The sequence below is a fragment of the Tauraco erythrolophus genome, chromosome 1 (assembly GCF_009769465.1).
Source record: "Tauraco erythrolophus isolate bTauEry1 chromosome 1, bTauEry1.pri, whole genome shotgun sequence".
NCBI lineage: Eukaryota > Metazoa > Chordata > Aves > Musophagiformes > Musophagidae > Tauraco > Tauraco erythrolophus.
The window spans coordinates 5,656,452-5,892,849 of record NC_141465.1 but is presented as its reverse complement, the minus strand read 5'-3'; the positions used below and the strand labels follow the sequence as shown (position 1 = coordinate 5,892,849).

General features: G+C 40.4%; 1 protein-coding gene across 5 annotated transcripts; it reads right to left on the bottom strand.

The window, feature by feature from the left end:
* Positions 1–7,695: 7,695 nt before the first annotated feature.
* On the bottom strand, positions 7,696–219,685 carry STXBP5L (syntaxin binding protein 5L). 5 transcript variants are annotated; one of them, XM_086619299.1, is made up of 28 exons: positions 219,500–219,685; positions 199,755–199,852; positions 137,385–137,466; positions 135,319–135,419; positions 116,377–116,511; positions 106,774–106,837; positions 99,759–99,842; positions 94,295–94,418; positions 92,883–92,961; positions 92,576–92,730; positions 90,900–90,972; positions 89,410–89,557; positions 85,280–85,347; positions 84,034–84,074; positions 79,609–79,826; positions 75,575–75,747; positions 67,909–68,034; positions 63,701–63,852; positions 61,979–62,050; positions 55,141–55,206; positions 46,764–46,814; positions 33,183–33,353; positions 14,494–14,733; positions 13,182–13,542; positions 12,083–12,248; positions 9,370–9,481; positions 8,770–8,990; positions 7,696–7,737 (listed from the first exon to the last, which is right to left on the bottom strand). In XM_086619299.1, the coding sequence occupies exons 1-28, from the start codon at positions 219,683–219,685 to the stop codon at positions 7,696–7,698; spliced, it is 3,609 nt and encodes a 1,202-aa protein (XP_086475425.1). The 5 variants fall into 5 exon arrangements, with proteins under 5 accessions (XP_086475425.1, XP_086475352.1, XP_086475502.1 ...); XM_086619226.1 differs by lacking the exon at positions 46,764–46,814 and adding an exon at positions 18,467–18,565; XM_086619376.1 differs by lacking the exon at positions 55,141–55,206 and adding an exon at positions 44,638–44,685.
* Between the last annotated feature and the right edge of the window lie 16,713 nt (positions 219,686–236,398).

Here is a 236,398-nt window from a genome sequence, read left to right as displayed (position 1 = left end):
CAGCTGTTTTTGTTAACTTCATACAATGCCTGACCTTGAATTCTGTTACTGGCACCATGTAGCCCTTGTATGTTATGAGAAAGGGAGGACAGGTGCCTCCTGCCGTCATCTTTATGCCTCTTTTATCATGTCTTTCTTCTGCAGTTCCTCCCTAATGTAAGCAATCTCCATCTTTCCATTCTTGCCTCCTGTGAGAAATTTTCAAGCCCTAATTATTCTTTCATTTCTGAACTTCTGCCAGATGCTTTTTAAGAAGCGTACTTTTGTAGTTGCCTTTAGAGCTGGATCTGAGAGGATGCAGACTTGGCTTTTGGCAGCCCAGTAGCGTGCTTGGCCTTGTTAACTCCAAACGTGGTGCTTTTGCCGTGTCCGTTATCCTGACATCAGAAGTACCTGGCGCTGAGGTTTCAAGAACATGGTGAGTTTTAAACTATGTCAATAGGGCCTGTGTACAAAAGGCCGCATCCTGGATTCCAATCCACCACCTGCCTGTTGTGCAGCAAAACAGACACGTGGTATCGAGTCAAAGCCCCAGGCGAGGATGCCTTGACTGCCCTTCTCAGCACTGACTTGGCCTCCATTCCTGTTTTGTAGTTCACTTTACATTGAGATTTTTTGTTTCCTTCCTGCCTGCTGTGTGCTGTGGTTTTCTACCACCTCTGTCACCTGATGGCTGAGCTCTTTATCCACAGCATTCGCTTGATACACAGTTATTTCTTTTCTAAGCTTATTAAAGCCTTTGTTATTAACAGATCTGAGCCTTGGCACCCCGATGTCTGACCATTTGTGTGCTCTGCCTGTGCACAGAAGATGCTGGGTTGGACTAATTATCAGTTCACACTGCCTAATGATTTCCTGTCCCTAGGTGTCATGTGGTGACACACCTGTGCTGTATTTCAGGCCTCACCAGAGCTGCTGTAATTCGAGTTGCTTGTTCTTTGGCACAATACAATATTTTCCTCCCATGTACCATCTTTAGAATGTCAGAAGGATGGATCTCATGTATTTCCCAGCAAGCTCTCTAGACAGTGGTGATGCTAATCAATAAGGGGATTGACACACAACTTAACTTCTTTTGCTAAACATACTCACGGAGTTCATTTTAATTAAGCAGTAATTTGGAGCAAATGAGAAGATAAAAGGTGGCCACTGCTCTGTGAGTGAGGTGGCTGCGGTATTTGAGTCACGGTATTAGAGCTGGCTCTGAGCTGTTGCCTGATTGCTGCTGTTTACCTTCCTTAATTCTGATTAGATTCTTAACTATAGTGAGATGAAGCAGGGGATGCAGAAGAGGGTGTAGGTCAGGTACGCAGAGGCACTGCTCAGAACCATGCAGAAGAGGATACCTGTTATTTTCTGCAGTTGGTAGAAGGAAGTTGGCTGCTCACATTACTTACTTATTTTTGCCTGTGCGCGCCTCTCCCTCCACCTCTGATGTGCTGAGGCCTGTGTTTAGTTAGAAACTGGGCTTTTTACTAGTTCAAGACCTGATAACCAGAGTGGAGGTTACTCTGTATTCTTGTAGACAGGATGGGATGCATGTGATTGTGTTCACTCTCTGTTCCTCAGCTGGTTTGTCTCTCTTTCTCTTTGCAGCCCGCTCCTGCCTCCTGTTAGTTGGTGCTGCGCAGCACGTACTGGTGCTGCAGTAACACGCATGGTCCAGCAGCCCGAGAAGATGGATGCACGCTGCGGAAGGGGTAGGAGTTATGTTTGTTATGGCAGCCTTGCCCCTTGATGTGCACAGAATTGCTACTTCTGCCTTGTGCCCTGCACTGCCCTTGCCTGGCTGCTGCACCAGCAGGCTGTTGTCTGTGGGCCAAAAGAAATTGGATTGGGATCCAGTCCTGACAAATAGCTGTGGTCACCAGGAACTTCATGCCACGTGAACCTGTGTGACCCAGCTCCTCGCAGGGAGAGCCCGTCCCCTTTGGCTGCTGAGCAGCCTCGTTTCGTTCAGTTCTTACCTGCTTTCTTGTCAAAACAACTCAAATTTCGACTCAGCCTACTCCTGGCACTGGGCAGAACTTCCCCAGACTTGGTAGCAAAAACTCCTGCCATTGATGTTTGATACAGCTACTTGGTCCATTTCCTCACACGCAGACCAAAGCTTGTTTTGCCTTCGTCTGTCTGCTGCAACTTCCCTTCTGCCCTGCCTGCTGAAGGTGCTCTGTGCGCTTTCTGGTAGCTGAGCAGTGGTGGAGGAGAGGCAGGTGAAAATGACACACACGTACTCTGAGCTGCCTTAGTCCTTTTGCCTTTTTCCTGTGCTGTTTACATTTCATCAAGAAGAGAGTTGTAGAGTTCTTCCTGCTATTTTTGCCTATAAATCCGTAGCTGAAAAGAGGGAGCTGGAGCTCAGGAGCTTTGGCTGACTCTTTTGAGCCTCTCCTGGCAGAGCAACTCAATCGAGTTGTTGGTAAGCACCCTTAAACGAGCTCACTTCTGCCCTTCTGAGATTCCAGCTTTTAACCTGAAGTGACATGAAGGGTGTGCTCAGTCAGCTGAGAAGCCCAGGTACCAGGGCTAACATTCCTGGGTACTGGTATTGTGATTATGAACACCATGTGAGCTCCCTGCAGTAAAGCCCAGGAATAATAGCTGGGGTCCAGGTTGTGGCCCTGCGTGAGGTGCTGGAGGAAGGGAGGTGCCATCCCCACCCCAGCAACAACCATGGCTGCATTCTCTGTATTCCTGAGTGAGTGAGTAGTGTAAACTCCATCCAAAGGCCTTACGTAAACCACGGACCTTTGAAATATTATAAAGAATCTAGGAGTAGAGGTTGGGAAAAAAAGAGAGCTCTACACCAATTAATATCAATTCTTTCCTTTATTTTCTCCCCCCCCCCCCCTTTTTTTTTTTTTTGGTTGTTACTGGGGACTCAAAACAGCCTCAGTTAAAGATGCCTTAGTTTTCCTTTTGTGCCGCTGATTTAGGATACCTGTGGAAACAGGACACGGTTAGTGCAGGAGTGTGTCATTCACCCCAGATTAGCCTTCGTTCTGCTATATAGCTAATGACTCATTAACAAACATATTCCGTCCACGTTTCCTTGACATTGAATCTGAATATTGGTTGCTATTTAAAAAAGTACAATGTTTGAGTTGTTGGTTTAATCACAAAACAAAACACATGAATGGAAACACTCATTTACGTGACTATTGCTTATACACCTAAGATGAGGAGTTGACTACAAATGGCCACCTGGAGTTCCTGAATGAGAGAGAGTGTGTTCTTACTGAGACCATGCTGAGGCCAAAAGCAGTCAAGACTGAAATATACTGTGCTTGAATTCACCTTTACATTATGGAAAAAGATGTAGGTTGGGCACAGGGTATTTAAGGAGCGTAATTAACTGAAATCTGGCTTTTTGCCTGAGTTACAATACACACAGTTTATAAATAGAGGAGTCTGGAGGTTGGACACTGCTTACTGAAGTGTTTTCTTCACTTCTCAAATTGTATACTGAAAAAAAGTTTTGTATGCATATCTGCATATGTTGTGATGTGAAAGGGCTTCTGTAAAACGAATGTGTAAACTGTTCCAGAGAATTTCCATGTGATAATTTTTATACACTGTGTGTAATAAATAGGGCATTTCTGTTAAATATTTGTGTAAGAAGCTATATTCTGGTCATATAGGGCATGTCTAATTGATGTACATAGTTGAACTGTAGAATTGTAAAAAATAGTTTAGAAAACAGGTCATTATACAAAACAAAACCTGATTCTCAAATTTTCCTTTATTTTGTCTTTTAATTCAAGATTTGAAGCTTGAGTTAAAAATCTAGGAATGGACTTATTTTTTAAATAAAATATCTTGTACTTCATTGAAGACTTGCCAACTCTGAAAACATATAAATAATCTAATTTAATGTATTTTTCTCTGCATACTCTGTCTACAGCTCTCGGCATAAGATTAAACACATCTGGTCAAACCCAGAGGGGTGCGTGTGCTGTTGGAAGTTCTGTGTGTCTGGTTTGGGATGTGGATTTATGAGAGCGAGCTCCTGTAAAGAAGAATGTGAGGCAACAGGGTATCCAAATGAACAAAAAGCATTTTAAATGGAACAAATTATTTCCAGTCAATCTGGTCTATTGTAACTCAGGATTGCGGTGCTGAAGATACCTCTGAGTTTAGGATTTTGCTTGAGGTAGTGCTGCCCGAAGTGGGAAAGGTGAAAGCACATGATTTCAACATCCAGCGACAGCTAAGTGTCCTCAATTTTCTTAGTCAGGTCAGACACTGTGCTTGCTGCTCTGGATGCTGGATCTTTATCCCTTTCACTAACAGCCTTTAGTAGCGTCCAGGTCAGGCCTTTCAAAAATCCCACACTCCCCCTCATTTTACAATAAATCAACCAGGTGTGAGTTCTTCCTCCCTCACTGAAGTTTTTAAGTGAAGTTGTTTTTTTTTTTCCACAGACATGGTAAATCTTGATAGAAAGCATTTAACAGTGTGCACTAACAAACTTATACAACATATACATTACATATATATATTTTTATATATAGAATGTTCTATATACAAACATATACAACTTTTTAGATCTCTACAGACTACAATAAAATTGATAATTATAGCCACAAGTGGTGAACTTAACAGAAAGAGTAGTTTGTAACTGTCTGGAAATATGTAAAATATCTAAGAGTGGAAAGCAAGATACAGCTGTGACCTGCTGGGGAGCACGAGAGAAAACCTGTATTAAAAATTGCAAGTTTGAGGGGTGTTAGATTCTCATTTCTCTGTTGCATAAAAATGCAAGTGTAAATCTAGTGGCAAGTTTTTTTTCCCCTGGTGTTAAGCGAGAGACTGTTGGCAGCCAAAGGTGGTCAGGCATTGTGTAAATGACTTGTTGAAGACGCTTTTCTCTCTGGGTGTGCTGTAGTGATTAGCAATTAAAAGTTGCTCCTAAATTTTTACAGGCTTTAGCTTCAGCCTGAAGACATGGCCACTGAAACCAAAGGAACTGGGATTCGTGCAGGATTAGCCACCCATGTGAGGTACAGCCAAAAACTTGCGCAGAATGCGGAGCTCCCTGTTGTCGCAGTGAGCCAGCGGAGCGCCAAGCGGCACAGCTCACCCGGGCTGTGTTCCCAAAGGCTGACGACCGCATTACACCAGTTCCCAGTAGTGGAAACTGGGCCCGTAGCCTGCGGGGGTACCAGTGCCACACTGGAACTTGTACCAGCCCCTCCACCTGCACTGGCTCCGTGCGGACACGCACACGTAGAGCTGGGTACAGAACAAACGGTGGGGCGGCCTTGCCTTGGTGTTTGTGAAGACTGCTTCGCTTCTCCGTAAAAGCAGAGAAGGTGGGAAGAGTGAGGGCTAGAAAGGTGGCTGGAGGGCTTGAATGATCTGCTGCCCCAAATGATGCTGTTGCCCAGAGACTAGTGGTTTTGGAAGCACAGGCCAGAGCACAGGCAGAGTGAATACACGTTTAACCAGAAGCTAGAATGTTGTTCTCTTCTATTTCTCGTTCTGGGTGCCTGGTTACAGTGGTGCTTCCTTAGACACACAAGTGGCCAGTTCTGTCACCTGGCCACTGGATGGAGTTCCTCAACCCAGTTCCTGTTGGCATGGAGTGGTGAATTTGCTGTTTAACACACAGGCAGAGACATTCTCTCAGCTCATGGACAGCTCCAATTCCTTAACTCTCAGCAGAAACCTAGGCACTGCCTGGGCTTTGACCTTTTTTCCCAACAAGTTTCCACCATTCTCACAATTATAGTGCAATTTAGTCTGTGACAAATTTTGTGTCTCATTCCCAGTTGAGCTAGACCTGTCAGGGTGTCACTTTGATTTTGCCCACAGAGAAATGTAAAAATCCTGTAAAGCACAAAATTCACGTTGTGCTACAATGTGAATTTAAAACTTAATACCTCAAATCTGTTCCAGCCCTTTAAGTTGTGTGGCTGGGCTGATGTGCAGCCAGGCTTCTGGACTGTACAATTTCCTGGGCTCTATTTTATTGTAAGAAAAGGAAGGATATGGGAAAGGCATCTTTTACCATCTGAACACTGGGATGGTACAAACACCAGCGAAGTTAAGATCTAGTGAGGAGAGGGATGCTGCCTGTCTGCAGCAGTGTCCGCCAGGACTCCTTGAAGGGACAGAGGATGTCACTCTTCTTGTATAGAAAATTTTTAAATGCTGCATTTCCACCTTTTCCTCACTTTTCCTTTTCTAATTTGAAACTATGTCCAGACACATGAAAACCAGCCTTCAGTGTCCTGTTTCCAAGCCAATCTTGGAAAACTTTCTAACCTAACAGTTGCCCTGTGTGGCAGAGAGGCTCTTGCAGGCTTCCGTGTCTGCAGCACACTCAGGGGCTAGGAGTCTATTCACATAGACAGGTGATAGGTTCTACTTACTGTTGTCTTCTGCAGCTGCAGGTTGGAGAGTCTTCTGCAGAGTTCACTGTAGAAACCAAACAAGCCACTCTGAAGCAGAAGCAAATTACTTTTAGCAGCATGAGCAGAAAATCAATTGCCACTCGCCCATTTTATTTACATGCCAATTCAGCACTATATGTTCACAATTGTTTTTCGTGCTCCTCCCCTGGCCCATCGTTTAGTCTTGTGGCTGTGATCTCTCTCTCCCCCCAGCTTTAGCGGGGTTACTGGACAGTTTCCTTAGCAGAATTTCAACTGCCTACTTAAGAAAAATCACTGCTCTGCAAGCTGCTAAGCAGCTTCTGTGAGCAGAACTTGACAGGACTCTCCAACTTGCAGCCCTGTGGTTTCCCATCTTGCCTTTCCTAAATTGAAGAAGTGATTTCCTAAGCTGGTTTTCTATTCCTGCTACTGAGAAATAAGGCAACCAAGTGATACAAATGCCATGGGGATGAAAAATGCCACAGCCCCCTTCAAGGACAACTGAGATGAGTGTAGAGCACATTTTAAGCGGTACAGATAAGGATGACATGTCGTGTGCTCTGAATTGCAAATAAACCATCTATGTTCATGTTGTAATGACATTTCAGATAGTGCCTGTCTGTCTGTTGAAAAATCTGTAACTTTAGGGCACAGAATTTTGAATTTATTGATTCTTCTGGTAGGAGTTAAAGAGCACTGATTTCAAGCAAGGTTTTTCAAGGGAAGTAAATAGCAGATAAGAAAATGCAGCTCTGCTCATTTTTATGTTGAGCACAGTAGCAAACATGCTTGAAATGTACTGGTTTTTTGAAATGTCACTTTTAAAAAATAAAGATTTTTGCCATTTAAGGTGGGGTTTTTTTGCTCAGAATAGAAATAAATCCCATTTTTCTTCGGTCACAACATGCTTTCTTTTTCTTTTTTTTTTTCTTTTAAGATGTCAATTAGTCATGCAAAGTTTTATAAGTGCATTAACATTCGAGTTTGTACAGAATATTTTTAACCAGACGCACTCCCCACCGTTCATACCTACAGCTTTGAAAAACTACATGCCACAGTGATGGTTGAGTTCCTTTTGGAAAAAATTAGGCTACCACATGAGCCAGCTGTTGGAGTAAGACCCACGTGACTCTAGCTTCCGTCTCACAGTCTGTAAAATTTCTCCTTGACTCCCACTGCGATGAATCCGATAATAGTAACAGGAAAACATCTAGGAGAAAAAACTGTCTCTGGCCAGTGACTAGTAGATTTGGGAATGAATGTTGCTTCCCTCAACAGTGTTCTTAATAAAGCCACAAGCAGCTTCTTTGAAAGTCTAAAACTGGTACCACTTTTTGTCCTTGTATTTCAGCATCACCTACAGAAATGGGAAACAAACAAACAGGTGTGAACTACTGCTCTGCATGTGAGGTATCACACATGACCTGGGCCCATTAACTGTCACATTTTCTAAGCAGAAAAGGAAGAGCAATGCACTAATCTACTAACAGTGTCATCAGGTCTCAACTCCACTGAGATCTTGTATTTAATCTCATAATTGCTGCAATTAAAAAAAAGAAAAGTTATCTCCTATTGCTGTTCATTACAAGAATTTTTTCCTGAGGAGTTTTAACTACTTTTCTTCTGCAAAAAGTACAGAGATATGGGAATAACCAGAAACTTGCTTTTTACTCCAATAGAAAGAAGCTCATCTATGGAGCATAGCAGATATATACTGAATATATAAACTTTCTGCATTTCAGGGCACGTTCTTTCTGCATATTTTTGCCTCACACTTAGAAAAGCCAATAAAAAGGTAAAGATCTTGTCCAGAGATATGATGCATTTTAAAAGATAAACATGCATTTTGGGAAGTATTCTTTAATGTTTTATCTTGGAAGAAAATCACTTGAGTTGATTCCCAGCCTGAACAGCATGGGATGGAAGAGCTTTCCAGCACAGAAGCTGTCTATTCCAGGTTATATTCTATATAACTGTACCAGTGTTGTACTAGAAACGTTCTCCTCTGCTGCCCAGTAAGATCTGTAAAGGTTCCTATATACACACACACCTACCTGTTTTCTGCCCTACTGCACAGATGTGCTGCACTAAGGGGCTTTAAAAAAAATAATCATAGTGAATTAGTGAAAAAGTGCCATGTTCTGACTTCAGAGGCTAACAATGAATGCTCACTTATGAAAACATGAAAGGAAGGGGCGTGCAATGGAAGTTTATTTTTGGCATTCTTGTTGTTTGGGAACAGGAAAAGGGGCATTTCAGTTAACACGTACACCTACAACAACACGACTGGGTGAACAGGGAGAACTGTCCTTGACTTTCCCAAAGGGAAGCAAAGGCTCAGTTGTAGGGTTGGTTCCTAGTTCTGGGTGTGTGGCACCAGGGGCCCTACCTCGTGGGCATGTTTGGAAAACGCCTCTGCGCTGGCCATCATGCTCGCAGTCCTTTCATCCAGCTCCCCCAGTTTCTGTCCTCTCTCATCAAGGGCAATACGCGCGCGAGTCAAGTCCCCGATGACTCCTCCTGCTGCTCCTCTCACGCCTTCAATTCCACCTGATCCAGGGATGTGCTGGGCAAGACTGCGAGAGGCTTTTCCTGCTGTGGCCTCGCCAACTGCAAAGGAGAAATGGACAAACAGGAATGAGCTCCTGGCTGTGGTTCTGTCAGTGCTTCTCATCCTTGAGCTGCAGCCTTGCAGCAGTGAGGCCATTTGATGCCACATATGGAGGACTTTACTCTGTCCACTGTCACATCTACAGTGCAGTCATGGCCCCCCGCTCCCCAAACTCAATTGTTCAAAAGAAGCTGCCAAGGTGAAGGAATCATGGGAAAGCAACTGAGGACCCTGCCCTCTTTATTGCCATCTTTATTTTTTTCAGCAATGATCTAAATCTAAATTTTGCGTACCACTCCATTCCTAGATGACAAGGGGCAATGAGATGCCATGAACTGATTTCCACAAAAAAAAAAAATCCCCCAGTAAATTACTTACAAAGCTCCTCTCTGTCAAAAGCTTGTCCGCTTCCTCCAAAAAGTCCTTTGAGAAAGCCTCTGTTTTGGGCTTCTGGTGTTTCCACAGGAGTAAACAAATCCCCAAGCATGTCCTAGCAAAGTCGGACAAAAGCCGATGTGAAAAATTATTGCAGTGAAAGCAGTTCTAGGTGTTTTCTTTAGTTGCATTAATGAGCCACATGCATTGCCTCTAATCAACCACTTTAAAAGAGTCTCTTGAGTCCCTAACATTTGTGTTTCATGACAGGCAAATACTTGGGCTAACTACATTTTCTCCTGCTTTCAAAGGGACTCAGTTTGTCACTGCCCAGTCTCATGTTCATTACCACAGAGAAAAAAAATTTAGAAGCCAAACAAAGTGAAAACACCGGCGATCACATTTTGCTTAGAAACAGCAGAGGTGACACTGTAATTGAGCAAACAATTTGTTGTGAATTATGTGTTTTGCTTTAGTGATGTTCCAGGCAGGCAGGGCTGCTGCACGCTGTTTTCTCTTTACAGCGTGCCTGAGTTCAGCGCTTGCTAGCAGTTCAGAGTTTGGTGGTTTGGCTGGTTGGTTTTTGTGATGGTGTTTTTTTAAACCAAAACCCTCTCACCTTCCATATAACCTCCCCCACCCCCAGCACTGTTACTGTGCATTTTGGCAGTGCTAAATAAGCATGTCTGAAGGTGGTGCCAGATCCTGGGGCAGCCAACCCAAACAAATCTCAGGCTCAGCTTTATTTGCAGCAGTACTAGGAAAAGTGGGCTCTCAGAATAAAACTGATAAAGCAAGTGTGCAGTCCCATCAGTGCCTGGAAGCAGTGAGGCTATGCAATGAGAACAGTTGCTGCCCTGTTTCTCAGCTCTGTGTTTGCTCATCCAAGTCTCAGCAGGCAGCTCCGGCTGTTGTGCTGCACAAAGCACTCGGCTCCTGGGAGGCTGAGTGCTAGGACAGGGCTGTGACTCACATGTACTGCTCCTCTGCACAGTCACCTGCTCTGGGGAGAGAAATTACTGCAGCCCTTAGAGCCTCAGTGGAGGCTCTCCTGCAGCCTGGCTTTGTTTTCCTAGGCAGCAGGTGATCTGGGTCCTGTGCTTTTTGTACACGTACAGTGACTGTGCAAGCCTTTTACTGTCTTCTGTGCATAAAAGTCAAGATATAAGCAGCCACAGTCTGGCAGTACAGAGGAGCAGGGGTTGTGTCTCCTTTTGATTGTTCGTCATATGATGCTATTAAAGTTAAGAAAAATTAAAAAAAATGCAGCTTGTAACAGCCTCTCACTATAGGTCCATATTCTATTCCTGGAAGTGTTCAAGGCCAGGCTGGATGAGTCTTTGAGAAACCTGCTGTAGCGGAGGGTGTCCCTGCCCATGGCAGGGGGGGTTGGAACTGGATGATCTTTAAGGTCCCTTCCAACCCAAACCGTTCTCTGATTCTATATATCGATCAAACCTTTTGATCCTTTAAGAACTGGTTCCCTGCAAAACAATCTCTTTCCTGGTGCGCGACAGCCTGTGTGCAATGCTCACTGCTTACAGCGCTTCTGTAGACTTGGGACAGAGTGCTGTGATGTGAGCTGAGCAGCTCGGCACAGGTCATTCCCTAAGGCACAGTAAGTGCTGGCAGGACCGTTTCTTTTATATTTCTATCCTAGTTCGCTGCTAATTATATAACCTAGAACTTATTTCCCCCTCTTTTTTCCCTTTTATTACTCATGTTTTTCCCTGTAACCTCTCACAATTCCTTCTCTTCAGTAAACGATATTTTAATTTGCATTTTCATTGTAAAAAAAAAAAAAACCCAGCCCAAATCTAACATTGTAAAGCCCTTTTGCTCAAAATAAATTATTAGACCATTTCTATAGCTACTGTATTTTAAGGTACAACGGGAGATGCTTTCCTCATGTAGGAGAAGGGGAGTACCAGTTAGTGGAGTAAAAACAACGGTAAATAAATAAAAAATGCATCAGAGCATATTTTTTCATATTAACCACACTGGTTTGTCTCATGCTCCCACCTACCTACTGAAAGCTGCAGGTATTAAGATATTTTTAGAGTTAAAATAAAAAATTATTAAAACATGGGAAGGAATTCATCTTTTCACTGAGGTAGTTGCTGTGTAGTTGGACACATGCTGGTACCAACTGCTGTAGCTGCTATCCATTTGTAGCTTTCCCTGCTTTCCCTTCAGTCATTTCTAACAGTTGGTCTTTCGTACGGTAGGACTTTGAGAGAAGCAGGCTGTGAAGAGTCCCGTTTGGGCACAAATCTGCTTCTGCAGAGCCAGCAGGGACTGCAGTTACATGTGGGCAGACAGCAGGCTCAGGGCACAGGAGCAAGGTGCCAGTGTCATCAAAAAGTCCAAACAGCGACAGAGTTGCTGACCTCTCTGCTGCTGTGGCATCATTCATCCAGGGCAGGTGAGAGGAACATGTCTGTCCTGCTCTTCACTTCAAATACTAAATTCACTAAATACTAAAATACTCTTTTTTTCCCCCCACCTCATGCTTGCTATTTGGCAACAACTTACCATTTCTGGTAAGGCCAGTATGACTTATTTAACCATTTAAAACCTCATCTTTTTAATAGAAACCATAGACTGGTACAACATGTTCTTTCGAGCAAACTAGCAGTAAACACGTGGCAATTTACACCTGACGAGTCAGGCCACTGGCCTTCCCAAGGTACCAAAGTGAGGGTCTGAGCCCTACCTGCAGGTTGTCACACATCTCCTGGCTGTATGTCAGGCGCTGGATCTCTGTGGGAGAGCTGAGATACAAAGCTTGCCCTTCGTTAGTGAAACAAAAGGTCCGCGCTATCCTCATGTCTGTCACGGGCAAATAGTTGATGTCCAGCAGTGGGCGAAGGCTGGGCAAGCTGAAGAGAAGCAGATGGCTCGGTTAGTTGCCACACATGGGACACCTGCTCTGTGGCAGCATTTTAAAAACTAACATGTAAGTTCATGCTTTTCATAACTGAAATAGTCTAAGCGCAGCTCTAAGCTGAAAAATTTGGCCATAGACATGCTGCCTTCCCATCGTACTTGGTTTATTTCCCTGCATGGAGAAGTTCCAGCTGCCTTGCCTCCACAGCCCTTAGGCTTCTGCTACTGTGTTTAGGATGTGCATGTGACAGCTTGTGCCACGTGGCTGGGCAGTTTGCAGGGTAAGGACCCAGGTACCCTGTGGGAGCTGTGGCAAACAGCATGGCAGGGCCCTGCTTGCATGCTGCGGATGAAGGCTCCAGCATCGCCTTTGCTGTCCTCTGGCTTCTCCTGGTTCAATGTTTCAGATGGCACTTTCCAAAATTTCAATGGCCTGGCTGGGGAAAGGGGATGTGGCAGGGCACAACTGCAGGGCCACTGCACAGCCAGCTCAGTGGCGGAGATGACAAGGAAGGGAAACCAGGTGCTCGGAGCAGAAAATCTTCCGAAATTACAAAAGTGGAACTTACTACTCCACACTGGATAAACAGTGCCCTTTCCGTGCCTGAGATCTCTACCTGACCCACCATAACTGAGCAAAATGATCAGGGTTTTCTTTCAAGACAGTTAAAAATCATCAGCCATCCAATGTCCTGGGTGGGGATTACAATAAATAAAGGAGTTTGTTCTGCTCTGCAGCTGCCTTAACTCCCCATGTGCAGACAAGGCAAAGGGACAGGTATGGCAGCAGGCAAGGCAGGGCATTAAACGCACCCACCAGGGAGTTAACGCGGAGCATCGGATGCTCTGGAGCAAACGCAAGTGGAACAGGAGAGCACTGTGCCACCTCTTTGCTTAGTTTTGCCCAAGATGAGTTAGATAAGTACCTCAGTGTCATGATGTGCCCATTGGCACAAAAGCACGCCAGACAGACGCTGTTACAGAGGGTGACCACATCTGCTCGCAATAAAAAAGACGTTTCGGTGATGTTGTGGACATAAAGACATGTTTGGGAAGGCAATGAGAAGACTTTGGCTTGTTTTTCTGAACAAATGACTGCAAATTGATGATCACCCATATCCTGGGAGGAGGAAGGGGAATGCATGACAAGTTTCCTTTTTCTTGTTTTTTCACCGTCATCAGCACTGTGTGGGTCCCTCCATACTTCATACGGTGGATGTGTCAACGTCCCCATGCAGTCCAAGCACGCAAAGGTCAGCACGGCTCCTTTCAGTGTCAGAACTGTGCCTGCAAAATATAGTTTCCTCTCACCGGCACTGGCACTGCAGTTAAACTGGTTGTCAGTTCCGTGAACGCGTGCAGCACAGCTGACCTTGGGCTTTTGTGAACTAAGCAAACCCATTAATCTAGCTAAGGGGACAAGTCTTCCTTGCTCAGTTCTTCCTGACCACACAAGACGGTGAACAAACAGGCTGCTGCTCCTGAAAAGGTCTCAGGCAGCTGACCTCAAACACTCTGTGTAATACATGCTATTGAATGTCATCGAGGTCGACTGTGTTTATCTCTGCATCATACTGGTAGGATGTTCATTCCTCAGCAATAAAATTGCTCTCCTTAGCCTGGTGACCTTCCAGGATGGTTTTTCTAAACAAACTGGGGGTAGGAAACCTCTGTTCCTGTGCATGCTCTGATTTTTGTCACTGTTTTACTTTCTAAGCGCTCACTGCCTCTCCTCAGACCTGACCTCTCTCAGCTCTCTGTTCTCTCTGCTACACCATCTGTCACTCGCTCAGCCAAGGATCTCTCCTGGTACATCAACGTGCCAATGTTTTTGTTTCCTTTCCTGAACACCCTTCTGCTTCTCTGCAGCTTTCTGATAGTAAGACAGCCAGACTGCTCACAGCATCCCAGCTAGGATTGCATCAGAGCTGTAGGCAGGACTCTGATTTCATGACATGAAGAAACTCTGCTAATTTCCCTGTCCTTGCAGGACACACGTAACTTTGCCCATGACACAAAGTACTCTTCGGATCTAACACAACCAAAGTGACTCAGTTTTGAAGTCTGAAGGGTCTCTCACGGGCACCTTATTTACCTGTGTACCCTCTCTGTACTGAGTGACTGTTGCTTGATACATGTATTGAGAAGTTTCTGCCCCAAAGGTCATACAAAGCCAGGCAGTTATTCCCCCTGTTGTACTGCGACGGGTAATGAGCAGGAAAAGAGCTGCACCCTTACCACTTGGTGACACCATGACGGGTTCTGACTGCCGTAAGTCATCGCTAGCAGGCAGATTAAGGGAGAGGATTAAGACCATACCAAGGCCCGTTCCAACCCAGAGACAGGGAGAGACAGTGGAGTCATTCTTTCGGGCAAAGGACTCCATGAAGCACAGAGCAGTAATTGCCTCCTTTGAGTCTCGGTCGATACTGGACACGCTGGAACTTCGGGAACGGCTGAAGGAGTTTTCCCTATTTTCTGCATAAACAAATACAAAACAGGCACCAGTTGGCAATCTTAGAACAGGCACAAGCCTGCAGCAAATACAAACTCCCTGCAGAGTACAGAAAATACAGAGTTTTTGTAACCTGAGCAAACATTTTGATACTAGCACGGTACCAGCCTGCTGCCAGTGTATAAATAAGCGCGGAAAATGCTGTCAGACCTCATAAGTTAGGTCTGCATTAGAAATAGCTGCTTATTATGGAGATTAGCATAGACTAATTAGAATTTACAACAGCCTTAGCTCAAAGGACTTGTTCTAAATAGCGTGAAATAATTTTAGACCCATATGTACCAATGCTTTTAAAATTAATCCATGTATCTCATGCTGCAGGACATGAAGGGAGATGCCATTACCAACTCCAGAACATGCGTCCTTTGCTCTGCTCCTGTTTCCATCACTGGGATGTTCCAGCACTGCATTCACAGTCATCGTTTATTGTCAAGCTATTAATAACTGCTCTCTGGGGAAAAGGCACCCGTTACTAGACTGATCTCAGTCTGTCTCAGGGTACACATCAATTCTGGCTTCCCAGGGAGTGAAGTGAGAAACTGTTCTGCAACCTTGGCAACAACTGCACAGTGAGCCAGCACTGGCTGCTTCATCTTTCTACCTAAGCTTTAGCAGGCAACAAGGAGAGCCAGCTGGAGACAGAGCCATACTGTCCTCACTGCAAACATATAGGTACCAAGACACCTTCTGAGCTCTTCAGAGAGAAAGAACAATGAACGGGGTCCAACTGCTGTAGGGCCAAGGACCTCCACTGTGCTTTGGCTAGTGCCAGGCAGGAAGCTGTGCAAGGGTGCTCCTGGCAACAGCAGGGACTGTCGGTGGTAACACATGGGAAGCTATAAAGCACATTGAGGCTAAAAAGCTACTGAGGAGTAAAGAAGACAGAGGAAAGAAGAGAGCAGGGCTGGCTGTTAGCACAGTCTTTGCAAAACAGTTTGTGCCAGTGCTGCTGTCTACCAAGCTGTAGTCAAAAATAGGGCTAGATCATTGGAAACCTCACATGCTTTTCTGCAATAACAACTAGAGGACCAGAAGGTTCTGGAGATGGAGAAATAATTGAAGCTATTGGATAAAAGGCTCACTTCTGAACCTATCATGACGAAGTAGATCTGTGTCTGGTATGAAATTATCCTTCTTACGGCTCAGAGAAGAGTGCTGTCTTTTCAGAGCCAGTAGAAATGTCTAAAAAGAGGAATACTTTCTGCTACAGTTGAAGAATAAAATTAGAAAAGGACTTTCTCACATACTCCAACTTCCATACTCCATTTCCCCACACACTCCAATGTGGGCTAAGCCTCACACTGTATATATGGTTCCTGCTCTGCACCAGAAGCAGCAGTTTAGTTGGTGAATCTCTTGCTGGGACAACGTATTGCAGCATTGTATTCCTTTACCCAGATGTCTCAGTGCAAACTGCTGAAAATTATCCTCTTCACAGCAACTACCTGGGAATGACCGGAAAGAACCACGGCGAAGCACTAGTGGAACCACAGGAAGCGTCACCACGTATGCTACCTTACAAGGTGGCACACAGGGATGGGGGCAGGTTCTCATGCTGCTCTTTCACACTTGACCCCAGCTTCTGTACTTGGAGGGCATCCGAAGCTGGTCAAATAGGAGCTAACAGAATAGTCATCCCTGGCATTTCGATCCCACCCTCACGGAAGAGGAACATACATCTGCTTGAACTTCCAAGCACTGCACTCACCCCATTTCACCTTCTTCATGTAGGCACTGTTGTAGCTCTCTAGTTCTGGCTCAGTACCACTAAACAGACCTGCACAAAACTGAGATTGTTTATTCATGTGCAAACACAGCTTCTAATACCTTGAGAATAAGTGTCTCCCATAACCCCACGCACTTTGTACTTCTCCTGCAGTGGACTGGTTGTCCCAGCTCCTTCCTAAGCACAGTGACAGCTGCCAGGTAAAGAAGGGGAAGACAGCAGTTTCAAGGCAGAGATCATCAGGGCTCCACACATACATATATATTTTTTTTTTTCCCCAAAGGGTACCTAATTTTTAAAATATCTTAGTATGTAATTCATTTTCTCTTTAACAGGTGTATTAATATCACAGTCACATAAAATTCAAATATGGTGGTGCTCATACTGAGAAAGATGTGGAAAGGACAAATGCAGTTGGTGTGGGCGACATACACGGAACTTAAAATACATGCTGTGCCATTTGCATGTGTCATCAAGATTTCTCCCTCTCTAAATGAACAAGAAACATTCCTCGCTCCTGTGCAGTACAGTTAACTAATTAATACATCTTTGCAGAACTGACACTAACAGATAAAATCTTTGGGACACTTTTGGGTACGTACTGTGCCATTTCCTATTAAATACACCACGCAAACCAGAACTCTAAAAACGAGCACAACACATGTCAAAATTTGATGTCATTTAACATATCTGAACAGCAAATCAAAACATATGAAAGACTGCAGTCACTAAGGGACTTTATTGGCTACCTCTAAAGCAAGATAGAAATCTCTCCTCTTCCTAGATTTCAGGATAAAATTTAACTTAGGCCTGTTCCCTGGGACTCCTTTCTCAAAGAGATTATACCCCAAATTATGTATTTACAAACTACTTCATTGTATCCTGGGAATTTTTAAAAACTTGCCATAGCCTTTCCTAGCATCATTGCTGTGTTTTAAAATGATGTCCCGCCTTCTAGAAGTTGTCCTGTATGCACACTGCCAATCTGTAGTTATCCTTAACCCAACCACCATATTCTGGGTTTTCTCTTCTGTTTTCCTTTTCTCACACTGCATGATGGGTGTAGCACGAATGCCAATGACAACATCTTCCTGCATGACTCTGAACCAGAACCACTCCAGGTACTCCCTGCAACTGTGGTCAAGCAAAGTTTATTTGAACTCCCTGCTTCGGCAAGGGGATAGGACGTTCACATGTGAAAGGCATGTACCTTTCTGCTCCTCAGTCCTCCTTCCCTCTTTTCCTCCTCTGCAGAACATCCTGCTACATTGCACTTTCTCATAAATGTGCTCCTGCCTCTAAATCGCCTCCTGCTTTGAGGGAGTCCAGTATTCCCTTTTCTATGGGAGGCACATACCCAGCTCCTGCAATCCCTCTGCTCCGACCCAGCTGTCTCTCTCAAGTGACCTTGTCCTTTTTCCTCTTCCCCTTGAAGATCTGGAGTTCTCAGCTCTTCTTTTTTCCAAATAGGCCTCCAGGCTGTTCCTGCAGCTAGCAGCAGAGGGGCTGAGAGCACCATCAGAGGGGTCCAGTGTCCCCTGCGAGCTACCAAGTGACTATCATTTGGGAGATGCTGCTAATCAGGTTGTTAGACTATGAGAAGCTCTGAGCAAAAGTGTTATTATCTGCAGCCAGTGCGTTTCCAAAAGCTGCATTCCATAGGTTAAGACCACACAATATAAATGCCACTACTTTTCTAGCAGTAGTCCTGCCTTCTTCAAAAACATTTTCATTCAGCCCTCTGTCCTATGGATGGTTTGGGTTAGTGGGATGCAGATGGAAACTTGGGAACTGACTTCCTTCATAACACTTGAATTCCAGCTCTAAGTAGCAGCATACAAATAGAAGGCTTTTGATTTAAAAGCAACTGCGAAACGTCTAACTTGCGACCCACCTCAGTGACAGAAACATACAGGACACTTCAACTCACATGCTAGGATAAAAAGGAAGCCAGTGTTTTTGAGTCTTACCTTTGTTCATCCGTGTGTGAGCAGTACAGTGACGCTCGTCGTGTGAGAATGTACTGATTCCGTATAACTGCTGAAGCATTGCCCTTCTGGAAATGTAACCTACTGCCACAAAGTCGCGTGCGTTGCAAAAGGACAAGAACAATTGAGCCAACCATCACCGTGACATTCATATGAAAGCAGCCCTGAGCAGTTACTGCCTCTCTTCTTGCACGACAGGCTGTCCCGCTGCAGTGCACTGGTGTCCAGGAGAGGATGTCATTTAGGGTTTGGGGGTTTTCAGAGAATTTAAAAGATTGTTCGAGTAAATGATTCCATGTATTTCAGCTGTCACCTTTACAGAGCGCTTGCCAAGAATTTTGTAACTTCCATTTGTTCAATGGAAATAAAACTGGACTTTCCTTACTTTCCCATGGAATTAAAAAAAAAAAAGAGGGAGGATACTAATGAAAATATCCATGCTGCTGACTTGGGCATCTTCAGAGGAATGTTCTGACTTCCCTATTCTCAGCTGCAGCAAAAGCTTTGTAAGGGGAACACATTCTCACATTGCTTCCAAGAAATTGTCATTGTGAACATTTTACAATAATGGATTTAGCACTAAGACAGAAGCTTAAAGTAATTTTCTTCTTGAAGTTAGGAATCATTAAAGTATCACTTGTTAGGAGGAATGAAAGAAAATTACCAGTGACGAAGATCACCAGTTTCACTGCATTCATTCATTACGTGTTTACATTGATTTCTGGAGAGTTTTGCAATTGACTGCCAGTGTCCTGGATACTATTTATAGGCCCTCTCCTAGTTTTAACACAGTGAGTAATTGATCTGCTTACAAAACTTATACAAAACTTGATTTTTTTTGATATGGAAATTGCTATATTCTGGAAACAATGTTAAATGATTTATATTCTCCTCACTTGGAGATTTCTAAAAGTTTTAATCCCAAATATCACCCCTAACAGAAGCTAATGAAACTATTAAAACATCTGCCAGTTTAAGGATCATCATCTTAAAATTTTAAGAGAAATCTGCCAATTTTAAAATTATATAGTCAAGAAAGCATGAAAGCTTTCAAGAAAGTTCTGAATGCCAGTGTAAACATACAGTAAAGGAATTACATTTGCATGATTTTGCACACAGTAATGTCATAGACACAGAGACCGAACCATACTGCTGATGGCAGAGCTTCAGCAACACTGAGGAGAAAGGGACAGGAAGAACACTGCAGGCTTTTCACACATTTAAGGACACTGCACGTTTACTCGGCTAAAAACATCTCCAAATACATCTTAATAGCACCACTCAGAAGCTGCATTCCACATAAAGCAATGCACTAGAAAGCAGCAGAAGTTCTCTTAAGCACAAACAATGCATTCCTAATCTGGAGTTTTACTGTGAATGATTTCCTAATGGATCAACTCAAAGAAGTTTCCCTAAAGCTATGTTGAAAAGCCTGTGAGGACACGGCTTGTGAAGCAGTCAAACCAGGGTGGCTACCTCTGTGCTTGCACGGAGCTCACACCTGTGGGATGCTTGACCCTCCCTGGAAAAAGTTCTGAAATGTATCATCCTGAAGTTGCCACAGTTACAGCCGTGCAACTTGGATGGCTGCACAGAATTATACAAGACTGATGTAAAGGCCTGAAAGAGAAAATAGATTCAAGTCACCAGACTTGTTTTTTTTTTTTGATATTTCCAGAGTATGGAAAAGTTCAGACTTAGGTTTTAGTTCAGCATGTTTTAAAAAAAAGGGAACTGTTAGGCCAGAACTATTCTTCATATTGAAAATGAAGTAGAAATAAGCATTTTTATAGAAAGATAAACGTGAGATATCTTTACAGTAAATAATCTATCAAACTTTCATATTCAATTCATAGAATCACTTCCCTTTACTCACACAGGCAAACGGTCTTCACATTCAGATCACTAAGAGCTCAATTTGGATATAGGTTGCAAGTTTGGACACATGTTTTTTAATCAAAGACACCACAATTTCCTAGAACTTAAATCCCAACCTAAAACATCCATTCTGCTGAAGCATCTTTTTTAACATTGATGGTCTGGAAAAGAATGGTATGTTGTATAACTTTCATAGGTGGAAGCACCCAAGAATAAGGAGGAGACAAAAGGCATTACAGAAGAAAAATTTTGGGTTCATTCAATAACAAAGTCATAGATTTCATAGATTTCTAGGTTGGAAAAGACCTTAGAGATCATCCAGTCCAACCGTCCCTAATCTCCCATTAAACCATATCCTTAAGTAGTTCATCCACCCTTTTCTTAAACACATCCAGGGATGGGGACTCAAGCACCTCCCTGGGCAGCCTATTCCAGTGGCTGACAACCCTTTCAGAGAAGAAATACTTTCTAACATTCAACCTGAATCTGCCCTGACTAAGCTTATACCCATTTCCTCTTGTCTTATCACCTATCACTAATGTAAAGAGCCCTTCCCCCACCTCCCCACCATCCCTTCTCAAGTATTTGTAGGCTGTGATCAGGTCTCCCCTGATGAGCTCCCAAAGCTCATGCCATTGGCCTCAGCCCAACGATCCAGTCTGTTCAAATCCCTCTGAAGGGCCTCCCTACCCTCGAGCAGATCGACACAGCTTCCCGGCTTGGTGTCGTCCGCAAATTTACTGAGGGTACATTCAATCCCCTCATCCAGGTCATTGATAAAGATGTTAAACTGGACCCAGCACTGAGCCCTGGGGAACCCCACTGGTGACCGGCCTCCAGCCGGATTTAGCCCCATTTACCACCACTCTTTGGGCCCGGCCATCCAGCCAGTTTTTAACCCAAAGGAGGGTGTGCCTATCCAGGCCAGCAGTTACCAGTTTCTCAACCAGAACACTATGAGAAACTGTATCAAAGGCTTTACTGAGGTTAAGGAAAACTACATCCACAGCCCCTCCCTTGTCAACCAGGTGGGTCACCCCATCATAGAAGGTGATCAGGTTTGATTGGCAAGACCTGCCTTTCATAAACCCATGTTGACCGGGCCTGATCACCCGGTTAACCTGTATGTGCTCATTAATAGCACTCAAGATAACCTGTTCCATGACTTTGCCCGTCACCGAGGTCAGACTGACAGGCCTGTAGTTCCCCGGATCCTCCTTCCGCCCTTTTTTGTAAATGGGGGTAACGTCCGCCAGCCTCCAGTCCAGCGGAACTTCCCCAGTGAGCCAAAACTTCCCAAAGATAATGGACAGGGGTTTGGCAATGACATCCGCCAGCTCTCTCAGGACCCTCGGGTGGATACCATCAGGCCCCATAGACTTGTGGGCATCCAGCTGGTGAAGCAGATCCTTGACCTGTTCCTCTTGGATCACAGGAGCTTCGATTTGCTCTCCCTCCCTGCTCTCAGACACCACAGGCCAGCTCACCTGGGAACTACTAACCTTATTATTAAAGACTGAGGCAAAGAAGGCATTAAGGACCCCAGCCTTGTCCTCATCACTAGTGACTAATGTACCCCCTGTGTCCAGTAGGGGCTGGAGTTGATCTTTAGCCCTCCTTTTGTTGTTATTGTATTTATAGAAGAACTTTTTGTTGTCCTTTATGGAGCAGGCTAGTCTAAGTTCCAGTTGGGCTTTTGTCCCCCTGATTATCTCCCTACATGCCCTAACTTCCTCCCTGTATTCCTCCCTGGATGCCTGCCCATTCTTCCAAGACTTATAGACTACCCTTTTTCTTTTGAGGTGTTCCCAAATCTCCTTGGTCATCCAAGCCGGTTTTCTACCCCGGCGACTCGATTTCCGGCACACAGGGACAGCTTGCTCCTGTGCCTCCTGATAATAGTTCATCAGCCTCACCGTCCTGATAGGGTGGCCTGTAGCAAAATAGTTAGTGTTGTAACAAAGCAAGTGAAAGCATTTTAAAGGACTCCCCTCTGATAGATCCTCTGTTTGTGTAACTGAAGTGTAATTAGAAAAACTTTGCGTTAAAGAAATCCTCTGGAACAGCTATTATCACATAAGTTGAACAGTCTCAGAATATTCCCATACTCTTCCCTAGCTTTCTGTACACAACAGCCCGCCTATTCCACTGTGCCACAAAAGTACCAGGAACCATCAATGGTGTGTTCCACTTCCAAAAACATTTCAGAAACTATTTTGGATGTAGAAAGACAGTCTATGTTGATCTGAAGCAATTGCTATCAAGCAGAAAAATGCAGAACACCCTCCAAATTCAACATGCCTAGAGTATGGTGTGAAATTAGCTTAATTTGGAATCAAGTCTTATTTAAATTAAAACTGACTAGACATGCAGTGATTGTAAGAAGAACAAAATTTTCATTTAGTTGGTTGTTTTAAAAACAAGGAAAATTTCCAGATTCCTATAAGAAAACAAGTGGATTCTAGCATCCTACTAGAACCTGACAGAATATGTATTACAGGAAAAACCAAACATGAACTCTATGTAGCCCAACAGAGTTGGAATTCAGTCATCAGCAGCTCACATGTATCCATGCAAGACTCTTCTCCATTTCTTCTCAGGCCATTAGACATGCTCCTTCACAAGGCACCTCAGTCTGTAGACAACCTCTGCCACTAGTTCTTCCAGGGACACAGGGCAGTACAAGCTCTGTTGTGACCAGACTTAGGCAGACACACACTTAAACTCCACTTAAACCTCTGAGGGAAACCAGTGGATAGATCCAATAAAGACTACGATTCAATCTAAATGACGACAGCTCCGCTGGCTTTTTGCAGTATAGTGATTGTAGCACTCAGCAGAAGGCTGGAGGCCAGAAGCTGTAGGCACAAATGAATCTAAGAAGACTGACACCATCCATCCACACCTTCTGCATCTGTCGCCATAAGGTATAATGAGGAAGAGCATTCTTCATGTCTCCCCTGGAAGCTGAGTCCCTGATGGCTATGATGCTTAACTGAGAGGCTGAGCCTAAGGTTAATGGCCCTTCTGGTCCTATTTTTAATTCACTGTGAACCTAATAAAACATATGACCGTGTTCTGGGGAACTTGAACACCATTGCTAGGGTCTAGAAACTGGGCTCCCTCTTGCCATAACAAAAGTATTTCATGCATGCCTCTACTAGACTTCCTGGGCAAGTGGCACAGCCCAGTTGGTTGGTTAGGACATCCACTCTCAGAAGCACTCTCTCTCAGGCTGCATCCTAAAGGGATGGATTGAAGTAGGTGGGCTGAATTGTCTCCTTACTCCCAGAACCAGGTGCCATTATTTTTGATGTGTCTGTATCACAGGCAGACTGGGATTTGCCTATTTCTCACCTTTAAAATCTCCCTACACATCCTTTCTATGAGGAAGCAGGAAAAGAGAAGTTTCTTATTATCTTTTATTTACAGTAGAAAACAAACGCACACACTCTCATCTCCGCTGTAACTCAAAAAGAATCTAACACTATGGACAACAATTTTATTCCCTCAAGAATAATCTATGGATCTCATAGTTCAGTGTTCAAACTGAATACTTAGATACGAAAACTTTACAGAAGATACTGGCATATCCTTCCTTGGAACACTTGATTTTATGGTGCCAAGTGTTTTATTACAGCCATACAGAATTTGCTGTTCAGAAATCTTTGAGTTCGCAATGCCCATTAGACCAGAAGTGCTGTGGTTTTTCTAAATACAGGAAAAAATAATTTTGACTTCCTGATAACTTCCTTTTTTATTTGAATAAAGCTTTCTGCAGTAAGAAACAGGCTTTCTAGATATAGAACAGGTCTTCAGTGCAAAATTTTATTTGCTTCTCTGCACAGACAAGAAACGTGGTGACAAACTGAGCAGTTAGTGGAGACTGTGGCTTATCGTAGTGTCTCCAAGTTATTTCCTATTACACTGTTCTTACTGTTACTAGTTACAACGATGTAAAGTAACTTCAAATACTAACAAAACTGAAAGGATTTACAAGCAGAACCAACACCATAATCTCCTCACTGAGAAATACATCAAAAAAATTTAATGCCAAGAGCTTTTCCATCTGCTATGAAAGTTTAGCTGTGAAAAGCCACGGCACTTAGCAACATCGTGAAGTGTGGTCCCATGACTGCTGTAGCATGCCCAGTGGATGCAGTGTCAGTTTGGCTGGCTGCTTGGGCAAGGAAGTTCACCAGAAACCATCCGCTCTGCAATATGGAGAGGTATGGCACAGGGAATGCGGTGGAGAGTACGAGCTGTTCTGAAAACCTGCCAGAGATGCAATAATCTCCCTCAGAGAGTCCATATCTGCGGTTAACTACCCTTGTGATCAGAATGAATCCCCTACTGTCTCCCTGAAGCCGTGCCTCTGCCATAGCAATTTATGTCCATTATATCCTGTCCTTTTCTCAGCAGACATGGACAGCAGATTATTCCTTTCCTCTCTGAAGTACCCCACCATGCATTTGAATCATCTTGTGCTTTTTCTTCAGTATTTTTCTAGATCAAGCAACCAGATTGCTTCTCCTTCCTTGCAGGCCTAGGAACCACTACCTCTGAAAACTTTGAAAACTGCAGTGATTGTCTTCTAGGCCATCATCACTTAGTCCACATCCACATGAGGGCTTCAGACCCAATAGACCCATGAAAAAAGGAACCAATGATAAAAACAGAAATCTCTCCTCTTTTTCCCCTGCAATCTCACCACGTAGGAAGGAAACTTAATGGTCACATTCACTCATTCAGCCCCCAAAAAAATCCAATGTGCTATGCGTACAGCACTGGAGCAGATAGCGTAACAGTACAGCCATAACTGACAAGAGAAAAAGTGATAGAAATTGTATAGAAATTATGTAGGAAATACTGCAGTACACAGCATGACAACAGTTAAGCCTGGTTGCTCAGGCTGCAGACTTTCCATAAGATGACCACTCCATATTGTATTTCCAAGACCCTGAGTCTGGCACACTGGGCTTACGGAACATCAGCCGTTCGCTAGGGCTTCACGCACATATTTACAGGCTGATTAAGGTGCAGATCGATCCTAAAACTTTGGAAACCTTGTTATAGAAACAATAGACCAAAGTAACAGGCTGACATACATACACGTAAAATTTGCTGAATCGAAACACCGAATCAAAAGCTTCAAAACACTCAGCACCCCAAAACCTAAACCAGAATCCAGCAGGAAAAAAATCCAGAAGGCTCTGCCAGGCTGTCTAAAAAGATTCTTACGATGATCCTCACAAATACTTTTGAATAATAAAAGAAGTTTAAATTATATAGTATATACCAAATACTGCTCATTTCCAAAACAAATTGGACAAAATCACACAGAAGACAAAACAACTTAGCCCACAAACAATTTTAGTCATTCTACATGCAGATGCCCAAGAAAACCTTCAAGTATAAAAGTATACTGTGTCCATTAAAATGGAAATTGTATTGTACTTGCCATAGAATTTTTGATAAGGTTATTAAAGATAATGACTAAATATTCTTGAGTAGTTTGTTTTGCCAGCTTACAGTGACATTTCAATTCAAGCGCTCTATATCAAATTTTAACTACTCAAAAAAGATAATCTGGAAGCTGAGGTAAATGCTGAAACCGAATTATTTTAAATAAAATCTAAAGCAAATGCAAAGACTCTGCTCTTACCATTCCTAGAAAATTACAAGGCACAGCAAATCCTTGTTCAGAGGCAGGTTTGTAGCACTGAGATCTAAATGGCCTTCCAAGTCAAGGGTGATTAAGCTGGACTAGTTTAAAACTACACAATGGGAAATAAAAAACATAAAAAAAGGCAGTTTCTGCTGGTGGGAGAAAACAGATCTCCAAACAGAACATTTCAAAAGGAAAAACTCTGCTCTGCCTTTACTTTCTTCCTAAGACGTATGGACATACATATACAGAATGCTCCAATTTCTGCGTGAACGCAGGCAAGGAGGAAAAACTGGCAGAGTTTGCCAGCACATGCTCTTGATGGCAACTAGCAAGTTGACAAGAGAGAACCTTCTGGAGAATTCAAAATGCCTTAAAAAAGCGGAATGCTTGAAAAAAGCAAGAACCAAGAAGTATCAAATCTGAAAGATTTCTGAGAGGTAGTTATAAAAGCAGAGAGGACTGTGTGCCAGCATACGTATCTGTGCACACATCCAGATATCCACCAGCTATACAAGTATAAGCACACTGAATTCCCTCCCACAGCAATTTTATTTTTATACTTTAGCGTCACTGTTTTCATTAATTCAGTGCTTTCTTTAATCTAAAATTACAATTAAAAATGGGATTGAAATACAGATTTTGTTTTCCTACACAGGCAGGTGTTTTGGGCCTATTCATCTACACTGAAATTCTTGATAAGGCTGGGATATCTGCTGTTCTAGGTGGAAAGGGGCTTTAATAGGTTTAAAAACTATGTGGTATTAGCTCTTAGACTGAGATGGACTGTTTTGGATCTGTGCGACGAGCAGAAGGCAAGCCAGGTGGGTCTACACATTTTCACTAAAGAAGCTCAACAAAATAATAATATAATCCTTATTTCAATGTTTCAGTGAGGACACTTGCAGATGGAATAGGGTGCTGGTCGGAGCCCAGAGCTGGAACAGACCCGAGACATCATCAGTGCAAGTGGCTGGAGACTGCACGAAAATCCTCTAAGCTTGGAGACAAAACACTTTCCCTTTCTACAGGATGTTATAATGGGACAGAATCTCTGTAAGGATTTTCTTGAGTAATAATAATTTGCATTCGTGTGTATTTTTTTATTGCTGTTGATATTTAAAAGCACAATGTTAACTTGATAATAAAAAAGTGTAGTTAATATCCTGTGCAAGAAAGCCTTATCAAAGAAATGTAATCAGTAACTCCTAAAATCTCAAAAAGTTCTGGAAGAAGTTTTGAATTCAAAAGTTCAACAATGTATTTGTGGTTTTGTGTACAATGCAAATAAATTCTTCTTATTATTTGGCTTCACCAAAGGCAGATCGTGCCTGACCAACTTGGTGGCCTTTTATGATGGGGTGACAACATCGGTGGACAAGGGTCGACCAACGGATGTCATCTACCTGGACTTGTGCAAAGCTTTTGACACTGTCCCGCACGACATTCTTCTCTCTAAACTAGAGAGGCATGGGTTTGATGGATGGACCACTCGGTGGATAAGGAATTGGCTCAATGGCCGCACTCAGAGAGTAATGGTCAACGGCTCGATGTCCATGTGGAGACCGGTCACGAGTGGCGCCCCTCAGGAGTCCGTGTTGGGCCCGGCCCTCTTCAACATCTTTGTCGGTGACGTGGACAGTGGCATGGAGTGCACCCTCAGCAAGTTCGCCAATGACACCAAGCTGTGTGGTGCCGTCGACACGCTGGAAGGGAGGGATGCCATCCAGAGGGACCTTGACAGGCTGGAGAGGTGGGCCCGTACCAACCTCATGAAGTTCAACCAGGCCAAGTGCAAGGTCCTACATCTGGGTCGTGGCAATCCCAGGCACAAATACAGACTGGGCGGAGAATGGATCGTGAGCAGCCCTGAGGAGAAGGACTTGGGAGTACTGGTGGACGAGAAGCTCAATATGAGCCGGCAATGTGCTCTTGCGGCCCAGAAGGCCAACCGCGTCCTGGGCTGCATCAAGAGGAGCGTGGCCAGCAGGTCGAGGGAGGTGATTCTCCCCCTCTACTCTGCCCTCGTGAGACCTCACTTGGAGTATTGCGTCCAGTTCTGGAGTCCCCAACATAAGAAGGACATGGACCAGTTGGAGAGGGTCCAGAGGAGGGCCACGAAGATGATAAGAGGGCTGGAGCACCTTTCCTATGAGGACAGGCTGAAAGAGTTGGGGCTGTTCAGCCTGGAGAAGAGGAGGCTCCGGGGTGACCTTATAGCGGTCTTCCAGTACCTCAAGGGGGCCTACAAGAAAGATGGGGAGAGGCTGTTCAGGAGGGCCAGTTGTGATAGGACAAGGGGTAATGGTTTTAAAATAGAGGGAGGTAGATTCAGGTTGGATATTAGGAAAAAATTTTTTACCATGAGAGTTGTAGAACACTGAAACAGGTTGCCCAGAGAGGTGGTGGATGCTCCATCCCTGGAGACGTTCAAGGCCCGGTTGGATGAGGCCCTGAGCAACCTGATGTAGTTGGAGATATCCCTGTTTGTTGCAGGGGGGTTGGACTAGATGACCTTTGAAGGTCCCTTCCAGCCCTAACGATTCTATGATTCTATGATTCTATGATTATTGCAAGGAAGAAACAGTTTACTTAAAAGTACGTGAAAACAAGATTGTTTAGAATCAATAATGTACTATTAAGAACTTGTAAAATTCAAATTTCTTGCTAAAATTAGATATAGAATATTGAGCAACTACAGAATTTATTAGCATAGCTGTGAAAATACCACATTTATGAAGTCGGAAGATACTACAGGACAATATATAACATTTTAAATAGCACAAATAGTATTTGAGAAGTGCTGTACTAAATGTCTGGCTAATTATGGACAAAAATACCATAACAAGCTATTTGGTCTAGATACTAGTGGTTTTTTTTTGAAAAACAAACAAACAACCCCAACCCCAGACACCACCAGGCGCTGAAACTGAAATAGCAGTAATCTGTGGCTTGGGAAAAAAATCTACTTGAGTTTAAAAAGCTTTAGAGCTTTTCAAGTTTTTCCATGTTAGATAAGAATTCTGGGAAAGACAGGTTTAAGCAGGAAGAGTAACCATGCAAGAACAGCCACCACTCCTCTGCCAATTTTGAATTATTCCTCTATAAGTGTGGAAGAAATATCAACACTTTATGAAACCGAAGAGTTTGCAATATTTTGACCAGCAGAAAACAAGACACACCTCCCCCCCTCCACCACCGTTTTCTTCCTATGATTCATCTTTCCAAAGGTGTTCTTCAAAAATGCTTTTCTATATCAGGAATCCTTCTGTACATATAAAGAGGTAAGAGTCAGCAAAATCTTGATAATCAGCTAACAGGAATGAAGTCAGAAGAGTTTATTGTTTGAAAGACTCTTGAAAATATACTTGATGAAAATCCTGGAAATACAGTTCCTATTGTACCAAAGGATCAGATTTAAATAAGCAGATTTTGAAACTCAATGTGAGAGGAGAAGACTGATTTATTATTCTAACACATATCTTATGATTAGTCACCAAAAATGTATAATCTTTTCAATCCAATCAATTAGAAGGGGTTATAAAGAGCAGGAACTGGAAGCATTATTAAAAAAAATCTCAAAAATGTTATTAGTGCCTCAAAGACAGGCTTAAGAAAATGTAAGAACCATCTACCCACACAAAAATGCTTATTTTCTTATGTAAAGAAAGTGCTTAACACTACTGAGATACCAATTTCTAATCAAAATTCTACTCAGGTAGAATAATAAAAACCTACCAAATCCTAACCTGAAATACTACCTCTCTAGTGAGGACAAAAACATGAGAATATTTTTAAATATTTTTATTTTCACCACATGAGAATATTTTTAAAAAATAATCATTTCTTGTGAATACAGATATTGTTTATTACAGCATATTCTCCTAAGTAGCCAATAAATTCTTAGCACAGAAAGTATTTTTTCATTTTATTTGAACAGCCCAACCAGAAGTTTTCCATCAAAGCCAATTCCACATTTTGGAGAGAATGCTTATTCTCAGTGTATTTTTTCTCAAACCTTTTAACTTCACATCTTCCTTCTCCCTCACCCTCCTCTTTGTCCCCAGTCTAAGAATCTTTCAAGGATCATACCACCTTCCACTACATTATTTAGTATAAAAACCTTCAGTAATAAATCAAACCACTTGACAAAACTGTACACCTAGAAATTCAAGATGCATGAATGGCAGAATGACATTCCAGACAGATCAGTTAGCAGAGCTGGAAGTCAAAAGACTAATACCATGGGCATCTAAAAAAAAGTTTAGACAAGTTGGACAGATGGCTTTTCTTTAATAACAGAATATAAATAATCAGAAAATTATTTTGGTCTATAGACCTGCTAAAAGGTGACTTGTACACAAACCTACACACTCAAGGACAAACCCAAACATGCTCCATCATATTACATGTTCATATAAATTACTCTAAAGTAAGTCTGCCTGGCTCTTTCTTGCAGTAGTCATTTCACTGGCCTTACCAAGAGTTGTATCACCAATTCAGTGACATCATTGTTACTTTTAAATAAATTTAAATTTAATTTTTAATTTAAAAAAAATTAATTTATTTTTATTTTTTTTATATTAAAAAACCAGAAAGAAAACAAAGAAACAGCATAAAAGAATCAGATAGTAGGCTGGTTAGGTACGAGTAGTGTTGATATTGCAGCAGTATCTGCATACAAGAATTCCAGAAGAGTGTGGTATTACACAGGATGAAGAAAAACACATAGCAACAGAAACTACTGTGTCAGTGCTGTATTTTCCACTGTGAGCTAGCATATGACAATGGTACTTATCATATTGTGTGGCACAGAAAGGGAGGCAGATGAAAAGATTGTGTTATGATCAGAGCCAATAACTAATCATTACGCAGATGAAAATTGCCCGTATGCACAGGAAGTTATAAACACAGAGCTCTGTCGATCTGCTTTAGTACCATGTTCACACAGGAGTCATTAATTAATCCAAGTCAAAACTGAAATTTATAGTAGGTTTAGTATTTAAACAGGATTACTTCTTATAACTGACTGCTGAGGATTACACTTTGTCGTATGTTACACGAAGCCCACAATGCGATTTTTGCTCTTCACCCTGTGACTTAATCTTTGAAGAGTCTATGCTACCATAACATTCTCCTAAAGGAAGAAGGTTGGACAGTCACTGAAGAAATAACAGTTTCTGTTGAAATGTCATAACTCCCAAGTATTTGACCCTGTTCCTCTGCAGAAGGTTAATACTTGTCTAGTAAAGTCAGGAAAATAGATCATGTGAGCACTTCTCATTTGCTTTAGTGCAAAGGAAGCTGGATAATGTAACCCAACAACAATTCTGTTTAAACTAAATGTTTCTGTACTTAAGCAGAAAGGGACAACTCAAAGTATCCCTCTTCCACCAGTCTCTGTTCTGATGTGATACCCTCTGGTGATGGGAGGTGACTTCCACCAGAGATCTAATGACATAGATGGAAGATGGTAACACCTTCAGTAAGTGCAGCCACTTTGTGGAGAGCCTCTGACCATGCTTTGCTCTGTCCCCCTCCAGGGATGAACGCAGGTAAATGCTGTTCTTAAATCAAATGGAAGGAGCTGCTAGAGGATGCTGCAACACACTTCAGGATATCAGCTCCATTCCAGTCAAGAACACAATCTTGGAACCTTCTGTGCCAAATTAGGATGTTTTCTTACAGGGCCTCACACACATAGATACTATTTTTCTGTGATCCGCACAGTAGTCAGAAGAAAGGACAAAAACAAATTTGCTATTTTATGTTACCATAAAGAAAAAAATAAATCAAAGATTCTAGCAATTTGCCACTAGTAACAAAGGTATTTGCATTATTTGCTTTTAAAAATACAAAATTAGACACTCTGAGTGATATAATTCCCCTTGCTCTGTCTCCACTAATGATAAGCAAAATTAGGGAGTACTGGTTCCAGCTGTAAAGAACTTCTGTGGTGCAGACACCTCTGCAGGTGGGCAGGTTAGGACACAAATGCTCCTTGCAAGACAGAGAGCTACAGTCATGGTGTTGTCCATCGCCTATCACTTCTAGCATCACGGAGGTTCAGGCCATGCTACACCCCAGACAACAGCCACAGGAGACCTCTTAAGGCACTTAGGAAATAATTCTGCAACTTGATTAAAATGAAAACCTGGATTTTTAAAAGAGTTAATTTTTCAAATTAATTATGCTATTATTAAATTGTTAAACCCTATAATTTCTTTTGTTTAAATACTTACATTTTTACCTATTACTAAAATTGAATATAGCCAACACTACTGTCCTACATTTTTTTTTGATGCTATGTTTTTTCAGTTTTTGATAGACTGAAGCTTTTCTGCACAGACAACGCGTTGTCCTATTGCAGGAATGTGAGGGAGCTGGACGCCTTGGAGACAAGGGTCAAGGACACCAACAGGAGCGTAGAAACACTACCAAGACTGAAGAAAAACACATTAGCTGAATTCCTCTGGTTAAATGATCTGCAGTGAAACAGCTGGCACTGTTTAAAATGGGCTCATTCTAAGTTTTAAGCACAACGCATTGCCATGATCAGTCCACTTTGTATCTCCGTTTCATCGAAGTCCTGCACTCAGATAGATCAAGATTTGAAGACTTGAATCAAGTGTTAAGGCAAGAAACTTAACTATAAATAGAAAAAAATTGATTATATTACAGGCTATAAATTTACTGTAAATGGTGGCCAGGGATCGTGGACTTTTATAAAGTCTTCAGTAACAATAAATAAATAAAAAAGTATGTGCAAAGCCTGAACTCACATTCTAAAAATATCTTACTCATTTTCAGACTTGGTAAGTACAGACAACAGTTTAAAATGTTAGTACTGCTAGCTGTCACAGTAACTGCACACGAGCTGCTATCAACAATCGCTTTTCTGGAACAAAGCTCCACACAGACAAGGGGATGGCTGTAAGAGTTGGGTGAGGTTCCGCATCCCTAGGCAGCACGGAGCTCAGGAGCAGGCTTGTTAGTAACAACACTAACACACAGGGCTTCTTCTAATTCTAAACAGTCAGATTAAGACAGCAGTTCAGGGCAATGACCAGGACAAGGATCATGCTAAACTTGTGTGCTTTCACACCCAGGAGAAATTCATGAATACCTAGCAAAAAATTCATTGCCACCCACCTTCTGTGGTGACCGGGAGAGATATCTCCATGCAGGCTGCAGACTGTGCTTTTCTGAAGGGGGGCCTCCCGGGCCCTCGGCGGTTTGCTTTTGAGACGTCTGCACTGGAAAGTCGTTTTCCTGAACTGCAGCTCTGGGATGTTGGACTTGTACAGTGACCATTCACATGATCTGGAAAGCAAATGCAAAAAGTGCTAGGTAAAGTGCCAGCTCCTGAAATTCAGAACGGAGGAGAGATGTATGTTCTGATATTTAAGAATGGGTTAAATCAAATCTTCTGAGAATGACTCGTCAGGTTGGACAGGGCTCTGAGCAACCTGATCTAGTTGAAGATGTCCCTACTTACTGCAGGAGGTTGGATTAGATGACCTTTAAAGGTCCCTTTCAACCCAAACTATTCTACGATTCTGTAACTTCTTACTTGTTTTATCAAACCAGCATGTATACATAAGAATAACTCACAATATCTTTCAGGTATACTTTGAAAAAAACAAGGGACATAGAACTGGTACATGTTCTTACAGCTGCAGATCCCACAGCATTTTGTTGAGCTATGTGAACAGGCGATTTATCAAGATACTGCTGATAACACTGTCATCCCGGATGTTGTGTCTCCTAACAGAGATAAAATAAATTTGAAAACTATCTTTCCTTTTGCTCTCATAAAGAACTGCAAGTGTAATTTACTACAGGATGTAATTTAGACCTTCCCTATCTGACTTGAAGCTGCATAAAGCAGGCATCTAACTGCCACTATTTGAGATAATTATAAAACTAGCCATAACATTGCTAAGCATTCTATTCTTTATATGCCACATAGATTTATTTTACCGCTAAGGCAACTGACTGCTGAACAATTTATTTGTCTGCCACAGTTCTGAAGATACCAGGCTGAGTCCTTGGACCCCTGCTAGAGGCCAGAGTCGGTCAGCACAGCATATGCTGCTGTCTGATGGGGTGAGAAACAAAACATGCCTGCTTTAAACTCTGCCTACGTTTGTCTGTTCTTCGTTCCTGCCAACAGGGTTTTAAACCACAGCGACCCACTGATCAAGGCTTAGATCAGACTTCAGAGCAGGCCGGACTGGACTATAAAACATTCATGCAATGTTTTTCTTTCCCTCATGTTAAGCAAGGCAACATGAGAAGAATTACGGAACACAATTTTCCCCTCAATATATGGAAGCATACACACTCAGGTATAACTGAATTATTTTTGATGCACAGGTAATTAATACTAATTAAGTAAACAGCATGTAATAAGCATAACAAAAAGTAAGGCTTATGTAAGCACACCGAATATTTCTATTCAAAACTACGGAAGCTCAATACTTCAGTAAGGACAAGCTTGGAGTTTCTGCCTTCATTTTGACTGTCGGGTTATTCATATCTGAGAATTAGATTAGTCTTTAAGATTCTGTATGTAAGAATCATATTTGGTTAACTCTCTTTGATTTGTATTATATCCAAGGAAAAGATTAATGTTAATACACCAAGAAAAATTTATTTCCTGGTTACTATGTCAAGATAGCTCCACTGTACATGATGAAAAACTATTTCTCTATTCAGATGATAAAACATTCTATACTGAATACAGCATAGAGTGTGCTATTATATGTAGTCTTCCAATGTGTAAGTCATCTCCTTTCCATGTGAAAGCAGTTCAGTCTTAATGAACAAAATCAGAAAGAATTGTTCAGAATTATGTTTAGAAAGCAATTTAGTATCTGTACCACATAATGAGATGGCTCTGTAGGAGACACAACATTCACGATTCTTATCATGTTTCTTAATACATGGCTATTAACTGAGCTAACAGCAGATATAAAAATAATGTGGATGATTCATTCAGCTTAGGGAATTTTCCAAAATATGCTGGAACTATTCATATATTGCAGTAGAAAGTCCTTTGAGACTGGGGGCTTTGTTCAAGGGAACAAGGTGACTTTTCAACCTCAGCAACAGACACATCCTCATCCAGCTGCTTCCTTTCTTCAAAATTCAGTTTGTGTGAAGGAGTTTCAGCATGATATCTAATTATCTCCAGAGGGATCCTAGGAAGTGGTGAGGAACACAATAGAGTGAAAAAAAAATCATATTCTATAGAAACATCAACCACATTTGTGAGTCCCTTTCCCTGAACAATGTACAGAGTGGGCACAAGTCATCTAAACCCCTACTCACCAGGCCAAATTTTAAGGCAAATGCTGCTATGTTTCTTACCATGCTTGCTTGTCTCAGCTACCTCCAAAGGCCCAGATTACACAAAAACAATCAGGAGGATCTGGGCACCTAAGTCCCTTTCATTGCTTTGATAATGCCTTTCCCAATAAGTAAAGCATGTTCCTGTGTAGAAAAACAAAACAAAAAAAAAGAGGCCTCATCCTGAAGCTGCAGGGATATCCCTTCGAGGACTGAAGTCGGTGAAACGAGTGAGTGCTACAGCAACAATGGGAAAACGGATTTTAGTGATCTGCCACTCGCTTTTCTGTATTTTAACACTGTTCTGTTCTTCTGATTAGATATTTTTTAAAGACATTGTACAAAAAGTAACATAACTATGGGAAGTATGACTGGAACATTTTTGCTGAGAAGCTGGTAAGAATCTAGGAAAGACCACCCAAATCTATGAGAAAATCCTATATATGCATTTAAAATTTAATTTCTCACTTTTTTTATGGTATAAACTTAGTGACAAGAAATGTTTCTTAAGAAAGGTTATATACTATTTAAGAAATGGTTCCTTACCACATGGTCTGAAAAAAAAATGAAGGGTTCAAGAAAACTAGTAAGAAAAAAGCAATGCTGGTTTTCTACAGCGTACTTTCTAAGAGAGACTGTGAGAATGCTCAAGCTATCACCTTTTGCCAAAATGACTGCAAGGGTTTACTAGCTCCCTGAGACCTGCGGCACCTGATCCTCCCCTTTGCCATGACAGATGTTTGCCAACAGATAGAGGAAGATTGTGAAAAAAACTGGCTTTTTCCAGCTTTATTCAATTTGTAAGAAAGAATATTTTAACCTTTTTTTTCTTGCTGACTTACTGCTTTTGTCATGCAGTCACTGGGGCTTTTCTCATATCAGAAACATTAGTTGACGCTGAGCACCAGTTAGCATCGGAGACATTACCATCAGTACTTAAGAAGCCATCCATGGATTGCTCCGTGCTGTTGATGCAGGAGTGCAACAGCTCCTAAATCTCTCTTCTTCTGGGGAGAAAGCACGGTGCAAAAAGCTCCCTGCTTTTTCCTACCCTTTTCCACCACTGCATTCGCCATCGCCTCCTATCCCTTCCCATGGGTGCTGCTGCCCATGAGGTCAAGGGAATTTGCATTATACTCTCCAGTGTTCCTAGATTCTCCAGGCTGTGTAACAGCCATCCCACTCTGCCAGGGCAGCAGCCTTTTCCCCTGTTTGTGGATAGTGAACTAAATAGCCAGGGCTCAGTTTGTCACCATTCTGTTCATTAATTTAAAAATGTAAGGCTAATGCAAGGTATCAGAAGTAATCATGCTACAACACATTAGTCCGTTTTATACTGACTTATCTCCACTGATGTAATCAAGCAGACAATAACGAATTGTATCTAAGATGTATCAAAATATATAAAAGAGAAGTTCATGACATAAAATTCTCCAATGTTCTTCACATGCAGGTCCTGGCTGTTTGCCTTCGTCTGGACTCATGGTATTACCCATATAAATTAAAAATGCTTTAGCTATCCCTATTACCAAACAGTAGCACCATTCAGTGCAGTGTGCACCCCAAAAACTGCTTAAAAAAAAGAAACAGCACTGTACTGGATGGAAGGCCAGTGTGTCACAAAAAAATACCAGAAAGATGATGAGATTATGAAGAACTGAAGAAGTAACATTAGTTACTGTGAACTTGACGAAACTACTGAGTGATGCTTTCTGAGAGATGCACGCAATGTGCCACGTGACAGCAGGAAGCCTGCTGGAAAGCCTCAAATTTAATCTAATTTTTTCGAGTATTACACAGACAGGAAGAGAATTATATATAAACATGCTGATTTTAGCTGACACATAGTGACATGTATGTGTTACATAACCTGCCTTGTCATACAACTGTTTTAAACTACTTGGTGGCCTCTGCAAAAAGCCAAAGGAACCAACAATTTATCACTGAAAAGCTGAACCCTTGCTAAAATCATACCTATTAAAAATGTCAGTAAGAAAGGAGAAACATGCATTTGCACTTGGTGCCCAGGCAGCTGTGTTACACAAGACACAACAAATCAAAAAAAGACTAAGCATTTTTTTCAGTTCTGACAAAGGGATAAATTCACACAGAAGAACTTGCTGAAAACCAGTTATTGTTAATGATCTTAGAGAGGTTGAGAACAAAGGAATTTAAATACAACTAAGTAGAATCATTATAATATCACCCTAAGTTGTAAGGAAGTAATCAATAAAAGAGCAGGCAAGAGGACCAGAGAGAGATGCTTTAATATAGAGAAGAAAGAACCTGAAAAATGAGTCCCAGAGAATCTCCTCAATAAATGTTAAGAAACACAGTCTCTGCTGTTAAAGGGAAAAAAGTCTATCTCCTTCTATTGAGGTATTTTTGTATAGCATCAATAAATTAGATTTTGGGAAATAGAATCATAGAATCATAGAATGGTGAGGGTTGGAAGGGACCTCAAAGATCATCTACTTCCAACCCCCCTGCCATGGGCAGGGACACCCTCCACTACACCAGATTGCCCAAAGCCTCATCCAGCCTGGCCTTGAACACTTCCAGGGATGGGGCATCCACAACTTCTCTGGGCAACCTGTTGCAGTGCCTCACCACCCTCAGAGTGAAAAATTTCTTCCTTAGATCTAATCAAAATCTCCCCTCTTTCAGTTAAAGCCCCTTGTCTTATCACCACATGCCTTTGTAAAAAGTCCCTCTCCAGCTTTCCTGTAGGCCCCCTTTAGGTACTGGAAAGCAGCTATAAGCAACCCGGAGCCTTCTCTTCTCCAGGCTGAACAGCCCCAACTCTCTCAGCCTGTCTTCATAGCAGAGGTGTTCCAGCCCTCGGATCATCTTCGTGGCCTCCTCTGGACCCGCTCCAGCAGCTCCATGTCCTTCTTGTGTTGGGGACTCCAGAACTGAATGCAGTACTGCAGAGGGGTCTCATAAGAGCAGAGTAGAGGGGCAGAATCCCCTCCCTCGACCTGCTAGCTATGCTGCTTTGGATGCAGCCCAGGACACAGTCGGCTTTCTGGGCTGCCAGTGCACATTGCCGGCTCATGTTGAGCTTCTCATCAACCAGCACTCCCAAGTCCTTCTCCTCAGGGCTGCTCTCAATCCATTCTCTGCCCAGCCTGTACTTGTGCTTGGGATTGCCCGACTCACGTGCAGGACCTTGCACTTGGCCACAAATAATTGTGGGTGTGACTAACCTTTTTTCTTTACACAGCAAAGAGATGACATTTAAATCAAGAAAAAAGAGATCTCATAACTGTACAAATGGCCCCAAGCTTGCATATAAAATAAGAAAAAATGGTGTAAAAAATAGTCTGACCATTCATTAGTGAGAATACAGACTGAAGCCTTAAACTTTTAACAATTTATTCTTAAAAGAAATTCCCTTACAAAGCCAGGATCACAATTTTCTCTTGGTGCAGTTCTGCCAACCAGACAGGAGTGCAAGGTGTGAGCCCTAGCAGAAGAGGTTAGTAGAGATGTACTGCCAGCAAAATTGTGCATTTACCAGCATTTCTTCATCAGTTTGAAGAGGAAGGATGAGTTGCCCTATTGACTTACTGCTAGTATGTTCAGGTCCACGTGCTCTCATTGTAATATACTGCCTGTGTAACATGATTGTATTCTCATTATGGTAACGATCTCCCATTATGTGCTTGATCCTCGATATCATCATTTTTTTGAAAGCAAGGTGAATAGATTTATTTTTCAGAGAAATAAAATATTGTGAAGTGGTTGAAAACATTAAGCATATTGTCACTGACAGAGACCCCTTTAAAAGTAGTATTTTTGCCTGCAATTACAAACAATGAAACCAAGATACAAAATCAACTCTATCCAAATGAGGAACACTAAGAATATATTACTGTATGTCATAACATCACCTCTACATTATCGTATCTGAAAAACCAAACGTGGCAGTGCAAATCTAAAAATATATCCAGATTTGTTCCCTGAGAACAGTGGGAAAATTTTTGACTACTCGGATCCAACTCTGCTCCTTAGATTCCTCTGCTGAATTTCTAGTGATCATATAACACACAGTACTGGACTGACTGTCTCAAAAAGTACACAGCACCCAGCGTGCCTCAACAGAATAACATAACATGAATTGTTGCTATGCTTTGAGCAATAAACAGGGAAACACAACAGGAAACTTGATTTAATTCTGAAACATAAGCATGAAACTGTACTGAGCTGCACAGAGGACAACACGGAGACATGCAAGTACAGTGGATGAACCACAAGACCACATAGGATATCAACAACTAGTCCTGAGCACCCCTTATTAGTACCATTGCACCTACATTTTTCCAGATGGAAAAATCTGGGTTTACTTCTCTGTTTATGAAAATGAAAAATTCTTCGAAAAGGTTGGACTGGAAACATTTTTTCAACTTGAACAAGATAAAAATAAAGTATGACACGTATGAGCTGCAGGCTTTCTAAGCCAAATGCCACCTTTCCCTCTGAAATGAATGAACAAAACGTAAGATAATTACAACAAAAGTGGTTTTAGTCTATTCTAACTAGATTCTTCCAGAGATTCTTGCCCTGATTTTTCAAAAAATCTTGATTTTTAACTAGAGGTAGGAATGTCTGAAATAATTGAGTTAGCACCACTCCATAGATGATAACACATAAATAAATTTGCTGGCAAATGCTCAACAGAAAAAGGCACAGACATGGTCAAACAAGGCATTCCAAACATAATTAAGTTTACACCTAATTTTTATGCAGCAATCAAACAATTCTAAAAAAATGCAAGTTTTTCCAAACTTGTTAACATTACGCATTGCAGATTTTTGACAGATTTCACACCAGGTTATTGTGATAAATAAACTAGCAATAATTGTTCATTCTTATTTTAATGTTGCAAACCCAGATTTTATAGTTGGTAACTTCTGATTTAGAGTTCTTATTCATCCTTCTCATGTTATCGCTTTGTTGCCAAAATAATTATACATGGAAAACTACTACTTTCTAAATATTCTTCTGCTCATACACACAGGTCAGTTACTAAGACTTTGAATGTTGCTTCAAGTCCCAAAAGGCGATGGGACTATCTGTCTCACACCTGAATCTCTGCCTACAGATGACAGTCTGTGTGGGAGCTCAATCCCAACCCAAGTTCCTTACAATAGAGGACCTGTGGGTCCAGGCAAGTCTGGTAAGTCTATGTGTAGACACATTTTGACTGCTGGAGAGTTATTACAACCTGAGAAGTGTGCAGAGACCACAGAAGAGAAGAATACTACATATGCTTTTGCATTGCTTGAAAGGAGTGGAAAATGACTTACCTTTGAGAGTGCTCAGTAAGGAACTCTTCTTTAAGTAAAAACAGAAAACTTAGGAACAGTGAATATCTGTCACATTGTGAGCCTAACAGTTGTGTATCATTTTGTTATTATCAACTCTTAAATGTATGATGTTTACTGCTTGTTTTGTTGTTTCAGTTAACAAATTTTACTGCCTTTCCTTTGTGACTACATTTAACTGTATCAGTTACAAATGTTTTAGTTACGGTATCTTTTTGATAATTTTAAGCCCTTACCTTTCTTTAAACTACTTGCTTGTGAAATGTCCCACACAGACCATGTTTTTAAATCTGGAAGTATCAGAAGTCAGAACACAGCCTCTTTTGAAATACAGCCACACAGCACACGCCTATTCTGCTGTAATAGTTGACAGAGTTAACTTGCTGATAAGCTCTTGTTGCCTTTTTTTATTTCAGTTATTTGGACTGGCAGACTGCTAATATATCCATTAATATAGGTTCTTTTAAAAATTTTTGACCGTAAACCTTCTCTTATTTAATTAAGGAAGAAACTGGTGCTGTCATACACCTGACCTTCAGCAGATGAAAGAGACTTTTGTCGAGTAGGGTCCTAGCTACAGAATATCAAAATCCAAATCTAAAAATGTGAAACTGCAGAGAGGTCAAACTTTTAAAATAAATTCTGTAAAACCAAAAGCCTTTAGTTCAACCCGCAATGTCTTTCATCTCAATAGTGATCAAACTTGCAGCAAAAAAGGCGAACTGCATCCTCCACTGAGTCAGTGAAAGCATAGCCAGCAGCCTGATTGATGTAATCCTTCCCCTCTATTTGGCACCTGTCGGGCTGCATCTCAAGTCCTGTGCTCAGTTTTGGGCTCCTCATTACAAGTAAGGCATTGGCACACAGGCATGAGTTCAGCAGGGGTCCACCAAGCTGGAAAGGGAATTGGCACACATGATGTAAGGAGGAGAGGATGAAAACTGTTTTTTTTTTCAGCCTTAAGAAGATAAGACTGAGGGGAGACTTTATTGCTGTCTACAACTACCTGATCCGAGTATATGGAGAAGATAAAGCCAGACACTTCTCAGTGGTCCACAGTGGTCGGATGAGAGGCAAAGGACACAACTTGGAACATGGGAAATTCTGGTTAAACGTTAGGAAAAGCTTTTTTCCTGTGTGGATGGTCAAATACTGGAAGAGGTTGCCCAAAGAGGTTGTGGATCTCCAGTCCTTGGAGGCATTCAAGACTCAACTGGACACTGCCCTAACGAGGTCTAACTGGACCTGGTTTGAGCAGAGTGATGGCCTGGACAACCTCTAGAGGTCCCTTCCAACCTTAATTATGCTATAGTTCTAACTACAAGCAGAGTTCAGACAATTCCTCAATTCGGTTGGTATTTTCAGACTGAAAAGTGGACGGAAATTACTCTACCCTTCTGGAAGGAGACTTACACTGGACAGTCCATAAAATAATTTGCAGGTAAATATACATATACTTTTCAATGTATATTGCCAAGTAATTCAAGAAAAACATTGTTACAGCTGGGTGCCTGAATTGCCTTTTCTAAAAATGTCAGACCAAAGAGGAAAGCAACTTATATAATTTCAAAATTTCTGAAACCTTTTTTGGCATTGTAAACCTTTTTTGGCATCTGTATATATCCAGAGCCAGAAAAACTAGTGCAGAATGTTCCACTTAAAATCGACCAGTTTGTTCAATGCAGCAGTAAGCAAAACTTCAAAATTTTGCCAGTGCCTAATGTCTGCTGTAAAATACTTTGAAAGGATAAAGCAAGAATTGCTGTAACTCCAGGGCTCATCCTTAAAATAAAAAAGAGGTTGTCTTCGTGATATCTGGGTACCGTTTCATAGGCTTGGGAACATCTAGGAAGTGACACTTCCCTTGAGATGAAATAAAAAGGCATTGAATGGTGGATGTTTTCAAATTGCAATTCTATTATGATATGCATAAATCTTTAAGGAAGGAAAAGTCAAACAGATTTCACAAACCTCATACAAAATGGACAAAAATACAGAGTCATAGCCAAAGCTCCTTTGTCCAATCCCTACAGTTGTGTTTTATGAAGCCAACTTTCAGAATTCAGTTTTTGTGCCTCTGCATCAGAAGACATTTCTCAAATCCTTCAAAAAACTGAGCGTATTTGGTACTTTGTCTAGTTTTTCACTGCTGTATAAAATGGGAGACATTATCTCTGACCTAGTAAAGAATTAATTCACTGCTTATAGATATCTGCAGAAAGCATAATAAATTATATTGATCTTTTGAAGGTCACAGCTTAGCAAGAGGAAACAAAGGATACCTGTCTCTATTTGCATTTTCTTTTGTTTTTTGGCTAATAAAGTCTAGGTGATGGCATAAATTCTTACAGTGACACCGTGTGTAGGAATTAAATAAAAATGAGCAGTTACTGAGCACCTCCATCTTTAGTTAGGACTTCTGTCTAGCTGCCTGTGATCACCTGGAAACTTTGAAAGCTTTCAATGAAACGAGCAGAAATACTTCCTAAAAGAAAAATAAAAGCTGATGCTTAAAGTGGCTGGTGAAGCAAGTTTAGAAAACTCATATAAAAGCAGTTGTATATGTCTGGATGTATCCCAGATTCTCCACTTGATTAAATTAGATTTAATTCATTTCACTGCAACAGTGCATGGAAATGTAGATGATCTTTTCAGGAAACTGTGGGAAGCAGTATTAGGTTCAAAAATAGAGATACTATCATTCAGAGCTGCCTCTGAAGGATAATAGGGAAACTGTACAGGATATGCAACAGCAATATCACATCTTCCTTCTGGCCAACTCACATAAACGCCTTACTATGATCTGCAGTACCCAAAACTATCAAGAACTCTCAATGTGTCCCCACATAAGGCATGTTCTTATATTTCTGTACAGAGATAAGGCATTCACAGGTGACAAGCTCTTCAGCAAGGACAGATAATAATCACTACATCAAAATAAAAAGATGCTGAGGCCAACTTTATCGGTCACACAAGGGTCAAAGTGGAGTCCCAAAGTACCTTTAAGTCACGAAAAGCCTAACAAGGTTTAACCAGAACACCCTCAGTCATCAGATCACACGTTATTCCCTTGAACGCTAACAAACTACTCCCCAAGCAATTCGCAGTACTGACAGCACCTCCACCTGAAGCAGATTTAACTTCTACTTAACCTCTACTATTACAATTCAAAGCAAAGTGAAAGCAAGGACGTTACATGAGCCAGATCCTAGGAAGGGAGCAGAACTGTAAGCTGCCAAATGCTAATGGATTTCCCAATTAGCTGCAGTCAGTGCTGAGAGTAGGCGATGTATTGGCTCTCTGTAAAAAGCTATGAGCCAGAGCCACTGGGATGGATGTACAGTACCTTATAATTTGAAAGCAGTGACCTGAATATTTAAAAGAAGCGTGGGCCAGAGCGTATTGTCACCCCCTGAATATTCAGACTATGGGTGCAGTCTCAGGCAACAGTCAAACAGTGGATAAATAATCTCTAAGAGCTCTGCCGGTGTAGCCAGGACATTTTGGAGCAGAAGTAAATAGAATGCAGACATTATTCATCACCTTTTCCAGGAACTCTCATTTAAATTGAGCTCTATGTGTTGAGAAAAAGAGGCTTTTTCCAGCCTATTGTAAACTAAGCTGTCTATAATTGAGCACAGTTTTAATGGCTAGAATAATTAACAGGAATCTTCTGTCTTTCTAAGACAGTCATGAAGGAGAACTGAAACAAGTTTTTTTGTTGTTTCAGGTTTGTTTTTTATAAAAAAATCTTCCTCTGCAGTTGATTAGCCATGAGTAACTGCCATCTTACACATTGAACGCTGCTTCCACATGCTTTATCCTTAGCAATCCACCAGGCTTCTTGGTAATACGAGTACAGAGTACTCAATAGCTGGGGCAGTAACAACAAACGGAACACTTAAGTGACAATTTGATAATACCTTTTAGTCTGTATGAAGCGTTTGGAATTAATGGAATTTCATCAGTTTCTGCAGGCTGTTGAAACAGACCTTCTTAGACTTAGTTTTAGTTTATACTTAACTTGTTCTACACTATTAAAAATAATCAGTACAGGTAAACAGAGGAATGGTAGAAACATGATTGTTTTGAAATCAAAATCACAGACAGGATTATGCATTCCATTAATCTTCACACTTCCCTACATGTCATGTATTTAAGAGGGATCATTGTGCCTCCTATGCTCTTAGGTTGAATTTGTTTAACTTCTATAGCTTTCCTTTTATACAGAACTGTCCTGTTTCCCAGTCCTTGGGGTTTGGTTGTTTTTTTATTTGTTGTTTTTTTTTGTTGTTGTTTTAAACATAAATCTGCCTTCGATTTGTCAATATGTTCTAGGCAATGCTTACAACATTGTCCTGCTCCCAGCATGATTACAGGAATGCTGACAGTAAGGCAGTTGCTTTTCTCTGATATGCAACTTTAAAAATTGTCTATCTCAAGATGCTGAATAGAAACAAATCTTAAAATTGAGTCCTGTATTAGACAGTAAAGCCCTCACCACTCCTAGTTACATTTGTTTCTTGCTTTTCTAAAAACCTATAAATCCAGCCTTTTGCACATCTAATGTATCTTTTTCTTGTGTTATGATTCAGGATCTAAATCTATTTCATTCTACGTGTCCTTCAAGATTAAATATTTTTATAATACTAACAAAAAGAAGTCTGATCTGTTGAATATGATTTATCCTTAGATTGTACCCTATGGCTATTTTGATACTCCATGTATTCACCTTCCCTCTTATTAGCTGTCCATTTATTTAGTGATAAATATTAATTTTACAGGTCTATAGCTGCCTACATCACTTCTTTTGCCTTTTAGGAGTATTATCAGTATTACAATTTTCCACTCCAAATTTTTTGGGGATGTATTCCTCCACTCGTAGTTTCTTAAACATCACTGTTAATGAAAGAGAAAGTTATTCAACTAAATCACTGAAATCTGCACAATATGGATTGAATTTCCCAATGATTTTTTCAGTGTTTATTTACTTAATCTTTATCAGGAGCTATTAGCACTTTTCTAAGTTCCTCAGTCATTTAGAACGTGGAAGACATTTTTATTCCTCTGACTTTTGCCTTGGGGAACAGTGCTACATTGGTTAATACATGCACACGATTCCCAGTGACAGAAATTAAGTTCAGCTGCATTATGCAAGGATATGATCCAACTTTAATTTCTACCTCTAAAAAGACACTCAAGTAATGAGGCATGGCTACACAGCTTGTTCAGTTGTCTTACATGAGAAACTTCCCCTGAGAGCAAAACTAGAAAGGATTCCTTGAGACTGAGAATATTTAAAGAAAACTACAAAAATCTTTGTGTGAACCACACATTCCAACCCAAATATCAGATGCAATCCCCTTTCTGTGGATATTTAAGAGGCATGATCTGCCCCAATCATTTTTAGGTTACACAAGATGTTGAATTTTCATTTCAGGTTTTTTGAGGTGAAATTTCTGCTCTCACTTACTATGCATTTCCACTGAAATATTAAAGAAGAATTGAGAAAAAGGTTAGAGCAAACTGTGCACTTAACAGTTGGCTGAGGTAAATCTCAAGGAGATTTGAAGACTGAGACAAAAATGACAGACTTCTGATCTGACTTCTCAGAAGTTCAAAGACACCATAAAATATACATGTTCAACTGTCTTATCACTGTTGTGGCACAGAATCTGTACATCAAATAAAGAAAATAGACTATTGCATGCATTGGGTGTTATAGGCAGGTATAGGCAGGTATAAACATCACTGACAACCAGTTACAATGGCTCAAAGTGTGTCAAAAGTTCTGGAGCCTTTTCATAATAAAATATTACACACACAGTGTGTAATGACTGGCAAAATGTGTCTACATGAAATAAATGAATATTAAACAAGCAAAATGCTGAGAGCTGCCAACAGAACTGTATGGGTTAATAGGTGGTTTTTAGAAAGCCTTTTCAGACAAAGCCTCCAAGGTTATTGTGTTATCTCATGAATCAGTTGGTAAAATGTTTTGCCAATGAATGTAAGGAAGCTTAAAGCTGTTGGCTTTCGCCTACCGTACCAAGATCAGTCTTAAGATCTGTTGGCAGACTTAACTTTCTTGATCCTTTAACTGAAACAACAGAAAAAGGAGAAAGGCAGTTGTTAATAAATAAGAAAGAAAAAGGAGCGAGGGAAAACAACATGCCACCTTCTGGTTAATATCATGTTGCAAATTTGTAGCACTATTTTTAAATCAGCATATAAGGGAGGAATTATGGTTTAAATATTTTCAGGTACACCATTCAGCAAAGTAAATATAACTGAACAAAGAAGCACTGGAAAAAACTTTACTCCAGCTCTCAAGGAGTCAATGGTGCTTTACAAAGTTTGGCTGTATGCTGCAATAGCTTACCTTGTGATGACAGGAATGATAAAAAAAACCCACACAAATGAGATTAAGGCAAATATTGCAAATGCTTGTTATGCAGCATACCACAAATATTTAAACACAAATATTTAAAGCAATTTAATAAGAGGGTGTAATGAAATTATGAGTTCTGATGACATCATAGCTCAAGATACCATTTGAAAAAGAGAGGGCATATTGCACAGGTAATGGAGACAAAACACACTCGTAATATTATGGAAAGGAAGACAAATTGCACAGAAACGAAATACAGCAGCTTCAGGATATAATGTGGTGTTATGTAGACATTATTGCACTCAGTTTACTGAAGATTTAATTATCTGTTGCGTTCCAATTATGCAACAAAACCATGATTTTGCTTCTGTTCAAAAATGTTTTCATTTCCTTACACACAAGCAGGTTTTTAAAGAACGAACACCAGAGATCTGAAATGAAGCATGTCTTGTAGCAGTCAAACAGTGTTAAATTTGTTAAAAGATTGCTTTAAGAAATCTTTTATTAATTATTCAGAAGACTTAATTTCCAATTGGTTCATTCATTTTGCATTCATTCAGTACTTTTTCCCATTATTTTTTGGCTTTTACCCCTTACCTATACTGTCTGTTACTAGAAATGAACAACAAAGTATTTGTCAGCTAACTATTATACTTCTAAAGGAAGTCCCACATGGTTAAGTATCACAGTGACAGGAATGCTCGGACAGATGAATATAAGGAACAAGTCTTTTTTAATTCCAATTTAATAAGCTTCTAGGTCAGAAGGATGCCCCAAACAACCACTTACCATTGTCAAGGAGCTCAAGTCACAGAGCTCCTAAAAAGAAATTCTGATGTGTTCTTTTGCAAAGTATAATAAACTACAAAGCCTACAACATGGCAGAAGAAAACACCAGACGGCACCTATGCTAGATATTTTACTTACTTTCTTCAGGGAAGAGTAGGGGAGCCTTTCAGGTTCTAAGCAACATTCTGGTACCAGTAGAACCAGCATAGCCCTCCCAGTAATCCATTTCTAGCTGTCACTTTAACTGAATGTTTTGGGACAAAGCAGAGAGATCTCTTCAGATCAACTCAACATCAAAATATGCATCACTAACACTACTACATGAAAATTCTCTAATTTGGATACCAAGTGTTAGACTCCTACATCCATTTTAGGCACTCACACAAAGGGCAGCTTGATTTTCAGAATAGCCTTTTAAAAACATTCCATTTATCTGAGCAGCTGTCATACACTCAGACTATGAATGGAGGATACTGCTCCAGAAAATCAGTGCTTTGCTATAGAGGAAAAGAAAGCAGCATCGCTTCTGTTATAATCTCCTTTAAAGCAAATAACAACATCTGGCCCAACCAGCCCTCTGAAAAAATGATCACCAGCTCCTAAGGAAGACTGTGGGACACTTTACTAACAAACTAGAATCTAGATAAGGATATTTCAGAGCTATAAAACCTATCTGCATTTAAAACTAAGGAGCTTCAGTAGTGCGGTCATCATGGATGCTTTGAGCTTTGCAAAGCAGTGGTTTAAACTTTTCTATTTCTATGTTACAGGTGCTTCTGTATAATGGGAATTACATGTCTTGTGTTATACGCCACAGCTGTTCCCAAATTGTGGTATATCTGTCTGAACTGCAAGACTGCAGAAATAGCTCCCAACTATGTGTACAGGCTCATACAACATGTGCAGAGTAGGCACTTTCTGATGCCTCTGAAGGACTCTAAACAGCCTTGATTTGGGAGCTGCCACAGCTGCTCAGAGGCAAAACAGGCACACCGTATGGAAGGCTGCTGTCTAACGCACTCTCCGGATGCTAAAGGGACTGAGGATCGGAAAGAAGAGTATATAGCTGATGAGTTGGTTTATGGGTGCAGGGACAGAGTAGGGGACATGGTGAGTAGGGGGCTAAAGGACAAGTAGACACACAGCATGAGGAAACCAAGGAAGTGTAGTTGAGGAAGCCAGGAGTTACTACTGCCACCATCTCCATCACCAAATTTGGAAATTTTTGGTGTAGGACATGATAGTGCGAGGACACGGCTTTGGACCACTGTCAATAGGCCACATCTCTGAGGGTAAAAACAAAAGGAGGAGCTAGTTGCTTTCATGCTTTACTGCGACTAAAGCTGTGCATATTACTGTTTCGGGGGTTAAAACTAACATTTTACTATTAAACTGATCAGGATGTGGATATTACTCTGTAACCTATTTTTAGTACCTACATCATGTATATTTTACTATCTCTACATTTATTATAAAAGAGGATCATGCATGTGAACCCATCTTGCTGAGAAAGAGCTTTTGAAAACCAGTTTAAGGATGAAGTAGAGTACAAAGATTCAAGAGACTAGTGGCGTTGTTTGTTGCCATCATTTGTTTGCATTCATGCTGGAGACAGCCAGCAGAAACTGTGATGCCACAGCGCAAGGCAAGACAGCTCCTGCCCAAAAGAGCTTAATGTGTGAACAGTCAAGCTGTCCAACAGTGGGATGAGAAAGAGGCACAGAGAGAGTTAATAGGAATGGTCTGACAGCTAGCTAAGTTGAGCACCCAGGTCTCCTGACCAGACAACGTCCTATCTTGTAGTCACATGGTTCCTACCAGCCTTTCAATGAAAACACCAAGACACAACCAAGAAATAAAAGTGCGCTTGCAGCTATGACATTTGGTGATGTGCTTCCCTCAGCTGCTACAGCAGAACTGCAGTCAGAGAATTTAATACTACTCAAAATGAAGGTGACCTCAAACAGCTCTTTTCCTATTAGGCAGCTTCCAAAGTGTAATACTTTGGAGTATCAGTCCCAATATCCTTCTGCTAAAACATGGATTTAAGAGCCCAATATTTAGATACCCACTTGGACAAAGTACACAGTAAGGTGCTGGAGGTTTGGCTGCTCAGAGTCAATGTCAAGAGCACTCTTTCTTTGGTGGCCTCAGGCAGAGCATCCCAGGAATCGTTTTCCTGTTCGAGCTGCTTTCAAGCTGAACCGAACTCTTATCCCTGCCCTAAGCTATGGCTCCTGCTGCATTGATGCCACTCCTGTGCCTGGCCACAGCCCTGATAATCCAGACCTGGACTCAACAGACCGACATACTCCCCTGTCCTTGGACATGCCTGGTGATCACCATGGCCCTGGTCACCCTTCCCAGAGCTGCCCTGCTCCCTTCCTTACCTTTGTCTTCCCAGTACACAGGAGCTGCTGGCTCCTGTTGGTGAGCTCAGGCCCACTTGAACCCTGAGCCAGGCACCATGGACTGCATGGGGGCTACCCCTGCACCAAACACCATGGCCCAAACCCGGGTCCCCGTTTCCTCCCCTTGGCCAGCTCATCCTGCTCTCTGTTCCTTGCTAATCCCTACGTACACATCCCTTCTCAAGATCTTAAGCAAGCACGAATTCGCCTGATCAGAAACCCCCTCACATACTGGACAAAGTGATAAAATGCACCTTGTAGTCACAGCACAGCAGATAACCTCTCCTTAATGATTAATTTGCCTTGTGACTAGTAAACATGCTTTTCAATTTAATATAAATAAGTAGAAATGGTTATGCTGACAGTTTTATCAATAATCAAGTTTCAAAAAAAACTACATTCTATGTTTTCTACACACACAAAATATTTTGAAACTTCCGCTTTCTTGCTTGTTTTCCATGAAAATATAATTTTCAAACTGAGTCAAATCTCTTCAGCTACTTTGCAGTTACCTGAGAGTTGAAAAAGAGCAACTGTTAGAAACTTAATAATATTCTTCTTGAAACAAAGCTATTTAAAAACATTTCATGCAGGAAAGTGGGAGCTTAGCATGGCATGGGCCTAATCCCAGTGGATTTCACCAGTGGAACAAATCAGGATAGCAGCACTTGGAAATCACAGCATGCTTAAAAACTTGTAATCTTGCTATTAGGTACTTGTTCCAAAACTCATGGGAATCAATTGTGGAAATCTTTTATATAGCCTTCTCTAAGCTCTACAGTCTTAAAAGCATTTTGGATGCCAATCCCTCCCCAATATGAAGGTGATTTCTTAAGAAAAAAACACAAATGCAATTTCATTTTAGAACACAAATTTGAGAAGTTACTCTGCCATACACGGACTGATGAAATTCTTTCCTCCTGGTCTTTGAAAGAAGTCTGAACTGTTCATGGCATCTTACACAGAGAAGTTGAATGACCTCTCAAAGATACATTTTCTTGTGCTCACAGTATATTCTCAAGCACATGCTTCAATATGAAGTTGCATTTAAATGGCTAAAGCAGCAAGGGACAAATATACAATTGTCTATTATAAACATATTCCTAAGAGCCCCTGAATAAATTTTTTACCCTGAGGTAAACTTTACTGGAATGGGTACTGTTCTGTAATATATTATATAGTAATTAACTCTAGCATTGGATAAAACACGATTTACATTATGAATGCTTACAAGGCCTCAGAGTTTTTTGTTTGGTTTCAAAGCTTCTGAGCTTTCACATTTATGCTATTGCAGAGTGAACATAGTACAAAGCCCTAACTTTTGACCTCCAAATCACAAATAACAATCAAAATGCAGTTTGACATTCTCCATTGAAACAACATGGCATGCATGAGTAAGAACAAGATATTCTGATGGTATCAAAAAATCTTGATCTCCACTGTTCTTTACACGATCTGAGAGTTTTTTAAAGTTAGCAAAGTATCATTACATGGCATGCCATGCTGCATCACTGTTCTCATGAAACATGCTGTATATAGATAAGCGTTTTGTTTTTTTAAAGTTTTTTTTTCCACAATTTTTACCAATGTTATTCCATATATATTGCTATATCTGAAATAGATTTTATTTACAGTAGAAATTGCCACCACTCAGATATTGAAAAATAAGCAAATATTTCAAACGGCTTTATTAACTTTTTGTCTTCCTGTACAGCATTGGAAATGCATCACTATAGTATTTAAATACTAATTCAAGTGGTTCAGAAAGATTATTCCTCTCCTCTGCCTACCATTCTTAAAATACAAGGTTGGTATTTCTTCACTTGCCGCTAGCCCCTGGCTGGTACTGTGGATTTCAGAGAAATTTTCATCAAATGGTTGAATTTCATGTTCTAGTCTGAAAGGTGTTCAGAATCACACTGCCTGCAAAGCCATGCTTTAGCAAACAGTACAGGAGGAGCACCTGAAAAGAGTCTTGTGAAACAAGTTTAAAGTGTTGCTTAATGGAAGAAGTCGGATTTGTACTGAATTAGAAACCAGCCCTGCAGGTAAATAAGGAGTGTTCTTCAGCATCGAGTCTCCTGCTCAGTGCTCCAACGCTCGTATCAGTGACAGAACACAAATGTCTAATTTTGATTCGAGGCAGGGGAGAAGTGGAACACCAAAGCTGAATTTCTGAGTTGACCTAGGGTAGCTCTGCAGGAGCTTAGTCAGAGGTTAAAACATTGACAAGCACTAAGATGTTACAGGCAAAATACATTTTCAGGGAAACTGAGATGGCTCAGGCAGGCTAAGCAATGTTCAAGATCAGACCTGATCAGGATCAGACCAAGAGATGAGGAGGCAGGAGATTTTCCAAGTTTTCCAAGAAGCCTTTATCAACACTGTTCTTATGGGCCTGGTTGGAACTGAAAATCTGATTTAGTTACTAACGGCTCTCTTAGACGTAAAGCTGTTTGCATCTACACTGGCAATGTGTGCTGGAGGGATTCTTCCTAGGCATTGTTTTGGAGCCTCAAAGTATGTACGTGAGCACATCAATGTTGTTCCTCAAATCATTCCCTTTCTGATGGAACCGAGGATGAAGTTGCTCACCAGCACACCATCACGTGTGTAGCGTTTGTCAGGAAGACTAGTGTCCTCCAGCAGTTTGGACTTTGTGCATGCATTGTGAATACTCAGGGCCAGTAATTGGCATGAACTTCACTGTCAGGTGAACTGGTGTTGATGTGGTCTTGCAACCGTAACGAACTGCAACGAATCAAACTCTGTTCCTTCCATCTTTGCAACTTCATCAGCTGGTGATGGCGTCGTAACCAGTAGGACCTTCGCTGGGCAGCAACTTGAATCACTTGACTCAGCAGTCAAGTGTTCTTTCTGTTTCTGCTAAACTTTTGAAGGATGAAGTCTTGGCCTATCTTCAGTAGAGGTATGTGGGCACTGGTTTTACAAAGATATGGGACTCTACAAGAGTACAGCACGCTTCGATTATCGAGCTTGTGTGCCATGAACTTTAAATAGACCAAAGGCGAGACTGGAAGTAGAAGAATCCTGCCTGATGAATCCATAACTATGCAGATCAATCAGTTGTGTTCTATTAGAAAGAAATGTTAGCCAGTGCAAGGGCTGATGTAGCTGGGAGGCCATGATGATAAGCACAAGGTAATTCTGCTCCCAAGTTCTTGGAGGTCACAATTTTGAGGTCTGTTACTCCAGATGATTAGACTGGATTTTGACCCATTTTAGAGCAGATATGCCAAAGCAAAATTATTTTAATTTTGCATGATTTAAAAAAAAAAATCTATCAGTCACAGTTAATGTAACTTCTATTTTAAACAGCAGTTAATTCTAATAATAGTTACTGCCTACAAAACTGCACCTGATTTCACATTTTAAAGATTCAAACACAGCTTGGAAAAAGCATGGAAGGGCTAAAATAGGAAACATTAATAAATATGCCATGTTTTCCCTGCTGAATGATCTCCAAAACAGAAAAGCAGAATAAAATTTGGAGCAAATTATCCTAAATTTATCTAAAGTAGATATTTTTGATCAATAGCAGAATGAAAATTTGAAGTTAACTGCAGAAAAAGTAAGGTGCTATAGGAGTCACTCATCATTATAGAACTAAGCATATACACATATTTTTACCAAGTTATCTCTTAGTTTTCAGTAAAAAGAAAGAGTTTGTAGCTTGTTTCTAGAGAGAAAATTGAAAAGATGAACCCCAGTGAGCCATACAATAAATAAATTATACTGAGACATCAAATGTTTATTTTAAAGCTCATATCACGCATTTCTGAGGCCCAGCTCAAGAATTTCAGTTGCAAACAGTACAAGGAAATACATATTTCAAAACAGCTATTTTGGTTTAGTTCTTGATGTGTCAGGGAAACATTTTATTAGTTTCGGCTTTTTGTAAATCACTAATTAGTGGCCTCCATTCAAGATCAATGTGTCCTAATAAGGTAAAATATGTGAAATAAGAACAGAGGATTTGAATAGCATATTTCTAAGAATTTGTTACCATAACTAATGAAAAAAAAAAAGGAAAAAGTACCTATCAATACTTACCAAACTACAAGGAAAAGAAGTGTGATATGCATACCATAAGCAAAATGAATGTATCACAGATACTTCTGCTTATTTTCCATCACATTTTAAACTCAGCTACCAGAAAACAGCTCTAAGCAACAATCTTTAAGACAGTGAACTCACATTAAAGAGATCAATGCAGACTAGGCACTTGCAGAAAAAGTCTCTAGGAATGAGATGAACTCCACCTTCTGAAGGACTATGGGTAAAATGGGAAACCTTTATAAATTTTTAAATGGCCAAGATTTCACCGCTGGGTCAAAGTGGTTGATAAGCAAGTATTTTTATTTGAGGTTATGCTTCCATTATGTAACTTAGGCAGTGGTTGGTTCTAATGGTTAAAATTTACCATCTCCATATTGTTGTTTTTCAAATAATTTCTCTACATGCACATATGCACATGCATAAGACATATATAAGATTGTAAGGAGTCCCTACTGAAAAAAGTCAGAAAGCCTTTTAAGAAAACAGAGAAACAAGCCTCCAACAGGAGGATATAGGAATATACCTGCACGACATTGTCAATTTAAATGTTTTCATATCCTTCACTTCTAGATGCACCACACACATTTGATTTTCCTTTAAGTAAACAGACTTAGGATTTTATTGTGCTATGTAGTAAGCACTTCTCCAGTAATTTCTTCTCTTTGGAGCTGTAACTACGCACTTCATTTTTTAGGGATTAATGAAACACAGTGATGCATGACATGACTGCAGGAAGAGAAGCCAATCACCTTTACCTGAAGTGGGAGACTTGCAACGCTCCAGCTCCAGGGAAACTGGACTGTCACTGAGTTCAGTCAGGCCTGAAAAAATGGAGTTAAAAAGTTAAGTTACAACCTAACAGGGCATGCTTCAACTTTCTTGGTTGATGATATTCTGCACTTCAAAGTAAATTTGGAGAAAGGAATGGTGTGAAATGCGAGGGAAATATCTATTTCAGATAACTGCAGTTATCAGGCTGTCACTGCAGAAATTTAGCTTTGGTTTAAAAATCACACCTCTTATTCACTCAGATTTGTTTTCTGAGTGCCTCAGGGTAGACAAAGAGTGACTGTACCTAACGAGAGAAAGCAAGTAAATATAGTTTGAAATTTAAATCTGAGATATGAATCAACCTCATTCATCCCTGTCAAACTGATGTGAAAACAACTCTATGCTTTCAACTGCTGCAGAACACAGAGAGGAAACCTTAGAACATGGGAGAAGAGGGGAAAAAAAATGGGAAAAAAAGGACAGTTCGGGTGAAGGAAGAAAGTGAATACAAAAATATCCCCACTACTGTGCAATATTAGGAACTTTTATATGAATTCACACAAGAGAGCTCAATTTTGAAGGACACAGAGGGAATGATAATGCTGTCTGAATATAATACAGAATTTTTGAACACGATAATTTATGGATATTTTATAAATATTTATGAGGAACTCAGTTGCAGCACTCTATTATGGAAGACCACAACCAGTACAGTAATCTTAGTCTATACTACTTAAGCTTGGGCTTGTTTCTGTGATGAAACTAAGATCCTTCTTTGGCACAGGCTGCACGTACAAGTTTAAACGTGTCTTTTGGCATGCTGGGGAGATAATGTCTGAGCTCGTGCCATCCTTTGCTATGGGCTAACTGTTGAGGGGGTGAACTGAGCATGGCCATACCTATATAAATGCACCCTTCGTATATATGCCATGATGCCCTATGGCTCAGCGGTTCACACTTGTTACAAAGAGCTCTGGCACTTCATGCCGTAGGCTACTTGGGACTGGCAGAGAGCCCAGCACCAGACACCCATCTGTAGCGCTCGGATCACAGAGCCTAGCGAACATTAGCCCATATTCAGACACGCATTGCTGTCATACCGATACAACATATGCAGAGTGTGTGTAAACGCAGCATCCTGGAAGTCAAACATCCTATCACGACCTTTCAATATGCTTTCATCTGGCACCATGCCTCCTGCAACATGACATGTTTTAATTTTTAAGCCTTCTGGACCCTCAGGCTCAGAGATCCTCATCTCCAAAATTCTAATAGACTCTTATCAAAAAATTCTCCTACCACTTGGTCACCAGTGCTGTTCCCTTTGTACTAAAAACAGTGGGATCTTAACATAGGTACTGATATTTTTATTACAACATAGTTTTGAACTGCTCTGAGGAAAATCCAGAGCCCCAACAAGCAGAATAAAAAGCTCCTACCACTAACAAAGCTACATGAGTGCTAGGACAACTTTGAGTGTGCTTTGGAAAAGCAGCAGTATTGATTTGGCCTGTTAAGTCCAAATGACATATTTGCTCTGCCTTTTAAACAGCAAAAGCTCACAATCCACATATTAATGTTAAAAACTAAAGATTTATTTTGAGAAACATACTTGAATCTTTCTTTGATTCAACTCAGAATCTGTGAGAGAATTTTACATTCCAATCAATTGTAAGTCCAGTCACTTCAGAAGTTTAGATAGAATTCATGAACTGCAACCACTTAGGGACTCTCTTTATGTAAAGTTTTCTTACAGCAAATTTTACTCCTCCCTGACTCTGAGGTTTCAGTATGTACCTACGGATTTGGGACATAACTGATTTTTGCTGCAGAACTGTCTGCAAGGTGCAGTGCAAGTGAGTTTGACACATTCATATAGTATCAGAAGGCTTGAATAAACAAAATGAAGTATTAAACTGCTTCTTTTGCAAATGCAGTATTGGAGACACTGTGATTATGATGTTGTGATTAATGAAATTCTTCTAAACCTTGTATAGTTATTATTGGTGATAGTTACAATGTCAGATGCCAGGATGCCAGGTCAGATTTTGCTTCTAAATAGGTTTTTGGTTTGTTTTTTTTTAGTTGGTTGGGTTGGGTTTTTTGATGAGTTCACAAAAACAATATTACAGCTCAACATAAATTATGGTGCCACTGACTTACGAGTAGGAAATGCACCAAATCGCACTGCTGTTCTGAAAACCCAGGAGCAACCACCATGAGAATACCACAATTTATGTTTGGCAACAGTTTTACAACTTACAACAGTGAAGATATATTTCATGTTATGGTATCTAAAAACGGTGAACATGTGAACTTCTCTACTAATCCAGACTTGTTGTCAAGCCACTATCACCTCTAACAATGACCACCAATGTGCCCTGCATTGTCTTAGTCTCACACACTTAGATTTGCTTAACCATTGCCACTTGCAGATTTTCTTCTGCTGTAAATTTTTCTTGCTTAGAAATATTACGAGTTCTCCTCATTATCCATCCATGTATCCATAGTATCTTTTAATCTTACTAAATTCTAAATCCCAAAGATGTCATATGGCAATGAATTGCACAATTATCATTCACTGAAAGGAAAAACATACACTCACCAATTTTTATGTGTTACCTTCAATTCCATTAAAAGTTGTCTTTCATTTCCCCTTGAGATGAGAAAGGGAGCTCTCAAGCTTTTCCTTGTATTACTGCTTATTTTCTACCCTCATTTTCTTTTTAAGGAAGCCAAGCTAAATCTTTTCAATAATTTATCTTGTAGAAGTATTTTCATGCAACTCAGCTTCCCTTGAATGTTTGAGAGACTACAACAGCTACTGAAGTTAGATTTTAAAAATATTTTCATTTTTTATTTTTAAGTTCTGTAGGCCAAATCTCTGTCCCGAGATATTTTAGCTCATTTTGGTAAAAAAAAAAACCTTATGACAGCAAATTTTGAGTCCAGGTAGAGCAATAAGAACATGGCAGCAAAACTAAAGGCAAATAACTGAGACTGGCAACGTAAACAACCACCTGTGAAAAGATGTAGCCATTGACATAAATAAATTTGCTTTGATTTGAATTATAAACATGTAAAAATAGTGCAAGGTGTAAATATATCACAGAAGGCATTAAAGCACTTTTAAAGACATGTCCCATGGATACTTTTCAAAGTTTACTGTGAATCCCATTTTCTTTTTATTAAGGATCAAAAAATGTACTGTCTAGTATGGATTAACAACTTCTATGAACTCATAATTTAATTTAAAGTTATTTTGAAATTTTAAATTTCTATCTCTATGATTAAAAGATTCAGACTGATCATTTACTTATAAGCACCCAAAGCCATAACACTTTTGCTTATAAATAAACAAATTATAAATAATTTATCATAAATATTCAAAAGCCAATATGCAAGCCCAGTGTTATCTTAATCCATCATCTTCACACTGAATTACCATACCATGTTTTCTTTAAGTTTAAATATGATGCATTCTTTGGAAATGACAGTTAGTTCAGAATATAGCTGTTGACTTAAACCTCAAACTATATTAGCTTCTACTGTGTTGTCAGGTGTGATTTAAAGTGTCAATTACTGATGTGTAACGACTCATAACACACAGTTTTCTGTGTCCCAATGTCTGACCAAGGTTACTTTTGCTCATATCCTCTCAGGGGACTGGCCTGAAGGAGGAATAAGGTGTTCTCACTGAAAAGTCTTCATTCTGAAAATTATTTTCCAATGGATCAAATCCTTTGAACTTGCCGACTTTTTGGATGCTTCATAAAGATTATTTATTTTTTTTTGTTTTATGAACAGATGGCATGAATTTCTAGTAGGAGATGTAAATTGCTTTTGCAAGTTGGTATTTTTATATTGTGCTGCAAACACTCTCTCTCTAGATGCAGTAAATGTACTTGGTTTAATATTTGAATATGTTATCTGCCACTAGGTAATTACATGTAGAACTTTACTTCAACTGAATTTAAAAAAAAAAAAAGAAAACTGAACAAACAACACCACAGTTCTGCACTACTTCAAAGAGAGTTTATTTTATTTGGCTTGGCACATATTCTTGCTATAAAGGAAAGTGGCTGCAAGCAGATGTTATAGCAAATGGAACAGGTCACCGACACAAGAAAGCTACCTCCAGCTCTGCACTTACCCTCATCTTAGCCTCTTATTTTCCTCAAATTACTTCTGCATATAGGACAATTATGTTTCAGTCTCTCCCACTGTGTATGCCTAGCAGTGATTACATTTGTCCTAATTTCTTCCCTTCTTGCTTTTCCCTTCTCACTTTCACCTCCCAAACCAGAAAGCGTGCTGTCCAACTCCACTCTAGACACTTTTGAGTCTGGCTTACGATTCAAAACAATTATTCCACCACAGTGCTTTGCATATTGGATGCCCTTGACATTGTTGATTATGTCTTTCCTTTGGAAAACCTCTCGTCTCCAACATATTGCTTCTTTTCCCTATTGGATTTTTTTTTTCTCCTTTCCCTCTTCAGTTGCAAGGCGCCCCAGACTGAATCATCAACACTTCCTTTATCTCTGTCCCAGTATTTGAGGAGATTCTCTTCTATAAACAGGGCAATAAACAGCTTTTTTTACCCTAATGATTCATAAATATACATCTCTAACTTAGATTCCTTCCATCCAAGTTAGAGTAGTAATCCTGCCTTTCTAAAATTGACCCACAAGTGTCCAGACATGAACTTAATTTAACATTGTCAAGATGAACTCTGTTTATTGTGCTGAAGTCTTCTTTTCACTGCTTCAACACAGCTAACAGCACCACTGTCTTCCCTGATACTCTCATCACTAATATTAGTTTAATCCTCAGAACATCCCACTTTAGCATCCAGCCTGAATCTGAGAGTTAAACTAGGCTGTTTCTTCCTGCAAATCACCTCCAAAATGACCAACAAAAATCTTAAATATCTTGCTTATTGATAATCTCTCCATTGGCCTCAATGCCTGTAAGTCTTATTCTCTCAAATTGATCCTCATGAAATTATCTTCCTGGTTCATTACTTAATTGAATGAAGTCCTGATATGTCTTCCCATTAACTTCCATTTTCATTTATATAACCCTCAAAACTTTAGACCTAATGGTTATGTTATCACATGACTGCTCCTGCTTTTGCCCTAATAATATCAGCTTCAACTGCACAATTTCCAAAAATAATTTATTTTTCTTTTCCCATCATCATCTCTTACGAGAAGAGACAAACTTGCAAGTAAAATCCTAAATCCATTCTCAATACCCCACTTAAAACTTGTACCTCAGATAAGACATACAACAAAGTATAACTTGAGCATGACTTAGCAAGATATTTTACAGTCCCTGTTCTTTATCTTATTGCCTGGTGCATCTTTCAGATCATACAGTGCACACTCCTCTGGAAGTATCAAATGGCAAAACCAATAACCAAGTAAATTTTAGGGAAAGAAATGAAGGTGTTAATAATCTTGCACAAGAGTCAGACTCATACTCTTCAGTTATGATGTATATATGTATATATGATTTTGCAGACTCTTCTGATTTTGGGGTTGAAGACGGAAACAAGATAATACATTTTCAGCTATGGAGAACTCTATGGTCTGTGTTTGCCATTTTGAATGAAAATGTTGGTCATTTTTGGTCTTAGAATTTATTAATTTGTTAGTGGGGGAAAGCCTCCAAACCTTTGACTGCAATCTGGGTTCTGTATTACACACTTGAAATTAGCAAGACCAGACTAATAAACTTTAAGCCATTATACACCAAACCTTTTTATGGACTGCTGGATTTGTAACTTGACTAGTCTTTTAACTAAACAGGCCACCTTTTATGAAGCACCATGAAATCAAATCATAGAAATCAGTTGTTGAGTTATCAGTCTAGAGAACAGAATTTCTTGTGTGAGCGTACAAACATATTTCAGTAGCTACTCAACTCTGTATTTATGTGAGATGATAAAACAACTGTCACCCCTTTATCTGGCCTATACTGAGTATTTAACATAAAATTGCCTATCCAGTTGTTCTGTGAAAACTGCTTTAAAAAGATGAGTAAGAGGCATCCTGGAGACCTAATTACAAATAAGCACTGCAGTTAATTAAGATACATATAGCTCATCTGTTGAACAGCCATTTTTGCAAAATTAATTATAGCTTTGTTAATTGCATTCTGCAGTGATGAATACTAATATTTAAATTGCATATTGCTATAATTCAAAATTTAAAGATATTAAAAACATTAATTTTCATAGCTTTCTTTGATGTATGTATTTTTATACCCGCTTTACATTCGCCATTAAAGATCAGAGGCATGGGATGGTTCCCCAAAGCCAAATATTCAAGCACCAAACCAAGATTAAAATTTAAAATTTCACAGCACCCAATCCAATTGGTATTTTTTCAAGCCATATTGCTCTTCTGAAAATAGAGAAGAATTAATTAATAACTACAACCAGGCAGTGCCATTGCAAAACAAGAAATGCTTCATATAAATAGATGTATACGAAATGAATATAAAACCAAAGAAATATACTGTCACCAAGAATGTAACATTGTTGAAAAATCATTTCTAAGGCCCAATGTGCCCCACATAAGTCACTGAGGTTCTCCTCATTGACTCTTTCAGAAGACAAAAACAGTTTTGAAATATCTGTGTAATAAAGATAATTGTCAAAATTAAGCATGGTTGACATCATAAAATGTAGTAAGTTTGCATGCATGCTGAATGTGTTTAAAAAAAACACATTACAAAGCACAAACACATGGGTTTAAGTCAGGCATAGTCCAATCATGATAAAGCTATTTGCCTAACCTTTATAGAACTTACTCTGATAGGAAGTACGGATCCGTTTCGTTAAATCTGGATAAAAGTTAGACAGGCCACGCATGCAAAAGTTGTCTTTGGAACATGCCAGTACACCAGCATCAGCAGCAGGCAGAGGAAAGAGAGAAAAAACAGTCTAAAGTGAAAGGAAGTGATATCATAACCAGCATCTAGAACAGCCAAGGTGAAGAAATTTCAGCAGATGCTTACCTTCCAATTGGGAGATATAATACGAAAAATAATCAAAAAAGTAAAGTATGTGGGATGGACGGTGAGAAAGCAGCTGAGGCTTTTTTTTAGATGTATAGTTTCTATGAGCCATCTAGAAGTGTGTATTCCTTCTTATTGGTCACTTTTCCCCAGCGGGCTCCATTCTGGAAGCACTGCATAGCTGGAACGTTGCCTTAAAGGCTTGGTCAAGACTATCACCGACAGAGAAATCTTACGTGGCACAGTGCTGATAACAGCTATTTCTACATCAGCTACCCTTCACATTTTGTAGGACACTCTGCAGCATGTTGCTTGTGGCTAGCTGCTAAAATTACTTGGGGAGCTACTGTGAGGCTGGCTGAACCAGACTGAGAAGCTGCTTGTCTTCTCTCTCCTCATCTGTGCCAAATTTACATCTTTAACACTTGGCACAGATGAGAACTAAGCTTGCCATGATTAAATGCCTAGAAAGTGAGATAAACGGTCTTTCAGGAACGGAAGTAGGCCTGAAGACTTACATTTTATGCTCTAAATTTTACTTTCTGTTTGGAGTACAAACATATTCCCAATTGAAACGTTTACATTGACTCTACGGAGAAACAAGATTTGATGGTTTAGTGTAGGGCCTCTGATGAAAATGCTGATGCCATAAACACACTGTAATCTACTGCTTTTATAATTTTATGGTTAGATTTCAAACTCAACATTTTCAAACATTTTTTTAAATTGAGTTCTAAAACTTCACAACTATGGAGAACACGTTTCATAACTGTGTCTGACGCTAGCACGTTACTATGGAATATGTAGAGTAAAAAAGACTTGAAACAGAAGATCTTCTGACTTTTTTCTCATACCAGTAAATTTTTTTACATAACCAAAAATGTAAAATAAAAATTAGCTGCATTGATGGACTAATATTTATAACACACAATGCATAATAATAGCTATGACTTACAAATGTGATCTTCTCAGCATCAAATTTTCAAACGGAGTACAACTGAATGTAGTAAGTTTGCATCAAGAGCTTCCATTCATTAACAAAGCGGCTAATTTGAGCTACTTGTGCTACCTACATAACATCTCTCAGGTGTTACGCTTCTTCAGACACAACTGCCTATTCAAATACCAATAAATAGCACTTGGCAGAAGATACAATTAAGTTTAAACTGAAGTCTTACCTATTGGTATGATCTTATTGAAATCAGAAAGAAAATAGCATACAGACTACACTTCAAGTGATGTGTAGAGAAACCATTTACTGCTCTGCTCATTATCATTTTTTACAGACTCAGCTAAGAGAATTACTTGCTGACCTCCATCCCAAAAGAATAAACTTCATAAAACATTGTGTTTCTGAAAGTGTCAGTACCTAAAGCATGTCAGGTTTCTTTTGTCAAGTTATAGAAACTCCACTGGCTAGCAAATAGTCATGCATTTCAAAAGCACCATAAAAAGCCACAAGCAAAAAAACCAAAGAACGTATCAGGCTCATAACCACAATAATTTATTTCCTACCTGCAGCAAACTGCTTGCTTTTACGAGGTGAACGGGGTTGACGCTGGTATGGATCACTTGATCCATATAGGTCAAGGGTTCCCATGCTCAGCAGTACTGTCTTCTGCATAAAGTCCACAACAGCCAAACCATTGCAGTTTCCAAATGCCACTCTGAGAAAAGAAACGTTCCTCAAAGGTGTTAGTAATACGAAATTAAGTGGTGCAAACAATAATTATTATTTATTATTATGAATTCTGGATAAACGCTTTCTTCAGAAGCTACTCAAAGCTTACATTTTAGAGTTCTTACAGATTTGTAATTCTGAATATATAAAATTGTATCCTGAAACATAGCAATTAACTTTCCAGAAAGCAGACTTCCTGCTTTAACTAACTTTCTGTGTCAAATGCATTGCAATAATGTCTAAGTGTGGCCTTACTGAACAATATAATTCTAGTAATAATTATGTAAATTAAGCCTACAAATCTGGACATAGATCTGAAAAAGTGGTTATACATATATAAAAAATACGAATATAAATTAAAATGAAAACACAAATACATGTATAAATAATTATTTTAATCTAAATATAAATGATAAATGAAATGTATCAAGCTGTACTGTGGAGATACCCAAAGCTGAAAGGTATTTATAAAGTTTCCTTCCAACTCTATCAGCTTGGTTACAGTATAGATTCCTGCTAAGACAGTCTCTACCTCTCCGAAATGCTGCTACAAATGGCATTTTGATGGTGGCTTGACACATGGCCAAGATCTCTCAACTGGCGTGAGACTGCCTAACATCTGGATTGCAGTCTTGTTATAAGGAAAAAGAGATGGAACAATTTATTTCTTTTGCTGCCTAAAAAGTCCCTTTCAAAGCATTCTGCCCTGATTCTTCTCTATTGCTTCTACTGATTTCCTTCTGACATCAGTTTCAGAAAGAGGGAAGAAGTTGTATTGGACGAGTAGTACTTTCTCCTCCTCACCCATACAAATGTCTTCTGGTCTTGCTTTTTCCCCAGCTTGGAAGGGGTGGAGGTTGAGGGGGGAAGAAAGAAGACAATGCATCTATCTAAGGAACAGGAAGAAAAAAGGGAAAAGGAAGAAAACAGAAAGATGCTAAAAATGTCTGTATGTAAGACCTGGGAGAAAGTCTGAAGTTAACCACAGCATATGGAAACCCCTATATCTCAGCAGATAATATCTTTGCTTCATATTGTCACTAAAGCATTAAACCTGTTTAAGATTTAATATTAAAATAGAGAAGCAAAATCGAATAATTCTGATTTAAATAATGGCAAGTAAATTCACAGAGCATATGACTACTAAAAGGATCTATAGCCAAACTCTTGACACCGCATTGTGGGAGACTCGCTTTAAGCAGCAATATCAGAAGATAGAAGGGATTGCAGGTACAATCACAAGGAAACTCAAAATCCCAAACCATGCTCAATCAGATTAGGAATCATTTGTAATCAAGTTCCATCTTTTATCTAAAAAGTGATTAAAGTGGTCAGTTCTAAGCCCTGCAAAATATTTAAGCACTCAGTTCACACTAAAAGTGAGCTGTGCATTCACCTCCACCTGATTCTTTGTAACGCAGCTCCAAAATATCGTAAAGGAGATATATGAGTTTGTGTGTGGAAAAACAATAAGGAAAGAGAGAAGTAATGAGATAGAGGAAGGAGAAGCAGAGTAGATAGAACATTTTCCTCTGTTGTACCTTTTCTTCCTCTGCTTCTGTTACAAAAAAGAGGGTTCCATATAGCAAACAGAAAAGGTGAAGGGTGAAAATGAGGTGAATTTTTCTTATTTGTCAAAATGGCAAATTAAGGCACCCTCTACAACAGTGGCTCAAATTCCTCTGGTTGTTACTATACCATGTTTTCTACCCTCGACACATCTATGGAAATACTATGAATGTACTCTTTTTCTCCCCATCGGCTCTTCACTGATCTGTAGCGTAAGCAGCTACTAATACACTCCAGTTTAAAGTGTGTACAAATACATTTTTATTTGGCAATATTTTGTGCTTATCTGGAAAGATCACAGGGTGCACTGAGGAATAAACTCCATGTCCAGAAATTATTAAAGCCTGTTTTGCTACATAGAAGAACAAAATCATTTTTACAGTTTCCCTGGGACAAAAAAAGAATCCTATCTGTCACATTTGCCTGAAGACCATTCTGTGCAAAGTTTTATATGTCTTCATGATTTTTGGCACAAATTGACTCATAAAGAATAGCAAAAAATTATTTTGCTACTTGTTTTTCACATTCTTGTATTTTGCTTTAAAGCATATGTTAATAGGCATTGTCAAAGAAAGGATACTGAAGTAAAAAAGATCACTAGTGTAAAGTGTGACAGCAATTCCTATGTTCATAAGTCCCTGTGTTCTAGGTGGAGAAGAAAAATAAAGAAATAAAAATGTGTCAGTCTAATCTGTTAATACTTGAGGGTATAAAAATTATAGTCATGTGCATTTTGAAAATTATTAACGTGAGATTTAGTAATTTTGGAAAACATGAGTCAAGAGAAGAGCTAGTGATCATTCACTCTGTGGTCAGCAAATTAACAAAATGGATCATCACTTCCTGGTCTGCAATTTTCTGAAGTTCTCAAAGTTCACGCACAAGCATGGATATAATATTTCTTATAGCTAAAAAAACTACCAAAACAATCAGAAATTGCTCATCAATATTAAAACACTTCTGAGGAATGATACGAAAATCTACACAAACATTACTGTTAACAAGGTTTAAGATAAATTGCTAACATCCAAGTCTTTATGAAATCAAAGACAAAATAAGTATGATGAATTTCTCAGTTTTGAGTGATGAATAGTATTAGTTGCTAGAAGATGTTCTATTCCATGGGTATCTTTCACAGAAATGTCATAAAATCCTTATCAGACATTCCGACAATTAATATGCAGATGGACTGAAAATTTTTATCACATGAGCTGGTCACAAATTTTCAGAGACTGCTTTCAGTTCAACAGAACATACTTTAAAACAAATTTATTACTTGTGTTTAACCTTGTAGATCTTCAGTTGTAATTTCGTAAATTTTTCTTTTCTACTTTCATAACATACAGAGGTTTTTTGATGATTCATTTCAACAGAAATAAAACAGGTGTTACTTCTACTTTGTAGCTTGGTACTGTTAAAAGTAAACAAAACACATTAAATAAAATTTCACAATGTCTGAATTCTTTTATCTTTGCTGGGGTAAAGTTAATTTCTCACTTTAGTCCTCTTTCATGGCTGCAGTAACATCAGCAACACTAAGTTCCTATTATTTGTAATATACAGTTACAGAAATCAAAGTACTTAAAAGAACACTGGAAGTAGACACTCTATCAGACAATCTAACACACTATCCTATGCCTTCCTCCTAGTTAAATTGATTATTATAGGAAAAAATTTAGGCACAAGATGACCCAAAGAACTCTAAAACTAGCATGCTAAAAATGACATATTCTCAAGCTTCATGCTGAAGTGGTACAGTTTTTCCACATTCTGAGGTGAGATAACAGGAGAAAACTATTGAACAAAAATTCTGATGTAAGATAGGACTGTGCCTTGTATTAGGCCCAAGGAAAATGTTGGGAGAGACAAGAGAGGGACAGAGAAGAGACTCTGCAGAAGAAATTTAAAGAAATAGGCCCTTCTTGGGTAGCTTTTGTAGGAAAGTGGAATTTAGATTATTCGGCTGTTTTATTGATACACGCATTTATTTTTTTTTCATGCCTGTGCTTATCTCTTTCAAACAGAGATAAGCACAGGCATAAAAGTGGTGCCCTCGGAAGACAATTTCCAACTAAGATAGGAGTTCAAGACAGATTACATTTAACACTTAATCACATCATCATTTTCTATGAAATGCATTTCACCTTGGTATCCTTTCAAAATAACTTTAAAAATTACAGATTTGAAAGGTAATTAGATTTTATTTGAAAGGATGGACAGAATAAGGTGAAAAGATTCGGTCTTTTAAATAGGAATAGTAAAAATATTGGCAAGAATGGCAGTTTAACATCTCATATTACAATCTTTATGTGAGTTCAAATAATTTTGCTCCAAGAATCTGCGTCATAGCACCTTTTGATTATTTTTACTCTTACTTCAATTGTCTGCAGAAAACTTCAAAGTATAATTGGATAATACATGATTAAGTGCAATAAACAATAAATCAACACAACCTTAATTTTGAGTTACTTACAGTCCATAAGCAGAGTTTACGGCAAGACTGGTAATCTGTTGTGGAGGCTCACCATCCACCCACACCAGCTGAATAACAAGATCTGCATGGTATCCAGGAGGCATTCGCACAGGTCGAGTCTTAATGCTAAGAAGAAAAGGTACAAAACAAGAACAAAACAAACAGACTGAGTCAAGAGGATATTGCCACCCAGGACATGGAGAAGGCTGAGGTTCTCAATGACTTCTTTGCCTCAGTCTTCACTGGCAAGAGCTCTAGCGGCATGGCCCAAGTCACAGAAGGCAAAGGCAGGGACTGGGAGAATGAAGAACTGCCCACTGTAGGAGAAGACCAGGTTCGAGACCATCTAAAGAACCTGAAGGTGGACATGTCCATGGGACCTGATGAGGTGCATCCACGGGTCCTGAGGGAACTGGCAGATGAAGTTGCTAAGCCACTATCCATCATATTTCAGAAGTCGTGGCAATCTGGTGAAGTTCCCAGTGACTGGAAAAAGGGAAACATGACCCCCATCTTTAAAAAGGGGAAAAAAGAAGACCCAGGGAACTACAGGCCAGTCAGTCTCACCTCTGTGCCCGGCAAGATCATGGAGCAGATCCTCCTGGTGACTATGCTAAGGCACATAGAAAATAAGGAGGTGATTGGTGACAACCAACATGGCTTCACTAAGGGCAAATCCTGCCTGACTAATTTGGTGGCCTTCTATGATGAGGTTACGGCATTGATGGATAGGGGAAGAGCAACTGACATTGTCTACCTGGACTTATCCAAAGCATTTGATACTGTCCCACACCACATCCTTATCTCTAAACTGGAAAGACGTGGTTTTGATGGATGGACCACTCAGTGGATAAGCAATTGGCTGGATGGTCACACTCAAAGAGTTGTGGTCAATGGTTCAATGTCCACGTGGAAGCCAGTGACGAGTGGTGTTCCTCAGGGGCCGGTACTGGGACCAGTGCTATGTAACATCTTTGTCAGCGACATGGACAGTGGGATCGAGTGCACCCTCAGCAAGTTTGCAGATGACACCAAGCTGTGTGGTGTTGTGGACACGCTGGAGGGAAGGGATGCCATCCAGAGGGACCTTGACAGGCTGGAGAGGTGGACCTGTGAGAACCTCATGAAGTTCAACAAGGCCAAGTGCAAGGTCCTGCACGTGGGTCGGGGTAATCCCAAACACAAGTACAGGCTGGGCAGAGAATGGATCGAGAGCAGCCCTGAGGAAAAGGACTTGGGAGTGCTGGTGGATGAGAAGCTCAACACGAGCCGGCAATGTGTGCTGGCAGCCCAGAAAGCCAACTGTATCCTGGGCTGTATCAAAAGGAGCGTGGGCAGCAGGTCGAGGGAAGTGGTTCTGCCCCTCTACTCTGGAATATTGTATTCAGCTCTGGAGTCCCCAACACAAGAAGGACATAGAGCTACTAGAACAAGTCCAGAGGAGGGCCACGAAGATGATCAGAGGGCTGGAACACCTCTGCTATGAAGACAGGCTGAGAGAGTTGGGGCTGTTCAGCCTGGAGAAGAGAAGGCTCCGGGGTGATCTTATAGCAGCCTTCCAGTACTTAAAGGGGGCCTACAGGAAAGCTTGAGAGGGACTTTTTACAAGGGCATGTAGTGATAGGACAAGGGGCAATGGATTTAAACTGAAAGAGGGCAGATTTAGGTTAGATATAAGAAAGAAATTTTTCACTCTGAGAGTGGTGAGGCACTGGAACAGGTTGCCCAGAGAAGTTGTGGATGCCCCATCCCTGGCAGTGTTCAAGACCAGGTTGGATGAGGCTTTGGGCAACCTGGTGTAGTGGAGGGTTTCCCTGCCCATGGCCGGGGGGTTGGAACTAGATGATCTTTAAGGTCCCTTCCAACCCTAACCATTCTATGATTCTATGATTCTATGATTCTAAGAGTAACAACTGCTTCTCTTGAGAAAATACTAGTGAAGCACAATTCCTTAATACGTCTAGAGCAGTACCAGCACTTTCAGCATACTCTGTATATATATATATATATGTACATTGAGACAAGGCGTTCCAATCGGAACAGGGATATTTTGGAGGAATTCCAGGTTTTGACTTTCATTTCTGTTGTAGAAACAAGTCTGAAAGCTTCAACATTCCCTGTAAGAGCAACTCTGGAGAAGACATAAGTAAGGGTCAACAAAAATTTGCTAAATCATTTTGTTTTGACTTCTTTTTTTCAGAATATTTTCTTATGCTATATTGATACAGGGATAGGTATAGGAGTAGGCTTAAGACTACATAAGACTATACTAGCTATTATTTCTGTGGATAGGTATAAGAATAGGCATAAGACTGCATGAGACTCTGGGAAATACATAGCTTTGGGAAATACACAGCTCTGTGAAATAGCTCTTTGAATTGTTAGAAGTTATCAAATACTAATCCTTGCTTTGAAACACTAACTACCTGAAAAGAAGGCCTGTAAGAGAAACAAAATAAATGATGGCAAGGTTGTAACTCATGAGCCATAGGGAGAAAAACAGATGAAGAGGAGAGATAAGGACTAACAAGAACTAACATTTGTCTTCAAACAAGAACAAGTAGGAGACAACCAGGTGTCCACTCAAGGCCAGGCCAGGCTGGGAAACGGTTTGGCTCTGCAAGCCCAGCCAAAACAGGAATTTTAGGGAAGAAGTAAAAACACACTTGAAGAAGTGAAAACACATATTCTCTCTTGAACGAAGTGCTTACTTTATTGCTTCTGAACATAAATTAGTTGTTTGGGTTTTTTTTTTTCCAATTTGATTCATCATCTTTTCAGGTGTATGAGCCAGGGCTGCTTGGAAGGCTTGCTGAATCACATCATATTCACGTTCAGGAGATAGTCTGCATCATCAGAGTCATCAAAGATCTCTTTTCTAAGATCCAGTACATCAGATAATACTGCTGAAGTTATTTATGGTAGAGATATATGTAGAGAGAAATACTTACAGGAGAAAGAAATACCATGTGCCAAAAATTGCAGTTCTTCAGAATGTGTTGTCCATCTCTATATTGACTAGCTACTCTCCTTACTCTCCTGATTCTTAGTCTTTCTTTGAGTACTGTTTTTCACAAGGATAGAGGATTATATGTGACAAACTGCCCTATTATGACTGTTTGCAGAGGCATGCAATATAAGCCATCTCACCATTTACAGCTACAATAAAAATGCACTGGCTAGTAGGCTTTATGTATAAATTACTACCTACAGAGTGAGTTTACAGATGAGTAACATGAATACCTCAAAGTGTTGCTGTTATTGCATAATAGCTTCTTTCAGTGTATCATCATGCTAAGCTCTACCAGTCAAGAACACACATACAGCAGTCATACGGAAGTGTTCAGTTCTTACGCTCCTCCTTGGTATGTCCACCTACACTACCTCCTCTGCAAGTCACGGAACTTGCCATAATTGAATGTGAAGAGGTGTTAATAATTACATCAGATTTTATCTAGGAAGCATTCATTCATTAAGACCAGCTCACATATTAGGTAATTATACTCCTAGGAAGAACACGGGACTTGTTTGCACTAGATGGATAAATAGAATTGTCAAGAATGTAAGTTTTGAATGTGCAGTGGTGAGGAATCATAGAATGGCATAGGCTAGAAGGGACCTTAGAGATCATCTAATCCAACCTCCCTGTCATGGGCAGGGATGCCTCTCAACTAGATCAGGCTACTCAAGGCTCCATCCAACCTGGCCTTGAATACCTCCAGAGAGGGGGCATCCACAACTTCTCTGGGCAATTTATTCCAAAGTCTCACCACCCTCGTACTGAAGAATTTCTTCCTAAGATCTAATCTAAATCTGTTCTCCTTCAACTTAAACCCATTTCCCCTTGTCCTATCAGTGGACACTCTTGTAAAAAGTCCCTCCCCAGCCTTCCTGTAGGTTCCCTTCAGGTATTGGAAGGCAGCTATTAGGTCCCCCCAAAGTCTTCTCTTTTCAAGGCTGAACAATCCCAGCTCCCGCAACCTGTCCTCGTAGCAGAGGTGCTCCAGCCCCTGGATCATCTTTGTGGCCCTCCTCTGAACATGCTCCAACAAATCTATGTCTCTCTTATGGTGGGGACACCAGAACTGGACGCAGTATTCGAGGTGGGGTCTCACAAGAGCGGAGTAGAGGGGGAGAATCACCTCTCTTGACCTGCTGACCACGCTTCTCTTGATACATCCCAGGATGCGGTTGGCCTTCTGGGCCGCATGAGCGCACTGCCGGCTCATGTTGAGCTTCTCATCTATAAACACCCTCAAATCCTCCTCTTCAGGGCGACTCTTAACCCACTCTGTGCCCAGTTTGTATTTGTGCCTCGGATTGGCCCGACCCAGGTGAAGGACCTTGCATTTTGACTTGTTGAAGCTCATGCAGTTTGCACTGGCCCATTTCTCAAGCTTATCAAGTCCCTCTGGATGGCATCTTTTCCCTCAAGTGAGTCCACGGCACCACTCAACTTGGTGTCGTCGGCAAACTTACTGAGGGTGCACTCAATGCCTAAACAGACTGCAGGACTATGTGCAGAAGGAGTTTAGATAATTCAGTGGTTTCCTTGACATGTTCGTGTTATGCTACACTGAATTTGGTTGTGGCAAACTGTTGGGTTTTATTTTTTTAATGAGATAATCACAGTTCTTCACCATTTTGGAACTACTTGGGGTTACTGTCAAAACCCTTGATTGACTCAATTTTGGGATGATACCAAAAGTTTGGGAACAAAGACTTACATTCTGGGTACAGCTTTTTGATGGCAGTATTTACATCAAAGGTATTTATCTGCATAATCACAAATACATCAGTTTCTTATGTTATTACGGCTGCATATTTCATTATGAAATCTTCTAAAATAAGAAAGAACAGTATTTATTCCACACTGCTGCTTGCCTCTCTTGGTAACATTTATTTCTGAATTCAGAAAAATGCCGAGTTTTCACTACTTCAGCCTCTGTAATCACTTTCTTTCTAGTACCTATTTGCTGACACAAAAACATTCAATCTGATTTCTGACTAGGAAAAATCATGTAGTGTGGAGTGCGACCCATTTGCTGTAACAAGGCTGAAAAGCAGATATGAAAATCAACACAACAAAGCCAAGACTAAAAGCTATTCTGTATATAAAATTTTATGGGATGCCATCCAGAGAGGCCCTGGCAGACTTGAGAGGTGGGCCAGTGTGAGCATCATGAAGTTCAAGAACGCCAAGTGCAAGGTCCTGCACGTGGGTCGGGGCAATCCCAAGTACAAGTACAGGCTGGGCGGAGAATGGGTTGAGAACAGCCCTCAGGAGAAGGACTTGGGGGTGTTGGTTGGTGAGAAGCTCAACATGAGCCGGCAATGTGCGCTGGCAGCCCAGAAAGCCAACTGTGTCCTGGGCTGCATCCAAAGAAGTGTGGGCAGCAGGTTGAGGGAGGGGATTCTCCCCTCTACTCTACTCTCGTGACACTCTACCTGGAGTACTGTATTCAGCTCTGGGATCCTCAACAGAAAAAGGACATGGAGTTGTCAGAATGGGTCCCGAGGAGGGCCACGAAGATGATCTGAGGGCTGGAGCACCTCTCCTCTGAAGACAGGCTGAGAGAATTGGGGTTGTTCAGCCTGGAGAAGAGAAGGCTCTGGGGAGACCTTCTAGCAGCCTTCCAGTACCTAAAGGGGCCTACAAGAAAGCTGGAGAGGGACTTTTTACAAGGGCATGTAGTGATAGGATGGTAATAGCTTTAAACTGAAAGACTGGAGATTTAGATTAGACTTAAGGAAGAAATTCTTCACTCTGAGGGTGGTGAGGCACTGGAACAGGTTGCCCAGAGAAGTTGTGGATGCCCCATCCCTGGAAGTGTTCAAGGCCAGGCTGGATGAGGCTTTGAGCAACCTGGTGTAGTGAAGGGTGTCCCTGCCCATGGCAGGGGGGTTGGAACTAGATGATCTTTGAGGTCCCTTCCAATCCAAACCATTCCATGATTCTATGATTCTATGTGAATTATCAATACAGTTCAAGTTGTGCACTCATCCTCCATGTGTAGGTGGCTGCAGCTTTACGTTAGTATCACGGTATCTTAGATTCTGTATTGCTGTCCACCCGAATGACTTGCATATACAGTCAACAGCATTGTCCAGGTCTCTACTGCGTTTTTTGTGTTTCCAGCACTACTTTCATTTTATCATCATAATGTTGCTTAGAACAGAAGGTTTTTGACAGACAAGGAATGTGGACCTGGTTAGGGTTGGTGGATAAGTGCAGATATTTATATGCCTTTCTCTATTGAAAAGGTTGAGAGTGTACACAATATACTTTTATATAAATGTAAGAGGGAGTATGCCAGCAGTTCTAGTGGTATAATTACTTAGACTTTGAAAAATCACCTCTCTGTCAAACAAGGTTACATTTACTTCGTGTAAAATGAGACAAAAATCAGTCAGTCAGCTTAGTGTGAAATTATATGGAGTTAAAGAAACTTCTAAAAACTAACCAGCAGAATCTCTACTGGTTCATTACATCTTTTCTGCTTCCAAGATCAACAATTTCTCTTCTTCCAAAACCAAATCAAATAAGAACCCTTGAGGGAAAATCTTAGCCACTGAAATAATCAATTGCATTATTGCTGATTTCAATGTCATAAATAGATTTCACATTGGGATTTGTTTTAATAACTTCTTTCTACCTCTTCTATTGATTTTCACAATTTACATTAACGATTAAACTAAGGTCTGAGATTTAACTGCCTGAACAAGGTGGACAAATGAACAGGATGCCAAAAAATACTGCTAATTTTACAAGAACAATGTCATGATATTGCTTTTAAATGCCAACGTTTTCTTTAGGAGCTCAACAGCCCAAAGTAGCTGCAGTCAGGCAATGTTCATTTAAACTGCTTTTGAAATAATTGAGGCATTTAAAATGTTTAATAATAATTAGACTGAAATAATAATGAATGCACTAAAATAAGAGCAATTGTTATCAGTAGTGCACTATAAGTGCTGCAAAATTACAGTTTGTAGTTTTGTACAGAATTCTGTTTTGAAACTACTCAAACCTATAATTTATCTGCCTTATTAGTAAGAACATATTAATCTACTCCAAATAGTGGCAATGTGTACTCTAGCAGACAACAATTTGCTTCTTTCTAAAGATTAAACATACATACACTTCTACACAGTGCAACTGTTTTGTAATTGTATATTTTACAGATTGTTTCATGAGTACGAATACAGTTTCCATCCCTTACACACCATAAAATGCACATACTTTTTTCACAAAGGAAGATTTTAGTGTTATACTAACCAATCAAGGAGGGAAAGCTTTGCACATGTCTGCTTTATGGAATTCTCTTTGTGATGTCAAAAAAAAAGTTCCTCAGGAATTCCTTGATTTATTCTGCAGCACTTGTATTCCACTCAAAAGTGTGGGTATGAGATGAAGATTTACTCCTAGATCATGCTGGAAAGTTACAGTCAAACCTTTACTGTAATAGTTTGTTTTTGCCATAATTACTTCCAGGCTTTTAAAATCCCTTGTTAATTGCTTTGCCTTAATTCTTTTGTTTGTTCCACATTCTGGTTTCTTCTCATACATATGATTAACCTCTTCGTCTTAGCAGCTGACCGATAGTTAATACAACAGATAGGAATGCTTTTTAGAAAGATACATCTGTGAACAATGCTATAGACTTACCTAAGACATGGGATACTATCCTTCATCGTTCCTTCACATGCTACAGTGTTGGTACTGCCTGAAAGGCTCTTTAAAGAAGGAAGCTGGGAGGAGGCATCTGGAAATGGAGGAATTATTTCCGGTTCAGGCGTAATGATATCTTCTACTTCATATTGAAGTCGAACCTCTAATGACTTAAATAAATAGAAAGCTAAGTTATAACTTAATAAAGCTGCTGAAAGTCCACTTACTTTCAAGTAAGTATCACTAAGCCTTTTTTTAAAAATAACCCCCCATGTTTATCATTATCATTTGCAAGCAAAGAATACTGTCATTTGTTATTGATACAGCCTAAGAGCAATATCAGATAGGAACTAGTCATCTACTCTAAGCTGATGGACAAGTACATAGGTCTATTCTTCCACTGCTAACTTTGATTCAAGACATTTATTGTAAGCGAAAGGCAAGAATACAACTTTCCAGAATTTATTATGAAAACGGAATTTAACCACTCATCCCCAAATAAATAAAATTTCAGCATAAGAAGGCATCAGTCAGGATAAATATCATGAAAAATTTCAGCCTATTGTCTATTACCTTTTTCCTAAGCAAATTCATTAAAAGAATGATATCAGCTCTGCCTCCTTATTGCTTGTACAACAGAGTCTCTACAAAACAGGTTTTAGCCAGGATGCAGAAGCCTGACAGTGTAGGTAGCACTGATGAATGAACTTCATTTGTCCATTTTTGTCAGGAAATCAAGGATAACAGCACAGAGTTCTGTATTCGTTAGACTGAACATGAGTTTGCTGGACTCTAGAAAGCAAAGTTCAGACCAGTTACCTTTTGCTCTCCTTCTGGGCTCTCTAGATAGGGGAAAGGACACCAACCAGACTCAATCACCTTTCAATTCTTTCCACTAATTCAGGATATCTAAACTGAAGGATTCCAAAACACAGGGGAAACTCGACAGGGAGCTCAAATCTATGTAAGTAATCTTCTCAAAGAATCACAGTAAACACTGGGCAATTCTGTGTACCTCACAAATAGACCAAGGAGATCCCCATTTTGAAAAGAACGAAAACCAAGGTACAGCCCTCGAAGAGATAAGGTCTTGGGATTACTAGCTGAATAGTAATGTCAGTGCTGGCATCTTGAAGTGATCAGAAGCAATTGCACATGTAGACACTGCAAACTCCATCTTAGTGATCTCCACTGAGACATCATCTGTACCAGAATGGAGACTAAGAAAATATCTAAGTTTTATGAGAATTGGGAGGTAAAGATCAGCCCTGAAGGCTCTACTATTTCTTGACTGTTGTGTTAAAACACGTAAGATTTCAGAAAGAAGTGATTCTGCTCAAGCAGAAGAGAAAGAGTAGGTTCTCAAAATTTCACTTTTCTTTTCTCCTTCCAAAATCCATGGATATTTTTTGCCTGAATTAACTAAAGAAACCTATGGACAACATTTGCCTTCAAAGACGAAGGAGTGAAATACTGAGTACAGGACAATCTAATCTCCTGGACGTAATTGCTGCTGACCAAAACGATTTATAATGCTGTTTAATGTTCATGCAGGATTGGAGTAACTGTTGAAGAGTATGTTCTTCTGCTTGCTGTGATAGAAGTGCATCATTCTTCTTCAGACGTTTTTCTTTGTGTCTTCCTTTTTCTACTAAAATTTATTTTGTTAAATTCTAGATATCATCTATGTATAGAGAAGGAAAAATGTAGGCTAATAACATGACTGTCTATTTTTTGTACATTTTGGTCTCTGCTTTCACTGGATCTTGGAAGGGGTACAATCCCATTGCTAGGCTCATTGATTCTCCTTTCTACACTCAAACTAGCGTAAATTTTTTTCCTATGGTTCTTCTTTCCATGGAAAGATTGATCACTGAGAAAGTGATCATGATTACTAGATACTTAGATGTCCTTTTTGAGACAGGAGTAGATTCAGAGGAGAAAACAACTGCAAATGCTTTCTACATAACTGCACTGCAACAACTCCAAGGTTGGATACGAAGCAGAATTTGTCTCATGCATACTACTTGTCTCCAGAATCTCATATGGAATGATGCAAATAACACTTCTGTTGAGGAATCTCTAAGGCATATTCAGCAGCAAGCTTCCCTGCTACATGGAGAAACCTTTAAGCAGCTTCCATGCTTCCCTCAGCAATAAGATCAGAAGACTGACATCAGGCAGTCATAACAACATGGGGTCCTTAAAATGCTGGGATTTGTAGATTGAACTCAAAGTGAGTTCAGGCTGGCTGCTAGACAAAGGAGGACACGAAGTGCTAGAACTTGGGCTCACCTCAGGCAGCAAAGAAATCCTGAGACTGACCAGCTCAATCTCAGTATAGACAAAGCCAGACAGCCTAAAGTCAGGTACATATTCCAACAAAGACTCTCATACTTTTTATTAACATCCCGACCCCCGCGCCATTTAAGAGTGAAGACTTGAATGCCTGCAGCAAAAATGCAGAAAGCAAGAGATGAGGCCCATGCCAGGGATACACAAAACCCAGGGGAACTCAGTGGCTAAGCCACCAAGATTAGGTAATATTAAGGCAACTCTTCAGGGAACAATTCCTCATATAAATGCTTCTCAATTATAGATGAAATCTGAGAAACTGTTAAATTGCACAAATTATAACACTTTAGAAAATACTAGCTCTGATACAATTCAGCCACAAGAGTAAAAGACAGGAAAATAAAGAAATTAAACGATAGGTAATAAAAGATAAGGTGCATTTGCTATGGAACAATGTAAGAATACTGAAATGTAGCACTTCTAGCAGCATTATCCATGAGCTGGTCAGTAATGTGAAATTACTGTTCATCAGTTTTAAGACTTTCCTGAAGGGATACATTCAGCTAGCTTAATAATTGCATCGGGGCAGGGGAAAAATGAGAGGAAAACAAAAGAACAGTATAGCTAATGAATTTCCTTACCAGATGGCACATGGCTACAGGCCAAAAACAAAACATGTTTTTTCCAGGCTAGAACTATAGACTTTCTGAAGTCTTTCTTAAAATAGTGTGAAAAGGAAAAGAACTGTCATTGGGGAAGGTAGAAAACGAAAGGGAAATTTTGGGTCAGCCCCTGGGGTTTGTTGAGAGCTGGCAGACGCGAAGAAATACTTTCCGGCAAGAGCGCGTCTGGGGTTGCAAACTGTTCACCACCACAAGGTGAGGAGAAAGACTGCAAGCCTGAAGGAGAGGCAGTCATGTTTAGTTTGGCTTTGCCTAAAGGGTAGTCTCCTGTTAAACTTCTTAGAAAGAATGTTGTACAGTGGTTGTGGAAAAACGCAAGGTTTAAACCGAAGTCAGACTTGCTGCACAGCAATGTTAAGTACAAGGTGACTGCAGAGCAGTTAAAAGAACAGGAACTGTATGATCCTGCCTAAAATAAGGTGGCTGCTTAAGACATGAAGACAGAAAAAGAACTATTTGAACAGCAAAAATAGCAACAGAAAGCTTAGGAAAATATCAAGTGTTTAGCCATAAATAATCTGACTTTTCATATAGTGTCCATTTTTGGGAGAAAAAAGTCAGCATAAGCCAGAAAAAACATCAACTCTTTATATTTTGTTAAGGCCAGTGACAACTTTCAGTCCCCTTGTGGAACAAACACTATGAACATAAATTAAAGAGACTAAATACTTGAGTTAAAAGAGCATTATTATGTATGTATGCAATGTATATTATCTGACAAAAACATACAGCAGCCAGTATTTTTAGAGTAGGTAAGTACAACAGAGATTTACTGTATCACAGAGTCTTAAAAGCAAACTATGTTTGAAATCTGCATGGTATGTTACTATTAAAGCAAAAAAGTGGAGAGTTGGCTCCCAAAACCTCAGATTTTTGTCACTAACTCAAGTAGGATCAAGGCTTCACTCAAAAAGTTCAAAATGGAATGTCTCTAAACCTATATTTACACAGCTCGATATTAATTTTATTCAAGTATATGAGCACAGACACAGGATACAATTTGATTTGGAAATTATGTTCTTTTAAAAGAGAGGAAAAGTCTGAAGGACTTACTGCAATTTCAGTATTTACTTCATGTTTGCTGAACCTGTAAACAATCACATACGCAGAAACTCCTGCCACACAGAAAATTCGGCTTTCAGGACACCAGTACATCATCTGAACAGCAAAAGGATCTTCTTCCACAATTTCAGCTGTTGCTTTTCCTTCTCCCAGTTTCTGTTTTTCAAAGACCTTTGATGTTTTTAACTTGTACAGCATCTGTAGAGTAACTGGAATATATTAAAACATATTAAAAATACTGACTAACATAAAGCAAATCAGTTATAAAATTCCTGGGTTCCCATTTTCTTTTCAGTTGTGACATAACAAAGAATCTCATGAAGGCCTAAGAGGAGAAGCAGCTGGGTATGATACAATACGGATATTATTCCGGTACACAGAACTGGTAGGATATAGAATCATAGAATCATGGAATGGTTAGCGTTGGAAGGGACCTCAAAGATCATCTAGTTCCAATCCCCTTGCCATGGGCAGGGACACCCTCCACTACACCAGGTTGCCCAAAGCCTCATCCAACCTGGCCTTGAACACTTCCAGGGATGGGGCATCCACAACTTCTCTGGGCAACCTGTTCCACTGCCTCACCACTCTCAGAGTGAAAAATTTCTTCCTTATATCCAATCTAAATGTCCCCTCTTTCAATTTCAAACCATTGCCCCTTGTCCTATCACTACAGGCCCTTGTAAAAAGTCCCTCTCCAGCTTTCCTGTAGGCCCCCTTTAAGTACTGGAAGGCTGCAATAAGATCACTCCGGAGCCTTCTCTTCTCCAGGCTGAACAGCCCCAACTCTCTCAGCCTGTCTTCATAGCAGAGGTGCTCCAGCCCTTGGATCGTCTTCGTGGCCTCCTCTGGACCTGCTCCAGCAACTCCATGTCCTTCTTATGCTTCCAACCCTAACCATTCTATGATTCTATGATTCTATGACTCCAGAGTTGAAAACAGTATTCCAGGTGGAGTCTCACAAGAGCAGAGTAGAGGGCCAGAATCCCCTCCCTCGACCTGCTGCCCACGCTGCTTTGGATGCAGCCCAGGATATGGTTGGCTTTCTGGACTGCCAGCGCACATTGTCGGCTCATGTTGAGCTTCTCATCCACCAGCACTCCCAAGTTCTTCTCCTGAGGGCTGCTCTCGATCCATTCTCCGCCCAGCCTGTACTTGTGCTTGGGATTACCCCGACCCACGTGCAGGACCTTGCACTTGGCCTTGTTGAACTTCATGAGGTTCTCACAGGTCCACCTCTCCAGCCTGTCAAGGTCCCTCTGGATGGCATCCCTTCCCTCCAGCGTGTCCACAACACCACGCAACTTGGTGTCATCTGCAAACTTGCTGAGGGTGCACTCGATCTCACTGTCCATGTCGCTGACAAAGATGTTACATAGCACTGGTCCCAGTACCGACCCTTGAGGACACCATTCATCACTGGCCTCCACGTGGACATTGAACCATTGACCACAACTCTTTGAGTGCGACCATCCAGCCAATTCCTTATCCACCAAGTGGTCCATCCGTCAAAACCATGTCTTTCCAGTTTAGAGACAAGGATGTGGTGTGGGACAGTATCAAATGCTTTGGATAAATCCAGGTAGACAATGTCAGTTGCTCTTCCCCTCTCCATCAATGCTGTAACCTCATCATAGAAGGCCACCAAATTAGTCAGGCAGGATTTGCCCTTAGTGAAGCCATGTTGGTTGTCACCAATCACCTCCTTACTTTTTATGTGCCTTAGCATAGTTGCCAGGAGGATCTGCTCCATGATCTTGCCGGGCACAGAGGTGAGACTGACTGGCCTGTAGTTCCCTGGGTCTTCTTTTTTTCCATTTTTAAAAATGGGGGCTATGTTTCCCCTTTTCCAATCAGTGGGAACTTCACCAGATTGCCACAACTTCTGAAATATGATGGATAGTGGCTTAGCAACTTCATCTACCAGCTCCCTCAGGACCCGTGGATGCACCTCGTCTGGTCCCATGGACTTGTCCACCTTCAGGTTCTTAAGATGGTCTCGAACCTGATCTTCTCCTACAGTGGGCGGTTCTTCATTCTCCTAGTCCCTGCCTTTGCCTTCTGTGACTTGGGCTGTGCCGCTGGAGCTCTTGCCAGTGAAGACTGAGGCAAAGAAGTCATTGAGAACCTCAGCCTTCTCCATATCCCACGTAGCCAGGTCTCCCGCTTCCTTCCAGAGAGGGCCTACATTTTCCCTAGGTTTCTTTTTATCACTGACATATCTATAGAAGTTTTTCTTGTTACCCTTGATGTCCCTGGCCAGATTTAACTCTATCAGGGCTTTAGCTTTCCTAATCTGATCTCTGGTTGATCAGACAATCGCTCTGTATTCTTCCCAGGCTACATGTCCTTGCTTCCACCCCCTATAGGCCTTCTTTTTGTGTCCAAGTTGGTCCAGGAGCTCCTTGTTCATCCATGCAGGCCTCCTGGTGTTCCTACCTGACTTTCTCTTTGTAGGGATGCACCGCTCCTGAGCTTGGAGGAGGTGATCCTTGAATATTAACCAGCTTTCTTGGGCCCCTCTTCCCTCCAGGGCCTCGTCCCATTGTACTCTAGCAAGGAGATCCCTGAAGAGGACAAAGTCTGCTCTCCTGAAATCCAGGGTAGTGAGCCTGCTGTGCACCCTCCTTGCTTCTCTAAGTATCTTGAATTCTACCGTTTCATGATCGCTGCAGCCAAGGCTCTCCCTGAGTGTCACATTCCCCACCAGCCCTTCATTGTTGGTGAGAACAAGGTCCAGCAAAGCACCTCTCCTCGTTGGCTCTTCTACCACTTGGAGAAGGAAGTTATCCATGCGTTCCAGGAACCTCCTGGATTGCCTATGCCCTGCTGTGTTGTCCTTCCAATAGATATCAGGGTGGTAGAAGTACCCATGAGGACCAGGGCTCGTGAACGTGAGGCAGCTTCTATCTGTCTGTAGAGGGCCTCATCCACCCAGTCCTCCTGGTCAGGTGGTCTGTAGCAGACCCCTACTACTATGTCCCCTGTCCCTGCTCTCCCTTTAATCCTAACCCATAAGCTCTCAGTTGGGACCTCATCCATCCTCAGGTGCAGCTCCATGCACTCCAACTGGTCTTTGACATAGAGGGCAACTCCTCCTCCTCTTCTCCCCTGCCTATCCTTCCTAAAGAGCCTATACCCTTCTCTTCTGACACTCCAGTCATAGGATTCATCCCACCACGTCTCCGTGATGCCAATAAGATCATATCCCACAGGCGTGCACACACTTCTAACTCCTCATGTACTTTATGCTTCCAAAAGGGATATTTGTCTTTGAAATACTTCTTACTATTTTCTGGAACAGGATGTCAAAGTTTTATGTTAACCATTATGTCCATAATTAGGCTTATTCTTAATGTTATAGAGAGGCTCTGATAACGCTGCTATTTTCTTTATGAGATGTGGAACTCAGATTTCGTTTGTCTGAGGTTACTGTCTTGCTAAAACGTAAAGACTGTATGGCACTTCAGGAAAAAACTTCAGGAATATTCTGGTGCCTCGGGACCTCTGAATGAACAGGAGTTCTAGAATGTTTTGAATTTCTTGACAGATGGGTTATCAGGGTCCAATTAAATCTCCCCATTCCTTTTATACAGAATTTTCTTCCACACTCTCTTTAAGAGACTGATACCTCATAAAAGAGATATTTTATCCAGACATCCCGGTACCAGAGAAGAGACAGAATAGAAGGCAACTCTGCTGCAACTTTTGTGAAGCACAGTCGCGTTATTTGAACGAGAGTATTTTAGCTTTCAACCATAATGTTCGTAATTTTTAACAAATATCTTTTACTAATAAGTACCGTATGTCTTTTCTGTAAGGGAAAATGCTCATTTTTGATACGTTCTAGCTAGAATGTATGGAACAAGTATTTTCTGAAGCTTTTTCCTGCTAGGATGAATGGAAATGCTTCCCAATTATTTCCTGGAACTTGAGACTGGACAAGAAAAGATTCAGGTCATCTCCATCCTTGCCAGATGAGACATCTATTGAGATATATTATTGTATTTTAATATTTTATTTTTAGTTAGCCGTAAAAAAGACTTTATTGTACTCAGAGTAGAAGAGTTATGACAACTGGAGCTGAATATTAGATCTAATTAAGGCCACTCTTTTATACACACAAGAAGATTATTCCCTAGGGATTTTTTACCAACACTTTACCCTTCATAGGTTTTGGTACGTTGGATCTGGAGTTTTTATTCCTTTTAAAGACTTTCACTCTTTTCTGCCTAATATATCTCATTACCAGTAGTTTTCTACCTAATTTAATAAAAATTTGCTTAATTTCACCTGATTATTCATAATTATATCATCCTAGATATTACTACTTACACTGTTAAATATCATGCTACAAATATATATATATGTGTGTGATTTGTCAGCATTATATAAAAGTGAACTTTAGAAACTTACTGGCAGAAGCATCCCAGAACTTTACTGATCCATCTGCATGGCTTAAAAAAATATAAAAATTAAATGTGTTAAAACAGGATGCAATTCTAAAACATCTTCTACTTTCAGTGAGTGATAAATATAAGCAGAAAACCTGTATTTTGCTCATGTGGGAACTCTCCACACCTTATTGACAATATATAATGATATATATACTGACTAAAGTATGTATTTTGTTATTAGTTTGATTATTAAAACACTTTGCCACGCATTTCCTACAGAGAACTAAGACCCCAATGAATTTTAAGATCATAACAGCAAGAAATTAACTCCCATACTAGTGACAAGTTTAAGTTACAGAACTTTGGCTTTGTAGTGGGACAGTATCAAGCCATCACTCTAAAAATACCATGTATAACAAACTTTGAAAGGACAGAGGGTAACTTCATTTTGCTTAATACTTCACAGCTACATTCTTTTTATTAACATAAATCATCTCCAAAATAAAGCTGGAGAAAGGAGACATTTCTGTTTAAAATGAGAATAATCCCTCCATCACCTTACTGGTACTATTGCACACATCATATCTTATTTTTAAAAACAGGTGTTAAGTATTATTGATAATAAAAATTTATCAAATATGTTGCCATCATCAGCAACATGGCTAAGATCAGAGAGAATCACAGAGTGCATCATAGCTGAGTAGCTTCTGGTTTACAGGGTGGCCCCTTAAAAATCCATCAGGCATTGCTCACGGAGCTTCTACAGCAATCTGAGCCTTTCTATGCTTTTTTGCTATGGGGCTGTCTCTCCACTCAAGATGAAATTCATCCCAGTGCACAACATCCTCACTGATCCAGGGGTATTAAAAGGAATTCCCAAACTGTCCCCAGAAGGCCAAAGGACAACAGCTACAGAAGAACATCTGCTCCCCTTTTCAAAGCTGCTCTCTGTTCTTCAAGGCCAAGTCATTCTCTTGCAATGGATTCTGCTTTCCAAAGGCCCCACCTTCACAAGTACATAAACTGGGCCTCAAATGGTAGGTAATTCTTGATTGTAGTTCATCCCCCAGTACAAAGCTCTATTTATTACAGCAAATAGGAATTTCCATGGTGACTCTGCACAAGGGAAAAACCTACGTACCTCACATGAAGAGGCCAGGATATACATGCTCTGTGAAGGGTCAACTCTTATCTATAGCTAATCCACAACAAAAAGCTGTAGACACTAACATTTCAAAAGTACCAATCTTCAGTTTCATTCTCACCCTGTAATAATGATTTCGGGATATGTCTGAGCTCCAAGGTTCCATGCTCCACCACTGACCGGCCACTCCTAAACAAACAACAAGAGTACGGAGATCACAACTAATTCTGATGAATCTTGCTTGGTTAATTTTCAAACTCAAGAGTAGACAACACCATCTTCCAAAAAGCAATACAACTCATAAAAGGAAAAAAAACATGTAACATTCGAGGCTTATAAAGCTTATTAACATTTTTATATTATCAATTAAGGCTTTTAAAATTTAATAACATTTTTATTTTATCAATTTTTATTGATAAAATAAAAATATTCAGTTTTATGTTTTAAAAATATTTCTGCATACCTAATACTCAACTATCCAAAACAGGAACTAGAGGAAGGAGTAACAAACAATTTTGCTACTCTTTTCAGATTACTTGACTCTTGGCATTTCTAGAGGACGCTGAATAGAATGAGAATCATTTTGAGGATGAAGACTATTGAAGAAGCTGGACCAGAAAAAAATATCTTGTATCAGAGCCTTGGGATGCCTGGTCAAAGGATCAGGAGTACAGGTTGTGTTCTCCTCTATCCCTCCAGCTGTGGGCAAAGATGAGGGATTAGGCAGGAAGTGCCGGCAGATTAATACCTGACTCCGAGACTGGTGTGTCCAGCAGGGGTTTGGGTTTTTTGACAGCAGCTGGATCTGCAAGAGGCCATGTCTGTTAGAAAGGCATGGTAATAGCCTGTTCCATAGAGGGAGAAGAGTTTGGGGAAGGGAGTTGGCAGGGTTCATAGACAGAGCTTTAAACTAGGTATGAAAGGCGGTGGGGGTGAAATCAGGATCACTGGAAGGGAGCCGGAATGCAGTATGCCAGTGCTTGTGGGGGAGGAATGCACTAGCAAGATTGTGGAGTCTTGTGAATTAGCAAGGGATCAAGGTGTCATGCCAGGTTGCAGACAGAGCACAGGGGTCGTTGAGGGGTTGGTTACTGTGGAAACATTGAGCATCATCAGGAGGCTCCAGGCACCTCATGAGGGACCCAACTCAAATGCCTCTATATGAATGCCTGCAGCTTGGGCAATAAACAAGAGGAGCTGGAGATGCTTGTGAGCCTGCAGCGCTGTGACCTGATCGGCATCACAGAGACATGGTGGAATGACTCCTGCAATTGGTGTGTTGGACTAGAGGGATATAAACTGTTCAGGAAGGACAGGCAGGGGAGACAAGGAGGGAGTGTTGCCCTCTATGTCAATGAACAGCTAGAATGCATGGAGCTCCACCTGGCAAGTGATGACGAAAGAACCGAGTGCCTGTGGGCCAGGGTGAAAGGAAGGGAAGGAGACTTTACAGTGGGAGTGTGCTACAGACCACCCAATCAGGAGGACCAAGTGGATGAGGTCCTACATAGACAGCTAGGAGTTGCTGCTCGTTCACAAGCCCTGGTCCTCATGGGGGATTATAACCACCCTGATATCAGTTGGAAAAGCAACACGGCGGGGAACAAGCAATCCAGGGGATTCCAGGAATGCATTAATGATAACTTCCTTATCCAAGTGATAGAGGAATCAACGAGGAGGGGTGCCATGTTAGACCTCGTTCTAACGAGTGGGTTAAGAGTAGCCCTGAAGAGAAGGATTTGGGGGTGTTTATAGATGAGAAGCTCAACATGAGCCGGCAGTGCGCTCATGCGGCCCAGAAGGCCAACCACATCCTGGGATGTATCAAGAGATGCGTGGTCAGCAGGTCAAGAGAGGTGATTCTCCCCCTCTACTCCGCTCTTGTGAGACCCCACCTCAAATACTGCGTCCAGTTCTGGTGTCCCCACCATAAGAGAGACATAGATTTGTTGGAGCGTGTTCAGAGGAGGGCCACAAAGATGATCCAGGGGCTGGAGCACCTCTGCTACGAGGACAGGTTGCGGGAGCTGGGATTGTTCAGCCTTGAAAAGAGAAGACTTTGGGGGGACCTAATAGCTGCCTTCCAATACCTGAAGGGAACCTACAGGAAGGCTGGGGAGGGACTTTTTACAAGAGTGTCCACTGATAGGACAAGGGGAAATGGGTTTAAGTTGAAGGAGAACAGATTTAGATTAGATCTTAGGAAGAAATTCTTCAGTATGAGGGTGGTGAGACTTTGGAATAAATTGCCCAGAGAAGTTGTGGATGCCCCCTCCCTGGAGGTGTTCAAGGCCAGGTTGGACGGAGCCTTGAGTAGCCTGATCTAGTTGAGAGGCGTCCCTGCCCATGACAGGGAGGTTGGATTTGATGATCTCTAAGGTCCCTTCTAGCCTATGCCATTCTATGATTCTATGATCTGAGCATGATGCCACATGATATGAGATAAGGGAAGGCAACTTTTACAGAACATATGAAATCATCATCTCTTCTCTGCCTTTTGTTTACTAGTGGCAAGAGTCCCATTTTCTTCCTTGGTCTAGGCTGCTAGAGCGAAATGCTGGTATGTGCCTAAAGGTTGACACGTGTGGATACAGGATGTGGAGGATGACATATGTGCAGAGTGGGTGAGGATGTGTGCGGAGTATGAGGGGGTGGAAAAAAAACTGGAAGCACAAACTGGTTATGGGGATACACGGAGTGGTTGCTTGGAGGTGCAGAAATGGGTGAGTGGCAAACGAATGACTACCTACCTTCAGAGTGTATATTTGTACATACACAAATAAAGCAAGGGGACAAGAGAGTGTGCAATAAGTACAAGCGGGTGGTGAAAAGTTTGGGAAATCATGTATATGAGGTAAGGATGGATAAGCAGACAAATTCAAATAAGAGAAAAAAATATATTTTCTGAAGTACTTTGCCGAATCAAGATCCAAAAGAAATTGATAGGGCCCAGTTTCTCAGTTCATGGAAAACAAGACAGCTCCAAGGAGATTACTTCTGTTAATATGAATAGAAAAATGATGATATCTGATTTTTTTACCCAGTATTTTTTCTAATTTATTTATTATGATGGATTAGTTCTAGTCAGAACACAAACCAGATTAATGCTTGAAATCTTTAAAATCATTGCATTTCCTCTTTTTCTTTCTGCAGATTGTCCTATTTTGAAAAGCATTACTGTCCCAGTTTTAGCTGGGACAGAGTTGTTTTTTTTTAACAGCTAGAAGAGCTCCGTGTTTTGGTTTTACTCAGAGGCTCGCTCTGAGAAGAACACTGATAACAAGCTGCCAAGGACTTTTCAGTGTGCCGGAGTGCAGAAGCACGGCGGGATAAGGGGGGAGCATAGTTGGGACAAGGGGGACACGATTCCCCTTGTGATTCGTGTGGAACTTAAGATTGAGGGCCAAACTGGCCAATTAGTATTCCATATCATGCAGCGTCATGCCCAGTATAAAAGCGAGGGTCAGCTGGGAAGAAGGGCTTTTGCGCTTTTGCTCTTTTGCTCTTTTGCGCTTGCTGCGCTGTTGCTCTGCTGTTTCTCTCTCTCTCTCTCTCTCTCTCTGCCCCTCTCTATTTCGGGGCCTCGCGTTCGTCCGGGATTTGCAGTTTTTGGGACGAGACGGGCTTTGCATACGAGGGGGTGGTGAGCACCTATCTTGTGTATTAAATCATCTGTATTAAAATCATTCTTATCTCAACCCACGGGTTTTCCATTTATCCTTTAATTCTCTCCCTCATTCCTGGGGGTGGGGGAGGGGGAGTGACCGGCTGTGTGGGGGAGGAAGTTTTCAACTTAACCCACGACAATTACATTAAGACTTCCGCAGCTCAGTAAAATAATACCCCTACTTAATAAAAATCCCACACATATCTGTCAGCCCTCAACTTTCACTGAAGCTCTTCTGCTAACTTCTTTCAGTTATAACGTTTTCACTTTTTTCTTTGATAAAGACAATTTACCCATACAAATTTGAAGTGTACACCGATGGCTTTCCTTTAACTTAGTTGATATGGCATAACTCCAGCAGCCTAATGATTAAATCCTACATAATGGTCATTAACAGTTGTGCTTAAATGATGGTGTTTCTAAGGGACAAATAACAGGCTGTAAACATGTTGCTAAGGTGATGACTGGACCAACTTGAAAGTGATCATTAAAGGAGCAAAATGAAAATAATTTGCAAAGATGTTACAAAAACATAGGTTGCATATCTTCTTTCTTTGTTTAAAAAAATTATTGGTTTTGTTTACCTTATTGCTGTATCCTTGCTTTTTATGTTTTGCTCCTACAGAATAGAGTACAGGAATCAAATCTGGAGGACAGTCCGCAAAATATTCTGTGCAGGTAACAGGTGACTCATGAATGTCAATAGGATATGGATTTTCAAAGATTGGAAAACTAGTTAGGGAAGACAATTTATTAGAATCACTGTGACACACTAAGCCATAGAAGAAAATACAATCTTATATTAAAGCATATAACAGAATCTAAGTAAAATCACTACTAATAAAATACATTTACCCTTATTTATTCAAACATATGTATTGGTTTTAATGTCAACAGTAATGTGTCGTTACTCAAATAAAGATACAGAATTTCCTGTGCTGTGACAAGAATCCTCTTGTAACATAAACACCCATTCATGTGCATAGTTCCTAAGGTTAACAGGACTACTTGTGTGAATGAGGATTAGGAACTAATATTTCCCAACATCTCAAAATCTTATTTATACTGAAGTGACATTTTCTAGATGCTTCAGGTTCATGGACATGATACATACTATGAGCTAAGAACTACTTACACAACTGTGGATTTTATATTGAGCAGCTTGGTTTACTGGGTTGGTAGACTACTGATTCTACAATCAATAATTGCAATAACAGATGAAGTAGATCTCAGTTTATTTCTCACTTCTATCAGTTTGGACAGTCTGATAAGAAGGAAGGCCTCACTTCTGGCATATTACACAATGCTATTCATAATTCAAAACCATAGGAAATTTGTTTCTGATTTCAGCTACATCCATTTTATAGTGCTGATTATTTGAATTATTCTTGAAAGTAAGTGAGATCGGAATATGATTCACTTAAAATGTTTCAAGACATTAAGGGCAAAATCTGTTCCTAGTTATACCAGTCTGAATGCGGATGTACATTACTGGTAGTGTTGGAGGCAGAACAAAATAAATAAGAATTGGATTCTGCATTACATGATATATAGCTCCTCTTTGATATGAACATTGATTCTGATGTGAAAGAATTACCTGTCATTTAAACCAGCAACTGGATCATGAAATAATCCCACAGATCCACTCTAAATCAATGCCATTATTTATTAAGATACTTCAGTAAATACTTAAGTGGTAGCCCCTGTGGAGTCTAGTGAAGCTGGGCATGCACACAAGTAGTTGAATCTGGTTTCCAAAACACATATTCAGGTCATAATTCAGCATATGACCAAGTATTACTTAACTTTGATGTTGAGTGAATGTTTGAGGGCTATGCTGAAGGGACTGCAGATTCAGATTTATTCCCAAATTTAAGAGCAATTATTGTCCTAAGTTCCTGTTGATTAGCTGATCTTAGTCATAAGGTGGAGGTAAACATACTGAGTGAATTACTACCAAGAGTGAATGATGTTGGAGAGTAAAATGACATTGCATGATAACATTTGGATTTTTATCATCATTTCCTGGACAGTTAAGATATAAAAATAACTTCATATAAGACTTCATACTTACTTGCTTTGTGTCAGGTCAACAACAATGAGATCTTTTTCCAAAAGCACAACTACAGCATAGGGTTCTTGAAATTCTGTAAGTAAGGAATTAGATATAAAAGACATGGAGTTCCCTCACTAGTCATTCTAAACAAGCAAGCCATATTTATGTTCTCTAAACATCCACAGTATATTAAACAAATGTTGCGAGGTACAAATCCTAGATACATCCCCAAATTAGACATACCTGCAAACTAGGGCCAGACAGGAACTGCGAAATTACTTTTGGGCAATATTGCCAATCAACATACACAGCAGGAATACAATTGGCATACTGCAGCATGCCAGCATGATGGTATATTGAAAGCAAAGAAATAGAACATGAATAAGTCGTGTGTGTCACTGCATTGCTGAATTCAATTACTATACAGAAAATGTATTTTTGCTGTCCAGTAGCAATTCTTCTGCTGTGTACAACTGTTCTTCAAAACCAGATTGTGAACAGCTGGTCCAGTCCGCTTCATGATACACAATGTTCTCATTTCCAAAATGATTCCAAAGGAATATTCCAAAGGAATTCTGTAAGTCTTCTGTGTTCAATTCAGATACTGACACGTTCCTTCCTTCCATACACTCTTTAGGACATTATATAGTTTGGGTTTTTATTTAATGCTTTTTTTGTTTATCAGAAATAAACAAAGTGACAAAAAAATGCCTCCCTTGATGCACAGGGTGTATTAGTTTACATAAGAGAAAAGTTACTTTAAAAAATATAAATGCAAAATTACGCCTCCCTCTTCAACAGCAGCAAACCATTCCAGCATGTGCAAGCTTAGAATACACTCTTCAGGTGGCTGATGCCAAAAGGCTAAGTAAACTGACAGCAACTGATTTACCTTCCTTGCAGGCCAGCTATTAATGCATATTATTTGTGGTCTGTGTTTATGCAAGGCTATGAATAACACAGGTTAACCCAAAATTTTTAAATATTAGTGTGCAAGCAGGGAAGGAGCTACAAAATCTTAGTACTGGGAGGTGTCACTGTATTTGACACAGTTAAATGAAGGCCCAAACTAATGTTGATTACCGAAAACTAAATTTTTGCATGACAGTGAAACAAATATACACTTTACTAAGTGTTTTTAATATGTATTTGATTTAGCTACACATATAAGATTTATTTTAGTTTTCTGCTTGAGGACTTAAAATGCTAAACTTAGTTTCTTTTTGACTTACAGCTTTTCTTAATTTACTTTCTGGAGTTTTCTGTGAATATACTTCAGGATACGGCAGCCCCACAATATGCAGTAAAACACTTTTAGCAGTTCAATTCAGGCCGAAGTGTAAGAACTTTTTCACAGATAAGTGACAGTTTAACGTTTAATAATTTAGCAATCTGTCGGTTTTCAGCCTCATCAAAAATGTCAGAAATATAAGCAAATATGTTTGATTAATAGCAGTATTTCCTCACACTAGCTCATGTGTTTCAGGCTTATATCTGCAGATCTATGCATGCCTTATTGTCCACTCATGACTTGCTTCATATATTGAGAATACAAACAAGTTCCCATTACTTTCAGTGACGTAGTTTTCTTGAGATGGAGACAATTGTGAGAATGGAAGTCCCTGGAATGGAATTATGAGAGAAGGTCACTTCATTTATATTTTCTGTAACTGTCTCTCGCTTAATAAACTCACCATTTGGATATGGGGTTTCACAAAGAGTTAAAAAATCAACTATAGGGTGATCCATTTCAAGAACTGTAATTGCCTTTCCATGCATGATAGTTAAACTTGGTCTTCGGCAAGCCTTGTCATATGACAATCCACCAGAAAATACCACAAATGGTTCACTGCATTAAAAAAAACAACACAGTATCCATAAGTTTACACAGTAACTTTAGTAATAAATAGCTTTGGGAAAGAAAGAGGGAAAGATTCTAAAAGGAATTTAACTGAGGAGTGTAACATGGACTTAATTACATACCTAGAATTAAACACATACCTGTTTTTACAGGTCTTGTATTCTACTTTAAGAATTGGTTTACAAGATTCAGGTTTTTTTCCATCTCTTTGAATTTTTCCTAAGGAAAGAAAGAAGATGAAAACTATTAAAACATAATGACAATAGAAATATCAAACTAAAACATATTGAAGCAACTGCATAAGCAGTGAGAGATGGAACTTTAAAGTTGCAGATGATGATATTAGCTCCTATTTCTGTAAAACGTGCATTTGTCTGAATTAATTACATTTATTATGGTTTTATGTTTTTACTGTCACATGCATCTTAAAGACAATACATCACATTTCAAAGACATCTAAAAACCATGCAGATTACTAAGAAGGATGACACTTCAGTAATAATTAATGAATTTGACCAAACGTGTACCTTTTTTCTGAACACATTATGACCATAAACAGCTTAATTTTTTCCTAAGTAATTCTTAGATTGACTCAATTCCTTTTGTGGACCAAATGTTACATGATCTGGATCATAACTAGTTGAGTGATAAATTTAAATGAAGCATACAACTGGAATTCATGGGTTCTTGGTTAAGTGGATGCTCCATCCCTGGAGACGTTCAAGGCCAGGTTGGACGAGGCCCTGAGCAACCTGATCTAGTTGGAGATATCCCTGTTCCTTGCAGGGGGGTTGGACTAGATGACCTTTGAAGGTCCCTTCCAGCCCTAACCATTCTATGATTCTATGATTGTTATATATTCGCAGAGGAGCTGATGGCTCGGCCCAGACCTGAGGGGATAGGAGATCCAACCTGGCCAGAGACTAGTCCGAGCAGTTTTGGAGGCCGGGAAGGGACAGAGGGTGAAGCCCCTCTCCTGCTACCAGAACCCCTTCACACAAACCCAGCACAAGAGTTAATACCTTTTAACTTCATTTATAGGAAGCAATGGCATATAAAGTCCCAGACATAAAAGCTACAGCCATTTCTGAATATGGCTCCTTTAAATTCCTCATTGGAGTGACTTGGGAAGTCTTGTACCCTCTCTGTCACAAGCAACACAGTGCCTTGTACAAAATGTGTTACTTCTTGCGAAAATTGCACACACAAGCACATAAGTACAAAATACAACAAAAAAAGAAATGTGAAAATCCCATAGCCTGAGGGTGTCAAAGACTAGCAGTAGACTATTCAGATGAATTAGATAAAAGATGACATTAGAGCATTACTACACAGTAAGACGTATTTATGCCACCAATTAAAAAAAGTTTGATCAAAATGGCTCTCTGATTTTTATAATAATTTCCAGCTACTTTGCAGATTAAAATATTTATGCAAGAAGCAACTGTAGATCTGAGCTACAATTAAAAAATGAAATCAATATAGACACTAGCAAACAGCATGGAGAATATTGTATTGCTTCTTAGTTACACATTTTAATCATCAAAATTACCATGTGGAATTGTGGTCTGGAATGGTCTGTTAGGATTTTTCAGATTCCATAGGGTCAAGCTGCCATCAGAGTGACTGCACATGAACTGTTTCCCTTCATGATGCCAAGCAACAGAATGAATAGCCTACAGAAATGAAAGAAGAACTTGAGACTGAAATGGAATATAGTGTTTACACTAATGATATTTTAATGTATGAATTTAGATTGTGAAAAGTTTTACAGGTAACAAACAACACGTGCAGTCTTTCCCAGAGGACTATTTCGGCAAGTAGAAATAATACTCTGTTCTTGAATGATTCTGTCCCCCCTGCATACCTAAGTTTCAGAGCAAGAACACAGAAATCTGGGATGCTCAATATAAAAACAAAACCACTAAAGAGATCAGAGTTGTTTCACTGATATAGGAAATCAACAAAAAAAATGATGTAAGATACTTTTGGAACAGATAATGCTTCAGCGAAGAGGAATATCGCATTCCTATGTACACAATGCAAGTACCACATGATGAATATTATGTATGTCAAAAAGCAACACTTCAAAAAATAATAGACCATTCTTAGTATTTCATGCATGATTAGTGGAACTGACTGAAAATATCCATAATTACATCAAACTAGCTGAAAGGTTAATAGCGTAAGTCCTTAATTTTCACTGGTATGTGCTGGAAACTAGCAAAAGCCATTTTCTGGAAAAACAAAGTATTTCTTTACTGTATACTGCAGTTTCTCACATCCTTCAGAAGCACAAACTCACAGAATTTTCCCTTGAATCCATTTCCCTTCCAGAAATATTAGCTGCCAAATAGCAAAAAACACACTATGTTTTTATGTAAATGTAAATGAGAGAGACTCATTTTTGAATGCAGCTTAATAAATTCCCATTTTTTGCCACCCAGGAAATGCTAAGGCCTTCCATGCACTTAGAATTGCCATTTACCTGATTTATTCAAATCACTGTAAAATCACGCCTGGGTATTCCTAAGTCAGCACTGGAGCTGTTCATATCAATTTTGCTTAAGCTGACAAGAAATAAACCTAAGTGCTACTGGTCACTATTCAAAACTCCCTTCTGGTCTTGCTCTTTTAATAATTGTATTGATCGTTATGTTTGCTAATGGCTCATGGTCAGGAGGGAATATCAGAAGAAACCAATGAAAAGGCTGTGATCTGTTCCCAAAACCTTACTCAGCTCCTGAGGATGGACAGCATAACCACAAAGGAGCCTTTGCATTAAGATGACCCAGGGGTTTTAACAGGAATCTGACATGCCGTGTGTATGAACGCTTGGCTAACACTCTAGTAAGCTAGTCATGCCAATAAAGACTCAACAAATTGAGCTGAACAAAGTGAACTCTAGATATTTATCTTTGAGTGACATAACGGGTGTCACTCAAACTTCTACCTACCATAGGGGGCTGGCACACAATTCCTCTTAAAGACCCAGAAGACTCGAAACTATAACTGAAGCAACCAAAGAGAATACAGAAAGATGGTTCATCGAGTCCAATAAATACCATTGCCCTCAGGTAGTAGGAACCTTAGATCTGTGGGGAGTGCTGCTTCACGGCATGTTTATCTTTGTGCAAATTAATTCTGACATGAGCTCACTCATGCTTGCTACCATGCCAGATTTGAACCTGCTTTTGATGTGTTATCACATATAGAAACATTTCACATGGTTACAGTTGCTGACTGTCTGAGCAGGAGCTAGTAACCAGCAGCTGAAAATCGTATCAAGCTGCTTGTTAAACTGCCTCTCAGCTGCTAGGTGCCACCTGCCAGCATAAACCTCCTGCTGAGTGGAGCTGAGGAGGAACACTCCTGGCACAGACAGTTGGTGTTGCAGCAATTCAAACTCACCTGTTAGACTTTGCCCCAAAACAGGCAAGAAATACTTAAAATTGCTTTTGGCGATCTCAGCTGGGAGTCATGACCAATACTGAATGACGGTACTGAATAAGTCCCTAATTTTCTCTCTTTTAGAATATGTCTAGCATTTTGAACTGTTTTGCTAGCATCCACACAAAAAAGGAGCAGTTATTTCTGTAGAACAGGAGTTCATCACGGTGGGTGACTCATGCGAATGTTCACGCAGTGTATGAACATAAAGCATATCACTCCAGATTGGGTATGTTTCTCCTTCTGCAATACCCACAGTGGTTGCACACATATTCCATCTTCTCTCATACTCAGCATGTACTAAAATTAATCATGCCCAACACCTTTTCAGTGCCTTCCCAGCCACAAACCTCCCCCACTGAGAACTCCTCATGGGGACTCTAGGACCACTTTTAACTGTATTTTTCACAAGCACCATATTCTTCTCATCCTATTGCTTGAATCTCAAGAATCCTTTGTGCTAGTAGTACTGCAGGACCATTACAACTATGGCCACATCCAATCTGACACTTTCATAATGGCATAGCGCTTGATAAAGGTAGGGAGATGTCATTTGGCAAATGTCTCTGTGAACTCTGCGGTTTCATTTTGGACATGTGTTCCAATGAAAGATGATGACTATGCTTCAAGAAGCACTGAATGTGCATTGACACAACCTGTCAAACTTTTAAACAGTCTACCGAGAAAGACGGCTGGCTTTTTGGGTCTGTCAAGTATCAATAATAACTTGAAAATCCTTTGAAGGATCTTTCTTGTCTATGTGCTCTCTTTTTATACCAATTGATTGAAATGAACTTTTGAAAGAATTTACAAAAGGGTTTGCAAAGAAAGCCTTTTATAGAGGGTATTATATAGCAGCATTGATTGAAAGGGCCTGAATATCTCATAGATATCACCACTGAGAAGATGACAATCATCATCATACAAAGAAACAGATTTGCAGCTGACATCTTGAAGAGTAGACATGAGATTCTTTAGCAGCAGGTTCAAGTTCCACTCTGGGACCAGGGGTTTCACAAGAGAGAACGTTTTAGTCTTTTGAGAATTTTTGACACAGTAGAGAAGAAAACACAGAAACTCCTTGTATCAGGAGTTGAAGAACTGAGGCAGCCTCTAACTGGACAGCAGCAGCGCTAGAAGAGACACAGGACTAGTTTTAGCTCCAGTGAGTAAACCGTAAGTATCAGGGAGAAGCTTTAAAGGGAAGACGCAGGCTTACAAGAACACCAAGCAAAGACATTCCAGATAATGCAACTTGTACAGCCTTTGAGGCTTGATCCTGTGAAAGGATGAGTATTCCAATGGAGTCTTGGAGGTGCTAACATTTATTTTGAGTGACATTACCAAGCTGGACAGCTATCTGAAGAAGATTACAGAGAAGAAAGAAGTTGCCTTAGTGATGAACGCTCGCAGTCCATCAAAGACAAAAAAATAAGCTGTTTCTCACAGTACACACCAAGTGCTAATGGAGAAGCTGGGTGCCAGGGGAATTTCTGATACTGAACAGAAGTATCTGCTCCACTGATAAGCCAGAAGAGATTGTGCCATCCAATGATCCTTAAAGATGCCAGAAGAGGAAGTGGTAAATTAGAGGAGATTTCCAGCTCTTTCACTGTCAAATAGGGTGACTACATTAGTTTCAAAACTGGTGCTAAAGAAAGCATAATAATAGCAAGAAAACCAGGGATTAATCTCATTCAGACCTCATTCAAAGAGGCACTCAGTGAAGATACAGAACATTTACAGTAATTTATCAGAGACCTCACAGACACCCTGCAACTGCAACTCGTTGGCTCAGCACCAGAATGATACCAAAAGATGGGTCAGATGTCATGAGACACAGAGACCTTGCATCAGTCCAGATACAACGTTGAATGGGAGCACGAACAACGTTTTCTGGACTGTGATCTTAGGTGACCAATCTGTAAGAAGAGGCTTAGGTTTGAAAACTTGGGTTGGTGCCAAATACCAAGTGGCACATGCCAAACTAATAATAATTTCTGACTCACAAAAGCTATATAAACCAGGATTTAAAAAGCAACTTTTTAGAGGCTCTCGAGGGAAATTCTAGCAGATCTGGGATATTATCAATCTGGAGCCTGAAAGTCTGGAATAAAGTACAATGGCTAGTCACACAACCCTTTTAAAGACAAAAGAAGAATCTTGCTACTATTTTAGTAGATGATAGCAAGCCATCACAAGTTGCACAAAGTGGAGTAATGACGCAGCCAAGTAACCACTGAAGAGAAAAGCACATGGCTGATAAAAAGGCCAAAAACTATTTGTAGGGCTATTAGTATAACCTAGTACTCGAGATCTGATTAAAAGGTTCCTGCCCTTCTGAGGACAGTACTGAAAGACGTGGAACAACTAAATTGTATGAGAAATTTTCAACACCCAACCACTCTTTCTCAACAAGCAAAAAAATTAAAAAAAAAAAAAAAAGGAAACAGCATTATGAAGATCTTGTTTTATGTAGTCTCACAAGAGAGAACAGTGAGTGAACAGATCCCACCCCCAGGAGACCTGTAAAAGAAAAAAGTTGTCCAGCTTTAAGCAATAGAACTGGTGCAATTTCACAAGTGTACGCACAGCCAGACCATCACCTAGAGACAATGTAGTGGGCATATCTTGAGGCTTAAGTGCTGGGCTGTTTAAACTCCAAACTACACCAGCTCTTTAGAACATTTCTGATGTGGATGCTCAGAATCTTAACCCTGAAGCTCAGTGTAGTGTTAATGTGTCTGTGAAAACAGGCCTGAAGGAGTGCAGGATTCAGATACATTTAGATCACTTTTTAGAGTGAAAATAAATGTGCATGCTCCTTACATGTAATAAGGTGGCAAGACAAAAGAAGAAAGAGAACTACAGGAAATCAATTAGTGCCTGGATCACTTTGAAGAAAAAGTCCTTTTCTACCTTCAGTTGTAGTTGCATTCACATTCATGCATGCTGAACTTTACAGAAGGGCTGGCAGAACAAAGCATGTTTTTCCCTAGGGCTAGTGCTAAAATCATAATAACTGGGAATATATCTATTTTTAAAACAACCTGTTTATTGATACAGGAACTGTCTGTGCTGCTTGCAAATGGCAAGAGATCACTGTCTGATAAAACTATGAGAATACAATTTTGAAAACCTTTTAATCAGATCTCGAGTACTAGGTTATACTAATAGCCCTACAAAATAATTTGTCTTTCATTCTAATTAATGATCTAGTAATCATTCTAACTAATGTTCTAGTAAAGATAATAATTGCTAAAGTAGCTATTTCTCAGGTCAGCTCATCACTACACTCTGTACAAGTGAGGATGTCCATGCAGAAGCTGATAAACTTGTCAGAATCAAGGGGAAGAGGCTCCGTGTCGTGGTACACTCAAAGAGCCCAATGCATCAGAACTACAGATTTCAGGTTTTGACTTTTGTTGTCAATAACTTGTTCAAAAGCATAGGACAAACAGTATTTCCAGAACAAGCAATGCCTTCAGATAAATATTCATCTGCTTGATAAGACATATGACAAACTGCTGAATAATAGTTTTTCTGAATTAATGGAAACTGCTCACCTCATCATAATAAGCTCGCAGATCAGCTCTTTTAGATCGTAAGTCCCAGAGTACTACGGTTCCATTTTCATAGCCTATCAACAGCTGGAGGAGAGAAACAAACACAATTATACTTTCAGATTCAAAAGGTATGTAGAAATATTGAAGAACCTGACAGTTTTAAGAGATTTTATAAAAACAAACAGGTACTATAAAAAGAAACATGTAAGACTAGTTTGCACTACACATAATACCCAGCTTTCAAATTATTTTCAGTATAAATTACTACTCATTACTGATAACTGAAGTTCTGATATAGAAGAAAAAATATGTTTTATACTCCTTTTTCTTTTCTTTTCTTTTCTTTTTTTCAAGAAAAAGAAAGGTTATATGTCTGGAGAGTCTTCACAATTGTGTATATGCTGAGAAAATAAGACTGTAGCAGTTGCTCTCAGCTCTTCCCCTCCTTGTCCCTGGTTGGAGGGAAAACTGTTCGACACCTCAGAGATCACTTAAATAATTTCAAAGAGTCATCAGATTAAACTCTCATTCAGCTCCATATCTTAATTTAATTTCTGCTTTCTAATGCTTTAAAATATTTTGAAGAATTCTCCTTGCAAAGAATAAATTTTTTGCTTTCCTAGAAATTGTAAATAAATTAACTGGTATGCCAATTTTTATTTCTTCTAGAACTAGTATGTCATATCATCATGCACACCTGAGAAATATCAGCAAAGAAGATTTGTCAGAAGATGAAAGAGAAGAAAAATGATGTTCAGGAGAGAACTAAGAATGAACACAATCCTTTCTCCTTGACTCTACTGAAAATAATTGAATTATTGATCTGGCACTGTATTGAGTACTCTTCATTTGAACACAAATAATTTCAAATCTTATGGAAGATGGGACGCTTGTCCCACTTAAGTGTCCTGGAAATTGCTTCCCATAGAGCTCATCTTCCTAAGAATCTGGCCTGGACATGAAGAATGGGAATGACCAAACTGGCAAACTCGCATATTTTTGCTGTGGAATATTTTATACAACCAGCAGTGATAATTGAATTTGCTCTTTGTCCATAAACACACGGATCACAGAACACAGGCAAAAATTTACAGTTTCTGTGTCAAGAATTTGAGCAGAAGAATAACAAGACTATCTCTTGGACTATGAAACCTTACCAGCATCTTTGCTATCACTCGCTTTAGATTGCATAAGTCATAAAAATGAAGCTTGGCTGGACTGCTAAACAAAAGGTCACTTCGTTTCCAAGTTAAATATAATTGATACATCAATACTGCTATAAAAGACTCTGGGAATACTCTCAGTCTTACTAGATACAATTCTTTATATTGCCAGGAGAATATTCATTATGTGGAGATGTATCACCTGATCTTGGAATGATTTATAGTTAATATATTTAATATCTGGATATGAACAATACCTGATTACCTAAGAATTCCGCTCCTGAAAAAAACTCAAACTGTCCTGGAGAAATTCCAGAACACTTATCATTTTCGCTCTGGACAAGTCCATATGGGCTTCTGTGGCAGAGTAAATGTGAAAAGATATCCAGATCAGAAAGCACGCGGCTAACTGGATAGCACTCGTGTCAGGATGCCATATGGTTTTCTGGGATAACAGACTGCCACTGAGAGAGTGAACAAAGAAGTGTCTTACTACAAATGCTTTCGCTCTTACTGTAGTGATCCTAAATGGAAAACAATGGTACATCCAGGAGTTAGTGATGCACATAGCAGTTAGGTGCATATTCCTTGGCTGCAAGATAAACTCAGCTGGCTAATTGTAAAGAAGCCAGCTCTCACTTGGTGAGGGCAATTACAGCACCTTTGTGTCTTTGTCTTTGTGGTACATCTCATGTGAACATCCTTTTGCTTGACAGTAGAAATGGATAGGTTGTTGTTGTTTTGTTTTGTTTTTTAAATAATCTTTTGAGATCTCTAAAGACCAAAATGCTGGTAAACCTCTTCAGAGGGGGAACCAGCACAGCCCACTGTGTCCTTATTTGGAGGTCCATCCAATGCTACAAAACTTGTGGTTCTCACCATTTCTTTCATATTAACTCAAATAAATGGCATTTTAATCAATATGTTACGGAGTCTGAGTGCCTGCCTTACCGTCATCGTAACAAGCCCTTGCACCAGTGCATTACAGCTGGGTACCAAACCAGTTGAGTTCAGTTCGTATCTACTAGTATTCTTTTCACGTCAGCTTTTGTGCAAATACATTCAGGAAACTGAAGGAACAGAAAAGCATTTAGTATGTGACGTTGTTTCTTAATAAGCCTTTCTTCCTGGTGAAGCAGGTTGGTCTTTGGATTTTTATCACTCTCTTTTGCAAAGTTATCACGCTCCAGGTAATTACTAAAAGGTTAAACACCTCCCATCAGAGACAGCATTTCACCTGATCTATTGCTGAAATGCTTGATGCACAACAGCAGTCCAAGATAGAACTTCCAATTTCAAGATAGGAAGTGGTGTGATTTCAGGGAAGAAGCTGAAAAACAAACAGATTTGCTGCATAGCCAGGAATAAAACTCTCTTTGCTCAGATGGTAGCCATGCTGCTTAACTGCTAGGGCTGTGGTATGACACTACAGTCAGAATTCCAACCGGATGAACGTGATTAGTCTCGTTGCCAGTATATTTATGGTACTCTGAACCACAAGAAACTCAAACATTTGTACTCCTCTTGGCCATGGTGAGCACTTGAGGGATCTATAAGACAAGCTCTATGTCTGTAATAGAGGTAAAAAATAAAACATCCATAAATGCAGTTGGAGGAAAACACTGACAGAGAAGAAAAATATGTGTAAATATGTGTAAAAAGAGTCCAGGAAAGAAAAAACCCAAAGATTTCTCTTGGGCTTGTTTTTTTCTGGCACCTTGTTTAATTACTCATGCTTAATTAGGTTAAGAAACATGCAGAAGGCTGGACCGAATCTGAAGGAGGGAGGAGTCCTGGCAAGATCTTCCTTGTCTAGTGGAGTTGCTCCACATTTTGACTTAAATCTTTCTTCATGAAATGCTTTTGATGATGGTGCTTTAGGGAGGTTTCTCCTTTACAATCAACTAATTGCACCCTGGTACGTGCCAGCCAGGCCTTTCCTTGTCCTGGGAGCACAAAACAGCTGGGACAAAAAAAACCAAGCCTGACAAATGCACACTGTATTTAGGTGTTATTAGGTCTCAGAACACAGACTCAGAGATAGGAAGTTTAGCCCACCAGCTAATAGTTAACAACATTAAACCTTTTCCTATTAAGCTTTCTGCAGTTGCTGGGAAACTGCAGATCATTGCAGTTAATGTCTTCTCCTGTGTCAGCAAGAAAAATCATGTTTGCTACAGATCTGCCACTTACAAATGTCTGTGCACTTCAGTCTGTTCCTGATAGACACTTCTGTATTGACTTGGCAGACACAGTTATATTTCATGAACTTAAATCACTATGTCCGCAAATTGCTCTTAAGCAACACATTAAATGCCCAAATTCTCTTTGTCGTCTGTCTTCCAGCCACAGCTTGCTGGATTCATAAAAGAGACTGTCTCCAAAGTCTGCCTTGATAGTTTGCCTGGAGGGAACTCTGGAAAAATTTTGAATGGCAGAACTCTCCTGGAATTACATTTACTCTTTTGGTATAGAAAAACTGGTCATCAGTCACTGATATAAACTGGAACTTTTATGAATTTAAAGAATTTTTAAAAAATGAATATACAGTCAGCACAAAAAATTATCTGGCTTTCAAGAAGAGATCTTATGATTGTCCTAGATTTGGAGAGGTTTGTCTGTGTTTTAGGACTCTCAACTGCTCAATGCCCATAGCAGAATGCTACTTACTTACTTCAGTGAAACATGATCAGTAAACAACTTTGTGATACCCCAGAGAAGGATATACCACCAGACCCTTGCAGAGTACAATACCCTTGTACTTGCAGAGTACAAGAATATCTGTATTTTGAGCAATGATTATGACTGATTTGTACCCACTATTTAATGCCTGAAGCATATGTAAAGAACGCTTTTATCTGTTGCCCCCCATGTCAGGAGTCTGACTTCTCCCACCAAAACCTCTTGGTGGTCTTTGGTTAACTTGAAGCTGAGGAGCTAAGCAGAGTATGCAGAACTATCTTGAAACAGCTCTACTACCTAAGAAGAGGTCTACTAAATTAAACAAAAAGTCTACCTATCACAGTATCTTGTACTTAAAAGACCAAGAGTAAATACCAAAGAACAGTATGTGAGGAGGGCAAGTAGTTATCATACTCCACATATTCTCTCAGCCTAAATAATTTGCTCATTCAAAGATAACAAACTTCTCAATTAGACATGACTCCATTTAACCTCATCTTTAATAATCTTTTAGGAAAATTCAGCAAATCTCTTCAGTAACCCTCAAACTGATTTACCTTGTGTTAACTCTTCTAGTCTCCCTTGTGACCAATATACATTTTCAGCACCCACAGCACAATTTTGAAAAAATTTATAGCTTCTATCCATTGCACATTTGAAGAAATACTTAATTGGCTTGTTTGGAATCTGACTTTTGTCGTCTTCATTTGATATCCTTTCAGTTTCTGTATTGAAAGAGACTCTGAACTGTTTCTACTCGCTTCATAATAATTGTGATTTCAAACTTGGAATCACAATCAGTTCTTTTCCACAATGAATTCTCTTGCCTGACTTAGCTGTGTCTCATACAGAAAACCTTGCCCCTTTGTCTGAATTTCCTTTAGCACAACTATGTTCTATTTTTGATAGATGGACAAAAATGATACGCAGTATTCAGCAGGCATGTCAACCATGCATCTATGCAATAGCTCCGTTTTGTCCTCTATTCTTCTCCAGATAATGCCTAATTTTGATTTTCTTTTACTGGTCACTACTGAGCATTGAGCTGACATCTTCATTGAACTATCAATCATTGCTTGAAGCTCTTGATAGCAAACACTAATGATCAGCTCAGACCCATTGTTTTATATGTAAAGTCAGAAATATTTTCCCCCACACTCATCACTTCCCATCATTTACACTGAATACTTACAGAGGACTGTATTTAACCTGCCATTTTACTGCTGAGTTTCCAAGCCTCCCAAAGTCCAGCAAATCTGATCGCATCACTGCTTACTCTCTTTTCTAGGTTGTCTATGACTATGTTTAACAGCAAAAGTCCCAGAAGTCTTTTTTTTCCATATTCCATACCCTTCATTCTGAAGAAAGAGTGTTTTATCCTTCATTCTTTCAACCAAAGTTTAATGAGATTTAGTTGAAAAATTTAGTTTAATATTTTTCTCTACTCTTGGATTTTTTTTTTATCTGGAGCTATGTCTTTTGATTTAGTGCTTGGATCTTCTCTTACATCTGTGTGTACCTTTCACTGATATCTTCCTGTAAACATCAACATCAAAGATTCTGCAAATCTGCAAGTGTTTTGTTAGCACCAATTTGGTCTTTACACCACTCACAATCTGTCAATGATATAAACAGCTGCACTGGCGTGGTTTCAGTACAGCTTACGGTTTTTTTACTCTTTCTCCCACAAATTTCCAATGTTTGTTTTTCATAGGGATCCATTTGATTTTGCTGTTGCTGTTAGTGTGTTAATACTTCATCAGTGTCCAGATGTCTCCAATATGCCCTCTGAGCAACAAGCAATTGTATTTCCAAGAAAATTCTCCTCTAACTCCCTTTCCTGAGACCTTTTCATCTTTTCTCCTTCTGCCAAAGTAAAAATATTTTAGGTTTCTCTTTGGATACGGTCCATGACATTCTTGTAAGAGATGTTCACTCACAAGACCATTTTTTCTTTCAGTATCATATCCTTTTTCCCTGCACAGTGTGTTTTAGGTAGGTCATCACCAGCTTCTGTTGTGTTCAATGAGCAAGAGCTATGCCTTATCAATAAACTTTGATTTTTATCAGGTATTTTGCCATAGATAGTCAAATAGCATTTCTTGATGGCTTCTGGTTTGAGGCTAAAACACTACACTTCACAGCATTTAGTTAATTTATTAGCTGTATCCTAAATTCCTTGATTTATTGTGATTCTTCCAAAAAGGCAAGTTAGATCCAATCTAACTTGTTGGAGGGTGAGCTGAAAAGTGCATCATTTGCACATAGCTCACCTTGTGATACGGATAAGTCCAAAGAGAGATAATGCAGATTAAATTCAGATGCAGTCATCAGTGTTTTTCTAGGCACCCATATTAATTTCAGCATAATGCCCCCCCTAGCAATATCAGAAATTCAAACTGCTGCTAGTTTCCAATAACCATCAGCTGTTCCATGAGGCACAGTGTCCAATAGATACACCATTTGTAAGATGCAGTCCTTCATAAATACACACTGAAATGCAATTGGCAAAAGTGATCAAAAATTATGAGACCGTTAAATCCCTCTTCCACACAGGCAAAATGTTCAAAAATTCATTAGCAACACATAAATAAAAAAGCTCCAAGAAAACTGGTATTCTGGCAACCAAAGTTCATTTTGGAAAAGCTACCATATAAATACAGCCAACTCGGGTTTTGCCTCCTGGTGGTATCAGTCACTACCATAATGCTCTGACTATATGTTTTACTTCCACTTGTTGACAGCTCTCTGCTATTCTCAACTCTGTTCACAAACAGCAGCAAGTCCCAAACATGGGTTACTATCATTACTATTCTTGTATAAGAAAAGACTTATCTTACAAAAACTTACCATATTTACCCAAGTAGTGAAGTTATGACACAGTTTTTAGTCAATTCTTACTTAAGCAAAACTCACATTTATTTAATCCAGAACAATTTTGATTTGCTGTAGGTTTCAAAGTACAGTGTGTTCTCCGTATCATAGATATTTACTCATTAAAATTGTACAAAGACTTTTTTTTCTTAAAAACTGTAAAATAGTAAAAGTGACCTTGCAAATATATAAAGAAAGCAGATGATAAAATTAGTGAGTAAGCAAAAAGAAAGAGCTATCAAGACAAATAAAGGCTATGAAATGTTGCAATGTTTTATACCATTAGTTTTACTCACTTTTCCCTCATCTCTTGGGCTGTCACTTAAATGTACAACTGGCCCAGGGTGAGTCTTTGTGGATCTGCAAGACAAAAAGAAATTCAAATCCGTGAATGTTTTTTATATGAAGAGTCAGATGCTTACCTTAATTTCTAGGTGTGTTAACGTGTACCTCCAATGGTTTAAAAGTCATGCTATAAAGTCCAACACAGGAAGACAACTGTCTAAAAGTTATCCATATCTTTTCACATTCCCCTCTACTTCCTTTTTGCTGTTATAGGCAAAGATTCTCCTTTGTTGATGAATCCTTTGTTCTATTTTTTAAAACCTCACTATTCATCCTATTACAGCAATTTTTTTCCTCTCATTTCTAAGGCTTTTTTGCCATTTCTGTTGTCGACTCTCTTTCTGCCCCTCCTTCTCACTTGCTTGATTTCAAGGCTACTCTTTCAAGAATTTGCAGTCTTCACTATATTCATTTCAATTACTGATAACAAGCCTTGCCAAGTTCCAATCTCATTAATGACAGGGCTTCAGAAATCTCATCTACATTGCTCTGTCAGGTTAGCAGACATTGCATTGTTCTTAGCATTACTGCATGTTCCAACACTCTTGAAAGCATGCACACTTTCCTCTGGCCTCTATTTTTTGCCTGTAGAATGTTTTAAATTTCAGCTATTTGGTCATGCACCAAAGCTGGGTCAAAGCAGGGTGGCAAAGACCTTGTCTGATATCTACCTCTGAGCTAAAGATAAGGAAAAATTACTCCAGACTCCAGCATGTTACTTTTCTACATGACATCTCGGCGAGCAAGGCTTCTGCAAGAGTATTTCGCAACATATCCCATCTCAGAAGTGAGACCAGCAGGAAAGCAGTGAACAGCCAGTTTATACAGCAATATTTTATACAGACCGTCTTTAATGGTGCCAGAAGCAAGTACCCATTTGGCCTGAGACATGGCACAAAACAATCTTTGCAGAGATGCAGTGAGCGGGAGATCTGCCTGTCATTCCTACACAAGCCAACTCCTCAGGGGGGAACCCTCTGGCTGCGCTTCCATTTCTGAGCAACCTGTACTCAAATAAAAAAATCATTTCCACAACACCAGACCTTGGAGCAGGCAGGGTAGGACAGCAGTGATGGGGAAATGAAGGGTGAAATGAGGATATTTGCATCCAGTGCTTAGATTCACGTGTCTTGTACACCTGTCCTCAGAGAGTGAATATGGCATCTTTGGACATTCTAGGCTGCTTTGAACTTTGCTCCTGACATAGGTTGACCTACTTGAACTGGTCAGAGTATGCTGATGGAAAGAACTAGGTCTGTTTGGGGTACATGCTGCCTATGCCATGAAGAGCAAAGGAGGAAAGACAAGAACAAGACAAAAAGATATGAAGAGAAGAGGCAGCATAAGACATTTGATTTTTTAGCCAGATAAGAACCACTGACAGATGACTGAAGAGGGAGAAGAGCCAAGCAAACATCAGGTATGACGAAGCTGGCAACAGACAAAATGGTGAAAGGAGCACACACAGGCTGACAAGGCATACCGGATTTGGCAGTTATCCCAGTCCACAGGCTGGGTTTCTTGGCCATACCGGTATCGGTACTTGACCAGGAATATTAGAAAAATCAGGGCAAACGGAGGGAGAAAAGGAAAGAGCATACTGTCTAAGATGAAGGTTGATCCCACCTAGGCTGCTCTTTGCACCTACCAATTTCAAAAGTCAAGAACAATTTAGATAAATCTGTGCAACCACTGTTTACTTTCTAAGATACACATACCATCGTTCACCAGAGAATGTATCCATTGGTCTTTGGGTAGAAGCAAACACTTGAATGAGCTGTAGTCACTCTACATTACATCTAACTTCATGCTAACTAGATTTTCACTGTAACACAAATCAGTTGTCCCTCTGTAAATGATATAAAACTGACTTTTACTACCAATCTTAATTTTATCTTATATTCTTGCAGGAGTGTAGCCTCAGATTCCATGCTAAGACCTCAACTAAAAGGCGTAACCTTCACTAATGCAATACATTTTCCTACCTCTTCCATTTCTCTCTTGAATCTATTGTAAACAATAGTTGGAGAATAGTAGGACTTATTACACTGTAATAAAATTCACTTTTGCTTTTCAGGATATTAGGCTTTTTTTTTTTTTTTTTTAGGAGTGTTATCTTTTTATCATTAAGTTCCTAGCTATTTCTTTAGTTTTTGTTCAGTAAGAGCTTCCTATACCTTATGTCCAGTGAATTTCCCATTGACTGGAAAAGGGGAAACATTGCCTCTATGAAAGAGAGAAAAAGAGAAAAAAGGAAGACCCAGTGAACTACAGGCCAGTCAGTCTCACCTCTGTGCCTGGCAAGATCAAGGAGCAGATCCTCCTGGCAACTATGTTAAGGCACTTGGAAAGAAAGGAGATGATTTGTGACAGCCAGCATGACTTCACTAAGGGCGAATGGTGCCTGACTAATTTGGCGGCCTTCTACGACAGGGTTATAGTGTTGGTGGATAAGGGAAGAGCAACCAACATCGTCTACATAGACTTGTGCAAAGCATTTGGCGCTGTCCCACACAACATCCTTGTTTCTAAATTGGTGAGACACAGATTTGACAGATGGCCCACTCAGTGGATAAGGAATTAGCTGGATGGTCGCATTCTAAGAGTTGCGGTCAATGGCTCGATGTTCAAGTGGAGACCAGTGACGAATGGTGTTCCTCAGGGGTCAGTACTGGGTCCAGTGCTGTTTAACATCTTTGTTGGAGACATGGAGAGTGGGATCAAATGCAACCTCAGCAAGTTTGCAGATGACACCAAACTGCGTGGCACGGTCAACACACTAGAGGGAAGGGATGGCATCCAGAGGGACGTTGATAAGCTGGAGAGATGGGCCTGTGAGAACCTCATGAAGTTCGACAAGGCCAAGTGCAAGGTCCTGGACATGGGTCAGGGCAATCCCAAGCATAAGTACAGGCTGGGCGGAGAATGGATTGAGAGCAGCCCTGAGGAAAAGGACTTGGGAGTGCTGGCGGATGAGAAGCTCAACATGAGCCGGCAATGTGCACTGGCAGCCCAGAAAGCCAACCGTGTCCTGGGCTGTATCAAAAGAAGTGTGGCCAGCAGGTCGAAGGAAGTGATTCTGCCCCTCTACTCTGCTCTCGTGAGACCCCACCTGGAATACTGTGTTCAGCTCTGGAGTCCCCAGCATAAGAAGGACATGGAGCTACTGGAATGAGTCCAGAGGAGGGCCACGAAGATGATCAGAGGGCTGGAGCACCTCTGCTATGAAGACAGGCTGAGAGAGTTGGGGCTGTTGAGCCTGGAGAAGAGAAGGCTCCGGGGTGATCTTACAGCAGCTTTCCAGTACCTAAAGGGGGCCTACAGGAAAGCTGGAGAGGGAGTTTTTACAAGGACGTGTAGTGATAGGACAAGGGGCAATGGATTTAAACTGAAAGAGGGCAGATTTAGGTTAGATATAAGAAAGAAATTTTTCGCTCTGAGAGTGGTGAGGCAGTGCAACAGGTTGCCCAGAGAAGTTGTGGATGCCCCATCCCTGGCAGTGTTCAAGGCCAGGTTGGATGAGGTTTTGGGCAATCTGGTGTAGTGGAGGGTTTCCCTGCCCATGGCAGGGGGGTTGGAACTAGATGATCTTTAAGGTCCCTTCCAACCCAAACCATTCTATGATTCTATGATTCAAAAAGAAGTCTTCAGCAATGTTATAATTTGGGCCCAGGAAAATGTGGAAAATGTGTAGATGATGTATTCCTCCATCATTCTGGGAAGTTTTATGCACTCTAAGAAATACTGTTGTAAGAATTTCAAATACCAAGAAAATCTTTAAAGCAGTGAAAGTAATGTATGACAAAATAGAATCGAATCATCAGAAAACAAATTTCCTTTTGAAAAAATTAATCTGCACAATTACAGAAGCACTGTAATGACTTCTGAGAAGAATGAAAATCTAGTGGTGGAAAGTGGTAGGAGGAAGGAAAAGTAAAAAGGAAAACATCTATATTAGTCATTGTTACAGAGTTGGAGATGACTGAATGTGACAGTCCTGAGAAAAGCATGTGCATAAGCAGATACTTCTGTAGTGCCAGTAGTCAGACATCTTCTGCAGTCCTGCTTTCCACAAAAATGCAGTGCACCAGAGATCGTAAGACTTTTTTCATTGGTAGAGTCACAGGGAAATTAAAAAGAATGAGTAAGTTAGATACGCCATCCACATACTGTGGATCAAAGCTGGGAATTGGAGTAAGTGAGAATCAGTTCAACCTCAAGATGCAACTCGGAGCCTTAGACACAATTTCTAAAATGTCTAGAAGAAGGATGCCTTGCGACTTTCACTTTCTTTATACTAGGAACTACTTCTATTTGGGTTCAAGCACAGAGGGGGTAGGAGTGGCTCCTAGGCTGCTACTTCTCCTCCTGCGTGCTGCTGTCCTTCACTGCTGTGGAACTGCTGGCTCTGAGACACATCTCGGAAATGAGGCTGGCCAAGGAAATGGCTAAAAAGTAAAGACTATGTTATGGCTCTGTCATAACTGATTTCAAATTTGCTCAATTCTTTGATACTCTATATCCCATAAATTTTGTGGGGTGTTCAAACAGTGGAATCTGCATGCTTGGCAAGGGAGCTTACAATGCAGATTTCTCACTTTTGGAGCTCAGTGGACTCGTATCAAGATCTTTCTTCCCTTCCCAACACCAGATGACCTTGCAAAATGTATGATCCTGCAGGCTGAGAAAATTAATCTCACTGTAGTTGGAGTACGTGGAGACATGCTGGGCTCCTTGACTATTTTTCTCTTCCAGACCTGTTTCCAGACACTTTGAAGGAAAGGAGAGAAACTGCTTATTTGAGAGCAGAAAACCAAACAGTGTTATGAGGCCCAAACATCACTGGCAAGGGACTAGTTCTGCTACATGACAGAGAAATCACAAGTGGAAAAGTTTTGAGTTATTCTTCCTTCTTAGCTGAAACGATGCTCCAGTGTGGTCTGAGGTAGTGGCAATGCATGAGATGATAGGAATGGCTGAGACAAGAATTACTAGAGAAAATGTTTCTAAAATTCCGCATATTCTAGTGTTCTTTCTCAGCTCTGGACAAGGCCAGGTACACTGAAATGTAGACAGTACACATGGTTGTCCAGAGAGGTTGTGGATGCCCCATCCCTGGAGATGTTCAAGGCCAGGTTGGATGAGGCTTTGAGCAACCTGGTGTAGTGGAAGGTGTCCCTGCCCATCGCAGAGGAGTTGGAACTAGATGATTTTTAAGGTCCCTTCCAACCCAAACCATTCTATAATTCTATGACTTAAAAAGCATTTTTCCCTGTAACTTCTAGAATCAGTTATGCCTCAGTACTGAAAATCTTCTCAAACAAAAATTTCATGTTTCCTTTGCATTATTAGTCTATTGAGGCCTTAATTTCTCACTAATGTTAGATACTGTTTGAGCAACCTGGATGAACTCTCCTGTATGAGAAGGCAATAGTCTCTAAATAGGTATTGCAACCATCTTTCTGACATCTCTACTACTATGTATCTCTACTAGATGACTCTCAACAGATCATAGTGAGAAAACCACTATCGCTCCAAAATATAGTGCTCTACAGATCTTTCAGTATATTTGACACAAAAGTAGGCAAAAAAATGACAAATGGTAACACGCTTTCAAGAAAAAAAACACTACACCAAAAAACAAACCAAAAGCCAACTTCATAAGTCAAAGTAGCCATGCAGGACAAGGTGATAGGATTTATTGCACCATGTGCGAAGCCTGAAAATGTTACATCCAAACCTATTTCTCCTTCAATTCTTTAAACTACTAAGCCTCTCCACCTCTGTCTTTCTCTGCAACAGAATCACTGTTCAAAAAAAAAATTCTTGCAGTCGTTTGATGGGCCTCACTGACTGACAGTGGTTTTCTTTCTGAAGGATGAGAGTTATGTTCTCTGGAGTGAATTGATCTCAGGAAGTGTGACAAAACTCTTTGTGGGGTTGAAACCTTGGTAAGTCCATGAGCAGACTAAAATGAATTGTTGGAATATGTTTTCTGTGCTCTGTATTTTTTTCACCTATGCATTACCATTTGTTAGAATGTTTACTGAGCCATGTCATCATGACCTTAGAATGACAAACTCAGTCCATTATGAAAGTCTACATTGAAAAGTTGAAAGCATACAACTTTTAGGTGTTTTCAAATGGGAGAAATGACAACACAGGTATTCTGACCTCTTCAGGTTACCTTGGCCATAGTGTTAGCAATGTATATGGAGGCTTTCTTCAACCATGTTCTGAAAAACTAAGAACTGGAATTTCAACTGGGTTTTTTTGTACTCTCACAAAATGAGCTGTAATCCGGCTTTACAGTGACTTAGGTATGGCAATATATAGTTTAACATTTCAAAGTCAAAGCATTTCAGGTTTTTAAAAAATTAACCAGTTCAATCTCCTACTTGTTTTCACTGTGAAGCCTTGAAATTTTAATGACAACTGAGTTAAATCCATATTATGAAAATTCATGGAGTTTTCATTAGCAGCAGGTACAAGTCATTGAAAAAAGTGAGGTGATATTTTGGAAGAAAGTCAAGTTATCTTGGTAGACTTAGCCTGCAATTTTAGAAACTGGATGAGAGTTGCACGATGAGGGAAGAACTCTCCTTCAGTCTTGTTTGTACAGATGACACACAAATCTAACATACTCAAAATTCCATTTATAAACCCTCCATCTAAACTGAGGTCTTGAATATAGCAGCAGAGCAATCACTTTTACTGAGCTTTCCTTGCCAGTGAGTTTGACACAAACATGCTTGCACAGAAGGTAAACCTTCTCCTTCCAAGCTTTACAGAGAATAGTAACATCTTCAAACAGATCCAAATCTATCTCAGAATGAAAAACAATGTTATGAGCACAATTACCTCTTACGTCATTCATGGTAAGGCTGAAGCTGTTCCTAAAGTTTTGCATACATATGTTTTCCTGTTTTCTTTCATCTTTGAAAGTAGGTGATGTCAACAGGCCCTATGAATCTATAAAGCCCTGAACAATCTGGTCTCATAGCTGATCTTACTGTGAGCAGGAGGATGGTCTAGAAAATTCCAGATGGACCTTTCAACATTAATTATCATATGATTCTATAATACTAAAATGAGAAAATTATGTGAAGATCATGTGAAAATAATGTGAAGATTAAAAAATATAATAAAAGAAGAGCATATCCATGGCCCCAAATAAAGTTGTTCTCTCAGTACAATTCCAAAGGAAAGTCTACTGCTATAAGTCTGTCCTCATGAAGTACACTTAGACTTAATAACACTCCCTTTAAAAGCTAATTCAAATTGCATTTTTCCTGCAAGAAAGCAATAGTACTGGAAGAGGCATCATAGTTTGCTATGATCTTATGTCATATCCCAGAGAGAGTTTGAATTACTTTACTGAGAAAAGTCACCTAGTTTCAACGTTGGCAGTGCTATATAGTATCTGTTAAAGGTGGCTGCTGTGGCAAACATCACCATTATCCCCACCAGCCTCTTACTCTAAAACAGAGAAATTAATTTGGAGACACACAGGATCCCCTGTCTACCTGTGTAGTCAAAGGCAAGGGCAACCTCCTCCTTTTCATATCCAGAAGTACATGATGAGATTGAATGGTGAGGATACAGCCTGTTCAGACTAGCATACTGCTTACAGGGATCATGTTATACTTTTAAGACAGAAACTAGCTTTTTCAAAGAAGAAACTATTATGGTAACCACGCAGCATCTCCAAATACTTGAGGTGACAAGGCCTATCTGTACTACATTGTCATTACCTGTCACAACTTATGGAAGAAAAATTTTAGAAAACCTAGGTATACTCCACTCCTGCATAGGCAATAGAAAGAAGGTAGGAGAGGCTGCTTGTTTGCTAGAGAGGTAGCTTCTTGCACAGCATCCAGCCTATCTCAACAACTCAATACTGAAGCTTCTTAGTGAGCAGCCCTTATTTCCCACGTACTTTCATTGAAGAGAGGTATCATTCTAATCTGTTCTCATAAAAAACGTCTGTTGTGGCCATTAAAAAAAAAAAAAAGATTTATCTAAAAATATTTTGAAAGAATTAGGAAATGAAACTTGATAGAAGGCTTCCATTTCTTAAAACTTTCAGACTTATTTCCATACAGAAGAGAAACATCATAATGTCTAGAGGAAAGAAAATTCAAAATGTACATAAATTGAAAATGTGTTCTCAAAAACTCAAAGGTGTTATATACTCAGTATAATACATATACACTTTAAAATACAGGAATCAAAAAAACCTCTAATATGTCAACATCACTAAAATAAAGTGCAAAAGAGAAAATAATTAAGATACTTCTCACCTGAAGAACTCATCAGAATTAATATATTAATTCTGGTTTTGATTAAACCACATGTTCAGCAGTAATTTCTCAGCCAGAACTATTGAGCGAAGTCTTAAAAAGGCAGAGCAAGCAAACATTCTGAAACAGAACTGGACCAAAGATTTACCAGCATACTCTGAATCCTGATTACCATCTGAATCCTTGTTTTTATCTCCTCTGAAGCTGAAATTAGATTTTTATCATTGTGCCTATGAAGTTTGTTGCGGGCAGAGAAGAGGAAAGAAGATGAGGCATCAGTTTCGTCCACCTGGGGGACAGAGTGATTAGTGAAATTCAGCATAATAGTGGAGTTAAAAAAGGGAACGTGGAGAATTTTGAAGAAAAGTAGTTGCTATCAATGCGATCTCTGCTTGGGACAGAGAATTAGATCCACCACTGTAGGCCTGTAGCCCTATTCTTAGGCACTGTCCTCTTGGTTCACTGAGCTTGGTGAATTTCAGTTTACTGCCAGAGGTTACAGGTTCTTCAGAACATGAAACAGTTTCTCAGAAACTGCATGAAATACTGTGAGTTTGCCCACAGCAGTTCATCTTGCTGGAGCTTCACAGAGGAAACAGCAGAGAAATAATCTTTCATTTCTGTTGAGGCTTTCACTTGCAGGAAGCCTGGATTTATCCGTCAGATTTTTATATGTCTCCCTCCATTTCATACCCACAACACAGGCACCTGTGTTAGCCTATCGGAGAGCTGTCATTTAACAGACACTCATTACCTTTCCTATCACTTCATTAGGCTTTGATGAGCCTGATTTAACTTGGAAATTAGCCCTATATAGAGCAGGAGGCTTGGTCTAGAGACTTCCAGTCCCTTCTCATCTAAATGATTCTACAGTTCAATGAAGAAAAGTTCTCCATGGAGTCTTACGGCCAATATACTCCATTATTCTCTTCGCAGGATGTCTGGGGGAGATGGTGATCAAGCTGCACTCATAAAAATAGCAAAATCTGAATTAGTGAGATTAATGATGACCTGTATTTCATGGAACTTAACAGTTAAACAGATTGCCAAATAACTTTTTCTTTTCTATAAAATATAACTGCATGGTCTCTATCATAAATCCGAATTCCTAATGTCCGGTAACAAAACATTTAATACTGCACCTGCGTTCATTAGCATAAAAGGTTTTCAAAAGATTTGTTAATATTTGTAAAACCAAATTATTCTTAAAAATGAATCTTAAGACAGCTATGAAAAAAAGTCTGCACTTACAGTTCTATTGCCTTGTTCCACATGATAACGTATCCAGAAAGAATGAAAGACTCGATATTTACAATGTGTGTATTTCCCCTCTCTGTTCCAACATAAAGCCATTTACTCTGGAAAGGCAGATGGCAATAAGTAATCCTGGAAAGGAAAAGAAAAAAAAAATGACTGAATACAGTATCAAAGATATTTTTTAACACTTTTACAGATGAAATAACAGTTCTTTCTATTTTATAACTTGAGAAATGCCTGCCCAGCAGGCACAGCATTTTGAAGAACGTGCAGATTTTGGAGGTCATCTCCAGAAAAATCATAAAAGAGAACATGAAACAAGACAGAGCCAACCTGCCTGCCTATATTAAGGGCAGGAAAAAAGAGCCGTATCACTTGAACAATGAACTAAATCATGTTATCTCCATGAGCATGAAAATTGCACTATGATAGTATCCAAGAGTCTCAAGTTAAGCTTTTCTTATTTTCTTTCTTAGAATAAGCAATTTTTCCAGTTCACCAAACAGAAGTTAATGGACATCAGCAGGATTAACGTTTTGTACATCAGAAGTGTAACACCATCATTCACACAAGAAAATATTCACTTTATTGGCTACCTGGGAGAGGGGCACTAGATAAGAGCATTAAGTGCAGTTCAGTGCTACATCCTAGACACGTTGAATCCTACACTCATATCTTTCTTACAGGGTGATGAACCAATGCTGTATTAGCTTGGAAAGATGTCAAGATATCTTTCTTACCATAATATATAAAAGTTTTCACAGATGATGAATGAGTAGATTCAAGTTTCTTTGTTGTTAATAATTATTATATAAATATTACAAACATTCAAGCAAAGATAAAAAGATAAAAAAAATATTTGCTGCTAAAATACAATTGAATGCATGCTACCTACAGAGACTGACACTTAATCTGATCTTACGGTACAGACTCATGAATTTTGACAACAAGCAGGTGTTTTGCTTGGTATGCCATACGTTATTATATTTGTCATTCAGTTCCACAAGCAGGGTATTTCTAGTTTTTATGTACAATCTTTATTTAACAGCTATGCAGTAATTTTTATCCTTAAAACCCTCCTCCTCCCCAAATGTTTAAACAGTTTTTAAGAACATACATAGTTCAATTTTTTATTCTTATGGTACAGTGATGTTTCTGCATTAATTACAAAGGAGTGAGGGAGGTGCTAGCTATCTTCCAGTAGTATGGCCCTCTCAGTCATGTAAAGTCCTCTGAGCAGAACATTTGCCAGCCTCTGAATTAAAGGAATTGTTCAGTATTTATACAAATCTCACACGATTTCTGCAATTGTTCCTTGTAAGGTCCTCTTAACAAACAGAAAGATTCCAAACAGATTCTACACAGTATTTGGATAGTTCTACAGTTTTCCAGGTATCTAATCACGTGTCAGAACATTTAATGTTGAATTCATTCAAGTGAGCAAATTTTTTTTTTGGCCTTATGTATCACACTGGATTGAACACAGTTGAAATATGCAGTCTTCACATCCTAACTTATGAGGAAAATTATTACTGAATCATGAATCCAGAACAAAGCTTACCCTTCACAGAAATGTTTTGTTGACTCAAGTGAGACTGAAGTGTGATACAGGCTTTGTTTCATTCACCTGTACAGGGCTAATCCTACCTCAGTTGTCTAATTTTGGCAATAACTCCAGTGCCTTTAGTGGAAAGGGAACCAAGTTTTTCAAGAGAATTGCTTTGAGAATGGGAATTACAGTTTTGCCTGCATAAATGAAAATGCCTTCAAGCAGCAACTTAGTACTTACATTGCGGGTGCAGTCAGATCAACAAATATCTGACAGGAAAAAATTGCAGAAGGTGTATGCCACCTACATATTCCTTGCTGGAGTTAAAGGTGTTAGTTTTATTGTTCTTTTCTTAACAGTTACAGAGAATAATTTGCCCTTTTCACTTTGTAGTTTTACAAAAGTGAAGCTGATTTTCACATCTTTCCTGATAGAACTCCTTAAACTAAACAACTTCCATTTCTTCTGCTTTCTCTTCAGATGCATCATTTGCTACACTCCTGGTTAGATCCATATTTAGTCCAATTTTTGTTATTTATTTCTTACATTTCTGTACTAGCTCTACTTTTCTTTCTTGCACTGAAAAGCATGTGTGTGTTCTGTTAGGTCCCAGCCCATGCAAAAACCTCCATGGTTGATAAAATCTCTTAATCACCTCACACTGGCGTTCATTCAGCACTTTGTAGTAAACTGTTAAATTACAGGAAGGGAAAATATTTGTGACTTTGAAAGTGTTAAAAATGTACCTGTCTAGTGAGTGACAAACAACTCATGAGTTACAAAGTGAACCCTAGTTGACTTGAATGCTGCTACTCCAAATTCTTGCAGTTGCGACATCAGACTAAGACGGTTCGAGTCCACCCAGGACCGTATTAATTTTCAGTATTCTGATATATCCATCCACAAGCCAGTACAGTGCACTGCGGAAAACTTGGTCTCCAAAGCACAAGACTGAATCCAACATCCTGATTACGAATAAAGTCTCAAAATCACCTCAGACACAATATGAGGCTGCTTTGGGCTGTTGTTTCTCTTTTGAAATTTGCTTCTAGGTTATGATCTCTAGCACGTGCTGCCACAACAACCATCAGACTAAATGAGTATCTAATTTCCCAGCTACCCCATGCTCTCCATTGGCCCACCTTGGTTTTAAAATTTCAAGAACATCATGTTTCAAGAGCAAGGCCCTACAGCAAGAGAAAAATCAGACTAAAGTAATAACCACTTGCCGTCAGTTACTACACTTATTTTCCTGCTGGCCCATCTGAAATGCCAGACACCAGTAGCTACTAAGTCTGGATATATAGCATGAAGGATCAGAAGAGAATTAGGTGTAGCTAGAACAAAGAAAATGACCACAATTTTTACTGTTTTCTTACGATCAGCTATTTCCTCTTAAATAATTTCATTTTGTTTTTAAATTCCAATTTGTTTCAATTTCACATTGATAGATACGTGGGACAGCCAGATAAGAAAGTATTTTGCACATTCTTTCTTCCAGTGAAAAATACCTTGAGTCTTCATCATTTACCCAAACTGTTATTGCACATTATTAAATACCACCTTTTACGATATGTCAGCTTATAAGAAAACGCTATTCCCTTAAACACAATCTAGGTACGTAACAAACCTATTAGAGCACAGGGACTACCAGGCATTTTAATATGATACATTGTTAGGCTTCATCAAACAAAGCCATATGATTTTCATATTCTCAGAAAAGTATGCACTGCTCTGAGGTAGTTTTCTTTCACATTATGTAAATTAAATGCAAACTGCTTTACGTATTATTGACTTTTCACTTTGACAGAAAATATTAACTTGACTTTGAGGCTTGAAAGCTTTGAAGCAAGACTTAGATTTTTAATGAACATCTTCCATTTCAGTAAGTACTGAGATTATTATATAATGATTTCTTCGAGAGAAAACAATGAATATAAGAGAGATAATGGAATAACTTAGACAGGCATTGTCAAAAAATTGAACCTCATTTTAGAAAGGAATATATTCTGACTAGCAAATCTTGAAAAGGTATATTTTTCAGAAAATCACAGTCCTTTACAGTCTAAGAACTCTGACCAAAAAACCTCATTGCATATTAGTAGAATATTACAATGTTATAATAATTTGGACTGCCATGTTCTCTGAAATATTAGTAAAATCTCTCAGATGGCTTAAAATCATCTTACTACACTAATCATATTGCTCTAAGAAAAATAAAAGATAATTTTGAGAACACTTCCTTCTGCATCTGCTTTGTCATTTTTGTTTTTCTATTTTTAGTATGAGAAATTTTCCTGAGGAGGGCTGTGGAAGGGTGAAGAATAAATTTCATTTTTGTCAAAATGATGAACAGCTTTTCCAATTTAATTCTTTAATTGTTCATTCCTTGACATCAAAACTGCAACTAAATTTATACTATGCCTTTTCCCCTTATACAGATAATCTTAAATATGGACAAGCATACAACATGTATAGACAGCCCTTATGCCCAGCACTGACTGGCAGAAGGGTTCAGTTTCTGTAAGTTCCTACAAAAAACAAACATCAGCTTGAACTCCCTCTCAGAATACTACCAAAATGAATGACACTGTCCAGGCTCTTATGAAAGATGGAAATCTCATAAGCTTACAGGAGAAGAGGAAGACAAAACATGAAGGAGCATTATCCTGGGAACCCGAGTAACTGGCAGGAAGCAAGCCCCGCAGCCGCAAGGCACACCAGCCTGTCCCAGCCTCCCGCTCTCAGTGACTACTAAGTTACAGACACTGTCTTACATCCAACTTACAGTGTGTTGTCCCAGCATGGATGAGTTTAGCTGCTGAGAAAGTTGATCACCTTCTCTAAGAAAGTTATGCATATCAGAAATCTGCCTTTTCACTAGAGTGATTACAGCTTCCCTTCCAACTCCACAAATCTTCTCCAGCATCCTCGGGTGCTTTCAGTGCTCTCCACTAATTTATGTTACCTGCCTCAGCTGGTTATCACCACAAGCTGTTCTCTTGGCACTGCCACCTGATAGACTGGCCATCCACCCTGGTACTACCCAATAACTGGCTGATGTTCTGTCAGGTCCTCTTTCAAAGCAGCTCTTTTTAGAGAGGAATCTGTGGCCTGTGTAGCCCTCTCAATATTCACAACAGGAAAATAAGATAAGCCCTTCCCTTCCTTCTTGCACCATAACTTCCTATAATACACGATACGTGCATTTAAACTCACACCCTCCGTGACTCAATGGCTATCTGCCTTAGCAGCTGCACTGCGTCGTCTTAACTGGCATTCCTGGAGCTCCAGAACAACTTAAAAATCAATCTTGAAACCCCAGTGTAAAGGGGATGACAACTCTTGTAGCCTGTGCTACTAATAGTTTGTTTAATCTTCAGGATGATAGAAAATTACTTTTCTTCCTCTTGGACAAATGCACAGCAGAGACACCCTCTTTTGTCAATGCCCGTTTACGGGTTCGACTGTAAATTCATTGGGATGTTTCACATGTGGGAACAGGTTCACTGCCGATGAAAGTGGTATACTCTCCCCGGCTAGATTATTAGTATTACACAAGAGTAATGCAGTAGATTGAACAGGTGTAATGTTCAGACTTGGATCTAAGAAAAAGAGACAAGGAAATTACATGGAAAATTGCTTCCTCTAAGTAGAAAAAGATGTTGGAAGAAACTAGCATACTTTTCACTGACTTCCAATTTGTTTCTGACTCCAAATCAAGGTCATTAGACAACAAAAATGATAATAAAAGTTCCACAAAATCAGTGAAAAAGAGAATCATAGAATGGTTTGGGTTGGAAGGGGCCTCAAAGATGATCTAGTTCCAAACCCCTGCCATGGGCAGGGACACCCTCCACTACACCAGGTTGCCCAAAACTTCATCCAACCTGGCCTTGAACACTTACAGGGATGGGGCAGCCACAACCTCTCTGGGCAACCTGTTCCAGTGCCTCACCACCCTCAATGTAAAAAATTTCTTCCTTATATCTAATCTAAATCTCCCCTCTTTCAGCTTAAAACCATTGCCCCTTGTCCTATCACTACACACCCTTGTAAAAAGTCCCTCTCCAGTTTTCCTGTAGGCCCCCTTTGAGTACTGGAAGGCTGCAATAGGATCACCTCGGAGCCTTCTCTTCTCCAGGCTCAACAGCCCCAACTCTCTCAGCCTGTCTCCATAGCAGAGGTGCTCCAGCCCTTGGATCGTCTTCGTGGCCTCCTCTGGACCCGCTCCAACAGCTCCATGTCCTTCTTGTGTTGGGGACTCCAGAGCTGAACGCAGTACTGCAGGTGAGGTCTCAGAAGAACATACGAGGTCTCGGAAGTGAACAAATCAATGAAAGAGGGCTGGCAAAAAGACTCTGCTTTCATCTTTAAGGGGAAAAACAATGTACATGATTTTTCTCGTCCACTGGCTTGTGAAATCACTATTTCTTATTTGTAGTACTTCACTTGTGTCTATTAGTTTCTTTGAAGGTTAAGTAAAAATGGAGTTGTAGTACCAAGCACAGTGACAGGCAACGTAGACCACAATAATAGCCACTGAGTTTCTTAGCAATAAAAGAAAGCCAAAAAACAAAGGATGGAAAATGGAGATGATGTTCTCAAAAGACAAATTTTTGATTTCTTTCAGTGATTTTGTAGCAGTTGCATTAGAAAAAAACACACCTAAGGGTAGAGTTTCTCTCATCCTTTCACCCAACACTGAAGCTATACATAAAAAATGCAGTTGTTTGCTTCCTAATTTCATACTCTCCAAAAAGTAAATTGGGACTTAGCTGAAAAACGGAAGGTTGAGACTTGTCTTTTGCTAAACAGCTTAGCTTTGCATAGCTGTTAGAAAAGTAAACTAAAGATAAACTAGTATTTCACCCCGTTTGCTGCAACATACACAAATCTGTGTTTATATCCTACGTTCTTACTTTAAGGAGTTTTAAACCTATTTTATATCAATAATGATCAAGCTATTTTGAATGACTCTCTACTACCAAGATAACACTGAAATATTGAAACTGACTTTGAAGTAAAAATAAATTGCATTTTTCTATGTGTATGCTTCTTCTATGTATACGCACTTTTTTTCTTAATAACTTCCATCAGTTAAAATCATGTAGACTTACTGGAGACCAGCTGTTCTCATTTGTTACGCTTCAGTAGACAGGGACTCTGTGATTAAGAGTCCTTGTTTTTCTGCAGTCCGTAGTGTCTCTTCTCTTCCTGTTCATGTACTGTTTAATGAGATAATCTCAACACTGACATTACTAGCTCTATTTCTGACTTACTGGAATAACGCCCAGAGTTTATTGTGACAGAAGGAAAAGTATCCTGCATCATTAGATTGGATTCTGCTTGAAGCTGCCATGTGCCTGGGCAGGAAAGGGGTGGGGTGGTTTCCAAGAACCAAATTATTTACGGCAACAGAACGGGTGCATATTCTTCACTGCTCTAATATCTGACTGCAAACCTAGTGTAACGAAGGTCAAAGGATGGATTTGAACAGGACTACGCAAGATGTCTCAAAACTCAAATTTGAAACCTTCAAAAAATAAGCCCACAGAATTCCTGTAACTATACTTTAACTGCGGCAAGCTGAAAATTGCCACTGTTAATGTAGGCTGTTTATGCTGTCTGAACTTGTTTAAATTTTAAGAGACATCTCTCCTAGCTCTTGTCTAATATGAGTATGGCATCTTTGTATTACAGTATTGGACTTCTCGTTTGTTATGACCAAGGCCGCGAAGCACGGCTGTTCAATCTATGGTTGTGCGTAAATATTTCAAATCTTGTTATCCGAACCCGGCCCTAGAGCAATTTGGCAACACAGCTGCTATATGAAAACAACGTCACATGTTACCCTGTGTGTTCTCAAAAAACCCCACAGAACTACTGACAAACATGCTTTACTTTCTACAAAGCATTAGAAACAAAAAGCACACTGCTTAGGGTATGATCTGAAGTTTTCCAGCATATAGCAACATTATGTCTACTGCTAAGAGTTGAATGATTTTTTTCTGAGAAAAGAAAGCAACGCACAAGTTCCTTAGGCAGACATTCCATCTGCACTGACCTGGTGTCAGTGTGGCCGTTTCTCTCAGATCTCAGTCCTCTCTGGGTGAACTTGGCCCAACGGGCACCCTGGGAGCGGGGTGCTCCCTGAGCTCCCCAAGCGGCTCCACCACAGCCATCCCATCCTCAGCAGGTGGCACCGGCCTGGCGCAGGCAGCCCCCAGCCAGGAGCCAGGGAGCGGGGCAGTGCCCTCCTCCCTTCCAACTCACTCCCGGGCAAAGCACCTCTTCCGGTTCATTTGTCCCAATTTAAATAGGGCAATTCACAGAGGCGTGGATTGGCTCAACCCTGAGGGGGATGGGAGCCCGATCTGGTGGCCAGAACCAGGTCACACATTCACATGCACACAAATACACATCGCAAACTTACAAAGTTAATGAAATAACTGTTACAAGTAAATTTCACTTTTCAAACATTATAACTGCTGTATTTATGGCCACGGCATTTGGCCTACTGTCAGCTAGAAACAGTGACTTTGGTGTTTCAATTGAGAAAATTCTTTAGAAACCTTTACTTGATATGCTCTCCACGGTTTCAGATCAAGTCCCAAGACTCTTTTATACAAAATATTTTATGTCAAAAGCTTTAAACCAAGTAATAAGTAAACTGAACAGCTCAGGGGTGGATTGGGGAAGTAGAGGCTATCTGGTACGGTTTTAGCAATAGGGGGAAAGTAGAAGTGATGAGTTGTAAACCATCTTTCAGAACTCATATGTACAGGCTGGGCGGAGAATGGATTGAGAGCAGCCCTGAGGAAAAGGACTTGGGAGTGCTGGTGGATGAGAAGCTCAACATGAGCCGGCAATGTGCACTGGCAGCCCAGAAAGCCAACCGTGTCCTGGGCTGCATCCAAAGCAGCGTGGCCAGCAGGTCGAGGGAGAGAATTCTGCCCCTCTACTTTGCTCTCGTGAGACCCCACCTTCAGTGCTGCATTCAGCTCTGGAGTCCCCAACACAAGAAGGACATGGAGCTGTTGGAGCAGGTCCAGAGGAGGCCACGGAGAGGCCACAGAGGGCTGGAACACCTCTGCTACGAAGACAGGCTGAGAGAGTTGGGGCTGTTAATCCTGAAGAAGAGAAGGCTCCAGGGTGATCTTATAGCAGCTTCCACTTATAAGTGCTGCTTATAAGCAGCACTTAAAGGGGGCCTACAGGAAAGCTGGAGAGGGACTTTTTACAAGGGTGTGTAGTGATAGAACAAGGGGCAATGGATTCAAACTGAAAGAGGGCAGATTTATATTGGATATAAGGAAGACATTTTTCACTCTGAGGGTGGTGAGGCACTGGAACAGGTTGCCCAGAGAAGTTGTGGCTGCCCCATCCCTGGAAGTGTTCAAGGCCAGGTTGGATGAGGCTTTGAGCAACCTGGTGTAGTGAAGGGTGTCCCTGCCCATGGCAGGGGGGTTGGAACTAGATGATCGTTGAGGTCCCTTCCAACCCAAACCATTCCATGATTCTATATCAGCCATTTCCTGTTAACCTGCTTGTAATGCAACAATGCAGAGGAAATAGAAAAACATTTGCCAAATTATTCATCATACTTTGTCATGTGTTTTCTTAAGTCCTGGATACATGCTCTTAAAAGGAAGAGATATGTGTAACCAATGTAACAGGGTAACGGTATTTGCCATTTAGAGACTTTTCTGAAGTTATCGAAATCAAATTACTATATAATGCACTGATGTTATTATTGCTTATTTAAAAGTTTCATTATGGAAATAGAACCTTTATGTACAGAGCTGTGTAAAAATCAATCTCAAATATCTTAAAGTTTTAATTGCCTCCAGAGAAGTTGTTTAGCAAATAGGTATAAAGCCAGATAACTGTGCCATAATGCACTTACGAACATTTTTAATGAAAATGGAACTGAAAATAATAATCTTTGCAGAATTCTGGTGAACAAAAATTACTTTGGGGAAAAATCATGAAAGTCACCATTAAAAAAAAAAGAACAGAGATTCTTAAATGCAAAGTTGGATCTAGATATAAACAGAGATCTTTTTAATATTCTAAAATGAAAAAAATATGACCAGGACTTCTCTAATTATGAGAGAGTATATTGCATCATGTACAGATGAGAAAACAAGTATTGCTAACAACTGTAGGGTCTAGATATTCCTGGAAATGGCAACCAACAGATTTCTCTAGTCAATGAATCAAGAAAAGGTGATGTTATTTTAGAGTAACATCAATCCTGGTGTAATTTTAAGACAGAGAAACCAAACTAGTTTTAAACTAGCCAGCCTAAGTTCTTGCAGCACTTTCTCTGCAGCGGTGCCAACTCAGATTGCATTACAAATCCCATCCAAGAAGGAACACATAAAAAAATTAAACCTGATAGAAATAAAGTTAAGCCATGTTGTTCTCTATGCTGTTGTGCCTGTAATGTTATTACTACTTACTTAATTATACTTAAAAATACACACTAGCTAAGGTTTTGAGGTTCAACAGGACAAATTTTGAAAAGGTATAGTAAAATAGGGAAGGTAAGCTATTCCAGAATATTCCAATTGTAGAAAATCTAGCATATGTCAAAATTAAATACAGCATTTATAAAAATCGTCACTATAAAATTCTGTTTGAAATGTCTATTTTCCACTTGATTTTACCAAAAAGGAAGTATTACACTGGGTATTTTGGAGATTCTCAAGTATTAGTTTTACAGCTGATCTTGTAATTTCTAAGTGATCTTGGTACTAATAAAACCTCTTAGAGACACAATATTACAGAGGAAGGAAAACCTGCACAAGCAGAGTATGAGAAATGGAATGAAATTTAAAATGCAAAAGGCAAGGCCTCAAGCTTCGAAGAATAAGAACTTCCACTTTAGGGCTGGAACTCATGACATAGAAGTGATGGAAAAAGATAATGTCAATTTTGCTTGTCTCGCTTTGCTTCCACTCTTAAAGGCTTGCACTGAAAACCCACGCATTCCCTGCCAGCTAGATATACCTCAGTGAAGAAGTGCAATGGGTGTGTTAGCCAGTCAGAGCAAGACCACAAGCACAGATAAGATGAAGCCACGTAAAAAGAAGATGTTATTATGGCATGCATCAGTAAGCACATTCCTGCAGAGATTAAAAAAGAAAATGGCAATGTCAATGCCCACAGCACAGATGGGACCCTATCTAGAATATGTTTCCTTGTCTAATCATCACTTCAGAGAGAACAGATATGAGAAGAAAGGCCAAAGAAAAGCAAAGGGAATGAAGACACAAATTTATAAAGGAAAACACAGAATCTTGATTTTTGTAGTTGGGGGAAAAAAAAAAACAACAGAAAAAAAGCAAGTTATGAATGGATATGAATGGACTGTTTAACCACAGAGGAGAGACAAAGCATTTTAAACGCATGACAGTGTGGATACCAGAATATCATAATAAAGGGGACTAAAAGGGTCATAAAAATAAATCTAGTCTTGAAGATGGAAGGTTTCTTGCCGTCAGGAGGATGCATTAGCATGGAACAATTTTTCCTAATAGGAGGAGCAGTGGACTTAAGCTCCAATAGCAGCACAACAGCATCATGATCCTGACTGGCAGCCTGTTGCACGTGGAGAAATCACTGACCCACAGAGCAGTTCGCCTGCTGTGCTGGGCTGCATGCAGAGTGTGGTCCTCAGTCTGCGTGGTGCTGCAGGTGCCCTTGGCCACAGGACAAACACACCAGCTCCCCATAACTAAGGAGCCTGCAGGCAGCTCTCATTCGGTGAGCCCACCACCCGTGTGGCCTTGCACTCTGTTCCAGTGCGAACGTCCTTTCTGTTTGACAGCGGAAATGACAAGGACAGTTGTTTTCCTATAAGAAAATCCTACAGGATAACCCTGTCTACAGATGGGGTCTGCACAGCTGGCTCATTGGAGGCCTGTTTGATGATGCACAACTCGGGACTCCCAGCAACAACAGGGATGTAAGATGATCTGTGCTATTCTCTCATTCTTCCCAGTGCTAGCTCTAACAAACAGCATTTTGAATGACAGCTTACAGAGGCTGTCATTTCTTACTGGGATCACAAGGGACCAGCATCTCTTGATGCAAAACATAGTCAGCTTGTAGGTTCTATATAACGAGGTATATGAGCTGTCTGGTCTGCAGCTGCAGGGAACTAGACTGAGGAGGTCCCTTCAGCTCTTATCCGTGAGAAGGCCTACGTATTTAAGATGTATTAAAAACAAAATCTTAGGGATCATGTGAATTTGCATTTTATTTTAGTGGAACTGCATAATCTCATAAATCTATCAAATCAAAACTGCTGATTCTTGGTATAAATAGGCTAATCTATTTTCCGTAGTTTTGTTCTTTGTTGATTGTTTAGCTAATGCATGTTGAAGATAAAAACCAAAATGCTCGTGCTAGACTTCTTTTTATGATCAAGACATTCATCATTTCAACTAGGTTGCATACCACCTTTCCAGGACAAGCTCATGGCTCTCATTGATCCTACAGGTCAAGTCTACAAAATTTTCCATAACATGATGTAAGACCTGAAAAAAGAATGTAATGTTGTGATTTTTTTTTTTTTTTTGACAGAGAAGGCAGAGGTGTGTGGTAACTACATGAACATAATTTGGGTCAGTCTCCTTGGAGAAAGTTTGTATCCAATCTTTTCTCTTTCCGAAGTGACATTTGACAGAGTTCACTTTCTTGCCCTGTAGTACTGAGGCTCAGCCCTATAGATCAGAGGTGTTCTTTATAAGCTTCAGGAATCTTTCCAAGCTCAATAACTGCATGCAAACAACATTAATTGGCTACTGAAATCCCTGAGCATCATTCTTTCAAAAGTGACAAATGCTGATGCAAGACTACATCACAGACATTATTATTTATCTTACGTGTGTGACGTGCTGTCTTCACACTTGGCAATACACGTTTCATAAGACAAAAAAAAAATAATCTGCACAAGGGAGTTTTGTAAAAATTTCTCCAAGATGTGGAAGCCAATGCAAATCAACAGCATGGCTTCTTTCACTTTCCTCAGCTTTTTTAATCATCAACCTGAGAAAGTTTAAATCCTTTCCACAAATTGTCTCTCATTGTAAAAGGCAGACAGGATTGTATGGCGAAATATTGCTTTGTATTTGAATTCTGTGGCTCTTTTGAACAGCTAAATGCTGTACCATGCCATGTAATCAGAACCTTTTTTGTTGTCTAGCGCGGCTGTGCAACTGCACTGAGCCTATTAACTACTTCCATGCTTGATGATAGACCTCTGAGTAATTTGAACGTACCTAAACAATACAGAGGTTGCAGTTACACAGTATTAACAAGGAGGCTCGTTTGTGAGCAGGCAAGCTATCACAGGAATTCAGGTACTCGAACAACCAACAAGACAGTTCTGGTTCAGAAACTCCCAAGTCCCTAACACACAAGTAAACGGATACCAGTACCGCTGAGACTGCACAGCCAGGCACCAGTGTTCATTCAAAAGCCTCTTGCTGTCATTTTGATGAGGTAAACTCTTAACAACACAGGAGGCAAAATCCTGCAAAGATACAGCAAGACAAAGACACAGATGCTCTCAGGAAAGAATATAGACCAACACACAAAAGAAAAGTCACCAGATCCAAAAATACCTGATTTTTCTCTTTGTTTCCAAGCACTGCAGTAACACTCTCAATCACCTTGTTCACATACTGTAAAATCTCAGATGTAAGAGTCAAGATTCTAATTAACGGTAAGTTAATAACTGATAACCAAGATCATTGCTGTAAAGGTCACCCACTTAGAAGGCTTCTCTTCCTCTGTGCCAGCATACCCTTAACATGGGCAGATGAGAGCCTTGAGGCCAGTGATACAGATTTTAGCACATGGAGATTCACTGGCGGAAGGGCACTTATGGTGCTGCTATGGCATCGATGTAGAGAGCAAGGAGATGGATTTAAAGACCCAAGAGAACTTGTACACTGTGTTCATGTATGCCAAGTATAAGTCAGTGGATAAACTGTCGTAGTGCTGTCAGCTCACTTGTAACATGCAGTCAGCGCTGGCTTATCCCCATGTCAGTTAACACAACTGAACTGGGTTATCCCCATGCCAGTCAACACAACTGAACTAGCTCAGCTTCAGAATAATGAGAAATGAACCACGCTTGTACAAGAAACTAATGCACACAGGCCTAAAGGACCTGGAATTCACACTGTTTTTTCCAATCCCAGTTGCACCAATATTAAATGGGAAAACTATGTAAACTGTTGCATATTTAAAGCTGTATTTGTTCAAGTCTGCTCTGACTACATTTTTTTAAAAAAAAAAAAAGACCTAAAATAGTTCTCAGTGGTTTAGCTTAATCCTAATGATCTTTGCTACAGATAGAGACAGTACCTAGTTCCAGTACCTAAGCTATTTATTCTGCCTAAAATGTCTACTTAAGATGAATCTGGCATCTCCTATGATGTCAAAGAAGGAAACAGGACTAACATGAAGAACATCACCATAATGTTATCCTTCAAAAGTATTGAAGAGACTCTTATGCAGTGTTTCCAGAAGTTAAAAAGTCTTACTTGTGCTTCCTGTTTGTAATTGGAACAGAAAATCACATATTATCAACCATATGCTACTGTCAAGCATGTCTTTGAGTAACCGTGTTATCATTAGAGCTCTCGGTACGGGGCCGAGCACCGAAACACATGGTTTGCATTTATGTTTTCTTGAAGGTGCTTAATGCATTGTATTACATTCCAATTAGGAAAATAGGAATTTAAGATGATAAAGTTATATTTTGATACAAGGCAAAAACATGTAATTGCTAAAAAGTCCTGGCCACTACACTGTAGAACAGAAATATGTTTGCCATTACGTCTCATTCCTCAGTGTTCCTTCTACACTTGCTCCAAAGAGACGCTTGGTAAAGGAGCAGTGAATTATCAGAGACAAGTTAATATCGTTAATGTTGCATCAGCATATCCCAGAATTATTTAAGCAGTGCTGCAATGCTCTAGGATATAGCTTGTGACCAAAACCATAACATATAAAATCCCTCATAAATGGCAAATTAGTTTAACAATAGGTCAGAAGAAGAAAAAATAAATCTGGAGAGGTTGCAAACTATGACTTACAACAGTGCATTTTGTTAGTGAAGTATTACTCATAAACCATTCAGTGTCTCAATACTGAACGGTACATGATAAGTGAGAAATAACCAGTGTGCTGCTGCAAATCTATTTACAAACAAGATTGGTGTTTGTATTTAAGAGCTCTTTGCTTTTTACATCTATGTTGATGCCAGCATCTGAAGAAAAGAACAAACATGTTTTTTGACTTTTGTAGGAGGGAAGATACGTATATGCTTGGGGAAATTTGACTGAAAGTAGTAGCATAAACAGATATATAAACACTGCTAAGAGCAAATTTTAGTCCATTATCCTGCAATCTTAAATGTCAAGAAACAGAAGCAAATTGCAAATTAAACAGTTCAACAATATGAAGACTGGTGCACTGAGTAAGTAGCATCTAACAAGATCTAACAGCGCTATGGTTCGTGCATTAAATATTTTAAAAACTCAGAACAAACTGATTCTACATGAAAATGAATTAACTGAAGTCAAATTAATCAAGAATCTGCACTAATACAATGATCTTCCTCATCACAGGCATCTAAAATATTAGAATTTTAAGTAAAAGTGCATTGTATTGCATCACTTAATGAAGTAAATCTGTCGATTGTTCAGGAAAAAAAAAAATCTAAACCAAACAGCATATCAAGGACACAAATACAGCGTATGAATAAAATTACAATTTTTATAAATCCTCAAGAGAGACACGCAAATAGGAAAGTTTAAAGCAGCCACATGCTCCATTTCCATAGGCAAACTGCATCTGCATAATTATCTATTTGGTCTGTAAAAGCTGTCTAAATATAAAATGAAATTAAATTACAAACAGTGTTGTTGTAAGAATGAGCCTTTGGCTGTCTAAACTCTTCCCTGTGCAGCCTATTTCAATACCTTACTGTTTTCTGACAACATTAGTATTTTAAAACCTGTTCTCTATCAACCAGCATTTCTCCCCATTTAAGAACCACCAAAACAAGCTCAATCATCAGTCACAAACTTAAAACAAGGCAAAAGAAATAATCTTTCTCTCTTCAGCATGAATGTTGCCTACTCTTAACCCTCCCCTGCCAGAGGAGAGGATGAAAATAATTTTTTTTCAACATTTCCAACAGTGAAGAGACATTAATTTTTGGCAGACAGACATTTGAATTTCTTGAGGAAAATAGATTTTCATTTTATTGATTTATCTGCCTCCTAAATTCCCCTTACATCCATTTTGCCATAAATTTCTTACAGTTAAAGCAGCCATTATTTGCTGTTTCTCTGAGCACCACATGACTCACAACTTCTGTGCTTTAACACAAAAAATATATTCAGAAAAAAAATGGAAGTTCTCTTTTAGGCTTAACCCTGTTAGGAATATACACAAAAAAAATGTTCCGAATTAATGAGAGAGTTAATTAGGGTTTTAGCCTTTATTTTTTTGCTACGTGCCCAGATGCTGATGTTGAATTTGACATACTAAATGTGTAATCAAGATTAGAAAATGAAAAGTTAGATGATTTGAAATTTATTGACATGTATCTTAAAACAAAATATAATAAAAATGAAAACATTTAATTCTGGAGCCAAGTGCTTGAATACAAAAAAACAAAACTTAGGGCAGCGTTCCTGAGAAGGAAAGAACTGCCTACCGAGTTATTTCTTCATATTTACTGGAAACTCTTTTTAAATTTAAAACTGGATTTACTTCTTTGACAATATTAGCATTGCAACAGGATATTTGCCTCATAGCCTTTGATGTACTAAAAAAAATTATTTAAATGGTAGTGATTGTACCAGTTATTGATAATATGCATAAAATAACTACTAGTTGTTTTTTTACTATCAATTTACTAGACTTTGATAAAAGGCAGTATAGCTTACTATGCATTTGTTACAAATAACGACATTGTCAGATCCTTTTTAAACCTCAGTTCAAAACTGTCATTACACAAATTTGGTTTTATGCAAAGGTTTCCAGCATTCCAAATAACTTGCTTCCAAATATTTTCCCAATGTTTTAGGCTGTCGGAAGCAAAAGAAAATTTAGGTAAATGTGATAACAAATGCTTTGTTCTCAGCAAAGCCCAAATGTGCGTATCAAGAAATTCTGATAAAATCTCAAACAAGATACCACACTAGTCTCTCTGAAGAGAAATGACGGGCAGACAGGTGAACAGTCACTGCATTCTTCTAAGTATTGATTCCTTAGGTGGTATTGAAGGTTGCTGGCTGGAAGAACTAAACCAAGATGTACTGGAATAACTTCTACAATAAGCAGCCCTCAGGAGACAGACTTGGGAGTGCTGGTGGATGAGAAGCTCAACATGAGCCGGCAACGTGCGCTGGCAGCGCAGAAAGCCAACTGTATCCTGGGCTGCATCCAAAACAGCGTGGGCAGCAGGTCAAGGGAGGTGACTCTGCCCTTCTACTCTGCTCTCGTGGGACCCCACCTGCAATACTGTGTTCAGCTCTGGAGTCCCCAGCACAAAAAGGACATGGAGCTGCTGGAGCAGGTCCAGAGGAGGCCACGAAGATGATTCAAGGGCTGGAGCACCACTGCTATGAAGACAGGCTGAGAGAGTTGGGGCTGTTCAGCCTGGAGAAGAGAAGGCTCTGGGGTGATGTTATTGCAGCCTTCCAGTACTTAAAGGGGGCCTACAGGAAAGCTGGAGAAGGACTTTTTACAAGGGCATGTAGCGACAGGACAAGGGGTAATGGATTTAAACTGAAAGAGGGGAGATTCAGATTAGATATAAGGAAGAAATTTTTTACATTGAGGGTGGTGAGGCACTGGAACAGGTTGCCCAGAGAAGTTGTGGCTGCCCCATCCCTGGAAGTGTTCAAGGCCAGGTTGGATGGGGCTTTGGGCAGCCTGGTGTAGTGGAGGATTTCCCTGCCCATGGCAGGGGTTTGGAACTAGATGACCTTTGGGGTCCCTTCCAACCCAAACCATTCCATGATTCTACAGTCACTGGCAAATTGTGGCTAATGTACCCACCTGATGAGAATATCAAGATTCAAATATTTCAACACATGTAAAATGATGACGTACTGTCCAGAAGCAGCTAGTAAATATACATATAATTTTTCTTTTTTCATCTTCTCTCATGCAGTCCCAGAACACTTGATATACTTTTGCTATAGGTTATAACTCTTTGGAATTAGGATGTATATCTAAATTATTAAGTTGTACTTCTCACAACAAAACTTGCAACATAGTATTTATTTGAATAATAAACAACAAAGAAAAAGTCTATTTCCATAATAATTTTCAGATTTGTTGGAGCTAAAGCTTTGATGATCCTGTTTACTTCATAGCTCTGGCAAAGTAATTTTCACTGCATAAGCAAACACATAAATATCTAAAAGAAGTTGCTGCACCTCAAGAAACAGTTAATGTATATACTAAGAGAATTACAATATCACTGAAACTTCCAGTAAAAAACATACTATGTATTATACTTCTTTTCAAATTTCAAAACAATCCACCCCAAAGATGAAGTACAGAATAACTGTATTGCTCAAGGGCTCACAAAAAAACAACTGCCGCGTTTATGTGCTGAAGCTTGTTCTGTTGACTACTGACCTAATTCTTTAATAGAAACACGAAAATTTTTCTTAATATTAATAAAAGAGTAGCATTCAAGCACCATAATGTTGTAGCAGGATTTACTTGGGTGACTAAATACAGATTCAAGTGCTCAGCTTCTGTTTGAGTTTGAAAAACACAACCACTCATTTAATCTATTTTCAGTAGAGATTTCTACAATTTGGTACTGATCAAGTAAAATTCAGCAAAACAGTGTCTGATTCATTTGACATTTACCATAGTTTCCCAATTTCACAATTTCTTTCTGCTAAACTTCCAGGATTTTACAAAAAAACAAAATTCTTTCAAGGTAGAGAAAAGGATTATTTCCTTGATACTAGCCAGCTGGCTAGTACTGAACAACAGATCAGCCTAATGGATCACAGTGCTTGTATTTGGTATTAAGAAAAACATACACACTACTGTTCACACCAGTTCATGCAAATAGAAGGTAAAATGAAAAACATTTTGACAAAAAGCAGACAAAATTTTTTCTACTTCTGAGAAGGCAACAGTAAGAGAAAGTAATGTTTTTATTCTAGGAAAACAAGACTCAAACAACGGAAGAAAAAATTTCAAGGCAAAACTATATCCTCCTTTAGAAAAATCAAACTAATAAGCATGTATTATTAACAATTCAGAAAGTAAGTTTGGGGTTCTTTTTAAATGAGATTTTTTGTGTCATATAGTCTTACCTTTCTCTGTTAAATTTCAGAGAATGTAGGATAGCTGGTCGTTTCTGTCGGAGATTCCACAAATGAAGTGCATCATCTGCACTTGCACTGACCAAAGCACCCTAGAACAGACAAAATACAGCACAAAATATTGCTTTCCTGCAGATTCGTAGTCTTAAGCGATCCTCACTGTTTATGATCTATCAGTAGAAAATGATACAGCTCATGAAAAACACTTGCCTTCTAGAAAAAGTATATTCTACAATAAATAATAGTCAATTTGAATTGATCTGGTAAAAGAAAATATTTTAAATTAGTACAAGATCAGCCAAGGATAAATTAAAACTCCATCAATTTAAACTTTATACCAGTGTTATACATGTGAACTCTCACGTATTTCCACACAAGCGTAGAGATTAACAAAAAGGAAGACAGACAACACTTAGAAAGGTGAGCGTGAAGGATAATAACTAAACGAAAAAGGGATTAGTGCACACAACACACATGCACACAAGTGACAATGCTAAGCACAGTTTAGTAGTCACATCAACAAGATGGAATTCAAAACTGGAACTGTGAAAAGGAGATGCAGATAAGAAAGTAGGGACAGGTAGCAGGGGGAAAGGACCTAGGAAGAACTAAGAGATGTAGACAAAAAGACAGAGTCTTTATCACACATCAGAAATACTCTGAAGGCTGGTTCTGCTTCTGGTGCCCCAAAAATGGACATCTTCCAAGGTCCAGACCTCTATCTGCCTGGACAACTTGAAGTGAACTTCTACCTCGTCCCTACTATCTTTCTCCTTACCATGGAACAGTGATGCCATGAGAATATGGACGCAGAGGAAGCTCTCTACTGCTGCTGCAGTGGTTTACAGAAGGCAATGCTTTATTTCGAGCAAGGGCAAGGATGTAACTGAAAGATCAGTTCACACCAACTATGACTGGCTGATAAACTTCTCTTTTTGCATCTTGGATTTTCTTCCTAATCCTAGCAACTTTTCTTTTCAATGTTGACATATGCACAACAAATTTATGAAGGTGAGACTTCCCTAATACAGTATAATACATGCTTTAATTCTCATCTCCCAAAGGGTTTGGACCTATGTCAGAGAGAATCTCCACTACAGAAATCAAATTAATCCTATGCACTAGGAGTTCTGCTGGTCATCTAATGAAAAGAAAGAATACTGATTCAAACCTTGTTCTCCCTGTTTTCATCCCTGCCTTCCTCCAGAGAATTCCACTGGATTGATTGTTTCTAAAGTTTCATTTCTCCCTCCTCAGTTTCTGTGGGTCAGGTACTTTCTTCAAACAGGTTTTTTTCTCAGGTTTAAAAACCCACAAAACTAAAACTCTTTCCTTGAGAAGCTCTAAGATCTTCATGCTTGGAAAGAGAACTTAAAACTGTCAAACATGTTTCCTTATATCATGGGAGAAAATTAAAACTGAACTACGACTAGCTTATAATTTGGTCAAGTTATGAGGTTCCAGAAAAAAAAAAACCTCACAGATTTACATGCTCCAGAAAGTCTCGCCTATTACCATCTCCAGAGATCTTCTGCACAGAGCGAGCCATAATCTGTCACTGTTTCTCCATGTTGTCTAAACTTGATTCCGACAAACTATTTACAAAGACTAAGCATGCTGGTTTGATTGATGACCCCTGGAATGGCTTTTCCTTGCTTCAAGTAGCAGCATAGCCCCAACTATTGAGTTTTCAGGCAATAACCATCAATTCCTTTCCACAGAAAGATGTAGCTCATTTATTAATTTCTATTTGAAACAGGACTGTGCAGTGTATTTGGTAATTTAAAGGATTTTTACATCTACCTGTGCACATTCGCGTGTTGACTGCCTTTTGTTCAGTACTTTATACTGATGTGCATGAAGGTAATAATTTTTCCTGCATGCAGTCCCATAAATAGTCTTATAAAAGGCTGTATGTTGAATGTCCTCTGGATGTACGCCACTTACTTTTTGGCACAATTTGTCAATGTGAAAAGTTGTATCACTCAATTAAAATACACGAATTGACTTATCCAACTAAATTTATACAGAAGAATCTGAGTAAATTATGTCCTTACCTCATTGATTAAGAACTGGAGCTGCAGGACTGCAGCACCACTTTCATGTTGGCAGTAGCAATCAACACCAGGCCTGCCCAATCTGTTGCCATCAAAGTCAAGGATTCTAACATTCCTGTTATCACCACAAGTAAAGAAGAAAAAAAAAAACTATCAATTAAACTGCAATTAACCTTTAAGTAACCTCAATTCTTCTTGCTTTCTGTAAAACAAAAGAATTCATGCTGACTTTCCACTGTTCTAATTAAAGTACCAACACCATCAGGTGGAAACACATGCAATTGTGAGTGATCTGTTCTTGTCTATTTTTTTGCCTGTGAAATAAAGTATATGAATTAACATAAAAAATCAGCAGGATGCATCTTAAATTTCTTTTTATACATTATTGGTTCACATAGCACATGAATGTATCAGATTTTTGTACTTATGAAGACATTATAAAATTAATAGTTTAAGACTAAGGTCAATAACACAGTTCTGCAGCAGGCTTTCATTTTTAAATCTGAGAAAAAGCTTTTTGGAGTGAGTCATTTCACATTACATAAAAGCTCACATGTAACTATTGCCCTCTGTCTCATCAACACAAGTACAACGCAGTGCCACGCAGAGCTGCCCGTCTCGCTGTGTACTACGTGCCCCAGTCCAATCCCCAGTCTGAGTGAAACCACAGTTCCACTGCTTCTGGCAACTCAGCTAGTTCACTTGGAATGAACGTCACCATATATCATAACTGTAGCTTTCTGTCTGTTCTCTTTGGGTCGTCTTCTCTACGTGCTGAATTGTCATCTCCCTGACTTAGATGATGGCCTTTCCCATCTGAGTCAGAAACTTTAACAAGAAATTGCTATTCCAGAAAATTATGGAAGATAAAAGTAAAACAGAAGAGAGGAATACAAAATATGTTATTAACAACTATGTTGCATGAAACAGGTGAAACACTTCTATATGTATTCCAAACATCAAGATTATGATCAGAAACAAGATTTTACAACATAAAGCCCTAGCTACTTGTTACCTAGGATAATATTAGCATATTGTAAAATCCTGAACAAAAATGCCAACTGTCCATCCATACTGCAGGCAACTGTCAGAATCTTCACTTCCCCTTCCACAGGTAAAGAGACTTGGATTAAACTATTCTAAAATTGGCCTCAGGGAAGTAAAGTCAATAGATTAGCAAATTTGAGGGTTAAAACTTCAAAGTATTAAGTAATTACTCTTCCAGTTGTTACACAAGCAGTTCAATGGAGACCACTGACCTTTAGAGACCTGAGCTCTGCTCCTGACTATGCCAACTGGTCTACTGGGTAACGTTAGGCCAAAAAAAAAAAAGTACCTTTTCTTCCCTGTACCTTCATTTCCCTATTTGTAAGCTGGAGATAGGGTTTTACAAAAGAATACAATATCTCCTTTGACAGTGATCTCAATGTACTGATATCTACAGATGAAAAGCTGTGTATAAAACATCGTAACTACATTATAGGACGGCAAGGTCGAGAAAAAAACTTAAGTACCTCTGTTTGCCACTTGTTTCCAAACTGTAGTCCTGAATACAATCCTAACATAAAATAATAAAAAACTGTGCATCATTTAAACGATCATTTAAAATGGATAATAGAGATACATGGTTATCTAGGACACAGTTTAAAGGTTGATGGCAATCCCTTTATCCATTTTGAATGACTGCTCTGTGGCACTCTTTTTCTAGATTGATCCCTACTACTTGTAAGGTGAGAAGAAGCAAGACTACCCACAAAACCACCCACCCACCGGGGATTTCAAACTGAGTGGAAGTTTTAACATGTTTTTCCTTTAACTTGAGCTTTATATTCAGTATAAACACATGGCACTAGCTAACGTTTGTCCCTAATGAAAATTACACCAGTATTGCCCTGATTAAGCATCTGTCACCCTTCAGCATCAGTATCATGCTTAGTCAGTTTTCTAGGAAACATCCTAACAAAGTAGATGATTTCATTCGGCATATCCCAAACAAACAAAGCCCTCTCCAATAATTCACATTAATTTGAATAAGTGGTCACCCTGAAATACTCCACAAATCACTAAGAGAGAAATTGTGCCGTCTGCTGCAGCCTGGCCAACTGCCCTGAAGTAAGGACTGGTGCTTAAATAGCAGCATTATTACTTACTGATGCTGGTTTTCAAACGTTTTGGGAGCTGCAGTGAGGTCTTTCCTCACTGAAGAGATATGATGACTTGGCGCATGTTCTTGGCACTTTAGCCCATCTTCTGCAAATTCTGTGCTTCGCTGCCAAGCATGGAGGAGTACAAACTCATCAAATCTTTTCATACCAGTGTATTGTACCAGGACATACAGCAGAAGTAGCTATAGTACAGGCTTTGGACTCAATTTATGCTTTCACTTTTGTTTTTTCATTAAATAACGACTCTGCTATCAGGGAAAGTGGAATATCTCTGAAGATCCTAAATGGAGGACTAACACTGATACATCTGAACACCTCAAAGTATACATCATGGGTTTCAAGGATAAAAGCCTGTCACCATCTTCTCTCTTATCAGAATGTTGGATCTCCCAGGGGCCTTCACAGACATGCCAGATTATCCTAATTTATACATAAAAAGGAAAAAGATGAAAACCAAGTCTGGATGTCTGTTGGGATCCAGAGCGAAGCAAGAATCAGAATTATGTGCATCAAGCAGCAAAAGTGTGACTTATAACACTGTAACTGAGAAATATCCTTTCTGAAAACAACATTTAATCCCAGTTTTAAGATCTGTAAGTGTGAAATAGGATATTTTGCTCTGTATGCACTTGTATACAGAAGTTTTGCATAGAGTATTTCAATATCCTGTTATTCCAAAGCTTACCATTATTTTGGAAGAAAAATAATACAATCATTTGTTAGGATGCCTAATTTTAAGTACTCGAATTCAACTTCCAAGATGCAGTCTTCCATGACATTCATTACTAACAAAGAATTTACACTCTCATGTCTCGGGCCATTCCATCACAAGTTGAAGAAAATTTCCATTTCCCAAAAACACAACCTGATTCCAAATGCTTTTGGTCACTTGTATAAAGATCAGCTAGTATTTATGTGATATTCTCACATCATATCCATACTCACTGTAACTTGAATGCCTGATGTCAGAGCACACGCATTTGTGGATATGTTTTACTGGAAAGCAAAGTTGCCAGTGAATAATTATATACACAGGAGAGGTATCAATGGGCAAAGCTTCTCATAAACATGATCTATGACTGAAGTTTCCACAGCATCCCACAACTTTCTTATTTTCTGACTCTCATACATCTGATGTCTCATCTCTTCTCAGACGTTAGTACTAATGGAATCCAAAGACTTGAAAGTCCTGTGAGTTCACTGAGAATCAAGAGTCCAGACTTTAAAAGTGACTCCTTCAGCAGGTTTTTAACTTCTTAGGACCAGAATGTCCAGAGATAAGACATTTTTTTCTTCATTAAGATGAGTGAGTCTTTAGTAATGTCAGGCCCAAGTGCTTTCAGATTAAATCTTTTTGCAGTAACAAGGACTGCAGCCTGACTCATTCCTCCTTGCAAAGCAGAGGAACTGAAGACACGGTATCATGAAAGACCTCCTGCCAAGGCATGCCAAACAGCTAACAAATATCCCCTGTCAAGGGAAAACTGTTAAATTACATATGGCACCTTTTTCAAAACCAAAAATCTTTTGTAGAAGAAAATGACACCCAGCTATGTAAATAAGCAACTCTATTTTTTTTTCAACTACTTCACTAACTTCTTCCAGGACTGAAAACAATCTATGCACAGAAATGAACACTCTAGTATAGGGTTATAATTATTAAGCAGAAACCATGGTCTCACATCTACTGTTTTATTAAAAGACACACATAGAAATGGGTAACCCCCATTTATAGCCTCTCCTTTAAAACATTTGGGAATTGCGGGGAACTGCAGAAGTAGCACTGCTGCTTGAAGGAGTCCTATCATCTGATCTACACTGACTGGTACATGTTCAAGTAGTAACTCGATTTCTGAATTATGATTTCTGAAGTATATTGTTGCAATGTTTAGTTATCCTTACTATTAAGAATGTCATGCTATATGTAGAATCAATACATTAAGCTTCAGTCTCAAGCCTTTGGATCTCATTATGCCTTTCCGCGCTAAATTAAATAACTTTCTATTAGTAGAAATTTCCTGCTTTGAAACTGTGATCAAGCTGTATCTTACCCATCTTCTGCATATATAAAACCAAAAACCCTGAGCTCCTTTATTCTCATGTCACACAGCAGTTTTTTTGGCTCTTGAATAGCTCTTAGGTTTTTTCTAAATGTTTTAGAATTTGTTTTCAACTTCTTTCAAGTATCAAAAAGAGGCACACCATCTTGGTAATAGTTTCTTTAATACACTGTAAAAATGTATACGGTGCGTTATGATTCCTTAAATTCAATCTAGTTTTTTTAATACGTGTGTGTGACACCTCTTAATTACCTTAGCAAATCAAGAAATCGTGTTTATGGTTTTTGAGACCTCTGCATTACTTGGCAAAAAATAAGTGCCCCCTAGCAAGTTTCATTCTGTTAACTACATGTAATCGAGCCCACCAAATTCCTTAAAAAGGACACACAAGATAATCCTAGATTTATGGTCTTTCATTTGCTGCAGATTCACTGGACATTGCTTCACTAAACAGTAACTCTTAGTGTTTTTTGTTTTAAACATAGAAGGATTCAGTTTTACAATGAGTTGCATTATGTCTTGAGTTCACTCAGCTGCTAAATAAAGAGCTTTTCTACTTTCCCCTCCACTATAAAAAGGTGAAATACTGCTGCTGCACTTGGCTGCTCTCTTAGGATGCTGACTGTGATGTGTTTTATAAATACAGACAAACTTTTTTGGCACCAATAAGCACGAGATTTTGGTCTACAATGACCTTTGTTTATTTTTCTTAGCATAGATTTCTCTGTTCATGCATGCAAATTACATAAAAGTAAATTTAGGAACAATTAAATATCCATTATGATACATACAGGCTGAAAAATTTGCTTTCAGCAACTTTGATTTTAGGTTAGATATAAGAAGGAAATTCTTTACATTGAGGGTGGTGAGGTACTGGAACAGATTGCCCAGAGAAGTTGTGGATGCCCCATCCCTGGAGGTATTCAAGGCCAGGTTGGATGAGGCTTTGGGCAACCTGGTGTAGTGGAGGATTTCCCTGTCCATGACAGGGGGGCTGGAACTAGATGATCTTTGAGGTCCCTTCCAACCCTAACCATTCTATGATTCTATGATTTCTTCCAGATTAAAGCACTTCCAGAGAGTTTGTATTTAATGGCAAGTCTCTATATATAGACTACAGTTGGATAGCTGAACAAATGCTGTCAAAAATATGACCGTTTAGTCAAGTAAAATGCAAACTCACATCAACACTATTCACAATTCTTCCATTCCTATGAATTTAGAAGCTATTTTATTTCCCAAAATACCTACAGACACCACAAGCATTACCAACACTCATAGGGCTATATATTTTCATCTCTTTGTGAGACTGCTTTCCTAGGTCTTTGTCATTTTGGGAATCATCTGTTCCAGAAACAGAATATAAATACAATCACTGTGTGACTGAACTCAATCAACCCTAAACCTGAAATAGCAAATTGTGAAAAGCAGATACTTAGAGGTAATGACTCTAGCAATGTTTCACAAATAACATATAGGTGACTAATTTCATATTCCATTTGTGGAATATCAATAATTTTCAATTTCCTTTTGTGTATGCAAATATACACACACACATATAATAATTAACAGAAATCACTTAGCTCTAAATTCACCTCCAACCATTAGTTAGTAGTCTCCAAAAGCTCTGCATTGCCAGGCAGCCACCCTGAAAGCTCTATATTTTGAGGTTGTACTTCTCACAGTAGTAACAGTCAACATTAAGAGGTTACATGCACCGTGAGCTTCCTCTTTTTTTTTCAGGTAGTCATAAACCTCAGCAAGCTCAACTGATACATACAGATAAAAACAAGAAAGGCAACCATGAGTAAAAACTGAAACCTGTAGAAGGGAGTGAAGACTGTATTGATTATATATATCCCCAACACAAGAAGGACATGGAGCTGCTGTAGCGAGTCCAGAGGAGGCCACGAAGCTGATCCAAGGGCTGGAGCACCTCTGCTATGAAGACAGGCTGAGAGAGTTGGGGCTGTTCAGCCTGGAGAAGAGAAGGCTCCGGGGTGATCTGATTGCAGCCTTCCAGTACTTAAAGGGGGCCTACAGGAAAGCTGGAGAGGGGCTTCTTACAAGGGCATGTAGTGACAGGACAAGGGGTAATGGCTTTAAGCTGAAAGAGGGGAGATTTAGATTGGATATAAGGAAGAAATTTTTCACTTAGTGAAAAGTGGTGAGGCACTGGAACAGGTTGCCCAGAGGAGTTGTGGCTGCCCCATCCCTGGAAGTGTTCAAGGCCAGGATGGATGAGGCTTTGGGGAACCCAGTGTAGTGGAAGGTATCCCTGCCATGGCAGGGGGATTGGAAATGGATGATCTTTAAGGTTCCTTCCAACCTTAACCATTCTACGATTCTATGATTCTATATTCGCAGGAACTGCTGATCCAGAGAAATTTAAATGCAGACACAAGTTTAGTCAAAGGTATGACAAACAGAAGAAACAGAAGGAGAAGCATATTTGTAAAGCTCGTGTACAAACACATCTGGTAAAAGCTACAGAGAGAATAAGCTGGGAGAGAGCAATACTCTTGTCCTAAAGAATACTGTAGGTTGTTGAAAACTAAACTGAGCCATGAAAGAGAGGGCTGTTTTGGAATGTCCGAAAGCCAGAAAGTCACTTTAACATAACCAAGAGCCTGCGTGACAACATACAGAGATATAGATCAGAAAATTGATAACACAACTGCATTTTATTCCATTTACTGCCTTTTAGATGGACTATGCAAATTATACCATTTGCCAGCCATCTGTATGCACTGGGCACAGATGGTGGCGTAACAGACTCTCTCTTACAAAAGAAATCATACAGGTAGCTTTAACTCAGCCATTTTTAACCTCTTTTTTCTCAGCCTTCAGATATTAATATTTAAGCCAGTATTTGTTCCACGTGTATCTGTACACCTAGAACACACCTAACACATGCAGGTTACCACATGTGCAGTTTCTGGTAACAAATGCAACTGTCTACAATGATTTTATACTAAAACCCACTGCATTCAAAGCTTAAGCATGAATGTTGTGTTAGTATTTGTGTTCTCCCTGCTTGTACGCTCTACTAGCAGATTTCTTGATAACAGGTTTAGAGAAAGTTTTAGGAAGTTTCGTTTGTGCTCTTCAAGCAAAAAATGGAAGACTATCTATATAAACTCTACATAAGATCAAAACTTAAGACTTCTCATATTTTTCTACAGCACTGATTTCTTTAAGCGGTCATTAAATTTTTAGCAATTTGTAACAGTGATCAAAAGGCACAGATTTTCTTCATAGCTGCCAGTTATGAAGAACAACTGGTGACAACAGAAGATAGAACAAAAAATGATCATAAAATAAGTCTTTTTAAAAAACGTCAAAAGACCTGTCAAACTAAATGTATCTAAAAATAAAAAGACATTTTCCCAAATAGTAATTTCTCCTGTAGTTGCTATGGAAAAGTTATATAACTAAAATAATATATTAATCCTTCATCCATGTCATGACAGAGCTTGAGAATACACGCTGCACCTTCTCTTTTAAACAGAGACGGCAATTAGCCATTACTGGAAATCTTTAAAACAAGACCGTATGTTTTCCCAAATACCCAACCACTGGACTAGCAGTAAGCCGATTAAAGTCCTATGGTCAATTCCGTAGGAATATCTGAAAGTGTTTCACTATCTATCTTGGCTAATACAGATAGTGCGAGGAAAAACTTCTTTGTTCAGTGGTGTTAGAACAATTAACATTTGCCCTGATTAATTCTGGCTAATTCTTCATGCCACGTGTTTCACAGCAATGAGTCCCACACAACTACAGTTCTGTGTTTCATGAGCAATTATGGAGTAGATGAGCTCTGCTGTGCATACTGTTGTCTTACTCTCAATCCGGTCAAAGCAGAAGCAATTAGGAGCACATATATGACTACTTAACATGGGCCATTTTGTGCTCAGCCCTGCAGCAACAATGTCCTGGATTTTACTCTCATCAGGTGCTAAGATCCCCCAAAACCTATTTTGCTTAGGCTCATCAACAAATCAACACAGAAACAAAACAAAGAATGAAAAATTTCTACTGAAACAATAATAATAATTCCATTAGGAGCATCTGAACAACAGACATTCAAAAGGAACTCCTTTAAGCAAAAAATAAATGTTTTCTATAATCAACCTGTTTTAATCCCCACGCTGATTTTCAGAAGCTGGAGATATTACTCACACAGTCATACTGAAGTTTCAATATATAAACTGTAGGTAGGACGAGGAAGGGTGACTACCAACTAGTTAAAGCCTTTGACTCTCACTAATGTGGAAGACAAACCAGAAATCTTCTTTGGGAGGTTAAACATGGAAATGTACTGTTATCTTTCATTTTGTTAAACCCTAACAAACACACCTAAACATTCAGTAACATAAAAGCTGGACCTATTCTATGCTATCCCACAAACAACAATCACAAAAAGCACATTTCTTTAATCCTGTATTGCCTGCATGACTTGACAAGCAGATTAAAATATCAAGAGCATCTTCACATAGACACTGTTTCTGCAACTCTACATTCCTGATTTGCTTTTTTACTAAAGCAAATTTACTAATCTAAAGGGGAAAAAAAAAGTTTTATTTTTCCTAGCACTGTTGTTTCAAACTTAGCATAAAAACTAGCATCTAGATTAATTTTAAGGCAGATAAAAGAATATAAATACAAAAGGTTGATATGGAGCAAAGTCTAGGGGAAGAGAGACATTTATCTCCATTTCACTTCAGTGCAGATAATCATCACATTGCTTAGGATGTCTGTCTAGGAAAACATTGGGGTGATTCTGAATTTTGAAATTGGACTGCCCATTTTCACTTGTCATCATTCGCCCTGTGGCTTAACCTACCGAAACGAGCACATTTCCAATACTTGAAGCTCTGGAGTCTATCAACTTTCCAAAGGAACATATATTTATTAGAGAAGGCTTTATGGGACAGGAACACAACATATTTGCTAAATCAGCTCAAAAAACATAATCAGACTGGAAAAGACAAGTGCACACACACAAACACACTAGGATACAGAGAAATGTTTAAAAGAGGCGAGGGGAAATACGAAGATCGCAAGGAAAGAAGGATTCAGCTGATCAGTGCTTGTAAGAGGCAGAAAAATGAGATCATTCTTACCAGAAAGTCACAGACTCAGCACAGGACTACCAAAACTTTGTAATGCAAAAAGTATCTAAAAATTAAGGAACGGCAGTGGAACAAAAAGTTTACTTTCTGACACATTCCAGACAAAAAAAAACCCAACACTGAACAAAAATAAAACCCCCAGTTCACTTCAACATGGACTGTTCATTTTCATAGAATTATAGAATCATAGAATCGTCTGGTTGGAAGAGACCTTCAAGATCATCAAGTCCAGCCATTCACCCTGCACTGTCAGGGTCCCTAAACCATGTTGCTCAACACCAAATCTACATGTTTTTTAAACACCTCCAGGGATGGGGACTCCACCACTTCCCTGGGCAGCCTGTTCCAACACTTCACAACCCTCTCTGTAAAGAAACTCTTCCTGATATCTAACCTAAATTTTCCCTGGCGCAACTTGAGGCCATTCCCTCTCGTCCTGTCATTCATAACGTGGGAGAAGAGACCGACCCCCATCTCCCTACAACTTCCTTTCAGGTAATTGTAGAGAGCAATAAGGTCCCCCCTGAGCCTCCTCTTCTCCAGACTGAACAGTCCCAGCTCCCACAGCCACTCATCATAGGACAAGTTCTCTAAACCCTTCACTAGTTTTGTAGCCCTCCTCTGAACCCGCTCCAGCACCTCAACCTCCTTCTTGAAATGAGGGGCCCAAAACTGGACACAGGACTCCAGGTGTGGCCTCACCAGTGCTGAGTATAGGGGGGACAATCACTTCCTTGCTCCTGCTGGCCACACTGTTTCTGATACATGCCAGGATTCCCTTGGCTTTCTTGGCTGCTTGGGCACACTGCTGGCTCATGTTCAATTGGCTGTCGACCAGCACCCCCAGGTCCTTCTTTGCTGTGCAGCTTTCCAGCCACACTTCCCCAAGCCTGTAACGCTGCAGGGGGTTGTTGTGGCCCAAGTGCAGGACCCGGCACTTGGTCTTGTTGAATTTCATACAGTTGGCCTCGGTCCATCAATCCAGTCTGTCCAGGTCCCTCTGTAGAGCCTCCCGACCCTCAAGCAGATCAACACTACCTCCCAATTTAGTGTCATCTGCAAACTTGCTGAGGGTGCACTCGATCCCTTCATCCAGATCATTGATAAAGATGTTAAAGAGAACAGGCCCCAACACTGAGCCCTGCAGAGCACCACTGGTGACTGGCCGCCAGCTAGATTTAACTCCATTCACCACCACTCTCTTTTTTTCCATACTCTGGAAGGACTCGGAATCTTCAAAGAATAGGTACCAAGATTCAGAGTTTAGGTTTGCACAAGGAAATGCCAATATCTGTACAGACAAAGCAGGAGCTGTACAAGGAGGTCTACTGAGAGTACTGGTGTATTAGAACAAGCATTTCCAAGATGTACTCACAAACACTGACAATCCTTGGAAGCTTTCCTGTCTAAATTTGCTGACGGATCTCTCTTAAAGAGGATATATACTCACATCTTAATACGTAAAAAAAAGAAAGGCCATTTAAAACAACCAACTGCTGAGAAGGAGCCCCAGCTTTAGCCTATAAACAAACATTTCCCATGCCGATCCTGTCAAGAGAACCGTAAATTCACCACACCAAAGCTTTTCTTGGGACTAAGATCTGCATTTCCCTGACTACAAACAGTTACACAGCATTGGTTGCTCAACAGGATTTCTATGACTCTATAGCAAAATTTTGATTTTTTTTTTTTTTAAGGCATGCACACCAAAGCAGATTTTAAATCCAATTCACAAAGACATTTATATTTCCCGCAGCCTATTCTAATCTTCAGCATTCACAGTCATTGCACACTAATTACCTGATGGACTTATTAATAATAATGTAAAGTGACAGCGATAGTCTCTACTTTGATAGATAGAGCATTGGTCAATAAGGGAAGAGCAACTGACATCGTCTACCTGGACTTGCCCAAAGCATTTAATACTGACCCACAGGACATCCTTGTCTCTAAATTGGAGAGACATGGATTTGACGGATGGACCACTCAGTGGATAAACAATTGGTTGGATGGTCACACTCAGAGAGTTGCAGTCAATGGCCAGTACTGCATTCAGCTCTGGAGTCCCCAGCACAAGAAGGACATGGAGCTGTTGGAGTGAGTCCAGAGGAGGGCCACGAAGATGATCTGAGGGCTGGAACACCTCTCCTATGAAGACAGGCTGAGAGAGTTGGGACTGTTCAGCCTGGAGAAGGCTCCGGGGTGATCTGATTGCAGCTTTCCAGTACTTAAAGGGGCTACAGGAAAGCTGGAGAGGGACTTTTTACAAGGGTGTGTAGTGACAGGACAAAGGGCAATGGCTTTAAACTGAAAGAAGTTGCTCAATGCCTCATCCAACCTGGCCTTGAACACTTCCAGGGATGGGGCTTCTACAACTTCTCTGGGCAACCTGTTCCAGTGCCTCACCACCCTCAATGAAAAAAATTTCTTCCTTAGGTCTAATCTAAATCTCCCCTCTTTCAGTTTAAAGCCATTGCCCCTTGTCCTGTCACTACATACCCTTGTAAAAAGTCCCTCTCCAGCTTTCCTCTAGGACCCCTTTAAGTACTTTAAGCACCCTCCTTGCCTCCTTAATAATCTTGAACGCAACCATTTCATGGCCACTGCAGCCAAGGCTGTCCTTGAGCGTCACGTTCCCCACCAGCCCCTCTTTGTTGGTGAGAACAAGGTCCAGCAAAGCACCTCTCCTTGTTGGTTCCTCTACCACTTGGAGAAGGAAGTTATCATCAATGCATTCCAGGAACCTCCTGGATTGCCTATGCCCTGCTGTGTTGTCCCTCCAACAGATATTGGGGTGGTTAAAGTCCCCCATGAGGTCAAAGGCTTGCGAACGTGAGGCAGCTCCTATACGTCTGTAGAGGGCCTCATCCACTTGGTATTCCTAGTCAGGTGGCCTGTAGCAGACCCCCACTACTATGTCCCCTATCCCTGCCTTCCCTTTAATCCTGACCCATAAGCTCTCAGTTGGCTCTTCTTCTGTCCCCAGGTGCAGCTCCATGCATTCCAGCTTGTCTTTGACATAGAGGGCAACACCTCCTCCTCTTCTCCCCTGCCTGTCCTTCCTAAAGATCTTGTATCCTTCCATTCTGACACTCCAGTCAAAGGATTTATCCCACCATGTCTTCATGATGTCAATAAGATCATATTCCTGCAGGCGCGCACACACTTCTAACTCCTCTTGCTTGTTCCCCATGCTGCGTGCATTAGTGTAGAGGCATTTAAGTTGGACCCCAGACTTCCTGGCTGGAATTCCTTTCTGCTGCTCTTCAGGTGCTTTCAGCATATCTTGATCAAGCTTGATATTACCCCCCTCCCCTTTGAATCTAGTTTAAAGCCCTGTCAATGAGCCCTGTTAGCTGTTGTGCTAATAACACCCTTGTTCGCCTCTGAGAAAGACAAGTCCCATCCGGTATCAGCAAGCCTGGTGCCGTGTGGCCCATCCCATTATCGAAAAAGCCAAAATTGTGGCGATGACACCAGCCACGGAGCCACATATTAATCGAATGGATGCATTTGCTTCTTCCAGTGTCACTGCTCGCAACTGGAAGGGTAGAAGATTACCTGTGCCCCAGATCCTCTTACCAGCTGTCCCAGGGTCCTCAAGTCTCTCTTGATCAACCATGGACTCCATGTTTCAGTTTCATCACCCCCCACATGGAAGAGCAATAATGGGTAGTAGTCCATGGTCTGTACCAGGCTAGGAAGTTTCCTAGCGACATCTTTAACCCGGGCTCCAGGGAGGCAGCAGACTTCCCTCAGAGCAGGGTCAGCCCAGCATATTGGACCTTCTGTCCCCCTCAGATGGGAGTCGCCTATAACTATTACCCTTCTTTTCCTCCCTGTGGAAGTGGTCTTGACACAGGGGGTAGTCCTCTCTGACCCTGGTGACACCTCCAGTGCAGATGGACCCTCAGCCGCATCATCCGTTGATGGGCCTTCCACCTCCAGAGCCTTATCCCTGTTGTGCAGGGGCACCTGGGGAGCTGAGGTGGGCAAGGAGGGGGTTTGCCTGTTACCCCGAGCACAGGCTTGTTTCCATTCGTGGCTTACCTTTGAGTTACTGTCTTCCGCCATGTGGGGCGAGGAACCAGAATCCCCTTTTTCTTGAGGTTCTTTTTGTGGCTCTTCCTGGTTTTGCTTCAGGTCGGGCAGAGCCTGACACCACCAATCTCTCTCTTTCTCAGACTCCCTGATGCTCCTCAACCTTTCTACTTCCTCTTGCGCTCCCAGAGCTGGTCTTTTATAGGGATGGGAGGGACCCCCATTGCTCTGGCAATGCCCAGGCCACGTCCTCGTCTCCCGCAAGAGATGCTGGCTCCTGGGAGGGTCTCTTTGCTCCCGTGGCGCTTCCTGACTTCTTCTGGAAAAGCCCCTGTGCGCCGAGATCTGCCGCTCCGCAGCGTGTCGGTCAGGCTCTGGCACAGCTCCCTTTGGTAACTGACTCTCCTCCATTCTGGCTATTCTGCCGCATTACTACTACAGTCTATGGTGGCTGAACGAGGAAAATAGCTTTTGACCCTTACAAATTCATGGAGAAAGGTTTTTTGTTGTTGTTCCTTGTGGTTTTGGGAAGGGATTGTTTTTAAGCGATACAGGTAATACCCTAAATTTCTGTCAACTTCAAGATATTCATGCTTGTGGATGACCGATGCATTATGCCTGCTGCTTTACTTAACAAAATCCAGCTTTAATGCACTCTAATGTTTTTATAATCCTGTTTCCCATAATGGACATTATCTTTGGATACAAAATACTCAGATGCTGGCCATGCTTGTCCCACGATTATATCATCAGCAATCCTGTTCCTCCAGTGCAATGCAAGTGCCATAGTTGGACCCTGGTTTCACAGGAAATGAAGGAAATGGTGAAGAGCAAAGCTACAGTAATTGTTTACTATCAAAGGCCTGGCAGAAATACAGGTGGCAAAGCATAAATCAGGGCAGCTCCTCCTTTGTTTTAAGCCTCATTTGAAGCAAATACCACAAATTCCAAGCTCTGAATGAAGGTGCTTTGCACGTCAAAGTGTCCTTCATTAAGATCTATTTGCAAAATAGATTATGAAAGTTGAACCAGATTCATGCTTAATTTGTCAAGATTCTCTTACTTTTTATAGCACTGAATTTATTTCAGATCACTGTCCAATATTCATGTTATTATAAAAGGTACAAGTAAGTAGTCAATTATTGATTGTCTAACTAAAATTCTTACTGTAACATCCTTTCATCATTAGCTCTCTTCTGTTTCCAGTTCCAAATTTACAAACCATGCTAGAATTGCTAGATCAGCATTAAAACAAATTGTAAGAAGGAAAAAAAAACACCACCAAAATACTAAAAAAAAAAAAGATTACTCTGCCTGCTATTAAATTTTTAGGACTAATATTCTCTGATAGTTAATGGAGAAAAAGCAAATTTTCTTGGTTGTTGAAGCATGAAAACATCTAGTCTGACTCCTTGTATTACCTCAATGAATGCAATACTGTTTAACAGAAGCCTGTCTTATAGAAAGGCAATAAAGTTTAAGATTTCATAGAATAAAGAACCTATGACTATCCTTGGTAATTCATTTCAAAGACTAACTACATACATTGCTAAAAATATTAAGGCAATTTGTCAGATTTTAATTTCAAGTCACTAATACATTTCTCTGTTATCTTAGAAAACCTTTTAAGTAGCCATTTCATTCCTGTGAAAGGACATGTACAAAGCAGTAAACCCATCACGCAGTTTTCTTTTTAGTAAACTAAATCAGACTGAGATCCTCAAGTCTCTTGTTATAACACACTTCTTCCAGCCAAATCATTTTTGTATCTCTTCTATAAATCTATCAAGATTTCTACAGTTGTCTTTCACACTGACAAAACCAAAAAGACAAGGCAAGAGGAAAAAAAAAGACAAAAGCAAGAGAAAAGAGTGAAAGCTTCCCTAATAAGCACTGCCTCCTGGTTACATAGTCCGTATCTAGTTTTCACAGACTTGTAATTCTCCACTACAAGAAATACCTCAACCACCAGTGCATAATTAAACCAGTAATGTAGCAGTCAACTTCACTACCACTAACACCCACTCCTGTTGGTAAGGCAATTAACCACTTCCCTAAATAACCCTTACATTAAGGTACAGAATGATAAACAGAGAGCTATCTCATGGATTCACTTCTCAGGAAAATGAGGCATGCATTCCACCTCTTCATAGGAAATAAAGTTATCCATTTTATCTTTACCTAAATTACAAACTGCTTCATGAGAAGACAACCTTGTCTCTGACGATGAAGTAATCTACTGGCCTTTTCCTGCAGTCACTTAAGAGAGATCTCCCAATACTGTCATCATCAAGTCCAGCGGCAGTGAGTATGCCTCCAATCAGAAAAAGTAAACACAAACTCTTTCTCTTTGTACCTTCTTTTCAGGTACAGATTAGACATGGTAAGGCAGGTGTGAAGTCCTCAGTACACAAACCACAGATGCCACTACTCACGAGAGTACTGGAGCTTCTGGGGTGGTTTGGGCTGCCACCTATAACCAGACTCGTGTGCTTTCTGACCAGGAAGGCTGCCAGAAAAGTAGTGGTCTGCATCTAGTTGGTATAATCAAAGTCTCTGCTATTGTGCAGCAGAGAAACTGCCAGATAAATTTTTAGGATACTTTGAGAACATTTCTGTCCAAGTGACAGATTTCTCAGTGTTAATTACTGTGCTGTCTCTTCCTCCCCTCCCCCGCTCTGGCTTCTAAAACATGCGATTTAAAAGATAGGTAGAACGTTCTAAATTATAGACTGCTCTTGTGTGTTCTGTGGCTCAAAACAGCAGTTATGTCGGCTGTCGGACTTGTATCATACTCAAAACTGGACTTCTAACCAGAGAAGAAATCCAGTATCATCTCCAGACTGAAGGTAATGAAAAACACATACACAGTGCTAAAGCAGGTTCCCAGAGTATGTTCATTAACTATAGAATTACTCTATTAGCCACAGAACAATTTGTACAAAATTGTTGATGGCTGCATTCAAGGTATTGTATTCAACCAATAAAGCTTGGCTAATCTGAAAACTCATTAATGAAAATACTTTCAGCCTTACAGGGTAGTCAAGCACCAAGAAATTGAGGAATGTTTTCCTCAACTCTAATAGCACCTCTCATTTTGAGGGTTCTTTCTGTAGTTCATGAATGTGATTGTGGTTTAGAAGTTCTCATTTTTCCCTTAATACTGAGAAAGAAACAGACAAAACTCACAGTTATTATTGTATCATTAGAGAACTACATAAAATTACTTTCGTTTCAAAGAAAGCACCTAAACCTTTAAAAATAAACATTTTGTTGGACACTAAAAAATAAAAATCTCCCAAGCACAACACCGATTTTTCAAGACAACGGACATTAGTAACCATTAACAACTCTGACTGATTTTTCATTAGACACAGAGTTCTCACCTGATGCCCTGATGCTGCTAATTCCCTGGCTTTCGCTAACAAATTAAGATAACAAAAAATAACACAGAAATAATTTCTTGGACTTCAGACAAAATGCTTTTGATTCTCTAATGATATAGGCTGCATTATTAAAAAAAAAATGAGTAAAATTTCAGGTGGACAAAAAAATAACACAGATTACGTCAGGTAAGCAACACCATACAAGATCTGCCTGATATTTTGAAATTAGAGTATTTTCTACGGTCCTTCTAAATATCATCACCCCTCATATAGTGTGAAAGCATGTATATATTCTGCAAGTTAATGTCTTTTGATTGTTCCCCAGCACAAACGCAGCATTCAGCAGAGACTGAAAAACATTCTTCAGAGTATACATTTCAATTGGCTGCTTTTTTTCCAAAAAAAAAAGGAGCGTGGTGATCAAGAAAGATCACTTTTTCAGAGTAAAACACTCTTAACCAATAGCTAGTCCTTGTAATAACTTAGGAAAAGGCACATTTGAAGTGACAGCGATAGGAAAACTTGTCACCTCACACTTAAGTTAGTTCTCTAAGCTCTGATGGCCGATCATAGAATCATAGAATGGTTTGGGTTGGAAGGGACCTTAAAGATCATCTAGTTCCAACCCCCCTGCCATGGGCAGGGAAACCCTCCACTACACCAGGCTGCCCAAAGCCTCATCCAACCCGGCCTTGAACACTTCCAGGGATGGGGCATCCACAACTTCTCTGAGCAACCTGTTCCACAGCCTCACTACCCTCAATGAAAAAAATTTCTTCCTTATATCTAATCTAAATCTGCCCTCTTTCAGTTTAAATCCATTGCCCCTTGTCCTATCACTACATGCCCTTGTAAAAAGTCCCTCTCCAGCTTTCCTGTAGGCCCCCTTTAGGTACTGGAAAGCTGCTATAAGATCACCCCGGAGCCTTCTCTTCTCCAGGCTCAACAGCCCCAACTCTCTCAGCCTTTCTTCATAGCAGAGGTGCTCCAGCCCTCGAATCATCTTCGTGGCCTCCTCTGGACTCGTTCCAGTAGCTCCATGTCCTTCTTATGTTGGGGACTCCAGAGCTGAACACAGTATTCCAGGTGGGGTCTCACGAGAGCTGAGTAGAGGGGCAGAATTCTCTCCCTCGACCTGCTGGCCACACTTCTTTTGATAGAGCCCAGGATACGATTTGCTTTCTGGGCTGCCAGTGCACATTGCCGGCTCATGTTGAGCTTCTCATCCACCAGCACTCCCAAGTCTTTTTCCTCAGGGCTGCTCTCGATCCATTCTCTGCCCAGCCTGTACTTGTGTTTGGGATTACCCCGACCCACGTGCAGGACCTTGCACTTGGCCTTGTTGAACTTCATGAGGTTCACACAGGCCCACCTCTCCAGCCTGTCAAGGTCCCTCTGGATGGCATCCCTTCCCTCCAGCATGTCCACAACACCACACAACTTGGTGTCATCTGCAAACTTGCTGAGGGTGCACTCCTTCAGCCTAGCCTCCCTGAAGACATTAGCCCGGCTAACTATGGATTAGTCAATCTGTAGTATCTTTCCACAGCTGTAAGCTAAAGTCTGAGACAATTTGGCTAAGCATGATCCTACCTCAACCCAGCTCCAAAAATCATGTACTAACGTGTATAACGATGTTATTTTTTCAGAAGAGTTAAAATAGTGTTATATAGAACATAAACTGGTATTTTAAATCCATGAACTAGACAGATATCTTTGAGTTGTTAATGAAAAAGATCTTTCACTTCACTAGAATGATGGAACTAGATGATCTTTGAGGTCCCTTCCAACCCAAACCATTCTATGATTCTGTGATTCATTCTACGATTCTGTGATTCATTCTACTTAAGGACATTAGTGTCCGGTCTGCACATCAGTCTCCAATGTGAAGAACGCAGCACTGACAAAATAAATGTACAATACTTCCTTTCTTTATGAGGCACATATCAAAAATCTCTACAGGCCTGTGGAAGGTACCACACCCAGACCACCCTATATTTCTCCTAGCAGTTGGTTATTCCACAGCATGCTCCGTTCGTTGTTGCTCACCAGCCTGGGCTGCGGCACCAGGGATGCTGTTGCATCCTCCCCAGCCAGGAGGAAATGGCCTGCCTCTTGTGGGCAGGATAGGTACCTTGAGTTGAGTAGTTAATTAGTAGTTCATTAGCTCAACTCAGTCCAGCTGGATAAGAATGATTGGTGCCATAATTCCCCCTTTTTGTTTTAGTATTTTTTTGTTTTCACAAAGGCTTTATGGGTGAGCAGAGACCCGGCCCATTCATTCAACTCCAGCACGCTTCCCTTCCGCGAATACCACGTCGGGGCTTGCGGCTTTACCTTCTTCTCCGAAGGACTCTCACTCGAGCTCCCGGCTCCGGCGCTGGCTCTGGCTCTTTTGGCTCAGGCTCCTTAGGCTCGGGCTCTCGGCTCGGCAAGGGAGTCGGGGCTTCCCAGGGCTTTCCAGGGTCTCATCAATGTATCACGTCGGGGTCACGAGTTGTTGCTCACCAGCCTGGGCTGCGGCACCAGGGACGCTGTTGCATCCTCCCCAGCCAGGAGGAAATGGCCTGCCTCTTGTGGGCAGGATAGGTACCTTGAGTTGAGTAGTTAATTAGTAGTTCATTAGCTCAACTCAGTCCAGCTGGATAAGAATGATTGGTGCCATAGTTCGTCACCCATAAGCCCATACACTTCTGCCAAAATTGAAGCCCTCACTGCACACTCCCCATTTTCTGGTCCTGTCCTGCCTATGTAATACATCCATCCTGTTTTGCTAGACATGCCGTCATGCGCTGTGATTCCCTATATAAGTCACATGTAAACAGAACTGACAAGCTGAGACCTCATCTGCTGACTTGCCCCTCCAAAACAGGTAGTGAACCCCAGACGCCACGTCTCCCCATTTCATTTTCTCGTGGATTTTTGTTCAGGAGACGTTTCTTCTACAGTTCTAGAAAACAAAACTAAAAGTCATCCAGCCTGGAAAAAAATCCCCAGGTAAGCAAACCAAACTCAACTTGTTCACTGCTGCACTTGGCACGTAGTCAATGTCTGCTCAACAAGTAAAGACACTGCCTCAGTCACGGTGAAATTTATTCTTTTGTAGGGGACAAATGAAGACCACGGAACATTTAAAGCCTTCAAAGAGCTTAAGCGAGGCTGCATGATGCATAATGCTTGTATAAGCAATCTCCAGAGACACAAAGTTTACCTTGAAAAATGTCAATGTCACTCCCAATGGTTGCAGAAACTGTAGAAATCCCTAAAATATTCTTTCATTGTGTTTCATCTGACTCACTCTGCAGTAAGTTTTCAGTGCTGATTCTCCACCCCTCAGATGCAGTAGTCACTGGATTTTTTCAGAGACCACTTTCAATGCTCCGGAGACACAGTATTTAACTAGCAGAATCCATATTGTGAAACTGACTCTACAATGCTGATATGGTCACCTCCCACTATAAACTACAACTCAGTAATGGGTGGGGAAACCAATAACGTAACTCCTGGAAACAGTTGGACTGCACGAAATACTAAGAAAATGAAAAAAACTTCCTTTAAAAAGCTAGCCAAAAATTACAAGGATCAGGGATAACATGAAAGTGGACTGCAGCACCCTGTGTAGTCAGGGTGCATTTGCCTGAACCAGTTAAAACACAGCGACCAGAACAGTGACCAAAGAACCTAGAAAGGAAGAAAAAGAAAGGAAGCTACTTCAACCTGGAGAACAGTCAGGAACAAACAATACCCAGCTTATGAAATTCTATTTCTGAACTACTGAACCTCCACATCAGACTGACATGTACATGGATGCTGCGAGCATACAGAAGAATTTTTCAGTGAAAATCCTTCTGTTTACCTCCTGGAGACCTTGGAAACAAGATGGAAGTACAAAGAGAAGACACTAGAAAATCCTAAAGGAGGACAAAGGACATCAAAGACTTCTAAGGAAACCATGGATGCATAACAGTTCATTATCAGAATCTAGCATTGCCTATTCATCCTTTTTTTTTCCTCTTGCAACATGTGGACAAAGCAACTAACCTGAGGCAACAACCAGGAAAATCTATGCTGTGCAGATGAACCGGAGAATACAGCCAAATAAATATTGCTCTGGTTCTTGTTTTGAGATCCTTCACCACAAACACAAGCTTTGAAGGAAGGCGATCACACTTTGTATCTCCTTAATCCCTTTTCAATTGCTGCCAAATCTGTTCAATAAAACAAAACCTTGGGAATTACATACCTATACCTACACAAATATACATACACAGACATATCTATATAAAAACATATATATTTTTTTTAAGTCAACTGACAGAATATGAGTGCTATACTGGAAATCTGTACTTTTCCTAAACCTTACATTATTCCTATTATTCAGTTCCGCACTCAGAATTGGCTTCTTGAACTCAGTGAAATAAAACAGAAGCGACAATTTCTGCAGAAATCCCAGCTCAGCTTACACCTGAAAGGACAATATTTACTGAGCCACCTCTAATAACAACTGCGCTCAAAGCCGGTGGCCTTTTGCTCAACCACTTTCTCTTTTTAGCAGTCAGCATGACCTTTGGTCACAAGAGGAACCAGATCAATAGTGGCAACACCAACTAATCCTTGCTGAAGCACTTATTTCTTTTCTGTCCTTTGCTAAGCCAAGAAGGCAAGAATCGCCCCAACTTTCAAATTATGAGCCTAAGTTGATACCCTTGAAGTTATGCGTCTAGACAATGTAAAAAGCAATCTGATTTTTTAGAGCTAAACAAGCTCAGTTTCATCTACTGATCTAAGAATTTCTGTAGTCAGAAGCTGTCTGTACTCAGTTTTTGCAACAATAATCATTTCTAGACCAAATCATCTCTAAATGACATACTGTTATAACGTCCACAGTTTGTAAAACTAAAGAACTGAGTGTATGGATGGTAACAGGAATCCAATTTCCCTGAATTTAATCCTAATCCACATCTATCATTTGGTCATCCTCTTGATGCACACAGAAAAAATGTGTCAAATTCTTATTCAAGTAAAATGTCCAAAAGCTAGCAAAACAGAATGATTTTTTTTCTTTTTTAACTTGGAAAGCAAAGATCTTTTGAATGATGCTGACTATACTGATGCTAGACCTAAGTTTCTAATGTCTAATTGCATATAGGAAAGAAAAATGTATTAAATTATGTAGCAATTAATTAATGTATTAACATAGTAAAACCACACACATAGATAAAGTAAGATTTTAATTACAAATGGCTACATAGAATAGAAAAGTAGTCCATGTTTACATGCGAGGTTGTAGAAGAATATATTTTATGTAATTTTTCAAATTGTATGCAGCCAAGATATTCTTCTTAACATTAAAAAAAAAGGTAGAACTCAGAGAAAACAGATCAAAAGACTTTACAAAGTGGTCTACTCCATTCTCTTACCTTGCGCTGCTCTAACTGATGTCCAAAAATAATTAATTGGAATTCTTTGACTTCCTTACAGTACCTAGTTAGAAAATCTTTAAGTGATAAAAAAGTAAGTTCCTGCCACTTATTTTCTTTGGAGATCTATCCATTTTCCCTTTTTTCTCCATTTGAAGCATTAAAGAAATACAGAAACTATTTAAAAGTGGCAGCTTAATCTTCTAGATTTTCAAAGTTCTGGAAACTTACAATGAATCTTCCTTTTCCATGTTCCCATGTCTTTTTCTCCAACAGTAAGTTACTTGTTTTGTCCTGCTAATACTGCAGTATCCCACTTGCCTGGTGTACAATGGTAGCACTGGTGAGAGCAGCTGCTGTGTACTCACAGCGGTGATGGGAACACCTGAGTGCAAGAAATACTGCTCACAGACCCATTTCCCTTCATAGAATCATAGAATCATAGAATGGTTAGGGCTGGAAGGGACCTTCAAAGGTCATCTAGTCCAACACCCCTGCAAGGAACAGGGATATCTCCAACTAGATCAGGTTGCTTAGGGCCTCGTCCAACCTGGCCTTGAATGTCTCCAGGGATGGAGCATCCACCACTTCTCTGGGCAACCTGTTCCAGTGTTCTACAACTCTCACAGTAAAAAATTTTTTCCTAATATCCAACCTGAATCTACCTCCCTCTATTTTAAAACCATTACCCCTTGTCCTATCACAACTGGCCCTCCTGAACAGCCTCTCCCCATCTTTCTTGTAGGCCCCCTTGAGGTACTGGAAGACCGCTATAAGGTCACCCTGGAGCCTCCTCTTCTCCAGGCTGAACAGCCCCAACTCTTTCAGCCTGTCCTCATAGGAAAGGTGCTCCAGCCCTCTTATCATCTTCGTGGCCCTCCTCTGGACCCTCTCCAACTGGTCCATGTCCTTTTTATGTTGGGGGCTCCAGAACTGGATGCAGTACTCCAGGTGAGGTCTCACGAGGGCATTCCTGGTGTGCAGAATGATTCAAAATCACATCACTATTGTAGGCAGATATTTTAAGTCCCAACAAGCCTACCTTCAAGACAGGGTAATTAAGTTTGGCCAACAAAGACAAGGACCATGAAATAATAGAATTTTCAGTCACAGAAGCAGTAGGGAGAGGGGTCAGCAGAACTGCTGCCTTGGACTTCCAGAGGGCAGACTTCAACCTTCTTAGGAGACTGGTTGGAAGGGTCCTTTGGGAGTTGGTCCTGAAAGGCAAAGGGGTCCAGGAAGCCTGGACAATTCTCAAGAGGGAAATCTTCAGAGCCCAGGAGCAGGCTGTCCCAGTGAACTGCAAGACAAGCCGGAAGGGCAGAAGACCAGCCTGGCTGAACAGAGAGCTCTGGCTAGAGCTCAAGAAGAAAAAGAAAGACTATGACCTATGGAAGAAGGGGCTAATCACTCACGAAAACTACCAGGATTCTGTGAGACGATGCAGGGAGAAAATTAGAAAGGCAAAAGCCCAGCTGGAGCTTAATCTGGCAGCTAACATAAAAGACAATAAGAAAGGTTTCTACAAATACCTGAACAGTAAAAGGAGGGTTAGGGAGAATCTCCCCCTCTTGCTAAATGCAATGGGAGAAATAGTGACTGGGGATGAAGAAAAGGCTGAGGTACTCAATGCCTTCTTTGCTTCAGTCTTTAATGGTCAGACCAACTCACTGGGTGATATGCCTCTAGAACCAAACGGTGCAGATGGAGAGCTTTATCAAGGTTTCTTTCAAGAGGAAACGGTAAGTGAACTGCTGCACAGCTTAAATGTGCAGAAGTCTATGGGGCCGGATGAGATCCACCCAAGAGTTCTGAGGGAGCTGGCGGAAGTGCTCACCAAGCCACTTTCCATCATCTACCAACAATCCTGGCTAACAGGGGAGGTACCAGCTGACTGGAGGTTGGCAAACGTGACGCCGATCTACAAGAAAGGTAAGAGGGAAGACCCAGGGAACTACAGGCCTGTCAGTCTGACCTCAGTACCAGGTAAACTCATGGAGCAGATCATCCTTAGTGTAATCATGCGTCATGTACAAGACAGTCAGATGACAAGGCCCAGTCAACATGGATTTATGAAGGGCAGGTCTTGTTTGACCAACCTGATCTCCTATGATAAAATGACCCATTTAGTGGATGAGGGAAGAACTGTGGATGTTGTTTACCTCGATTTTAGCAAAGCCTTTGACACTGTTTCCCATAACATTCTTCTGCAGAAGCTGGCTGCCTATGGCTTGAAAGGGTGTATGCTTCGCTGGATCAAAAACTGGCTGGACGGCCGGGCCCAGAGTGTGGTGGTGAATGGAGTTAAATCTAGCTGGCGGCCGGTCACCAGTGGTGCTCTGCAGGGCTCAGTGTTGGGGCCTGTTCTCTTTAACATCTTTATCAATGATCTGGATGAAGGGATCGAGTGCACCCTCAGCAAGTTTGCAGATGACACTAAATTGGGAGGTAGTGTTGAGCAAGTTTGCAGATGACACTAAATTGGGAGGTAGTGTTGATCTGCCTGAGGGTCGGGAGGCTCTACAGAGGGACCTGGACAGACTGGATTGATGGACCGAGGCCAACTGTATGAAATTCAACAAGACCAAGTGCCGGGTCCTGCACTTGGGCCACAACAACCCCCTGCAGCGTTACAGGCTTGGGGAAGTGTGGCTGGAAAGCTGCACAGCAGAGAAGGACCTGGGGGTGCTGGTCGACAGCCAATTGAACATGAGCCCAGCAGTGTGCCCAAGCAGCCAAGAAAGCCAAGGGAATCCTGGCATGTATCAGAAACAGTGTGGCCAGCAGGAGCAAGGAAGTGATTGTCCCCCCGTACTCAGCACTGGTGAGGCCACACCTGGAGTCCTGTGTCCAGTTTTGGGCCCCTCATTTCAAGAAGGAGGTTGAGGTGCTGGAGCGGGTTCAGAGGAGGGCTACAAAACTAGTGAAGGGTTTAGAGAACTTGTCCTATGATGAGCAGCTGAGGGAGCTGGGACTGTTCAGTCTGGAGAAGAGGAGGCTCAGGGGGGACCTTATTGCTCTCTACAATTACCTGAAAGGAAGTTGTAGGGAGATGGGGGTCGGTCTCTTCTCCCACGTTATGAATGACAGGACGAGAGGGAATGGCCTCAAGTTGCGCCAGGGAAAATTTAGGTTAGATATCAGGAAGAATTTCTTTACCGAGAGGGTTGTGAAGTGTTGGAACAGGCTGCCCAGGGAAGTGGTGGAGCCCCCATCCCTGGAGGTGTTTAAAAAACGTGTAGATTTGGTGTTGAGCAACATGGTTTAGGGACCCTGACAGTGCAGGGTGAATGGCTGGACTCGATGATCTTGAAGGTCTCTTCCAACCAGACGATTCTATGATTCTATGACTGTGAAGCACAAGAAAATTTTAAGAATAAATCAAAGGAAGAAAGGAGATGAGAATTCAGGTCTTCCTGATTTCTGGTTTATTAGGGAAAGCAGCAGAGGGCAGACCGTTCTATAGGTTTTGAGATTCCCGAAATGTTGTGTTTTGAGAACTCATTCTAGTAATAGCAATGAGTTAACCAAAATAGATGACACAAACTACTAAAATCTATGCATTTTTCCCCTAGAAAGAGCAGTAATTAAGGAAAAAGCCAACCCTGCATGAGTTTAAGAAGCCTGCCAAAATTCTGCTCATTCCTCAGCTATTTAATAATTCAGTCAGTACATTGCAGTCGAGATGCCCATTTGCCATTTCTGCATTTGTATAAAGCATTATTCAGTGGTTTTTAATCATGTTGTCTATCTTTGGAGCTGTCATTGCCCTTCTTCATTTTGATACTTTGAGGAGAAAGACCAGTGGTAATACTTTCATGCCTTGAAAACAAATATGCAATGCTACCTCTGTAAAACTGTGAGAAGGTCCATTTTAAATTTCATTGCCATACCTTTCCAAAATGGTGATTTATCCTCACAATCCAGTAAGGTGAAGCTACTTCTAAATAGCTCTCCTAGTCCTATTCTGCTGTTGTTTCCATTTGAACGGGCTTTTTTCACCTCTTGTTCTTTTAGGATGTCACTTTCAATAAATGGGTATCTCAACATTAAGGTCATCATTATAGAATATTGTAACAGTTTGCCTTTTGCACATGTAGCTGTACATTTTGAAATGAAAAATGCAGACATTTGAATTTGTGGTGGTTTTGCATGGAATAGATTGGAGGATGCACAGGCACATGATGCCATATGTTATATCCTCACAAACATTAATATTCGAGAATGCTTGAGCCAAGAATTTCCATTTATGTGCAAGCCTTGATAGTACCACCCCTTAGCTCCTGGACAAGGTGGTCCATGCAGGAGCTGTGCTACCAGGGATTCTTGGAATATGCCTCAAAGCATACAAAAACTCAGCGGATTGTTGCTCACCAGCCTGGGCTGCGGCTCCAAGGATGCTGTTGCATCTTCCACAGCCAGGAGGAAATGGCCCGCCTTTTGTAGGCAGGGTCTAAACCTTAGTTAATTAGTTAATTACTCAATTCATGCCAGCTGGGTAATAATAATAGGATGCCATAATTCCCCCTTTTTGTTTTACAGTTTTTTGTTTTCAAAGGTTTTTCAAGAAGGCTTTGCGGTGAGCAGAGACCCAGTCCATTCATTTCAACTCCAGCACACTTCTCTCCCGTGAATATCACGTCGGGGCTTGTGGCTTTACCTTCTTCACCAAAGGACTCTCGCTCTGGCTCTAGCTCTTTTGGCTCTGGCTCTCGGCTTGGGGTTGCAGTCTTCAGGGTCTCTCATGTTCGTATCACGTTGGGGTCACCAGATGTTGCTCACCAGCCTGGGCTGCAGCTCCAAGGATGCTGTTGAATCTTCCACAGCCAGGAGGAAAGGGCCCACCTTTTGTAGGCAGGGTCTAAATCTTAGTTAATTAGTTAATTACTCAATTCATGCCAGCTGGGTAATAATAATAGGATGCCATAGTGGATCAGCCATTTTTTCTTCTATTTTCTCCCAGGAGTTAAAAAAAAGAAAAAAGAAGAGATCTAGTGACTAGATTCTACAGAGAATCTAGTAACATGAGTCACCACCACACCTAGTCACCAGAGAATGCTGACATTAGGAGTCTGAAGAACTCATAATAGTTCATACTAAAACTACTGAAATTACATTAGTGCAACACGCAGGAATTTTGGAAACTTTGTGAGTGGGAGCAATATTTCCCCTCGCTCAGGGTGGTGAGGTGGGGAAGTGGGAATCAAAAAAAAAAAAATTTAAGAAAACAAATGTCTATGGAATTAAAAAGACAAACAGAACAGGAGAACTCAGGGATATCTGATAATTAAGATTACCACTCTCCCAAAATAATGCTGTCAAAAGTCTGGGTCAGAGTTTCTTTTACAGCTGTGGGTGGCTGCTGATGTAAGGTACTGCTGTTCTGCTTCTCTGCATAAACCCTCACCTCATTCCCTCTGTTGGCTTCACAGAGTACAACAGCTGGGGAGATCAAATGGAGTCATGACCGGTACACAAGTGAAACTTAGCAGCTTCCCTTGCTCCCTAGTGGGCAGGAGGCTACTGTCCAGACGCTGGTCTGAATGTGAGCAGACTGCTTCACTCTTTGTTCTCTAACAGATGTCACCAATGCCCTTGTCTCCTCTTTAAAGATGTCCAAACATCAGCCAGTAGGTACTGCTAGTTAGGTCTACCCAGATAGAAAACTGCAGTAACTCATCCAAGATTTTTTTGGGGCTGCAAGTAGACTAAGTGCATGCCACATCCATGCCTGGGAAGCCATGTAGTACAATTACAATAGCAGCAAGTTTGTGCTAACAGCAAGGAGTACTCTAAAAACAAACACCAAAAAAACCCACCAGTGTTTTCTTTGCAACCTTTGAAAACAGAAGAATAACTATGATAGAGGCAAGCAACCAAGTAATGTTCATAAAACTACTGAATATATAGCTTATCCCAAACATAATTCATCTGCCAATTTTAATGGTGGAAAAAATATTGTGTATGCAGGTAATTAAAGATCACCTCTAGAGTATTTCCAAGAGAAAGAATTACAATTATAATGGCAGATATGACAATGTATTATTTCAAACACATGGCTTCTTGAGTCATATTCTGTTCTTACTATCATAATAAAAATTATTTTTCCAACCTCTCTATCTCAAAATAAATACTTTTCTGGATATAATATCACCACTAGGTAACAGATATATGAACAATGATGAATTCATTGTACATAAACTCACTGAGGGAACACTTAAACGTTCCCTTGAGTCAGTATAATTGAGTGATGCACTGATTTATTGCAGCTTGCCTACAAGTTTGCATTCAGCAATTGTGAGACAGATTTCACTCTTAAAACCTAGAAACATCAAGGAATGATACTAGTTTTAAACTCTGATCTTTCTGGGCTGCAGAAACAGAAAACGTCTAAACATGATCTCAAATAGCTGTTCTGGAACTAGGAGTAAGAGTAATGCAGCTTCAATTTGGACTGTGGCAATCTGTAAATATCAACTTGTGGAGTACATTTTTGGTGCTAATAAATTCGATAATATCTTTCTCAGAAGCAGCAAAGGAAATAGTTTCACGTAATCAAACTGTTAGCTAGCAGCATCTTTGGAATATCTTCAAAAGGCAAATGAACAAATTATTGGAAAACACAATAGCCTTCCTGATTTTGTGTGTGATGATTTGTTAAGGATTATATTAAAAAGAAAGTGATTCATAATGAGCTTTTAAGGCAAAAGGGGATTATTACAATGAGATGATTTTATATTTCACATAATACAGGTCATGGGTTTTTGTTACGTGGTTCTTACATTATTGTGATATAAGTTAGAAAGAGACTGAATAGTGCTTTAAACATGTCAACACTAAGCACTGTTCCACAGTGTAGATTGTACATTCTCCCTTCTTGCACTGAGCTGCAGAACTGTTGCACAAAGCCACATTCAGACAAGAGCCCTGCATAAAGATGGTTTCATTCTCTTACGGTATTGATAAATATATGCTCCTTACTGGCTCTTGCCTCTTCCCAAACCACAGATCCTGCTGCCATACAAAACTTTGACATGGAAGGTCGATAACTATGTAAACGTGAAGTCACTTCCTCAAATAGAAAACACCTACAATCAAATTCTTTGCTTCCCCATAGAGATTTCTCTGCATTTTTGCATATGGAAAACCAGCCAACAGTATTTCATCAGACAAATAGTTTTTTTGGGGGGATAGATTATAATTTAAAATGAATGAGATGACTATGGGATGAACCTTCCAAACCAACCTTCCCAACCTATAGGAAAATTTATGTAGCCCTTTCGAGTGGATGTATTACAGATCACCAGCATGTATTGAGAAACACACCAAAACCACAGTACAAATCACTAACACAATAAACCTTTTAACCAGTGAGGATGACCTTCCTAAACAGACGTAAGGCAAGGCTGCCAAAGTCCATTCCTCAGAGATCACTGAGTGGTCCCAAAATGCCTTTATTAATATGCATTGCTAGCCTACCAGAAATAAAGATATCAGATAGGTATCATGAGGTCCTTCCTGTCGTTATAGAGATGATGCTTCTACTGAGGCTCCACAAAGTTGCTGAGTAGACCAAGATTATTCAGACGTTTCACTAGTAACTTGAAAGTTAAACTAGTGCTTGTAAAATCTGCAAGTAACACAAAGGGTTTATTCTCCGAGGAAAAATAAAAAGGAGAAAAGTCAGTCCTGCTGAATTCCAGAGCCTGAGGCCCAGGCAAACCAAATGGAAGACTGAATCCTGAAAAGTAGGATCCAGGAATCATAACACACAAGCAACTCAATATGAACTTCTAAAAACAAAGGCTACCATGGCCTTTGGATATTTGACAATGAAATTAGAGATAATGCTAAAAGAGTTAATGAAATATTGTGATATTTCCAGACAGAAAGGGAAAATGGATAGAAGAGAATCAAGGACAAAGGGAGTATATAAGCTACCAGTACTGTTTATCAAAAAAAAAGACTGAGATTATTTGTTTATTGTCTATAAATCTGCTTCAAGAAAAAATAATTTACTGCTAGAGACCTCTTTAATCTGAGAAGGCCATAATAAGAAGCAATTCCTGAAAGCTGAATTTGAAAAAGAAGCAAATTGGAAACATGGAACAAAGTTATGATTTTTTAAATAACATGAATAATAAAGGAACTTGGTGAAAAAGGGCAAATTGTGCATTTTATATCTTCACATCAAGTCTTATTTCTTACTGATAAGGTAATAATAAATAAATAATAAAGCATCATATGTTCATGTATTGATATGATACTTGACAGCGTAGGAAGACAGGATGGGTACCAAAGATCATGAAATGTATATGTAACAGATATCTTGTGTAATATTTAAAATTAATGTATTGGTGACTTCAGTAATTCAATGAGTGTAAAATAAATTCATGCTGGGCAACAGCAGCTGGCTGACAAGCCAGAGGAACGTAGTCTGTAACTAAGGTGCCTGGTCCCAGGAAAAGGCTTCATCGACTTTGCCACAGTTGGCATAACTCCTGGTTGATTCGGCAGCTACCTTAAGTAGTCAGACTGCCTGATTCAGACAACTGTCATCAAATGCATTTGCCTCTAGTGTTTAAATCCAAGGGAATACAAACGCAATAGATGAACGTGGAAGTAGTCCAAAATGTAAGGAGCACTTGGGAGGCAGATTACTGCATCTTTGCTAAGTCAAATAATAACCAGAAGCAAAGCTAGGAGCAGATTCCCTGATTGTCCATGTGATGCAATTGTTGCTTAGCTACCAGGCTCTCTTTCGAAGAGATGCATTTAGATCACTCTGAGGCCTAACCAGGGAGTGGTTCAGAGGAAGGAATATTGCAAGGAGCACTCTCCATAGACAACGTGAAAAGGCTGTGCCTGGTTTGGTTTCTTCAGTCCTATACAGTCCTGCAGCTCTATCCTCAAAGGTTTTTCATCCTCAAATACCACTGCATGCATTCCTACCATATTCTGGAGCTTCCTTTGTCTCGTGTTATAAAACCACTGTGCTGTAGGGTTGAAACACAGCCCTCACATCATTTCAAAGGCTTTGAAGTGAAAAGAGAAAACAAAAGACAAAAATCTTAGGCCCATAGTGGACCCTGGTCAAGTGTTATGCTGGGTGACATCTCAGGAAACGGAGACTTCAGTAGTTTGGAGGCAAGACACTCCATTCCTTGGAGCTCAACAAGCATTCCCTCCTATGGACACATTTTTGCATTGCCCATACATCCTGAGTCACTCACAACTAAAAGAAAAAAAGTGAAAAAAATTTAGGAGGGGAAAATTTGAGACAGGTGAAGAGATTCTGTCATAAAGAGTGATTGAGAAAAAAGACAACAAATAATCAGGTGTAAAATACAATCTTGTTCATACAATCCTGAACTGAAGTCCAGATAACTAAATCTTTACTATTAAAGCCTGTAGACTGATGAAAAGCAAGATGAACTATGGAAAAAAAAATAATCTCGAAGGATTTGCCTCTGTGGATGTTAAAAGAATTGTTTATGAACCTAAGGGCTGTGGAATCCTTTTCCAAGACTACAAAAGGTCAGCGGGGGAACTATGTACCTTGCTCAAGCATTTTAGGAAATAAGTATAGATGGTAAAAACTTTCCCTGACTCCAGGAAAATCCCGAAGTATGACAGCTGTCTATCCTGAAGGTGTTTCGATTCCCTCCCGTGTATCTCTTCTGTCTTTCCAGGCTACAGGGCAACACCCAGCACACAAACGGGCCGAGGTCTTTTCTGCTTGTGCACAGGAAGCTGCTGCCTTAGCCACATGCATCCTACATTCTGAGGATCCAAGGGCACGTACTCAGCCAACTCCCTGGACAGCCACTTGAAGCATAAAACTTAAGCATAACGTAGGTAATTGAGTACCTTTCAACTGCTTTGAGTTCAGCAACCTTTTAGTAGTTAAGAAACAAGACTGGAATATTGTTTCAATATACAGCGTTTTTGAATTTAAGCCAATTTGGAAGTCAAGGTCTCATTTTTCCATGTATATTATTTTGTACAATGCACACATATATTGTACAACTATTACGCCTATATTGTTTGATTCCTGATATTAAACTGTAAAATTATGCCTGACTGATGAAACACACGAAAAAATATTTTGATTGAGAACTCAATATATATATATATAAAAGATTTTCGTCACCAATAATGAAACTGCAACATGGAAATAAAAGGAACAAAAGCTTGAAGAGAGATATCTGGATGTTACAAAACATTGTAAAACTCAGCCATTCGATGAAGAACAGGTTCTTATGCATCAAATCATGTTCACAAGAGGTAAGTGTTCCCTTAGAGTTAGAGAACAGTGAAAGAAAAGGAAAAGGGACAGAGCAAAGACAGAGTCGTAAAACTCTTCACTATTCCATGACAAACTATCAGTTAGTAATACAATAAGATCTGACAAAATTAACTAAATAGAATAAGATAAGGAACAGGATGACATGTGAAAAACCATTTTAACTACTTGAACGCCACATATCATTACATTTCATTCTAAAGAGCATCTGTCTCAGCCGCTGACGGTGATTTTTTAAAAAGAACTGCACTCTGTACTTCTAGCCTTTGTGAAGATCATGCAGCTGCCAATATACTGTCAAAATTAAAGAGCAAATCTCTGCATGGAATACTTCTCAGGATCTTTCTTCTGCTTTTATTATCAACACTGACCACGCAGAAGCTGTAAATAATTTGTACACACGCAATATTTGCCCTGTGGGAATCTGCTTTTAACTGATGCAGGAATGATGTCAACAGTAGTTCACTTCTGGTACTGGACTGCAAAATGGTGATGATTCAGTGTCCATGACAACTCCTCAAAGCACTAGGAAATGAAAGGGTAAAGGGAAGGGAGGATGGAAATTAGAGACTCAGGAAAATATTAAAATGATGGATTAAGAGTTACATTGGAGTTTTTGGATCACCTGTATTATCTGAAGGGATTAAAACAATATAAACCAAAAGTGTGATTAGAAATATCTATATAAATATCAAAGTTAGGAAGGGCAAAGTCACATTCTCCCATAACGCCTGAATGGGAACATTAAAGCTTACAACTATGGTATCATTTAAAACTGATTAACCAAGCAGTACATGCAGACATCACTCTACTCAAGATGATGGCAAAAAGTTATTTGGAATTTTGTACTACTTGTATAGATATCCTTCTGAAATTGAAAAAAATTGTCGAGACAAGCCTTACATGTGGAAATTCTGATTAAAGAATAGCCATCCTACATCCCAAGAGAAGCTGACGAAACCAGAGATGTTCCTCATTGAATTTTGCATTTTCACTGACCAATGGACATGCTAATAAAATCTAGACTGTCAGTTACATAATTGCACTCAATCTTTTGAAATATCTTTTTATATGGACCTTTGTAACCTAACTCCCTCCTGCTTTTACATCTTATCTTCCTGCTTCACCTCGTCTTCTTGATGGTAAACCATGCTTGCAAGATGCCTGACACATTGAAAATCGATCTAGTTAATACCTTCAGCTCATCCATAACATCAAAGGTTAAACAGCAAAGGAGGAAATCCTATTGTGTGGTTTCATGATTAGTCTCAAATTGAAGTCCACACTGCCAACAAAAGTGATGCTCTTGACTTTCTCACTGCTGCCCTTGGCTGAAGAGTCCCATCTCCCTTGTGCTGACACTGTTACACAAGCACAACTGGGTACCATTTGTGCTGGAAAGCAGCTCCACAGCTCCTTCTCCCCACATCGTGTTTCCCACTTCCCAGATGTGGCTCAACAGCCAGCATGAGGTAGGGATGGGAATTCTGGCTGGTGGTGAAGGTCAATGAATGGAACCAGTCCTCAAAGTAGGAATACACGCAGATTAGTTTAAATCAATTATGGAGCTGCACCCTTTGAGACAATGTTAAATATTACATTCCAACTCTTTTAATCTTTCAGTCTTGAACTCCTCAAATCCAAAAATAGATTATCAAAAAAAAAAAAAGAGGAAATTTGTAATTTTTCTAGGTGTTCATTATAAAAAAATCTTATTAAATTAAATGACAGTGGATTTTTTGGCTTGTTACTTCAGAAGAAAATCAACCCATTCTTACCTGTCTCAACAGACTAGAAATCTAATACAAGGCTTGTTACAGTCTACAATACCTTTGTGGGTTTTCCCAATACTTTAGTATATTTAACTCCTCTTTAGCATTTTTGTTTCTGATTTAAATTTGTTTCTGTAGCTTTTTGGAACCACAGTATTATTGGATTACTACATGACAATCAAAAGTGAAACTGCAATACTTAATATCAGCGTATATTAAAAAGCAGAAAGTCAGCAAGTAAAAGCAACGAGCGAGTGATTCAATATTAATCTTATTTCCTATTTCTAATCGTATTTTACAAAGGAAAAGACTGTAAATTAATGCCTTGTCTAAAGGAAGAGTATGCAAACAGAAAAACAACCTTTTTTTTTTTTCTTATTCCTTGCACCATTTGCATGAGAACAGAAAAAAATGCGGTTTTGGTGAACAGTTTCAACAAAGAGGTTTCCAGTCATTCAACCTACCAAACAGAATAAAACTAATAATGTGATTAGAACTTCAAGAAAAGCTTTCACTGAGCTCAGGGATGATGGAGAGGGATCTGAAGCTTTAGGCAAATATATAACCACTCATATAAATTTTAATGGCTGAAATATCCCAAAAAGGAGAAAATACCTTGAAGCATTTAAATCAAAAGTGACTTCATCTAATGTGTGAGTTGGCTCTGAACACATTAAAGCAGCAAAGAGAACACATTTTTTGCTGCAAGGTTTTCTTTTCTTCTGCAACTTTCAGTTTAATTTAATCCAAACAACTGGAATTCCAAATTTGTATTAGGTGTATCAAGTAGATATCTAGAAGAACATTTTTAAATTTGAATATTCACTGTGGCGTAGTATGCTCTGGATTACATTTCAAAATTGCTTATCTTGAGTTATTTTAATCTGGAATTCTGAAACAGGCATTGTAAGGGAAATGGGAAATCCAATTAAAGGATAAAAGAACTGGATCTGGGTATTCTTAGGAACTTACTAAAGTGAAATAATTTCATTATTTCAGTGCTTTTTTTTTGACCTTCCCTGTGGCGGTGTGTCCTGGTTTTAGCTGGGACAGGGTTAGCTCTTCTTTTTAGCAGCTAGAAGAGCTCTGTGTTTTGGTTTTACTCAGAGGCTTGCTCTGAGAAGAATGCTGATAGCAAGTTGATGTTTGTGGTTGGACGTGATACTCCAAGGACTTTTCAGTGTGCCGGAGTGCAGAAGCACGGCGGGATAAGGGGGGAGCATAGTTGGGACAAGGGGGACACGATTTCCCTTGTGATTTGTGGTGGAACTTAAGATTGAGGGCCAAACTGGCCAATTAGTATTCCATATCATGCAGCGTCATGCCCAGTATAAAAGTGAGGGGCAGCTGGACAGAAGGGCTTTTGCGCTTTGGCTCTTTCGTCGCTTTTGCTCTTTTGCGCTTGCTGCGCTTTTGCTCTCTTGTTTTTTTTCTCTCTCTCTCTCAGTACTCTCTCTCTCCCTCTGCCCCTCTCTATTTCGGGGCCTCGCGTTGGTCTGGGGTTGCAGCTTCGGGACAAGACGGGCTTTGCATACGAGGGGGTGGTGAGCATCTACACTGTATATTAAATCATCTGTATTAAATTGTTCTTATCTCAACCCACAAGTATCCCATTTATCCTTTAATTCTCTCCCTCATCCCTGGGGCTGGGGTAGGGTGAGTTAACAACTGTGGAAGGGGGCGGTTGTGTTGCCGGAGCGGCCTAACCCACAACACGGTGCTAGAATGAGACCCTGTCACGTTTTGAAGTCAAAATGACCGGTCTGTATAATAAGGTCAAAAGTTGCTGGGACTTTTGTATATATCTTTGGCGAGTACACCAGTTTGGTAATACTACAGCCCAATCTTATATAAGGGCAAAAGTTCCTAGAACCTTTGAATATATAACTTTGGTGAGTACTGCTGGTCGGTAGTACTATAGCCCAACCTCCTTATAATAAGGGTAAAAGTCTCCAGAACTTTTGTATATATGTATAAGATTTTATTGGTGACAGGATATAGATTCATAGACAGCCGGTGATAGTGACTGACTACAAGAAGAACTTTAATTAAAATACTGCAGTGATAATACTAAATAGCTAGCCCAATAGGTGTCCCTATGGCGGGGAGAAGAGAGGTTCAGCCCATCGACTGATCCCGGACGTTTCAATGGAGGGGCTTCTCGCTAACATCCCCTGTGTCTTTTGCCATTTTATACCTTTTTCATTTCTTTTAGGTAGAGCTCGAGTGACTCTAGTCATACATAACTTCATTAGGATTGGTGTAATTTCTCTCGCGAGGGGTAGTCGCAGCTCGGAGGCGGGTGGAGGTGTGATTTGGTAGCTAAAGGACACGATTTCACCATCACTGCTGAGGCAGCAGTTGTGATTCATCTTTATCTTCACCAGGTGCCCCTTTTCCCTGATAACAGGGATGAGCCGTGATACCTCTGTACCACTCTACTCCTCATTTCAAGGGTATTATGTAGGCCTTATTTGCTATTCCTTATCCCGGATAACAAGGATGAGCCGTGATACCTCTGTATCACTCTACTCCCCATTTCAAGGATATTACATAGGCCTTGTTTGTTCCTGGGAGCAGCAGCTGCATCTCATCTCAGAGCTGCTCTGATATTAGTTTATGCTGAGATGTAGCTGAATTTCGGGGGACAATGTTCTCCCATCCCCCTCCAATTTCAGTTATTTTCCCACAGACCCCTCTTAAGCTTCCCCTCAACACATAGGGGGAAAAAAAAGGATAAAATGACAATAATTGAGAAGATCTAATGAGAGAAAGCAGCGGTGGAAAGGACAGTCTCAGGAATTGCAGCACTGCTCTTCCTTAGTACTTCCTTATCCAGCTCACGTATGCTGCACAGCTCACTATTTCTGGTTACCCAGGTGGCTCCTAGCCTTGGCAGGTGACCTTCTCCATAAAGGCCAAACAACCAACCCCAGCTGCAACCCACGAACTCACTAAGGCAGGAATCCTCAAGATTTCCAGGAAATATATCAAGTACATACAATCACATTCTGCGAGGAGAATGGTTACAGATAAACAAGATGATGCACGGATGCATTTTCCAACTTGTTCTGAAAATGTTTCCCTGTGGTCAGAAGTCAAGAATTCATTCCCTTAAATGGTGTTCTGATGCAGATTTTTAAAAATAAATCTGCATCAGAATTCTTCTAGTGCTGCTCCTACTTTTTTACCTTGGGACCACTTTTCCTCTCCACAAGTCACTTCAGTCTGATAGGTCATGCACAAGGGATGAATAAGAAATGCATGATGACTACATCCTTGAAGAAAAAAATAACCCCACTTGTAGAAAAAGGTTTTTTCACATTTTAATAGCTGTAAAGGGTTATTCGCCTTTAAGCATTATGAAACAAATTGCATTCAAGTGTAAAGTCACTTCATAAATAGGAAGCACAAGTGTGGGGACCCAGCGAGCCGCTAACCAAGGTAACTCACGTGTAAAGTACTTCTGATGATGCATTAGATGTGTCAGCATATTTCCAGGCTAAGAATAGAGTGGAATAAGCCATTTGTTATTTTTTTCAGGAAAACAGATTAGAATTCATATTGCACATTATTCTTGCAACTAGAAAACTGCACTCTTACGTGTCTTCAGTTTTACTGCGTTTCTTTGCCAAACTGACTGAAATCAATTAAGGTGACACATTATGAAAATGATTGCACGTAACAAATTCGTAACTTCCAGAGCAGAAGCAGCACTAATTGCTCAAAAGCTGTCTTAAACATTTATGATTTACTGTAAAGTATGAAAAGAGTACAGCCTCTAGTTACAAAAAGACAATCGTACAGCAAGCAAAGATGTGACTACAACTCAGGCAGGTAATTCACAACGAGCTCTCAACGCTCCAGTATTAAAACATGTTATCTCCAGCAGCATGGCGATCAGTATGGGCTGACATCCCAACATGTACTCACATTCCCAGGTAGAATGTAAATTCAGTCACTGAGTTCTTTCCTACTACAACTGTACTCCAGGTATCCAGCTCAGGTATGTCCACTGCTGGTGGAGCTATACTCCAAGTTTCAAAGTTTTTATAAATACCGGAAAAAAAAACCTACTTGAAAGTGCAAGGGTATTTGAACAATCTCTGGAGACTTGCTGATGAATTCAGAGAACTGTTCAAGTCAGATGATATTTATTCTCCTCCTCCTTTCAACTGATCCAATTGCATTAAAAGAAGTTAAAAACTTCTATATTTAACACAAATTATTTATTGAGCTTTTGCCTTTACTTGCAAATACTTTGTGTTCAGCTGATATTCACAAATATCAGTGTGTATGTACAACATATCCTGCTGCAAACCATAGCAAGGGAAGGTCACAGCTCTGTGCAAAACCTGGCAGCCCGTGCAGATGAACAAATGGGGTAAGTCTCACTGGGGATATTGAGAACTTCTGAAACACTGTAGAATGAGAGGTAATTATCAGAGCCAAGAAACTTGCAGAGGAATAGTAACATGCAGAGTGCTAGGCAGGTAGGAGCAAAGCACTACTGGATTTGCTAATACAGCTTTAATGTGTGTATCTGCTGATAGAAGATTCAGGAAAACAGCTTCAGATTTGTGAAATAGCAGAAATACCACACTTAAAAGAGAACAAGTAATCTGAAGATGCTGGAACTGAATATTAGATGTTCCTGTAATAGCAAGACAGCGTTCTACAGTAGCAGACTTTGGGAAGACTGTGTCCTCACCTTGCAATGACATTGTTTCAGCTTCCCTCTCTCCTGGTTATCTCCTCTTGTTAAATCTCAGCACAATAGCCATATGGAAAATACCAGGCTTTCGGTCCAAGGAGATATCACAAACATTACACATGCAGAGCTACAGAAAATCACCTACTGGTTTCCTAAAGTTCTGCAGAACACAAGAGTGCAGCAGAATAGAAGCAGCATTTCAGAGTCATAAGATGTGGAGTACCTGGTAGCTTTATGTGATTTAGTGGCAGGGGAGGTTGCCCAAGTGATTGAAATTAGTAACAAAACACAGCTGGAGGCAGGAAAGAGGAAGAGGACTTGCCTGTGAAAGTTCTTCCTTTAAGATATGATTCACACTGAGTAGTTTGAGGACTCTAGATTGGCTATGGTAGTAGCAGCAATGTGCTACTAGAGGCTGAGGTCTTAATATATGCCTCTATAATTTCAGTGAATGTGCAATGGTTAACCCTGCTTTATCCTCCAGGGAGAAAAGACAGGGAAGAAGTGACAAAGGAGAACCTGGAAGCTTCCCATCTTCTGTGGGGGGAAAGGTGGTATAAGAAACAAACAATGGGATTCTACAGTATGGATGATAAGGTTGGGGGTTCTTTGAACCCATAAGCAGTAGTGACTAAATTTGCCACTGTGACTGAAATGAAAGGAGCGTTAGTGAGATTAAAGGGAAATTTAAATGGAGGTTTTTAATATGTAGACTTACAGAACCTAAAAACTTACATACAGACAGACATCAGGAGCCAGTTCTGTCTGCCTGAGGCTTTGATATTCTGAAACACAGTACAATTTATTCAGCCTTTTATTACCTGGATAATAAACAGTTTGTAACCCTATTAAAAAAGATCAACTCATCGACTGTTTTCACTTACAGGAATATCACTATTTTTCTGTTCTGTTAATATTCTGAACAGCTAAGATCAAGACTGGAGACAGGTGGTAATTTTCCTGACAGTTGGCCACATTACACAGCATTTTCCCAGATCCCCTGCCCCCAAATGCAAACGCAATCTGGAAGTATACAACTGCCAAGAATATCTTATTTTCTCTTTGTGTGTATACTGTTTCCTTTTTCCTCACTTCAGATAGGAACTAAAATAACACACAGTGACGCACATTTGGGCGATGAAATTTTTACAACCTCTTCTTACATTTGAAGAAAGTCAATCAATCTATTTATCGCAGAATTTTATATGGCATTTCTGCAGGTAGCAAAACAGTAAACAAATGCCTGTGCACATCAGAGCACATCAGAGTGCTCAAAACCCGACCCTGAGAACAATTTCCACCCAATGATTGTCACGTGTAATCTAAAACCTATGGATCAAGCCTCAGCAATAGCAAAGTATATGGAGAAAATAAGGTATAGGATGTACTTGACTTATCCTTAACACATTACACTGTTAGGTTGCTATTACAGCAGCACAATCCAGAACGATATGGGAATCAATCCTGAATTCCTTATGATCTAGAAGACAACACATAAGAGTATCATCAGAAACATGTATTCAAGCTTCCAGGCTAAACGCCACTGAGTTAGACAGCTTGTGGCTGAAGTGCCTAGAAATCAAGGAATCTATGCTCTTCACCCACCACTCATTAAAGACTGGGTCAAATCTCTTTCCCACTGGTGCCTCAGTTTGCTCATCAGTAAATCTGGGACAGCTCTACCAGTATCCATTTTAATCATTTTGATACTTGGTGAGTAAAGATACTGCTTTTTCCCCATTCTATAGTGTTGCTTTTTGCAGTTTTAATTCACGTCAGCACAGATTATAAAATATTGATTTAGTAATGTTCTGTTTGAAAGCCAGTGCAAACCTGCAAATGCAAAATGGAAGCAGTGAAATCTTCCCTTACATGTGATACTTCTCAAGTGTTTAAAATTCCTTTTTAAAAAAACTGACTGAGATCCAGAAGGACTGTATGATTCCCTGCACTTTGCTTGGTGTTACACCCACAGGCATTGGTTAACAAGAGATCTCTTAGTTTGAAAAGTCCCTGGAAGCCCAAATTCACTTCAGGTAAAGGCTATGTTACCTATTAAACATGATGGAACCAATACGCATGCCATTTTTCCTGCAGAAGATAGAAGAAAATATTTACAATGCAGATTTTATGATTATAAGAACAGCAGCTGCGCTAACAGCCCACACTTCTTTATGCAAAACTGATTTTTAATACAAGCCTTTGCCCATTATCATAAAAAGCAAATATATGTTCTTGTTCAAACATTTAATCTTATTTTTTTAATGAGGAGAATAAGACGTGGGGGAAAATGCAGTCAGGCTATGAGGAGGTGGAAAGTACAACATCCATCTGGAATAATCACATTCAACTCTGAAGAGCTGCTCTAGATTTAGACTAATGTCCAGAGTATTAAGAGAGGTAAAGGAAAAAACCAAATGTGAAATGTTTCGATCACATTGGAAACGGAAAGCTTACAAAACAATAACCAAAACAAAACCTGAGGAAGCTCCTGGGTTACCCAGGGCTAAAGGAAGCAATCAAACAAGGATATTAAAACACTTCAGCGTTTCTTTGATTCAGCTTTTACCAGAGAATTGGCGAAGGATCCTTCATGTACACTCCTTTCTTTTTTTTTTATTCTGTGTTAGGTAATACTACTAGAGATGATGATCTCAGAAACAGGTTCAGAAACAAACAGACAATGTCTGAAGTAAATTACTAGTAGGTTTAGATGATATTTACATCATGTTTTGGAAGGACCATTGGAATGAAGCAGAATGGATGCCGGCAAAAAATCCTCCAAAACTGCATGGGCGATAATACGTACTTGAGATTATCTGGGAAATTAAAAATCAGTAAATCTTACACTGGCACCTAGCAAACCTGTTTAAATGAAAAAATAAGAAATATAACAATAAAGAATTTATTCTAATCATTATTCCTTAGAAAATAACAATTCCACACAAAAAGCTTATGTGATACTCATCTCCTGGTACTGTTTGGTCTTGTAAAAGGTCAGGAAACTGGACAAAAATTTCCACAGTTAGCAAAAGGCTGCAGAGAGTGTCCTTAACCAGAAAACAATACAGAAACTGAAGAGACACGGAATAAGAGAAAATACTCACATTGATTAAAAATGGTAGGAACTAAAAGGGTCCGACTAACTGTCAATAAACTGAAAAAATGAATTCTAATAGATTTCAAAAATTCCCAGTAGGATTTTAAAGAAATTGAAAAGCATTTAAAAACTGGGTGGGAGACAGGGGAGCACAGTCCATTTTCAGTAGCAATTTTGGCATTCTGAAGACAGTGTCACCAAAAGCAATGGCACTTAGGCTGAAGTCACAACATTCCAGTGTACACCTGATAAAGTTTGATATATTTTTTCATCTGCTAAAGACCTAAAGAGTTAAACATATGACAAGGTCATTTGGTTTAGCAAGTTTAGCAAAGACTTTTAGATAAATCTAAACAAACTTGGTGAGGAGCAAGATGACAGCCATGTGCAATGTTGACAAATTCAACATCACTTCTACTAGAAGAAAAAAAAAGTGAAGTTGCTTATGCACATCAGGAGAACCTAAAGTTACAGCAGGAACTCCAGGAAGAGATCTGTGAATCCCTGTGACTACCTGTATGTAGATGGTTGAGGAACACAATTGTTGCAATAAAAAAGCCCCATGAGAGATCCTACATGCTTATGAGCTTGAATCTGACATGAAGATTCACAGTTCAATCTCTCTTTAAAAGATAACTTTACAAGATTCTGCTGTTAAAAATGCCCTGCCTAAACTTCCAGAATCGTGTCCGAATAATAATTCCAACGAGCAGTGGCACAAGGCTGCAGGGCATACGTACTATGATTATATAACCATAGATGGACTAGAACTGAAAAAGAAAGACCACATCATTTCCATGGACAGATAAAAATACTTAACACTTGGTAGTGTTGTAGTTGCTCTCGTAGTTGGTTGACAAATAAGATATTTTCTAAATATGCATTTAAGAAAGTTTGTAAGTGAAATTTTTTTAAATGAAAGATGCTTGCATGAGCCTGTGCCTCCCAAAAGGTTCTGCTGATTCTTCAAGCAGCTTGAAAACACTCGGTATCAAATTCTCAAACTATCTAGCTTAGGTAAATTTTTTTGGTATCATCCAAGACACTGAATAATATCAGAAGCAGCAACATGGGCAGATTAAACTTGATCTTCTGCGTCTTTGATACCAGGCTTAACTTCATTCATAATGGCCATTTACAGCTTCATGGCACACTGACGGACTTTCCCTAAAACCAGTGCTGGAACTACAGGCAATATTAGTTTTTTCTACTCCCTACTAAGGAAGAAGAGAAAGCAAAAAAGAGAAGTATTGACTTGAAACTTGGACTCTAAAGGTGTCTCTAGCAAGCAGCATGATAACCAATTATAGTTTTAATTAGGAACGTAAAGCTGTTAACTAAAAGGCAAATAACTGATGGTTTTAATAGGTTTGGCTATTTCTAATTCAGATTTTATTTGAGAGCTACTTTATATAGCCTTTTTTTTCCTGAAATTCAGCTAATTTTACATAACCATTAATTCAATATTTGCACTTGTTTTAAAATACATTTAAATATATTTAAATAAAGAAAATAAGTTATGATACTTACACTAGTGCAAAACTAACTCTAGTTACTAGAGAATTATTTACTATATGATCACACTGAAGCTTTAAAGGAATATTAAAGACTGTATATTAAAGCCAAGAATTCAAAAAGATTGCAAGAGGTGAATTTGCAGGTACAACTTTGATTTCCTATTTGTGTATTAATTACAATCATGATGCCAACATCATATCACAGAGCCCAGAAGTGCAATATATTTACCCTGGCTTGGAGCTTTAAAATACAAGGTAATAAATAGTCTTTCACTGCCCGTCCTCTGTCAAAGCACAGACCTTGTGAAACTACGAGCTGGTGATCACACTGGTGAAGTTTTAAATATGGGAAATCTCAGAATCAAGGACAGATAACGTATCCTTACTTAACTACTGATTCCTTATCTTTGCAAACTCAGAGTTCTGTTTACACAGCTCTGTAGCATGATCCTCATCTAGGTGTGCTTCAAGACAAACCAGTAGCCAGACAGCCATTAGGCAGCAGTGGAAGTCTTGGTTTCGGAGAGCAAAGATGACAACAAGCACACAGACTGTAAGCATTCTCTCGTACCTCATTCACAAGCTTCACCTGTCCCATCAGAAACTGCAACACATTATAAGAACTGCTTCAAGAGGGCTTTTACGGTTTCTCAGTTGCCAGCTTTCAGGATCCTAATCTGAACTAGTGAAGCAGAAGAGATCTTTAAACCATTCTTCAGTACCAATGGAATCAGTGGCAGCAGTTTTGGTAGCTTTTCCCCTCATGAATAAATTTAGCCGTACCTGACACCCCTCTAGGAAGAGCAGAAAAACCTTCAGTCCCTCTAACAAGTTTCAAACAAGCTAGGGTAATGGGAGCGGACACTTTGATTCCTCTACTTTGGGAGCAGGCAACCAACTAGACTGCTTCAGGAAACCACCAAAATTTTCTTTTTCTCCTCATGATATACCATCAGCCTCACAGGACAGAAGATGGAAAAACGAATGCAAAGAATGCAGTAGTTCAGAGAGGCTGGATTTTATTCTTTCATCTTCATCTGCTCTAAATGGAACGTCTGTGTTTCTTCCTTTCCCTAGAGCACACCACACAGCAAAGTAGGGCCAAGGGCTCTGATACAGCTTTCTCATCAGGCCCAGAAGCATACAGTCGGTGAGGAATCCTGACAGCAGCAGAAGCAAAGATGGAGAGGTCTAGGGCCAGAACTGACGTAGGACTAATGGAAAATGAATGAATGGAATGTGCAGACCTGGTTGCACTGCACTTCTATTAACTCTATGTTTCAGAGTTTCATCAGTTAGAGTAGGAGCTTAGAAGGAAAATATTCACTCTTAATACTATGCCTCTTAATGCCTTTTTGTGAAGCCCTGGCAATGGCTATGGCTAGCTAAAACAGGCAAGTCCTGGCACTGGCTAGCTGAAATAGGCAAGTAAGGTACAACATTCTACCAGCCTGCTCAGAATTAAATTAACTAATGGATTTGAAATCAGAAGAGAATTATTCCTCTAAACAAAACTAGTAAGGACTCTTAGTTTTTTTTCTGTCCTTCCTTGTAGCCCACTTCTAGGAATATGTAGCATATAGCATTATTTGTATTCCTTTAAAAATAGTTTGAATGGGCTTTTTTAAATGACTGGAAAATCAAGTCCTTAAGTTGTTCAGCAGCTCTGAAAATTACACTGTTTTCTTATTGCAGGTATTGATTGCCTTGTGATTTAATCTACTCTTAAAAGAAACTGAGAAAGCTTTGCTGTAGTAAAAACTGTCAGCCTAATGAAGTGATTCTACTTTCAAGTACGAAAGAATGATCCCTCAACTAAAACTGAAGGAACATATAAAATAAAACAGTTTTTCATTGCTATTCCCTTTCATTTGAGAGTTGCAATTAACCCTAAGCTATGAACTTTAGGAGCATAAAAGAAGACATTCTTGCAGGTGGTCCTCACAGGACAACTTGTTTCTCCTGCTGCGTCAGACAGTGACCACAGTTGAGAGCTTTGTTTTCTTTTTAGCTGGGACAATCTACTCAAGAAGTCAGCAGCTTGAAAAGCTTATGGTCCAGATGATGAGTGAGTTATCTTTTAACTAATTTTATGTCCATTTTTATACGAAATTTTATTTTAATTGACAAATATGTGTTCAAGAATGGCTATTCATTCAGTTTATACAAACAACACACTGCTGAGGCATGATCAAAATGCACAGTATAATTCACAGATGTTTGTAGCAGTGCTCATCACTCTGTTGTGGATGCATTTAAGGACTTTCTTTTTCTGTAGCTCTGGCGAATATAATTCTGGTATTCTTAATCTTAAAAGAATTTGACAACCATGCATTACATTTTATAAGACTTCTTGACACTAGCAGATGCTTTTCCATTTTACAGATATGAACAGCAGGAACCAAGTTAAAGGCTCCATTTATTAAAGGCCAAAGGACTTGAAAAGGTAAGTTCCAGGCCTTGCTAAAGACAATAACTTTTATCTCCAAAAATTCTGCTTAGTAAATTCTAAATCTATAGGAGCCTCTATCCATCAGACACCTTCTTATATGAATCACAGTACAGTTTGGGTTGGAAAGGACCTTCAAGATCATCTAGTTCCAACTCCCCTGCCATGGGCAGGGACACCCTCCACTACACCAGGTTGCTCAAAGCCTCATCCAACCTGGCATTGAACACGTCCAGGGATGGGGCAGCCACAACTTCTCTGGGCAACCTGTTCCAGTGCCTCACCACCCTCATTACTTTAGGTGGGGTCTCATGAGAGCAGAGCAGAGGGGCAGAATCCCTTCCCTCGACCTGCTGCCCATGCTGCTTTTGATGCAGCCCAGGACACGGTTGGCTTTCTGGGCTGCCAGTGTACATTACCAGCTCATGTTGAGCTTCCCATCAACCAGCACTCCCAAGCCCTTTTCCTCAGGCTTGCTCTCAATCCATTCTCCAACCAGCCTGTACTTGTGCTTTGTTGCTCACCAGCCTAGGCTGTGGCTCCAAGGATGTCATTGTATCTTCCACAGCCAGGAGGAAATGGCCCACCTTTTGTAGGCAGGGCCTAAACCTTAATTAGGTAATTACCAATTCAAGCCAGCTGGGTGATAGCCATAGTGCTTGGGATTGCCCTGACCTACGTGCAGGACGTTGCACTCGGCCTTGAACTTCACGAGCTTTGCATAGGCCCACCTCTCAAGCTTAGGAGTGGAGCATCTCCACAAAGAGGAAGTCAGGCAAAACCACCAGGAGGCTTGCATGGATGAACAAGGTGCTCCTGGACAAACTTAAGCACAAAAGGAAAGCCTACAGAGAGTGGAAGCAAGGACAGGTAGCCTGGGAGGAATCCAAAGATATTGTCGGAGCAACCAGAGATCTGATTAGGAATGCTAAAGCCCTGATAGAGTTAAATCCGGTCAGAGACATCAAGAGCAACAAGAAAAGCTGCCATAGGTATGTCAGTGATAAAAGGAGGACTAGGGAAAACGTAGGCCCTTTCTGGAAGGAAAAGGGAGAGCTGGTTACCCAGGATATGGAGAAGGCTGAGGTTCTCAATGACTTCTTTGCCTCGGTTTCCACTGGCAAGAGCTCCAGCTGCATGGCCCAAGTCACAGAAGGCAAAGGCAGGGACTGGGAGAATGAAAAACTGCCTGCTGTAGGAGATCAGGTTTGAGATCATCTAAGGAATCTGAAGGTGCAGAAGATTAAGATAACATGATCTACAAAAATAAGAGAAACTTTAGACCTTATAATTATTAATCACTATTCAAAATAAAATTTATAAACAGTTCTTGAGCACAGACCCGAGTGCAAGATTCCTACTTTAAATTATGTGACTAAATCATTAACCTATAAAGACACAGTCATGATTGCTTTTCCTGCAAAGTGGAACGCTTTAAGATGAAAAATACCTCACAGGTATATATGGTCTGGTAGTAAAAATGTTGTGTGTAACAGGATGTGTAGGTTTAAATTTTTTGCTGAGAAAATGGAACTGACGCTCCCATATCTCAAGTCAGTACATTCGCAGCACAAGTCAGCGGATACCCGATGAGCACAAACTGTTAGAAGTGGCATCTACCACTGCATTTTATGTTCAGTCTGATCTTGCACACTTGCTTTGAGAAGGGCTGCCAGATCTTAATCCTTTAACAGAGGTTGCTGGAGAAGTGTCTAGTTCATTAATCATATTAGTGCTCTATCATGAGACGGATGCTGAGCTGCTTGACCCTCTTAAAACTAAGGCACTTGTGGGTGTCTACACAAACAACACTTAAAACATCTGAAGAGGCTGGGCATTTCGCAGGTTAGAAAACTGAGCAGAGATGTTCAGAAGTTCAGCTTCATTTTCAGATGCCTGAATTCCACTTAAATTTTACTTAGGCACTCCAGTGCAGTTTTTGATATTACAGATTTCAATGGGGCTGTTCTTGTGAGTAAAGCAATGTACTCAGTCAGATCTTTAGGCTTCATGTGCTGTAACCTTCATATAGTGATTCTGTAAAAATTACCTCTCTTAACTTTTTAAGTTCTCCATGTAAGCAGATGTATTGCTGAGAGTGTATACTCGTATCTGAAGTGTTCATATGATTTCTTAAAAAAACTATATAAATTGGATGACTTGGTTCCTTCAGGGAATAAATAAACAAATTCTCTCACACCTTGAAAGAGAAGATAACCAACCCTCACCAAACTGAAATCAGAGAACAAACAAGTAGTCCATAACATTACCATAATGCAAAGAAAATATTCTGCAGTCCTAATGAACAAGTAACATGAGAAATTGTTCAAACAAGGAAGAAATGGATAAAATGAAAACGTGAAAGAATGGTGAATTTTTCAAATCATTTTGGCTTGAAAATAGTGGGGAAAAAAGGTTGACAGTGACAACTTATAATTTCATAGAAGTTTAGTGGCTCAATTCATACCTGTTGGACAACTCTCAAAAACCACGAAAGAAAGACACTGCTACTTATGCCGAATTTATGTTCTGGTGGTTAGGTCACTCTCCACAGGGGGATAAGACAGAGGTAAAGAATCTTGTTACTCTTACCTTCCAGGAGCCTCTTATCAATACACTACAGGGAAACAAACATTACGTTGCTTGCTTGGTTTCATGAACAGCACCTAAACACTTGCCCTAACCAAATCACACATTTTAAATCAAGTGTTGACATATCATGTTAACCACTCCTTAGCTCTAAGCATTTTATGTAAAATGAAATCTCTCAAACTCTACAAATTAATGAAGCTGCTGTGAAAACGAACTTCTGTTACAATCTAATGGGAACTGAGACAAACTTCTATCCACATGTGAAATCGAGAAATTATTTGAATCTGTAAACTGACATGGTGCAAACAATAGGGAAAAACAAAGATAATAATTTAAAACATGTTGTAAGTTCTAATCATAGGCTTCCAAGAGACTATATAGTTGAGTAAAGTTGTTCACGTCCATGCCTACTACATGAATTTACTCAAATGTTAGTATACTTCTACCACACATCACATTGATTCATCTCATAATAAAAGCACAGTGCATTTGAAATTAGTGTCTCAGATCAGACCACACAGTCCAGCCAATCCTTATTTATTTACTGAAGCAGCTGAAATACATAAATAAAATGTCACAGACCTATCAATTTTGCATTGTAGAAAATACAGGTAAATAACAAAACAGAAACTCTAAAAATTTGAGAATTCAAAATGCACCTGCTATAGCTCCTTAAAATCTAGCATTGTAACGGGTGATTAGAGCTTTAGCTTTCTTGGAGCAATCACAAAAAAAAAAACAAAACCACACCAAAACAGAAATCAAGCATAGTACAAAAGAATCAAATTCCAATATTTCCTTTTTATGTTATCTATGAGTGTTTTTAGAGCCAATTTTGAATAGCAACATGTAAATATACCCAGAGACTTGCCAATATCCATTTAGAAAAATGAAAAAATCCCAGATACTGTATACTAGAAAGCATCAATAATCGGAGAGAAGATTGTGAAATCCTGCATTTGCTCAAGTCAGCAGTTTTACAAGGAAAGCATGTTAAGATCACCAGATTTTCAGTCACCACTGTTTGAAAGCCACAACTGTTCAACAGTACTGCAGAATCTTCCAGATGTGTACTGAGTCTGGCTGGAATAGAGCTAATGTTCTTCATAACATTCTGTATGGTGTAGTGTTTTGGATACGTGACAAAAACAGTGCTGAGAACACACCAGAGGTTTTGCTGTTGTGAAGTAGTGCTTGCACAGCATTGAGTTTTTCTGGTTTGTCCACTCTGCCCCTGCTGTGAGCAGGCTGGGGCACATAAGAGTTGAGGAGGGGACATAGCCAGGACAGTTGACCCAAAGTGACCAGAGGGATATTCTATAGCATATGACATCATACTCAGCACGATGCTCAGGGAAAGAAGAAGGAAGCTGGGACATTTGTAGATACGGCATTGTCTTCCTAAATGACTCACTGTTCCACATGTTAAGGCCCTGCTTTCCAGGAAGCGGCTGGACATCTCCATGCTGATGGGAAGTAGGGAATTAATTCCTTATTTTGCTTTGCTTGCAGGCACAGCTTTGCTTCTCTTACTAAAATGTCTTTATCTGAACTCAGTTTTCTAGCTTTTGCTTTTCCAGTTCTCTTCCCTGTCCTGCTGGGGGGAGTGAGTGAGCGGCTGTGTGCTGCTTAGCTGCTGGCTGGGTCAACCCGACACAAGAAACAATTAAGGAAAGACACTGTAATTGCAAAATCTGCGATGCAATACCTAAAGCAGAGTGCCTATAAAGCAAACATTCATAGACTAAGAAGGACAGAACAGAAAGGAAGGGACTGCTCTCTTATCAAAACTCAGCATCACTGAGTTGGCTTGCTAAGTATTGGCTTTGGCTTGCAAGTATTTTAGCACAACATTTGCACAATGGCAGACAGACCATTCTTTAAATAATGTGTGTTTGTTTATCGTAGTTAGTCTTTAAAGTAGTGTCGTGGTTCAGCCCAGCACCGGCTCAGCCACCGCTCAGCCGCTCACTGCTCCCCTCGGGGAGGTGAGAGGAGAAAAATGTCACACAAGTGATATGGAAAATAACACTTAGTCGGGCATTGCAACACAGCAAATAGTTCAGCAAAATACTGAAGCCCTGTCACAAGCAAGAATCCTATAGATAAGTAGCCATCTAAAGCACGGCTTTACGCATCTATGCGTAATAAACATACCTACTTTACAAACTCCCAAGTTGTAGAGTCTATTTCCACACGTCACAAGGGCTGAGGGTGCAACAAGAACAGGGGGGAGCACCCACCTACCGTGGTCCCGGGCAGAATGGACCGGGCTTGGGGACAAATCCATTTAATTCATTAACGGTTACTTGAGAGGATAACAAGAAACAAAGCCACATCTTAAAAACAACACCATCCCCCTCCCGCCTTTCCTTTCTTCCCGGCTCTGCCTCCTCCCCAGCAGCGCAGGGGACAGGGAATGGGGGGCTGCTGTTGTTTCTGCCGCTCCTTTCTCAAAGGAGGAGAACTCCTCACACTCTTTTCCCTGCTCCAGTGGATCCCCTCCTCACGGGGCAGTCCACAGACTTCTCCACCGTGAGTCCTTCCCGCAGGATGCAATCCTGACCCATCAAATCGCTCTGGCGCGGGCTGTTACCACAGGGTCAGGGGTTCTGAGGGAGCTGCCACCCGCTCCGGCGTCGGTCGTCGCACGGACTACAGATGCATCTGTACTTCGTCGTGCGTCCCATTCCCTACGCCCTCCCTCGGGCTCAGCCATCTCCGCTCCAGCGCGGGCTCTCCCCAGACTGTGGTGGGGCTGTGCCCCACAGTCTGCCATGGCTGGGGGGGCCGCTGCCCGTCACCGCGGGCTGAGGGCGATCCCCGCTCTGGCACCTCCTCCCGCTCCATCTCCAGCCGGTGCCGCCGGCCCGGCGGGGGCAGAACCGCCCAGGGGTGGAGACGGGGGGCAGTGCCCTCTGCCCTTCTCTCCTCACTCCTGGGTAAAGGCACCTTTTCCGGTTCCTTTGTTCCCGCCTTAACTCGGGCATTGGCAGAGGTGCTGATGGCTCGGCCTGGGCCCGAGGGGCTGGGGGTCCGACTGGGCAGACACCGGTCGAGCGGTTCTGGAGCCCGGGAAGGGACAGAACCGCTCCCAGAACCCCTTCATACGAACCCAGCACAAGTAGTGATTATGGTGGTTTTATTGCACTGATACTGGCGTATCAACACAAGATCAGAAGAGGTTCCCATGACACCACTGTAACAACACGGAGCATAACTTGGAAGCCTGGCACAGACAGAATTTGCACTCCCTTATGCTGTGGGGCCAGAGCAAGAACCTGAAAGGTACATTCCTCAGCAGAAGAGCAAGTATCTTCGGCCATATGATTGCAGCTGCTGTGGCCATACACTTCCATTACCTTCTGCTGGTTAAGTTTTAGCCAGCACTAACTATGAAGGATTCACCTTGCCGAGAGAAAACTAGGAACTGTCTGCACATTATTGTTGTCCATCTTCCTATTTTTAGTTATTTCTCCCGTCACACTCTCACCTCTGAAGCACCTAACCCATTAAAACAAGACACACTGAAGTTCCCAAAAACATCAAATGAACAGAGAATTCTACCCATGTGCTTCCCAAATAAAGTTGCTTTCCCAAACTACTGAAGCTGCTTTCCTGGTATTTCACACCAAAGGCATGCTTCCTGTCTGATTTTGTTCCGGAGTTTCTTCCATTACTTTACAAGGTGATTGATAAATCTGGCACCTGTATATGACATTATGGAATGTGACACCAACATTGGTTGTTTACTGTGTGGCCAGAGGATTATTTTTGATTAGCAACTGAAAATGTACGTATCTCCTCAGGAAAGACATTCATGCTGATAAAGTGGATCTTAATTGAAAATAGGTAGATAAGACTCACCATCTTGCATCATTCATGGCTCCTTCCAAAAGAAATCTCCAAGAACATTGCTATATCTACATTATAATAGGAGCAGAAGTTTGTGCTGAGACTTCTCACATTGTCAGTTTACTCCATTCAGTGATTTGCATTCAAATTTGACAGCTGGTTTGAAAATTAGTCCGAGAGGGACTTATCCCACAAACCTTTGCTTACACAGTTACAGGCTATCCAGTGATACCACACTTGCCTTCAGTGTCTCTCTCACAGATGGCATTAGCACTTCATTGCCCATGTGACTGCACATGCCACCGCTGCCCAGATAAAGTCTTTCTTATTTCTAATTTTCTTGCTCCTACTTGTACCATTTCTGAGCAGTAAAATGGTATCTGCTTTCTGGCGTGCTTCCCCAGTACAAGTTTGGATGATATATTCTGTGAGGTCCTTCAGAAGAGGAATGAGATTTAATCCTGCATCTGAAAAAGGCATGTTGGAAGTATATTTTAATGAGCCCATCCTCCTGGAGCTCCTTTTCTGTGGAAGAAGATAGGCAGAATGATTTTCTGGGAGTCCTTGCCACCATGATTGCTTCATGTATGATTCACTGGAGGTCCTGGCCCCAGAAAACAAGCTTGGATTTGTGGGATAGCATTATCCCCTAGATGTGAAACAATCAGCAGTTGATGCAAAATGAAGTGGAGCAGAAATGCAGAGCCCCTCTGCTGTAAGCTGTTACCATGACTTTCATGTCGTTTCAGAAGTTCATGCCTGTTTTCAAGAGTGTCAATCATCCTGTAGAGCCTTGCAACTCCAACTCTTTTCAGTTAGTAACCACTTTGCAAAAAGTACACCAGTGCTGATTGATTGCCTCAGATATCCTTCAAACTATCATATTTCAAATAGTAATAGCAGGAGATAGCAACAAAATCATCTGAGTCTTTTATCTCTATGGGTTCCTGAACCATGGAGAGCCAGTTCATAGAATCCATGTTTCCATCTAATGCACAATTCATGGTTGCTATAACTACCTAAACCTCATGAACTACCTCCTCATGCCATGCAAAACTTTGAGCCCCACCATTGCAGACTTATAAGCATCTTAACAGGCTTCACCAGAAGTCATGATATCTGTGCCTTAGAGCTGATGAAGACTAATGCCTTATTTACCATCGGAGTCAGGATCTGTAACACTGTTTGGATGCTTGTCTATACCAGAACAGATGCTGCATAACCTCCATGCTGCTGGGTCATGAGAATATGCCTTGACAATGACGGAGCCCATTTCTGGTTTGACTGGCCCTTAAGACATGTAGGCATGAAGTCCAAAGTTCTCGTCTGAGTGCAAGGTGTTATGGAAGAGACTGGAGGTTAATGTTCCCTGTTCTCTCCAAATCATAGGTGCCTGCTGTCCCTCCTAAAATGTTTGCAAGGATTTAGGGCAGCCTTTACATTCAGACAGTAATAGGAAGGACCAGTTCTTTTTGAAACACTACTTCCCACATTCTGCAAACGATCCAGGCACTGAGGATGGTACTCGTGTACATGCTACTTTCCAAGCTTATTGAGGAAGGCTATGAACTTACTGCATGTCCAGAAGAGGATTGAGTGGGCTGGTAGAAATGTGCTTAGGTGGTGATGACTTCTACATACTAATTTCTAAACTACCTTTGACCTCCTTCACACCAACACTGAAAAGGGATAGGCTTCCAAAATTTCTAGGTCATTTGCCCTCTCTGCACTCCCTCTGGATGAGGAGATTGATGCTATGCTTACACTTTTTGATGTCCCCTAAGACTTCGCTGCTTCAGCTATTCACTTTCTGGGAGCTCTTGATCCAAGATCTCTTTTGGACAAACTTGGTTTCTCCAGTGATGCTATTTTTTGATTCTTCCTTCTGTACTCGTGTGGCTTTGCACGCTGCATCTGAAACACTCAGGAAACACCTTGGTTCTTGACTTGAACTATTTCCTTAGAAAAATACGTCATTCGGGCATAGCACAGGTCAGGAGAAAGGTGGAGATCAAAAGAATATTGCTTGTTTGCTGCCACTAAGAAAAGACAGGTCAGGGCTGGGGAACAGAAACACAAGGACTATGAGAATTGGCGCAAAACTAGGTCACAGTTAGGGAAAGAAGGACTGAGCTGGCCGTGGATGAGGGAAAAGAAACTCATCAAAGAAACCAGATGAGGGAAAAGAAGCTCTTCAAGGAAACCTTTCTGTCTCCCTTTTCTGAATGAGCTCATACTTTCTGTTTTGTCCATCTCCCCATTTTTCAGACCTCAGGAAAAATTACACATTTGTCCTAAACCTATGCCTAAGCTTCTGTTTGAAATAGCGTGCAACTGTCTGTCCCACCTCGTACTGAATCACCAACATGTGGTTCATGTTCCTCGCTGCAGAAGATCCTCACAAATGGATCTCTGGTTCCAGAAACTTCCAAAGATCCCCTACATTGCTATTCCCGATGCAGAGACAATTATTCACAGTCATCGTAGCCTTTCTGGCTCGTAACGAGCATTCAACCCTCCACAGCTCCTTTTTGTCCATGGCCTCCCTCCACAAAGAACATATGTGAAAGAAAGGCACCTAACTTTAAGAGGAAAGAATTTAAATTGAATGATTGCCTGTAGCTAGATAGACATAGGTCTCTTTTCACGACACAAAAAGAACCCCAGCGTATGTTTGTATCTATGTACTTTGGGTTTGCTTTTTTGCTAGACAGTCATTTTCCTAAGTTATTTGAAGAAATATAATTTCTATCTGCCACGAAGAGTATTCACTAGATAAACGCAAAAGAAGAGTGTCAAAATAAATAACCAAGTGCACAGTATGACTACAAATTTCTGTGTTTTAAGGATGTTTGCCAAATTCAGGTCATGGATATTTGTCTAAAAAGATAATTAGCAGACAGGAAAGGAGGGCAGATTGATGTGCATTACTTCTATGCCTGACAAGGCTTCTGCTGATGACAAAGTTTTGGACTAAAAAGGTAGGGAAAGCTCTAAAGCTCACACAAAGTCTGATTAAGACACATCACTTCTTTGAAATGGTCTACTATCACAACTAGTCATCATTTCAGTATCACAGTAAGTTGGGGGTTTTTTATTAAACTCAATAAAATTCTTGAAACAAACATCTCAAAAGCATTTTTTTCATAGTGATCACAAATGCAGTCATCAGCTCTGATTAAAATGCTGCCAGATCCATCCACCTGTCTGCCATTTTTACACGCATCTCCAAATATATGAAAATCTTTTTTTTTCTTAGTATATTTGTTTGCAGATGTCAGATTCTATTTTTACCTCCTGGACAAATACTAACTGAAAGTGAAGGAAGCTCAGTGCATTTAACTGTAATATATTTAACTTGCTTACTTAAAAAGCATGAAAAAGGTTTGGGAGACCAACGGACCCAAGTTTATGCATATATGCCGAGTCGTAATACGTACAGACATATAAGTGTACACGCAAACAGATGCATAGTAACCTCAGTATAGACTTAAAATTCCCCAAACTCTGGTTCTGTCAGATTTAATCATAACAGGTAAATTTGATTATTTTTGTATCTTTTATCACATTTTTTTTCATGTAGATTGACAATAAAGTAATTTCTGTAATAACCTATTTAGGTGTCTATGCATATAAAAATACAGATGTGTATGAGTTGTCACCCAGGGGGATTTTTAGAAGAACTTATGTTAGAAGTACTGACTCTCAGTGAGGTTTACGTTCCTGAATCACTCAAGTGCTATGGAAAAATCCCAAACATATTCCACAATGAGATAAAGATGGAACATATCAAAGATTCTTCCAAGTCAAACAACAGAACTTTGGTTTTATGATCATGTCTGTGCTTTCCCCATTCCATCTGCCCAATAAATGACATAGAGTAAGCAGCACAGAACACAGTTGGCTGGTTTTAAGGATGTAGATCTACTGAAACCTTGTTTAGATTAAGAGGCAGAGGTTCCAAGGAGAGTAAATTTGTCACACTTTATATTTAGATGTTATGCCATCCTTCTCACAGACTAAAATCTCAAGTTATATTATCTTCTTTCAAGTACATCCAACCCAGTGTCAAACATTCTTTACCACACTTCCTTTAACCACTGTAAAATTCCATGCCTCCTCAGAACTCTGCAGGCGATGATTTAATTAGTGCTATTTATTTTCTTTGCCTGATTTCTTTTTCTACAGCGCACAAACAGCCTGTTTTTACCTCTCAGTAATATGGTCTCTCTGTGTACACCAGCTGCTGAGGATCCATGCTGTTCAGTAGGGCTATTTCACCTTCCCCTTTACTTGGGATAGTAACTCCAGAATCAAATATATGATTATTGGCTCTTTCATAGAAAGAACTGAGATAATCTTATAGAATCATCAAATCATCTAGGTTGGAAAAGATCCTTAAGATCACTGAGTCCAACTGTTAACTAATCACAGCCAAGCCCACCACTAAACCACATTCCTAAGCACCACATCTACAGTCTTTTAAATACCTCCAGGGATGGTGACTCAACCACTTCCCTGGGAAGCCTGTTCCAATGCTTGACAACCCCTTCAGGAAAGAAACTTTTCCTCATATCCAATCTAAACCTCCCCTGGCACAACTTGAGGCTGTTTCCTCTTGTCCTATCAATTGTTACTTGGGAGAAGAGACTGACACCAACCTTGCTATGACCTCCTTTCAGGTAGTTGTAGAGAGTGATAAGGTCTCCCCTCAGCCTCCTTTTCTCCAGGATAAACAATCCAGTTCCCTCAGCCGCTCCTCACAAGACTTGTGCTCTAGATCCTTCACCAGCTTTGTTGTCCTTCCTTGGATATGCTCCAGCACCTCTGTATCCTTCATGCAGTGAGGGCCCCAAAACTGAACAGAGTCTTTGAAGTGTAGCCTCAGCAGTGCTGAGTACAGGAGACCATTCCTTCCCTAGTCCGGCTGGCCACACTAATTCTGATGCAAGTCAGGATGCTATTGGCCTTCTTGGCCACCTTCAAGCCATGTTGGTTTTTTTTTCACAAAATAAACCTATTAGAATAAGCATTACTGTACCATATTTGACACTCAGAAATCACCCTTGCTATTGAAGTATGGGAAGAAACGCATAAAACAGGCCAGAAAAATTATTCCAAATACGATCCAAATAGTGGAATCTGTCTTGAGCGGAGCCTGTAGAATTTTTGTGATTTGCAAATGCCTTTACATGAAGAAGAATTTTTAAACATAAGCAAAAGATAGCCTATCTCCCATACCACTCAAAATTGAAAGGCTATTTCTGCATTTTGTAGCAAATTTCATAGACAACTGCATTCTGCCATAGCTGGATTTCTGTGACACGATTTCACACTGTAAGACAAGTCAAGCTAAAAACATGCTCCTCACTGCCAAATTTTCTATTTCTCCTCTCTCTCCCTCTCTGTCCAGTCCCAGCTATGCACTACTTCCAGCTTCCTTAGGCATCACTCTGGCTAGCACCAGAGGCAACACCAGATTCAGTTCACTAACCTGGCAGAAAAGTAACACCGCGATAAAGAACTAGCATTTTGCCAGGTGAGTGAACTGGGTTGCTTACAGAAATATCTGATGAGCACCAGAGTCAGAGCAAGGAAAGCGTCAGGGCCGTGCAGCTAAGCGGAAGATGGGGGCAGTGCAACCCTTCCACTTTCAGGTGCTAGTGAGTCAGGATAATTTTGTTTGCTCAGGTACAAAATGGCTACTATATTGTCTGATAACACTGGAATACACAAGCTGTTATGTCTGCTAGAAAGGCCTGGCATGTGTTGTGGATGTCTCACTTTTTTGCTCAAGCAACAAACAGTGAAAATGAGATCTGCACGCCCTGTAACCTGCATCCATGACAATATGAAGCCCACAAGTCTAAAGAATATGTCCTAATGACAACAAAAAAGAAGACTAAAACATGTCCAAAGATGTATCACTAATTTAAACCTGTTTGATGACGGATAAGCTTCCAGTGGTGTGGAGGCCATTCTGCACCCAGTAAGTCGTTTTCTTTGTGCTTGATTTCAGACAAAATTTCTCTTATTTCTTAATAAGCAAATATGACAATAGCCATAGAAGAGACTCTTTCGGAATTTCTGCAGCTGACCACCAAATAATCAGCAGCTCAATATAAAAATATGTAGATGCTCTATTCTACATGTTTGAAGTAGGTGGCTGTGCTGGCTAAGCACTTCTTTGATGTGGTGGAAGAAGTCCAAGGGAAAGGATTCAGTGACTCCGGAAAACACCTATAATGAATTTTAACAAGCATTTGTGAGCTGAATAAATGACAACATAGAAATATGCCTCCTGAAATCTGAGAGCAACATGCCACTTCTTCAGATCTGATACTGGAATAATCATTGTTAACAACACTGATTTTAGTATGTCTGTCCAGTTAGGGAATGTAACAAACCTCCAGACTTCTCTTTTTCCTCTGAAATGAGGAAGAGACTTAAGTCTGACTGAGTGTCTTAATTTCTCACTCCCTTGTATGGTGATACAGGATCTTCTCTGACAGTAACCAGAGACTGGACATGTCATTTTATTGCGTGTAGTGTCAGAAGGTTCTCCAGACGGGGACTAGGAAGAAGGATATGGAGACGATAAGAAAAGGAATTCCATTTCATAGCCCCTCTTCATCTGAATGTGTTTGCCTGAAGCAAGGATAGTTCAGGTAGAATGGTATCAAGCAATGATCTGAGCAATGATCAAAGGTATGGGAGCTGAGAACAGGCTTCAAACAGGAAAAAAGTCCTCAGAGGGGAAATAAAACTTGCTGTGTTTAGGACAAAAGAAAAGAATTACCAAATGGCATAGTGATTGTTTCAAGAGTGGGATTTTTTTACCCTTTATTTGCAGATTTTTTATTGGTAATAGGAAGATATTTTTTCATCGATGACTTGCAGCGCAGCCTCATTCTGTGGGCTGGAGCATAGCTGTTCCTATGAGGAGCCAGTACCCAGCAGTCATCAGTGCAGGTAAAACCTACATTGCTGTTTGAAGTTCCTTGAGAATCCCACTGAGACTGTAAGGATCAGTGGAGCATAGCAACAGCAACTCCCACTGCTAGAGAGGCTATAGCAGTTGCATCTAAAGCAGCCTGAAAAGAAATCTAGGAGAAGACAAATCAATTGTCATACCAAAATGAACTTTCATTTATCTCTGTACTCTAATGGCAATTTATGAATAATATACTCTATTTCAGGCCAATTTAGCATAGTCAATTTTAGCACTGCTGCTGGATCATTTGAAATGATCACCTGAAGGCGTGATGTTAAACATTAATTCTCAACACAGAGGTACACACTTCATTTCCTTTAGAAAGAGACTTGTTAACTTGTGACCAATAGAAATACCAATACTTTGTGAATCTTTTAGAGACAGGAAAGCAACAATGACATTATGTGACTTATGCTGGAGACAGGAAAGCTCATTCTACATCATTACATGAATACTAAACATAAATTCTATCTTGCTATGCCTTTGTGTTGCCCAGCACAACAGAATCTGATCCAAATTACGACATTTTGGCGCCACCAATAAATAAAAAAATAAATAATTGGGTGCATTTCTCTGACGGTAGTCAAATAGTCTGTCCTTCCACTCCATCCACAGTACTGTCTACAAGCACCAGCTAAACACAATGTATGTGAGGAACGAATTCTCTCCTTCTGTTATCTAACACATTCATGGCAGAATGAAACTGTGCAGCTCTGTTTAAAAAAGTATTTTTACAGGATACTTATTAGTCCACAACTAGGCTTTTTACATAATATGTTCTGTGAACTTTTGAGAGCCAAGTGGAGAAGCCTTAGCTAAAATGAATAAATATGTAATTCCTTTTATGGCACCCTCTGTCTTTAAAGCACAGCTCCCATTAACTCAGTGCTCGATTAAGCAAACCAGGCTCTGTGTGCCTAAGCTGAGAAGCATTTATGTTATGACATGACATCTCTTTAAAAAATAAATAATCTAATTCCCTGGTAATCTCGATGCTTTTCTTTGATTCAGATACTACAACTGGTAGAAAATTTTCTGGGAACGAGTCTGGGATTTGCTAACAAAACTGAAGAATAGATATCAAAGGAAAGGGTGCTTTGAAAAACATTCTTCTCCTTTCTTCCTCTCACCTTTTATAATCCATTGCCATAGAAGATACATAGAGAGTTTAATATAAGGTTATTTTATATATGTATATATAAAATATATAATATATAATATTAAAAGGATATAGCTAATTTTCCACTGCATGTTCAATTCCTGTGGCAGGGGACATGCAAGTTTAACTTAATTCTACATGAACCTGTACTAATTCAGGCTCTGTACCTGCATTTTTCTTAAAGGAGGGATTTATGAGGGTATAGGATGCCTAGCCAGTAATAGCACTGCTCCTACAAAAGCAAGGTTGCTGAGATGGAAAGAAGTCGTGGGCTCGGGATTCAATTTTCTGCAAGGTCTTCCTCCTACATCTACGTTACCCATTAAATTCCCAATACCCCCACCCATAGAAGATATCAGTGAAGTTTCCACAAAGCTCCAGCTTTCAAACCTTGCATGCCTCCCAAAAGAAGGAAAGCACGACTACTAGACTTGCACTTCCCCAAAACTGCACAAAATTCAAGAGGATTTTCCTCTTCATAATTCAACAGAATATATTCAATCTACTTGCTATAGGTAAACATTAAGAGTAGAACTACCAAAGCCAAGCTTGTCACGTAATAGAGGTTTGGTTCAACCTTGTGAAAAGTTCTGGATCAGATAGAAAATGAGGCTGATGGAAACGCAACTGTTCAGAACATGAGCATCCAAAAATGGAGGACACAAAGTTTCCGTCACATTACATGGAGGATAGACTGGTTCTCCAGGAGGATATTTTTCTCTATTTTGTAACCTGCCTTTGAGTTCATCGGGTTTATAGTTACCTGCAGAACAATGGTAGCAAAAGAACCAGAAAAGCTTAGATTAGTATTTTATGTAGCATTGTCCCCTACATTAAACCCAGAATTTATTTAGGTACAAAAAGGTTGTACAAAATATTGGTTTATTACTTCCGTACCCTGCAACTTTTAAAATTTCCTGTAATATTCTTCTTTTTTTCCTTGCTTAATGTGTATTTTCACCAAATTGGAATCCTTTTGAACCACAACAAACTTAAGAAAATTGTGCAGAGAAACGTTTGAAATACATCACATTTAAATATCCTCAGCTTTTTTTTAATCAAAGTTTTCAATTTTTCATTACATTTATATTCCATTTATTCTGTGCAGACTTCTAACCTAAAATTCCTACTGCATCAAAAAAAATACATAAAGTGCTGGCACTGATGTACCTTCATGATTAATGAAGACAAACAGGAACTTTTAGAATGTTTCACCTTCTCCTCCAGGAAGAGATGAATTCTGCCCTAAAATCCCTTACTTCCCACCACTCACTTGGAAGAGTCTAAAGAGTATCACATACATAGATATCTACAGTGACGACATCTGCTGCCGCCTAGCTGCACTGCAGGAATGCATTTATTTATTGCTAGCACCACATTCACAACTTCCTCGTTACCACTTTGTAGTCTGTCTTTACATACTGGAAAGTGTCTATTTTTCACGCTGAAAAATAAAAATTAATTCTGCTTTAATTTACCAATATATGCCAAAACCTCCTTCAAAAAATTTTCTTTGGACACCTTAAGGACCTAATGGTAACTCCTCAACAGCACATCCTTTTCCAGTTCATCTAGTAAAGCAAAATGAAGTAGAACATAACAAGATAAACTGTTACCTTACCTGAGTGCTTGTGGAAGATGATTCACATCACTGTATTAAAAATACATAGAAACGGTGCAAATTCTGAATGAGAAAGGATACATTCGTATGGCTCCTGTTCTCGTTCCAATTGCCAGAATTTTCTGAACTGGGTCGAAAGCTAAGGCAGTGGGTAGATAAGGAAAACCATGGCGAACCGTCTGAAACAGAACAAATGAGCAAAGTGACTGAACTGTAACCACAGACAACAGCATCGAATCACAGAATGGTTTGGGTTGGAAGGGACCTTAAGACCATCTAGTTCCAACCATGGGCAGGGACATCTTCCACTAGACCAGATTGCTCAAAGCCCCATCCAACCTGGCCTTGAACACTTCCAGGGACGGGGCATCCACAAGGCATATATGTTTTAGGTATGTGTATAGGAAGAGAATCTGTATTTTGCTACATGTGGTAGTACTTGCAATACATTTCAAGAAAAGTATTTGAAAAGAGACAGTATTTTGAACACAGAGGTGAATTTCACTCACATCAATTTTTAGACATCCTCTTTAGTAATGTTTTACACAGTTTTGTTGGAACAAAGTAGATGGCAAAGTATATGCCAATATGTAACTGGTACATTGTGGCACACTGAACGACAATCTCAACACACAAGGCAGTTGAACTGTAAATTGAAAAAAAGACACAGTAACATGCTTTTAAAACACTGTCACAAACAACCTCAGCCTCAATAGAACAGCTTCAGCAGAAAGAAATGGAACATATCCAGAGGAAGACATCCAATAAACCAATAAACTGAATGGAGTCTATGAGGTAAAATTCCTTAATATCAATTTAAAAATAACAAAGATGCCAGAGAAGATGTTCTCAAAATGAGTAACTGAACCACTCGCCCTTTCTTAATCTTCACTTATAATACTATGCTTTTAATTCTAATTTTTGCAGAGATACCTTGGGGAACAGATGACCTGAGCATAACGCAACACATCTTTGAGTTTAAAGACTGTCTCAAATAATATTTTAAGTTATATTAACCTGGATATATATATATATATATTTATATTAAATTGGTTCTGACCAATATGACCTGCCCAATTCTTATGAGGGAGAACAATAACAAAAGAAAAAAAAAGAAAATAACTAGACCAGACTACACAAATACACATAAAAATGAACTGTAATTCATTTTGTGTGTGTGACTGCTTATCTAAAATTGGGTAACAAATATCTTTTTTTAGTATAATAATAATGTTTTATATTATTTAAAATAATGTAATATTGAACTCGAGGATTGACTCTTATTAATATTTGGTTGGGAATGAAGAGGAAGTACTTTGAACTGAATAAAATGTAATATTTCAAGACATTTTTTCTTCCTTGAAATTGCCTTGTTCATTTTCTGTGCCTGCTGAAGCATTCAGCAGTCCCTATGGAACCACTTCAACAAAAGGGATTCCTTAATTACAGACCTGTTGGGTACAAGGCAGCAGATGATTTCTACAGCTGTATCACTCCGACTCTTCCCTGACAGCTGGAAACACTTGCACTGATATTCCCAAGTAGTTTGGGAACAACCAAGTGTATGTTTTTCAGCATATAACCACTTCCTTAAGAGAAATCTTACCCGTCTCATATCTTAATTATTGCTGATAAGGGATGTCTTTTAAAAGAACGTCTGATTATTAGTTTCTAGACTGCAAAAATCCAGAAACACATGATACTTCAGTAAGCTGTAGAAAAGTAACTCACTTTTTCTGTTAAAGTAGACATTTACCAAAGATCTCCACAACTGTTTCTGGTTTGGTTTGCTTTGTGTTTTGGGTTTTTTTTAACCTTCTCATCTTCTCAAGTAGTAGGATTACTCAAATATAAAATTTTTTCATTCTGACATCTGAGCTGGAACTAGACTTACATACTATAAAAATGGTTTTATCTCTCACGTCACAAAAGCATCAGGAATTGAACTGTAGTATCTTCTAGTGTTGAATGTTTGGCCTAACTGCCTGACTAATTTTCTACTATATTTGAGGTTTCTGTATCCTTGTGAATAAATGTTCTTCTTTATCTGGAAAAAAACATTTCACAAATTATCTTTTTTATTATTATTAATTTTTAGAAATCCTCTCTATAATTAGTTTGAATTTCTAGCAATTTCAGTCACAGTAAGTTTTTCTGATGTTTAGCTATAGCTGGAGCTTTCAGTACTATTTTTTAGATCTAAGAAGGCAAATGAATATTTTTAAAGATTTATTTGCATTCTTGCCTATGTATTTAGCACGTGCTTTGTATTTTCAGTATTTCTGCAATCTACAGTCAGGTTTTTCATCTGGAAATTTTAATTCAGTCCTGTTATTGAGACATAACTATGTTTTAGAAGCACAGCAATGTACATATTTCCAGGATCATAGTTCAGTAAAAGTTTTTTTACTCTAGAATTGACTCAAAAGTATTATTTCTATTTTGCAGCCATTTTCCAAATTTGAGTATTTACACTAATTCCAATAGAGAAGTTCTTGTGAATGCAAAATTCTGCCATTTGTAGAATTAAAAAAATATTGTTCAAGTCTATTGAACATCCAAGTAAATGAAAATCTTAAAGTAAAATATTTATTAGAACTCTAAATAAAGGACAAAACCAATCTGGAAGCAGAGCTAAGCTATACTGTACACAGCTAAGCCAGAAAAAGACATCTTTATGATTGAGATTTTGGCACAAATTAGAGCAGCCTCAGAAGTGATTCTGAAGATCAAGCCTGTTCAACAGAAGCAGAGGGACGAGCTGTAACACTTCGGACCCCCAGACTCTTCTCCTCAGCCTTGGTCAAACAACCCTTCTATTCCCAAGGACTGTGGGAAAATTCCACATAAAAATCTTGCACTTGAAGCAGGTTTTTCAGTTATGCATTTATAAAGCTGGTGTGAGCGTAGGCGTAAGAGTGAGCAATGATTCTAGAACTGTCTGGGCCTCTTTATAGCATTTACTAACAGATGAAAAAGAGGGGAAGGCCACAAAATTAACTTGATCCTAGTGTGACAAAAAAAACTATGCTCCTACTTAATCTGTGCCGTGTCTAGTAGGAACAGTATAGACCAAAACTGTCAATGGTGAACACAAAATGCAAAAGAAAATGTTGATTTTCTTCCAAAATTAAACTATCTCAATAGCAGGCAAAAGCAGAAGAAAAGTATCCTAAAACATCAATGTGTTCAAAGAAATATAGGACCGACCTACCCCGAATGCCTTAGCAAGAAAGTGCCCAAAAAAATAGAAGGAGAGAAAAAGTAGACAGCAGATGGAGCCAGGACTGCTTTTCTCCACATTAACCAGCTTTCTCTTCTGTCTCCTTTTTTGGCATCTGTCTCTTTGTTCAGCTTTGTTATTCTCTTTTAAATCATTTTAAGCAAATATTTTTATGCTGAATTGCAGGTATATATCATTAAACTAATCTTTACACAACCAATTTACCTAAAGGAATATAGGAAATTATTTGCGCTTGCCAGTATTCTACTAATGAACATTTTAATATGCTATACAGAACTTAACAACAATCTCTTTCTGTCTAAGATACCATGTGTGGCATCCAATTATTATTACCCAGCTGGCTTGAATTGAAATTGAATGTAATTAACTAATTAACTAAGGTTGAGACCCTGCCTACAAAAGGCGGGCCATTTCCTCCTGGCTGTGGAAGATGCAATGGCATCCTTGGAGCTGCAGCCCAGGCTGGTGAGCAACATCTGGTGACCCTGATGTGATACGTCTGAGGACCGTGACTCCCTTGCTGGAGCCAGAGTTGCCGGAGCCAGGGCTGGAGCGAGAGTCCTTTGGTAAAGAAGGTAAAGCCGCAAGCCCTGTATGTGATATTCATGGGATGGAAGTGTGCTGGAGTTGGAGTGAATGGACTGGGTCTCTGCTCACTGTAAAGCCTTTACTTTCCTCTAAAAACAAAAAAATGGTAAAGCAAAAAAAGGGGAATTGTGGCATCCAATTATTATTACCCAGCTGGCTTGAATTGAAACTGAATCTAATTAACTAAGGTTGAGACCCTGCCTACAAAAGGTGGGCCATTTCCTCCTGGCTGCAGAAGATGCAATGGCATCCTTAGAGCTGCAGCCCAGGCTGGTGAGCAACATCTGGTGACTCTGACGTGATACATCTGAGAGACCCTGAGGACTGTGACTCCCTTGCCAGAGCCAGAGTAGCCTGAGCTGGAGCGAGAGTCCTTTGGTGAAGAAGGTAAAGCTGCAAGCCCTGATGTGATATTCACGGGAGGGAAGTGTGCTGGAGTTGGAACAAATGGACTGAGTCTCTGCTCACTGTAAAGCCTTTACTTTCCTCTAAAACCAAAAAACTGGTAGAACAAAAAGGGGGAATTGTGGCATCCAATTATTATTGCCCAGCTGGCTTGAAGGTTGAGATCCTGCCTACAAAAGGTGGGCCATTTCCTCCTGGCTGTGGAAGATGCAATGGCATCCTTGGAGCCGCAGCCTAGGCTGGTGAGCAACAACCATAATATATTTCATTAGCTTAAAAAAGAAAATCACACCAGTAATAATACACAGTTATCCAGTATAATTGTTCACATGGTGTAAACTGCAATTTTTCAGTAGAAGAACTGAAAGCTTTTGTTCTATGATAGTTTATATTAGACTGCAAAGACATGTTTTTTTTCAAAGTGATTTTTGTATTCTCTAAATAGCTCCAGAAAACACAGGACTAAACTCAATTTTAAACTGTATTGATTAAGTAACAGGGCTTAGAGTCAAAACTGTTTCTGCTAATTTGTATAAACTTAAAATTTGCAACTTTTCTACTAATATTTTACAGATACCCTGTTTTGTGTAACATCTGGCAGCAAAACTGATTTACTGACATAAATAAATCTTGAGAAGATGTCTATTTCAGTTACATTTTAATTTTTCAAAGGAGTATTTTTTATATAAAACTCTCAGTTTAGCTAAGACTTTCCAAAATGTCAAACCCAAGCCATGGATTCTGTTTAGCTCTTAACCTACATTAGGAACCAGGGCTTTTCAGTATGTTCTCAGGATATTCTAAAAATTATCTTTTTTTTTTCTTCTTAAATAAAGATACCCACAGATAGTTCTTTTACTCTGTGTAAAGCTAGAAACAGTTGCATAGAAAATGCCATCTACAGAAGGGACTCCGGAGCTACAGACTGGGAATGCTGATGTCCTATTGATCCTTGGCAATATGGTAAAATAAAGACTACCTAAGCACGTAGATGAAGGTCATTGCAGAAGCCAGCAGTTTCTACAATGGGAAATTCTGTCTGACTGGTTTTCTCTAATTCTATGAAACTGTCAGTATGCATGTAAATAAAGGGGATATGAATATATGTAAGTTTTCCAAAAGCCTTGCAATAACATTCCACAGCAATGTTATTAAAGCAACAAAGTTATCATGGGACTGAAGAAGAGTTTTTTTTGTGGACTGAAAGCTGGTTAGATAACAGAAAAAAGATAGGGTTTAATGGATTTTTACCATGAAGAAAACTCAAAAGTAGGGTACTCTATGGATGAGTGCTTGGATTGACTTTATTCATAATTATAATTATTTATAAAAGATAGGAAACACTGAAATCTCCAAGTTCATAGCTGATAGTAAGCTCCTTTGGATAGTGCTAATTCAGTCCAATGACAACCAACTCCTGAAAGACCTCGTTAGCGTGAATAAGTGGGCAAGGTGATAAATGAGCTTCAGGGTGGATAGACAAAGATTAGGCATCTAGAGAAAAAACAATAACCTTAACTAGGCTTACATGATGCTGAATCTGGAACTAGCATTTACAGCTCAGGAAAGTGATTTCCTAGCATGGCTGGCATTCCTCTGAAGTCTTTGGTTTAACGTGCAGCAGCAACCCAAAAAGCCAAATAATGGTGGACATCATCAGGAAACGTATAAAGAATAACACAAAGGGCATCATTTTGCTGCTAGATAAGGCCTTCGTGAGCCTGTTACTTGAGTACTGTATGCAGCTCTCGTCTCCAGACCTGAAGAAGCAGTCAAATTCAAGCTGACAGAGGGAATGCAACTAATGCTCAAAGTGGTGGACACAAGCCTTATCAGGAAAGGCTAAAAGAGCTGCAGCTTCAGTTTGGAGGGGAGAAGGCTGTGGGGGATATGGTTGAGATTTACATAATCAAGAGAGCAGGTAAGCTAATGTGGAACTGTTAGTTGACAAAACCACAGAGCCACTCAAAACAAAAGAAAGATTAATTTAAAATAGAAGGAAAAAAAAAATCACAACTTTTTTTACACAACAGGTAAGGAAGTTCTGAAACTTGGCACCATAGGAGGTTGCAAAGGCTGACAGAACCAGCAGGTTCAAAAATGCATTGGACAAATTCATGGACATTATTGATAAAGGGATTCTAAAAGGACTGACTAAGGACACACTCCCTGACATCTCCAATCCAGTGATGGTGGATGACAGGAGATTAGAAAGGGAATGGACTGCAGAAAGAGATCTAACTTATTATTCTCCCTAAATGATCTATTATATTGCCACTGTCAGAGACTGGCTGCTGGGTGACATGGACCATTGGTTTGTCCCAGCAGGCTACTTCTTCTGAGCTGCTGATCTTCACCAGCAGCAGTGCAGCTGAGAGAGGGAGAAAAAGGAGATCGGTATTGGTGGAGAAAAACACAGCAGAGAAAAAACACAGAAAATGTGGGTAGACCGGAGAAAAAGATGAGTGTTACTGAAACACGGAACATGGGCAGGAAGAAAAGATATGCACAGGGAACAATAAAAAGTTTCATACTATTTACATATACAACTTTTGGCATAGAAGAATAGGACTTTCAGCGATAGGCAAATTTGTTTCAACTTTTAATTTTTAAATTACAAAACTTACTTTGTCATAAAAGGTCGCTTAATAAGCTATGGTAAAATTTTGAGAAAATGTCTGTCCTGGACATAAAGTAGACTTCAAACACAACCTGAACTTTAACAGTTTGGTTTCACACATATTATACGCTGATAATTATATTTCTATGAAAAAATCAGAGAGATATGTTAGCATATTTGAAATGAACGGACTTGTATACTATAAATTTTTGTACTACAAACATATGAAATCTTTTTTCCCCTTGGAAGCAGCTTAATGTATTTTAAAATACTAAAACATAAAATCGCAAAAATTAGTATCAAGTCTGCATTTTTAATACATATTGTTTTCACTCCATTTTTTTTTAAAGTCTGTATGCAGACATATGACTGCTTTTTGAAACACGCTAGCTCTACAGAACATAATTTCTCAATTTCCTCATATTGCTTGGCCTTGAAAAAGAAAGTACATCCAAAGCTGTCTTCCAGATAATTAGTTGAAAAAATAAATAACTACAATGAAGAAGAAATCTTGCAGTCCTCACCAGAATTCCTCTTTTCATGACAAAAATCTCTGCAGAAACTTCAGAGCTGTTTTTTTCCACTGTCATTTTCAGTTCTGCAAACCGAATGTTAAAGGCTATCAAATAAGGACGGACCTACTCGCACGTGATTCACATCGGTGCAAAGAGTTGTGAAGTGAACCACAGGAGAAAAGTAAAGGCCTTCTGAATTTCAAAAAGCATTCTCTTCATGCTTGTTCTTTGAAATGTACTGTAGTGTACCAACAATACAAAAATTAATGTAATTTAGACAGAAAAATCCACAAATAAATCAAATTGATCCCTGAGCTGCATTATTCCCAGTTCACAGCACAGGTGAGGCTGAAAGGGAACTCTGCGGAGTGCCTGGTCCAGCCCCCTCTGCTCAAAGCAGAGTGGTGAGATTTTAATCTTACTTGTGTGATCTAGTTACATCTGTGTTGCTGTGGCCAAGCAACTGCTTGACAACTGCACCATCTTGCTGCATTTACCATGGCACTGAGTTACAGCATAAGTTAATTAAATAAGTTACAGAGTAATACATTAATATAATCATCCCAAGGTAGCTATCACCCCTTTCAGAGAAATCCTAAATTCAAGAGAAGACATTATATGCAAAATTATTTCACCTCTTCCCTTCCTTTTCTTTCTAAAAGAACGCTAGCAAGTTGGGGTTTTTTTTGGGGGGGGTGGTGTTTTTTTTTTATTATTTTAAAAAACACCACAAAAAAAAGAAAAAAAAAAAAAACCACCAAACTGACAAATATACAAAAAGAGAGGAAAATGGAGAACTTAATGAAGGAATTGCATCTATTGTTCAGTAAATATACTATAATGACTTCCCACTCTTGCCATTTAAACAGGCAAGAAGAAACAGAGCATCATCCTGTAGAAAAATGCCACAGACTTTAATAAAACTGTAATTGGCTTCAGCTTTAAACGTAACATAATTAAAAAACTCCTAACCCTAAAACACTGCTTTCAAAGCTTAGTTTGGCCTACCTACTTAAGCTAAACTTCTGTCCAAATGGAGAGTCATTACAGCCAAACAGTAATTCACATGGATTTTGTTGTTGTTGCATCATTTAACCGTATCACTTGAGAACGTGAACTCGTTGGTTCAGAATATCATCTGTCCGATGGAGATCTGGTTTACGGGTATTTACAAAAATTGTAAAATCACATATTTTTGTAATTTTAATGAGAAATTTTTTAAAAAATCTGGTTTTATTAAAGTTACACCAGACCAACATAACAATAACTAATTAATTTTGCATGTCTTCTCATTTTTGGGTTTTCTGGAACTTTGCTACTTTAGGCTGATTACACCCTGTTCTGTTATGGCTGATTGTGGTTACTGTTCTGAAGTAGATATTTTGTTTGCTGCTTTCAGAATATTTTAATTTTAAAAAAATCAGCCATATTGGGGAAGTAAAAAAAATTTGCAAGAAAATTCCATGCTACTTGGAATCCATTATAGAAGATAAAGTTTTTGAAGGCTGGGTTTTTCTTAAAAAGCTACAGAAACACAGTGTTAAAACCCCTCTTTGATATACAGATAATCTGTATTATTGGTGTATTTCTGTGGAAATCTTTTACTTTGCAACATAATTTGGCACTCCTGTATATAAGTGCTATTACCAGATTTCATTACTAGTGTTTACAATATTGTTTACTATTTATTACTAATTTATAATTAATCTTCTCCTACCTTCTTTCTGTATGCATACTGTATGCAATTTGAGGACTTTTTTTCTGATGTGTAGTGAAGTGTATCCCTGCCCATGGCAGGGGAGTTGGAACTAGACAATCTTTGAGGTCCCTTCCAACCCAAACGATTCCATGATTCTATTCGATATCGGCCCACATCTCAGCTCACATATGGTGAAGATACATTCCAAATGAAATGGAGATATTTTGTGCCAGTTTTTGCCCTCCAACAGCAGTGAAATCTGGCAGATCTTGCACATCACTGTCCCCTGCTGCATTGCCCGTAACACTTCAAGGCATAGCTCACAGACACGAATGAAGACACCACATCCAAAGATCACAAGGATCAGATCTCTGTTTACGTAACCACATGTCAGTTTTCCTGCCTTTGCCTCATCCAGTGAGCATTTAAAAATATACGTAGGGAGAAACGATGAATGGACCCACTACAATCAACTTTTCTCTGAGGCTACGATGGGATGTATCTGTACTACAACGGATGCCGGACAGGTGCAACTGAAAGCACATATCCATCCTTAAGGGATACAATAGATGGAATGGGATGAACAAAGCCAAGATGAGCATTCATAATTTATTCAGTATGACTTTTTGTGATGTCCAGTGGATAATGCAGAGATTTTCTCAAAGGAACTGTTGCAAAGAACACACACAGGATAGCCTCCATGCTTCCCATATGTTGTGTCCTATTCAAACCAAACGTGATGGAGAATAGCAACAAAATACAAGCAGGCACTTCAAGAAAATAAAAAGACGCAATAAAGACTAGATTGCCACATGCAGAGATGTAGGTGAATACTGGCTGAATACGGGACTTGACTTCTGAGTGTTTGACCTCACAGCATTCTTATATAGTAGATTTTTAATGAAATACAAGCAATTATTTTTAATTGATTGGATTCAAGTTCTGCAAAAAGCCATGGTACCATATACACCTATATCTGCATATATATCACGGAGCTCAGCGAGCTACTTCTGAGTACACGCGTTCATCAACTCAAAGCCTTAAGCATTAAGAGACTCCTTTTTTTTCCAGTACCATATACAACTTAACTTCAAAGGAAACATAAAATTGTACCTCATCAGACTTTGACCCTAGCTACGGGTGACAGATTGTCTCTAGTATTTTTTACTATTCATAGTCTTTGCTGGTGATTTGTTGGGAATGGGCACAGCACTGCACAAAGATAACATCTTATTACATTTGAGCATATTTACCAGCCATCTGTGCCTAACAATTCAGCTTTCTCTCCTCTCCACAGATGATCGTTACCTACGCTTCTAATCACAGTCCTCTAACCTTCCCCATCATGATTCTAATAGATATTGTGATAAATTAATATATCCCTATAAGCTGCTTTTTATAAACACTTTTTCTTAGAATAGCCAATTTTACAGTACATTCATGTAGCTTAGAGTACATCAGTTCACTTTTCTAACTACCTTCTTTTTTCCATAAAGTGGATGCACTAATACTAACTTCTCACAGTATTTTCACACAGACTTCCAAAAGGGATTTGGGCATATACCATACACCAGGGAGTATCAGATGTTTCAGAATAAGAGTCAGATATGAATGGAAATTCATCTAAATCAACCAAGTGAGAACGGGGTCTGTCTTAGACTTAGTTCACTCTGCTGAGGACAGCTGCATGTGTTACATAGTATATGTATTTCTACTTGGAAAAATAAAATCCACCACTACTTCATATTTTTATCCATGAGCCTCCAAGTAATTTCTCAGTTATTTCTTTAAAAAAAAAAAAAGTATACATTTTTTAATTTCAGAAAAAGAAGAAAAAAAAAGTTGCTTATACAACCGATGTTTTACGCGACAGCTCTACAATCAGAACACTGAGATATGGGCCAATCAATCAGGCTGAATTTCCTCCATCCTCCCAGAAGCGATTCAAAAATCACTCTTCCCAGTACAACAGTGAGAAAACTTCCCGTTAACTAACTGGTGGCCCACAGGTGAGGTACAGTATATGCAGTGTGTTCAGTTCCCCATAGCAGGGACTAACAGTTAGAAGGATAAAAATGGTGGAACACAAAATAAAGGAGAGACAACAAGAGAAAACTTGGGGATGGGAGTTAAATTTGTGAGAAAAGCCCTGTGCCTCAGGCATAAACTCAGTGCAGTTCTCACAGAATGAGAGACGGCATCACCACACCACATCGTAGGGGTCAGGCCTGTGTTATGTAAACGTGGAGACACTGTGTTCCTCAGTATGTTCTATGGGTTTTTCACACTTTCGAGGATATCCAGGGATCTCCCAGTCCCATCATCAGCTCAGGAAAGGAAGACTGGAGTTCTGTTATGATGGTCTGGTCCCTGAACAAGTGTCTGTGAAAAAGTGATCCCTGAACAGAGAGAATATTAAGCTATCCTTAATATATACTTTCAGTGAGGAGGGACATTCTTTCTTGGGCGGAAAAAGTATATCCTGAATTTCAACTCTTTGTCCAAGGACTCCATGTGATTGAAATTAATGAACCCGTGGATTAAAAACCAAAATAAAACCCCCAAAATACCCACTTGAAATGGCACACAAAATTACAGTAAATAGTTTAACTTTAATGTTGCCCTACATGGAGTCAGGATTTGAACTCAGTGATCCTTGTGGGTCCTGTTCAACTCAGGATGTTCCATGATTCTTACATTGCTAAAAATGCAAGGTCAACCATAAAAATAAAATAAATAAAAAAAAACCCAGAAAAATTAGAACATACCCAAACTAAGATAATCTACGTAATACGAATTTGTTTCTCTCTTGTAGAGATTAATTAAATTATCTTTTTCTGCCACAGGACTTTTGCCTTACTCCATGCATAGTACAGTCTGGTCTGTCCTACGGACAAACCAAAAGTAAACCATTAAAGAGCTGTTGTCTGCCAAACTTGTCTACTTGGTACAAAATAGGAAGGTGCAAGGTACAATTCAGATAGAAAACTGCAGAAAGGAAATTCTATCAATGCTCTTATCACTTAGTTTTATAAACCATCAAGCCAAGGGCCATGAATTCAGCTTTTCACATGTGGCTGCTAACCATGTTTCCGTTTTGTGATTGACCAGTTTCAGATAATGGAGGCCGATGATATTCATACATCTCAGGTACAATTCACAGGTCGAATGTGAAGCTAGATCTGTAGTCATTTGAGATGGGAAGGAAATTTAGAGCTGTTTTGACTATCTATGGTGGACATATAGAACCATAGAAACATAGAATGGTTTGGGTTGGAAGGGACCTCAAAGATCATCTAGTTCCAACACCCCTGCCATGGGCAGGGACACCCTCCACTACACCAGGATGCTCAAAGCCTCATCCAGCCTGGCCTTGAGCACTTCCAGGGATGGGGCAGCCACAACTTCTCTGGGCAACCTGTGCCAGTGCCTCACCACCCTCGGAGTGAAAAATTTCTTCCTTATATCTAATCTAAATCTCTCCTCTGTCAGTTTAAAGCCACTGCCCCATGTCCCATCACTACATGCCCTTGTAAAAAGTCCCTCTCCAGCTTTCTTGTAGGCCCCTTTAGGTACTGGAAGGCTGCAATAAGATCACCCCGGAGCCTTCTCTTCTCCAGGCTGAACAACCCCAACTCTCTCAGCCTGTCCCCATAGCAGAGGTGCTCCAGCCCTCAGATCATCTGCGCGGCCTCCTCTGGACTCGCTCCAGCAGCTCCATGTCCTTCTTGTGTTGGAGACTCCAGAGCCGAATGCAGTATTCCAGGTGGGGTCTCACAAGAGCAGAGCAGAGGGTATTCATACTGCCAATATAAACTGACTGTATGAATAACTTGCCTAAAGACTACTCTGTAGATGTGCGGAGTACTTGCAACTGAATACGGAAACAATGGGAGGCATAATGGGAAGACATAAGAGGTACAAAGATGTTAAATATGCTAAAAAGATCAGATTCAAAGCAGGTCAAGCTGGAAACTCAAAACAGTGGACACTAAACAATGTGGCATTTGAGATTTTCTGTGCCTCAGTTCCTCATCTATATAGCAGGAATAGGATCTCCATCTCACAGCAACATCATGAAGGTCAATTGATTAATGTTTATAAAGCTTTCAAGACTACAGTGGTGAGCACTTCTGTTGTGAAAGTCCACAGGGAACTTAAAATTCAGGCACGCTCTGAGTTCTAAGTACACAAAGAAACACTGAAGTGCTTTCCATTGAGCAAACACTATTCGTTTTACTAAATTAGACCCATAGAAGGAATACAAGATGCTGGAATTAAAGGTTGTATGTGCAAGTAAACTGAATTTCAGAAATCTGGAACTTTTGAGTGCTTTGTTTTGCAACCTTGAAAGTCTTAAAATGGTTTTGAAGCTGTAATTGCGTGTGTTGGCCATGAAGGGTATGCATTAACACATTTAGGATTATATTTGATTAACAATCACAAACAGTGATGCGAAAAGATAGGTATTTGCAAAAAGCAAAACAAGGGAGTCCAGTTATACTACTATAGATAGCTTAAAACCTTCAAAGTTCTTAAAAACAGAAGCTTTTCATGTGCTCTTTACCACTGATGAGTCCTATTTCTAATTAACATAAATATTTAAAAAAGAAAAATACATTCTGCTTATCACATTTCATAAAATTACCATCATCTAATTACAGAAGTGTCATTTAGACTCTGAAGTTGAAACAGAATAGGGTTTTTCACCTAACATTAGATCCAAATGCTGGGATATAGGAAAAATCCCTCCCAACATCATCTTATTTACCATTTAAGGATCAAAGGAACTCTAAGCACTTACAAGTGAAGGTTAATATTTATTTTAAAATGGGTTTTCTCTGAAATGTAGCACTTCACACACTTTCTTTTTTCCCCACGAATGACCTTCCAAAGGAAGCAACACAGATTAACCAAAGATGATATAACAAAGATGATTTTTTTTTATTCTTCAAAACCAAAAATAGAACTATGTGCTATGGCAACCAGTCATTATTAGTCCAGCTGGACTGAGTTGAGATAATGAACTAATTAACTAATTACTAATCAACTCAAGATACCTATCCTGCCTACAAGAGGCAGGCCATTTTCCTCCTGGCTGTGGAGGATGCAATAGTGTCCCTGGTGCCGCAGCCCAGGCTGGTGAGCGACAACTGGTGACCCTGACATGATACATCCGCGAGACCCTGGGAAGCCCCGACTCCCTCGCCGAGCCGAGAGCCCTGGCTGCAAAGGAGCCCGAGCCAAAAGAGCCGGAGCCAGTGCCGGAGCCGGGAGCTCGAGCGAGAGTCCTTCGGAGAAGAAGGTAAAGCCGCAAGCCCCGACGTGGTATTCGCGGGAGGGAAGCGTGCTGGAGTTGGATGAATGGGCCGGGTCTCTGCTCACCTTAAAGCCTTTGTGAAAACAAAAAAAAATTGGAAAACAAAAAGGGGGAATTATGGCAACCAGTCATTATTAGTCCAGCTGGACTGAGTTGAGATAATGAACTAATTAACTAATTACTAATCAACTCAAGGTACCTATCCTGCCTACAAGAGGCAGGCCATTTTCCTCCTGGCTGCAGAGGATGCAACAGTGTCCCTGGTGCCGCAGCCCAGGCTGGTGAGCAACAATGTGCTACTGCAGAATTGTTCTTAAACTGTCATTCCAAACAGTCATTCCAAAATTTGTCTTCTCTCTGTTATCATTGAATTGTAGCTTCATGTTGTATTTGCAGTTAAAGTACCTACTTGACTGCTGTCAGAGGGGCTAAATGTTCATCTTCAAAGGTCAACAAAATAAAGTATTACCATCTAAAATTTAAGACCATCTTACAGGAAATCCAGATAATTAAGGTATTGGCTACTGATTAGATGCATCTTGAAGGCCTGTTTTTGTCCTAGATAAGTAGGGTTGGGAAGGCACAACTGTAATCGGCCATGGGCTTCCACACCAGTCTCAACAAAAACCTCGAACTATTCTGGCCTCCATGGGTTTTGTATAAAGATTGGGTCATGTGTATACTGGAACTATGACTATGCTATCAACAGGAATAATACAGCAAGATTCAAAAGGATGTTGATTAGGTAGCAAGACGACCCAGTAATATCACTGAAGACCAGTTTTGGTCTTCATGAGACCACTGGTATCATGAGATACGAATCTCATGCTTTGGGGTTTAAAGGCAGTCCATAACCATCAGCATTTGGGGAATAATTCTGGGAGATTATTAAATTGGCTGTTCTTGAACCTTTTTTAGGGTATCCAGCTGCTGCCTACAGCTCAAGAAAACATACTGGGCTAGATTCATTGCACATCTAGTAGAGTTCAGCTGTTACTATGCTCTTAACTGAGGTCTTGATTTCAAACGTTTTCTGCATAAAGTTACTAACATCATGCTCTACAAATTCACCCCTACTGTTGAATATTGATATGTTTCTGGAAGATTGTTCTTCAAGAAAAGTTCAAGTAGGTCTCTATGAGAGACTTGTTTTCATGAAGAATATGCACTCTACGCTAAAAAAAAATACATCTTCATTTTTATTCATTTTGTCCCAACTGCGTCATACCCTAAAAATCAACCTTCTGCAAAAGTAATAAAATCATAGAATGGCATAGACTGGAAGGGACCTCAGAGATCATCAAATCCAACCTCCCTGTCATGGGCAGGGACGCCTCTCAACTACATCAGGCTACTCAAGGCTCCGTCCAACCTGGCCTTGAACGCCTCCAGGGAGGGGGCATCCACAACTTCTCTGGGCAATTTATTCCAAAGTCTTACCACCCTCGTACTGAAGAATTTCTTCCCAAGATCTAATCTAAATCTGTTCTCCTTCAACTTAAACCCATTTCCCCTTGTCTTATCAGTGGACACTCTTGTAAAAAGTCCCTCCCCAGCCTTCCTGTAAATTCCCTTCCGGTATTGGAAGGCAGCTATTAGGTCCCCCCAAAGTCTTCTCTTTTCAAGGCTGAACAATCCCAGCTCCCGCAACCTGTCCTCGTAGCAGAGGTGCTCCAGCCCCTGGATCATCTTTGTGGCCCTCCTCTGAACACGCTCCAACAAATCTATGTCTCTCTTATGGTGGGGACACCAGAACTGGACGCAGTATTCGAGGTGGGGTCTCACAAGAGCAGAGTAGAGGGGGAGAATCACCTCTTTTGACCTGCTGACCACGCTTCTCTTGATACATTCCAGGATGTGGTTGGCCTTCTGGGCCGCATGAGCGCACTGCCGGCTCATGTTGAGCTTCTCATCTATAAACACCCCTAAATACTTCTCTTCAGAGCTACTCTCAACCCACTCTCTGCTCAAAGTTCTACTCAAATGATTTACAGCATCCTAACTGTGATCTTCTCACTTCCAATATTAATAGGAGATCTCTCCCCTGTGCTGTATTTTAGTTTCTATATGCTAGGGACAAACATAGGCAAGCCTAAAAAATCCTTGCCAGGAAAAAAACATAGATACAGAGGGAAAATATGGAGGAGCAAAACCAAGGAAACGAGGTCTAGCCTCATTAAAATTAATATGAACTTTACTAACATACCCTACTGGATTGTTCTTAGGTTTTGGCACGATGCTGCTGTCTCACACATCCAATTCAATTCATGTGAACTATAATCAATATTTTCATGATTTTCACTTGGATACACAAATCCCAAGAGCAGCCCTAGATATACCATAAACTAGACCTCAGTTTCCTGATGTCACAAAATACAGTTCTGACAATATTTTACATTACATGAATACTTTGAAAAGGGTGCCACTGATTCGTTAGTACAGCTACCAACACATAAATTTATCATGCTCAAAAAAGGCCACAACTATTTCGTATGTAATAGTTTTAAGAATAATTCATTTTAGTCCTTCAATACAGCAGTTTACATTAATGATTTAAATATAAATGCCAAAAGTAACTCATTGTGAACTTCTCAGTGTAAAATGAAATATTCAGTTTACTTCTATGAAGTTCTAATCTATCTCTCAAACAGACACTGTGGTAATAAGCATCTTAAAAATGTCACAAAATGGGAGACAGCTTTCAGGTGTGTTACTAACGAAATGAGGTGCATTACCAATAAAACCAGTGTTCTGGCAGAGGTTGAATCTGTGTTTTTAGCGATGCAGATCTCCCACAAACTTCGGAAAGGCAATTTATTTAAACAAAAACTGCAGGGTAAGGCCCTTTAATTCTTAACTATGAGTCAGCTTTTATGTTTCATATCTAAATGCCGATTTTATCATCAGCAAAGAAAGGAAAACCAGTCTGGGGTGCTACTTAGCCTGTGAGCCCATCTGCCTTGATCCTGCAGATCATAGCAAACCCAAACTGCCATTAGCTTTACTCAGTTCTGCGTGCAGCAGCATCACAGATCATGGATCCTTAAACAAGCAGCCTCTATAACTTATGTAACTTCACATGAAAACACTCAACTGAAACACCAAAAGCTCTATGCAACAAAAGCTCGGGAGAGACAAAGCTTGGATCATAAGTGTCATGCTGTATTTTTAATTTAATTCCAACTGACGGAGGTACAAATTACGGCTCAGACCCTGCACCCTGAAGCAGGCAGGAGGAAAGCTGCGCCTGCGCCGAGTCCCGCTGCCTTCGGAACACTTGCAGAGTACGTAACACGGGGCTGGGGCCCGTGGGGTTTGATGGTTCCCTCAAACATGCTTGTAACGTTACAAAACTGTCATACAGCTGATTAAGTCGAGCCTGTTGAACAAACACTGCAGTATTTTATAAGCACATAACCACGGAGTATTTTGGAAGTTTGCTTTCAGCATGCTTTCGTATCATGAAAAAAAGAAGCTGGTCTCTTGTATACTACAGACTTCTGCAGTATCATGTATTTATAAGCAAGTGCTGCTGCAAGCAAGCAAAAGCCTTCCAATACAAATATTTACTTTGTGGAGAGCATTTTAGCCTGAGACCTAAGGCAGGCAAATATTGCCCACTGAAATCTTCTCAAAATGACTATTCCTATACGCCAAGGAGATGTATTTCCAAGCAGATCTATCAGAACATTACACTGTCCTCAAGCAATATCAAGCCAAAGAAGGGAAATAACAGAGATTAAGTAGAAAAATAATTTCTTTTCACCTTATCCTGCCTATGTTTGCAAATGTACCGTAAAAATTAAAAATATTTCATACTAGATACAGATCTTTGGCCCTATCAAATGACTTAAACATGAAGAACCATGTTGAGTTTTCGAAGTCTCAGAACGTCAGACCTTCTAATGATGTTTTAATATATCCTGATTGTTTACATTATCCTTTTACTGAAGTGACAAACACGGGAGACTGCTGTGCTGAATACCTGGAGTCTCACAAAATGCTGAATTACTGTGTACATAAGCAGGAGGAGTCAAATTCAAACCTGGGAAACAGGAATGATTTTAATGCACTGATCACTGGCACTCTATCAACAGAATAATTTGACTCAAAAGGCCTGAACCTGTTTTGGTTCAAGGTGGCAGAGAACTATAAAACCTCCAGAAATTAGAATTATGTAGCACCCATTACAAAGGTCTCTGACTCTTTAAGTCTTGGGGGCTCATCCTTCTTCCTGAACTCCCTAAGAGTTTTGACGCTAGCTGTAACTGAAAACCAAATAGAATTAAGATCATGGTGTCTACCGCCAGGAAAGCTGTGTGTCTCACAAGGACCAGGGCTGCACACAAACTGTCTTACAGGCTTGTCCTGTTTATTTGTATTTCTTCCTTCTTCCCAAAACACAAAAAGAAATAAGAATGTGCTGGAGTTGGCCATAATCAAATTTCAAATAAATTGATATCTGGTTAATAAAAGGAAAGTATACTTAATAGATGACGTTTATTTACTCTTAATAACGTAAATTGCACTAAATAAAAACTCTAGTTTTGAAGCTTCTAAGCAAAACAAATAAGAAAATGAAACTTTCAGTATGAATGAATGTCAAAGTTAAAGATAACAGCATAGGATCATAATATAACCTCTCCTTTCCCTTTTGGTCTTCATTAGCACAGTTTTGTATGCCAGGGCTGTTCAGAAGTACCAAATAGTTTGTACTGATTTTAGTTATGCATTTAAGAACAACACTGAAATCTTCGTTGCAGAAAACAGATATAAAACATAAAAAACACAGGAATATCTTACGCTCAAAGAAAATTCCCACTTAAAAAACAATGCCAAACAAATTTGGCAGCTTTTGGTATTTATACTGTCCCATTAAGTTTATTGTCATATAATCATAATCTTCAGAACCAATGGTAAAAAACCAACCTGAATCTACACCCAATTCCTCACAAATAATTGAAGTGCTAGGTTCAGCAGTTTGGCAATCCCTGCACTGTCTTTTATTTTTAGCTTGTGCTTTTTTCTTAAAAAAGGAGAAAGGAAAAGAGGATGAGAAGAGTAAGCAAAGGAAGCAGATATATACGATTTTGAATCTCTAACGACTTGTAAATGTTATCTGTACTAGCACCAATTGATTTGCTTTCCTGCCCACCCAAAATCTTGTTACTAGTTCGGGGTCCAACCGTGAACTCAGGATTTGGCCCTGAACGCTGAGATCAAGATTTTTATGAATTTACTGACCACCCCAACTCTGCAGCAAGGAGAAAAAAACACATCAACAAGATCTCCGTCTTTTCATTCCAAAGTCCTTATACAACCACTGCAGTTCTCAAGTAAAAGGCTTATTGGTATCATATTACTGCCCCCATACACACACATACCCCTCGTAGCTTTTATTATTTCCATAGTAAAAAAAAACTTACAGCCCTTACCTTACAAATTTGAAAATAGTCTGAAGTGAGCGTCTCCTGGATCTCATCTCTCGGAGTCCCTGCGGCTCCTGCAGTCCCTGCTGGGTGCACAGAGCCACCACCAGCCCCACTTCCACCACCACTGCTTCCACCGGGGGATGAGGCAGTTAAACCATCCAAAACTTTGCGAAAATTAAATTTCTTCATTTTGGAAAAATCTTTCAGAAGATTTGGGGGTGGAAAAAGGATGTGTCGTAACACATTCAGCTACATGTAGCAACAGAAAAAGTCTTTAATGGTCCTCTGAGTGAGGCAGCACTTTAGTCCCTTCTATCGAATACACTGTCAATATTAGGTGTAATTGATCGAAAAATACAGAGGCTTCATTTTGTCAGAAGTAAAAGCTACCCGGAAAGGTGCTTTTAAAAAATAAATTAAAAAAAAAAAAATCCACAAGCAGCAGAACTAAGATTTACGTTCAAACAAGGAACAATGGCCATGGGGTTCTCTCACAAAATCCACATTTAGCAGCTGTTAAAACCGAAAAGGAAATAAAAAATTCAAGCCGGCATCCGAAACAGTAGGCTCCATCGCTCTATCTGTTCTGCCTAAGGCTTGCCTCCGGTCTGGACTGTTCTAACAAAACTACAAAAACGCGGCTACATGCAATCTTCTCTTCCCCTCAAACCCTTCCAGTCAGGGGACTCTTAGTCCGAAGGGCTGCAGAGCAGCGGATTCCCGCTCCCTGCAACCCCTCTCCCCCCGCCGCCGCGACTCTGCTCTAGATCCCTGCCCGCCCCAGCCAGCGCCGGCAGCCGCGGCTGCCCTTGATCTCCCGCTGCCCCTGGGGCTGCCGGCCGGGCGGCTGCGCGGCCGCCTCCCGCGGTGGGAGCCCCTCACCTTCCTCGCCCCCCCCCCCGTCCCGGTGAGGACCGAGCGACGTTAACGAGCAGCCCCCTCAGCCAGCCCAGCCGTCCCGGGCCGACCACCTGTCCCGTCCCTGAGGCGACGGACCCCCTCAGCCCTCCCGCCCGGTCACCGAGCCTGTGCTGTCACCGCGCCCGGGGCTGCTCCAGGGGGACCCAACTCCCTCGGCGCCGGGGGTGACCCGGGCGACGCGCCTGGTGCAGCCGCTCGCTCAGAGGCGGCGGTTTCTAAAGCTCCTCGGGGGCGCCAGTGCCTGGCGCGGGGCGGGGCGGGAGTGGAGCGGGGCGGGGCAGGGCGGGGCAGGGCAGGGGAGCGGAGGGGAGCGGAGGGCGGCGGTGGCTGCGGCTGCGGCGGCTGCCGCCCGTCCGGCGCGCTCGCCGCCGTTCTCTGAGGTACTGAAATCTCCACCGGCGGCGGCGGCGGCAGCCGCAGCTCCTCCTCCTCCTCCTCCCCCTCCTCCTTCCCCCACGCCCGCCCTCCACGCCCGGCCCGCCCGCCGCACCAGCGCGCGACCGGGCGCCTGCGCCCCTCCCTCGGCGCGCGCGCCCGGCTCCCCTGAGGGAAGAGCAAGAGGGAGGGAGAGCGGGAGAACGGTCGGTGATTGACAGCAGCGGCAGCTTCCGATTAGCTGCTGAGGGCAAGTTGGGCGGATCATAGAATCATAGAACGGTTTGGGTTGGAAGGGACCTCAAAGATCATCTAGTTCCAACCCCCCTGCCATGGGCAGGAAAATCCTGGGATGTGAATGGCGGAGAGGGGAGGAGGGCGGGGACTGCTCTCCACGGTTTGGCGGTCGGTCGGCTCCGGGCGGAGCCTCAGGCCGCCACTCGCTGTGGTAGGGACAGCATGGCCGAGCGCCGCTGTGATCCGCGGCATCTGACTGGGCGGCCGCAAGGATGGGCAGGCGCTCTCACCAATGGGAAAGGCCACAGCGGGGGTTTCTCCCCGCCCCGGAGCTGTGAGGCGCCTTCCCGCCGGGACGCCCCGCCCACAAGCCTGGCCGGGCGTGCGGCGCTCAGGGGCGGGGCCAGGCGGTTGGCGGGGAACCTGCGGGCAGCGCGGCCAGCGGGGGACGGCCCCGCCCCACTGCGGCGGCGGCGGCGGCGGGAGCGGCAGCGGGCCCCGGCGCCGCGGCGTGCGGAGCGCCGCGGCCGTGCTGAGGTCCGAGAGCTACCCGCGGCGGAGGCCTGAGCGGAAGCGGGGCTGGGCGGGGGGACGGAGCCCTCTTTAGTTCTTGTCAGGGCAGCGAGCCGAAGTCGGTTCTCAGCCTCGGCGGCGTGTGGGAGGCCAAACAAACACAAAATGTCGCCGGAGGTAACGGTCCCGGCGGTGTCGGAGCGAGGGCCCTAGCAAGGGAGAGCACGCATTGCCTGTGGGGTGCCCAGCCCATCTGCTGATACCACTTGGCTCCTCAGGCGCAAATCCTCTTTTCCTTCCTGAGAGGAATAAAAGGACCCGCTGTGGCCCTTCTGGGCCCGTGGTGGTTCAGTGATGCCCCAAGCAAGGCTTGCTCCAAAGTCGTGGAAGCACGCGACCTGGGATGGCATCTCCGGCCTCTGAAGTGTGATGCAGCACGAGGAACAACATAGTGTACACAACTCTTTAAAAAGGTTATCCAGGTCAGAAACAAGCAAGTTAGCTATTAAAAGTGACTCAAGGCACAGTGCTGTCAGTGTAGTTGGAAGCTTGAAATGGAATAAAGCAATATGAGGAACAAACTTCTTTTGAACAGTGCTAAATATATCACACCTCTTCTTGTATAATAAAATCATAGGGGTGATGCACATTGGTCACCACATTTTGCAGCTTCTTCAGCAGTGCTTAGCTTAGTACACTTCTGATACTCTGACACCTAATCTGCTTTTTGAAATACTACAGTTATGTGAAGCAAGGCAACACGTTTTTATATCAGCTCCTTATGCTGAGCTCCCTACTTTTTTTTTTTTTTTAACTTCAGCTCGTCCCTGTGTATTCACAGGTACTCCCCATCTGAACAATAAAAAGATTCCAGTGAAGTTCAAACAATAACTGTAGCTTCACTTAAGTCCTCATGAAAAATAAAGGACACATTGCTGATGAAACTGGAAAGCTTGATAGGTTTCTATAGCCAGAAAAAAAGGAACAGACCTTTTCATAGGAGACAAAATAAATATATGAGGACCATGGCTAGGAGACAGAAATGAAAAAGAGAATGAGACTGAGTAAGCAGATCTGTAAAGATGCAAGTGCCGGGTTTTGGAGAATAAGGAAAAGTCAAAACAATTGAAGCTATTTGAAGAATCCCATGTCCTACTGATATTAGGTTCACCACAGGCCGTGCAAGTGAAAAGAAAAAGACAGCTAACAAAACCCAAAAGAAAGATAACAACATGAATTGTAAATAGGGAAGGGAAAGACAACGTTAAAAATGAAATAATTAGGATGAATAAAATGTCATGGACAGACTTGCAAAAAAGAGAATAGACAAGAAGCCAAGGAGTGCTAGAGGAAGAAAATCTGATAACGTAACAGTCCCACAGTTCTAGGGAGGACAGAGATAGGTTTTAATGATAGGTTTGTAAAATTATGAAAACACGCGTGCTGGGTTTATGTGGTTGGGTTTTGGTAGAGGGAGAGGGGCTACAGGGATGGCCCCTGGAAGGAGCTGCTGGAAGCTTCCCAGCTCCAAAAGTCAGACCTGCCCCTGGTCAGGGCCGAGCCGAGCAGTGCCCCTGTGAATACCACATTTACGGAGGAGACATACAAACCTGCACCGTGCAGGACCTGCAGTGAAGAGAGCGGGTAGGTGGGTGCCTGGCCCTCAGCCTCCTGTGTGGGCAGCTGCCTGCACTGGGCCACTGCCGTTTGACCAATGATGACCATAGCAGCACGGCTCGGAGCATTTCGAAGTGTCCCACTCATGGTGCCAGCTGGGCGAAGTTCATTCTGCTGGAGTGCCAATGTTCATTGGGCTGGTTGGGCCCAGCACAGCTACAGCAGAGAGAGGACTGAGATCTGAGAGAAATGGCTACATAGACACCAGGTCGGTGAAGAAGGAGTGGGAGGAGGTGTGCCAGAGCTGGAATTGCCCTGCAGCCCGTGGTGAGATGGCAGGCAGCCCCCCCTGCAGCCCACGAAGATTAATGGTGGAGCAGAGATCCACTTGCAGCCCGTGGAGGACCCCATGCTGGAGCAGAGATGCCTGTGCCCAAGAAAGTTCGTAGAGGATATCAAGTGTGGCCAGCAGGCCCAGGGAAGTGATTCTGCCCCTCTACTCCGCTCTCGTGAGACCCAACCTGGAATACTGCATTCAGCTCTGGAGTCCCCAGCACAAGAAGGACATGGAGCTGCTGGAGTGGGTCCAGAGGAGGCCACGAAGATGATCCAAGGGCTGGAGCACCTCTGCTATGAAGACAGGCTGAGAGAGTTGGGGTTATTCAGCCTGGAGAAGAGAAGGCTCTGGGGTGGTCTTACAGCAGTATCCTGGTTTAGGCGACTCTGGCAACTAAACTCCACACAGCCACTTGCTCACAGATCCCCTCAGTGAGGTGAGAGGAGAAAAATGTAATAAAAGGACTGAGGGTGTGACAAGAACAGCTTGGGAGCACCCACCGACCATGGTCCCGGCAGAACAGACTCGACTTGGGAACAAATCAATTCAATTTAATGGTTACTTGAGAGGATAACAAGAAACATTAACAGTTACTTGAGAGGATAACAAGAAACAAAGCCACATCTTAAAAACAACAGCTCCCTCCTCCCGCCTTTCCTTTCTTCCCTACTCTGCCTCCTCCCCAGCTGCTCAGGGGGACAGGGAATGGGGGAGTGCAGGTCAGTTCATCCCATGTTGCTACTGCCGCTCCTTTTCTTAAATGAGAACTCCTCACACTCTTTCCCTGCTCCAGTGGATCCCCTCCCCACGGGACACTCCACAGACTTCTCCAACTTCTCCAGACTTCCCGCAGGATGCAATCCTGACCCATCAAATTGCTTCAGCGCGGGCTGTTACCGCAGGGTCAGGGGTTCTGATGGAGCTGCCACCCGCTCCGGCGTCGGTCTGTCCATGGACTTCAGATGCGTCTGTACTTCGTCGTGCGTCCCATTCCCTACGCGCTCCCTTGGGCTCAGCCATCTCTGCTCCAGCACGGGCTCTCCCCGGGCTGCAGTGGGTCTGTGCCCCACAGTCTGCCATGGCTGCAGGGGCCGCTGCTGTCTCGCCACCAGTTGCAGGGGAAACTCAGCTCCGGCACCTCCTCCCGCTCCATCCGCACTGACCCAGTGTCTGTGGCCGTTTCTCTCAGATCTCAGTCCTCTTCGGGTGAACTCGGCCCAGCGGCACCCCAGCATGGGGCACTCCGACTTCCCCAGGCAGCGCCGCTGCTGCCATCTGCAGCCGGTGCCACCGGCCCAGCATGAGCAGAACCGCCCGGGGGTGGGGAGCAGGGCAGTGCCCTCCTCCCTTCCAACTCACTCCCAGGCAAAGCACCTTTTCCGGTTCCTTTGTCCCAACTTAAATAGGGCAATTCACAGAGGCGCGGATTGGCTCAACCCTGGCCCGACGGGATGAGAGTCCAATCTGGTGGCCAGAGCTGGGTCTGACCCGGTTCTGAAACCAGGGAAGTCACAGGGAGCAAATCCCCTCTCCTGCCACCAGAACCCCTTCACACAAACCCAGCACAAGCAGCCTTCCAGTACCTGAAAGGGCTACAAGAAAGCTGGAGAGGGAGTTTTTAAAAGGGCATGGAGTGGCAGTACACAGAGCAATGGCTTTAAACTGAAAGAGGAGAGATTTCGATTAGATATAAGGAAGAAATTTTTTACATTGAGGGTGGCAAGGCACTGGAACAAGTCGCCCAGAGAAGTTGTGGCTGCCTCTGGAAGTGTGTTCAAGGTCAGGTTGGATGAGGCTTTGAGCAACCTGATCTAGTGGAGGGTGTCCCTGCCCATGGCAGGGGGGTTGGAACTAGATGATCTTTGAGGTCCCTTCCAACCCAAACCATTCTGTGATTCTATGATTCTATGATTTTATGACTGTCTCTGTGGGAAAGGACCTCCATGTTGCTGGAGTATGACAGTGGAGCAAAGATGTGTCTGCAGTCCACAGGAAGGGACCCCACGCAGGAGCGGGTGGCTGCACCCGAAGAAGCTGTGACTTTGTGGGAAAAGCCTGTGCTGGAACAGTCTGGTTCTGCAGTGTCATGGTTTAGCCCACCCAGCAGCTAAGCAACCACGCCTCCTCCCCCTCAGTGGGATGGGAGGAGAAAATCAGAAGAAAAAGTGTAAAACTTGCAGGCTGGGTTAAGAACAGTTTAATAGAACAGTGCAAAAAATGAGAAAAGAGTAATAACAACAATCATATTAATGAAAAGAGAGTAGTACAAAAGGAGCGGTACAAATGCTCACCGCGCCAAACACAGAAGCTGGAAACCCTGCATGCACGGCCTGCTCGCAATCAGCCAAGATGCAAAAAAAGCCCCTCCCTCAGCTGGCTCCCTCAATATATGGTCTCAGGGCATGACACATACAGTATGGAATAGCCCTATGACTAATTTCAGTCAGCTGCCTGTGCTATGCCCCCTCCCAGTTTTCCTGTGAAAGGTTAACTCTATCCCAGCTAAACCCAGGACATACGGAAAGGACTTACATTGGAGAAGTTCATGGTGAACTGTCTCCCATGAGAAGGGACCCCATGCTGGAGCAGGGGAAGTGTGTGAGGAGTCCTCCCCCTTTAAGGAAGGAGAGGCAGAAACAGTGTGTGATGAACTGACCTGCATCCCCCATTCCTCATCCCCCTGTGCTGCTAGGGGGAGGAGAGGAGTGGAGGAAAGTGTTTTTAAGATCTGGCTTTGTTTCTCGTTATCCTCTCTGATGTGATTGGTAATGAATGCAATTGATTTGTCCCCAGGTGGTGAATGTTTTGCCCATGGCCATGGTTGGTGGTTGATCTCTCCCTATTCTTATCTTGGGCATTGAGCCTTTTGTTACATTTTTCTCCTCTCCATCCCAGCGGAGGGGGTGTGCGGGGCAGGGGGGGTCAGGCAGACTGAGCGAGTGGCTACATGGTGCTTAGTTGCCATCTGGGGCTAAACCATGACAATGGGGAGAGATTTTAGATGTTAAATTGATACATAACAAATGAAATAAGATATCTCAATGCATTGTGGGATATATGTATCTGAATCTATATTTTAGACAGTAAGGAGAGAGTATATTCTTCAGTGCTTTCTTCTGGATAGTATCTTTTACGTTTATCAGTCATCTTATTCTGCATGGTCAAACAGAAACCAAATGTTAAAAGGGTAACTGCTAGCAAGATTTGCTGAGAAAGAAAGCATCTTTAACAGTGTACACGTTGCTTAGGTAAGCTTGTGACTACATGTAGTAAAAAAAACTAAAAAGATTGGTCAGAATCAAACCTGGCAAAGGAGACATACTAATTCAACATTATGTGATCTCAGTCAGATTCAAGAGCTGACCAAGAAAATGGAGAACCAGGAAAGATGTGCTTAGATCAGCTAACCAAAAAGTGATAGTAGTAGAGATTGTGTATGTGTTGTATATGACTGATCATTAATGCTCTGATCTGTTCCCTTTTGGGTATTTTTCCTTTCCTCATCTGGCTTTCTTGTTTTATTTTTTGATAGCAAATTCAGCCAATGAGCTAGAATTTCCTGACTTTGTGAAGCTGCAAACATATTTTAATCTCAGACTTATATTGGTGCCAGTTTAAATGGGGACATGTAGAAGTGTGCAATAAGACTTTCTGCCTTTTGAAGATCATTCGTAGGTGGCTCTTGGTTTCACAGTTCACACTTTTTAAATGATTCATACTACTCCTTTTGATATTATGTGAATTAGTAGTTGAAATCAATGACCCTTGAGAGAATCAGTGTATGCCCATCAGCAGCTGACTAGACCACAGCCTTGCAACTATACCCTACAAGAGAGCTTCTGTGCCTGTGCTGAACTAAAGAGAAAGGACGTAATTAAATACCAGAAACCCATTTGTGCCAATGCAGGAAAAACTGTGACTTTCATAGCTGCCCATTCCTCATTAGACTTCAGGACATTTGCCAATATTATCCATGTTTCTATGTAATTCCAGAACATCGAATGGCAGCAAGCATAGTGTTCCTTCCTGCAGAGCCCCACTAAAAATATCCCCCGTCAGTGCTGAGTATCTGGTTAGAACAGCTTGCTGAACTCTATCAATTAGACAGATCTTAATCTATTTAATGTGTTTTATTAAGGCTATATAATGCTAATGTTTTAATCAAAATGTCAAGCAGTACTAAATCAAATTCATTAGGAAGGTCCAAGTCTATCACATCCATGTGGTTACCTTGATCAAACAAACCTGTAATCTTATCAAAAAGTGAAGTCAGGCCTGCTTGTCAAGACTTGTTTCCATAACGCCATGTGGACTTGCTTTCATTATATTCTTACCCTTTAACTCTTTATTGATTGAATCACACATAGCATGACTGCTTTAATTCACATAACATCACTGTTTTGTCTAGGATTACTGAAGATGCCACATCTATTACTACCTGGGTCATTCTGCTTGATTCTTGGAATAACACAAGATTTCCTTTGGCCCTGTGAATTTGTAGCTGTACGGCAAGCTGTTAAAAATTAACATTAGAAAGCTGGAAGTCTCTTAATATTTTATGATCTTTGGATACTCAGAGATTGCTGATTGAAAAACAACAGTGCCATTTTCATCCTCCATAGGTGTCAATGGATAGAAAAATAATTCATGATGCTCATGTAATATTAATACATGATCCTTTTTTTTTTCTTCAGAAGTACATGAGAAAAATATTTACCGTAAAAATTAGATCTTTTGTGCATGCTTGGAGACTAGATTTCTGAATGAAGAAGCTGTGACAAGGTGGAAGTGTCCGTATAAAACTAAGAATGCAATTTTGTAATAAGAACTCCATTTTGCACAGTGGGCCAAGTACAGGTGTAAATTAGCCCATAGACAGAGTTATCTGTTACAACTTGAGGTGATCCATTCTCGCAGCTCTTGAAGGGGAAGGTCCTGCATCCACTTGAGCCCTTAGGGTTTTTGACTCTTCAGCAATAAATTAATTTGCTGGGAAAGTCAATAGTTTTCTTTTGGTGTAATGAGCTGGATTAGCTCTTTGCAGGGTCAGACAAGCACCAGAGCCAGTGCAAAGAAAGGCAGAACTATAGGCCTGCATGGAAAGATGAGAGTAGTCTCCCTTTTGTTAAACTTAGTTCAGTTCAGGCATGTAATATAACTTCATCGTGATGGTCGCCTGTTGAGTTATATTCTAAATATGTGCCCTGCCCAGGAGAGGCTGTGCATCTCAGTGAAGAACTATCACAAGCACCTAAACAGCAGGGCATAAAATTTTGACTCGTTTCTACAGACTGTCCTGCTTGTGGTAGGTAGAGAAATGTCTTTCTTGCAAAGGGTTCTCCCAAGGCTAAGGTGAGACTCAGCCTGGATTTGGTTGCAGTGGAAGCAGGGGTCTTTTCCTAATCGATTGTGGGGTGCAGGCTGTAACAGAAGCCACAGAAGAGTTAAAGCCTCAGTGATTATTATCTGCACAGCAGTTACTTGCTGTATCTTTTCTATAGCAAATATGCAAAACTCTGGAATGTCTAATCAAGATAACTGGAGTTCTAGTCATGACAATGTGAGGTCTTGCCTGGGACACAAAACTGGTTTAAGAGGCTGCGTAAATACAAGGGTAGTTAATATATGCCGTATACCATGTCACCACAGATTTCTTATCAGCTTTTATTGTAGTTCTCAGGCTGATGTTTGGTCTTCTCTCTGCAGCCAGCTTGCATTGTATTCCATGTTCAGTTTTCTAGTTCTTCCTCTTGAGCCCTTTTATTAACACTTAATTTTATAGATCACTAGCTGTCACGTAGCTCAGCTACCTCTTTCTCCTCTTACTCCTCCAGTAAGGATTAGACAAAGCTGTCTTGATTTCCCAGGTCCTGCTGTGAGCCAAGCTATTTGAACTTATAATAACCCAGGTTTGCAATCCAGCCTGTACACATCCAGTGTATCTAAAAGTGCAATGGTTCATTAAAGTATTTTTAGTAACTGGCAGGGATTGTCAGAAAGCAAAGTTGTTATTTTCTTACCCTAAAGTTTTAATTTCCACCAAACATAGGTCTGACTTTTGATCAATATGTACCTTCTCTGAATTTTTTGCAAAGTATTTTCATTGATGCTTTTTCCATTCCGAGCATTTTCATCTTCTCTAGTAGCTGCAAAACAGCAGGAACTGATGCCTTTTCAAAGTCAGTTGTTATTAGTTCTCAGAACAGCTTTCCAAAAAAAGCTATGAAAATGTGATAGTTCTCAATAGAAAGAAATGCTAGTGGTTCTTTCCCAAGTGTGTCCCTATCCAGGTAGTATATAGCCAGGTCACCAAACTGACTGGTCACCCTTCAAAAAACATCAGCAAGACATGACAGATTTCCAAGTTGTCAGGGATAAGCTTTCAGATAAGGAATTTCAGGTATTAGTCGGGCATGTTAGATAATCTACTGTATTTAAATCCCTGGAGAGAACAAGATCCTTTAATAAAGCAGAATCAATAAGACTTTAGCAAATCAGGAAGACTGTAATTCACAGTGAATATTCTATTTGTTATCAGCTTTGCTACCAATTTGATGTTTTATGCCTTTTTCCCGTTATTGCTCTGAGGTTTTTTTGCAAATTTTTGGTCGTGTTTGAAGTGACAGCTAATGTATTTTAAATTGTTAGTTCATTTTACTAGATTCTGCAGTAGCAAAGGTCTCAGTTAGGACAGGGCTACTTGTCTTGGTTGCTTTCAAACCCACACAGTCTTGCAAGTTTAAAACATAATCTTTGAATTCGTATTTCACTTACAAGAGACTATAAAAGAAGAGCATAAGAAGGTAGAAAGAAAAAAAGATACGTTTAACGAGTCTACTCTTGCTCTGTAGAAAAGCCATCAGCACAGTTTGCATTTTTGGGGGGTTTCTTCCAATACTCACAGAAAAGAGACTTTTTAGCTGTAGAAAATTTCAGCTGCCCTTCAATATCCTTCAGTTTAAATTATAGGGTAAAAAGGTCATTCACTCAAACTAGTTCAATGAATCATAGGAGCCAAAAATATAATGTGTCAGTTCACAAAACATCAGATATCACATCCTTGGTCTCTGTGCAAAAAAATCTTCATGGAAAAGTCTAGCCCTGCTATAACCTTGGTCCAAATGCAGGTGACATGCAATTCATATAGATGGTCTTAAATTTAGCGTAGATATTTGCATAAAAGAAGAGTTGTAAAGATGAAAGCAGAGAGAGAAAATAGGAAGAGCAAAGGGAAAACGGAGCTCACATTCCAGTGTTTCAGTCCTTCTGTCATTAAGAGCATTCAGTTTTATGTCTGCATCTTTCATTTTTAACAATTGAGATGTTCTGTAAATACATTACTATTGACCTGCAAGACCAATACACTTGTCTTTTCCAGACTAAGCAATACTTCATAATAAACAGCCTCATCAGAAGACTCCAGGGAAGAAATGCTACCTGCAGTCAGACTTTCAACCCTTTTGTGAAGTCTATGAAGAAAAGCTAATATTCTGTAGCATTATCCCCCCAAACCAGGGTCACATCCTGACCACAGCCATGCCTTGGTCCTTCATTGCAGAAGGACTGCAAACCACCTAATCAGCTGTCAGAATTACATCACGCTGATCTAGTCTGTAGGTGAATTTGATCACTGCAATGGCTCTTTTGCCTTCCTTTCCCCCTGCCTCCATCATGCCTTTTTTCCCCTTTAATCTTAATTCAAAAACAAATTGAAGGCAGATTGGACCATTCTGTCTTTTCTGCAAGTATCCTACAAAATACTCCATCCTAGTCATGATGCTTCTGTGAAAGAAAGTCTGGCAGAAATGTTAGCAGTGAAAATCCAATCAGTCCTAGAAGTTAAAAATATGTTTCTTCATGCCAGGAGTGACAGCTGTATTATTCCTCAACTCTTGTTCGCTCTCTCAGTCAGAGATCTTTTATGCCAATGTGATATATCAAACAGGAATTTGGTATGTAGTGCCTGGATTGGATTGGATTGAGTTGTCTTAGGGGCTCTGAATCCTTGCCGAGAAGTTAGTGCAGTGCTGATCTGCAACACAATGCTGAACATAAAGCCTGTCCCTCTGCGATTTGTGTGGTGTGTGTAATCCTATAAATGGACATTTCTTCAAGTGCTGAAGAAAATTAAAATGCCTGCTATCCACCTCAGGCCAAATTTGAGCTTAACTCTTCCGCCCAGGCCTTTCTGCTCTATAGCTTCAGTCTCAATGGATCCCAACCAACCGTTGCTCTGTTTTCTTGTCTCAGGTCCAGGATCTCCTGACCACAAAGGGTGCTGGTAACAATTAGCTATCACCTAAGGATTTTTTCAGAGAGGAAATGTATGATAAGAGCTATTTTTTCCTAGATTACCATTGAGGTGGCAATGCATTTTGACCCACCTGTAGAAAAAATGAGTATCTGTGTTGTTGGCTGTAGTGAATTGGCTGCAGGTAGTGCCCCATAACCACTGATATGAAGAGATCTAACATCTCTAGAGAGCAATTAAGAAATATATTCTCTAACGTGTCAGCAGCGGAATCGAAGCTATATTTGCAGCTGGCTTTGCAGAGCAACTATCTCAGCTTACCCTTTTCTTTTGTGCTCCTGAGGCAGGGTCAAAGTCATCTCCCTTCTCCATCCAGCTCTGCTTTGGCACATTCCATGAGGGATTGTTATTAATATTTTTGGTGATCCTTCCTTGAAGGAGAATTAATACACAATGTTCCCCAAAAATCCAAGCCAGGTTGTCAGTAGGGTCACCCTGGAGAGCATATATAGGCTGTTCTTGAAAATACATATGCAGGCTTTCCTTTTTTACTTACGTTCCAAACTGCTGAAGTCTGTTCCACTTCCTGTTCTGCCACTGCAGAACTTTCCTGATGTTATAATCAAGATATTTTGTTTAGGGTGCTAGGTATAATTTTTTCCAGTTCAGAAGCTCAAAACAGTGTTAAAATATTTATAAACACACTGTAATAGACTTCTAAATCTAAATTAAAATAGGAAATGTTTGCTTTGAAAATATCAGAATTATTTTTTCAGAATGTTGCTTGCATTTTATTTCTACTAGAACCATCTTCTAAACCTGACATACTCATTCAGTCTTCCTGTTGACTCAAACTAGCCTCAACTATCTGTCACTGACCTCCGCTCCTGTCCTTTATAAAGGATTTGCCAGCAAGTCAGTTCTGTTCAACTCCAGCTTCACTTCTTTCATTTAAAAAAACAGAGAACTTGGCTTTATTACATTTTGAGGGACAGACTGCAGTTGTGCCAGGCTCCCTGTTTCACTGTACTCCAAAATAAGGCATCTCAAGCAGGAGATGACCAGACAATATTATCTTCTGAGGAAAAACAAAATAAGAGGCAGGATGCCCTGATTCCTCATCTCATCAGTGGAAGAAAGGAGAAGCAGAGCCCAGAAAGCAATGTCTTGGCACAGGTCCTGGGAGATGCCTCTGCCCTACAGAACTGAAGGACAGGGAAGGTCCCATGCTCTTGACAGGAAAGGAACAGAGGTGGCCACCAAGCTCCACCTCTAAACCTGATGTAAATCAGGTTCTCAAACTTGAACAGAAGCTATGGCCACCTGGTTAGGCTGAGGGACTACAGTTAGTGGGCTAGCAAGTCTGTATGTGAGGGAGAGCTTAATATTGGCCAGACAATCAGTGAAAGCCTATCCTAACCCTGGCCAGTTTGAGGCCTTTGTCAGTGGAGAGTTAAGCGCAGCTGTCCTGCATCTCAAGCTTTGATTGATCACCATTGAACCAAAAGAGATTCCCGAGAAGCTGCAGGAGAAATTTTCTGAAATATCTGGTAGAGACCATGCTCCCACATTGCAAATTCAAGTCTCTCTGGGGCAGACCCACTGCCTTCTAGGTGGGATACATCAGGTCGATGTGCTTGCTTATCCCATCTGTGTCATAAAGGCAAGCTTTATTGCCCAAACCGGGAAAAGTACTCAAAAATATTTCTCTCTATTGTTCTGCTAAGTGACTAGCAAATAATTGCATAGCCCACTCGTATGTCACATCGTGCTTATCTCTATTCACAAGGAAAATCACATTTAATCTTTGGATCCAGCATTAGGAGAGTGTTCAAACTGATACATCATATGGAGCATTTTGATAGTTTCTTCCTAACAGAATTCGGTTTTCTGTATTTTTGAGAATTATTTTCTCATTTCTGTAAAGTAAATCTAACTATAAATCCTGGTCTAAAGAATAACACTAAGAATCTGACAGTTATTAAAAACATGCACCCAAACCAAAGTATGCTGCCTTTAATTCGTCACATATTTTAGTCACTTGTTTCATCTGTTGGCAGGTTTGATGGTAAATAGGTGTAACAGATACAAGTACTAATTTATTCTGTATTTAAGTTTGCATACTGGTGCCGGGGCTGTAGCAGTTTGGGTGATTCATCAAAGGCTCCTTACTCTTATCCCTCAGACAGTACAGATTCTGACCTTTTCCTGATAAGCCCAGCATTTCTTGAAAAATCAGGGAGAGGGAGAGGTGTCTAAACTTTCCATTCTTGGTTAACATGAACACAGCATCCCAGCCCTGCTTTGCATCGGCCATGTGTTTACTACAGACACGTTTTAAACCCAAAGTTCTCGCTCATTTCGAACATGAAGATCCCCAGACACCTTATGGATCGTGTGCTGAGATGTTCAGTTTTGATCAGATGCACGTACACTTCCTATTCATTGCTCAGCAATATAACCTATGGAGGATGATTGGCATACGCACTTGAAATGCATTGTGCTTTCCTACCAATATGAATTATTGCTTTCATCTCGAAATTTACATACATTGATGCTTGTGCAGGTTCTAGACACATTTGGAAGGAAATGCATTTTGAGCGACTGATAGAATAAAGAAGGTTTCTAGTTCTCATCAGGCTATTCTTTAAAATAGACCCATAACTGACTGACGTGGTATTTTGATCACTGCGTTTAGTCTTGACTCTCCAAAACCAATTTTGTCTAGCTGGATTCGTCTTTTCTTTTCAAAGATTTGTTCTAAAATTCAATCTGTGTTGCATCCTTAGGACAAAAACCTCAATGTTTTAAGGGCTATTCTCATGCTACTGATGCCACTATGTTTATTTAGAAGAAAAAAAGACTTGAGTTCCTTACGATTCTCTCTTTGTTCTCATAGTTGGGATTTGACTCCTCCCACTCAACAAGTGGTTTTGTTTCAGTGTTAGGTTGTACATTTTTCTGCCTCTGTACTTTGTCCTGACGTACACCCATGATGAGACCCAACACATCAGCATTTACCTACTCACAAGTGTGGGACTAGTGGAACCTGAAGGAAGTATTCTACCTCTTCACTGACTCATAGGCTTCATCTGCCCTGTATGATTCGAGTAGGTCTTCCTCCTCCCTTTTATTTCACAATTTCTGGTGTGAATACATAAAAGCTTGATCTCTGGACACATGTTGTATTTGACAGGCTAATTGACACATTTTAATTGTCTTTGGCTCGCACATAAGAGATCACCTCTCCCATAAGTAGCTCATAAGGAATCCAGGCATTAATCTTCTTAAGCAGCTATTCTGTTCTACCTTCCCCTAAGGCATTTGCTCACACTAGACTCATCAAGCAAGGAAATCCCCTAAGACTGTTTGCTGAGCTCTGGGAGAATACTACCTCAAAAATTTTTTCCTCGAAGAGAAGGGTCATTATATTTTATGAAGATGCTCTTTTATCTCAGGAAAGGTAGCTGAATTAAACTCACTTTTGACATTTTTCCAACTTTTAGGAACAATTACACATAAAATACCGGGAGATAGGTAAGACCTTATATTACAATCTTTCTCATACTACATTAAAATCACTTTTGAGTACCACACACTATATTTACAACCCCTTGCTATCATGCTGAGATAAAAACATTACTTGGATTAATTTTAAGGAAACTTTGACAACGTGAAGTATAAAAACATACTTAGTCTCAGTTTTTGCCTGGCACAACTCATAGGTACAGAATTCGTGAAACAAGTTATGCTCTTGTGCTTTTTTCTGGCTGCATCACAAATGTTTTTTGAAACTTGTTTTTTGGGCTTCACTTTCTTTTGCCGTGCAACCTGCTCAGTCTGTAAGTAGAAGGATAATAGTATGGTAACAATGTAGTAGTAATAAAATCTCTGTTTTCACTGTCTTCTAATAAGCAGGAGCTGATAAACTGATAGCATGAGAGGGATGTAGTTGGGTCAATGAACAGGACAGACTGGATTTTAGGATAATGGATAATGGGAGCCAGCAAGACTTAAACAGAACCTGGGTGAGAGGCATGGGAGAAAGCTGATTCAGAATAGATACTGATGTTAGAAGGAGGGCACAGGTTTTCAATGTTGATTTGGGAAGAGAAGAGGGAGTAACAGAGGAGGGGAAAAACAGAAGGGTGAAACAACAGGAGGGGAAAGAACAAAATCAACTTTCTGTTTTGGTCATACTGAATTGAAGTTGACAGCTAGCTAGCCCTAAAATTATGTCAGACAAAAGATGAGTTGTCAGTTTGGACAGGAAACTGACACCAGGCAGTGCTGTGTTTGTCAGTATAGTGGTGATGGTAGGATCTGGGTTTGTAGATGAAATTACAGGGAACCTGCAGAGGGAGAGTAAGTTTTAAGGCCAAGGCTATGGAACCACCGCAAAACATTTCAGACATGAGCCACATTGGAGGGCTTGGAAAGTGTGTGTCATCCTGACCAAATATGACTGACGCAGAAGCACAGACACCAGGATGCCATCCTTAGAGACAGCATATGCCATGCCATATTTGAACACAGAGTTCCATTCAGTGGACAGTCAGCAGCATGAATGGATCTCTGTTCTGACCTATGGTGAGCGCAGGGCAGTCCTTAGCACATCTGTGGGCCAGCAAACTTAGTGCAGGACCTAACA

Excerpts from the sequence above, each read along its gene's own strand:
- STXBP5L (XM_086619226.1), bottom strand. The coding sequence starts at position 219,685 with ATGAAGAAATTTAATTTTCGCAAAGTTTTGGATGGTTTAACTGCCTCA. Across the intron at positions 106,838-116,376 it reads TGGAACAAGGCAATAGAACT|ATCCACAAAGACTCACCCTG; the intron begins GTAAGTGCAGAC and ends TTTGTCTTGCAG. Across the intron at positions 84,075-85,279 it reads CCCGAAATCATTATTACAGG|CCATGCAGATGGATCAGTAA; the intron begins GTGAGAATGAAA and ends TATTTTTTTAAG.